We start from the raw sequence: 254,294 nt of genomic DNA on the forward strand, positions 1-254,294 counted from the left end.
GAAAGAATAAAAACTACCGCACACAGTACGCAGCGGCCGCACCAACTAACAGCAATGACGTCAATACAAAGTGCTGCGTGATTGGACACTGTCCAAGATTAGAATTCAAACCAGTTTCGGTTTCGGTTCTGTGAAACAAGATGCTTGGCATCTACATGGATGGGCATGGGCATTCTTGACATCTCAGTAATCGGCATACTGCGCTTCTGCCATGTTGCTGGCTGTAAAATGCGTCAGATAAGCCTACCAGCACGGCTTGGAATCGTAACAATCACTAGACGAGGCGAACACAGTGGATGACCGCCCTTTGTGTCACCGCACACGCTGGAATGTGATGCGTTTTCCCCCATCTTTGGAGCTTACCTGGCTAGTACCTGTATCATAAGAGGTGTGTTCGCACCAGGCGAAGCGTCGGCTCATTTGGTACTATACCCGGAAGCAGCCGGTGCTTATGGCAACACCCTGCCAACGAGAACTTGCCAGCGCATCAGTGTCCGTCTGCACATGTTTTGCGAACCCGCTCGTGGAGCAATAAACGTTACAGCGCAAAAATGGTGAATTCAGTATAGAAAACATTGCCCAAAAACAAATAAATCAACCTAAAATAAAATGCACTATTGGGGATTTAAACTTGCGACTTGCTACCTAGTGCTCCAGACCACTCGGCCATAAGCCAGCGATGCCAGGGTCTGAAATATAAAGTATATAATGTATAGCCAGCTTACATTTTTATTTAGTTTTAGCATTTTAAGCGGCTTAGACGACTATTTCTAGTACAGCGCTCGTGCAGTAAGCATCCCCCAAATTCCCACAATATCTCATGTCTAGCCACTGAATTCCTTAGATGGAAAAGCGTTTGCAGATGTGGGGCCATGCTGCTGACCACTGTGCAAGTTCACCCAGTGTAAAAAGTGCTTCCAGCATCTTGGTTTTACGCTGTACGATAAAGTTTCAGTTGATTTTAATTCTTAGTACTTATATTAACTTCACTGGCTCTTCTCCCGCCTTCAATTAGCCTTTGATTTTTATACTAGCGTACCAGTCAGCGAAGCGTCGCATGTGCGCTTGTGTGGAGCGACTTGGACTTAGAGCTTGATACAGTCTACAAACTAACGAACTAAAGGCACATTCTTCCTGCTACAAACGTGGCGTGGCTCAGTTTCAACTGAGCAAACGAATTGTGACGTCCAGCTGGCCGCCAGCTGACTAAACGTTGGGCTGACTGATTCTGTCACAGGGTCGGCGAGCCATGCAGTAGCGTAGTGAAGCCATGCCATCTTGTTTTGTTGTCACACGAAACGTCATAGGAAACCGGCAAAGAGAATGCACAGAGGAGGACAGCATTTTCGAATTGATTTTTCTACTGAATAAAGCCACGTAAACGCAGTAAGAGTGTTCAAAACATGGCCTAGAGATTCCAGACTACAATTTGCACTTGTAATCCCGCAATGTTTACAAATCACTTCAGTATGCCTTTAAGAAATGTGTTGCACAGACATTTGTTCTTATGCGATCTTGCGAAAGAAAAGTAGCGACATAACATAAACCCCCCTACCAGAATACACACTAAAATGAATCGGTTACGCACGATATTGCGAAATCCAAAAAGCCCTTCTATGCTCCAGCCCTTTTCCAATTTCTGAGTGCTTGGCCTGGTGCCTGCCCTGGCCAAGCGTCAGCTCTCCTTGTGCTCCTGTCCTCCTTGCACTGGCAAAAATCACTTGACCCCAACCAGCCCAAATGCCTGCTAGCCGGGGTTTGGCTTGCAGTATTAGCCCCTCCTAGATCAGGTACAAAAGCATGAGGACGAAAAATGCCAGGGGTAAGTTGATTCAAACCCACAAAAGGCTTTTTTCTTTCCTTTTTCAAGGAGAAACCTACCACGCAGACCTTAGAGATGAGCGGCAGTATACATTGCAACAACTATGCAGATATTTCAAACTGAAGGCCAGGGCCCAACGTTGCCCCATATGACACAATAACGCACACCGAAAAGCAAAACTAGCAATTTTGTGAAGCTCAGTGATGGGGTAATCCTTGACTGACAGGCTGCTCAGCCCAGAGAAAATCCAGCAGACATGACTACTACTACCTTGACACCATTGCCCTTGAGAAGCTGAAGCCTGCTTCTGTGGCAAACGCAGCTCTGGGCCCTGGCTAAGAACCTTTAAGGGGACATGAAGACAAAATGCAAGTTTGGTTCATTCAAAAGATTGCCTTGTTAGAATCATGCTGGCATCAATTTTAACGTAAAGTTCGCTCAAATAAGCTGTATAATTAGGAAAAAAGGGAATGGCCATGCGACCCACTAGCTCATTTGCCGCAACTGTACCTATGATGTCATACCAGACTGCTCTGCGATTGGAGGAGGCCGAAAAAGCAAACGCAAATTAGGCAGAGCTTATAAGCTTGCCGAACGACCTATTTGTTCTTTAAATTTAGGGCACATTCTTTTTGCATCAGTAAAAAATGGTGGGACAAACAGTGGAAGTTACGAAAGCACACGTAAACATAGTACTGATGCATAATGCTGTTGGTACTCCGCACACTATGCTTCATTTAGATGCACAGCACTGCGGGGCTCTGGGGTTGTCTCAGACGACACTGGCCGATTGACGCAAGTGACGGTGCTTTACGTGGCCACATTTGTCGAGCAAGCACCATGTTTCACGAAACGATTATTTTCTCACGAACAAAAACAAGCCAGGCTTAAATACGGTCACAAACAAACCAAAGGCAGAAAATGGCTCGCTGCGGTGTGGTGGCACCATCTAGGTTGACTAACAAGTAAGCCAATCTCCGCTCCACGCCAAGTTTAGCTGAAAGACTTGTTCTTATGATGTCATTGGAGGCGTCATTCAAACATACGTTTTGGCGCGAGAATCAAAATTTTAGCTTAAATTGATTTTGCAGTGAATAAAGCATCAATTGCTTCCGGACGAGTGCTGGGGCCACTATAGAACACGAAATCTCTCGAATAGAACAACAAACTTGTATTTTGTCTTCATGGCCCCTTCAGGATCCAAGCACACCCCAATACTCAGATGTGTACACTGCACCCTGACATGTTCGTGGGCGAGTGCCGTGCGACAACCTCCACACATTACTGACAGCACTGGACACTCCCACACATCCAAAGTGAGGCACAACCTGCACACAACCATTCAGCCGCCCTCTTTTTCTCCTCTCTCTCCAACATGCTCTGCGCTAAGGGCCTGCAGTGGCAACATCATCATCACCACTGCAACACCTGTGGTGCACCATCACCATCATCTGCCGCGACGGGTCACGGGGGAGCCCGAGCTGGAGTCCAGAATAAATGGGGCACCCGTTGCAGCAAGTTGCCTCGTAGACGTCTACAAGACGTCTACACTCTACAGAACCGCCGATCATCACAGTGTAAAATTTGCCACTGAAGCCTCAAACCAGCCTCCCCGATAGCTCCACTGTTGCAAGTAACCTCTCTCCCCCTTGGCTCCCTTCCCTGTCTCCCCACGTCTCCGCTCTTTGCAGTGCCTCTCCCCTTGCCGTGTGGTGGAATTGTTGCCCCACGTGTGCCATCACCCAGGCGGGAGGAGGCGGGCAGACAGGACACGCTTGTTCAAGGAGGAAACAATGATCGGCTTTTAAATAAACCTCTCTCTCTTTCTCCGTCGTCTCCGTAGCCACGCACGGAGCAACACGGCGCAACGCAGGCAGTGGAGGAGCACAACACACGCATCACGAGTTCCGCAGCTTCGCCCTGCCGAAGAGGAAGAGGCAGGCACGGTCGACAACAAAGGCGCACACCAGGTCGAATGCCAGCACTTGCAGGATGATCCACTGCATCTGGGGGGACAAGAGAGGCACACGCAGGGGGAAATTGTAACCCTTTGCAACACGGTGTGTACACGCGACTTTTAAGAGCATTTTTGTGAGTTACAATCGTCGCCATCCCCACTTGAACCGCTCAACCAGCATTCGCACTTCCGGCTCTACGGCAGGAAATGCGAATGCTGGCTGAGCGGTTCCGTGGGGTTCAAGAAGACCTACTTCACTCACCAAATGCTCGGCACGTCACGTAGGTGTTCTTGGTTTTACATTTTCTATCTAGTTAAAACGTTTATTAAAGCAAAACTGAAGCTGCTGCCTTAATATACAAGGGCTACAGATCACAATAGTGTGTATACGTTTTATATTGTAGCAATGGTTACGAAACGGTGGTCACGTTTACGAAAGCGTATTTACAATTAGGACACGACCAAATTTATGAACTACTTATGAGATCGAATTGTTTATTGTTTTTAAGTGAAATTTTGGTTATCAAAAACATACACAGGCAGTTTCAAATTTTTCTGACGGCTACATCCTAATGTGCGTCACAAAGGGATAAGGCTTAGCACACACACACACACATACAAGCCAAGACAGTCAGCTGTGAAACGCTAAACCACGCGACAGTTTTTTTTTTTTTTTCCCCCCCCTAACACATACCCGTTTACAATGTCAGCTAAAGAACACCGCCCACACGCAATGCTGAGAGTTTTGTGTTTTGTGCGCGCCTGGCAAAGCTGCAGGTGGTTATGGAAAAAGTAAATCAGTTTGTTCTGGGCAAACGGCTCGGGCAGTACGGCTTGTTCTTCGCAGGATTGATGGCCTACTTCTGTTCGCGGTAGTCCTCACCTACCGCCCAGCCATCCCCACTTTATCACTGGCAACGAGGATGAAAGAAGCACTCCTGTGAGTCTTGGTTTTCGTACCGCTCAACCATCCATTCAAAAACCAGTCTTGCTAGGAAGCAGCCAAAGCACAGTTTTAGACAACACAATCGATCCCAACAGCCTCCAGACGAGGCAGTTGGGAAGGGAAGACATTCCACGATAACTGGAAAATAGCACAGATGGGCGAATACACGAGAGAAAGGCTGACACAAACACGACACCGTGTCTTCCATGCTCTCGTGTATTGGTCCGTTTGCGCTGGTTTCCAGTTACAGCATACCAACTCACCCAAGCTTCCAAATCGTCACCCACTATCAATATGTGACCGAACGTCCCTACTAACAAACTTTTCCGTTTTAATCTTCACCGTGCACATGGAGAGGGCTACCTGACACACCTGTTCTCGAAAGAGTGAGATTTTCAGAATACTTTCTACTGTTTGAACCACACGGGCACCCTCTGGTTGTTCCAGCTCCAATACTTCCCCAGACCAAAACTATTCTGGGGAACACCGAACATGTAATGCACCCATGAGGAGTATAACCCAAGGAAGGAACCTTGATACAGTTACAAAAAGAAAAGAAGTTAACCAATTTATTAAAAACACTTGTCCTGCAACAAATGGCTGAACTGCGTGGTGATAACCGCCATACAGCACCAACTGTGGTGGTACAAGGGCCATGCAGACCTATAGCGTCCTCGATAAACACGCACCGGTGTTGCCCCCAAAACCGGCGCGGTGCACACTGCCCCACGACGGTGCGTACCGGCACGGAGCGTTGATCGAGGACAAACGGGGCGGTTCTACCCAGGCGCCATCTCTTAATCTAAGAAATCAACTCATAAAAACGTTCACAAGTAACAATACAGCACTGTAATGAGACACAGCGCTATTTGAAAGTGGTATTTATTGAAGGCCAATGATTATATGTACGCACAACTTAAATATGTCACACATGCAGAACAACGTACCGCCACCGCTTCCACTAAACAGCTACATACAAGCTGCTTCTAATCTTCATTTGAGCCATAATGCGAGCGCCTGTTTTGTTCCGCCCTTCCATTACAGCAAAACAAGTAGGTCTTCATCGTCTAGGCACTCCGGTAACAGCTCATGATAATTCGATCGAACGAAACGAATGTCAATCCCCATTGCAACTTTCTGGCAATGCATGCAGCCGTCTTTGAAGTACACAAAGTTCGCGCCCTCATTTACAATCACTGGCCGTTGTTACCGCCCGTTAGGAGACTATCGCATCGTTGCCCGATGAATTCACAAGCACGCCATCCTTGTCAGCAACAATACACAGCTCCGTCTGCCTTGACACGAGTGCGGCGATGCGCCGTCGCTGCAGCAGACGGCGGAGGAAGCTCCTTCGCCGGCATCGTCCGCGATGCATCTCGGGACTGCACGCCGGCGCACCGTCGACTCTCTCGGTGCGCGGCGGTGCAACCAAAAATTGCCCCGCGACGGTGCACCCCGGTTTATCGAGGACGAACGGTGCACACCGGTGCGGTTTATCGAGGATGAAAAGGCGCACCGGTGTGCACCGGTGCGGTTAATCGAGGATGCTACTAGACAGCCTCCACACAGGCAGGCCCTTTTCCCTAGACTCCCTCTGGTGGCGCCTAGGGAAGCAGGGCTTTGCCACAAAGCCCAGGAGATCAGCAGTCCCCCCAACTTCACCACACCGAAAAAAAAAAAAAAAAAAAAAGCATTATACAGTGTAGACCATTTATAACGTAACCGCTTATAGTGCGGTACCGGATATGACACGGACTTTCCTGGCCACAGGTAGGCCTCCTATATAACTCGATGCATAAGCACACCATTTATAATGCAGCTGCGCGAAGCACAATGCTGCTTATGGTGTGGTTTTTTTGGCGGGTCCGCTGACCGACCAGCGCAGCTGGGGCATCGTTTTAGGGTTGCAAAAAAAAGAAATAAAGAAGAAGGATTCAGCCTGCTGACGCAGCACGTGCGCTCGCTCCGCAGCTCCAACTTAGACACCGAAAATAAATAAAAAAAAGAGGCACCCTTTGGTTCGTGTGTTCCATTTGAACTTGCGTGATAACCACAACTCCCCCTTGCACTCGGCACACTTCTGAAAATAGCGAGCTCCCCCCCGCCCTTCCAGCCAAGGTAAGTTGTTGCGATTAGAACCTTGTGATAAGCAACCACCTTTTTCCTTTTTGAGCACCTGGAGATAGCGAGCCCAGCTGCGACGCCAAAGATTTCCACTACCAATACGTTATGCTGATATGCAACTGCCTTCGACATTGTGAGCGCAAGGTGTGGTTAAAAAAAAAAAAAGAAAGGAAGAAAGAAAGAAAGAGAAATCCCATTTGCGTTCTTATGCACCTGTCCTCGCCTAAAACACACACACAAAAAAAGTTAAAGCCCCACTCGCCGTTTAACTCTTTCGCTACCGCGCCTATCAAAATCGATCAATTTGATCGATACTTTTGGGAGCACCTTTTCATAGCGTTCCAGGCGTTTCTCGAACAAGTAAAGCTGTTCGGAGTTAGATCAGAAAATGGCCTTTCAAAATCAGTTTTGTTTTCATTTTTGCTACGGAAACGGGTTTTTTGACACGCTTTTGAATCACCTGGGTGTGGAAAAGGGGCGTGGTCATCGCGCGTCACTGCTACCAACGAAGCATGCGTGCAACTCGTAATTACTCTGCACCAGCGCTTGTTTTTTGCTATCAGGGCGTGAATGGGGAACTAGCAAACGATTTTCAATCGTCAGGTTCGCGCTCTGACAGTAATAATCCCAGAAATCGGCTGAAAATGTCAAGCAGTGCCTGGTTGCAAAGCTACTTTATGATTTTAGGCAGTTTTATTGCCTTTGCGCACGTTGTTCTAAGTACTGTGGTAGTTCTACTTACCCCAGGACCATTCGCAAACAGTTTACAACAGTTTCGGTTTCGTTTCTGCATCGCGAAATTCATATTTAGCGCTACTACGCAGTTACCCAACTTCAAGGCTACCTGCCATGGCGCCTGGAGCGTCCGCGACTGATCCTCGAAGAAAGTACAGCGCTCCTGATTTCCCCCACCCTAACCCGATTTCTGCGATAAGAACTTCAGATGCAATTTAAAAGATCACACCCAGTCCCCAGATATCTGTTCCGCCGAGGACAGCGCTTCAAACCGGCCTTACACTGCCAGCTGTTCGACTTCCAGTTTCGTTTCCATGCGAGGGTATATCCGGGTGTCTAATGTTGCTGCTTAGTTGAACTGTCTATTCGGACGGAGTCTCCGATAAGTTTTTGTACTGCTTCATTTGAAAAATGTTAGGTGGCGCTGCAATTGAGGAGGCTCGTTGTGCTGATCTTTTTCATCGCGCAACTGCTACTCGGCCAAAGATCGCAGGGCACGATTCTAGCTCATCGTACCTCATTTTAGCGAGCAAGGCTACAATTGCGAGTAAAAGATGATAATAAAGCTCAGCTTTATGTTTTGAGAGATAACTGACCGTGAACGACAACAAGCATCAGCCACGGCGTTCCGTTTTCAATTTCATGCATGTTTTTTTTCCGCATCGCGTGGTAGTCCCAAATATTGTGCTCGCTGTAAATGAAAAGTCAGCCATTGACATGATGTTTTTACGTTATGTGGGGGCAAATTGGTGCCTCTGATAATGACAAACCGCCAGGTTTATTCCAGGAAACCACCCGAAATTGCACATTTTGAATTGGAGGTTGGGCTTCACCGCATGACACGAGCACCGTGCATGCTAACATTTTTTTTTATATCTGACAAACTGTACCGCGCAAGTCGACATTTTTTCTAGGGCGTGTTTTTGAAATGTTTCCCTACAAAATGTATATTCTATTTTTTTTCTACTACCGGTGGTTTGATAAATAGAACTCCTTTTTTATCATTTTTTTCGACAACTTGACAAAAATTTTGATTTGGATATTTTTTTTTACAACAATGATATATAAAACCTTTAAAAAACTGGTGTTATTGGAAAGGCCGTTAAATAATCTGCATTTTGTGTTCCTTCAATTAGTGCCTAACCAATTTTTTAGCAGGAAAAAAAATGTTTTCTTGGACCCCTAAAATTAGTCAATTTTCCGGCGGTAGCGCAAGAGTTACCGTATAAACCGGAATATAGGTCGAGTTTTTTTCCAAAAAAATCCGCACAAAAGTCACCCCTCGTCTTATATAGCGGTCATTGGCAGAATGTAAATCGTTGTCTGGCAACAATGTTCAAGCGCAGTCCGTCGCCATCGCCATTCGTGTCGCACTGCTCTCGCACTATCAGGCCTTAATTTGATTTCGCTTTTCTCTAGTTTTTCATCTTTTACTCGTTTATTGCAACGCCAGTTAGGCGTTTCGGAGAAAAGTGTGCGGTACTGGCGGAGCCAGAAAGCTAAGCTGTGCGCGTGCAACCCCCGAAACCGATCATTCCGTGGACATCAAGCGGTGCACCCCGAGTTGGAGAACAAAGTGGCGGACTTCGTCCGGGAACTCCGTCCAGGAACTTCGCTCATGATCGCTCCGGAGACCATGCGTGGACCGGCTCCGCGAACTGTACAATGAGTGGATAGCCGGCAACAACAAAAAGACCTTTACGGGCCGGTTGCGACCGTGTCAAGCTGGGTGTCCTTCTCTGGGCAGTCGCTGCCCGACGACATGGTTACACGAGCGTTCAGGAAGTGCTCCATCAGCAAAGCGCCTGATGGCACAGAAGATGACAGTGCGAAGCAGTCATCCTTGGACGACTCTAAGAGCTCGGATGAGTCACTGCGGCAGGCATAGTGAGTGGCAGTGACGGACGGGCGTCGAAAATAAATATAGACATTGTGAGTGCGCTTCTGTGCTGAATTATTTTTTTTTGTCAACTATTCCCACCTCAAGGTAGGGGGTCGACCTATATACCGGGTCGACCTATAATCCGGTTTATACGGTAAGCGGTTTGTAAGACCCTGCGGCTGATGTGGGAAAAAAAAAAAATTATAGACTGTGTTTTTGTTTTTAAGCGCTATGCGTTTGAGTGATGATAAACTACAAATGACTTGAGAGGTAGGTTGCGATGCGGTTATATTTGTGCATGTTTTGTTACCAGTGCGGTACCGCTTGTAGTGCTGATTTTTGCGGCTCCCACGGCATACGCTATAAGCCGTTTCCACTCTATCTATTATGCGATGTGCACTTTGAAGCACAAAAATATGACAATTACCGGGGCAAAAGCACTTTTCAAAAACTTGACAACAACTGCATAATGTCATGTGCGCCGTGAAAAAGCGACCGCTTCCTTGGGCAGAACAAGCACTTACTTCGCGCACGTGGCTTTTAAACACTTGCTGAAACCCCTCCATTACCCAAAATATATGGCAAAAAATCAACCCAATCCAAACAGCAAAAGCCACAAGGAGTCGCCACGAGATGCAGCAGCAACGCAGGAGGACTCACGCTGGGGGGGAAGGGGACGATCTCAAACTGCTTGGCCACATCGGGGGCAACTCCGGCGACGAGGCCGACGACCGAGACGCCCGACACAAGCAGGCTGTACAGCAGCGGCTTGTTCTCCGTCAAGCTCTCCATGAAGGGGTAGCCCTGGGAACCCGCCACAATCCCAGCCCATTACCAACAGTGCACAGAAAAATATCGCACTGCCCCGGAAATACCGTGGGCACCCCTCCAATTACCAGCGTCCCCGAGTACCTGCCCCAGATGGCAACCACCATGGGGTTGAACCCCACGGCAAGTAAAATTACTTTTTTTTATTTATGGACCAAATTGAATCAAATTAGGGGCATTTATGTAACTAACCATTCTAACAACAAAACTGAAATCGGTGTAAAGATACCGTCTATACTTTTTATGTTAGAAGACTAATTACCCAAAACTTGCATTCAGCATAATTAACTAATTACGCAAGAAGTCAACAAGATTTTGACGTCAGTGTGATCAGAAATGTCTATTCTGTGCAAGGAACCTATAAGATTATTGCATTATATATTCTTTAGGCATAAAGAAAGAACCAGAAAAGTTTCAGCTTCCTTTCGAAATCAGACATCGTTTCATTTCAAAAAGAAAGTGAAGCTTCCGTCTTTCTTTTTGTATACCTAAAGGAAATAAAGCAATAATCTAATAGCTTCCTTGCACAGAATAGACCTTCCTGATCACGCTGACACAAAAATCTTGTTGAGTTATTGCCTAATTAGTTAATTAATCTTGCCAGCCGGCCGGCCGGCCGGCCGGCTTGGGTTGACTTTGTGAAGGTAATTAGTCTGGTAACTCAAAAGGTATAGAAGATATTCCTAAACTGATTTGTTTTGTTATTAGGTCAGTTAACTACATAAATTCTAATTTGACTAAATTTGGTCCATAAATAACAAAAACAGTTTTACTTTCCACGTCCCGCCTTAAATGAACGAGCCTTTGCCAACTCCCTCGGCTTCATATTCCAGACATGGATATTGAACCGAAAAAACACGACAACTGTGACACGTTTTGTGCCGCAGCAACATAATATGGGCAGAAATGATGCGACACTAGCCAGCACTAAGGACATAGCTATCAGGATGTTAATGGCACATCAGCATTCGAGTGATGCGACCAGACGGAGGCCCAGTCTTGTTTCCTGGCGGTGACTCAGGTCGGATGACGCCAATCTTACAAACCAGATGCGGTGACGTCCTCGAGAGGCTGCATACAACCCACAGGGAGGAGCTACGGAGGGACCCAGACACAGTCGAGCCCACTTGTTACGATACTATATCGGACATAACGATGAACAACTATGGCACCGTCCACTTTTGTATGCTTTCTAAATCAAATCAAATCAATTTTTATTTTCAGACAAAATTGGGTGATTTACCTGGGTAAAAAAAGCTGCATAAGTAGCTTGACAGAGCCCGAGAAACCACTACAAGGCTCAGCGACAAGCATAATCACAAAAATGCGAGTTTACACTTGAACGTAGCAAAATAGCAATGCAAGAATAAAACAAAGAAAAGGTTTACGCACTTCCAAAAATTCACAAACTTCACAAAAGCACACATGACACCGACAACAAGATGAGAATGCCATTTCCTAAAGGTCATTCAAAACACAATTGCCAAAATATGTATACAACAAATCTTAAATTAAGGAAACAGAAGTAATCATAAGTAATCATACTAAAAATCTGAAAAACATTGTCGAACTTTTCTGTGTGATAATTCGGCTATGTTTTGATATTTGTTCAAAACCGATGGAAGGTTATGGGCCAACATTTGTAGTTTGTAATTGTTACAGAAATAAGGTGTTTTCCAGACGTCATGATGTCGTGCATTTATATATGAACTCTGGTATTGCAAGCCAGCCAATGAGGTTAGGAAATTTCTGATAATGGGTGAAGAAAAATAGTAAGTCTGTATGGTAAACTAAACTGCTTATTACAATGCTCCAGTGCCGCGATATCGGATATAACCATTGAATCCGGCTACAGTGTGCACCAAAAAGTGCGAGCTGCCGGCCCAGCACTATATTACTCGGCAGTACTGAAGCTGTTTGACATTAACATCAACCTGGCTATCACTGTTGCCTCATCATTACGAAAACCCCCATTTATACGGGACAACAAAAGGCTATTGAAATGCTTTAACCTCATACACACAATGCCACGACGTGACGAAAGCTTAGCCACGGGGCAAAAGTCGGGGCAAATATAATGACGGCATAATAAAACCAGTTAACAAAATTAATTTGGGGTTTCTGAGGAGAAAATTAGTCACCCAAGTCACAGTGGCCTAGCATCAGTCTAGGTCTGTAAGGGAATTCATAAACTGTGAGAGCTAGGCGAAATTAGAGCAAACCACATTTCTATGGCAAGTTCCTGACAGAGCACAAAAATGAGGAATCTAAATGTGTTTTTTCATCGCTAACTGACCTGCTGCTTTATCGACTGTGGGCTGCCTCAGTTGCGATGGCACCAACGTAGCACAGAGTACATCAGCGTTTTGGCACTTAAAAATTTTGAATTTTATTGAGAGATGACAGTCACCTCGATGCTTTTATTGAAAATAACTTTCAATGAACTGATATAATGGGTTTCTGCATCAAATTATCGAGCGATTTCACACATTAAATTGCATGTAAAATTGCTGGGACCAGAACATCACTTCCAATCAACCAAAAATTCCAATGAAGCAACTTTGAATTATCGAGAGCCGACCATAGTAATTCCTGTACAGTTAAACCTTGATGTAAGAAGCTTCAATGCAACGAAACCCTCGATGTAACAAACCATGGTCCATGGATGTAACTTCTAGTGTATGCACACCATGTATTTTCACCCTCTGTAACGAAGTCCCGTTTGCCGAAATTTCAATGTAACAAAGTGTCATGGAGAACTAGGCACGAAATTTTAGTTGTAGAAGTAGATGGTGGGAGACGCAAGCGCCGAAACAGGATCTCAATAAAGCGCGAACGGCGGCACAGGCCGTTCAATGCCGCGGATGCAGCGAGCCACGAAGTGTGTGAGCGAGCTCCTTGCCTAGAAACTGCGTGGTGCACATACACGGCTGGCGCACTGTTTCTGTTTCTGTCGGAGCTTAATCGTCTACGCGGGCATCAGTGTGAACCGCATGGACCGTTTTCTTCCCGCAAAAACGCGTCCCGCAAGCCACAGGCACGCTGACGCAGCCGCTGAGACCACCCGCACGATGCGGGTAGCTCCAGCGAATGCTTCTAACCGCTCGCTGAAACGCAACTCGAAGGGCAACCGAAAGGGGCATACGAGAAAAAAAGTGGATAACGTGGGCGAAATTTTCACTGCAAAACGTCATAGGCACCGCATACGAAAGCGCCTATCAAATATCTTCCGTGGTGGAAAGCCTAATCGTCTTACAAAGATGCAGAATAAGAACAAACGGCTGCCCCTCTTGTTCTTATTGGGTGTGCGTGCTGGGCCTCTCTGCCCCGTTGTGCAAAGGAGGACGCACCCGGTAGTTGATGGCGAAGGTGGACACCTGCAGGGCCATGGAGATGATGTACACCGTGCTGTTGAGCAGCGACGGCTTGAATTCCTCCTCCCGGTCAGCAAAGCTCTCGGGCCTGCGAGGGGGGGGGAGAGTCACAAGGCGCCTTCAGTCCACCAGCCCTGTGGGGGGGGGGCTGAAAGTGGCTCACACCTAGGCACCGCAGATCTTAGTGACACCCTGCAAATTTGGGAAGCCACTTGAACACCTTGTGCACTTATGCTGCGCAACCCAGCTGCCTTTCAAGAACTGCGCGGATGGACCGTACATGCTTTCCACGCGACGATTTCAGTGCTACTGCAGTGTGATCTGACAAAAGAGTGGGGAGGTATTCTTTTACCTGTGTCCATCGCACGCCATACCAGTAACTGCACATTTAGCTGCAAGCTGTTCGGCATTACAAAAAATATCCACAAACACAGCAATGCAATTAGCCTGAACAGCAAGGACAAACTTGAACACAATGAAATCCTCCATATAACTAAGCCACAAGTAACTTAATGTTTATTGGTAGCCATGTATATTTAATCTCGATATAACGAGGCAAGCTTTGGTGTAATTTCATTACAGCAAAGTACCGTATTTATTCGAATTGCCAGTCTTATTGACAGTCTAATCTTACTCACGGACTACAATAGGTCTGCGAATTAAACCCAGACTAGTGCGATTCCTTAAAGCGCACAGGCTAGGCTACAGAGCAGCCTTATCGAAGACTGTAGGGACAGCGTATACCTAGGCACGCGCGAGGGGAGGCTTCTAGGGAATAGTGGGAAACACGCCACAAAACTGCCTGTTGGTGTCACCGGTGTTGGGAAAGCACTTATTTTGAACCATGATCAGATCAATGCAAGAAACGTTGACCAACAGGCAGCATATTTGGGCCCTGCCATGAAGCCATTACAATGACCTGCCCTCCTTGGCAGGCCACCTCACGCGGCCGGGCCGCCGAGCCTTGGTCCCCCCAAACGCTGTTGTGAGTCGCCTGCTACGTGGTGTGCGCCCGAAAAAACCACTAGGCTGACACGAAAAGGACCCGCGGTGTGCATACAATTGCTCCTGAGGAGGCCAGAGTAATGTTACGCTGTCGGAGTTACGTCTCACATTGTTGCAATATGAGTCGTGCTTTTCGTCTCGCCGTGAATTAGACTTGGCTTTGGGTACATCGCCGTAGATTCGGATGCAACGAGCACTTCAGAAGCTGGTTGCCAGCTACGTTACAACTGGTCGCCAGAACACTGTTACAAATAGACGAACTGCGCCATGAATACTAACGAGCCATTGAATACAACCACAATGTGCACAAAGCACAGAACAGCCTATAGCTCATGCTGCCTAGCCAGCAGCTAAACAATTGCGTAGTATAATTCAGTCGAATGTTGATATCATGCATGCTTTTATGAGCAAAACAACCTCACTGCTCAAGCAGCATGCAAAATCACAGCACAAACCCAAACAGCGAAGCTTTGTAACTGTCACTTTCGAGGGGAGTGAAGAAACGCCACGAAAGCTGCGCAGTTTTGCATCAAAAATGCAATTTTATTTAACGCCTACGGGCACAGGTACAGTTAAACCTCAATGTAACGAACTTCAATGTAACGAAACCCTCGATGTAACGAACCACTGAATTTTTCGTAACTTCAAGTGTATGCACACCGTCTATTTTCACCCTCTGTGTAACGAAGTTTCGTTTGCCGGAATTTCAATGCAACGAAGTTTCATATAGAACTAGGCACGAAATTTAAGTTTTAGAGGTATATTTTGGGAGACGCAAGCGCCGAAATGGGGTCTCAATAAAATGCGAACGGCAACACGGGCCGCCCAATGCCGCGGATGCAGCGAGCCACGGGTCTGTGAGCGAGCCCCTTGCCTACAAACTGCGTGGCGTGCATACACGGCTGGCGCACTGTTTCCTTTTCTGTCGAAGCTTAATTGTCTACGCGGGCATCAGTGTGAACCTCATGGAGCGTTTTCTCCCCGCAAAAACTCAAAACGCGCCCCGCAAGCCACAGGCGCGCTGACGCAGCCGCGGAGACCACCCGCGCTATGTGGGTAGCTCCAGCGACCGCTTCCAACCGCTCGCTGAAACGCAACTGTGGGGGCAAATGAGAGGGGCACGCGAGAAAAAAAAAAAAAAAAAAAAGGCGGATAACGTGGGCGAAATTTTCACAGTAAAACGTCATGCGCGCCGCTTACGAAAGCGCCCATTCAACATCCTTTGTGGTGGTAAGCCTAATCGCCTCTTGCGGGGCTGCCACCGCCGCATGCCCTTCGTTTGCCCATGCTTGTTGGGCTTCATCGTTCCAGCAAGCATTTGTGAATCTTTATGAGCCTTGTGCGCGCGTTTTTTTCACACCCGCTTCTGCGCCAGGAAGTTACTCGCGCTGCACGTGGCAGTGGGAGGAGCCTGACCAGTTTCGCCAATGGGGAGGCGCGCACCCTATGGCGGGAGCTTCAAAGCGCTCGGGCATGCCGAGGATATTTGATGGGTGCTTTCGTAAGCGGCGCATATGACGCTTTATAGTGAAAATTTCGCCCACGTTATCCACTTTTTTTCTCGCATGACCCTCTCGTTCGCCCCGCGAGGGGCGTTTCAGCGAGCGGAAGCGGTCGCTGGAGCTACCCACATCGTGCGGGTTGTCTCCGCGGCTACGCTCCATGCGGTTCACTCTGATGTCCGCGTAGAATATTAAGCTCTGATAGAAACAGAAAGGGTGCGCCAGCCGTGTATGCGCGCCACGTTTTCTTTTGCAGGGAATTCTTCATGGGGTGAACACTTCATTAAAACAGCGAATTTCAATGTAGCGAAATTTCAATGTAACGAAGTAAATTACGAATTTTACCGGCTTCGTTACATCGAGGTTTAACTGTATTGCAGGCTGTTAACGTTTTGCTGTTGTGTATAATTTTGTTATCACATTGAAGCTCCATTATGGATGCCTTATTGTTTCTGAGTTAATGAGCGTGATGTTTTGAAAAATAGTCGCGCTCCATTGTTTCTGCGCCGCCTTTTCATAGCCACTGCGCTGACAGCCAGCATAACAGACGATTCCTCATTCACACCGCCCGCTTGGCTGCCCGATGTCTCCTCGAGGCAAATATTGGGCCGCAGACAATATTCCTGTCTATTTTCGTGGATGTGAGGGAGAAAAAAAAAAGCAAACAACACTGCTTGGGAAAAACAGGCACACGCCCATAGCGCACAGCGAAATAGAAAAGTGTGATTGCAGCGGTGGTTGCAGCATCACAGTGTGTCAGCCTACACGCTTCAGGCAGCGGCGTTCGACCCCTCTCCACCCACCCTCCCCAGCAGCGCAGAGCTTCGCTGAACAGGCATTTGTCCGAAGCCAACGGTGGGGCGTCCGCCACCAGGCGCCGTTCACCACTTCTACGGCTCCTTCCCCTTCACTGGTCTTTCACTGCACGGAGGTTGTCCTTTACAATAAAATGGCCGACCAAGTCAGCATAAGTCTGACTGATCAGCATACACTGCTCGGGGTAGGCTAGTTCGCAGTCTTATCGCATTCTTATTGGGCACCTCAATCGCTGTCTTGTAAGTTTTCAGAAAGTGTCTAGTAGGCTAGGGGAGTTAAGACCCTGAATTAGTCTGCCACTAAGATTAGACTGCCAATAAGTCTGCCTTATTGGGCTTTGAGCAAGCTGGCGCTGGACTACAAGAAAAACTGACCAGAAAGAATGATGATAATTGATGATGATTATGAAGTTTAACGCTCCGACGCTACACTGGTGATGAAGCACACCGTAGTGTAGGGCTCCGGATTAATTTTGACCACCCGGTGATCTTTAACGTGCGCCGAAATCTCGTACACACGGGCATTTTCGCGTTTCGCCTTCATCAGAAAAGCAGCCGCCGCGGCCGGAAAACGAATCGGAAGAACAATTTTGCCAGGATATTGATGGCCAAGGGAAGAGCACGCCAAAGCAAGTGACTGTGGTAACTAATGCAGAAGAGCCTCCCAGGCGCCAGGAATTCCCTCTTCCCCAAGTGTCTAGGGAGGGCGATGCCGCACGCACTCTTTCTTCCCCCTGGACACCGTGCTGTGCCCGAAACCTGCCTCCGCCAGCCCGTTTCTTCGCCGGAATTCAGAACAGCGCCAACAGATGGTGCTGACTAGCATCTACTTGTTTAGGAGAAGCAAGGGAGGCGAGAAGGAACCATGATAGGCAAGGTAAATGCAACAGATGAAAAACGAAAATGCAGGAACCATACATGGGCAATGAACATGCAATGAGCATCGCAGACATAGCGTAACTATCAAATGCGTGGCAAGATACGAGGGGCAAGCTGAGGCCATCACGGACAGCAGAGCTTTGTTTGGAAAAATCCAGGTCCCGGATTTCCTCATTTAGTAAATTTACAGACGCCATGCTAATGCAATCATTTCTTTCCCTGTAAAATAAGAACGCCTTGTAGATTTCACACTTGCACTGCCCTTTATAGGTTCTCGGAAACCGCGTGCCTTGGAACCTAGGTGAACGCCCACGATTCCGGCAATGTGTAGCAATGTTGCTCCTGTGCCCGTATTGAGCGTGTTTGCATGCGCTCGTACTTGATTGTCCAGGCACCACCTGGCCTGGCAGCACGAAAGCAGGATTTCACATACGACACAACCCCGACAGTCTACGTAAGGTTTTGTTTAGCCTTTCACGCATAAGGCACCCCTCAGCTCATCAGTGTTCACTCGTTGGCAAAGGCCACTCAGTTTGTTAGGCCCGTTTATTAGCGCTCTCTTGAATGCCATGAGTATGCACCAGCTAGCCAAAATCACCGTCTTAACCCCGTTTTTTTTCGTGGCCGTGGCTTCAGCTGTAGCGGTTTCTTTGTTGGGGTCAAATTCTGTGAAGTGGCAGCCGTCATTGTCAAGTCACGCTGCGTCGTGAAGTCACGTGAGAAATGGATGTTTTGCTCGGCTCAGGAGTCCTGTGCGATAGCAGGAGACTAAAGATAGCACAGAGCAGCAGCGCCTTGTGCTCTTTTCCCTTTACAACGCCCACCTGCGCCATACTCCTGCCTGTTCTCCGCTTTTGTCCAGTGTCTTTCCTGGAACAGCGTAAACCCAAGATGCCCGAAGAGGAGCTTCCCGTCGTCCAGCACTGCAGCACGTCCACGCAAACCGCGACTTGGCAGTGGTGGCCCGGTTGTGGCCCTACCTTCGACCCAGGGTGGGTGGGGCACTCACCGGGGGGGCGAGCGTGCGGTTGCTTCCTGCACCAGGTAGACGAGGCTGGCAAAGTGCACGGCAAACTGCAGCAGCACCGTGAGCAGCGTGTAGGCGTTGAAGATGTTGGGCAGCGGCCGCTCACGAGACAGCACCTTCAGGGGCTGCACACAGGAAGAGACACTGCCAGTGAGACAAGCGGGAGGGTCCCCCTTCCCCCACCACTGCGAAGACCAGCAAAGCTGGACTGGCCACGCAGGGGTGGAAGCGGGCTTGAGCCCCTTGGAGCAGCTCAGGGGGCAGGAATAATTCTATTATGAAGCGGTGCAAGTCTGTTTGGGTGCAGGTCTCTAGAGTCGACCATTCGCAGTTTTTTATTTCTTGTAAACGCCAAAAACAAAAGTTCAATTTGTTATCACTCAACATTCGATCACTAGTGAGCCGACCACTCTTCCAAAGAGTTAAAAAATATATATTTCCGTAGTTAAAACATAACAGCTGCTTTAAATGCCTACCCTTAACTAGATACTTGAGACAAATGAAAAAAAAAAAAAAAAAAAATGTTCGTAATATTACAACACCATCACAGTCATGAGAAACAACCCAGGGAAGACAAGAGATAGACAAAATGGCCCCTCTAGCAGCTAAGCTGTTAACAGTTTAACTTCATGAAACAGCAAACGAGACTCTAGACAAATGATTGAAAGAGGAAACAAGAGATAATTAGATGCATTGCAGCATAACTAACCCTAACTAGACTCCAGAGAAATTAAAAATAAATAAAACACAAGAGAAAAAAAATACCCTTGCGTATTACCCGTTCAATTGACAAAGTAATGCATGTTTTTATCTAATTAAAAATACTGTGCGACTGTGTTGTTTACTTGAATACTTGAAATAACAAATGTACCAGTGTTTATAAACTTTTTTAGAGTTAGCAGTGGACTTACCGGAGGGAGAAAGGGGGGACCCAACTCCCCCCCCCCCCTCCTCCCCCCTTCCCCAAAGAAAGAAATAGGGAGTGTTGTTGGTAGGGCAAGAAACACCTACCGGGCTGATTACTGGCACATAGCTGCTAGGTTAACAGAATCTCCCCTCTCACTTGTGCCACGCCAGTGTCTGTTATCTCATCCTGTTGGACTCCGCATGGCGGCATTTAACCTTTGGACAGGCAAGTGATAACATGGCGAGGGTCCAACTGAACTTTAAATTTCTTTTTTTTTTTGGGGGGGGGGGGGGGGGGGGGGGGGAAGGGGGGGAAGAATAAGCGGGAAGATTGCAACAACTGCTGGTGACGACACATGCTTCACGTTGCATTTAGGGGAAAAAGTTTCCACATTGCCTGCACCCTAAGTTAGCTCCCAAGTGCCGAAAAACCCCGCTGCAACTTGGAGACCAGAAAATTGCATTAGTCATTTAAAGAGCCCATCGGAGCATGCCACGTCATGAATGATAGCTCTACAAATGGGTCTCTACTGCTCCTTGCGCCATTGAACATCATCTTGCCTTCACATATTGCGGCACCGCTTGGGGGGCAGTTTGGGCGCAATACTGCCGTTTGGAGCAGGATTGGTGCAGAAAAAGTGGATTGGCGCAGTGAGGTGCAAATGGCGCAGCACTTCCACCCGCTGGAGGAGTTATGTACGGTGACTTATTCTTAAATAAAGACATCACTTCCTAAGAATCAATTCTAAATTAATGCTCACGTAATTTGTTTCGGGACAGTTTTAACAAAACAAGAGTTAGAGCCATTTCCTGTAACCATACGCCCTCCGTAGGCGGCCATGCATGCACTATTGACAGCGTACAGCAATGCTGACTAACATTTACAACTTCACTGTGAACTGTGATTATGAAAAGTAGCTGAAACTCGAAGTAATAATAGAGCCGTCCTAGCGGGCAGTTTCGCTATAATTTTTTCCCAAGATACCCATATTTGATTGAGAACTACAGAGCATATTGCACTAGCTCTGCAGCGAACTCATGGATTCTTTGTCGATGCAACCCAACAGACGCACAAAATTTCGTTCAGAACGTACCACAAAACAGCCTCGCTGTAAAGCAAAACACCCCTTACCTTTGACCGCGAGATGAAGAAAAAGCATCCGGCCAGGAGGAGGCCCTGCAGGGTGGCCTGGGTGTCGCTGAACTTTATGCCGTCCAGATACAGTACGCTCTGGCTGTACGCCAGCACCAGCGCATTCAGCGCCAGGATCTTGAACATCTGCAGGGTGGTCACCAGCGTGCAGCGGCCCTGCTTGATCACGTGGCAGACTGCGAGCGCGCACGGGCACGACGACACTCGTCAAATGTCCGCTCTCGCTGCTGCTGCCCATGGCTGACCATGGTTACTTCCATTTCACTGCTCGACGCAAGCCAACCGTACAGTCCCTCCATGCTTTGAAACCCTCGGCACACGCTGCCTGTTCTGACCACTACTGTTCTGCCTCCCACTGAGTTCAGTGTTTGCAAGGCAGGCACACAAACCAAATTACCAGCCACAGTGCGACTTTCCGAGCATCCTGTACTACTACCTGTCTAGGTTCGCATGTCTTTTCGACTTCCTGAGATTGAAGTTAACGGCAGTTTCAGTTTTCTGTCAGCACACAAAAAGCCTCACATTTGGTGCTTCTATGCCACAGCCGAGTTGCCGTGGCACCTTCGTCAGCTGCCAACACTACTCCACACACAAGAGCGCCACTCGTGATTCTAATGCATCTGCATGATGGAGGCAACAGCCAGTCGGCAGATATCAGTTCAGACAATGACAGCATCTCAAATGGGGTCGTGGCAATGGCAGCCGCTTGCCAGCAAGTTTCGTTTCCTCTGCCGAGTTCAGTGATGGCACTAAATGTACAAAAAGACCTCAACGATACGTTCCTTTAGAAACCAGAGACTCAAAATGCACTAGGCAGGAAAGTGTGTCATCCCTAGGCATAAAAAACATGAACCAGCCGTCAAAAACAGATCGATAGCAGCGCAACAACTTGTTAAACAATTTCTGCAAAGCTTGGTGGTTCGCACGCAGCGAGGTCATTTTCACCAATCCCAACCAATTATGAGGGAAATCCAGGAACCCAGGGACATGCCAATTAGCGAAAACTCCCCGAGGCGCTTTCGACAGTCTCCATCGCCTGGGAAATTGTACGAACTGCAAATGTATCAACGAGGTTCTACAGTGCCCATGGCTACACTCACCAAGTTTGCAACAGCTCCTGTTTTGTTTATGTGCCAAACACACATTGCACCAAAGGCACTGGTACCCAACAAACGTTGCCACAGCTGTTTGTTTCATTTTTACTGCGTATGCACTATATACATCTGCGATCACAACCTAAGCTGCAATGAGATGATGACGTGTTCTCTGTTCCGACAGCTGCGAAAACCTAAACTGGCTCAGCTATTCTCCACCAGATTTTGCCCTCAACCTCTTGAGCACCTGTCTTGACTTTGCATGCTCCTCCAGCGATCTTGTTCCCATCATAAATGCAGCACTGGTCACTCAAAGAGCTTCAACATCACTTGCAGGGGTGAGACAGCTCAAACAGATTTGGGAGCAGTTTTTGGAGCAGCAAAATTTCGGTTTTGGAGCAGTTCGCGACATTTAATACATCGTCTTAGGAGCTTAAAAAATTAAATTTGTAGCAACTTTTGGGGACAAGTACGCTTTTGAGTCAGTTTAGAATACACACAACACTGAAATAGCCTTTAGAGAAAGCATTTTTAATAAAGTACCAAAATGTACAAACTGCACTACCTTCTTGCCAACTTCTTAAATTGTACTGAGTTTGTATGCATAGACAACGTAAAATGCCACTAAAAATACCAAGTTGAAAAACGCTGCAATCGTATGGCGTTTCTTTTTACATTTTTAATGCTGAAATTATTGTTTTTGTGATCCAAGACTGCGTTGTACGAACGAGTGTAGAACCATGGAAAAAGCTGTGCAAGGAAGGTGGCAGTCGTTGCGCCCAACCAGCCCTCCCATTTAAATACCTGAGGCGCACATTCACCCCCATCGCAATTTGAGTAATGCTGCTATGTTCAGCCACCTCACTTTTGGCATTAAATTTCACTTTACATACATCAATCATTACTAGCGCAACCAGTCCTGCTACTGGGAGCAGCCAAAATACGTCAAAACGACGCGGCACACGGCGCAACTTCTGGTGCGTCGATCGTTCCATTGCCGAGGCTTGCGAGCTCGCTGTCTAACACAACAGTAACTGAAGGTTCTATAACATCGCAACGAGTTGAAAGGTTCACTTTACAAACCCTGACTGTAGATGCACACACAGCATTTAAAACTAAAGTATGAACCCCAGCAAAGTCGTCGTGTTTTCAATGGACTCTTTTTGAGCCATGCAACTCAACATAACCTCGCCCACATTCTTGAGCCTCATCCCTGGGAACCCAGCTGACCGCAAACCTAAACTGGGTAAAAGATCGGCGAAGCGCACTGAGCGCTTCAACTATGCCGGCATGTTTTCCCTGGTGGCCATGGTTTTGCTGCCATAGTGATGTCCAATTGGGAAGCCCATTTCAGCGAACCCAGCGAGAGAGCCAATCACGCTTTGAAACTTATTGTTTGCTTCATTTCACATTTTTTGTTTTTGTGCCGTATGTGGGTTTGCAAGTGGGTGACGATAAACGAGGTGACCGGAAGGCAGAAGAGGAAGGTCCAGCTAACCCAATTATACAAAAATATGATCACGCCATCCCTAAAAGAAGAAGAAGAAGAAAACAAACAAACAAACAAACAAAGAAACCGGCACCCCCTATGGGCTGCTTGGAAAACCATGCGTCAACTCAGCCTTTTTATAATAATAATAATAATAATAATAATAATAACAATGTTTATTTCTGCCTCAAAAACATACAAGGAGAGACAGAGGAGCTGCAGAAAAAGCCGTCATTACGGCTTGACTAGGCCGCAGCCCCCGTTCAGACAAGCAACAGCAGTAGCAATGAACAGCGAAAATTACAGCTAGAAACAAAAATACGCACGCGTACAAGCTTCATGCGTTACATAACAAATGGGTGAAGAAATAACACATTCATCAAACAATAAATAAAAACAAACACACATATTTAGAGCATAATGATGTACTGAAAAAATTCAGCTGAAATACATTATATATACCTGCAACGCAGTTCCCGGTGCGTACATCTGAACAAATCAAACCCTTCACAGTAATACATGTTCAAAAGAGAAGGCAAAGCATACTTCAAGCATTCCCGACCGGTATTTAGGCGCACCATTGGAACAAACCAGCTTCCTTGCATTCTGAACGGGTAACTTGTTTTCTTTTGTTGAAGATGGGCCAGATTTCGTATATGGTCTATATTCCTTTTGGTTTTTATTTTAAATCGAACATTCAGCCGGTATTTGTACAGGTCGTATATTGTAATTACACCTGCTTCAAGAAAGAGACATTTGCTTGGCGCACAGTACTTCACATTGAAAACATAACGAAGGAACTTTTTTTGCAATAGATGAATTTTCTTTAGAAGAGAGTGTGTGGCAGTTCCCCATACAAGCTGACAGTAGTTCATATGAGAGTAAAATAAAGAGTTATACAATAGTAGCTTTAAAGATTGCTCTGCTCTGAAACTGACCTGAGCGTCGAAATCCTTGCTTTTCAAGCTGTTTTGAAAGTAGTTTGGCGCAATTTTTGCAATTTTCATGCTTTTCGAGCATCCTGGCACAGCGCAGGAAAACGGAATTGTATCAAAACTACACAATACGCACAGCTGCCTTACCCCTGCACTTGGGAAACATTTGTCGGCAGCAACGTAAAAAAATTGCCAGTTTTCTTCAAAGCCATTCAAAATCGCACGTCTTAAATCTACAGGCAGTTTTGTTGCATGTCACGAGCACCCCGAGAGCCTTTTTTGCTCTATTATTTCAGTCCGTTAACAGGTTTAATCAAAAGTAACTTTGACCGAAGTCGCAATTTGTAGCAGCCCTGTGTGGAGGTCGTTGCACAAGTTTTGGGGCACAGGCCGTGGTGGGGTCGACTGCGGGAAATGTGTGCGCTCGTTCCGAAGCAAGTGCACATGCTCCGAAGCAAGGCCAAATGTACGCGGGAGAATGAAGGACAGTGCAGCGGAGAAGAAAGAGGACAGGTGGTGGCCACATGTGCTGCGCAGGTGCTGTGGAGGAGTGTGGCAGAGTTGTGTGTGTCTGAAGTGGGTGCAAGTGGGTGTTGAAGGCGACCCTGAGGCGCAACTGTGCGATGGAGCATGAAACACCAGCAAAGAAATCAAAACGGAGCAATTCATGCCCTGTCCGATACCCACACATTAGAAAAAGCAAGCAAGATCCACTTGTGCCTGCTTTGTGAAGAACCTAATTGATGCTTGATTGGGCTAGTTGGTGGTACATTGTTTTAAGGATTGCACTTGGGCTAAACGCAGAGACGGACCTGAAAGAAGAAAATGTACAATGTACACTTGCCATACATTTTCTTCTGTAAACCCACATTGCTGTGGTGCAATGAGAGCTTATGCTGTCTTTACGACAGGTGTTTGCTTTCTTCTTTCAGGTCCCTCTCAGTGTTTAGCCCAAGCGCAATCCTTAAAGGGGTCATGCAGACAAAACACAAGTTTGGTTGATTCGAAGATTGCCTCGGTAGCCTCATACCGACACCATTTTTAATGCAAACTTCGCTCAAATAAGCTATATAATTAGCAAAAAAGCTAACGGCCGTGTGATTCACTAGCTCATTTCCTGCACTAAAACATATGACGTCATATGCCCAGCCGTGCAGTTGGCTGAGGCCAGAAAAAGCAAATACAAGTTAGGCAGGGCTTATAAGGACGCAGAATGAGCTATTTGCCCTTAAATGTAGCGCATATTCATTTTATAGCAGTAAAATGCTGGGGTAAACAATACAAGTCACGAAAGTACACGTAAACATAGAAGTACCGTTGCATACTGCTGTTGGTACTGCACGCACTACGCTTGTTTTAGCTGCACAGCAGTCCGCCACTTTGGAGTTGTCTTGCATGACACTGACCGATCGGCATCAGCAATGCTGTCTTACGTGACCCTGTTTGTTGAGCATACCCCATGTTTCACGAAACGATCACTTTCTACCGTAACAAAAACAAACCACAAATACGGTCAAAAACAAAGCAAAGGCGGCACAGTATGGTGGCGCCATCTAGGAGGACTGGCGGTAAGCAAGGCTCCGCAATCTGCTGCAAAGCCTAATAGCGCACTTGAAGTTCGTTTGAATACCGGTCATTGCGACTTCGTGGCAGACGTCACGAAAACACACGATTTGGTGGGAAAATGAAAATTTCAGCTTAAATTGATTACCGTATAAACCGGTATACGCCTTGAGCTTTGCGATCGCTGCTCCGCCTGCCGCCGCTTCTCCGCGGTGCTTACGGGATGTCCGCTGCGCAGCTGATAGCGGCTCATGCAGTGTTTCGGTTCTCTTTCACTTCTTTTTGCCTTTAGCGCCCTCAACATCTGGTTATGGTGATGTCTGTAAGAAAATACTGCGTTTAGGGCACTTAAAAAAACAGATGCCTCCTGATTAGAGTGCTCGAACGCCAACAAGAACTATCCAGGGATGCGGTACTGCGCGCTTCTGCGCTGCTCTTACGGGCGTCGGTGACGGCAGCGGCATATCACCACTGTCACCTCCGAATATTTCAGGCGCAAGTTAATTCTATTGATGCCTCGTTTAGACCTGATACTGGTACAATGAGAGGTTGGGTTCGTTTTGCCGCGCGGACAATGAATTCGGCCTTGTTTTGAGTGTACACGTCATAGAAAAATATCATTCGGGGAGGTGATCACCTAATACCTGACAATAACTTGTGCCTTTTATAGAAATAGAGACCACGCGAACATGTTAAGTATATTCCAAGTCTGTGGGTCGTTAAATATGTGCCCACTCCCGCCTGATAGCATGGACCAAGGAGAGTAATGAAACCACTGAAAAATAAATGGTCTGCCAAGTCCCGAAGCATTGTAATAGCTCATGCGGGAATGAAAAAAGAAAAAAACAGTGCAGTTTCGGAAATCCTAGGGACGTTCGTCTTACAAGCAAGGTTGAACTCACTAGACCAACTAGATGCGAAATTCTCTGATATTTTCCAAGGCAGGGAGGAGGAGGAGGAAGCCGCATAACTATCGTTGTGTACAAATGCGGAGCGATATCAAGGAATGACCGTTTTAGTAATCACACACAGGCTGCGCGTTCACCTTTATTTTGTTTTTCGACTTTGACAGCTGATCACTCAGAGGACACATTTGTTTGAAGCATACAGTAAGGAAGCATGCAGTTCACAAGCGATAAAAGGTGTCGTTGGATTGAATGTGGTATCTGATAAGGCCCTCTGATTTCACTTTTGTGCTAAATTCTGCAGGCTCCCTGTGTCATATGATGATATTCCGAAGAAGCGTTTAGTCACGGCCGCGGATATAAGCGGAGGGTATATGTAACCGATCACGGTTTGGGAAAGCTCACCTCGCGACAAGACGACCCAGCTGTAAATTCTTGATGTTGACTCCCGCATGTAATTTTGTATTATCAATATGACTTATTGCGTGGAATGACCATGATATTTATGCCACATTGGCTTGTTCAGGGTAGTGATCAATATCCGAGATATGAAGCGTAACTGGCGGGCTGTCAGGTATGAGTGCTCCGCTAGATTATGAAACCACACGAAACCGATTGAAATCGCAGTGAGCACCTGAACGAACGCTGCTTACGGAGGTGCTGTTAGTAAACTTCGGGGGAGTGGACTTACAATCAGCTCCATGCATATATGCCGGTTTCGTGACGCTGGCTTGTGACACGCACCTGGCCCTTATGCGGACCGAATGTACCACAGTAAGATCGCGTCAGGAACATTTACTCTCGTAAATACACCACATTTGCGAACAGAGTGACTGCTCCACATAAATATGTATTTCCAACGCATACAAACGGAAAATATCAGTCGCGAACGTGCCGCAAAAGCAACGGCAACAGGGGAGAGCGAGCCGGTGACTCCAGCGACTGCTTTCGAAATGGGCCGCTAGGGGGATTTCAGTGGCGCCCCTACAGGCAGCGCTCGAGGCGTATATAGGTTGAGTTAAAAAAAAAAAAAAAAAAAAAGCTCAAAAGTCACCCCTTGTCTTATATATAGCAGTCATTGGGAGAATGTAAATTGTTGTCTGGCAACAACGTGCAAGTGTAGTCCGTTGCCATCGCCCTTTGTGTCGGACTGCTCTCTCTCACTATCGAGCCTTTTTTGCTTTTTCTCTTTTCCCTTGTTTTTCGTCTTTTACTCGTCTTGTTTGTGTGCGTGCGTGCATTTCTGCACGTGTCTGCTCCGAGATGAGCGGCAGAAGTCAACGCCAGTTCACCGCTGCGTTTAAGCTGAAGGCGATTGAGTCGCTGAGCAAAATAGGAATATGGCGGCGCAACGCCAGTTTGGAGTTTTGGAGAAAAATGTGCGGTACTGGCAGAGCCAGAAAGCTAAGCTGTGCGCGTGCAACCCCCGAAACAGATCATTCCATGGACGTCAAGCGGTGCACCCCGTGTTGGAGAACAAAGTGGCGGACTTTGTTCAGGAACTTCGCTCACGATCACTGCCGGTAGCAGCAGAGGCCATCCGCAGACCAGCTCTGCGAACTGTACAATGAGTGGATAGCTGGCGCAATGAAAAGACATCTACGGGCCGGCTGCGAAGACCATCCCTCGTGACCGTGTCAAGCTGGGTGTCTTCCTCTTGGCAGTCGCTGCCCGACGACATGGTTGCACGAGCGTTTAGTAAGTGCTCCATCAGCAACGCGCTCGACGGCACTGAAGGCGGCAGTGAGAAGCAGTCATCCTTGGACAACTCTGACAGCTCGGACGAGTGACTTCGGCAGACATAGTGGGTGACAGTGATGGACGGGCGTAAAAAATAAATATAGACATTGTGTGTGCGCTTCTGTGCCGAATTATTTTTTTTTGTAAACTTTTCCCACCTCAAGGTAAGGGGTCCACCTTTATACCGGGTCGACCTATATTCCGGTTAATACGGTAATTTCTCAGTGAAGAAGGCATCGTTTGCTGCTGGACAAGCGCTGGGGGCACTATAAAACACGAAATCTTTTGAATAAAACAAACTTCTACTTTGTCTGCATTGCCCTTTTAAGACTTCGTGAGGAAAGTGAACCAAAGGGGGCTTTCTTGCACACTCCAGGCCGTGCGACAACTATTCTCCCTTCCCTCCTCCTTTTGATACTCCGAGCTGACCACAGGCCCAAAAACGTGGGACCAGTCAGTGGCAGTCGATAGCCGAGATACACAAACGGCAGACAATGCGGAAGGGTGGCACGCAGAGAAAAGGACAAGGAGGGCATTTCAAGGTGGCCTAGTGTTGGTAAGCTCAGTTCCAGGGGCTTTAGGGCTGCCTTTTTTTGGACACTGCTTATTTCCCGAGACTCGATTCTTGTCCCATACCCGCCGTAGTGGCTCAGTGGCTAAGGGGTTGTGCTGCTGAGCACAAGAATGCGGGTTCAATTCCTGACCGCGGTGGCCATTTTTCTGATGGAGGCGAAGCGCGAAAACGCCTGTGTGTTCGAGATTTCAGCGCACATTAAGGATCCCCAGGTGATCAAAATTAATCCGGAGCCTTCCACTACGGCGCACCTCATCTGCCTGTGCAGCGTTGGCACGTCAAACCCCGCAATCACTCAATTCTTGTCCCCCCCTCGGATGAACGGCCTGGTGGGCAGCCTGGGGAGGAGGAAGAGGGTCGGGAGCACTCACTGCACTGGATCGAGGACAGCTTGGAGGTGAAGGGGGCAGCAATGCTGGCGTCGCCCAGCTTCACAACCTGTGCCTGGTCCTGTTCCTCAAGGTCCTTGAGAAGCTTCTGCAGCTGCTTCTGCAGAGGAAAAAGGGCGGCATGGGGAGTTCAAAGGGCTCATTCTAACCAAGCCAGTAATTTATTCATTCTAAGTTTATTTCACTTGGTTGATTTTTTTTCTATTTTATCTTATTACCTTATCTACATATATCATTGTTTCAAAGTTTTTTTCCTTCCTTTATATTTCATTATCATTTTTCTAGTACTGCTGCTAAACATATGTGAAACGCTCAGTCTCTGTATGCCCCCCCCCCCTCGTTGTAGTACTACCACGGCCACTCGATCTCCCCCCTTTTGAAGAGGCACCCAGCTAAACTCAAAGCGGTGCACACGTGACACAATCAAGCGAACGCGGAAGCAAGCGGCACTGCGGTCTCGCGAGCGGGCACGGGGATGCCAAAGCGGCGGCGCCAGGAGGGGGGTTCGGTAAGAAAACTGCTCTCCTCCTCCCCTCTCTTACTCGTAAGCGGCGCAGTCGACTCGTTTTTGAGGGGTGGAAGGGATGCGAGGCACATGCCGTTGGCGCAATCGGTGCGGAGAGTCAGAGGCAGCTCGCATTTTCGTTCCACGCTGTAACCGGATTCAATAGTTACATCCGATATTGCGGCACTGGAGCATCGTAAATAAGCGGTTTATTTTACCATAGAAAGCATACAAAAGTTGACGGTGCTATAGTTAATCATTGTTATATACGATATATTGTTATAAACAGTGTCGTTATAAGTGGACTCGACTGTATTCACAACACTTCAGTAAGCACTGTGCAAATTTGTGGCTATAAGCATATCACTAAAGCCCCCGACTGCAGCCAAGTTGCTTCGTCTTTGCTGCTGCAACGACCTTTACTTCATCTGTGTTGCTATAAGTGTGAGTTTCCTTCAGTTTTTTGTAAGTTATAACCACTGGACATTAAACATTGTGTGTGCATTAGCCGTTTCCCCACACTGACATTGCTGAGTTTGGGCCACGGTTCGATGATGAATTGGGAGAACGAAGGAAGCTTCCTTCATTGGCTCAACCCCGGCCAACCTCCCTAAGTGGGTATGTTTGGCTTGACAAATGTGCGCCGGGGACGCTGGGCGGTTGCCGCATGGTACGCACACGAGCACTCAGCATTTTCTTTGTTCTTTTAACTGCCGGGCAGTCACCGCGAGGCACCCCCTCACGTGCGCTCGGCATTTTCTTAGTAGTTCTTGATATTTTTAACTGCGGACATGAAACTTGAATGATTTGCTAAACAGCTCTGCTGCTAAAAATTCCAAACACATCACAACAACCACTGCACTTTATTTAGCATGCAAGAAGTGTGTGAGCTTCGCTTGCTTCATTTTCTGCATCATGAAGTTCACCAAACTGTCTCCAAGCTTTATAGTAATGCCACCCAAATGTCCAGCGCTAAGAAAGTCCAGCGAGAAAATGCCAAGAAAGTCCAGCGCCGTCCATTGTGCTGCGGCAGCGGCAAATTACAGACCTCGCTTTACGGCTTGCAGACAACTCATAAAAAGATGAGCAAAAAGATAAAAATGTAAGAGTATGTGGATGTCCAATCTCTCATGGAATCACCCAGTGGCCATGGCAGTCGGCGAACTGCTGAGTTGAGAGAGGCTAGCGAGCCAATGGTCTCGTGATGCGTATCTCATCACGCGAAACGAGAATCCAACATTCAATACTACAACAAGTAGCGGTGTGATGTTTGAGTGGCACCCCCTGGCTCTGACGTCAGCTTAGGGACTCGTGCCGCTGTCGTCTGCTACACTTGCGGAGCTGCTACACTCGCGCTGCCGTGGTCCGCTTTTGAGGGGCAGCAAAGCCACAGCTAAAAATCGTCCGCTCTGATCTTTTAGGGCATCCAAAACTGTTTTCCAGTGATTCGGCTATTTTTCCAGCTTCTGACACCTCTTAATAACTTCAAGCTGTATACCGCACAAGTTTGAAACTCACGACGAGAGAGAGACCAACTTTCTTCAGAGCATCGGTCAGATGATGATGTATAACTCGTCCTTTCTAGCTTATTTGCGAGGCTCAGTGCTCAGAGCTCCTCGATGAGTATGCAAAATGCGTAGGCTTTCCTGAAGTATTTTCAAGATACTCTTATGAAGACTCAACAGTCTAATGCTACGCACCAAGCAGCACGTCCCTACATGCGCATCGCAAAGCAGGAAATAAAACGGCTGTCTTCTATTTGTTTCGTTGTTGTTGACTTACATCAGATGAAACTTTTTTCTATGCTAAACGCATTAATTTTTCTGCACCGTCACAAACGCCTTATTAGGAGGTTTGGGGATGTTTGAGAGGTGCACATATTTTCTTCAGGCTGTAAGATATACACTACCTTCTTCAGAAATTGGCTTTCGGTATGGCTGCGTACAAGAAGGTGCATATTCGCAGCGTGCGTTGTTTATTCACGTCCAAATGCAATGCGAAGGTTTGTGCTACGCCACCGCGAAACAGAACAGCGCAGACGGCGTTGTCCAGAGTACTCGAAGGCAACTTTTCCACCCCGAATTTCTATCGTAACTAGCAAACTGAATCTCAACCCTAACAGATGATTATTACGGTGTTGAAGGCTTGATATACTCGCTAACGAATGCAATAAATAGTGTATGTGCCAGTTTTCAGTATTATGAAGAATCAAAACCGATGAATATCTCCGAGCAGCTATTTATTGTTTTCCAACCCTTTCAGGCATAAAGAACAAATCCTGGCATACTCAGGATGGCGTTCCATGAACTGAAGAAAATTACTCTTGCTCTCTGTCCTGGACTGAGGACTGCGCCGGCTAAGCAGCTCGATTTTACTGCTAAATACAGTTTCCTCCTCCTCCCCCTCCTCCTCCTCCTCTTGAGTGCAGTGTTACTATAACACATATCTGAATAGTGGTAAGGCATGGCTGTCGAAAATGTACCGAAATGTCCCTCCAGGTCTCAACAAACATAGTGTTACTGTATTTTTACCCTACACGTTACTTGTTTTGCTCAATAAGCCTCCATACTGGCCTGCACCAGCACGCACCTATACACACCATAGGTTATTTGGAACTCAACCTACATTTTTTGTGTCCCATAGTGCATGTCGACATACTTTCATGCTCTGACAACGTAAAGTGATGTGTTACAATACTTTCGAGCGTTGGGCGAGGTTGCAAAAACTGGTTTACCTTACATAAAATTACCTGGAGTCGTAGTGCCTTCTGCCAAAGCCGAGAGCCCCGAAGGCCTGGCATTTGTTTTGGTCTTGCATTTTTTCTGCTGTCGGTTTTTAGACTCTGGCTGTTCCCTTTGTTCGAATGACTCTCCGCAAAGGACCGGCTTCGCAGGAATGGGGCCACGCCGGCTGTGTTTCTTCCAAAGCGGTGTGGAAAACTATACTGTAAATCACGCCTTAAGCTAGTGTATGCGATTTTAAGTCTTTTATTATTATAAAAAGTTGCGCACATGCAAAATGCGGTGCGGGCAAGCATCAACAGTCAACTGAGTGCAAAGAAACAGCAGGTGGAGCGAGCCCGCGTGAAGCAGACGACAAATGCGAGAATCCCTAAGCTGACGTCCCGAAGACGCGCTTCGCAGCGCCGCCTGTGGTCGCGCTCCCCGCCAATAGTCAATACAACACGCAGAATCGTTCTTTGTTCACACCCCACATTGGACCCTAGCTGTCAGGCCAACAAATGTGGAATAAGAATTCTGGTAAACATCGTGCGCAGGCATATATGGTTCAGTTTTCACATATTTGCGGGAGAGTGATGATGTCGGTACATATTTTATCAGCTAGCCAAATGCACTGCAAAGGAGACCAAAGTCTTTCTGTTTGGCACCAACTTGTAACAGAGGCGTCTCTAACAAGTCAGAAATGTAAAAATGGCACTGGAAACAGAGGAAACATTATGTCAGCACTAAAAGATGGGACGCAGGATAAACGCTAGAACATCATGGTCTCCCAGTCAGTGGCTAGCGCTTGTCCTGTCCTGTGCATCTCTAGTCTGCGTCCCATCTTTCAGAACTGACACACAGTCTTCACTATCAAGTAACCAACTAGCTCAACTTTCCATCCTTAATTTGTGGCACTGGAATTTTTTGTAACCTATCAGCGATTCACATGTGGCAAATACAGCAGCATTGGTACTTTCTGCTTTTGCATGTGATAATATAAAATGCAGATGATGCAGCATCAATAAAACAGCCATCACCCCAGTTTGCAGCAAATGTTCAGTGTTCCCAATTTACGCCGTTCATAGCAATGACCACAATGCAGTGGCACCCCGATAGTATAACTTTCTTGGGAGCGCGCAAAAATGTCGTATGACTGGGGTGTCGTACGAGTGGGGCGTGAATGAATACCGCCTTAGCACGTGGCAAAAATGTCGTATGACTGGAGTGTCGTACGAGTGGGGCGTGAATGAATACCGCCTTAGCACGTGGCAAAAATGTCGTATAACTGGGGTGTTGTACGAGTGGGGCATGAATAAATACCGCCTTAGCACGTGGTCTGGTGCAACAGTTTTGCTAAAAGCATGTTCCTGCCACATTTATTGCGTAACTTGCCCATTCACGAGATCTGCGAGCACTCCCTTTAAGCTGTATCTTGTGCACACACTTTGTGCGCTCCGAGGCCGTTTGCCAGCTGGCTACATTCAGCACAATATAAGACTGAGAACGGCGAGCATGGCGTGCATGCGAGAAGGATGCCAACGTCGCGCCACAGGAAGCCTTTGGAATGCGCCTTTTAATTTTCTATGGGCCAGTTACTGAAGCATGCTTGAGAAATTGTCAATTTCCGTTTTCTTATTGGAAATCACAAATATTCGCTTCGATTCACAACTATTCGAGCGAAATTGTCATTTGCTTTGAAACCAAAAATCACTATTCGCACAGCCCTAATAAATGAGCTAAGAAGTTGACTATGGCTCGCACTGTGCCTCTCCTGGTTCATTTCGCGCTTGGCAAGGGACATGAGAAGCAAAGAAAAAAGGAAACTGAGGCTAAGGACAGCAGGGTACCCGGACAATCCGTTGGCGTGGACTAGTGAGACTCGCGTTGCGTGGGTGCAGGAAACTGCAACGCCAGCCCCCCCCCCCCCCCCCGGGAACTATTACTGGGAGAAAAAGGCAAGCTGAGCTGCACAGCGAACGAGCGGGCGAAACGAGACACGTGGGTGCCAGCCTCACCTGGGCGTCGGCCATCTTTTCGGCCCGAGATGCCCTGCTGGGCCCGCCACTGGGCTTGCCATCCGGCCGCTTGCCCACGCGGCCGCGGGCAGCCATTGCCTCCAGACGGGAGCTCACTGCACTGCTGGCGCCGTCCGCCTGGCTGTCCGCCGCATCCGGGTGGGCGTGGTTGCTGCTGCCACCCTCGTCCTTCTTGCGCCGGCCACCGGCCTTCTCCTGCGTGTGCGGGGCATTCGCCAGGAGGGCCACTCCTGCAACAGGGAGGGACAGGGGAAAGCGGTCACTGCCATCGCGTGCTGTCGTGGGTGACGCTGTTGCAGCTGGCAACGGTCCCCTCCTGCCTGGCTTGGCTAGCTGCGTGGCTTCTTTTCACTCCTGAAGTCAAAACCAACAGAAAAGGGTAACATTCTTTATCTTGTTCGTCTTCCACGAGTTCCTAAACAATCCCTGACAAATAAGACTTCGGAGCTTCACTTTTCTATTGACAAAATACATAACTTTAAATAATTTAACGGTAGTATTGTTGTTTTTTTTGCGGCCACAAGCAAGTTCTGAGCTAGTCGGCATGATGGAAAGTAGTGATGGAATATTTCTCCGCGGTACATAATGGCATGCTCACTTAAGGAGGGGTCACCTCTAGGAGGAGGAGGAATAAACGTCCCTATGAAGCAGTTCGCCTTGATCAGGACCCCTTGAGACCATCCGGCTTCTTGAGCCCTCTTCACCCGCCAAAGCTGGTCATCAGGGTCCGAGCTGGGCAGTGCTCTCTCCCAGTGCTCAGAGGAGGGGAAGGGGAGGGGGGTAGGTTGGGGTCCTTATCGCAGCCCCACACAATATGGTAAAGCGTGCCCGGAGCCTCACAGAAGCAGCATTCTGAGGAGTAGAGGGTGAGGGCCAGAATGTGGGCTCTAGTTGGGTGGGGAAAGGTGTTGGTTTGGATGCCTAAAAGGTGGTGTTCTTGTTCTTTTGTGTGGAGGAGGGTACATTGTTCGTTGCAGGAGGTAGTGCTGCGTGATTTCTGTGTAGGACAAGAGGGGACAGGCACGCCACTGCGCACCGAACTCCTGACTAGCCCGGTATGTCAAATCTCGGGCATGCTGGTGGGCAGCTTTGTTTCCGGGCACGTCCGCATGGGCGGGAGCCCAAATAATCCTTACACGGTGTTGTGGAGGATGCTGCAGTAGAATTTGTGTGGCGAAGGGTGAGAGGAAGCCGCTCGAGAATGTTCTGCATGCTTGTTGGCAGTCCGTAATGATGATCTCTGCAGGGGTTTGAGCAAATGCTAGGGCTATGGCCACTTATTCTGCCTGTAGTGCATGGGTGGCAGGAATTGATGCACTTGTGAGGAGGGCTTGAGCTGTAGCAGAGTCCTTCAATTTTTTATTGAAGGACTCTGGCTTTAGTCACAACAGCGGTCATAGCTCTCCTCCCGGGATAGGAGGCTGCGTCCGTGTATACTGTGGTGGAGTTTTGGCCATACCATTTGAAGATTGCTTTCGCTCTGCAACTCTGCGATCCTGGTGGTGTGTTGGATGCATGTTCCGGAGCAGTGGGGCCACATCAATAAATTGGCGAATCTCATGCGGAAGCTGAGTCGCATCGGTCTGGCGATGTTGAAGCAGCAGCGCACGCACAGCTGGTTCAGAATTGTTCTGCCGGTTGAGGTGGAACTCAGACGTAATAATTGGTTCATATGATGAGCTTCGAGGAGCTCATCCAAGGTATTATGAACTCCCAAGTGTAGTAGTTTTGGTGTTGAGGTGCTGACAGGTAGTCCCAACACCAGCTTGTATGCCTTGTGTATGATAGTTTCTACCTTGTCCTTTTCAGCCTTCGAGAGCACAGCGTAGGGGATAGCGTAACTAACCCTAGAGATGACAAAGGCTTCGAGTAGCCTTAGCACATCCGCCTCTCACATACCTCTCGTTTTTGTGCTGACCCTGCGGATCATGTGGGAGACTTGCTCCGTGGTGGTCCAGCAGTTTGGTATTGGAGCGATCCGCTTGTAGAAGCATGCCTAAGATTCTTACCTGCTGAGTTGGAACAATAGGGTGGCCAGCCACTTCTAGGGAGATGTTTGGCGACCCGGGAGGGAGTTTTTTACGTGGCGAGACGATAAGCAGCTCAGAGTTTTGCGGCGCACACGCTAGGCCACATTGTCGTGCGTATTCACAGACAATGTAGGCTGCCTGTTGTAGGTTGGTCTCCATTTCCCCCAGTGACCCATGAGTGGCCCATATAATGATGTCATCTACATATAATCCATGGCGTATGCCTGGTATGGCATCCAGGAGCAGAGGGAGGCCTACGAGGGCTATATTAAACAGCAAGGGGGAAAGGACCGCACCCTGGGGTGTGCCCTTGTTGCCGAGAGAACCTGTATTGGACGTTAAATCTCCCACCTTCAGAATGGCTTTTTGGCCGTTGAGGAAGTCGCGTATGTATTTGTAGGTGCGTTCCCCGCAGTTAAGGCCATTCAGTTGTTTTAGTATGGCCGTATGACTGGCATTGTCAAACGCACCTTTTAAACCCAAGGCTAAGATTAAGATGGCTTTTGGGTTATCCCTCAAGCATTTCAGCATAACCTCTTCCTTCAGTTGAAGAAGGATGTCCTGTGTGGAAGTGGTGATGGCGAAATTCACAGGGACATGTTATTTTGTTCAAGGTACTGCTGTAGTCTTTTGTAGATGACGTGCTCTAGAAGCTTTACCAAACACGAGGTTAGTGATATAGGGTGCAGGTTCTCGGTGCTCTGTGGTCTTCCAGGCTTCGGAATAAGACGCACCTCTGCCGTCTTCCATTCTTCCGGAAGTTGGCCCGACCTCCACTTTATATTACGAAGAGGTAGAAGTGCGCTTGAGCCCTTTGGAGCAGTTCAGGCAGCAGGAATAATGCTGTTTTGGAGCAGCTTTGGAGCAATCAAAGGGGAGTTTTGGAGCAGCTCTGGAGCATCAAAAGAACAGTTTTGGAGCACAGCAAGCCTGTTTGGAAGCAGATTTCGCGAGCCAAACAGCATTTACCTTCAATTTTTTTAATTTCTCGTAAACATAAAAAACCAACATTCAATTGTTCTTACTCCACATTCGATCAATACTGAGCCGACCAATTTTCCAATGAATTAGACAATATATGTTCCCACAATTAAAACTAACAGCTGACAGTGCAATAACTAAGAGAAAACTAGAAATAAGCAATGCTTTGAATAGCTACATTTAACTAGATACTTCAGACAAACGGAAAATAAATGTTCGTGATATTACGACACCATCACAGTCGGAAAAAACAACCCAGAGAAGACCAGACATAGGCAAAACGACCCTTTTGCACCTCAGATGATAAAAGTTTAACTTCATTCTGCCCCAAACGAAACTCTGGAAAAATGAAGAAAAACTAAGAGAAACAAAGAAAGAACGAAATTGAGAGAAAAAGGAACTAAAGGGAAACAAGGGAGCATCGTACAAAAAACAAAGACTTTCCATTCATTCAGTATCAGCTAATAAGCACTGCCAAGATAGGCAAGAAAGTTTCTTTTATAGACCAATCCAACGAGGGCGCCGCCATCTTGCGTGCGCAGTGCCCTCTGGTAGCTGGCCAATTTGCTGGCTTGGGCGTTTGCTCCGCGGTGCATGGGTGCCAGCGGCGGCTCGGTGAATTTTTCGTTGTAGCGCATTGTACGTTCTTTTCCGTAATATACTTTAAATGGGAAAGTTGTTACATAGGACCAGTCTAAGCGATCTGGCTTAAATTGGCGGCTTTTTGGGCCGTGGTGGAGCTGTAATTCGACTCGAGGTAGCGTGGTCCACAGTGGGTAAACGATGCCGCGTCGAACATGCTTGCAATACTTCGTCACAATTTTCTTTGTTTGCGTGTGTGCGTCCAGGATCGCGTATAGCGGGTATTTTGATTGCTTTACTGCAAAAACTGATGTTTGTTAACACGATCAAATTGTGATACGCTCGGCGCCCATGGGCAGCAAGCAGAAGCACGTGTCAGTGTAACAGACTACTGGCTTCATATCCCTGCAGGGTTTAATACAGGTAGTTTTGGGTGAACTTAGTAAGTATTTGGCATATTACATAGTTGGTATTAAATCTTACCGATATATCAACACCTCATCCTCAGCCACCACTGCCGCCAACTATGAACAAAACTTCCTCTCTCTAAAATTCCAAGCTACTCTGCAGCACAATTTAACCGTGCAAGTAATGCACGACATAAATAAAATAAACAACACAGCTCCTGCAGAACATCATATAAGGACTTCTTAAGCGTACGCCGTTGGGCAACCAGTCAAGCGTTTGCTTTTGCATTGCTTAGTTTGATGTTGCCGACGTAGAGACATCACATTTGGGCAATAGACTGAACTCTTGGCTGGAGTGAATGAGTGAACAACTTTGTTTTGCCGAAGTCGGGGATTGGGGAAGAAGGTGGAATTCCCTTCAGTAGCCCCCCCCTCTCCCCGCCCCCCTCAGGTTGGCTGGGGAAAAGGACAACCTAGGGAGGTAGTAGTCAGTGTGAAAATCGCCAAGGCCAGCCCACGTAATACTTGGAGCTGGGTATGCCGCAATGTGACCGCAGCAATGGTGGAGATGGAACTAATACCATCTGTGGCACAGGCAAGTTTGAGAGACCCATTTTAGTGTGGAAAGAAGGTAGAAGAATTTTCCGCCACTAATCCAAAGTAAGTGTACAGAAAGAGCTCAGCAGAACAAAATTGCCAAAAATCATGTGTGCTTTAAAGTGCGTAACTCAGGAGCTGCTAGTCTGGCTCATTTATTAGCAACATTTCCTTAAAATAATGCGTAAATTAGTGGTAAACCCGCATGCGCGATGCCTACAAAGCTTAGCCAAGGCGAAGGAGCAGCTGCGCCAAGCCCACCGGGATTGGCGCGCACACTCCAGAGAGGGGGAAAGGCGGCCCGCGCACCGCGACCGCTGAGTGCGAGAGTACGTTTCCCCCCGCCCGATGGAACGGTCTATACGAGCACCGAGGTATCAACTAGCAAGCATGGTTGAGAAGTCTGGCCTCTCAGTATGTTCGCTGTCGACTATCCTAAAATGCGAGGCAAGCATCTCGAAGTGCGCAAAGAAAGAAAACTGCCCGACCAACCCATGCAGACCTCGATTTCAGTGGCCCGAAAAGCCGACTGTGCCTGGTTTCGATTTGACAGTCACATAAAATGCAATATGCAGTATACCCACACAATACAAGCATTTCTGGGATCTGCTTGCTGGTAGCCTGGCAGTCTTCAGAGGGGCCATGAAGACGTAATACAAGTTTGGTTCACTGAAAAGACTGCTTTGACCAGATAACAATGACACCAATCTCATTGCAAACTTCGAACAATTGACGTATTAAGGGGGGACGACACTGTTCTTAATTAAAACAGCTTCTTTTAATTTTTAAGTAAACTCTGTGAAACTTGCCAGTCTTGGTGGTTTTTTTCACTGAATTTATTTATTTTTTGAGTCAGTCAAATAGTTACCAAGATAATTAGAGATAATTAGTCATTTATGGAGAAACAATAGACAAAGCACTGCTAGTCACCGAACTGTAATCTTTATATTTTCCACTACTATGAACCATGGTGAATGCAATAAGAGAATCGGTTTTTTGATGACCCGCTTGGAACTCATTTTACAGCTCTATAAACCTTGGTGGCACCAGTGGCAAAGAACCATTTTGAATTCCCATTTCAAACACCAAAGTTTATTGAGCTTGTAAAATAAGTTCCAAGCGGTGCATCAAAAACCAATTCTCTTATTGCACTCTCCAGGGTTCATATTGGAAAATACAAAGACTTCTGTTTTATGACCAACACTGTTTCGTCTATTGTTCCTCCAAAAATGGCTAATTACCTTGGTAACTAAGTGACTGACAAAAAAAAAATGGCATATTTGAAATCAGTGGGGGAAAAGCAACAAGACTGGTAAGTTTCACAGGGTTTACTTAAAAATTAAAAGAAACAGTTTTAAGAGCCATGTCCACCTTAATTAAAGAAAACAGATAAAGCAGTGGCAACTCTTCCTCAGCCACTTTCCAGCAACATCTTTACGACGTCACAGAATCCTGTTTGTGTGACTGGCGGCCGGTGACCTCAGCCACTGCCAAGAAACATGACTGAACGATTGTGGTGGGGCCTCTAGTCCCGCTTGGTGGTACCACTGGAGTGCTAAGGTGCAGTTAACCCACTGACAGTTATGTTTCTAGTGCTGGCCTATATGAGGACACTCCTATCCATATTACATCAGTGCGGTGGAAAATTTGAACATTTTTTTAATATTTGTAGCATTTTTTTCGATTACAAGACCGTCTTTCGTGGCTGGAGTCACCAACGGCTAGTTCTTCCACCTCGAATAAAGCTGCATTTTGTCTTCATGGCCCCTTTGACAGATCAGCCCCCCAGGCATGATAGAAATGTGGGCTGAGCACAGAGTAGCATTTGGTGTCAGCAAGGGCAGTGCCCTGGACACAGGCTGGACAAGCAGGAGCGGCCACTCACCCACGTGAGCGTGCTTCAGGGCACCCACGTCGTTGGTCCCGTCCCCGCACATGAGGGTGACGAAGCCGAGGCTCTTCAGGGCCGTGATCACTTGCTCCTGGGAGAGGGCCAGGGCAGAGGGTCAGCACCACCCCGCTCCACCCACGGTGCCAACAGGAGCACCCCCAATTCGACTCAGCGAGGGGTGAGGGTGCAAACTGTTCCTTTCCCCAGCGTGATCCACAGCTCCTCTGCCCTTTCAATCCACAGGGGGCACACAAATGGGCCCCTCAAACGGGCCACGGACATGAGTGGCCAATCAAGCAGGTGCGCTTAGAATGAGAAAAAAAAAAAAAAAAAAAGGATACACGCGGTACATTAAGAATTCAATTAATGTTGCGGGACAGACTTATTGCGTGGCATTCTAGGCAACCAAAGTGCAATGGGTTTACACCACGGATCCATCCCCCAAACATCAGCTCAAACTGGGCGTAGTACTCTACAGGCCGGTTTGGCCCGCCCCGCCAACAGGCTCTTCTCAAAGGCCTTGTGCACAGCAGGAGTCAACAGTGAATCCCACTTCCCTCATCCAAGGAGCCCACCCTGGACGTCTGACAGACTACAGAAGTGGGAACCCTGATGATAGGACTTTCTTGGGATTGCCGAGTGTCATAAAACATGACCACAAGTAACGCCCTTGCATGCAGTCCCATGCGGCAGGCAAGCACACGACTACAGTTTTGAACCGTGTCACGTGCTAAGCATCCCGCTATGCTCCTCCATAGCCCAATAATAGTGCGATTCATCTTTGAGATCACGGAGAGCAGAACAGAGCTCATTTTGGGGCAGAAAATAACAAGGGTCAACCTATGTGCGGCAGACTCTGCTTCAAAGCTTCCGTAACATGCGTGAAGCCCTGGGCCTAAAAAGGCTCTTCAGGCACGAAACCACCTTGTAACAGACCACCCTGTAAATGATGCTGTAAAGTCAGCGCGAGTGTAAAATTTAGTGTAAAATCAACATGACAAAACATTACGCAATACATCGTGGTAAACGTGCATCATAAGGATACAGGTGGGGCAGCAATCATCTATCTGCAAAACAATTTGCCGGCGCTCTTCACACTACCGTGTAAAGCGGTCTAGGTTAACTATAAAAAACAACACGCATTTTCATATTCGAGATTTTTCTCAGGAACTTTAAAGCACCAATTTATACACGTAGTTCCAACACACGTTGGCTGTGCTCTTTCGTGAGTGAAATTAGCTGGCCTAAAGGCGACAAGAATTTAAAAATAAAATACTAGTTGTTGGAATTATACAAAGGAATTCATATCGAGCGTCCCCTGTTGAATAAGCACCTGTATGTACTTCGCTAACGCCTGAGGCTGAGTTACGACACCTCAAAACGGGGACATAACTCAGAAGGTTCCTGTCAACGGCAACAACCATTTTGCCACGGTGACCACTACACAAGCGAAGTTGTCAAGTGCTATTCGTGCCACTAGCCAGCCTCCAGAGCAGCTTATTCGAACACAAAGCCTGGGGCTGTCCACAGGCATGCACAAAAGAAATCTCAGGCATCCCAAGTGCACCTAAGACACTGAAGAGGTCATGTGCAAGCAAGGGCAGCAAGCTCTTGCAAGCAAGCAGTTGCTCATTTAAGGGGACGTGCTCCTCCAAACAACTTTTTTTTTAATAATGAAGTTAGGAGGCTGAAATTTTCACAGCTTGTAGAGATTGAGCTCCTCTGGTCATATATGTAATCAGATTTTGTATAGCTGCTCCGGATAAAATGTTACGCAGCATGACTTTCAGAAAAATGGCTTTTTTGTGCACACTTTTTTTTATAGTAAAAATTTTTTCTGAAACTTTTAAAATAGCCTAGGTGGTTCCTTATGAACTGCAGAGTGCACAAATTTACCTGAAAAAGCCTCATCATCATTTTCCTTACCACGAAAAAAAAATGACTGGTAGTATGCCTTTTTTTGTTCTGTATATTTTTGTTTTATGACCGTCAGAAATATCTAAGGACACAAATTGCATAATGAACAAGATTTGTGCACTCCACGTGTTATAATGAACATCTGTGCAAAATTTCATCCTGATACGACAACTTTAAGTGGGAAAATAAGTGTGCACAAACTCAGAAAACGGACAAAAACAACAAGCTGAGAAAAACGCAATTGAAAGTTTATTTCTTCGGCAGATTCAGAAATTCTTGCTCGAACAACATGAAATTTGGTGGGGATACAGTCTGAAATGTCCACATTGAGGTACTAAAACCAGAATGCTCCTGCTGCATAAGTTGCACCCTCACGGTTTTTGCTGGGGTAGTCCTTGGTATGGGACCGTTTCACCAGGCTGCGGCAATGGCTAGCCTTAGCAGTCAGCTTGGCACACATCTGCCTGATCCTCTGCTGGTCACTTGCATTGCTTAGTCTGACCAGTTCTTCTGAAGGGAAGATTCCCAGTCCTTGGAGAACTTGCTCAAAGCTGGCGTGGCCCCTGTTGAACCACAACCCTGCGAGGGCAGTGGCAGTCTCCACTACAGTGAACTGCAGGTTGTACGATAGCGTCCTGTGCCAGATGCGCAGTGCTGCTTCCGTCTCCATGGCATGGGATGAGCAGTCGACATTTTTTTCACACACAAGAGGCATGAAAGGCTTGCCACACTTCCTCCTCTTGCTCATCAAGCTTTTGGTGGCGGCTACAAGTACAAGTAGTTTGACAGCACCTCAAAATCCAGGCAGGGACCAGTGTCAAAAGAAATGGCAGTGCCAACACTGTTGTGGCTCGTGTCTTTGCTTCTGCCAAGTACCATCAAAAATCACACTGAGGTCAGTCTGACCAGCTTGCAACGCAGTTACTTGCCTTGCTTCAGCAAGGTTGTCAGAGACGCCTTTTGAGGCCGCAACATGAACTTTCTTGGCAGTGTTGTAGAACGTCTATTGATGCTGTGGTTTTGGTAGACCAAGAATGGCACAAAACCTGCACAGCTGATCGTGTCCGATGCCAACCGCGCGTGCAGCGAGTACCGCTTTCACATTGACGGCGAAACTATCACGGGGACTTCCCCTGCAGAGTTCTGGTTTGCGGCCTCCGCGACCGACGGCGGCAGCGCGCTGCGACGAGTAAACAGAAGAAATCACTCCCGCAGCCACTCCCACAGGGCACTTCTCGTTTTTGCACTTCATTTCCAGTACCGATGCGAGGCCCTTCCGCTTGTTCGCAACCTCAACTACGACGAGTTCGCACTTCCCGCACGGCGCCACTCAAGGTCAGTCAGAGCGCCGACTTCACAGATAACTGCACCGCTCCCGTGGCTAGCTGTCTCCTCACCTTGGAAGGCTGCCGACTTCTTCTCCGATGCGCTTATAAAGCCGATATCTTCGCTGATAAAATCAGCCCCGCCTGGTAGAGCCGCGCTTGCAACGCTTGAAGGCCCGGCGCCGTTAGGCCTCACGGTGCCGGTCGTGCCGGCATTGGCCGTGGTCGTCACAATGCTGCGCCGCTTGCGCTTTCCTTTGTACCGGCATGAAGTACGCTGCTTCCGGCGACAAAAGTCACGCTTCTCCTCACCGTTCACGATTAAAAACACACGATAAGGAAATAGAAAAGATAGCGCGAAGTAGCGAACGGAACGATGCGGGCGATGGCGGCTCACAAGCGGCAAGAGCCAATGGCAGTCCCGCTTTCGCGTCACGTGATTTAAATGCCCAGTGGGAGCTCGCAAAACAAGCGGGAAGAAACATTTTTTTTTTTTTTTTTTACGCGGAGATACGAAGCTGGCGAGCGGCTCAGTCGAGAGAAGAAGGCTTGATCTACCTCTCTCAAGTGACCGAAATGGCGGCGAGCCACGCTGCCGTGCGGAATAAATTCTCAAACCTGGCCGAAATTTGGCTTGATTGCGCGATTTCTTGGGTCACCGCGAGTCATTCAGACACATTTTTCACTAAGTTCTCGTTCGTATTTCGTTTTCATTTTTTTACCCATGAAAGAAGGATAGTCAAAGATGCTAATGCAAGGGAAAACAAAAAATCGGTATATTTCGAAAAAATCGCGTTTTTTCGACCCGCGTGTCCCCTTAATTTGAGCAATGTGAACAGCTCCAGACACTTCCAGCCATTTTCTTGAAAGTGTATTTTGAGCCTTCTGCCGTGTTCGTGACAAGGGTGAAGTGGGAATGACTGGACACTAGGCTTGTGCGAATAGTAACATTTTAGTTCGAAGCGAATTCGAAGTGAATAGTCCTTGGGGCCGAATACTTTCGAAGTGAATTCGAATAGCTGTCAGGTGTCACTGAGCTTCCTGTCACTGAGACAGTGAGCTTCCGGGCCTGGCGGGACCTTCATAAAAAAGTCCCATGCAGTGGAATCTTGATGATACGTTTCTGGGTGATACGAATTTTGGGATGATACGAATTTCTGATAAGCCCCGGTGAAATGGCATTGTTTGCAATGGGAAAAATTTCGCCTCTTACGAATGGACCTGTGCGGTCCGGCGGATGGTACAAACGAGCTGGTGAGGCGCCCGACCACCGAGCGAGCAAGCGACGGCGACGTACGGGCTCTCTCTCCCCTCTTTGTCGCTCTTTCTCCAGGAACGGCCGGGCTGTTGTTTTCTGCTCGCGAAAATGCGCCGCGCACTCCACAGACATGCTGACGCCGTTGCGAAACCACCCGCACGCTGTGCGGGGTGCGGCCGGCGGTGGCAATATGGCGGCGGCTTCGGTCGCAAAATGGTGCGGGACACTCAAGCGGCCACTTCTAACTGCTCTTTAAAATGCCGCTCAAAGCACACATGAAATTTCTTGTGCGGTAAATGAGCTAATCACGTGGGCGAAAACGGTGCTATAAAACATTATCCGCGCCGCTAGTGAAAGTGCCCATGAAATATCTGCCTGGGTGCTAAGCCTAAACATCTCCGGCGGAGCCAACCGGCTGTCTCGAGCGCTTTGAAACTGCTGCCATGAGGCACGCGCCTCCCCATTGGCGCAAGTCGTCAGCCTCCTCCCACTGCCACACACGGCGTGCGTCATTTTCTGAGCAAGGCAGAAGCTGCCACGCGCGCGGAATCATTCTGCAATTTTTCTGCAATGCAACCCCAACTCGCCCAGGAATGCGTACTAGTCGACACGGGCGTGAAAAATCGCACACGAAAATCGTGTGCAAAAAAACGCACCATGCGGTTCACGCTTTACGGCGTGTACAGTTAAACCTCGATATAACGAAGTCGTACTTGCGGGCGAAAATTTCGTTAAATCGAGAATTTTGTAAAATCGAGGTTTCGATTTTACAGTTAATTTAACCAGTTATTGAGGTTTCAAAACCTTGGCCATCGCTCAGAAACAACTGCTATGTAGTTACCTCTCCACTTAAAGCGAAATTTGTACTAAAACTGGCCGCGAAAATTGTGTGAATTAAGAGCTTCAACACTTAGGCAATGGAATTCGGATACCCGACAGTAGTTCGTGTCGTCTTAAAACCGGTGCCTTTTCCGCAACGCCTCATTAAATATGATTGCAGACTACGTTTCCACTTGTTCTTTTTTTCATTTCGGTCACTACTAAACGCCGCTGTTAGTCAATTGAACCCGCGTCCATGCACCGTGAACTTCACCCCGGCGAGGTGCTGGTTCGAAGTTACGCCTCTTTTCGTCCGTTCAGTGGTAGGCTTAGGAGCGGCGTTGAGGGGTGCAGCGGGCCAACATCGGAAGGGTGCCATAAAGCTTTCGAAATACTTTTTTCATGCACAAAGGCTCTGCAGTATGGGCGTGTGATGCAACCACGACACTCGAGATAAAGCCATGATTGAGAGTTGAGCGGAGTACACACGGACCGCTTCACTCTGTGGAGCAGTGCTTCCGTGCTCCCGCTAAAGCGGAAAGCTTACATTAAATAACTTCTGGCCAAATTTGATTAAGCAATTACTTTTATGCCCGCTGAGCCATAAAGAAACCGATTCCTCCGCATCGCAGCTGTCTAATGAACACGTTTTGACCACGTTCGGAGAGCAATTTATTGCCACCAGCACTCGATGTTCAAGCCGTAGTGAAGAAGTCCGTAAGGAGTGCTTGGCGTTTCTTGACCAGGGTGGGCCTTACGTGACGCTCGTATGCTGACAGCGCTAACAAGGCTTGCTCTTAAGCATTCGCGTGCACCTGCGTGCCTCCGCAGAACGTCGATGGCACCCATCACTTCGGTGGCCTTCGGTTTCACCGACACTTCCTCAGGCTCTTGTTCGGAACACTTTACTTTCCCTTGGAGTGCTCATGCTGCTTATAAGACTCATCTAATGATGGACGAACAAAATATTAATGTGGTTATCCTCAAGCACAACCTGGAGCAGCAGCACCGTGAGCAAGGACGCGTAGAAAAAAAAACTTGAAGTAGGCTTCGGCCTAAGCATAGAGGGCACTGGCATAGGCAACGATGGAGACGTCAAAACGGTGGCCGCACTATTAAACCGTCCATGACCGCTAATGGTTTTTGAGCAGCTTCTTTCATCGCTTTTAATTGTTGTCAACCGCATAATTCACCGCTCTTCTTTCATTTTAGCCTTTTAAGAGTTAATGTGAGTACTGAATGTTTTCAATGTAGGCTCTGAGAGGCAAAATAAAACGTGCCTCGACCGGAATTTCGTTCTTCCTTTCTCGCCATGACTTCGTTAAATCGAAAGCGCCGCATGAAATTACTTCGTAAAATTGAGATAAAAATACATGGATTTAGCAAAATTTTGATAGAAAACTTGAAAAAATTCGTTATATCGCGAATTTCGTTAAATCGAGGTTCGTTATATCGAGATTCAACTGTAGTGCTTGGGCACAGCGAGTGAGGAGGCGAAAGTCCAGGAAGGACTGCTCGGCAACATGGAGGTTATGAAAAAACAGAAAAACGTCACGCATTTCTTCACGCGGAAGTAAGAAAAGAAAAATAACGAAAACTTGTTTAGTGCTCAATTTTTTGGTGTGTGTAGGTTCATACGAATTTCGGATGATACGAATATTTTTCGTGATGCCGCGAGATTTGTATCATCGAGATTTTACTGTATTGGGTTGGCACCCGTGGATGCATTTGCCATGTCACTTGACTGATTGAAGAAACTGATGGCCACTGAAGTTCAAGAGCGGAGTGCAATCAGCACCTGCTAACTGCACGCGTGTCGCACGGTAACCAAACAAATTGTTTCGTTACCGTTTCATCGTTTGAAACAATGAAACAGGAGCCTCGACTACATTGACGAACATGCGCGTGTAAAAAGGCTACGACAACGCTCTGAATGTGGCTTAGCTTGTCTTGGCTCCACATGTAGTCAAGATATAGGCCTGATGTCAATGGCACTGCGGCTTGCCTAATGAAACCGAAACTTGAACGCAATTGTGATATTCGTTCACCCCGAATACTTCGAAATATCGAAAATTTTAAATTCGAGTCAAAGTGAATTCGAATACTGTAATATTCGTGCGAATATTCGAAGCGCCCGAATATTCGCACAAGCCTACTGGACACGTTAGGCACCGTTCATCCTTACAGTGGGCTCCAAGTCGTGACAGTTTCAGATTTCTTTTCCTTATTGCTCACATTTTTAAAACATATTTAAGGCACCCCAACTTCTGGTAGGGGTCTGCATCAGTGAATGTGATGCTCCGTATAAATTAAATGGGACAATAAAATGAAGCTTTTGAGACTGCCATAAGCTGAACCTTATCCTAAAGTAAACACGGAAGGGAATTCCAGCTTTCCAGCATGCTGCATCACCACGTTAGGCATTTCACAGGGGGGGGGAAAAAAACAAAACAAAAAAAAAACAATAATTTACTCACGTCTTCGTGACGTTTTCTGTTCAACCCCTTTAATCCCATTTCCAGTGTGCCCCACCAGATTTCATCACTCTATGCCAAAAAACAAGTCTGTGTTAAAAGTTAAAAGCCTCCCCCCCTCGCAAACAAAGAGCACCAAGGTAAAAAAATTCAGTAAAAACATCAACGGAGAAATCGGCCAATGGATGAAGCTCCCAGCCATATTTGTCATAGGGCAGAAATTAAAACATCCCCCCACCGAAATGTTAGGCCCTAACCTTTATAACAAATAAAGTGCTCTACATGAGATTGTTTTCTTATTAAGCCCTACCACAATTGCTACTCATGATTACAACACACTTTAAGGGGGCCATGATGACAAAACACAAGTTTGTTTTATTCAAAACATTTGGTGTTTTACAGTACCCTCAGCACTTGTACGGCAGCAAACGATGCTTTATTCACTGAGAAATTAAACAATTTAAACTGAAATCTCAATTGTCCTGCTGCATCATATGCTTCATGACGTCAGCAATGACGTACTCAGGGCAGGTACTTAGAACTAAAGATAGTATGTTGACCAGTGCTGCTGCCATCTCAAAGACGACCATTTGGTTACCTTGTCTATCAACCCCTTTCATAGATGGTGCTGCAATACTGCTGAAGGACCAGCGTTCGCACTCTGCGTCTGGCTGGACTTCTACACCTGCTGTATTTTTATTACGGTTGATGGCAATTGTTTTCTGAAACATAAGGTATGGCACGACAAACAGGGCCACACAAGTGACCAGTGTTGTGTCACACAAGCCCAACGCGTCCGACGGCTGTGTGAGGCAGTGTCAGCCGGTAACTGCTTCTATGTCTACGTGTTAGCCCGCAAATTCCACTGTTTACCCCAGCACTATTACTGCTATACAAAGAGTATGCACTACATTTAGGTGCAAACAGGCTGTCCTGCAAGCTTTTGATCCCTGTTTAATTTGCGTTGGATTTTGTCGGCCTCAGCCAATCGCAACGAACTGCCCATGATATGTCATAGGTTCAGTGCAGAGAAGCAGCCAGGGTGTCGCATGCCTATTGTCTGTTTTCCTTATTATATAGCTTATCCGAGTGAAGTTTGCATTAAAGGTGATGTCAGTGTTATTCTAACGAGGCGTTATTTCGAATGAACCAAACTTGCATCCTGTCTTCATGGGCCCTTTAAAAAGGCACCCGGTTTGAAGGCAACTTGCAGCGCCCCAGCTGACCCCCCCCTGAGCCAGTGGGGCTGCTGCCTGCCGTGCCCCCCGTGTGGCCCAGCAGAGTGCGAGGCCCCCGTACCTTCTGCTTGGGGGCGACCCGGGCGAAGACCCGCACGTGAGGCAGCATCCTGCGCAGGAAGTGGTCGGCCGTCGCCGTCAGGTAGGACAGGCCCTGAAGGGGAGGAGCAAGAAGAAACGCTCAGGAGGCAACCCTCAGGAGCTCCTCAGCTGTCACCACTCTGCTCGTTCACAACTCACTCGGTGGCCACACACCCACAATGTGCCGGAAACAACACTACCGTGGCTGTGCTCTTACCAGTGTACGACAACATCGACACCAGACAATGCTCGCAAACGCAGAGCATGTGTCATTGATAGGAGCCAGCGCAACTCAAGAAAAGACATCAATTACACAAACCCCGCCGCTGGTCCAGCAACTCAAACCTACTAAGGGCATATCACATGTATGTATGAAAAGATAAAAAGCAAAAATGAGAAGGCAATATACGCGAACAAAGTTAGAGACAGACGAGGTAAGGGAGAACTTGATTTGCCAGGCAACCAGGAAAACCCCACACGTATGGCTTTCCCTGGAGCGACGCGCTTGCCTGGCTAACGCACGTACCTTCTCGATCTGTGATGTGAAATGGTCCCACCAGATGAACATGGGGTCTGCTGTCTGTGTGTAAAGGCACCATGAAGACAACACACAACGTTGCTTTATTCAAAATACATGGTTTTTCAGAGAACCCTCGGCACCTGCCTGGCTGCAAACAATGCTTTGTTCACTGAGAAATTTAAAGGACAACTGACACGAAATTTCAAAGCTGAGATCACTATGTAAAAAGCTTCCTTTGTATGTGAAGATATCTCGCAGGAAGTTTCAATCATAAACATTCAGTATACCATAATCTAAATCAATTTTAATCTTTGCACACAGGAGGAAGCTCAGAACGAATACCCTTTCGACATCGGCATCAGCATGACCAAGGTGTCTAGCAAATTATTTTTAAAGACGATAGTCTATCTTAGGCTATTTTAACGCAGAAATTTTGGTCTGTCTGTATGTCTGTCTGTGACGCGATTCAGCCGGCCGGGCAAAGCGAATCGAAAGCTGTGCAATAGTCTTAGATCCTCACAGCCAAATCTAAACATCTAAGTCCGGTGTCAGTGTTCATACTTGTCAACATTGTTGAACAAGAACAAGACATTACGCAAATATAAGGCAGAAAATCAATACATAAGTGATATTTGCAATGTTCCTTTATTAAAAATTCATAGATGCTTGGTTTTTCCCATAGCAAATGAAATACTACATCAATGGCAGAAAACCGTCGCCTGCTGTTGCCAGCGCTACCTCCTGGCAGCATCTAAGAAATCAAACGGCAATAGCAACGATAGGTTCCACTAGATGGGATCCACGTCCCGCTTGGAACGCTCATGCAGTAGGGCATTGTGGTTCTATAAATGTTGTCGTAGGGTGCCTCAATCGACACGCGTCTCCGCTGTACGGCAGCGCTGGCATCGCGGCACCCGACTTGGAGCAGTGGAACACGGTAAATTTAAATTGACTTTAAGCAAACCTCTAGCGTGTTATCTTGGGAGGAACGAGACGGGAAAGGAACAGCTTGAGAGGTGCACGGGAAAGAGAAGGGAGGCCTTTACTTGGTAGGGGCGCCAGTCAACTATTGTTTTTCGGCGACATTTGCAACGAAAAAGGCAGATATGCGGCCATTTTTTTAAATTTTTTTCAGGTTTTCCCTGACAATTTCAGGCAAAATTCCCTGACCACTGCAGAGGTGGCAATATATGTAAGACCTGAGTGTAGAACACAAAAGATTGTTTTGTTTACAGAGCGGATGTATAAATTATTCCCCACAAATTGATTGATTGTAGGGTTTAACGCGCCGATGCAATGCAGGTGATGAGGCGCGCCGTAGTGGAGGTCTCCTGATTAATTTGGACCACCTGGGGATCTTTAACACGCGGGTGTTTTTGCTTTTTGCCTCCATCAGAAAAGCGGCCGCCGTGGCCGGGAATCGACTCCGCGACCTCGTGCTTAGCAGCGCAACGCCTTAGCCACTGAGCCACCGCCGCGGGTAATATTCACCACAAATTAAAGTTGCTGACTAGAGTGTCCATTGTTGCACAAGCACTACTGAAACAGCGACTCGTCAAATGAAACAACGACAAACAGCACACTGTCAAGGCTTGATGGCACTTTATTCTGAAAGTAAGGCACAATACCATGGCAAATTGTTTACCCTACCATGTCCTCCCCTAACTGAAGTTTTGCAGCGACTTCACATCCCAGAAACATAAGAGGGAACGTTACAGGATTTAAGCCAAAGCAAATGTTGTCACAGCAGGACTTCTCGGACGTACCCTAGAACTTTGAAACCTTAATTTGCAATAATAGCAACTTTCTTGCCACCTCCACAGGACCACACGAACCCCACCACCTTCACCTGTCAGGCCTGTGTTTTAGAGCGAAAAGTGCACTGCGCTACAACTTTCAAGGTCATTCCTCGCATCACAAGTGACCTTCAGCCACCAGCACACAAAGCTGCAACTTCCTTTTTCTTATCCTTTCACTCACTCAGAGACTCATCGCTCAGGTTTTACATGACTAGGCCAGCCTAGTACTGCTCAGCGCTGCCTGGGCTGTTTGTGTGTGGCCTTCAGTGCAAGCAAAAGGCTGAATAATCCAATCATCCAGCAGACGTACCTAGGCGGCAAGCTGCAAAATCTCAAGCAAGGGCAAACTTTCACGAAACTGTGTGTGCATAGTCTTCGCCTGCACTAGAGATAACTAGGTTTACAAGCATTTGACCTGTCCAGGATGACGTTACCAGTGTTCCGGAGGACCAAGAAATCTCCGTGCCCCACTGGACCACTGGTACGAGCGAACACTGGGAGCTCACCTCTCCGGTGATGCAGAGGTTGTGCTTGGTGTAGAGGCTGTGGTCGCTCAGCGACTCGTCCAGGGGAATGCGCAGGGACTCGTCGATGCTCACCCAGTGCCAGCCTGCAGCAGGAGAGACACCTTCACCTCAACACGGGGCACCCGGCAGCACACAAGCGTCTTGTCCACCTACACTATCCAACACTAGTGCAACAACAGGCGTAACACTTAACACTTCCTTAAACGCACTTTGAAGAAACAGCCAACCACTTTTTGTGGAGTGCATGTCCTTCAGCTTGTATGAAAGCCAGCACTTTAAGTACAGAGCACTTTAGGGGCTTGCCTTGTCATCGTAGCTCGCTGGACCCAAGTAGAGCCACATGGCGTTCCGTCGTCGCGGCGTAACCCAGAGGCTTCGAAAGCCAAGCGGTTTATATTGGCGGTGAGCGCGAACACAGGCGGCGCTGCGAAGCGCGCCTCCGTGACGTCAGCTTAGGGATTCTCGCATTTGTCGTCTGCTTCACTCAGGATCGCTCTCCCTGCTGCGCTCGGTCAACGTCTGATGCTTGTCCGCACCAGAATTCGCGTGTGGGAAACTTTTTATCATAATAATAGGCTTAAAATCGCATACACTAGCTCATGGTGTCAATTAAAGTATAGTTTTGGATACCGCTACGGGAGAAACATTGCCGGCGCCACCCCATTCCTTGCGAAGCCGGTCCTGTGCGGAGCGCGAAGAGTCGGAGCTAGGCGTCAGCTTCTCATGTAAGCATTCGAACAAAAGGAACCGTCAGCTGCTAATAACCGACAACAGCGAAAATGGAAGACCAAAACAAATTCTAGTCCTTCAGGGCTGTCGGCTTTGGCAGAAGGCATCAGCTATTCCCGGTAATCATATATAAGGTAAAACAGTTTTTGCAACCTTGCCGAACGCTCGAACGCGTTTTGTCACATCACTTTACGTTGTCAAGGCATGAAAGTTTGCCGACATGCACTATAGACTGCAAAAACTGTAGGTTGAGTTCCAAATAACCCAGTGTGTATATACGCGCGTGCTGATTCTATACCAGGCATCTAACCAGTATGGAGGTTTATTGAGCAAAACGAGTCACGTCTTCGTTAAATTTATAGTAACACATTTATAGTTTGTTTAAGACCTGGTAAGTAACAAATTTATAGTTTGTTAAGACCTGGAGGGATATTTCGGAACATTTTGCACAGCCATATCTTCCCGATATTCGGATATGCGTTATAGGAAAACTGCACTCAAGAGGAGGAGGAGGAGTAAGGGGAGGAGGGGAAAACTTTGTTTAACAATTAAATCGATCTGGTTAGTGGGCCGGGTCCTCAGTCCAGGACAAGAGAGTAAAAGTAATTTTCTTCAAATCATAGAACGCCATCCCGAGTAGAATAGGATTTGTTCTTCGCGCCTGGAAGGGTTGAAAAGCAAAGAGCTACTTGGACTTCTTCGGTTTCGAGTCTTGCAATATATGCAGGTATACTATTTATTACGTTAGTTAGCGAGTATATCATGTCTTCAACACCGTAATCATGTCATCATTGTTCAAGTTGAGAGTCAGTTCGTTATGATAACGATATAATTACGATAGAAATTCGGAGCACAAAAGCCGCTTTCGAGTACTGTGGACCACGTTGTTTAGGGCGCGATCGCGGTGGCGTAGCACAAACCTTCTCATTGTATTTGCATGTGAATAAACAAAGCACGCTGCAGATATGCACCTTCTTGCACGCAGCCGTAATGAAAGCCAATTTGTGAAGAAGGGAATGTATGCCATACAAAATGAAGGAAATATCCACACGACCTTTGTGAGGCTCCCAAACATCCCGAAAACTCCTAATAAGAAGTTGGTGACGGCGCAGAAAAATTAATGCGTTGGGCAGAAAAAAAAAGCAAGAAACATTAATCCGATAACAACGAAAGAAACAGAAGAAAGCCGCTTTATTTCCTGCTGTGCAATGAGCGTGTAGAGGCCGCTGCTTGGTACGTAGTATTAGGTCCCTAAAATTTCAGGGACCTTACGTAGTATTAGACAGTTGAGTCTTCATAGAAGCATCTCAAAAATACTGCAGGGAAGCCTACGCATTTTGAATACTTATCGAGAATCTCTGATCGCTGATCCTCGCGAATAAGCAAGAAAGGACGAGTTACACACGATCTTCTGACCGATACTCTGAAGAAAGTTGTTCTCTATCTCTTTGTGTGTTGCAAACTTGTGGGGGATACAGCTTCAAATTATTCAGATGCGTCAGAAGCTGGCAAAGTAACTGAGTCGCTAGAAATACGCTTTTTAACGCACTAAAGCAACGAAGCGGCCGATTTCTAGCCCAGGCACTGTTGCTCCTCACAAGCGGAGCGTAGCAGACGACAGCGGCGCGAATCCCTAAGCCGACGTCAGAGCCAGGGGGCGCCACTCAAAGATCTCACCGCCAATAGTCATAAGCATTTGAAACTCGTAAACCGCTGGCGCTTGTCATACATCTCGTCGTTGTTTAGCGCAAAGAAAACTGCAGGCACATTTGAGGCAAAATATACGTAATTAACCGGCAACGCCCACGTTCATTTAGTTAGGAATGCTCATTGGGTTGGTTCTTACGATAGTAAGCGAAAAAAAGTGGCAGTGCAACGCCAGCATGTGTGGTAGAAAAAGCAAGCACAAAAAGAACAGAACTTCCACTGTGCAGTTTCAAGCAGGGTGCGTGCAAGCACTGCAAAGGCGGGAAATTTGATTTGCATTGAGTGGTAGCAGTGAGCGGATAACGGCGCTACAGCCCATTATGTCGAATCTCTGCTCTACACTTCCAACAGCTTTCACATTGAGTGGAACGGCTTTAATTTTTTATGTAGTGGGACAACCACGAGGAATTTCTAAATAAATTGTCAGAAATAATCCTAATTTGGCACTAAACTTTCTCAAGTCTGAATGGTGGCGCCACGTAGTGTCTAAACGCGACACTACCCTACGTACAACTCCCCCAGTTTCAATGCAATTCAAAAACCGCGCAAAGAAATGAGAAAGAGTGCACTTTATTATTGCTCAAACTGGGGACAAGTGTTGAACTACCTCTTTCCATCTCACACAGAGTGGGTTGCCATGCGGCACCCTGTCACGGTTGCCAGCATCCCTTTTGACCGCACATGTACCTAAAAATGCCACTTTCAAACATCCTAGGTCACTATCAGAAAAACCGTTTCCGTTCAAGGTGTTTACAAGCGATGCCCTTTCATTTAGCATTATATACAGTCGAACCTGGATATATCGGAACTCTAAGGGGATCGTGAAATAGTTCGATATATTGATAATTTAAAATATAAAATATGCCTGTCTGAAGCTGCTCTGATAACTCCGCACATCACTGAAAGCTTTCCAAGATTGTATTGCGACAAGCTGTAGCTTACCGATTTGCTCCTCAAAGCATGGAAAAGTCCGTGAGATCTGCTTTCTTCTTCTGCGCTATTAAGTTCACCAAACTGTCTCCAAGCTTAGTAATGCTGTCCAAATGAGAAAATCCAGCGCTGTCCACTGTGGCACAACAGTGGCGAATCTGAACACTGACGCATGGGAATGCTGACAGCTCTCTAAATTCCCTCTTTAAGGCCGAGGCACTCAGCGCTGTCGTCTTCGGTATCCGAACACCCCTTGTCTGGAGCCGCACAACAAAGCCACTCTGCACACGACACGCTCCGGAACGGCCGGGCTGTGGTCGTGCTGCCTTCGGCTTTGCATCACGAGTGACGTGCAGTATCGTGCTTAAAAATGGTACGAGGAATTTCGAATACCTCTGCAACGAATATCTTTCTATCAGCCTGTACCTGTCGAATGATGCCCGCTTTCATCGCTAAATCCATATTTTTCCGTTTTCTTGCGACCATGGCTGCGAAACATGTGCTGCGGACAAAACGAACGTGCACCTCACTGCGTCGGTCCCCGTTCACAAGCCACCACTGGTAACCGCTCAAGCACGCACAAAAAATGCCAGAGACCGAGCGCTTCCGGGTGGTTCCCCCTCCTCCTTTATTGCCTTTCGCAACCAATCACTCTCTATGTTATCGCTACCATGCGGCTGCCCCCACCCCCCTGTGCAAGCGTGTGAGCAGGCATTGAAGGCCATCGAAGCGCCGCGCCGTTGCCTCCTTCTCACTGAGTGCGGCAGCGCCCGCAAGAAATCATCATCATCGCCTCCAGGGCAGTTGCAGCGCAGCGTTTGATATATCGAATGTGCCCGTGATCGGGCGTTCAATACACATGTACACCAGTGCTATACTTTTGCATGGGATTTCCAAGGGGATGTTCGGGCTGTTCGATATACGTAATAATTCGATATGTACGAGTTTGACACATCCGGGTTCGACTGTACTGCACAAAAATTGGTTGGCTGTCCTTCCAACAATCTGCACGAAGCAACAAAATTTGTACAAGAAAACACAGCTTAGCTGAAAGATTGGGTAAAAATCTCTCCATGGCATAAAACGCAAACAGCCACAAAGCAGTGAAGTCACTGCCTCAAACTCCACCTACAGCTTCATGCGAGGCAAGCGGGAGGGGCTCAGAAGTGCGTCCAGCTTTCCTGGCCTGACGCATGCCAGGAAGGCTGGTTTCAGCCCATGGCCACTGTGCCTGGCCCCCGATATGGCACTACTGTGGACCACGGAAAAGTAACGTGCGCAGCTCCCTCCCCCATCCACGCAGGTCATGCAGCCTGGAACCATTCTGGTGTGTTCTCCACCAGGCTTGTCCCAGCATGCCGTCCCAACATGCCCCCATCCCCTGCCACAGCCACACGCACGCTCTTCTCCGGACTCCGTGAGGATGAGCGTCTCCCGCTCGGCAGCGATGAAGTTCAGCTCCCGGGCGACGTGGCAGGCCGTGAGGGGGGCGTCGCCCGTGATCATGCACACCTGCGGGCCAAGGGAAGCAAAGCCCGTCAGCACAGACGCTCCGGCCCAGCCCAAAGCTGCCACTGACGACAGCAATGCCGCTGTCAGGTTACCCAGGGTTCTCGCCCATCAAAAAGACTCACCAGTAGGCTGCACGACACTAGAACACATTCCAATGGGACACAACGCAGGTTTCATCCCAGAGCTAGGACACCAGGGGCGGTATTCTCGTAACTGTCCCTTTTGAAAACGTCCCTTTTGCGTCCCTTTCATCGTGACGTACTTCCGGTTAAGCAGTAAGCTTTGGCAGTAGGTTTGCCGCACTTGCATTACGTCACTTCCTGATGTTTGCTTTTAGCCAATCAGGGCTCGTCAAAAGGGACACTTCTGAAAGGGACGCAAAAGGGACAAAACTCGAGAATACCGCCCCAGGTTGAGTCTTAGGTAGTACACTTAGAACTCACTGCACTGAACATAGCACACTAAATGCTTGCTTATGACAGACTCGCGCATAACGCTCATGACAATTACGCACATTTAAAACTTGGTGCATAAAACAGACCCTCACACAGAATGTATTTACTGAACCCCAACACGCCAGCTGTGGTGGCTCAAGTGTTGTTCTACTGAGCCCAAGAATATGGGCTTGATCCTGGCCACAGCAGCTGCTTTTCAGATGAAGATGAAAAGCAGAAACACGTATATGCAGACATTTCGGTACGCATTAAAGGGACGGACAACCGATTTTTGTCGCGTATATGTTCTCTAGCTCATATGAAAGCCAGCGTTTCCTATAGCCCAGTAACCACAAGCCATTTAAAACAAATTGGCGAAAATAATTTTAATTTGGCAGCAAACTTTCTGGAATCGGAAGGGTGGCGGTTCGTATGTCGAAACTTGACACTACAATATGTGTCCCGGTCATGTGACCTGCAAACCTAGCAGCCACTGTAACTGCTGAAACGTTTATTCACTTATCGAAAACCTTTTAACACAAGTATTTATATAAGTTTAAATTGTATATGCATTTTTAAACATTATTTTGAAAATTTTTAAGACATGCCGCCCCCCGCTGCTTGGTTGCTCTCAGTGTGGCTAACTGACCCTCCATGCCCAGAATCAATGGCAGCATTCAATAAACAGTCCCAGTGAAGGAGCTTTGACGATTCTGACTGAGTGAGGGGCGTTTGTTCTGCCAAAATATTCGATTTCAGCTTCGAAATACATCAACGGCAGCTGAAAAAAAAAGTACGCGCCCAGTGAGAATCGAACTTCCGACCTCCACAACATCAAGCCAGATTCTACCTGTCGTCCATCCCAACAGATGGCGCCTTCGTGCAAAATAGACTAGTGAATCAAAAAAGCACACAAAGGAATAAGAAAGCCTGCCATTCACACATTTTTTAGCTGGGGACAAGTTTTTAAATATCGTTTTTAAATCTGCATACAGACAAAAGTATGTTGCCGCGCTACTGTATGTCATGGTTGCCTGAATTAGTTTTGGGAGAACACATACAGCTTGTAGATCTAAAAATTTCGATTTAAAAAGTTCTAGGGCGTTACCAGCAAAACCGTTTATCGTTAAGGTGCTGTAAAGGGACACTGAAGTGATTTGTAAACAATGCGGGATTACGAGCGCAAACTGTAGTCCGGAGTCCCTGGGCCCTGTTTCGACCACTCTGTGCGCGTTTACGCGAATTTATTTATTAGAAAAATCAATTCGAAAATGCTGTCCTCCTCTCTTTACGCTCGCCCATTTTCTGTGGCGTTTTCGTGTGACGTCAGCAGGAGAGGAGCTGACAATTGGCTGCGCTACTGCACGGCTCGCCGACCTTCCGCGACCGAGTCAGTCGGCCCACCGTTTAGTCCGCCGGCCGCCGACGGGTCGTCGCAATTCGCTCGATCAGTTGAAACTAAGCCACAACACGTTTGGGAATGGAAGAATGCGCCTTTCTTTACTTCGTTAGTTTGTACACTGTATTTAGCTCCAAGTCAAGGTCGCTTCACACAGGCGCTGCACAAGCGCACATGCGACGCTTCGGTGACTGGTACGCCAGTAGGAAAATATAAGGCCTCTTGAAGGGGGAGAAGAGTGAGCGAAGTCAATATAGGTACTAAGGAAATAAAATCAACTGATATTTTTACCGTACAGCGTAAAACTAGGGTGCGGGAAGCACTTTTTTGCGCCGGGCGAACAAGCAGAGCGGTCAGGAGCACGACAACGCATCTGCGAACGCTTTCCCGTCTACGAAATGCAATTGCTAGACGTGAGCTATTGTGGAAACTCGGGGGACGCTTACTGCACGAGCGCAATACAACAAATAGTCACCTAAGCTGCTTGAAATACTAAAACTAAATAAAAGTGTAAACTGGTTATACATTATATACCTGATATTTTCCATTATCGCCAGCGGCCCCCTGTGGCTTAGTCGTCTGGTGCGCTAGGTATGTCACCGCAAGTGTTTTGCCAGTCACAAGTTCGAATTGCCGCGGGTACATGCTTTTTTTTTTTATGAGTTAACTTTTTCGTTTTTCGCCGATGTTTTCTATACTGAGTTCACCTTTTTTTGGGCCGCATTGCTCCACGAACTAGTCCACAGAACTCGCGCAGGCTGGCACTGCCGCGCTAGCGAGTTCTCGTTGGCGTGCTGTTGCCATAAGCACCGACTGCTTGTGGGCAGTGGGCACAGGCCAGAATCAACAGACCCTTGGCCTGGTGCGAACACGCTTTTTACGATACAGGCATGAGCGAGGCAAGCTCCAAATATGGGGGAAAAGCGCATGCATTTGAGCGTCTGCGGGGACGCGGAGGGCGTTCATGCACTGCGTAGGCCTCAGATAGTGAATGCTATGATTCCAAGCCGTCCTGGGAGGCTTATCTTATGCATTTTACAGCCGACAACATGGCAGAAGCGCGGTACTACGATAACCGGGATATTGAGAATGCCCATCCAACGACGCTATCGAATGTCAAACATGTTGTTTTACAGACCGAAACCGAAACTTGTTTGATTGCTAACCTTGGGCATCGTCCAATCACGGCGCCCCCTCCTCCCAACGTCACAGCTTAGTTTGTGCGGCCACCGCAAACCGCGCATGGTAGTTTTTCTTCTTTCGCGCTTTGTAAAATAATTACCGATTTGTCAACCGAATAAACGATGAAAAGTGTGCTAATTTGAGCCAGTCTACACAGTGCAAGCAAAAACGGGAGCTTGACAAATTCACTTCAGTGTCCCTTTAAGTGATGCCCTTTCATTTGGGATAGAGAATAAATACTCAACAAAAAAAGCCGCCCGCCCGCATCTTCCCACGGGGGGAACTCGAGCAAATGCGTCGCATAGGGGTGATTGTATTGCGTGAACGTTGCGTAATTGGGTAGTTTGTGGTTACCGTTCGGATGTGGGGAGGGTTTCGTCTTTATTATTCTTATTTAATGTTTCGCGATTTTCGGACACAGGAAGGACAGGTGAAGGTATTGTGGTCATTATTATTTCTTTTATTCGTTGGCTGTCGTTGTATTGAACGGAGAGAACGACTGCTTTATGGTCGCTAAAGTGGACTGTCAAGGGATCTTTGAGCAGCGGTCGTGCGTTGGAGTAACTGGTGAAGACGAGGTCGATGCAACTGCCGTGGATGGTGGTGGGTTGCTTGTTGTTGTTGTTGCTGTTGTTGGAGGTGGTGGAGACGCAGTGCAGGCCGTGGCGGGTCCCCATGTACTTGACCAACCACTCGTCCTTGCGTATGTCAACGACGGAGCTCCGTGGTGGGACACGAGTAATGTGGATCGAGCATCAACCAAGGATCGCAGTTGACTGAATTCCGAGCGCGCGCTCCGCCACTTATATACACAGAGCGCGCAGTAGAGGGGGAGGAGTACGGGAGAGAGACACGCATGCGCACACTTCCGTACACAAGCGCGCGACCTTTCCACGCCCCCCCCCCCCCTTCCCCGCGCCGTTTTCACGCAGCTGGCATGCCGCTAGCACGCCGCTATCACGTGTACACCTGCCGCTGTTGCTGCTGAGCGCGACGGAGCGCACGGGGTAACTACTGCGGATGCGCGCACACATGCGCGCTCCCTGCCGCACCGCCGCAGCTGTTGTTGAGAGCGACGAGGCGCACGGGGTAGCTACGGCGCATGCGCGCACAGACGCGCTCCTCCCGCACCGCCGCAGCTGTTGCTGAGAGCGATGAGGGTACGGGATAGCTACGGCGCATGCGCGCGCAGACGCGCTCCTCCCGCACCGCCGTAGCTGTTGCTGAGAGCGAGGAGGGTACGGGATAGCTACGGCGCATGCGCGCGTAGACGCGCTCCCCCGCACCGCCGCAGCTGTTGCTGAGAGCGAGGAGGGTACGGGGGAGAGACGCGCACCTGCGGAGTGAGTGTGTGGACGGCGCCGCCATCAACGACGGAGGACCAGGCGAGCCTAAGAAATGCTCCGCATTTAAAATCGGTTGTCTGTCCCCTTAAAAGACCCCCAAATGATAAAAAATTGAAGCCGTTCCACTCAACGTGAAGGCTGTCGGAAGTACAGAGCAGTGATTCGCCATAATGGGCTGTAGCGCCATTATCCACTCACTGCTACAACCCAATGCAATTTAAATTTCCCGCCTTCGCAATGCTCACGTGCCCCCTGCCTGAAACTGTGCCAGCGGGAGTTCTGTTCTTTTTGTGCTTGCTTTTCTCCCGCACGTTCTGGCATTGCGCTGCCACTTTTTTTCGCTTACTATCGTAAACACCAACCCAACAAGCATTCCTAACTAAATGAACACGGGCGCTCCCGGTTGGTTACGTATATTTTGCCTCAAATGTACCTACAGTTTTCTTTGCACTAAACAACAAGGAGATGGATGACAAGCGCCAGCGGTTCACGAGTTTTGAACGCTTATAACTATATAAACCGCTTGGCTTTCAAAGCCTCTGGGTTGCACCGTGACAACAGCTGCTACGACGGAACGCTGTGTGGCTCTACTTGGGTCCATCAAGCGAGCTACGACAACAAGGCGAGCTTTAAAGCGCTCTGCACTAAAATTAACCCAGAGCCCTCCACTGTGGCGCGCCTCATGGCCCAGGTTTGGCGCATAAACCCCCCGAAAATGTTTAGGAGCGCGAAACCCGCCGCACCCGTCTGTCGTGATGGGTGAAGCTGCCGGAGCGGTGCCTCACATCTGCACAGTCGGGGAGCGTGACGACCGTGGCTCAGTGCCAACGTGCAGCCGTGGAAGCACAAGGATAACGTCTCGTGGCACGCAGGCGCACACCCGTTACTCCTCGTGTCAGCACGTTTGGCAAAGAGGCAAGCGTGCGTCAGCAAGCACAAACCAGGGCCATCAACTGACGCTTCTTCGAGCATGCCACACCGAGCAACATTTACGGCCTCCGCGACAACAGGAGTCAGTGGAAGCATCCGAAGCAAACAAAGGTGTCTCAGCAGAACCCCACAAACAGATCTGCGCTTATGCACCTGTAAGTAACACCTCGTTACAAGAGACACTGTTCCAAGAGGCACTTGATTAAAGAGACATTTGAATGAAAACGGTTTGGTAGGTTTTCCTATATCCGCCATGTTAGCAAGATTCCAACGGGAGACCTTGGTTGCAAGAGACATGTTTCCCAGGTCCCTTGAGTGTCTCTTGTAACGAGGTGTTACTGCAGCAGATCTGCAGCACACAGTCCTCCAAATTTAACTCCGTGGTGTCCGACAACCCAAAGTGATGGACAAGACTTTGCCGCAGCACACAGTGGTGGTGACAACGGGAACTTGCCACATCTGGGCACTGAGAGACGTTGAAAAATCTATGTGCACAAGAAATTCATGGTTAGACAAGCAGTTTGTGCTCATCTGCGACTAACGGCTGGCTAACTGCAACACCGCTGCAGGGTGAACTGGTAAGAATTCGAGATGGCTTTCCCTGTGAAGACAGTAGCCTATGTCTTCAGTATCTGGCACTTTGATGAGCACAGTGGCGGCACAGATGATTCGGAGTGCAAGATTTATGAGCCCAACAAAACCAAGTGCAATCTAATGACGACATAAGGGGGATTATCGTACAACTGATGGACGGTGGGTCGGTTGAAAGTTTGTCCTTACAACACTATGACAATTGGCCTGGGAGGTCAAACTGTGGCTACTGTAGCTCTTTTATGTACCAGTATAGAGGGACTTGTGCTTACGCGATCAATCTTACACTGTTGCTGCAGAACCACACCTGATTATGTGATTCCTGCTAGCAGCGCAGAGGCCATGCACAGTTGCAATGCATAACTGAAAACATCGCAGAAGCAGGTGAGTGAAGCGCAAGAAAAAAAGAGTGACAATGATGGACTTGTCCAGCACCCAGACACTGAGATGCAGCTTTCTTGACAAGCGGGTGTAGACACTAGCGAACTGGGGAAGCTGGTTTGCGAGGCTCACTTGTTATCATCAATTGTGCACTCAACTTTTCTCGTACGCTTCCATTAGGCATGAGACACCCTCGGTCGAACCCATATACTGTCAAGTCCACTTATAACAAACTCAATTGTCATGCTGAATTGGTTCGTTATATTAGCAGTTCACAATGAGCATTTTCTGCACACGAAAAAAACGCAGCGAGCATACAGCAGGCACACTGACACAGCTGTGGACATCACCTGCACACTGTTGGCTGCCGCAGTGAAGCTACGCAAGCAAGTTTATCGCCTGTCCGCCAGAATAAAACTACCGGGTCAAACAAAGTGGCACATGTGAGAAAGCAGCTCATAATGTGGGTAAAAATTGTGCCATGAATCGTCACCTATACTGCTTTTAAAGGGGTCCTGAAATGCCTTCCGCCGATGCATGGATGTACATGTAACCAAATAAAGCAATGTATTAGCAATCTCCTCCTGCAAGAATTTTGTTAAAGCGATGAGTATTAGCTGAGAAATCGTAAATCAAAAACCGCGAATTATCGTCGCGCCGTATTTCCTCCTCCTTTCAACTGTTTCTTCGCTGTTGGCCTCCCCTCCCATGATGCTCCGCTCCTCAGCGGTGACGTACTTCCGCTATTGCGCTCCCACAGACTGCCGTCTGCTACGGGCCAGCTCTTTCGGCTTTTTCATCTCTGTAGACACCATGGACACAGGCTGGAAAAGCGAACGAATGACCTGGCCGCATGTATGCGGCCTGGCCTTGCCCTTTCGCGGTGTACGTAGCTGCAGGGCTGCAGTTGGTATCGGCGGCGAACTCGCAGCCGCGTGGGGAGAATCGTGCGCTCGTTCCCTTTGGTGCACCGCGCACTGTTTATCCAAAAAGCGCGGTCTCAGATGTGGCCCCGCTGGTGCCGGGTGTTATTTTGCGGTGGTTGTAATTCGTACTACCGGCGGCATGTGAAAAAAGACATTTTCAACCGACACAGAACCCGTGCACAAAACGCGCCGGATCGGATCGCTTTATCAGCAGCGATGAACGTGAAGGCGAAGAGCAAACCAACGCTGCACACGATCAGCGAAAACCCGTGTTCTGACAAGCTGCACCCATGTGTTGCATTCAACACTGACGGGAAAGCGTTTGTTTGCACTTGTTTGGATAGTCGTAAAATGTCCAAACACTCCGGCACTCCGCTAGCAGATCAGCCAGCGAGACATTTCGGAAAACATTTGACAGATGGCGCCGTATGCATTAGTGTGTCGCTACGCAAAACTGATGAGACGCTCTACTAAAACTCCCATCGCGGTGTCACGTAGCGGGACGCAAAAATTTAGCGTTTAGCGTATGCAAAGGCCACAAACGCTGTACTAAAACTCTATTAGCAGCAAAATAGCGTGCGTATGTGAAACCGCTTGCGTTTACAAAGCTGCACGCCGAGCGCGTACGTTTCAAACCTAGTGGCATCGTTTAAATACACTGGCAAGCACAGTGTAACGTAGTCAGATATCAACCGTATGCTCAGGCGACAAGCAAGAGCTTGTTTTATGTGGGGCGGAGATTGCGCATAAAGGCCCGTTCGCACTTGCGACGAAAGCGAGTGAGAGCGGCAGGAATTCCGTTGCTTTGTCGCGCGACGATCATTTTTGTCGAATGGTCGGGACAAATTTTGGTTGCGCGACAGAATTCCCGTCGCTTTCGCTCGCTTTCGTCGCAAGCGGGAATGGAAAGTTCTGCCGCTGCCGTCTGCTACGCAGCTCGGAGGTGACCGCGCGATCTGCTCGGGCCGGATGAACGCGCACACTCCCGCACGGCAGCGCCCCAAGCGGCAGACGGCCGCGTACATCGCTCCCGGCGCTCGCCTGGAGCCCGCCCTCGGCACACTAGCCAGTATATTTCAGGCACTATGATGGAGGAGAGATTTTTTGCTTCCGATGAACCTAGTTCTTTGCCCCTGTGTTTTTAAATACGTGAAGTGGTTAGCACGTCGTCCTCACGCAGCTCTGTATCGTCGTAGCATCGCTGATTGTCCGAACGAAGCTTGCAGCTAAGCCAATGCAGCGACCGAAGCTGTGTGTGTGTGTGTGCATCGCCTCCTGTGTGTTGTGGACGCGTTCGTTTCGCGATGAAATGCGACATTGTACTTCTGCGGGTGGATAGTGCTTCCCATGGTCTGGATTATCTTTCTCGAACGACGTACCACTCAACCTCGCATTTGGTATGTGCAGTGTGCCTGGCTAAAAGCCTTCTCTTGCGCGCCAGAGTTGTGACTTGCTGCTCGTCCCCGCAAACCGGGTGTGAGGTGAGTGCCGTATTTACGACGGGCAGGAGGAGGCAACTCATCGTCTGTCAATCGCGGTTCAGACTTGCAACGCATGTTGTGACGTTGCGTTCGTTCGAAACGCATCTCTGGATTGTTTTGAAGTTGAATAAAATGTACGCGTCAAACCCGGGCATTCGGCTCAGGGCGTTCTCTGCGATTGCACGAAAGAAGTGCCACGGGGCTTCAACGCTTTCTTTACGGAACGTACTCAGGTAACGGAATATCCATGTCGTGTTATGGCCGTGCTGCATTTAATACAAACGGTTAAACGTTTGTTTACACTTGTTTCGTTTGTCGTAAAATGTCCAAGCACTCCGGCACTCCGCCGGCAGATCAGCCGGCGAGCCGACGCTGAGCAGACGACTCATCTCTTTGCCGGAAGTGCGTGAAAAAGCCGCCCAATAGCAGGATGTCTAGCTCATGACGAACATCTGGGAATCGATGATGTAGACATGTGAAGATGGCGGCGTCCAAAAACACGAAGGAAAGGGTGAGAAAAAAGCGACAAACTTTGCAACAAAAGTGTGAGCTTTCCGCTGCCCGTAAAAGAGTAATACTTGGCACAGGTGACGTTGGCGACCCAATCTAGCGATTGCGCTAGTTCATTTAGTGTGCTCAAAATGCCTTTCAGGGCCCCTTTAAAAACAGCCATCAAATATCAGCTGCAATAGTGAATCGGCTGCTCCACGCTGACACAGGCAACACACAGCCGCTCCAGTGGCCCTACCTCTCCTGCACTTGCGAGCAAGACATTTCGAATACCGTATTTATTCGAATATAAGGCGAGGTTTTTTTCGGAAAACCGCGGCCTCAAAGTCTGCCCCCGCCTTATATTCGAGGGCGGGCTCCGAGATCAGCAACGGCGCGTCGCGGGAAGTCATAAAAAGTCAAAAACAGCCAGCAAAAATCCAGTATGTTTCAATCCACAAGCCGAGTTCAAAACCGCAGCCATATTTCTTTCTCTATGCCGCAGCCAGTTTTCCACGTGCGCTTCGCCGCTTGCATATGCTTGTCTTTTGTGTTCCCTCGCTGGTGTGCGCTTGTGTTCCCTCGCCTGTATTCCCTCTACAACGAATGGATGGCCTCCGACGAAACGGCCTTGACACCGTCGGGCCGTTTGAAGCATGCATCTCCGTCGGTAGTGGCTCGCTGGATAGCCGACGCTTGGGCAGCTATACCCGACGCTATGGTGGCAGCTTCTTTCAAGAAGTGCTGCATTTCCGACTCGCTGGATGGCACTGACGACAGCGAAATTTGGGAGTGCACCAGTGACAAGGACAGCAGTGATGCTTCAGATGATGACAGCTCGTGATTATGTGGTATCGCGGCTGAATTTCGCGAACTTCAAAGGTAGGAATTTGAATAAAGTTTCTGGCGGGATCTCTCGCCTTATATTAGTGTGCAAACTTTTTTTCCTTTTCTCCGGTCCCTTCAACTCCACCCTCGCCTTATAATCGTGACCGCCTTATATTCGAACAAATACGGTATCTAGCAAGCACACCTGCCCAGCTCGGCACCATTCAGGTAGGTGCCTTCCCCCTCACATCACCTGGCAATTAGAGCCATTTCATATCCTCTCCTTTTGCGAATTTAGCATGAAATAAGCACTCTCCCCAGAACCCTTGTCGAGTAGTCCACGCTGCCTGGGACCGAACATAACACGAACGCTCCAAAATCACCCGCGTTGCTGCGAGGGCCCCACCCATGCAAGACTCACGACTGGGGCACCACTCACAACGTGCTATGTCATAATCTACTCAAGACAGAAACCGTCGCCGGTATGGACCACCAGCTTGTCACTCCCTGGCTAAGCTTATTGACAATGCTTAACTTTGTTGCCACGTCCACAGCTTTCCTCTTCACAGTGAAATAACTCGGCATGCAGCTCAGCATCATTAAAGCTCCAGAAGAGTGCTGCTGCTTCCCTTGGGCAGTAAATGTGTAACGGCACACTTCCTGTGCCAACCCCGAAAAATGGTGTAGCGATGACTGAAAAGCACGAAAGATGTCGCGCTTCGGCTTCATACCCCAAGTTCAGATTTTTATTGCTTTTTTCGTTTTCCTACCCTCCCTTCCGTCCCGGTCTTGCTAGGAAAGAACACACAAGACAATATAAACAGAGAATGCAAAACTCAAGCGTGGCTATCTCAGTGAATACTGCAGTCGTTCTTCTACAATGTCCGCCCATTACCGGACTGGAGTGAAAAGACATGGCCCCATGCATGAATGGACACACACTTGGCAGGTGCTGGCACCGTGGTGACACCCAGTTGCTGCGTGGCCTATCATCTCTGTCATCCCCCCTCGTCCCCTTCTCCCAATGCCTGCTCCCAGCTTACGGCGGAGGAGGAAGAGGAGCGTGCAGGCGATCTGGCGTGCATCCCATCGCATCAGCGTTCGCCAACTCACGTGGTGGCTGGAGGCCTGGATCTCCTGGATGACAGCGAGCGAGTCGCTCTTGAGGGGGCACGAGATGACCAGGAAGCCGGCGAAGTCGAGCTGCTGCTCGACAGCCTCGCGCGTCACGTCGCGCACCTGCTGGTGGCTCAGGGGGCCCAGCAGCCGCCGGCCTAGCGCCAGCACCCGGGCGCCCCGGCGCGACATGCGCAGGTACACCTCGTCGTAGTCCTCCGGCACGCGGGCAAACTGCGCGCACAGCAGGAAAGGCTCTCGCAACACCATGTGGAAACACGGCCTGCTTTTCGGACCTGGCTTTGAAAGGACCCCACTCATCTTGTCTGTCATTTTCAGCCTGTCTATGCCCACTGCAGGGCAAAGGCCTCTCCCATAGATCTCCAATTATCCCGGTCCTCTGTTACCTGCCACCAATTCATCCTGACAAACTTCTTGATCTCCTCTGCCCATCTAACTTTCTGCCACCCCCTGCCTGTATAAGTGTAAGTCGAAACCCGCAATAACGAAATCGCCGGGGAAACTGGAAAAATTCATTTTCGCGAGAATTTCGTTGCCGCGAGTACGAGACATAAAAACAGTGATATGGCCAGCAGAACGAAAATTTATTGCCAGAAGTCCGTCAACTTACTTTGCCGACCCTTGCCATGCAACAACTTCAAAGCTCTCCCTTCACACTGAAAAAAGTGGTCCATTGCCACGTCGTCGTCATGTGCGGCGAAGAAGGACCGAAGAGTGTCGAGGGCATCCAAAACAACCCGCGGGTTGGGTTTCTCCGCCTGCTTGTCTTCTTGGTCCTCGGTGTCGTCAGCTTCGCGCACGCTTTCGATAATGGCCTCGTCGGTCATTTCTTCGTGCACGACGACATCGTCATCGGCGCGAACGAACGCATCAACCGTGAGCCCATCTGGGATGTCGATGTCGATGGCTCGAAGTGCCCCCCAGGCGTTGGTCAGCGATAGCGGCACTGCGCTGCCAGCACTCTCGCCATCAAGTGCACCTTCGTCAAAATCTTCGTCTGGTGACGCTGAAGCGCAATCCGTGCGTGATGCTTGCACGGTGGTGGTGAAGCCCGCGTGCTTGAAGCAGTTCTCAATCAGCGACGGGGATGTCGCAACCCAAGCGGCGGCCACCATCTCAAAGGCCATGCACAAATTCACGTCGGTGGGACGCTTGTGGTGCAGGTTGAGTAGCAGACGCTGGATCAACCTCTCCCTGTAGGCACACTTCATGCTCCGAATCACGCCTTGATCGAGCGGCTGCAGAACGGAAGCGCAGTTTGGTGGAAAAAAAACCAAGCGCACGTTCGTGTGCTCTGTCTCGTCCATGTGGTGGGCGCTGCAGTAATCTAAAAAAAGGGCCACCGACCTGCCCGCCTTGCGCATGTCAGCATCGAACGCCTCAACCCAGCTGGAGAAAAGAGCGCGAGACATCCACGCCTTCTTATTAGCGGCGTACTGAATGGGCAGCGAGCGGCGGTTTCCTTTGAAGCAGCGGGGCTTCTAGCTCCGGCCGATGACTAGAAGTGGCCGCTTGTCTGTGCCGTCCATATTGCAGCACAACAAAATGGTAACGCGTTGCTTGCTGTGCTTGCCCCCATGGCATTTCTGGCCTTTCAATTCCAGGGTCTTCGACGGGAGCATTTGAAAGAACAACCCCGTCTCGTCCGCGTTGTACACGTCGCAGGGCTGGTACTGGTCCAGTACTTCTCTGTTGGTCAGCAGCCATGACGACGTTGTTACAGGGTCAACGCTTGCTGCTTCTCCTGAAATCGCCTTGGCCACAATGTCGTGCCGGGCTTTAAAGCGGCCCAACCATCCAACGCTTGCTCTGAACTGGTCGTGCCCAAGGATGCAGGCAAAGTCCAGTGCCTTCTGCTGTAGTATTTTCCCCGACAGTGGCACTCTGTTGGCACGCTGTTCGCAAAACCACGCGAACACCGCCTTATCGACGTCCGGAAAGGCCGCCGCGGTCACCGTCTTGTTCTGCGCACGTGCGCCATTACCAAGCGCGGCGAGAATGGCATCTTTGCCCTTCAATGTGGTCGAAAGCGAGCTGCACGCAATTCCATACTCGTCGGCGATGTCTTTCTTTTTTCTGCCCTTTTCAACTTCCGCAATGATGGCAGCTTTATCGTGAAGCGTCAGAAACTTCCGCTTTTTGGCTGGTGGAGGCATCTTAGCAAGATCCGATGGGCCGGTCGCCACACACACAACTTTCACGCAAACAGTGACACGTGACACTGGCCACACACAACGAACTCGCGTGTGCGAGGCTACGGAAGTGACGGAATGACGGAAGCAACGCAGGATAGGATTGTGTCGCCCCCTAATGGTGTCGCCCCAAGGCTGCTTAACATGATGATGATATTGTTGCCGTTCTTTTCTTTCTCCGCGATAACGGAGAATCCGCTCCCAGCGTCAAGCTTTTCTCAGGCCCCATTGTAACTTCGCCTCGATTTCGCCACCAGTCCCAGTCTTCTCTTCGTCGTTTTGATTGATTCGAACTGTTGGTGTTGCTTTGGCCTGTTGAGCTCGTCTGATGGCGCCGTCTGGTGGCACCACTGACTGTATCAGCATGATTGTTTGCCATCGCCTGCTGCAGTGTGGCCAGGCATGTTGCCTGACACAGACCCCATCGCCGATTTATGTAAACAAAAATGGCGGTACCCACGCTAGCACGCCAAAAGCAGACGTTTACGAATTTTGAGTGCGTACAACACGCGTACTAGCATATTTTTGACAGTTAACATTTGACGGGCGGATAAAATAAGGCCCGCACCGTAGTAGAAAATTCGTTAATGCGGGAACGCTGTTCAAAAACATTTCGTTGCCGCGAGATATGAAATACATGGGCTTCTATGGACGTTCGCCGGGGATCCGGAATGTATTTCGTTGCCGCGGGGATTTCGTACTTGCGGGATTTCGTTATTGCGGGTTTCGACTGTATAATAATACCTCTGTCACCCGAGAACTTCCAATCGCAATTGAATCGATCTTGATCAAGCTTAATCCGGATCAAGCCACGGCTACATGGCCAGTTTCAATCGCGACTGAGCTGGATCACGCTCGACTCAATCCTGGGGTGGAATTCTCAGTTTTGTCCCTTTCCCGTCCATGTCAAAGTGTCCATTTTAAGAAAGCGGACGCAGCACATTCATTAACCAGAGGCCTCGCAACTGCAACTATGTCACGACTGAGACAGACACAAAATAGGCATTTTCTGAACGAACACAACTCAGAGTTTTGCCACTGGTTCCCCAAGCTTGATTGAGGTTTGCAAGCACAACCGGAAGGGAGCGGTGATACTCTGGTCCTCGCTGAGTAATGCCATAGAAGGTGACAACTACAAATAACACCACAAATTGTGTCAAATAACTCGAATCAAACAAGCGCGTCGTAACATTCATACAGCATTTACAAACTTGCATTTGTACACCCTCAACACCCTCGAGTGAATCCCACCAGAAAGCAAAAACGGCCTCGCCATGCATGCTAGCGGCTGTGTCGAGTACAGCGGTCAATGCTGGTTTATCTTGCAGTACTCCCGCTGTTGAAAAGAAGAGCTCACAGACCGCAACACAAATCGCACCCGTTACTACGAGAGTTTGTTACAAACAACCACACTACAACGGATGGCCGTGGCACAGCTGAGAATTGGGTTGATACCGGCTATGGCTGCACTTGGTCACCCGACACCAGCCGCAAAGTGCCCCTTTTGGCACCACCTGGCATGCCAGAGTCCACTTTGTCAGTCTGGATTGACACGTGCTATCTACCAGCCGCGGTGCATCGAGCACACTTGACACGTGCTGGTGTGATGGGGGTGCAATTTGGCAGTCCCTCCTCTGCTCGCCCCTCAGCAGCCCAAGCGGGGCCCCGAGTGAGGTTCGAGTGCCCCGGCCACCCGACTTGCCATGGGCTTGAGGGTCTCGGGGGCTCCCTTGACGGCCCCAATGTAGGTGGTCTCCATGGCACCAGGGGGCGCAAAACCGGCAACCACCGACATGCGCTTGAGGGCGCTGCTGAAGTGGAAGCGGCTGAAGATCTTCAGGCCGGGGGCACGGCCCTTCTTGGGCACCACGCAGTCACCTGTCACATTGGGAGGAGGAGGAATGCCCAAAGAAGAGATCAGCGACCTTGTACAGTCAAACCCCGCAATAATGAAATCCCACAACTATGAAATTCCTGCGGCAACAAAATATTTTTGGACCCCTGTTAACGTCCATAGAAGACCTGTATTTCATACCTCTCGGCAACAAAATGTTTTTGGACAGTGATCCCTCATTAACGAAATTCGCTGCAAGTCCAGTCGACATTTTGTCTACCAATTTGAGGCTAACATTGTCCAAAAGTGCTCAAATATATATTTTTTGTGGATTCAAATTGCGCAAACTTCTGCTGCAGCACGCTTGCACGGCCACCGCCATATTTGTTTACAAAAAAAAAAAAGAAAGAAAAAACACGCGCAGCAGGCAGCTGTGGAGACAGCCTTGCAGCGACACCACCAGGGGGCAACACATGGTGACTCACGGCACGGCTTTGGCTTGGGCTAGGCTAGCCAGCTACCGCTGAGCACTAGGCTGAGCAGCACGTGTGCGTTCGTTGTGTGCATGGTGATCGGCATGTCTGCTCTCGATAAGATGCTTCTGCCAGCCCAAAAGCGGGAGTTTTTATCGCTACAAGATAAGGCAGCCATGATTGCCCAAGTCAGTGGCCCAAGTGAAGGAAAGGAGAATAGCGCCTAGGGTTTGGAACTGCGTGCAGCTTGCTCTCTACCGTTTTGAAAAGCAACGCCACCAATCAAAGCCACACATGTGCGCTAAACAAAACAATGATGGCTGCGGCCTTTTCAGACTTCGACAAAACGGTGCTCACTTGGTTTTGTAAACGGCAATGGAACAATGGTCGTGGGAACAACGAGGCCCCACTGTCTGGCAAAGTTTGTCAACAGAAGAAGATGGACTTTGCTTGTATGCTCGGGCATGCTCGGTGCCGAAGACCAAGCAGAAAAACGTGCAGAGAAGGCAAACCTGCGTTTGACACGATTCAGTCGTTCTTAGGCGCAATGAACAACCACTTCTTGTAGTGTGTGAGCTGCGTGTTGACGTTGCTGCAACGTAAGGCTCGCAATAATATAACTGACTTTCGGAAATAAATGTTCGATTCCAGGGCAATTTTCCTGTAGTTTATGTTTCATTCTCGCAGCAACAAAATACCCGCAAAAGCGAACTTTTTGGCTTTCCACGTGTTCAACTGTAGTGACTTTTGTTTTGACCACAGCTGAAACTGCCTGTACCAAACCTATGACTGTCATCCCAAAATGACTCGCTGCATCCTGACTTCGTACTACCGTATATACTCGTGTAAAAGCCACACCGCCATTTTAGAGGGGAAAAATATTTTAAAAATTCAAAAGTTCTGCCCTAAAAACTAAGTTGTTGTTGCCACTAGATGATGCTAACTAGTTTTCGCCGACAATGCTGTCAGCCCCACTCGAGCCAGCACCAATATCTCTTCATGCGGCACATCGGCTCAGCTGTGTTTTCGGTTGGCATTTCACCCCTCGGTGGAGCCCTGTTTGGGCCAGAGGTGATGGGCCGGCTTCTGAGGTGGTTTACTACGGTGTTTAAACTGCAAGAAACTGTACACGCCGGGGGGTGCGGTAAGCGAATAGGTGGACATGCATCCAACACGTACGAAAAGTGCGTGCAACACTAGATCTGACAGAAGGAAAACCTTGCTGCAACAAACATAAGCCGAAAGGTGTTCTGCGGAAACATGTGCAACTTCGCAAAACTGCAAAAGGAACTTGTCTCAAATGTTATCGCACATGCAGAGACAGTTACTTGGCACCGTCCGAGAAGGTGCGCATGAAAGCACTCGCCATTTCTCACCACGTGGGAATCCCGCTAGAAGAATTCAATGAAGCCAGGGGTGGACCGTAACTTCTGGATCTGACGCTGAACCACAATGTGCCAAAAGCTTCCAAGTGAGAATGAAGGCCAGATGTTCAAGTTTCATTACTTTGTGAAAGCTTGCAGGAGAGAGCACGGCTACAATCGGGTCTCAACTGTAATTGATTGATTGCGGGGTTTAACGCCTGGGCTACGAGGACAAATGCCGTGGGGGCTTCTGGAGTAATCTGCCCACATTTTTGCTTTTCGCCTCCATCTGAAAAGTAGTCACCTCGGCCGGGATTGAACCCGCATTGTCATTGAGATCAGCAGCACGACGCCTTAGCCACTGAGCCACAAATGTTGTGGGTTGGTCTAAATTGCCAATGCAGACCAAACTCCCATGCAGTTCAGTGCACCAGAAGCCCCCCAGCTAACTTTAAGGGTGTGAGAAGTGACATTGTGCACTAGTGCATGGATGTGCAGGAAGTTTCCGCCACAGCCGCAGCGGCCGCTTTTCTGATGGAGGCGAAAAGCAAAAACTCCCGTGTGTTGATATTTCGGCGCACGTTAAATATCCCCAGGGGGTCAAAATTAATCCGGAGCCCTACCCTACGGCGCGCTTCATCGCCTGCGTTGCGTCGGCGTGTTAAACCCTAAAATCAATCAAATCAGTTTCCGCCACACACTGTCTTCAAAAGGGAGGCGCTCCCAGAAGGGAGCTTCCCTCAGGAAATCACTGTACGTGTTCTAAAGAAGGGCTGGATGTCCGATGAACTTGCTGTCAACTGGATAACGACTGTCTGGGCAAACAGATAACGAGGTCTGCTACAGCGAAGCCCCTTCCAGTGGCTGACAGTTTCAAGGGGCACTTGACAGACTGCTTCAAGGGCCCCCCACTCCAATGGATTTGGACGCGGCCTCTGGAGGACTGATGAGTGTGCTGCGGCCACTCAACATCTGTGTTAACTGGCCGTTGAAAGCAGAATAGACGGCAGCAGCCCATCGTGAGAAGAGCCCTTCGGGGTGACCGAACAAGGCATCACTGCAACAGGTGTGCGCGTAAATTTTGAGTGCGTGGCGTGCGGTGTCACTTGACAGCCTTACGAAGATGGGAATGGGGACAATCACCACTGCGAAAAGGTGGGAGATTCAGCGACAATAAAGGCACTTCAGGCATGCCACCTGGGCCTCTTTAGCTTTTCTGCTGCAGTCACAGAAACAGTATGAGGCTGTGGCAGGCAGTCATCCGCCTGATTCATGTAAGAGCCGCACCCAACCAAAATTCGAGAAGAAAAACGTACGATTGCACACAGAAAGTGAAATCTTTATAGCGAGACCTAAATAGCTTGACTAACAAGAAAGCCAAAGCACTGTAAAGTTGGTGCTGTGCATTTAATTTCCTGAAGTGGATGCCACCCCAGTTTCTCTCCCACTTGTGCAGCACTGACACGTGCTTGATCATGGCATGGTTCAGCAACAAGTGCAGGCCACCCCTGATGGAGAAAAATGGCACTGCAACTATCACAGACAAGCACATCTGCCCAAACTGCGCATAATGTGTAGGGGAGATGCCAAAGAGCACACATTTTGGTACACCCCGTCCTGAAACAAAACACTCCCACCTCCCCTCGCGGGAACCCCTGTGTAGATGCGACGCATAGGGGGTTCATGTTGCAGCGTTGGACAGCGGAGGAACGGCGCTGGAACGATGGAGCGGAGTGGCGCAGGCACCGCGTTTTATAGCGCGCATAACGGTGAGGGGACGCGCCGACGCCAGTGCGTCTGCCGCGGCTATGACGCAACACAATCCAACACAATCCACTTTAATCCAATCCAATCCAAATCCAATCCAAGCAAATCCAAGCCAATCCAATCAAATCCAATGCCCCTTGCGAGAGAGGGGCATCGGAGAGGAGAGGGGGTGAGCGGCAGAGAGCGCAGCTCGCGCGGCGAGGAGAATGGGGGAGGGGCGGACGACAACGACGCCGACGACGCTGCATGGACAAGGCGAGTGAATGAGAAGCAGTCGCATCTATAAAACACTGCCGTGTGTTCCCAGCACTGGTTTTTTGGCTCTTTCTCCTGCACGGCCCAACTCCCCCGTGTGCCTTCCTTCAGTTTCCTCCCGTGCCTGTTCCCCTGCCCCCTCTGTGGACCCCACGTGGTGGTGCTCGGTTCCTAATGCTAGTAATCTCTCTTTTTAGATGCGAAGCATCTCATGCTCGCAGCTGTGTCCCTCCCTCCCTTGTTGTTGTCCACCGTCCGCACTCTACTGCGCATGCGTGTCTCTTCAGCCCCGTCAGCGTTTGGCCTGACGTCAGCGCAGTCCAATATAAAAAGAAATAGTTAGGTGGCGCCTGGTTTCGATCCCACGACTCTCTGGCCACAATGGGAAGTACGTGGCGCTCTTCCCACTGCGCTACAAACCGAGACGGGAGCATGTGCTACGAACGCACTTTATGTCCTTCACTCATTCAAACCACGTCAAGAAGCCACTGATACAACGAAGGCATGCGAAGCTGAACGTCAACGGAAACGACGAACTGAAAACTTTAGAGGAGGATGTTGAATTTCCAGCGGGAAAGCAGTGGCGGGAAGCGCCACGCGCCTTGCAGCTCAACCAGAGAAGAAGACGAAGAGGGCAGGCAGCGGGTAAGGAGCGGGAGCACGCAATAAAGAAAGACGAGAACCAGGAGGTATTCGATCAGGTAAGGCGGGTGTCGGTCTCTTCGTTGTCTCTACATTTCTCTGTCTCTACATGGGGGTTCACACTACGTTCCCATTCGTGCTCCGATAAATGAAACAACATAACGGCAACACAATGGAACCTACACGGAAACCCCATGATGCTTCGCATCCTCCTCATGGTTCCCCACGAGAAGATGGTGTAATTTTTTCACGACTACCCCTCCTCTTCCAGCGATGTTTTTTTTCTTGCTGGCTGGCATCAGCCTATGGACCGGTTGCATCATTTGAAGTTCTGTGTTCATACGATGCACCTTCCTAATGCGGATACTGGAAATGCATACCATAGTTGGCCATTTGCTGAGAGGACACCCGTCCATGACACAAGGCGGCCCCATCTGGGCGCAGGGTGTACGCGGTGCGGGAGATTCGGTGAGCATGGGTGAGCGGTGTGTACGAGAGTAAGTCCTAGTAAACCCGGACATCGCTGTAATCCAGTCGCATTCCCGTACACGTTGATTGTGCGCAGGACAAAAGGAAGCCGTTTCTTTGATGCGTACTGAGCGCCACATTCATTTGTTACAGCGAAGTGTTTCATGCCTATGATTGTGCAAAACAAACAGGGGCTAGGAAGAAAACATGAGGACGAGCACACTCTAAAACTGGAATTTCATTGCTTCAACGAAAGACCTACATACCTACAAATCTATCTTGTTTAGTTTGCGCATCATAATCAAACTTCCAGAGGGGTTGTGGAAGCGTATATTTCTAGGTACAAAAACACGTGTCAGTCAACCATCTGTGGCTTTGTTGGATAAAGAAATGTTGCTGCTATCATCTTGTATCTAATGTGTGGAGCATTACACGTGTTTGCTGTGTGTACCGTGGAGCATTTTTCATGATGATGTTGTGCAGTTTTGTACGTATATAAATCTTTTGTTGAAACAATAAAATTTCAGTTAGAGTGCGCTCGTCCTCATGCTTTCTTCCTAGCCCTTGTTTGCTTTGCACAATTGTAGCCATTATTCGCTTCCAACTAGGTCAGCTCGCTGTGTAGCGAAGTGTTCCCTAGAGAGATGTGGCCATTAAAAGCCAACCCAGTGCAGAGCCAATTTCTCCGGCCTGTTCTACAGTGAAGTCGTTCTCTGCTCCTTGCAAGTACGACTTATCCCGACCAGGTGGGTTGCTGCTAAACCCTCAGCCTCACCACGTACCGAGATGCAAACATTAAACTCCCCGAGCTACGTGCAGCCCCAACCTTGAAGTATTGAAGAAGGAGTAATGCCCACTTTCCCAAGGGGACCCAGGGGTAGGGAGGGAGTCCGCGTGTGGGACAGAGGCAAAGCACGCACCCTTGGTGAGATTCCAGTCGATGGCGGTGAGCGTGGCCTTCTCCAGGGGGTCCCCCACCAAGCCGTCGTCCAGCTGGGCCAGCGACTGGCACGACGCCAGCACCTGCACGCTCTCGAGGGGAGCCTCCGACACGGGGCAGATCTCGGGCCGGTCCCTGCACGATTTGCGGAGGAACAAGCATCACGACGACAGCCACCACTTCCCAGAAGGGCTAATGCCTCGGGCTAGCTGCTCAAAACAAGTGGCTTGCCAGCTTCCACAAACCGCGGATGCACCCCTGGGCTAATCGACCAGATTTAGGGGAAATATTCAAGGTGGAGTAGCCTTCTGCGAAGGCAAATTTGACATCCACCTGAAACCAGGGTGAATTTTTCTTCAACAGCAAAGTTTCTGATTAGCTCTTAGCTTTCCTTTTGTAACTGTATACAGCTGCATTTCGGGTGGATGTCAACATTTCCTTGGCACCCCTGGGCTGCCGCACTTCGGCGGCCCTGCAACGAAGCAAGGATACACTATGTGGCATAACGGCCATTGCAGCGGGTGCAAGCAAGTGACCGGATAATGTGGCAACCAATGGTAACGCAAACAACACAACTTTGCAGCTGCAAGACAATAGCCGCCACATCACTGGAACTAGGAAACTACCGCCACTAGCGGGTGGCGGGCGGGCGACATTGGGGTGTTGTTGCCAGATTAGGTTCAGCGCTGCGGGCGCGCTGTCTGCTACTCGTAGAAATTGCCACTCGCGCGTGAGAACTTTTCTACAGCTGGCAGATTGCCCCTTTTTAGGATGTCATTTGAGAATTTTTTTGTAATTTACGAACCGAATAAGAAACAGGATGCAAAGCAGCATTTTTTTGCACGGTAACGATATTAACATCAAGGGCTAGTAACACGCTTTCCTGTGCACCATACAGGCATCGGGACTTCGTGCGCCATGGAGTTGTGCCCGATTGGTTTCTCAAGCACTTAAAATTGCACGCACTGTTGTAGTGAACATCGTCTGTATCACAAGCTGGTTGTTTTTACCGAATGGTGCCAGGTCCCACCACTTTTATCGGGACAGTTTTCAAGCATGCAGTGGTCCATAGGGTGCTTATTAGCAAACATAAATGTTATGAGTATGTGCCAGTGGCGTACATTGAATTTCTTTCCGGGTTTTCAGGTGGAGAGGGTGCTCATAAAAATGAAAACATAAGGACAGCAAATGCAACACTTCAAATTACTTTAGAGTCCAAAACTTTATAAAAGCTATATCCATCATAGGCAGCCTCAATTGGCTTTGATCCAAGCTATATAATATTCCGTAACAACATAATTATGGGGGGAGGGGGGAAGAGGGCGCCTGCCTTTCCCATCCATGTACGGAGCATACGCACGGTTTTTTACCGTGCATCACAATATGTTCCAGCTTATTCGCATTAGATTTACATATAAAACGAAATTTCTATCAGCACTAGCTGCAAGATGCATTGAGCTTTCTGATTTTCCTGGTGCGCGTTTTGTGAAATTGTTGCGCGACCACATCACCAACACATCACACGTTATTCCTGGACGCAGGGCTACCATAGTGAGCCAGGAGATGACAATAAACTGCAAATTAAAGTTTTGACAGATAAGTGACGATTAGAATGAACCGAGTTTCGTTTTCAACTCCAAGTGGGTTTCTTCCCATCGCTTGCTTGCCTTGAATCTTGCGCTGGCCATAATCATTGACAAGGTGTTTTTACATCACGTGGGGACTAATTGGTGTCTTTAATATTGTCAAACCACCAGATTTCTTCCAGGGAACCATCCAAAATTGTGAAATTTGAAATAGAAGTTGGGCTTCACAACAAGGCATGGGCACCACGCGTGCTAGCATTTTCTTTGATACCTGACAAACTGTACCGAGCAAATCAATTTTTTTTCTCTTGGACGGGTTTTTGAAATGTTTACCCACAAAATGTATATTCTAAATTTTCCCTCCTACTGGTGGTTCGCTATATACCACTACCTTTTTTTTTTATTTCCTTCGACACCTGGACAAAAATTTTGAATTTTATCATTTTTTTCGCAGCCATTATTTATGAAAAAAAATTATTAAAAATGATGTCGTTGGAAAGTGCGTTGAATCATCTGCATTTTATGTCACTAAATTGTATGCCTAATTAATATGTTTAGCAGAGAAAAAATGCTATCTTAGACCCCTAAAAATCTGTCAATTTCCCGCCGTAACGAAAGGGTTAAGGGAAATAGATGAAGCATTGACAACTCAACAACCACTTTCTAGCTGGGTCCATATCCCGTCGTCACAGGATCTTGCTTGCGCCGACCAAAGCAGCCACCGAGAAACATGACTGAGTGATTTTAGCTCCATCTGACCATAACGCTCCAATACTGTGCACTTAGCACACTGATGACTCCGTTTCCAGTGTTCTCTCCACTGCGTCACCGCTAACGCTGTGTGGCGTGAAACTTGCATGTTTTTCTCCTTGTCTTTTTCTTTGGTTCACAAAACGTCCTTTTCGCTGGAATGGAGTTGAGTGAGTTACCACAGGCTAGTTCTTTCACAGCAAACAAAGCTGCATTTGGCCTTCATGGCTTCTTTAAAAGGAGCCATGAAGAGAAAATACAACTTCGTTTAATTTGAAAGAACTAGGATTCAGTATCTCACTCAGCTCCATTAGAGCCACAAAAGATGTTTTTTAACGAAAAAAAAAAACCAAGAAGTATTTAAAAACTTTCAAATTTTGCGCCACAGTGACGTGTTATGAGCAAGAATGACGTCATAGGGGCCAACAATAAAACATAATTTTCAGTGCGTTAACTGCACGTTAGCATTCAAGTGATGCGGTCAAACGGAACTAGAGGCCCCATTACAGACGTCCAGTTATGTGTCATCGCAACAGGTCAGTTAGGCGGCCGCCACTCGCACAAACAAGGTTCCGTGACGTCATAGAAAAGTTGCGGGAAATCGGCTAGGGGGTCGCCACGGCTTCACACATTTTCTTCAGTATCTCCGTTATTTGTTCGAAGATTGCGATGATATTGGTATCATTGTTATCGGGACTAAGCAGTCTTTCTCATAAACCCAACTTGTATTTTGTCTTCATGGCTCCTTTAAAGGTTGCATTTGCAATCAATGTGCGGGGATCTTTTCATTCTTCTGCTGCAACACGGGGATGCAGGTGACACGCACGAAAATATGGCAAGCCACACAGGGTACTCTGACACTGCGCCAGGCAGTTTTCCGCGTCAGCGCAAGTGGAGAGAACACGGGGACTCACTTGATGCCCGCCACGCCCTCGACGACCAGGCTGTCCGAGGTGAGGGTGCCGGTCTTGTCAAAGCAGCAGATCTCCACCTTGCCCGCAAAGGGGATCCGGAAGGGCTCCGTGCAGAACACCCCTGCATCATCATCATCGGTGCTGAGCGAGACTGGTTTCCCAGTGCCTGACCCTTGGTTGCCCCGACAAAGAGAGCTCTCGCGACCCAGGTTTCGAGCACACCTGGCATTACGAGGGCAGACACTGCGTAGTGGTCCATACGTTGCGAGCAAGCAAATATGGGTCTGCGCTAGCGGAATGTGGCACTGCAACTTGGCATCACAGATCAGGAGGACGTGAGACCTCGCTCGTTCCAGTGCTTGTGCGTCTCGCTCTCCCTGTCATCCTTGTTTGTTGTTTGCGCTGTGAATTCCCGAACATAAACAGGTCTCAACTCCGCGGACTCTGGCTGCATTTTCTCCGCCCTTAACATGGGCCATAATCTTCTCATGGCTTAAAGGAACACTCACACGAAATTTCCGTGTTACATATTTTTCGCTGCTATGGGTGCCTACTAGCCCAGTAATCACACAGTGGCACCTGAAATGGTCGACCGCAGCGTAAATAATTATTTACAGCCTCGTTTGTTTGTTTCAGTTTCGGTTTCAACGACGGGAACACTGAGGGGTCCACTACAACAGGATGGCACTCTTTGATGTCACTGTTCTAATCCTATTGCGGCCAGTCTGGACGAGCGTGCCAGAGCGAGCTAGCGTGCTAGAGCAAGCGAGCGTGTCCCGAGTGGTTGTTGGTCGCCTGCACCTGGCCAGCATGACGTCAGACCCAAAACTCTGACGTGATAAATAAGGCACAGCAGCGCATGCCAACAGGAGCCAGCACCTTGGCTAGGTCACGGAAGCCCTGACGTCAGCACTCCGGGGCGAGGCGCAAGGCACAGCACTCAACGCATCATGGTGACACTGTTGTCAAAAGGGTATCCGTTCTGAGCTTGTTCGTGCATACAAAGTTTCCAATTGATTTAAAAAGTACGTTAAAGTGAACGGTTGCTGTTGAAACTTCCTGGGAGATATCTCCATATATGCAGGAAGCCTTCTACATAGTTATCTTAGTTTTGAAATTTCGTGTCAGTACTCCTATAAGGGGGATATTAGGGGGGAAAAAAGAGAACCTTTTTCAAGTTTGTTTTTACTGAGAGCACACAGCATAACTTTTACAGCGCAGGCATGCTGTGTGGTGGGTGTTCCTTGCAACAGGCTTCTTGGCCAAGCTTTTAGTGGCGAGTACAACATCGAGCCAAATTTGTCTCTGTTGAGTGCATGGAACTATCTGAACGGTGACCAGAGCTTTTGTGTGTACCGTTTCCCATTGCTATTTTAACAGCGGCAGCTACACTGCTAGTTATGCTGCTATTCTCAGTAGCTTCAAATTCTTAAGGCCTCAGCTGGACAAATCCAAGGTGTTATTCCCAAATATTCTGACATTTCTTAGCATTAATATTCAGGTTAAAGCAAACACTGTTCAACAACTGAACACGATGCAGCAAAAGCAGGGTTCAGTCGTCGTCCCCAAGTAAATGCGCAAGACATCTGGACAAACCCCGCGTAAGTGGGATAGGTCCCACCTAGATCAGGCTGTTTGGCAACGTTCCCCGAGTGGCCACATTCCCAAAATCGGAGCCAAGATGTGTGCTGACACTGCAGCACCCGAACGCCAAGGTGTGAACAAAAGATGAGTCTGCGAGTCGTGAGCTGCGCCCCCTAGCACTTGGGCCGGTATGTCAAGTGCAATCAATTAGTCGCCTCAGCCCTTGCAAGCGAGTACTTTCAAATGCGAAGAGGTGTATGCCACCATGCCCACTGCTTGTCTGCGCGGTTCGTTTGAAGCCGCACAAGCTGCACTTGTTGGACAAGTTATCCCTCTAGCAGTGGGCCCCTGGGACCCACTGCTAGGAAACCCTCTGCTAGGGAACCCTCTAGGGAACCACTGCTAGGGAACAGGGAACCCCCCCTTGGCGAGCACCACTCACCAAGGCGGGTGAGGGCCAGCAGCGAGGTGTGCACGGCCAGGGAGAGCTCGATGGGCAGCTCGGGGGGCACCACCGACGTCAGGATGAGTGCACACTCCAGGAACAGCTTGTAGCGGTTGCGCGTGGGGTCCTCCGTACCTGCAGGGGGGCGCTGAATCGCACAGGCGGCCTCGAACATCCGATGGCCGGCCAGCCACAGTGGGGGAGGCCACCAAGGCATGCCTTCGAGAACTGCTCTACTGGAAACGGCCGGCCAAAGTATGCCAGCCAATGGCCACTCCTCCGACCAAGGGGACAATTCCAGCAACCGTGCTCAGGCATGCCACTACCGTCAACAGTCCATTCATCTCCAAGCAATTCCTACTGCCCGCACATAACACAAGAATTCCCCCCCCCCCCCCCCCTCTCCCCCGTTCCCCCCAAAAAGTTCACACAAATTCAAAATTGCATTCATTACGCAAAAGTTTAACTTTATAAATGACGTTCCTGGAGAGTTTCCCTTGACAGACAACCTTTCCTCCATGTTCTTGCCATATACAATGGAATCTCGGGGATACGAATTCAGTTGATACAAATTTTCAGAATTCCCCAACCAAAATGCATTGTATATAACGTAAAGAAATTCAGATTATCCGTACCCATTGATCACCTCGCTTCAGGTGATACGAACAAGTGAGCTGCGAGCAGTCAACTGCGGTGTGGACGGGAGGCGGGAGTTCTAGTACCGCCCTGTGGCCTCGGTTGCGTGTGGGCACAAAAGCATTAGTCCTCCTCCACCGATGGTATTCCTCTTCGCAGGGCGTTTGCAATACCAGTGCGAGAGGTGCTGCTCCAAACAAACAGAACGTTGCACCCTCCCTAAGCCTGTTCTGTCTTCCTATACCCTCAGCTCCTTTATCTCTGGCTACAATTTCTTCTTGCTGTCCTTTTCGTTTCTGCTGGCTACAGCTCGGGTGCCTCTAGCTTCCTTTTTGTATTAAACTTTTCGAAGAAGCCACAGCCAGGGTGGCAATCAGGCATTCCCTCTGGTTTCTGATGTGAGAAATTTCGCCCTTTCACCTTCTCCCCACTCCTCGCTTCCCTCTCTGCCCTGCACTCTAGCTGTCGTGTCGACCCCTTCACATGTTGCCTGTGCCACTTGGGCGTTGATTATGTGTGTGGAGTTCGTGTGCGTGCGTCGCATCGGTGATGGGCGCGCATTCTTTTGATGCCCGCATTGACGATTCGACCCACCACCCTGGCGGAATAAACTCACTGAGGAGCCTCACGACTTGCGCCAATGTGCTTCATGGTGGCAATTTCGAAGCGCTCACAGCTGCTGGCTGGCCCACCTCCGCAGTGGACATTGGGCGTGGATGATATTTTATAGTGTAGTTTTCGCCCACATTATCAGCTCCTTTCCCACATGAGCAATTTAGTTTATGCCTTGAGCTGCATTCTAACAAGGTTAGAAGCAGTCGCTGGAGCTATCTGCACCACTTCACGGCAGGAGCGGACGCCATATTGTCACCGCCCGTCGCGTGTGCAGCGCGCTTCCACGTGCAGATAACTCATCTTTTCTCGTTTTCGGAAACAAATTTTCCGGTGATATGGATATTTTTGCCACCCCTTTAGATTCGTGTCACCGAGATTACACTGCATACCTAAAGCTTACGAGGCTTAAAAGTCCTAGGTGATCCCCCCTCCAGACAATCCCATGTCACAAAACGTCCCAGTGTTGGTAAATTTAACATGACACTTGGTCCGCCATCAGGTCAAACCTCACAGCAGCTGCTACTGGCACGGCGACGTTCAGTCCACAATGCCAAAACGCTGCACTCAGGTGCCCTGAAGCGTCGCTCACATCACGAGCACGCCAATCCGTGCCCAGCTCAGAAGGATGCAAACACTCAGCCACTCCGCATCAGCAAGCAAGCCACCTTTGATCCAGACGTAGGAAGCGGCGGCGATGGCGAACATGAGCAGGAAGAGGATGAAGGCGAAGGTCTCCCGGTTGTTGGCCGTCACCCTCTTCACCCCGAACAGGATGGTGCGCAGCAGCTTGCCCTGGGCCGTCCCAAAGCTGGTCTTGAGCACATACGCCACGCAGCCGTTGTCCTGGGCTGCACACAAGGGCCCGCCGGGGTGGATCGACAACGAGACTTCCGACCAGAGAGTTTCACACTAATGCATGCCAGAGTGTAATGTGGCGGTAGTATCCAGGCGAATCACGCTTCAGCGAGTGTGCCGTCATGTACTCGGTAGGAACTTTCCAGTGTTACTTGGCTTGGCTAGCCAACAAGCTCAGAAGTTGTCTGTGGCTGCAAAAACAGCAATGTTATTGTTATTGTTTTATTAATAGGAACATAGAACTTTGAAATTATACTTAATTGTCGGGGATTATTCGGAAGCTTCGTGCAAGACAACACCCTTTTCTGTTATGTTGGCTTCGAAAGAGAAAAGAAGTCATGTGCCTAGCCCAGCCCAAGTATGACAGGAGCGTTGCTAGCTGCTATGGTGGCACCTGCGACAGCATGCGATCGCAGCGACAGCTTTCCCTCTAGCATATATTACAGTTAAACCTCGATGTAACGAACTTCAATGTAACGAAACCCTCGATGTAACGAACCACGGAACTTTTTGTAACTTCAAGTGTATGCACACCATGTATTTTCACCCTCTGTGTAACGAAGTCCCGTTTGCCGGAATTTCAATGTAACGAAGTTTCATGGAGAACGAGGCACGATATTTAAGTTGTAGAAGTAGATTTTGGGAGACGCAAGCGCCGGGGGTCCCAATAAAACGCGAATGGCGACACAGGTCGCCCAATGCCGCGGATGCAGCCAGCCACAGAGTCTTTGATTAAGGGGGCTCACTGGTCTTTAACCAAAAAAGTTTATTTTTGCAGTTATGATGATGAAAATTTAGGGACACATGTAGTTTCTCATTCTGATTGTAGATATCAAATTTGTTTTTGAGTAAAATGATTATATTGAAATTTATTTAGATTTTTATATTCAATTTTTTGACAGCCTTTGTAAAAAAACTACTGGAGGGATGGAGCTAAACAGGGAACCAGTGAACTGTGCACTAAACAAAGAGTGCAATAAGACTAACATTATCATTCTATCTGGTCTGTAGCAGAAGTTACGACCATTTGAAGTTCGGGCTTGAAAGGTAGCAACCAGAAAAACCGGTTTTGCCTTCCAGGCCCAAACTTCAAATGGTCGTAACTTCTGCTACAGACCAGATAGAACGATAATGTTAGTCTTATTGCACTCTTTGATTTGTGCGGAGTTCACTGGTTCCATGTTTAGTTGCATCCCTCCAGCAGTTTTTTTACAAAGGCTGTCAAAAAATTTAATATAAAATCCAAATAAATTTGAATATAATCATTTTACTCAAAAACAAATTTGATATCTACAATCAGAATGAGAAACTACATGTGCTCCCCAATTTTCATCATCATTACTGCAAAAATAAAGTTTTTGATCAAAGACCCATGTGCCCCCTTAAGTCCCTTGCCTACAAACTGCGTGGCGTGCATACACGGCTGGCGCACTGTTTCTGTCGGAGCTTAATCGTCTACGGCTTAATCGGCATCAGCGTGAACCGCACGCGGCGTTTTCTCCCTGCAAAAACGCAAAATGCGCCCCGCAAGCCACAGGCGCGCTGACGCAGCCGCGGAGACCACCCGCGCGATGTGGGTAGCTCCAGCGACCGCTTCTAACCTCTCGCTGAAACGCAACTCGAGGGGCATATGAGGGGCATGCGAGAAAAAAAGCGGATAACGTGGGCGAAATTTTCATTGTAAAACGTGACACGCGCCGCTTACGAAAGCGCCCATCAAATATCCTCTGCGGTGGTAAGCCTAATCGCCTCTGGCGTTGCCGCCGCCGCTGCAAGCCGCCGCTTTGCACTTCGTTCGAGTTCGCTCATGTGTTGGGTTTCGTCGTCCCAGCAAGCATTTGTGAATCTTTATGAGCCTTGCTCGCACGTTTTTTTTTTACACCGGCGTCCGCGATTGCGTGCCGGCGGCGGGAAGTGACTCGCGCCTGTTCTGTGCTCGCGCTGCGTGCGGCAGTGGGAGGAGCCTGACCAGTTTCGCCATGGTTTCGCCAATGGGGAGGCGCGCACCCTATGGCGGGAGCTTCGAAGCGCTCGGGGATGCCGGCTGGCTAGACGATAAGGCCGCCGCGAAGGATATTTGATGGGCGCTCTCGTAAGCGGCGCGTATGACGTTTTACAGTGAAAATTTCGCCCACATTATCCGCTTTTTTTCTCGCATACCCCTCTCGTTTGCCCCTTGAGTTGCGTTTCAGCGAGCGGTTAGAATCGGTCGCCGGAGCTACCCGCATCGCGCGGGTGGTCTCCACGGCTGCGTCAGCACGCCTGTGGCTTGCGGGGCGCGTTTTTGCGGGAAGAAAACGCTCCATGCGGATCATGCTGATGCCCGCGTAGACGATTAAGCACCGATAGAAACAGAAACAGTGCGCCGGCCGTGTATGCGCGCCACGTTTTCTTTTTCAAGAAACGCTTCACGGGATGAACACTTCATTATAACCGCGAATTTCAATGTAGCGAAATTTCAATGTAACGAAGTAAATTACGAATTTTACCGACTTCGTTCATCGAGGTTTAACTGTAGTACAAAACTCTGCTTCCAACATCCTACCAACAATTACTACTTTAACACAACTCCTTCAGTTGAAATCAACTTGTAGCAGCTTGTTTGAACTCGGGCATTTATCGCTACTGCGCCACACAGTAATAAAATTTTGCGCCACACTTGCAGTTTCACCTCTTGCAATTTTTCAGGTTCCATTAACAACACAGTGCGCGCGGAGAGAAACACACAAAAATCCTTCTCACCATCTCCAACACCCGATCTTAACTGTGCTAGATAATTCAAAGACGTTTTACAACAGCTGCAAAAGGACAATTTTGCGGCTCGCATAGCCAGAAGGTTCCTCAAAACCACAGAATTCCTGCAATGCTCTTCTAGACCCAGATCTGCGATTTTGACACACCAGGCCAGCCACCTGGGCATAAGAAACCTGGAATGCTTGCCTGCCATTTCTTGTCACCACACTGGTGTGTCAACACACTAGGACTTGCGCGAGCAGCCTGCTCGCTCTACATGTCAACGCTTGCTGGTGTAAACAGCAATTTGAAAAATTCAGCACCTCGAAAAGATACAAAGACCAGTGCACACGTGAAATCCGTGCCGAGAAAAAGCAAGAAATATTTAACAAATTGCAAATTTCGTGCTACAATGACGTAATACGGGCAGATGCGGCATAATGTGGGCAACTGCTAAAAACATGGTTATCACTGCGTTAACTGCACGCTAGCAATTAAACAACATGATCAATGGGAACTAGAGGCCCCACCACAACTGCCCCGTCCCGTTTCTGGGTGGTGGCTTGGGTCGGTGGCCGCCAATCACCCGAAGAAGATTCTGTGATGTCATAAAGACACTGCTGCAGGAAAGTGGCTAAGAGGTGTCACTGCTTTATCTGTTTTCCTTAAAGGGGCCACGCAGACAAAATACACGTTTGTTTCATTCGAAATATTTCATGTTTTATAGTGCCCCCAGCGCTTGTCCAGAAGCAAACGATGCCGTCTTCACTGAGAAATTAATCTATTTCGGTTAAAATTCTCATTCTCCCGCTAAATTGTGTGTTTCTGTGACGTCTGCCATGAAGTCATAAGTACGCGTTTCAATTGAACTTCCACTGCGTCATTCGGCTCTGCAACCTTGCTTGCCATCAGTCCTCCCAGATGGCGCTACCATACTCAGCCACGGACCGTTGTCCGCCGTTGCTTTGTTTTGACAGTATTTGCACCTGGCTTGTTTTTGTTACTGTAGAAAGAAATCGTTTCGTGAAACATGGGGTATCCTTGACAAACAGGGTTGCGTAAGACAACGTCGCTTACGCCAATCGGCCAGTGTCGTGTAAGACAACTCCAAAGCGGGGGACTGCTGTGCAGCTAAAACAAGCATAGTGCGTGTAGTACCAACAGCAGTACGCAACGGTACTTCTATGTTTGCGTGTATTTTCGTAACTCTCATTGTTTACCACCCCCCCCCCGTCTTACAGCTGTAAAAGGAATATGCATTACACTTAAGTGCAAAGAGCTCGTTCGGCAAGCTTATAAGCCCTGCCTACTTTGAACTTGCTTTTGCCGGCCTCAGCCAACCCCACAGCTGGGCATATGACATCATAGGTTCTGTTGCGGGAAATGAGCTAGTGGGTCGCATGGCCATTTCCTTTTTTTGTTAATCACATAGCTTATTTGAGTGAAGTGTGCGTTTAAAGTGGTGTCAGTATGACTCTAACGAGGCAATCTTTCAAATGAACCAAACTTGTGTTTTGTCTGCATGGCCCCTTCAAAATCTCCACTACTTGTTTGAAGCCTGCGATGACACTGGTGTCACTTTTATCGGGGGAGTGGATTTTGAATGCGTGAAACTTGCACTCTGCCTTCGTGGCCCCTTGAAAAGCAAAATGCCCTGAGCAGAAATCCTCCTCCCCCCCCTGCGATGTGGGCAGGCACTCACGCCGGAGGCCTGTGCTGGCCTTGGCCGGGGGTGTGTGCTGCAGCACCTTGGTGCCCCCATACAGCACGTGCAGCCGGCCGTCCGTCTCCATGTCAAGCAGCCGCTCAGGGTCCACGTCCTCCACGGGCTCCTGTTACACAACAGCAGCAGCACACCAAGCACTGCAGCAGCCTCCTGGGCCAGGTAGGTCTCGCATACAGTCCCTCTTCTCACTTTGACATAAATAATTTTCAGAAACTTAAATCTGCTTACATGCTTTAAAGGTGAAGGCCTAGCGATTATTACAGACGTGTTATGCTGCATCGTGTTTCCGTCTCTTCATTCGCTTCTATTTCCTTTATCTTTTGCCACGAATTACGCCTGCCGGTCCACTAGAGCAGCTTTCTCACAGTCAGGGCTCTCCTCCTGAATGTGAACATTTCGACAGAACTCTGTTCGGTTGGGTTGAACTTGAAGAGGCAAAGGCACGAACCAAGCTTTTATTAAAAGCTTTTATTACTCAGCTCCTTCGTCAGGGGGGACTGTGTTCGACCATAAGCAAACAGTGGGACTGCTTTTAATAAAAGCCCTTGGTTGGTGCCTTTGCCTCTTCCTCGGAGCTCCCTCTCTGCGTGCACCCGTTCTACGCACGGGCTGCCCTGTGCACCCGTCAAGGCGCACGCATCAGGTAATTCTTTGCTCCAATGTGGCAGGGTGGCATGTTTAGAGCTGTGGTTAGCACACTTGCCTCTTGCTCTTGCGACATTTTGGAACCATTCGTATTGCTGCTGACGACGACTACGAACATGCTCTTTTTCTGTGTTTGATGAGACACCTAAAGCTTTTGCTTCAAAGAGAGGACAGACAGGCTGCTCTTCCAGAAAGCGCGTACACTGTTTTTGCTTCTATGCATCCCCACGTGAGGCTTTCCCGCTCGACATCTGAAACCTGTGAGAAAGCCAACCAAAGCTGCGCGAAAAAGCTACACCCGCACATAGAATAAGAACGTATTTCAAGACGAGATTGCTAGGTTGTGTCACTCAGAAACATCCCCGCCACTCTCCCCTGCTCATGACCATCCGTAGTTAAATACTACAGGTATAAAAGCATTGTACACACTTTTCTGCAGACTCTTGGAAGACTACACTTTTACTTCCTGAAATTTTTCGAGGAAAAAATATAAAAAAAGAACACCAACATCTTTCTGCTCCCCTTACCCATTTAAATGTAGGTTCTATCAGATCCTGAAGAAACAACTGGCCTGCTTCAAAGTACCTTAAAAATGCAAAGGAGAGTTGTTTCAACTGGACATATGACATTGTGCTCGTTAAAAGTAAGAAATGCCCCACTAAAAACAGATGAAAAGTATGTCTTTCACAACGATCTGGCACTAGTCAGACAGCAGGCGTATGGCACTTTGAGCACTTGTGATCAACTGCCGCACACATGCACTGGCGTGCTCCGGCAGCAACCCTCGCGCACTGCACCAGTAGGTCTGGAGCTCCTCGGGCCTTTCCCCTTGCACCCCACTGGCTGCCCTCAGACCACCTTTGATATAGGACATAGGAAAATGATGAACTTGCCTAGCTTTGTGCTCCCAGACACCGAGACAAAAAAGTTTCTTGACCAGAAGGTGCTGACACCGTATCACTCAGGAAGCTTCGTTACTTATCGTGCACTCGTACAAGTTTTGGTCTCATGTCCTTCTGTGCCTCTGTATATTGCAGTAAAATCTCGTTACAAGAGGCACTCAAGGAACCCATGAAACGTGTCTCTTGCAACCAAGGTCTCTTGTAAGCAATGTTGCTAACATGGGAAACATAGGAAAACCGACCAAACTGTGTTCATTCAGACGTCTCTTATAACCAAGTGTCTTTTGCAAAAGTGTCTCTTGTAAAAGTGTCTCTAGTAACAGGGTTTTACTGTAGTATCCTGCAGGTGCACAATCAAACTCCCCCCTTGGTTGCCACGGAGAAAGCACGAAAGAAAATCCCAAGGGAGCAATGCTCGAGATACTGCCTTCAATGAAACCAACAAAAAAACCATCCCTCCCCCAAGGGGCGAACGATGCTCACACCTGCCGGCCCCTCTCCCCCGATCCCTCCACCATGAAATGACGACGTTGCTCGTGCATGCCAAGTTTCAAGGGGGCCATGAAAATAAAATAAAAGTTTAATCAATTTGAAAGACTAGCTCCCTAAGCTCCATCCCATCCCCAAACGACGCTTTTTTAACCGAAGAAAATGCATGAAATATTGAAAAACTTTCAAATTTCATGCCACAGTGATGTTTCATGCGTACCAGTGACGTCATATGTTCCAGCGCTAAAAACACCGGTGTTAACGGCCCCTTAGCATTCAATGATATGATCAATCGCACCTAGAGGCCCCACCAGAACTGCCCAGTCGTGTTTCTTGGCGGTGGCTCAGGTCAGCGGCCGCCAATCGCACAAACAAGGTTCTGTGGCCTCATAGAGACCACCGACCGCTTAATCTGTTTTCCCTCATGCACCTCTATTATACCTCAGGAGTTTGCGATAAGACTGGCATCCCTGTTGTGGGGACAAAGCAGCCTTGCCATTGAGCCAGACTTGTGTTCCGTCTTCCCGGCCCCTTTACCCGCAAGCCACCAAGGGGGCAGCGGCCACCACCGACCTTCATCTGGGGCACCGATTCGCCCGTCAGCATGGACTCGTCCACGATGCAGGGGCCCCTCAGCAGCAGCAGGTCACAGGGCACCAGGTTCTCGTTCTGCGAACGACCTGGCCGCAGAGGAGAGGCACACGGCACGGCTGCCGCCCAACTTGGCACTCGCAGCAATCGCACAGAACGTTGAGGGACTGCCCCTTTCAGAGCCTCGGGAATGGAAAGATGAATCTGTCAAGAGTCTGCGGCGTGTTTGGGCATCATCCGATTGCGAAAACAGTCGTGACTGAACCCGAACAGTAGTAGTAATTAACGTTCGTAACGGCAACTTCAGCAGCTAAACATGCTTACGCACTGACTCAAATTAGGGTCTCATTGAATGTGCACCTTGGGGATTGGACGAGGGCAAGAACGGAAACCTTTGCCACGGCCCCCGACCTGATTATACCACACAGTCGGATATTCCACAACAATACCCTCAGCTTTAAAAACAAAACAAAAAAAAGCAACCTTACGATTGAAGTGTTTTATTTGCCATTTTTGAAACTAAATGTGTGTTTTTCTATGCATACCATCTGAATATACTTTGGCGGTGCTTTAAGGAATACTGTTTTTGCCAGAAGGAGAAGAGTATCATATATTAATGTTAATTATTGAACTGCACAAAAAATCACATTCAGCTTCCATGAACTCATTTAACTCTTTCGTTACAGCGGAAAAACGGCCGATTTTAAGTGCTTCCACAAAACGTTTTTTTTCTCTTGAGCTACTGGACACACGTAGCCTTGCTATGCATGAAATTGTAGCTTATAGGTTGCTCTTCCAAACACAAAGCAGCAGTTTTGTTAAAGGTCAATCACTTACAGTTTATTCGTCAAGTAATCAGAAAATAGTCCCCAAGAAAAGTATACGAAAAACACAAATCGGCACTTTTACCGAGACTAAAAATTATTTCAGGTATTTTAAGATATACAAATTGTTCCTACGTTCCTTGGCTATGATTCAATATATAAATCAACAGTGTACACCAAGTTTTGGATTTTTGAGGGCCCGTCAACCTAGCGCTACTGACGGCCGTGCCACGCCGCCAGGGCACTCAAGGGTGAGTGAGTCTCTGTAAAGTGTGCATCCAAGTACCGTACTTACCCGATTCTAACGCGCACCTTTTTTCCGGAAAAATAGGTCGAAAAATCGCATGCGCATTAGAATCGGATACAAAACCGAAATCAAAACAGCGGAAATTTCGTCCCACCCATCGCCATGTCAAGATGGCGCTAAAGCTTTTAGCAACAATTTTTCGGACGCAGGAAGCATAGGCGCCTAGGCTTTTCTATCGGCATTCACACAAATCGTCAAATCGTTCCACTTGCGTGCTTGATAACAGCAATGGCAGCAGCGGCTCTCACGCGTTCAAAAAGAGCGGTCAGCTGAAGTGTGCACCTCTGGAGAAGCTTGCGGGATGGGCGTGGGAGGCGTGGGCCACGATCCCATCGACCATGGTTGAACGTTAGTTCAGAAGTGTGGCATCGCGACCGTGTTTGACAGCACCGAGGGCGAGATGTTGTGGTCAGCGGAGAGCGACGAGAAGTGAGACGAGTGAGATTACTTCGGGAAATAAATCACCCGTTTCTCTCGCATTCGTTTTTCTTGCTCACACAGTTCCGTACGCGTTAGAATCGGAGGTGCAAGTTTTTTCGGTTTTTTGTCAGGAAAATCGGGTGCGCGTTAGAATCGGGGGCGCGTTAGAATCGGGTACGGTATACTCCTTTGTGTCCTCGCACAAAATCCTTATCAGTTGGGTGGTAAAAAACAAGAAAAAAATCGAGCGTCTCAACAAGCGTCGCACCTGAACCCCGCAGCGCTAATCTGACACAAGCGCCAGGTTATCTTGAAGGTGATAGCGCGATACGGCGCGGTGCATTTGGCAAAATATCCCGGCCGTACGTTCTCGAGACCCTAAACACAAAATCAAAACCGCAGTCGTCAGATAAGAAGCACGTTTTGTTTATAAATACAGCGTGGAGTCACAACAAAATTACCTGCCAGCGCTTGTTGAAGTGCGAGGCACCTGAACCGGAGCTTCGTCGTCCTAACTGAAATCTGAAGATCCCACATCATTGCTTGACCCCTCACTGCTTATTGAATCAGAAAAATCGACAGCAGGAGCTGCCGAAGTGTTTGCTACAGCAGTCCGACTGTGTGGAGCGCGGCGGCGCGAACCCGATGCCATTTTTCCTCCTCTTCCCTTCTACCGTCGGTTCAAATTTCGCTTGCTCACCGCCACCACACGAGACACATAAACAAACGAAACCGAAATTGCAAGAGAAGTTGCCAATGAACACACCAGATGGCGATAGTTGTCTGTGGAGCGCGGGTTTCAGATTTTGCGGGAGATTTAAAATCATCGGACGCCGGCTTCCGATTGCCTATGGCGCCGTCGTGAAAGAGTTAATGCCTGTAATGCAGTGGACATAACCGTTTAACAATGTAACAACCACTGGCATTAAGTCGTTTCTTAAGCAAGGTTATGACATCCAAAACCAGCTGAAAGTTAGTTGGAAAACTGATAGGAGCATGCCTCACTCTCTACTGTGGAGACAGCCATGCGTTAAGCACTTGTGCAGTACAATGCATGTAACCGGGTAGCCCGTAGTGAACTCTGCGGTACAAAACTACAAGGCACTTCTATAGTCTGAAGGCCTGCGCACAAAAAAAAATTTCCAATCGGTCAGAAAAACATCCTACCCACACCTAAAACAAGGGCAGAGGTCTAGGAGGTCATCTTGAAGCAAAAATGGCATTGAAAACGATCAAGTCTGCACAAATTCTGAGACCAGTTTTCTCAAAAGTGTGTTCTAAAATTTCTTCGTCGCTCGTGGAAAGGATAGCATGAGAACCACTGAAAAGATCTTCACTTTGAAGTGCTCTGAATGTTATGACATTCTCAGAATTTCATTTTAGGGCCTTGCTATCATTTTCTTACATAATATTCATGACAGTCAGTAAAGGTCAGAATAATAATCTAAAAAAAATAGAGTTTAAAATAAATTTTAAGACTATTACAGCCTGTACGGTGCTTTTGGTAGAAATCAAAAAGCATCCACAACTCCCTACCATGGTTCAATACCGTTGTAGGCTCTCCACAAGTGATACGGAAAAAGCGATCATCACGAAATTTTAACTTTCACCGGTTAGAGTGTTTTGCAGTGCGTCTGCCAAATTTCATTACTCTACATCGGAAGGCAAGTTAGCTAGCTCGCATGCCCGCCAGCCATTTGTTGTTTTAAAAAATAGCTGCCTCGGAGGAGTTCTAAAACTCTGGTCAGAGAAAACACAGCACAATCGGATAAGAACATTGCAATGTGCTTTGAGATGTGCACGGCACACGCTCCCAAGAAGTGCTGCCTTCTTCCTTGTTCCACGGCTGGGCGCTCAACCCAGACCGAAAGGGGCTGGCCGCAACTCGCACAGTTGTTGGGTGGCTGCCAGACACACACTAAGGCCCATTCTCAAGCCTCCAGGGCCCCACTTTTCTCCTTCATAGCTGGCCTTAGGGGGAGTTCTCTTGTTGTCAATCTCCCATTCGTCGTGCCAAAGCTCACGCAGCATGTGCGCAACTTGTTCCCCCTCATATTTAAAACGGTCAAGAAACAATAAATAGACAAAAGAAATAGGGGCAGAAAATAAATGGAGATAAAACTATTTTGAGTAAAATATGTCTACTCTAGTTTGCACAAAATACAGTACATGTTCCTCCACACCCACGCAGCATAAAACTCTAACCGGAGCCGCTATTACAAAGTGATTGCATATATGACAAGATGAGCTCAATCTTCAGAAACTGCGCAAATTTGAGCCTCATAACGTCATTAGCTGAAAAAGTAGCCAGCCCTAGAAACTCAAAATGAGCTCGCTCAAACAAACATGTCAAGTCCTTGTGCCTATTAAATGAATAGGTTCAAGACACCTGTGTTTATGCTAGCTACAAGCATGGAAAGGGCACAGTGGGAAGTGCTTTTAGAAAAAGTATGTGAGTGTATGTCATTTAACTTAAAATGCAGTTTGTGAAAACAAACGGGACATGAAGTTATTACAGCCGCATGACCTGTGATGCATACAGCCGCAGTGTTATGTTAGGTCATTTGACATAACACTACTAGTAAGGACAAAGCATACGCCCATCCCAACCACCGAGAAACTCCCTGGAATGCATTCTTGCTTCTCCTAGTTCCCATGTTAAATCCCAGGCGGGTTTCCCACACCCAAAGCGCTGAAGCGGACCCACCTATGGAGACAATGTCCCCAGGGATAAGATCCGAGCTCAGGATGGGCCTCCACTTGCGGTTCCTGTACACCTGCACACCACAGAAGGCAGGAAAAAGGTCAGCGTGCACACGACAAGTGCACATCAGCCACACCTCCACGCTATTTCGACGGGCCCAGAAGATGTGCCAGCTGGGAGCCGGCACAACCCGGCCACTTCTCGGCCAAAGTTGCCAAGAAACAACTCAACGTCTGACACAAATCCACGTGAGAAACGATTAAAATGTCCCCACATTTGTGAAGTGGTGCATGAACAAACCACCTACACTAAGCCATAAACGCAGGCGCATCTTTAATTTTTTTTTTAATGCGCTGACGCAACGCAGGCGATAAGGCGCACCGTAGTGGAGGGCTCCGGATTAATTTTGACCACCAGGGGATCTTTAACGTGCGCCGAAATCTCGCACACACAGGTGTTTTTGCCTCCATCAGAAAAGCGGCCGCCGCGGCCGGGAATCGAACCCACGACCTCGTGCTCAGCAGCCCAACGCCTTAGCCACTGAGCCACAGCGGCGGGTGCGGGCGCATCGAGTCGAGACGCTTCATTGACTCTTATTCCACTTAAAGGCAGCTGCTCAGCTAATGGCTCCCCTTGCTTCTATGGCAACAAAAAGCGCATGCAAAGAATCCACAGTTTTGGGTAGTAGCAAACAATTTTCTAGAAAGCACTTGGTTCAACACGACAGCGCCCTTGCAAACTCAAACTCAAAAGTTTACGACACGAAATTTTCCGACCAATGAGAGGCTAACAGCTTCGCTGTAAAAAAAAAAAAAAAAGAAAACTGGGTACATCTAGGTAGAGTTTTTTTTATTTTCTGCAGATGAAATCGAAAACGTAATGGCGTGACACACCTGTGTCACAGAGATTATCAGGTTGTTCAGGAGTCGTTCAAAATAGTCCTCTTCCGACGCTTTTCATGCTTTTACCACCAGCAAACCTCGATTCAAAGGCCAGAATAGAGCCTGGCTGCCCGTCGTGAGGACGAGGCGATGACAACCCACTCGCAACTAAGCCACCCCATTTAAAAATCCCCCTGGGAGAAGGAATTTCTCCTGCTTGAAAACCTTTTCTTTTTCCCCGTTGTCCCTCAAAGAACGTGCCTATGAGAGCTTTGCCATATGATGACGATTTTTGCGGGCACTACTCAAGAGCACCCTTCCCCATTGAAGGAACGCCTGTACTATCGTGATACACTGAAATATGAACAATGGAGCGCGTGGCTTTCAGTACATGCTGCGCATCCTGGGGGCGGGCCACGTATGAACAGTGTGAACAAGTTACGAGAGTTTGTGACCAACCTCGGTATAGAAAGACCATTGTCTTTCCATCGTCTGTTGAGCACCCGGCATAAAATAAAAAATAAAGGAACATAGCTGTGTGTGCCGTTTTGACTCAGCGCAGCATCGAAGTTAGGTAGCGCTAGCGCTAGCGGGCGCCGAACACGGCAGGAAGACAAACCAAAACGCTCAAACGCCGAACGATCGTCTTCTTCTGCAAAGGTTGGGCACGAACTCTTGTAATTTGTTCATAGCCTACGCGGCTCGTCGCCAGGATGCGTGGCATGTACTGAAAGCCACGCGCTCCATTGTTTGTATTTCAATGTATCACAATAGTACACCGTCCTACCCCAGAAACTCACAGCCCCCCAGCCAGCCTCCACTGAGGCTTGACAGCCTGCTTCGTTGGTGCCCCCCCTCAACGGAGCAAAGGGGCATGCCCACCTGCATGGAGTAGGGCTTGTTGCCCATCTTGCGGATGAGAGACAGGTTGCGCAGCTGCTGCTGCACCAGCGTGCACTCAAAGGCCACCAGCATGAAGAGGGTGAACACGCTGTAGTACCAGAACTCGTCCAGGCACCACAGCGCCACGCAGAACACTTGGAACACAAAGAAGGGCGCCGTCGCACGCTCCTTGAACAGCGCCCCGAACTCGGGAACCTCCATCTCCAGGCTGCGGCATTCACAGGCACCATCATCAGGAACCACCTCACAAAGAGCCACCAGAACACGCTACAATGACAGGACGTTGTGAGAAACAAACAAGCCCGCTGTGCCACACAGTGCAGCGAACAGGACTTTGAAAGCTCTCTCCTCTGCATGCACTACTTTTTCACTACAGCACACCCCCACCTAGAACGACACCGCTCTACTGGAAATCCCAGCCTACTCGCGTGTTCTGTGGTCCCGACTGAGGCAGCACATCATGCCCGCTTTTAGCCAAGTCAGTAGTTTTCTGTCTCAAGGACTTAGCTATAACGAGAGCCACAATCATGCCACTTTATGCAAGGCAGACATTATGCAGTATGCCTCACGAGAGTTCCTAACCAGCTCCTAACCAGCTTACTCACTCCAAGGCACATATTTATACAAGGCCCGAACAAATGAAACCCATTTTTGCTGCATGCTTCACGTCGGAGCACGAGGACCTCTGTAATGTGGCCCCTGCACACACGCCATGGCACAAGCAAACAAGAGCTCAGTGCCCTGGCATACTCAGGTTGTACGCGCATGCTAACAACATCACTGACACTGTGGCCAGTGTAATGGAAAATCAACGCCCAGGGGGATTGATCAGTGAGTGGCACTTCCCAGCTGCTTGAAATTCACCGCAGAATACAGGGCTGCACACGCTGACCAAGGGGTGTGAACGTTTCGCAAGAAATGCGGGAACATGAAGCCTCTCTCGTGGCCCAGTCAGGCACACGCTGCTGCGACAGAGGTAATCCATTGACTCATGCAGCAATGTGCAAGGGCTGAGCTTCCTAGTGTTGTCTGCAACCGTTCAAACGACTGTCGGGAGAAGAGTGAAGCATCAGAAAGCACGATCGCAATGGATTCAACCGATGCTGACTGACCAACATGAAAAAAGCCCATCGTCTGGGGCGACCCTTTTTCGTGGAGGGTATTTGAACGCGTTTGGCAACCACTTAAAAAAAACATGCCGTGTCTTGCTTCCTTACACATGCTGCCTTCTCTAGTTCCACCATGTCACCTAATGTACTTCTTTGCTCATCCTATTAAGCATATGAATGGTTTTTGTTTGATCCCACCTTGCACAAGGTGGGTTCAAAAAGTATTGAACCTTTTTTGTTTCCTGCATAAGCCTTCCTTCAATGTGAAGGCATGTGTGAATTTTCTCCTGACTGCAGGAAGCGTCGGCCACTGGCAATTGGTCTATGCACAACGACCTGCACAAGCGCTCGTCAGATTCCGGTGAACTGCAAAATGACAGAACACGCGCAACGCCATCACATCACATTTTGCCAGAAGCCTGGCAACACCAAGGTTGAAACTGTCCGCAACATCCAACTGGCTTTTAGGGACGATGCCATGAGCAACTCGCACATAAAGGAGCGGCACGACCGCTTCAAAGATGGCCACAGATCAGCTCACAGCAAACAGCTTTCAGGCACGCCCCCAACGAACTGAAATGGGAATGTTACTGAGCTAGTGCGCACTTTTGTCACGGAGGAACATTGTACCACAGTTTGGGAACTTGTGAACGAGATAGGGGTAATCACTTGGATCAGTGCATCCAATTTCCCCCCAGGACTTCTGAGAAATTCGAACTGACACTGCCAGCAAGAGAACAGAAGCACTGCCAGTGGCTCCAACTTTCTGAACATCGTGATCACCGGTGGTCAGTAGCGCACTCTAAAGTACAACCCAGAAAACGAGATGCAGTCGTCATCCCCAAGGCCACAAAAAGTGATAGTATTTAAAAAAAAAATCGTGGGCCATCTCCACTAACGTGAAACCTGGGGAGGGCAAAGCATGCACTGCAAGTGTATTCTTGACACCTTGGTGTTTTTGCCAACGGAGATAAAACCATTGGGGGGTACAGGTATACAGCTTTGCTGTAAAAGTCTCATGTCTCTGAATTACGAAGCGTTCCAGCGTGAGGCGTAAACAAGTGTCCCAGTGTTTCTTTTAGTACGCGTTTTGGTCTAGTGTGAGGCATAAACAAGTGTCTGTGGGTTTTAGTACCGTGACTACATGAGACGACGGTTACGACAACGACATGAGACGCCGCCAAGGGGCTTTGCCCCTAAAAAAAAAGCAATGTAAAGGTCACAGGCGTTCCTTTCGATTCCCACGGGGCGATTTTTAACATGTCCAAACCATCAAAAAGGAGGGCCATCACAGGGTTCTTGGTCGCCTTCGTAACGGAAGCTGTGCAGCGCAAACAGCCAGATCTGTGGTCAGCAAAAGCTTGGCAGCTTCATCACATTGACTCGCCTGCCCACTTAACACCTCTGATTCACAGCATTCCTGTGGCTTGTCAGGCCCCTACTCCCCCAGCATGGCTCTGCACGACTTCTGGCCATTTTGGAGGCTGAGAATGCCACCAAAAGGAATCTGATTTGAGTCGAGAGAAGCTACCACGCGCACAGCGAGGGCTTAGCTGATCATCATTCCAGAAGTGTCTCCAACAATTGTTGGGATAAGCATGCCTTTCCAAGGAGACTACTTTGACGGGGATTGGGGTTCTGTACCTCCAAATCAATAAATGCATTGCCACCAATTGAAGAATGGTTACTTTCTGAACACTAGAAAATTGGAGGCCGCCAATACACAAAGCAGCCCCCTTAGGAAACAGCATCCAGGACCCCAAAGTGGGCTCTTCACTAGACTGACATCCAAGCTGGAACGAGCTTGACCAGGATTGACTGCAGCACCTGGGGCCTCAAAAGGGACACTGCCACTGCAGTCAGGAAGAGGACCACACCCAGAAATGTCCATTTACCAACGCAAGTGGGCAGCAAAGGGGCTTGACACTCTCCCTACTCCCTGCACAGCTGTGGGCTGACAGGTCTGCACTGCTACCAACCGATTCAAAGCAAGGCAGCTCGGAAACAATCATGAACTTGGAGAGTGCTTTCTCCACAACTAAAGTGCATCAGCTTAACTTTGTGGCCACTCTCAAGACCACAGTCTCCCCAGGAGGCCAGCAGCAGCAAATCTTCCTGTGGGGCCATACTGTATGGGACACCAGCAAGGGCAATTCCCAGTGCCCTGCAAGAAGCCAACCTTCTGAAAGATTCGGACGGCCCCAAGGGGGCCGTCCTTCGATGACCACCGAATATCACTGAGAAATTTTTAGAAGTGAGCATGTGCGAAGGTTGCATTTCCTTTCCACTCCAGGTAGTAGTACAAGCTTGCCCCGTCTCTGCAGGGAAGTTCCAGTCAACAAATAATAAAAAAAAAGCTTGCATAAAACAGCCCAGTTGCCATTTAGTTAACAGCAGGGAACCTGTTGTTTCATTCAGTTCGCTGTGGCAAACTTTACGTTATACTGGGCAGTGCATTAAAGGGTTATACTGGCTCACCGAGAACATAAATATACCACTCCTACACGTAGCTTTTCCAAAATAAGGTGGAAAACAGCGAAAACGTGAATACAGGTGTTGCCGCCACTGGCTGTACTGCACAGCTCACACCAGGAGTGGTTAAAATTGCGTGAGAAACATTTTAACTTTGCACCTTCACAAGTTTATAAAAAGTTAGCTGGAAGTTTTTGTGTTGTCATGTTTGACTGTGGAAGAAAAAAAAGAAAGCAAAAACAATATCATGGAATCGCCAACAAGTTTGTTTTGGTTTCGGTGCAATACCTGGTACTCGGCCAGATAAATGTGTGACCCTTATAAAGGGAAATACTGTGTGCATAGCCACTATTATGGCCTCCTGAATGATTTCGGTGCATTAAAAAAAGAAACCAAGAAAGTCAGTATGTGCGCAAGTCAGGCATACACGTCTTCCCTAGCTGTCATCTGATGGCGCTGCTCCACCACGATGGAGGTGACGTCCCTATGCAAAGTGGGGTGCGGGGGCAGCGCACAAGTGGTTGGTTCAACGCCAAGATTTATGCGGGCTGAAAAGGACAATATGCTTTTCTTCAACAAAGCATCATTAGTGATTACGCATCCCATGAAGAAACATTTTGCTTACTGGTTCAAAGCAGCAAAGGACGCCGGGGTTCGGGAAAGCACGACTGAATTGAATTAACTGATGAAACTGCTCGGTGCGTGGTAGCGTTGTATTCCGATGCTTCTATACCGCTATACATCACCGTTGCCTTGCTTGCTTCCGGTTTATTGTGGCGCAAACAGTGGCTGAAGCAGCCTCTGTTTGTGCCATAGAACTGCTACAAGAGAAATGAGGAAGGGAAATGTGTTGTTTGATTAGCGATTTCTGAGCAAGTAAGGCACCGAATCAACGCTAAAATGGCTATGGGAAGGTCATACTTATGTTTGAAACCAACTTGCTGGTTGCCTCCAGTGCCCTTTAATGACTGACCAAAAAAAAAAAAAGTAAACATTCACTGGATACACATACATTTGGGAAATCCACTCCCATGACCCTCAAACAAGCGAACTGCTCAAAAGAATCTAACGACCAGTGAAATAATGGAAGCAAAAGATCAAATCCATAAAATCCCATAGAAAGAACAAAATAAATGAATGGTGCATGGGGGTTTAAGCTGAAGAAACTCGTCTCGTGCTCAGTGCATGCCAATGATATTACGCTTTGCCCCCCTACGTCATCCCTCAAAGAAGAATAAAGCAGTTTTCTGCTGATTGCACTTGTGCTTTCCGTTGTTTTGGTGCCACCCAAGTGCACATGCACTGCATACCTGACAAGGCAAACAATCAGCAGAGTTGATGCCCGTTGCTTTGAGGTAATTAACACAGGCTAGGCCAAATAAATCTACTAGCCATGCGTGCACGAGCTAGAGCAGCCCTCGGGGGCAGGCCCCAAGGAGCAGGAGGGACGCACTCGTTGCGGCCGTATCGGCGCTCGGCAGCGGCCAGGTGGGCGTCGTCCGTGTAGCCCTTGCATTCCTGGTACATGCGCAGGGGCATGCCAATGGGGAACTCGATGCCCTGGAAGGTCTTGCGCTCAAAGCTGTACAGATACTTGGTCTTCTGGAACAGGAACCACACCGACGGCTCCTCCTCGTCTTCCACCTGCAGGGGGGAGCAGCGCACTCTCAGCAAGGCCCTCCCACACTCCCCCTGCACCCCCAACCCACAACCAAAGCTAACTCAAACCTTATCCAAGGACGAGAGTTACACTTTTCCTGACCACCACACACCGCATCCATTCAATATACAAGGCCCTGCACTGTTCAGCATGAGGTCGCAGCTCCTACTCCCAGCCATGGTAAGCATGTTTTATGGAAGCAGAAAAAAAATAAACACCTGCGCATGAGATTTCAGCCTGTGGAAGAGCACTCCAGGTGGCTCAAGTAACCCAAGTATAGAGATGAGATTCACGGTTTAGGTCAAAACCCGTTTAGATCAAGTTTTAGGTCACGGTTTAGGTCACGGTTTAGGTCAAGTTTTTACGCGCTTGAATTCCAATCAAATGTGGCCACAAGACAAACTACGGTTTCATTCAATTAATAAACTGGCTATAAGTTGAGAGGAGGAAGGGTAGGGGGGAAAGGAAGAGCAAGCATCTTCTGCTACCCACAGTGTTCCCAAAAATTCCCACATACAAAGGCCCCACTTGTACCTAGACATGGCATAGAAGTCCCTACAGACGTCCCTACAACGAGGACCAACATCGCTTCACTGCTTTCTCAAGAGTTCGAAGTAGCTCTGTAGCATGTGATGTTTGCGCATGGTGGGGAGTCGCCGAAACAAGTTCTGAGTCGCCTGTGGTGGAGAAGAGGGACCCGTCCCGTAAAGTTCGCTTTCCTCCAGGTGTGCCGGGCGTAGATATGCATTCACCAAGGGTTTCTCTGCACCATCCCTAATTTTTTCCCTAGACATCCCTGGCAATATCCCTAGTTTTTTCATGCAACAAATGAGGTTAGAAGCACACAAGCTGTACGCGTGCTGGTAGTGCTTCTGGGAATAGCAAAACTGTTTCTTTATTTGAAAATAATGTTTTTACTCACAAAAATAGCGCGAAACACGCACAACTGTATATTTATCATTATTATCGCATCTATACCAGAAAAAGGATCTTGTATAAATCCTTGACCTTGCACATTCGCATACAATATTTGCTGTAGTATTTGGGCTGGTCCAACGCCACCTCCACCCGTTAGACTTCTCCGAAAGTTTGACGACAGAGTTCTACGTGCGGGCATAAAAACTTGTGCGTCTTTTTCCTCACTCACTAAGTGAACTAAAGTCAACCTTGCTCGTGGTAACAAACCTATCCGTACAAAGATCAGCCATCGCCTTCACAAAGTGCGAAAGCTAATGAAACTGCTCCGCTCATAATCGATGAACTACATTATTTTTTCAATCAATTGCACATTCAATTGCAATTCAATTGCACATGTCCCTGGTGAAAGCAGCAAACCACGGTAGAAAGGTACCTTTTTCCCGTTTTAGTGCATCACCTAGCTTTGAAAGCTGACCTGCAAACTCTCACGAATTATCTGGGAGACTCCGGAATTTTGACCACATCTCCCGATTGTACGAATGCTATCTTGAATCTCCTGAAAATTGACTGCCACAGCAGAGAGCTTAATTGTTTTTTTTTTTTAATGACGCGCATATGTCAGTCTTTCCCATCTGAAATGGTTGCGGCACTGCGGAAGAGCATTTGCCACCATACTTCTAGTTCCTTGTGACCATACCGTGGAGTACCGCTAAGTATACTCTAGGCACTACACTACTACGCATGCCTGGGCACAGCCGGAATGTTGCTTATAGCTTACAAAGGCCGGCTGCGAGACGCACTGACCGCCATTCTGAAAGAACGTGAGGGAAAAGGTACACAATGTTTGCGCCAGTCTATGGTAGCTCATGTTCCACGCATAGTTTTGGCAGGAAGCGTTGATGCGAGAAGGAAGTGTTGATGCCACGGCGGCAGCACCGATTGTGGCGGCCGTGTGGGTGGAAATGTGTTGCGAGTGACCACCGCAAGGATTGCTAGCTACCAATGAAGGAAGAAGAGGTAAGGGAAACAGGTCTTTCGTGAACATGGCAGGCACGGCAGGCAGGCATCTTTTGCGAGGCGACATTTTTTGGAGTAAGTTCGAGCACATTTTTGTGCGCTAGGCCTTGGCATCAGTCGTGTCTGTTACATGGTCGGGGTGTGCGTTTCGCCGAGTTCAGTTGGAAGGTCGATGGCGGTTTCAAAAGCAAAGAAGTAACAAAAGCTTGATGTGGGCGAGTTGGTACATACTGCTAAAAATTATTAATCGGCGCTAAAACAGGGACGAGAGGAACACGTAACTCACAACACGGCACCGTGTTGCGAGTTACGTGTTCCTCTCGTCCCTGTTTTAGCGCCGATTAATAATTTTTAGCAAAGAAGTACTTGAAAGTGTTTCCAGATTCTTAAACAGCTGAGTTTCCAGGCTTTGTGACTTTGCAGAAAGGTGACAAATACGGATTCTGTACCACGTGCGCCTGTGATATAAGTGTTTTGCACGGCAAAAAGACCAATATAAAGGTGTACATCGCTCCAAAGAAGCATGAGAACTACGTTCGTGCAGTGGGAGAGAAGGGCAACGTTGGAGGTTTCTTCCAAAAGAGCTGCGAAGACAGTGCGATCCATGCAGAATGCCTATTGAAGGGATTTCTTGTGGAACACAACTTTCTGCTAAGTGTTCCTGAAGTGCGAAAATACGGGTGCAGATGTACAAAAACAACTGCCACCATCGGGGAAATGGCTGCAGATGCCGAAAGCACAATGGTGGAGGAAACACCATGCTTTTGCAATCGCAGTGGACGGAAGCAGCGACAGCAAGTCAACAATGATGTACCCAATTGTGATGACGTACTATGTAGAGGAATCGCAAAACGTTGAAAGCCAACTGTTTTGTCTGCAGGAACTCCATGGAGAGGCCACAGGGCAAAAGATTGGAAACCTTGTTCTGGATGCGCTCAAATCGCGCGATATACCTCTTGAGAACTGTTTCACATTTTCTCCCAACAATGAGAATGTGATAGTCAGCAAAAAGAATGGCATGGCAGCTGTGCTAAAAAAAGCCCAAGAAAATTTAATAGTCCTTGGCTGCCCATGTCACCTCGTGAATCTTGCGGCTGAAAAAAAAGCGGCGTGCTTACCTGCAAAATTCGACGAGGTGCTCATAGACATCTACTACCTCAAGAGGAGCGCCAAGCAAAAAGGCAGGCTGCTTGAATTTCAAGGGATGCACAACACAGAGGTGCGGAAGATTTTGGAAAGCATGCCAGCACAGTGGCTATCGCTGGGGGAGTGTCTGGTCCCAGATTGCGGGAGCAGTGGCAGCCCCTGGTGGGCTTCTTTCTGAATGTGAGAAAGCCGAAAAACCAGCAGCCCCCAAACTTTCTGGGGTCGTACCAGATCCCCAAGAGAAGATGTGCAAGACAAAGTCCAACGAGGTCGCCAAAAACGGAAAGAGCCAAGAGGCAAAGAAAAAAAATTCCCCCGCATTTCCCCGAGGGGGAGAATGTGAAAGTGCGAATGCACGGTTGTCGGCCCGCTTGCGGCGCTTGCGCTCGGCCCCCGCAGCCCACCGCCTCGCCGCCTTCTCTTCCATCTCTTCCATCGGGTTTGTAGTATCACGTGTACACCACGCAGTTATCAAGCCGCTATAACGCCGCTGAGTCGCCAACGCACGCCGCTGACGACGTAGTTTGAATGCGTTAAAGATATAAGGCGCGTTCTGACACCGATATCAGCGTCGCGTCCGTGGCCTATTCGGTAGAGCGTCGGGCTGCGGCCCGCAAAGTCCTCGGATCGAAACCTGGCGCCGGATGCTGTTTCTTTCTTTAGAGGAGCACTGCGGACGCCGACGCCGCCGGCGGTGGATGGTTTGGGGTCGCTTATAAAGTGCATTCGCACTTAAAAGTGAAGCCTTCATCCGAGAGTACTGGACATACCAGCTTGACCGCGAGGAACGGCTACTGTGCTTTCTGACTGACCTCTGATGTAAACTTAGCATATGGCCTTTTCTTAAGAGTGTCATCCCTGTGTTTGACAAAGCCAGCTGCCAACTTCAGTCACAGGCCACTCAGATTGACCTGCTCTAGTCCCTCTTGATGCAGCTCCTGAGGGACCTTATAATAGGTTTGCCAATCCTTCTGCCATGAAGGTCTGCTCTTGGCCACTGGAGGTTTCCTATCAAGATCTACAGAACCAAAAAAATGAAGGAAGCTCACACTAACATGTACAACGTGAAGGTAGCAAAGCTGTATGCAACCTTCATGACCATCACGACAGTTTAAGTCCACGATTGCAGCCAATTTGCTTGTTCATTGCTACGTCTTTCGCTTCATCTTTGTTAATACAGTCTACGCTCGTTACAGCGGATCCAGCAACAACGGACTTTCGGTTACAACAGACCATTTCTGTTGGTTTGTCTGGTCCCCATGCATTTTAAATGGAGTCCACTCCGCTCATAACGGACCCGGCTAGAGCAGACTATCGGCTACAACAGACTAAATTTTAGATAAAAATTGTTTCGACTGAATGTTTATAGCGAATTTCCGCGGGGCCGGCGCCCGATATGCTTTTTCTTTGTTTAGTTTAGCGAGAAAACTGTTATGTCTGGCAACATTGCTGGCAGCCGGGTCATTGGCGCAGCCAATTATTTTTTTTTTGTGCGACCAGCGGCATGAGCAGCAGGGTAGTTGAATTCACTGTTGCATAAATTAAGCGTAATTAACGCTGTCGAACATGGGGAAAAACAGGCCGACATCGCCAGAAGTACAGGCCTGTCTAAGCAGACGGTCCGCTCCACCGTCAAGAACAAGGCCGCTGCCCATAAACGCGACTCCAGTGAGATTGAAAACAGCGCTATCGAATACACGAAGTGGTGCACCCGGAGGCAAGTCTGCCCTCGTCAGTTTTTTTTTTTTTTTATGTAATGAAAAACTCGGGTTCAGTGGAGTGCGGTCTTTATTATTCCCATGCATGCATTGTTCCCGTTCCATTCGGTGAAAAAGGTAAGAAATGCCTCAAGTAGGGGGGTTGGTTCCCATCCATTGTGTGCAATTTGCTGGTAACCGTGCGCAGTCCAACTGGTCTAACTTTCGATTTCACAGCTGTCCTTCATCAGATTATTTCATAGCAGCTGTTTCAATGACCAGACTAAAATCGTTAAAAATGTGGAAGCTGCCTTGGGGGAACGTCAGGCAGCTACCCGATTTTTTGAAGAATGTTTCGGGAAAACCTGCCTCATCGTGAAGGGATTTAAAAGAGCCTAGCTAATTCTGATGGCCACGACTGATGTTTTATGGCTGGTTAATAATTGCGCCTAGTTATATTCTTGCTTTATTTGCTCAGCTTATCATGCGTCTTTACGCACTTGACCACATGCGCTAGGCCTTTTCCAAGTGCCGGTGCTAAGGTTTCGAAACTGTGTTTACGCGATTCTTTGCCCTCGCGCGAATACAGTTGAACCTCGATATAACGAACCTCGATTTAACGAAATTCGCGATATAACGAATGTTTTCAAGTTTTCTAACAAAATTTTGCTAAATGCATGTATTTTTGTCTCGATTTTACGAAGTAATTTTGTGCGGCGCTTTCGATTTAACGAAGTCACGGCAAGAAAGGAAGAACGAAATTCCGGTCGAGGCACGTTTTACTTTGCCTCTCAGGCCCTACATTGAAAAAATTCAGTACTCAAATTGACTCTTGAAGGCTGAAATGAAAGAAAAGCGGTGAAATCTACGGTTAACAACAATTAAAAGCGAAGAACGAAGCTGCACAAACCGCTAGCGGTCATAGACGGTTTAATAGTGCGTCCACTATTTTGACGTCTCCATCGTTGCCTACGCCAGCGCCCTCTATGCTTAGGCTACCGAAGCCTACTTCAAGCTTTTTTTTTTCTACGCGTCATTGCTCACGGCGCTCACGGTGCTGCTGCGCTAGGTTGTGCTCGCTGATAACCAAATTAATATTTTGTTCGTGCATCGTTAGGTGAGTCTTGTAAGCAGCATGAGCACTCCAAGAGAAAGAAAAGTGTTCCGAACAAGAGCCTGAGGAAGCTCGGTGAAAGTGACAGCCACCGAAGTGTGATGGATGCCATCGATGTTCTGCGGAGGCACGCAGGTGCACACGAATGTTTAAGACCTTGTTAGCGCTGTCAGCATACGAGCGTCACGTAAAGCCCGCCCTGGTCAAGAAACGCCAAGCACTGCTTACGGACTTCTTCACTACGGCTTGAACATCGAGTGCTGGTGGCAATAAATTGCTCTCTTTGAACGTGGTCATCTTCGTTTCACCAGCATTCATTAGACAGCTGCGGTGCGGAGAAATCAGTTTCGTAAGGGCTCAGTGGGCATAAAAGTAATTGCTTAATCGAATTTGGCCGGAAGATTTTTCATGTAAGCTTTCCGCTTTCCGGATCACGTAAGTGCTGCTCCACACAGTGAAGCGGTCCGCGTGTACTCCGCTCAACTCGCAATCATGGTTTTATCTCGAGTGTTGTGGTTGAATCACGCGCCCATACTGCGGAGCCCTTGTACATGAAAAAAGTCTTTCGAAAGTTTCATAGCAGCCTTCCGCTATTGGCCCGCCGCGCCTAAGCTAGCCTACCACTGAATGGACGAAAAGAGGCGTAACTTCGAACGAGCACCTCGGCGGGGTGACGGGGTGAAGTTCACGGGACATGGACGCGGGTTCAATTGACTAACAGCGGCATTTAGTAGTGACCGAAATGAAAAAAGAAAAAGTGGAAACCTAGTCTGCTATCATATTTAATGAGGCGTTGCGGAAAAAGCACCGGTTTTACGATGACACATGAACTACCGTCGGCTATCCGAATTCCATTGCCCAAGTGTTGAAACTCTTAATTCACACAATTTTCGCGGCCAGTTTTAGTACAAATTTCGCTTTAATTGGAGAGGTAACTACATAGCAGTTGTTGCCTGGCGAGGGCCAAGGTGTTAAAACCCCAATAACTGGTTAAATGAACTGTAAAATCGAAACCTCGATTTTACGAAATGCTCGATTTAACGAAATTTGCGGCCCCAAGTACGACTTCGTTATATCGAGGTTTAACTGTACTGTGCAGAGCTGCTGCAGGTGTATAGAAAGAACAGTGTATGTACTATGTATATGCAATATCGGTCAAAGTACCCACTTTACTGCATACTTCGGCTACAGCTTTACTGCGGCATGTGACTATATATACGGCACAAATTTCCACTGGAGAATGAAACCTTGAAGAAGGCGGAAGTCGCCAATTTGAGCGGTGCACCTTTGAAAAGTCTTCACTCTTTCATTGGGCCCTCCACACAAATTCTGCCCCAGGAGAAGAATGAGTCAAGAGAACAAGCCTCGGATGCTCTTGAAGTATAATTTGCAAAACTGCAGGCACCTGACGTTTCTGGGAAATGGAGAGAGGACTGATGTTCAGTGGTCAGACGGGGAAAGAATCACTAGCATCGACGGGGAAGTGAGGTTTGACAGAGCGGCAAAGGTAATGCTTGCCATTCCACACAGCAAAGGTGAATGTGAGAGCATCTTCAGCACGGTTAAGACGACGAGAAGCCAATTTGAGTCTTCGCTTTTCACCAAGACTCTCGGCGACCTCCTCATGATGAAGGGTCACAGTTATCTTCTTGATGTTCTTTTCCCGGGGCTTCTCCTCCAAGCCGCAGTAGCGCTGAGGATCTGACCCCGGGTATCCTCAACCGACAAACTCAGCCTCCGATACAAAAACTGCACATTTATTTACAGCCCGGCGGGCGAATAAAAAACAGGACTCGCGCGGAGCTCGAAGACAACGGACCGAGCTCTCCTGCGCCCGGGCCGCGTCTCTCTTGTCTTCCTCTTCCCTTCCTCCTGACGCTGACGGCCGGGGAAGAAGGAAAAGCCAGTTGTCTCCGTCGGTGGCCATCGCATGTGGTGGTGGTTAAGAGATCCGGTGCGCGCAGGCGTTCGAAATGCGCGGCGTCTCAAGGCGCCGCGCGACACGTGCATTTCATTCGTGCGCTGCTCGTCCCACGCCCCGATCGCCAGTTCGTGCGTCGAAGCGCCCGACACCTCCACCGCCACTGTGAAACATAACTTCAGGAATGTTTCACACACCACACACACTTTTCGCGCGTGATCCATCGTTCCTTCAATTGGCGACACAACAATCAGCACGGTCAGTGCCTCTTGACACTGGCTGCAGGTCACCATGACAAATTAGCCTCAATCCTCACCAGCTCATTCAGAGGGAGCGACCTTTAGCAGGTGGTACGCACCGGCCGTCGTCGTCCGAAAACCCCCTTGCCATGCGGCGCACCCCGTCGCACAACAGTAGCAGGGGCCCCTCTCCTCCTCGCTTCCTCGCTCGGGAAGGGACCACTGCTGGCTCGTCACCATGCGTTGAAGCCACTCTGCACTGAGGTGAAGCTGACTGACGCTTTCGCCTCTTTCTAGGCGAACCCTCGGGTTCGGCCGCTTCTGCGCTCGGAGTGCCGTGCTCCACTACGCACCGCTGGTCAGCGTAAGCAGCAGAGGGCTGCTTAGCGGCTACGTCAACGCTGACATGAAATGCTGGAGAGGCTATCTCTTCAGCCACTCCTACAGACCTACCTGCAACTGCCGTGGGCTGCATTACATGAGCGGCCGTAGCCTGATTTACACTTTCCGCGCTCGATTCGCTGGAGCTCCCCGCGGCAATCACATTTTCGGGACTCGACATTTGGGGACCTCCAGAAACACAAGATGCAGTGTGCGCGACACCAACTGCATCCGATTCCTCGTGCGTTTCCCGGGCTGCCGCATCCTGCAAAGCTCTTGGCCGCTCGGCCATGCTACCGGAATGTTCTGCGTCTCTGCACGCTGCGACGACGCACTCACGCTCACCTGAAGCCAGCCCCAGCCCCTTCACAGCGGCCGATCTAAGAACTGCACAGTTCTTCCGCTCCTTTCTGTGCGAACCCTCGCGTTCGGCCGCCACGGAATCACCGCGTGCGCGCGAAGCGCCGTTCTCTACCACACACCGTTGTGTGGCGGAATGATTAGAGAGGGGCTCATCGGTCACATGAACGAGGACATGCGACGCAGCTGAGGCTGTTTCTCTGGCTATCAGCTTTTTCACGGGCATGCGCACACTCTCATTCACCTTTGACCGCCTGTCATTTCCCAATGCAGCCTCGCGCGTAACATTTTCCTTCACCTCCATCTTCATTTCGGTGAAGCCTTCTACGCGGGATGCTTCACTATCCTGCTCCCCGGTTGCAGGAAAACTGAACGCCCACGAAGGAACGCGCGCCACTATCCTCTCTTCGCCTGTCCCGAATGAATCTGATCGTGCCGGATCCCGCGAAACAGGAGGACTACGCGCGCCCAGTGAATGGGTTCCACCTCGCACATCTTTCGGCGAACTGGCGCACCCCAGTCCACTCTCTCCCTCAGTGCTGAACATTACTGTTTGAGCAATCGGTGAGGCAGGAAAATTGTTAGCTCTCTTGAAACGTTCACTCTTCGAACGTTCCGCTGCTAACTCTGCCTCAGCGATTCTCAATTTCGCCTGCAACAGCGCCTTCTGCTCAGCGAACGACATGGCTGACCTAATCCTGACGCTCGCTGTCTCGTCAGCCCTCACAGTCAGCTCCATCTCACCATACCGACCTAACCGCCCCCCATTATCTCAGGGCTACTCATGCAGCACTCCCTACATGTCATGGTGAGCCACGCACCCAGGATCAAGAGAGGCACTGACCTGCATAGCTCGGTGCCCGTAGAGATGCCGCACTGGTGCAGATGGGGTATCCATTTAGGCACGGCTCCGTCAGCCGAGGTGTCCACCAAACAATGGCCAGCTGACTTCTCGCCTGCCGACAGCTCGCTGCTCCTGCCGCTCCACGCTCAATGGGCTGCTGATGCCTCCACTGACCGCTCGCCAAGCTGCTTCTCCGCTGCTCAGCAGGCCGCAGAGATTGCCTCGGTCTCCGTTGAGCGTTGAGTCCGTTGAGCGCCGGTCAAGCCGCTTCTCCGCCAGGCTGGCGAGCTCGCTGCTCCTGCCGATCTCGTTCAGCAGGCTGCCGCTCTCCGTTGAGAAGTCCGCTGAGCGCCGGTCGAGCCGCTTCTCCACCAGGCTGACGAGCTCGCTGCTCCCGCCGATCCCGTTCAGCAGGCCGCGATTTCTCCGCGATCTCCGTCCGTCGAGGAGCCCGTCTCGCCCGCCGGCCGGCTGAGTCGTCGCTGTTGAAGATCGTGCCGACTGCGCCAGTTATCTTCTTGATGTTCTTTTCCCCGGGGCTTCTCCTCCAAGCCGCAGTAGCGCTGAGGATCTGACCCCGGGTATCCTCAACCGACAAACTCAGCCTCCGATACAAAAACTGCACATTTATTTACAGCCCGGCGGGCGACTAAAAAACAGGACTCGCGCGGAGCTCGAAGACAACGGACCGAGCTCTCCTGCGCCCGGGCCGCGTCTCTCTTGTCTTCCTCTTCCCTTCCTCCTGACGCTGACGGCCGGGGAAGAAGGAAAAGCCAGTTGTCTCCGTCGGTGGCCATCGCATGTGGTGGTGGTTAAGAGATCCGGCGCGCGCAGGCGTTCGAAATGCGCGGCGTCTCAAGGCGCCGCGCGACACGTGCATTTCATTCGTGCGTTGCTCGTCCCACGCCCCGATCGCCAGTTCGTGCGTCGAAGCGCCCGACAGTCACCAAACAGGACATTAGATTAAGCATATGTATTCTCACAAACTATTGAAGCTTGTGAAGTTCGTGACTGCCAGGTCCCTTCACAAGTGAAGAAGTTTGGTGCTCTCCACTACAAGAAGCAAGAGTAGAGCTTCTCACGATGCACATACAAAGCACCTCAAAACAGACACCTTTACCTCTTTCTGATGTCAGCCTCCAGCCTCAGTAACTTCCCAATTGCTAACCCCCCCCCCCCCCCCTGCTGCAGTCTGCCGAATTTTCATGTTGCTAGGTTGGCCGGTCTGCATACGGTTTCATGCAAATCGACTTTACAATTCGTTCCTCATTGAGCAAGCAGCGAGGTGAAAATTACTGGAAGACATTTGCAAAGCTGTTTGCATGTAAAGACATAGTAAAAACCGTTTATGATGGATTGCCACCCGTGCATGGTTTGTTCCCCTAAAAAAAGCGAGTTGACAGCTGAGGCGCCGCCTAACCAAAGCTCCTCTTCAATATCATACGAACAAACAGCTTTATAAATTTGGACTTCCCTTTTACCCGCAACGCCAAGAATTCCTACTCCTGAAGGTATTCCGATACAGAAATAACTGCCGGGCGGTCTGCTTCATCTTAGTTGACAACAACGCAATGTCGGAATTGTGCCTAACTCCACTAGCCTCGGCAAAATGTTAATGAAAGTTCTTCTGTAGAAATAACAGCGCGAAACGCGATGCTGCTACGTGCTTTTGGAGGATGCTGTGAGCGGCCGCCGGCTCTGGTCGCCCATTTCCATTCCAACCCTTATGTCACACCTGGCTGCCAGTAATGGCTGCCTTCTTTTTCAGTTTCTGTTCTGAAAATGGCAACCTTCCCAAGCCGTCTGCGTCGCGCCCGCCCCATTTGAAACGCAGTGTTTTGCAGTTAGTACTCTTTTAATGTGTACTATTAGGTGGCATTATTTTTATCTTTGAAACTTTGAATGCAGTTGGCCTTTAAGGTCACTTGCCTTATTTCTTTGACATGCAAAAGAATAGACACAGAAAGGCTACATTTCTTGGAGCAAGTAAGGAGGTTCAGAAGGCACCGAGACCCGACACGAAATGTGCGCCTATAAACACTTGAAAGAGAACTCTTAGCAAAGACACATGATCAGACTGCTTCCCCACTCTAAAAGCCTAATTTTCTTTCATGCAAGAACGAAGAGAGCACTAATGCCATCCCTACTCCCCTTTTACTACCTTATTTCGCATGCTTAGATGATGACACAAATCCCCCCTCAAGTCAAGGATGTGTTATTTGCTCATAGTTATTTGCCCGTAGGAAGCGCATTGCTTCATATGCTTAATACTTGTATTTCTGTTCCTTCTTTTTCTGTTCATTTATACACTGCAAACCAATCAGACGCCTTTGTACGCAGCTTCCCTGCACACGAGCAAAAGCACTGCTACAGGTGCATCTATGACCATTTTAAAAAATAGCTGCAGCGCGAATAAAAACAAGGACACAGAAAGACGATGGAACGATCGCTGACGTCTAAATGAATTTCACGCACTTTACATACTTGTCACAATCTATACAATGCCAAGTGCGTGAACGCATGTTGATATGGTGGTGTGATACCAGAGATTATACGTCTATTTTGTGTCGTTTTTGTTTTGTTTTTAAATATTTTACTGGTGTTAACACGAAGAGTGCATGTAAAAGGTGCAAAGTTTCTCGTATTAAATTCAGCTCGAAGTCAGCGATCGTCCCGTCATCTTTCTGTGTCCTTGTTTCTATTCACGCTGTAGCTATTTTTTTACAATGAACTACCAACTCGCCCAACAGTATACTTTGTTAATCAATGACCAGTGGTAGACTGCGCTTGCGATGTTGCAAAGCCGACTTCCTTCGTGGCTACTAGGCCTCCTGGCAGGCAATCAACGACTTTCATTCATTCACGCACGGAAGAAAGAATCAGCAAAGAACGAGGGAGTCACTGACTCAACAAAGGGCACACTGGCTGGCAGTTTCTTTTTCTCTCTTTTTTTTAGTGCGGTATGCTCGGTTACTCCTGAAATAAGACAGTCAATAAAAGAAAACCCCAAATACAAACATTTTTCCCCCATGGTCGGTGAACGCTCTCTGCTGGGGCAGTTTTCCCCACAATAGGGAGTGCTCAGCCCTGCAAGGTGAGCACTCCCTATTCCACTAACAGCACCCCTTCAGGGGTGCAGCGAAATGTGACCCTTCAAAATGCACAGTGTAAATTAAGGATGAGGAAGGCATCTAAATGCAGTGCCAGTGATCTTAGTGCATCCCCAGAAGCTCCTCCCAAGTCCAGTTGTAACTTGGTGGCCTGCCGCCTCCACCCTTGCCGACACAAACGCCACCTGCATAACGTTGCCTGCCGCGTCAGCCGAACACGGTTCCACTTGACTGTTGCCCTCTCCTGCTCTTTCCCGTGCCTCCGCGTGTGCTCCCGTCTCAGACAGTGTCCGACAGTGGCAGCACCACTTTGTGGAAAATCCGTTTGTCCAGCCTTCACGAGGTGGTGCTCCTACGCATGCCTGTTTTCTCAGTGTCTGCCTGTCAAGGTGTGTGTCAAGCGCAAATGCAGTGGCGTAACGTCTGCTTCCACGCACCACACCACAGATGAATAGCTGAACTAGGTGTCCCTACTGTTTGCACTGGAAAGCGGGTGACGCGACAGGCAGTACCACACAGGCGGCATCGGGCAAACACGCACTGTCCAGCCCTTGGGTGGTGTAGAGGGGATTAAAAGCATCCATACCCTGTCCACGTGCAGACGAACCAGCTCGGCTGAGCCATTGTTGGGCGTCGGCACCACCTTTACCAGAGTCGCCCGCAATGGACTGGACTCCTGGTGGGGAACACAAAGAGAAGAAACACAGCAACCAGCCGCTTGAACGGTGCAAAGCATTCGGCAGCATAACAATTTCAACACTCCCAGCAAGCGGGCACACTTCCCTCGAAGCATCTTTGCACCCCCCCGCCTGAAGCAACAAAAGCAGAAAACTGCAAATGGCACCAGGTCCTGCTAAGCTTCGCAGCTCACACTAATCACAAGGGCTTCCCCATAGTTGCTCGTTTCCTGGGCTCATATCGTACACTGTGCTCCCACGAACTGGGCATGGAAATTTTTTCCTCGAATCGTTTAACCAATGCCCACTAAGCAGCCACGGCCACTACAGTGGGGCAAGCACCAGAGCTTCATAGTAATGCGTGCTAGAAGGAAATCTGTCGCTGGTGTCTAAGCAAGTCGCCCTTCAGCAAGTGTGGCACCATGTGACATGGAGAAGCGTTCCATCGTTACTTGGTATGGCTTGCCAACAAGCTCAAAAGATGCCTGTGGCTGCAAAAAAAAAAATATTATTGTACCGCAGAATATCACAAAGTTGTTTTAGTAGCATAAAAGTGAAACTCTGAGAGATTCAATTGCCACGAAATTACTGAGAAGCTTCATGCAACAGGAACAAAAAAAGAAATGCGTCTTTAAAAGAAAAAATAAGCTCTGTTGTTAGCCAAGCCAAGTAGGAGAGGTACGTTGCTAGCATGGAGGAAGAAAAGTCAGGAGACAGTGCCACCAGAGAGATATGAAGCCTACAAAAAAAAAGTAAAACCGAAGTCAGCCTCGGCTTTCGCTGTGCAGTGTGACCCAGCCATGTGAGAGCTGTGAGAGCGCGCAGGCACACAGGCGCCCACCCGCCGGCATGTGCTATGGCCGACTCGGGCGGCTCGGTAAAAAGGAGTGGCATCAACGGAGGTAGGCTAGCTGCGTGACGTCATGCTGTCTCCTAACATTTTCCTTCTTCCATGGTTGCTAGCTACTATGGCAGCACCCATTAACCCTACGCATGATGGCATGTGACTGCAGCAAGATGCCTCTCCAGTAAAGAATTCAATAGGAAGCACACACAAAAAAAAAGGATGCAAAGAAGGTTGCTCTGGGCCACAGGTCCATCCTACGGCATGTTGCACTTATACAGCACTCCTGCACGTAAAGCTGGTATACAATGCACAACAATACGCATGCAAGCACTGAGTTCGTGTATTAGAACATGAGCACGTCAAAACATGTTGAGACAACTTGGAAAAGAATGAATCATTTGAAATAACGCAAATTATGTCGCAAGATAAGCTATTCCAAGTGTCAACAGTTTAGGGGGGAAAAAATGTGACCAGAACAACTCTGCAGAACAGCAGCATGCCATCGCCTTAAATGCATGACCCATTGGCTGTGATCTACGGTGAGGAGGTGACCCATTATGCCTTCTCAACAATGATAAGAGCACGTGGCAAAGCTTGAAGCGGAGTTGTTTCCCGAAAGTTTTCCAACCAGCACCCATGTAGGAAACATTCAGAAGTGGGGCCCTCCAGCCTCAGCTGCCCTCGTGCCAAGTTTTCGGTGCCACGAGTTCAGCAAGGGCCAGAGGTTCCACTTCTGGGAGAGCCACGAAACTGGGAAGGAGACAACACTTGGGCCTACTGGACTGAGGCCTTGCCCAATGTCTCCTCTGCAGCTAGCTCTATGTACACACATATGCACGCAATGGTTGTGTTTCTTGAATCGCCCCTGCGATGCTCGCCATCCCCACTTGTATCCTGTGACGCCCGAATCCATCCTTCTATTGTCCTACTGCCAGTCCCGTCCCTCGGAAGTCACTCAAGACGGTCCACCTGTGGGCAGTTCTCCGCAGTACACACACCCGTCCCAAGTCCACTTTGGTCCCTTCAGATCGTGGGTTGGTGGTGATGATGATGATTATTGATAGTGGTATCCCCTTTGTAGCAGAATGATGTCGTGTCATCTTACCAAATAAACTAAAAAGAAACTAATGTACCTATGTTTCACACTCTTCGTTTAATACTAGCACTGCTCTTAGGGCAGGCACAAAGTATTTACTTTTTCTGTTACAGGTAGTAACTGTCCTAGGCAATATCCCCCCTCTGCTTTTCGTCCACCAGCATTCTAATCTTCTTTTCGTTGCCTCGACAGCCTTGAAGTTGACTCCCTCTGTGATACCCTTAAATCCCACGGCTTCTGGAAGCCGAATATTTCCCTCCATATCTGGATGGATACCCTCAACGCCCCATTGGCCCACTGGTAGAGAGCGCTCAAACAGTACCAGAGACTGCAGAGCCCCCTCCCACGTCAGTTGAACAACATCTCCGTCCAACATACCGCCTGACTCACTCAACCAAGAGAGGTGAACCTTGGTTGAGTGAACCTTGCACCACCACCACCAATAAATACTCCTCGCAGAGGCCAACTGACCTGGCTCTCACCATTCCTCCGCAACAACACCACCTAAGCTACCCCAAAACTCCACCGTGTCACATGGCTCGGATGCAGCTGCACAGTCCCTTGTTAACTCGGCAATTGCCAGGGGCAAGCATTAACGTTCCCAAGTTTTTTTCCAGTCAAACTTGCATTTCGTGTGTGCCACCCGTAACATTGCGGAGAGCTCATTGTGACCAGCTCCAATGCTTTTCATGTGCCCCCAACGCCCGACAGCGTGGCCTTTTCAGAAAAAATCAGCGACTTCACGCGTCAAAAAATTAGCTGCAGTTTTCAGGCGGAAAATGCTGAATATCTGCGCGCTTTCCCAGAACCTTCCCTACGCGAACTGCCCATTGTCTAATGCCAGCATTTTTCTCTGGTTTGTTGCACTGTTTCAGGGACCTCGGATGCCATTGAGACATCTCCGGAATACAATAGCTGTTTAGTTCTCGTTAATTAGCCAACCCGAAGTGACCCCGCGCCTTCAAACTCAAACTAGCAGCAGAAAGGGCATTGCATAGATCGAGGCTTGATTGTGAATAACTGCGGATTGAAGCGAGAGGGATAGATAAGAAAATATACCAGCCGAAAAAAAAACCATTGGAGGTCCCATTGAACCTGCCAAAAACACCATTGGGCAATTTGGAACCATTTGCACTTCCAGTAGGTTCAATAGCCTTTTTGGCAGGTTCAACTGGACCTCCAATGGCTTTTCTTTTTTTTCGGCTGGGATAAGGAAAAGCAATGAGGCCTATGCAATCTGGGATGCGCCGGGGTCGGTGAGCTGCAATCGCGAGCTACCGACGCCGCCGCTCCAGCCCAGAAGGGATTTCAACAGGTGCGCGCACCGTCACGACTGATTGCCTGGACTACGTCAGCCCATCACCAGCGTATTACGAAACCGGAGTCCACATGTGTCAGTAGACACACACACGTTGCCTCATCCAACATCGCATAAATGAAATCAACCGGTGAGAGAACGCGGCTTTCGCGATCAACGATCAGGACCGGTCAGCACTGTCGAGACAGGCGCGTTCGAAGGGCGCCGTATTGAACGGCCCGTTTCGGGAAGCCGCTCGGTGGTTACCATGCTAACGCGGCGTGTGTCACACGTGCCAGCCGCCGCAGCGTAGCAGATTGCGCCTGCCGGCAGGCGATCGGGGGCGCCTTTGGCACGGACGGCGCGCGACGGCGGGACCCACCTTGTTGCAGGAGAGAAAACAGCGAACATGCACCGACCAGTGGCAAAACAGGCACGTCAGTATGTGCACGACGCCGAGGCAGGCCAGCGCGATCAGTCCGGCCTCGTAGTACTCGGATACGCCGTACACGCACGTCCATAGGTAGAACCACACTGTGTACAGAGTCAAGAATGGGCTCACGCAGCCGTCTAGAAGCAAAGGTTTCCGCGTGTGTAAGGAAATGTGCTGCACCAACTCATCGATACCCGCTGCCGGCGGCGCCATGTTGGCATCGGCCGACCGACTTTCCCCAGATTTGCTTTTTTTTCCCCTACCTCGCCTACTTGCCGCAAGTGTGCGCTAGTATCACTTCAATAGTTTCGGTTTTGGTTTAGATGTAGGGTGGCCCTTTGCACAAAAAAGTTTAGTTTTGCGAAATTTTGTACCACGTCTGACAAATTACACGATGTCGCAACAACCGAGCTATGGAGCTTGTTGTTAAAACTGCGCTGGAATTTTTTGCGAAGATGGTGCTCTAAATATTTAGTTGGGTTCATTGACAAGACCCGAAAACATGTGCCCTCGACTGTTCTGTGTAATTGATCGATAAATTCGTTTATTTGGATGAGGTGAACCGGAGGTCACTGATGTGGGAAGATGATGATAGGGGGGGCATGCCCACTCAATCCAGCGTGCCAGGCGGAAATGCCGAACTGGGCTAATGTGCGTGCACATGCCGCGGATATGTAATGAAATGTTGCCTTGTGCAACGGAATGGTTTTAAGCATGTTTGGATGTGCGTTCATAAAGATTTTGTGACTCGTCACTTCGGAGCAGGAAAAAACATTGCTTAACTGTTCGACATGATATGTCCCTTGGACGGCGTATTATCCATGGTTCAAAGTGTGCAAATGAACCGGGCCCCTGGCCTCAGCGACCCCCCCCCCCCCCCCCCCCCAAAGGCTGGAAAAAGATGGCAGACTTTTTGGTTAGGTTCTAAAAAGTGTAAGCCTCCTGTTCATTTCCCCTGATTGAAACAGAGATTTCAATAAAGAAGGCTTCGAAAAGGTTGTTCGATGCATAATGTGCATAATCCTGAAGTCGGCTCACAGTTCTTCAGCCTGAGGTAAAAACTTTGCACTCGCCCAAAAAAACCATGCATAGCTTAGAGCACGACCGGCTTAGAGCGACGGAGCTGATCCAGCTGATGTACACACAGAGCGCAACCGGACTGGGTTATGAATTGAAGCGCTAATTTTTAAGATCTCATCAACAAATTACCTGTCCCAGCAAAAGGCAGGAGAACGCTTGTGAAAACGTGCGTATACCTTTCTTGTTTTCTTCTTAAAATATGAATTAAAATAGAAAACATGATAACCCATGCACACGCCCCATTTTAAGGTTGAATTCCCTGCCCCATTTAAGGTTGAATTCCCTGCCATGGAAACGCATAACCTATTTTCTACACCGTGCTAGTGTAGAAAAGTTTTGTAAGACTAACTTTATGCTGTAAAGGCGTGTACAATATGGATGTCTTCCCTGCACCCGAAACTTTTTTACGCCCTTTTGGGCCGAAAAGGGAGTAAAAATATGGAGCACACCTTTAAAAGGTGTTTTGACTAAAAATGGTGTAAGGATGAAAAAAAGGGTGTGCTTGTGAACACCCTAAAACAAAGGTGTAAAGGCTGCTCAACACCCTACGATTAGGGTGTAGGCAGCGCAGCTACGCGTGACAATAGAGAGATTTAGCATAGCGGCTCCCGTACGCTACGCTAAGGTTAGCGGGTAGCGGGACCGGACTGCGCATGCGCGCGCGGGGAGTGCGAGGAGGTTGCCCCCCAGCGGAGGGAAAGAGCGGGCATGGCGAAGGCAGGCCGCGCGGAACTAATCCACCCCACCGTGACGAATTTGCTCTCCCCAGTCGCGCCCCGCTACCCGCCGCCGTAGCGTTAGCGGACGGAGCACGCTATGCTAAAACTCTCTAATAGAGAGTTTTAGCATAGCGTGCTCCGTCCGCTAACGCTACGGCGGCGGGTAACAGCGGGGCGCGACTGGGGAGAGCAAATTCGTCACGGTGGGGTGGATTAGTTCCGCGCGGCCTGCCTTCGCCATGCCCGCTCTTTCCCTCCGCTGAGGGGCAACCTCCTCGCACTCCCCGCGCGCGCATGCGCAGTCCGGTCGCGCTACCCGCTTACCTTAGCGTAGCGTAATCCACCCCACCGTGACGAATTTGCTCTCCCCAGTCGCGCCCCGCTACCTGCCGCCGTAGCGTTAGCGGATTGAGCACGCTATGCTAAAACTCCCTAATGTGGATCGGCTGAGCGCGCAGCATGACATACAGACACATTCAGCACGTACAAGTCCCACTTAGACCACAAATGAATTCGCGACACACGGGAAAAGCCAGTATGTACTTACTTACCGTGCAAAACTACCCCTGCTCTTCTCGCTTTTATAGCCAGCAGAGCAACGTCATCTGATAGAGTCGGTGGGCTTGTCACAAAAATAAAATAATCTTGCGCTAATTTTGGAATTGTGCATTTTATTGTCAACATATACAAATCAGCATGCAGATTTGCAAAAAAAAATTAATTGTGAGGCATACGGGGAAAAGTGCTGTAGTTAAGTCGAAAAGTCATGGAATTTTATTAAATTCTAAACACCTGTTCTACACCCCTTCAACACCCTCAATGAATAGTGTAAATTATTTCAGCGCCCTTTTTGCCACGTGGATGTAAAGCTAAGAATTAGGGTGTTAGAACCTAATACCCCTGCTACACTAGGGTCCAAATGTCATTTGACTCAAATGCCAATGCCAAGTTGTGCTGCTACACTAGGTTTTCAAATGCCATTTGGCTCAAATGACATTCGAGCCAAATGAGCACCGAGAGAGACATTTGGGATTTCAAATGCCATTTCCAGCACTCTCGGACGCAGCGTTTTCGATCGGCAATAAAAAATATAATACTTCCGTACGTAAAACAAACAAAATATTGTTGTTTGTGGAACTTTGGTCACTATTTATTTACTTAGAATACGAAATCAACATATTTAATTTTCATACTCTCAAAACCAGTGTGTCAGTTGCAAAAAAAAATCAACAACGCAAACAGCCACCGCGTTAGAGTCAAAACTGGTGTATCTTCTAATTTGATATCATTTTACTGCCTTAGACTGCTCCTAAGTTTGATTGTTGTATTAGTGTTCAAAAACGGAACGGAGCAACAGCGCCACTACAGCACAGCGAACAGTTGTGAAAGCTTTTAAATGCCATCGAAATTGTAGTGTAGCACGGCGGATTCTGAATGGCATTCGAAGCAACCCATTTGAGTCAAATGACATTTGAACCCTAATGTAGCAGGGGTATAAACACCTCCAAATTTCTACCCTTTCACAGGGATGGACTTCAACATTTTCTACGAGCGGGAGATGTTTCGTACCTCACGATGCTTAGAACAATATGAATTGGCATAATTTATTAGCAGTGGAGCTGTTTAAGCTTAGCTTGGTCCGGTGGCGTTAGCAAAAGAAATACAAAGGAAAAAACTGCGCTGCCTGTAAAGGGTGCTCCAGTGCAGATAGGGTATCATAACAGTGAAGCCGGCTTTTGCGTATGCTCGAGCGTGTGCACAAGGGGCTTATGCATATGCGCACATACCATTTTAATGGTGAGAGTCTCGAGTGCGAGCACAAGGGGCTTATGCGTATGCGCACCATTTAGTATACCATTTTAATAGTGATAGCCTTTTTTGGGCGACTAAAACGCAAAAAAAAAAAAGGCGCAGCTTCCACTAGTGGTGGAAGGCTGGAGAAATAGCGGAGCTGGGGGCCGACCTAGCTTCTTCCCCCCTGGGATACGCTGTCAGTGTGGGGGCCCGACCGGAACGGCCCTGTAAAATCCGGCTAAGCTTAGCCTCATCCTTCAGCACTTAGCCTAGCCTAGCAAGAACATCGCGAAACGTAACACAACTTAGCAAAGCCTAGCAATACCTAGCAAAGCTTAGCAAAACCGGAGGAAGCTAGGCCGACCCCCAGCTCCTCTGTTTCCGTTGCAACTGAACACCCATTTCACACCTTTTCAATGCCCTATGGAAACCGAAGTTATTGCAGTCGGTCAAGACCCTTTTTGCCACACAAAAAGGGTGTGCAGCTATAAATTATGGTGTTGGAATCTAAGAAAAAGGGCGTAAAAGGGCGTAATGACTTCCCAACGCCCTTATTCCACCTATACTACACCTCTTTTAGGCGATAAGAGTGCAAAAAAGCTTAGTGGATATTGCCTGCGAAAATGTAAATGCATTGCCTGTTTAAAAGTGACCAATCTATGTATATATAAAGAAATATATGTATGATTGTTTATTCGAGAGTGTTACTAAAACATTTTTTGGGAAAGTCCCGTATCGATTTCCTTTTCTATAGGCGCCGCCTTTTCTAAAAGAGCTAGCTCCGCGCATGACGAAAACATTTTAACATCATTTGGCATATACAATATACATAATATTACTGTTTGTGTGGAAACGCTGCAATACCGGGAGAGGTTAAATTTCTGCTGCTGGAAGAAATCACAAGATAGCCAGGCGTATTTACTGTAGGCATGTGCGAACAGTATCTGTGAAATTTCCACCTGTCTACTTCGGCAGTGTTCACAGGCAGGCAACCAAAGCGTGCGCTGCCGAATTAGCGAAGCAGATAAACGAAGTCATTTCCCACGAGTGCGCTTCCCGATGGGAAAGAGAAGATGTCTATTGAAACAAGGGTAAACTGCGCTGAGGGTTAAGACGAATGGAAGACACCCATACGACACTTAGATTGCATTTCTAAGTGTTGTGAATTCCTTTCGTCTTAAATTCTTTCGTCTTTCAGCATGAACCAATTAGCCCGAGGGCCGAGAAGTCTTAATGCTGTCGTCTCTTCCTATCCTGGTACAATTAAATTCCTATGACAATCTCCCCACGTACTCCGCGAGAACAATACGGAGATTGTTCGAGTAAATACGGCATGTGTTCTTCGTAGCGAATTTTAAAAAGCGAAAGTCGCAAGAATTACAAGGGTTGTAACACAGGGTGGGGGGAGGGGGGGCATAGGGGCGCCCATATTTTTTTGACCGGGCCCTCACACCGGGCCCTCATCCGGCCCTGTGTGTAGTCTCACTTTTATTATGTCAGCCCCACGACCTAAGACCGCTGTCAGGAGGACTTCCCCCGGGTGCCCAACTCCTGGTACACAAAATAAGAGCCGGGATGCTCTTATGGAGGACGTGCTCGCAAAGCGGTGGGCATACGTTCCCCGCCTCTCAAGACACCGGAGAGAACCCCCCGAGAGCTACAGGGAGACCACCATGTGGCTTCCGCGGCTCCTAGCGTGGCTATAGCTGCTCCGCAGCCCGCTATGCTCCACATGTTGTGGGTGTGTACGGGGCTCGCGGCAGAGAGGCCCGTGCACTCCCATCTTCCGCGGAACATCACGACCCCACAGAAGTTGGCATCCCCTAGCTCCTCTGCGCCAGGCGCACCCAAAAGAGACTGTCATGTCCCTGTGGACTTTCGCAAGTACCATGGGGATGGATACACAATACGATGTCGTTCATTTCGATTTGAGCAAAGCTTTTGATGTCGTCTGCCGTGATATATTATTTAAAAAGCTGCGTAAACTCAATTGGTTTACACGTCCCTCACATCCATTTTATGTAAATATTTATCGGATAGATCATGTTTTGATCATGAAAACGGGCAGTCTTCCCTCTCATATGAGGCTACAAGTGGTGTCACTCAGGGCTCTGCCCTAGGGCCACTTCTTTTTTCACACTTTATAGTGCTGTTTCGTTCTCCAGCGAGCGATCACGGCTTTATCGTATGGGTGCTCACGCGACAAACTTCTCATAAATACTTCTGTTCTCGGCTGTTCCTGGGCACGTAAATAAACAGTTGATTGATTGATTGATTGATTGATTGATTGATTGATTGATTGATTGATTGATTGATTGATTGATTGATTGATTGATTGATTGATTGATTGATTGATTGATTGATTGATTGATTGATTGATTGATTGTTACATGCGCATTGGAGGAAGTGTGTGTTCAATACCTTTGGCCTGCGGGAAAGCCGGCAGCGGGCAGACGCCGAGAGAGTGCGATTATAACGGGCAAAAAACCGTACGCGGCCGTCTCGGTATTGGCACTGCTGTCACTGCGGGTGTGCATGCATGAGAATTTGCTCTCGTTGTTGCATTTTAGCCAAGAGCGGCCACTGAAGCGCACGCGATCGCTGAGCTTCAACGAGTGTTTATCGATCGGCGAAAGAAATAGCTTTTTTTTTTAATGCGCGAGGATGCATAGAGTGTTTGTTTATTGTTGTTCCTGCTCGCGGTCAAGTTGCGAAAAATTCCTTCCGTTCAAGCCAGCGCTGTAGCGTTTTCCTGTGTCACCGTCGTTTTTCGCGCTGCTATCATGCGTCGTCAACTAGCCCAAGTTTCCGCGTTCGGCATTACAGAACCCCCCTACCATGCACCCGGGCATTCAGGTCGTCGCACCGCCCGCCACAACTAAATTCGCACCCACTATCAGCACCTTCCGAATACGCGCTTTGCTTCAATACACGCGCTAAAGGTGACATTGCGCAGCTCGATCGCGGCGCCTAACCCAAGACAAAGTCAGAGTCCCTAAATGACTCTGACGAAATCTTGGACTGGGCGGAGAAGGTGGAAACGGCATACGATGTATGGGCTGCTTCCACCTCTCCCTCACTGCCTTTTATCTACCTGAAAATCAATCAATCAATCAATCAATCAATCAATCAATCAATCAATCAATCAATCAATCAATCAATCAATCAATCAATCAATCAGTCAATCAATCGATCAATCAATCAATCAATCAATCAGTCAATCAATCATGAACTTTATTAAGACAAGTATGACACGCGCTGGCCTGCGTGGGAAATAGGTAGAAGGGGAGTGGGGTGAGGTATGCATGCGACGGTCAATGCCTGTGGAGCGAGCAACTCCCACAGAGAGAGCAGCCTGCGCCGTGTATCGACAACCTGCACAGGGTTCGCCCAGTCGGCAAGACGCCGAACATCTGGCGGAGGGTACTGGAACCGTAGCATTCGAAGACCCGGGCAGTCCCACAGCATATGGTGCACCGTGGGTTTGGCCCGTGCGAAGCAGGAGGTGCAGCTAACGGCTGTTGCAGGTGGTAGGTTCTGGTCAGCAAGCTAATGGCGCTTCGGCACGTAGGCTCGCCACTTAGCCAGCACATCCTCGGTGAGCGCGGCTTCCGCGCGTACTTTGTGCAGGAGCACTTCGGCGCCACACGGCAGCCCTGCCGGAAATGGATCAAGATCGTGCGGTGTCGGACTCCACAGTACTCTCTTAGATGATTCCTTGGCTGCGGCATTGGCCGTCTACTAGGTCGAGATTACAACTTGCGAAGGGGACGGGGTATAGCCGAGGTTGGCGCGGAGTTTTAAAGGCTCACTCGCCCACGCATAAGCAGTCTCGTTACCAATCAGTCTCGTGACCTGGTACCCAGTTCACCCGCACATCTACAGGGTGACTAAATTTAAGTCGACAGGTTTTTAAAAAAAAAAATGGCGCTCAGACGCGCCCAGGGGGCACAGAATGAGGTTTACGGTAACGATTATGTCGCTGGCTTAATTAACTCAAATTGAATAAACTTTGAGTGACTGCCATGAGAAGACATGTTTGTATTGAAAAATTAGACGCAATCGTGTTTCTACGCAGTTTCAATTGGCAGAATTCTTCTAGTGGATACTCCGAGATATCGAACTGCGAAGTGTAATTGCCGCTCGCATGATTCCGCATGCACGACAGTGGGGACCGGCACAAAGCTCCTTCCTTTTGTTCGGTGTTTCGATAGCGGTTCCGAGTACTCCAGATTGCGATAACGCCAGCTCACGACAGAAAGGGTGCCAGTTATCACTTTTGCCTATGCCTCCACCCCGTTGTCAAACTAAACATTGTGCACAGCAGGCATGTCACAAAGGGAAAGAACATTGTGCAGGTCTCCACTGCCTTGCATGCGTAATCAGGGGAATGGCGATTAAACTTCGCAGTTGGATATCTCACAGCACGGGTGCGCAGAACAATTCTGCCAAATGAAACTGCGTAGAAACATGACTGCGTCTGACTTTTTAATACAAACATGTCTGCTTCCTGCAGCCACTAAAAAGTTAATTATTAAATTTTAGTTAATTAAGCCGCCGACACCAATAGTTACCACCTCATTATGTGCCCCCTGGGCGCATAACCTCATTATGGTAGCCACCATAACCTCACTGTACAGGTGGTCTTAACGTGCATCTAAGCGCCATTTTTTTTAAACCTGTCGATTAACTTTGATCACCCTGTGTATTTCTAGCGTCCTTCAGTCGACGGCAGATGGCCTTGACTTCGGCACAAGTAGTTCCCACATATGGGGTCTGACCGTCTGACCGTCTAACCAATGGAGTCGAGCCAAGGCCTCGCGGCTGTCCGTAAATATTGGAAACCTTATGGTATTGTCGGCGCTGCATTTGTACAGCGAAGAAGATGGCTTCAAGACAGATTCGACACGAGCTTGGCGCGGGTGGGAACTGAACCATGCAGGGCTGTCGCTGAATGCCGTCAATACAAGCGAGTGTTGCGCGTAAAGTTCTTTCATTAAGCACTGCAGTGGTGAATACCGCCCCTTCGTGAAGATCGGCACGTGCGGGTGCGGCTGCGCTCGCTTGCTGGTGATATTGTGGGCTACGGGAGACCATGGCAGTGGCTTTGGGCCTCGAACAGAGACGTCTTGCTATGGGGCAACGACAGACGGTAGTTGCGTGGGAAGCCGGTCGAGGTGACCGACAGCCAAATTCTGTAGAAGGCTTCCCGCGCGGGTGGCGTCGCGTCTCCTGTCGTGTGCGTCATACCTCTCCTCGATAAGGTTCAAGGGAGGGCAGGCAGGCGTAACGATTAAGTTCCTCCCCGCGTTTGTGCTTAGGTAGGCCGGTAATAACTGTGAAACTTTCACGGTGCAGAACTTTCAACTGTTGGAGTTGGGCTCTCGTAAGGACGAATCGTACTGTCCAATAATAGGCCTTAGACGTGAGCCCAGCCTGTGTGGGGGTGCGTAATAACTTCGTCATCGCGCCTCCGAAGCGGGTTCCGATTTAACTATGTGAAGCTGCTGCTTCGAAACAATTTCCAGCTGTCGGAGCCACTTGGTTGCTCCTCCATCTTCGTGCAGCGGCACACCAAAGAATGCGTACCCATCTGTTGGCAGCCCGCTCAATTGGTTGCCCGTTCAACGTTAAATGCGTTTGTGCTTGCTGGTGGTCGAAATTCCCCAATGACGGGAAATTTCGTTTTATCAGATCATGGCCTCATTCCTGTGGCAGGAGGACATGTCTCGATAACATCCAGACCCCGGTAGACTGTGGCAACCATGTTATGCGCGTCGAGTGGCGTATTGCGGGAGTCCACCCAGATGGTAATATCGTCCGCATACATGGTGTGCAGTAGGTGCGGGATGCCACGAAGTTCTTTCGCTACATTTCTCATTACCAAATTGAATAGGGTAGGTGAAATGACTGCGCCTTGAGGAAGGCCAGTGGTGTTCGCAAACACGCGGGGATTCTGCACATCTGTTCTTATTTAAAAAATTCGTGCCCCACTGCGTGAAAACGGATCACCTGCAAAGCTGCACGCCCTCCACGGAGTGCACGAAACAAAACTCGTTTGCTTGTTATTCATGACTGAGCATACTTCCTTGCCGATTTCCTGGACGAAATTTGGAAAGACCCGGGCTTTATCCTATAGCGAACAAACGCAGAGCTGTCTCTTTCCCTTCCGCGTCGTAGGCATCTTACTGTATGTGTAACATGCCAGCCCAATCCACTCTACCCCTGGACACCGGACCGGCCACATTCGGCTGTTCGACGGCCACGTTTAATCCTCACGCCAACACAACAGACATGTCATCAGTAAGGGCATGAAACCTTTAGCTGCGCGTGCCCGCAACCCCGCGCGCCCCCCCTCCCTCCACTCCCAACCCGTGCACGCATAAACCGGTGCACGATCATTAGCGGGTGCTTAGAAGTGAAAGACACTGCCGAACATGCCGATTTGAAAGCCCTTTAAGCTGAACGAGTGATATTGGCCCACGTCGGCGTTCCAAGCGGGCCAGTTGCTGTTCATCCGGGAGGTATTCACAGCTACTCGACCAGCTGGAACTTTAAGCGGCAACGGCGGCGGCAGTGGCTTTCCGTGGTTTTCGCGCCCATTCGCGCTTCTGTTCGGGCTGACGCTTCTTCTGTTTCCGCTCTTCTTCCTCCAAGCTAACGGCATGCGTCCGTCCCATAGCGAGTTAACATCTCGAAGACCTCGACCTTTATTCTAGCGGACATACACGTGGGTGTCCCTTTCGCTGGCCAGTCGTAAGCATCTTATCGACTGTGCAACACACCAACACAGACCCAAACCGCTCCATTGCGAAGGACAGCTGACAGGACGCATTGAGCCGTGAGAGTCCCACGTTTAAACTTCCCACCACAGCAACGGGTGCGTCATCGGTATGGGCGTTAAAGGGGGCCTGAGATGGATTTCAAAGTGTTTTTGTTTGTGTCAGAAATCTATTCTATAGTTCTTGTAGAAACAAGTCCAAAAATAGTAAGCATATTCGCTCACGCTAACAAAAGTTATTACCCCGACGAGACAGAACTATTTGTTGGCTCGGCGGCTTGCGATGACGACATAGTCCGACCTCGTCCGAGGCGAAGCACTCATTTCATGGTTGGCCGCCGGAATGTCCGCGATTTTTGACGGCGGTGGTTTGGTTTAGAGCGTCGTCGTTACCATGGTTACTTCAGCGAGTGGGTCGCACATGAGACCACGACGTCCTTTTTTTTTTTTTTTTTAAGCTACGTTTTCAGTCTTTACGGACTTTGAGCAGGAGATACTGGTGATTGCGGAAAGCGACCTTGCATGCGCGAGAGTTTCCGTGAACGGTAACTTATTTTTACCGTCGCTATCGATACAGAGGCTAGAATTTCTACCGACTGTCGTAGCGAGCCCCCTGCGCCGGCGAAATGTACGCTCGCGTTTTGATTAGATTACCGGAAAGTTCCGAGTGAACGCCCTTCCCCGAAACATCGCCCACCCCCTTTTACGGGTGAAATATTCAATTTACTGAAAGACGCGCGCCCACCCCGTAAAATCCATGGCTTTAGCGCCGATGAGTGAACAAAACAAACCCGAATCATCTCTTCATGTGTAGATGCGGTCACTTATTCGTCCTTTCCGCGCTTGACCCGAAATTTCGCCCATCTTGTATTTTTCACTTGATATCACTGTACTTAAAGGAGTACTGACACCAAATTTAGAGGCCTAAATAACGATATAATTGGCTTCAGTAGTTTGTACAGATTACCCACAGAAATTTTTGGAGCGATCCGAGGCTGGAAACGCATCAAAAATTGATTTTAATTGCCCTGGCCGCGAACTATTACAAATCGGCAGCACTAGCGAAATCGCTTAGGGTGTGACGTCAGGCTATCCGCGATTTTGCGGCCGATTCAGCATGACGTCATACAGTTGTTTCCGGAACCGGAAGCGATAGCCTGCGCTGTTGTTGTGGGCGGTCTCGCTTCGATAGGAGGTTTGGCTTGGCTGCGGTACCGCTGTGAGCAAGGCTTGCGAAGTGCGCACTTCACGTTTCCGCGCAGGTATTGCCATCTCTCGACCGGTCGGCGCACCGCCCGCCGCGCGCCGCGGGGGGCCGGTCAGCGTATACGCTTGCATCGCGGCAGATATCTGATCGCCGCTTTTAAAATAAGCCCTGGTAACAATCCCAAGCACAATTTTTCACCACACTAACACCTACTTTCTCGCATGTGGAACTTCATTTTAACGATCAGATTGATTCAGAAGAGCAGCGACAAGCGGTTGCTACCGTCTTGCTACCGTGGTCTGCGCCGGATCGAGCCGCTGAGTGTCCGAGCTGGCAGGCGCGGCCGGCGTGTGCGCGAACTGTTTCCGAAGGCAGGAAACGCTTCACGATTGCCTGCTTTATCCATTTTTTGCGATTAAACGCGCGGGATCTACAAATTCAGCTCAGCGATAGTCGTAGTTGACCATGGAGCAAAAACGGTGGGCGGAGCGACGCCGACGACGCATCGCATGCACGCATCGGGTCATGTGTCTCAAATTCACGCGTACGACTAGTCGTGGTGACCGTCGTAACGATCAGTCGCATGCGAATCGAGTGTACAAATCGTACATGTGTCCAGCGCTTTAGTGTGAACCGCGTGCAATCCGTAGCAGACGATGCAGCGAACGTCCCTGACGTCACGGAGACCATGACGTCACGGTCCGACGTCACGGAGACCGTGACGTCAGGCAGTCCGCTTGCAGGCTCTCCTTCGAACGGCCATTTTCCCGCGCGGCGACCGAATTTGAAAGTGGTTGCAATAAACGTGCTATAATTAATTATATGTTGGTGGCTGACGCCTTTCGGTTCGATTTTCGTAATTACTGGGACCATAGGTATTCTTTACAGCATAAAAACTGAAAGCGAGAAATTTCGTGTCAGTACTCCTTTAAATTTGGGTGGGCGTTCTTCCGGAACTTTACGGCACCACAGCAAATGCGCTGTGCTCTGCGCTTCATGCAAGCAATCTTAGTTGATGTTGTTTACTACATTCTTGCTAAATGATGATCAGAAGCACGATAAATGACAATTTTTTTTTAGAATGAGCGAGCAAAATTTCCGCCCCTACTCCAGCTTCCCACGCTTCCAATTGTTCAGATGCCTTTATGAACTAGCATAGCTCTTTTATGCTTTCAAAATCGTCTTGGGCAAGGTAATATAGGTAACTGCGGAATCATTACAATATATCTTACTCATTTTATATCGAAATATTTAGCGGTGGCGTGAATTCTGGTTAATGCAATACTTGGTCCTAATTCTTCCCACTAGATGGCGGCGTCAACGTCATGTTTTCGATTTTTTTAAGCTCTACAGTAGAAGTATACGGCTCTTTTAAAAAAATTATTGTATTGTGAGAGTTCAATCTAAGACGTCTAAGATTCAAGCCATTTCAAGCGTAAGCGAACAGTTCTGGGCAACAAACGTTTGTGCGTGGCCTCCGCGATCGGCTGCCGGCGGCGCGCCGTTGCTCCGGCCGTCCCATTCGGCGCATCCCCCAGCAAAAAAATGTAATGCGGCTCACTCCGCAACGTGCCGCGAGGTGGCGGTGTTAGCCGATGGTTCGGCCGCTCGCACCGGCTCCTCTGAATGGCTTGGCGGAGATTGCGCGGCGGGGTGTCTTCGCTGTCGTAATCCCTCTTGCCTCCCGTGCGGGCGTTTTGTTTAGATGAAATAAGACTTGACAATGATTTTATGAAGTCGGCTTGTCTCAGCAGCTTAGAGAAACTTATTTAAATGAAGCTAAGGTGTGCCAGCGATCAACAAAAGGTTGATCATGTTTCAAGCGTGGAGCGAGCATACGGAGTGGCACGCAGTACTTTCTCGGAGGTCATTTATAGAGTTATTATAAATAGTTATTTGGGGTGATGAGAACAAGTTTGCAGTTGGCGTGCCATGTTGTTGCAACGGTCACCTACCGGGACCCACCGCGCAAGAAACTAACGTCCAGGGCACTGCAACGTGATTTGAAATTATAAGCATATATATGAATTTTTTTACCGCACTGAAATATTTTCTGCTGGTGTCAGGCACACGCTTTGAGATCCTACATTTGTGAATAAAAATACTGCGTATATATATAAAAAAGTTTACTGCCGTTCTGTGTGAAATCTGACCAGCGGCCAGACCAGCAGGGTGCAATAGAAGAAGTGCATGAAACAAACATTGTTTGTAACTTGTGATTGAACGTATACGGTATACTCCTTAGTTAATTTGTTTAATGATACTGGACAACCATATGAAGCTGTTCGTTTCCCTTACGTAAATGTATTAACTGCAGGCGGGAATTCCAACTTCAGCTGTGAACTATTTAGTGGTGAAAAGCAGATAAAACCTGGCGTAATGTTCGAGTCGTTTCCGCTAATAATTGTCATATTTGTTTCGCGATAGTTTTGATAAAACAAAATTACAGCCGTTTTTTGTATCCATACACTCTCCACAGGGCCGTTAGAGCAGACGGGATTTTTGTAACATTTATAACGTCGCTGTAAACTAATTCTGACAATTAAATGAAGCACAGCGTAATGATATGCAACCACCCTGGCGACCAATTTCTTTATGATTTTTTTAGGACCGAGATGAGATCGACATATACAGAGCAAACGCCAGAAAGCTGGCTTTGCCGCAAGACACATGCTGTCAACGCGACTTTTTCTACGCACCCTGTCGACGTTCGCAGCTACTGATCGGAACCTAGACTGTAACACTTCCCCTTAAAAACGTTCACAGAGACACTTTGCTTACTTGCAGGAATGCGACATTTTATTTTAAGCTGTGCTATCCTAAATGTAGGTCCGTCGCGGTTGTGTCACCTCCTATTTCGACAATGTCTTAGTCATCACAGGGATACATCTGGCGTATAATCTACGTGTCGTAACGGTTGAGGAGGCGTCGATTAGGAATCGTTCTAGCGGCAGCGAGAACTTGTGACTTTGTACGCCTTGCCCAATTTTTTGTTCGTTTGCATCTTCTTGTGAGCCCCCCCTCCCCCTCCCCCCCCTCTCCCGTGGTCGCCCACGTTTCACAGCTCCCGCTCAGAACTGTGGACCTGAGTACCGGTCTATAAGGCCACAGCGCACTCACTGGCCATTTTGCAGGCGTATAGCGTGTTTGACAGCTGGCACTCCGTCGGCTCCGAATTTCATTTCCTGATCCAAATACACCGTGTTTTCTTCCATTTTATTCTCTTTGCGAGGCGTGCAATTTTTGGAACCATATATCGCTCGCACTGACCCCCAACTCCATATTTTTGCGTAATTGAGTATTTAATGCTTCCGCAGTGATGATGTAAAAAAAGCCATGCGGCCCTTGGACTCGCTTGTGCGCTGTAGTAGGTAACTGTTTAGGGTGAACAGAAATTGCTAACATTCAAACCAAACATATAAAAGCTAAGTTACTTCTCAGATGGGACCTGAAATCAGTAACGAAAAGTTCATGTATTTTAGGTATTCATACCACTCACAGTGCTTATTGCGCTTCCCAGTAGGCACCGAGATAAATAAAAACGGAGTACATCGAAGTTAAACTCAGTTTGCTGCCGCTGAAAACGGAAACGTAATAGCATAACGCAGATGTGCCACGGAGATTACGACGTCGCTCAGGAATCCCTCAACATAATTCACATCCAGCGTTTTTCAGTCTCAACCGGTATTACGACCTATAAAGATTGATTCGAATGCCAGAAAAACCTGCGGCCACCCGTTGTTTCAAGTTAATAGCCTTGGCGGTACAGAAATGAATTAAGACCGTACGCCAGCATAAGAAATAACAATACCTGTTTCTGATTTGAACATCATTTAAACGCGGGAATTTTCGCTACCGCGGCATTATCGGAAAGGCATAGTCGGTTCTGTGGAGGGTTGTGCGGGACAGCGCATGTGAAATAACCCCGTCTTGTCGCCACCGTAGCTGACATAAAGGCATCACCAGGTGCTTTAATATTACTTTCCATTCCTAAAAGTAGCTATGGCCGTTTATTTTTGCCATACGGAGCGCAAAACTTGTCAAAAGCCATTTCGCGGACCGGCGCAGCACGGACGGCTGTTGCTTTCAGCCATCGGCTCCGCGCGCCGCGGTGCGGCGGAAAGCGCCGCAACGGCCCCTTCGAAATTACGCTCTCTCCGGCCGAATGGGACGGCCGGAGCAACGGCGCGCCGCCGGCAGCCGATCGCGGAGGCCGTGGTTTGTGTCATTTGCTTTGCGACAAATTCGCCAGATGTCGCTACTCGGCAGAGCCGGTAAGCCGGAATGCAGAAACCGCAGAGTGCAATCCTTTCGTTTTCAGCGGCAAACGGCTACTCTGGCTTCATTTAACACGGTAAATGGTAAAGCGCGCTAAGGACACTAGGCAACAGGTTCATTCAGAAGGCCGGTGCAGCAAACCACACTTTCCTGCGATCATGACTTGATGGGAAGCAATGAAATGAAACTCTTTGGCAGTTGTCGTTACGGGATGAGCATGCTCTTGCCCTTGCCGCGACCGCCGCAGAGAATCAGCTGCGACAGCGTTTGGGCTTGAACTGATTTATTCAGTCCGCGTGAGCGCACTTGAGCGTGCGCCTCGTGATCACGAGCAGTGGCCGGCGTCGTCCAAGCGCTGCGTGCGGAGCTCCTCCTTCGTCGTCGGCGCGGCGCTCCCTTGGCGCGCCATTCGTTACCACCTCTGAAACAACGTCGAGGCTACACTCGAAACACAGATGGTGCAAAGAATCTATTCGGGTACAGCGTCCAAGAAAGCAAATGCAAAGAAAACTGATGATACTAACACCAGACACGGAGCGCTGAGCGATCACGCTGGCTGCAAGCGTCGTTGCTCCTGCGCTCACTGTATCCTTCCGCCGAGAACGGAGGAGCGTGAAGCCCGGTTTGGCCCGGTGTGTAAGTGCTTTACACTCCGGTATAAAACAAATATGTGTGACTGTGTAAAAGCACCCACACACAAAAGATGTTTTTTGTAGCTTTCTGATGTTTTTACGCTCGTAAAAAATTGATTAAATCAAGAGTGCACAAACACGTCACGATTAGTTCAAGAAATAGCCGTTGCGCTCCGATACCATCGACCCCCAAAAAAACCCCATCTCAGGGGCATGGCCCCTCCCTCCACCCCAACCCGTGCACGCCCAAACCGGCAACCGGGGATGGGCGCATAATTAGGTGTGAAGTACAACGGCGAATGGAGAGAGAAAGACCTTATATGCGGGGAGCCTAAGATCTATTATTATTCTTCCGCCAGAAGAACTATGACTATCTGGTCAACGAGGGCCGCCGATGCTACAATGTCTCTCGGAATGGGTTTTAAGCTAAAGAAGAATTATGTGCTCACGCCGGCCTTCCAACGAGGTAAGTTGCTTTCAACCGGCAGAGACCCGCAGCTAGTGGACGAGGTGGAATTTGAGGCAGCCGGGGTCGCGGCTACATTCTCGGCGGCGGCGGTGGCGGTGGCGGCGGCTTTCGGACGTTTTTAGACTCATCCGCGCTGCTGTTGATTCTCCGCAATAATCTGATAACGGCGCTACGGCCGCTGTCAGCCGACTGCGCAACTTGTGAAAGAGGTATCGGTGGTGGCGAGGGGAATGACCGCTGTGATAACCATTGGGAAAGAAAGGTCGGCAGTGGCGAGGAGGAGCCCAGAAGTGGCGCCGAGTAAATCGGTTTCACTGGTATGAAAATGTACTCAAACTCAAAATGTACTCAGAACTCAAAATGTATTCCAACTCAAAATTTACTTAGACTCAAAATGTATTTAGTACTCAAATGTAAAACGCTTGTGTAAAAAATGTGAAAAGGCAAAACGCTTGTCAAAAACGCGCCAGCGGCGTGCTCCAGCCTGCCCGGGAGACATCTAGTGATAACGCCTGGTTTGAGAACGGCAGAATGTGAGCATGCGCGACCCGCATCAGCGCGATGGCTGTTTCCCTTGTCGTTGTGCCCGTCGCCTTCGCTTCCGTACCTTCTTTCGCGGTGAGAAGCGCTACCTGCGCTGCCGAACAATAGGAGATATTAGCGACTGTTAGTACAGCGTTGGCTGCGCTTAATTACGTGCAACGCTTAATTTTCGCGGCGCCCTACGCAATTTAGACAGGAGTTTTTTCTCTGTACGCGAGAAAACGAACAACAATCGCCGAAAACGCATCGCAGCCGGTGTTCTAGAGGGACTGGATATCAGTCCGTGATCGCTTGCACAGTGCATTAAGTATTGGGGCGTGAGCCCGCTCATAGTGACGTGCAAAGCCGAGCGCAGACACCTTATAGTGGCATGCGGTACTCGTGCAGCGTATTGGCAGAACGATGACGCAATGAACAGCTGTACGAAAAAGCTAATGCAGACGAAAAAATTTACACCATCGTCCCGCGAGGGGAACCATGGGGTAGATGCAACGCATCGGGGGTTGCCGTTGCGTTTCCGTTATGTTAGCGATGTCAGCGTGTGGATTGCTGTTGTTGTGTATCCTATTTACGCAGCATGTTCACCCCCGATGCGTCGCATCTACCCCATGGTTCCCCTCGCGGGAGATGGTGTAAATTTTTAACCGAGCGCAAGCTGCGCGCTAACGCACAGCTGGCACGGCGGCGGGAGCGAGCGCAGCTGCCGCGGCGAGGAGAATGGAGGAGGGATGCGGACTACGTCGCGACAACGACGCGGGACAAGGCGAGTTAAAGAGATGCGTTGCATCTAAAACTCGCACAGCGTGCACTAGGGCGGGTAATCTGGCCCGGCAGTGCAGGCATGCAGAGCTTATTACGGTCAAAGAAGGTGTGGAAGCCAAGGCGACGGGCACAGCGAGGAGTGACACAGCCATCGCGCTGATACGGGCCACGCATGCTCACATTCTATCTATCTCAAACCAGGCGTTATCACTAGGTGTCTCCCGCGCAGTCCGGAGCACGTCACTCGAACGTAATAGACAAGCCGTTTGCCGACTGTACTTGTCACCAAATGCATTAGTTTAAACAGCAGGTTTCACGTCAAATTTACCTTCATGCGACCATCGATTGGCCTTTTTCAAGTTACGTACAAGAACGCTACCAGTTAAAACATGGATGGAGGAGAATGGTCTGTTTATTGTTGGTCTAACATGCATGTACGCTGTGTGCGAAAGCCGAAGCAGTGGAACATGTTTTCGCGGAGCGCTGGGACGCCGTATTTTTTGGGACGTCTTACAGAGAACGTTAAAGAAAGACCTACCCATTTCAGCGCATGGCATTCAGTTTCTTCTGGTTGAGCACGGAGATGATCTCCCGTATGATTTGATCATGGGGTTACATGCCATTTGGAGGTCCAGAATGGCTGCGCGACATGCGGACCCGAATGCGCTCACTGTAAGCAAGTATTTTGCACAAAATGTCAGGCTGTTGTATGAAGTGTACAAGTTACCGGACCCCGAACTTGAATAGCTTCTTATTTTGGAAGAGCTGTGTACATTTGATGTTAATTGTATTTTATTCCTTCCGTCAGCCAAAGTTTGCCAGGCGGTTTTTAATTTATCTGTGACTTGCATTGCGTGTGTGCAAAAGGTAATAAAAAATTGGCCGCGTATCTGCTCCTTTCGTTGCAAATGCCGTCAAAAGACGATAGTCTTTATCGGCTTTTGCGAAGTAAATACCTCCCTTCGCTTTACCGCTCACCTCTCATGTTGTTCCTCTTGCGTCGCGTTCCTCCCAAGGTAAAGACGCCAATTGTTTGCTTAAATCATTTTAAATTTCTCGCGTTCCACTGCTCCAAACAGGGTGTCCCGATGCGAACGCTGCCGTACGGCGAAGACGCGCGTTAATCGAGGCGCCCTACTTCAACGTTTATAGAACCGCGTTTCCTTACTCCACGTGCGTTGCAAGCAGAACGTGGAACCTATCTAGTGGAACCTTGCGTAACTGTTGCCGGTTGCTTTCTTAAAATGGCGCCAGAAGCTATAGTGGCGCGGGCGACAGCAGGCGACGGCGGAGTGAATTCTTTTTCTGCAGTTGATGAAGTATTTAATTTCGCAAAAGTCAAGCATGTTTGAATTTTTATAAAGGAACACTGCAAATATCACTTCTGCATTGATTTGTTGTCTCATATTTGCGTAATGTCTTGTTCTTCTTCAACAATGTTGACAAGTATGAACATTACACCGGACATAGACGGGTAGATTTAGCTGTGACTATATACGACTATTACGCAGGCATTGTTTTGCTTTGGCCGGGTGGCTGAATCGAGTCATTCCACTTCCGGTCACCGAGGCGAACGGTCGTGAAATCATGAGCTCGTTTCGAGCGGCAACAGCGGTCGACGCCGACCGCGGAAACAGGACCGAAGGAAAAGAAAACCAGGATTTTCAGATTATCTTGCCGACGCTGCCTACCGGACGCATTGTGCTCAACACCGTGTTTCTTCACGCCGACGTAAAGGGACGACCGTACCGAGTCGAAGACTTCAGGGACGCTCTGGCCCAACTTGGTGCACTGCCCGAGGTAATTTCTTTGGGTGCCTATCAAATCAATCATGTTTGGGCTGTGACTTTTAGGAGTGCAGAAGCGACAAAGAAAATGCTGACCACGACGGAGCTGCAGGTGAAGGGGCGTCGATGCCTCGTCATCGACCCACAGAATCAGGAGGTGAAGCTGAAGCTCCACTGGCTTTTGCACGGGGTGGCAGACGAGGACATCCGTTCAGCGTTCGTGCCCTACGGCAGAGTCAGCGAGGTTACGAGGGAACGCTGGCGGGTCGCCGGCGTGAACGAAAAGACTTCTACTACGAGGACTGTGCTTCTGAAGCTCAAGTCAGGAGTCAAGATCGCTGACCTACCTCACCAAATTCGTGTTGCCGGAGAACTGGCTCTCGTCGTGGTGCCCGGCCGGCCCATGAAGTGCCTTCGCTGCAACGGTGAAGGGCACGTGAGACGGGAGTGCAAGGTGCCTCGGTGTTCCCTGTGTCGACGCTTTGGCCATGCTGAGACCCAGTGCACGAGGTCGTACGCGAGCGCGGTTGGGCCACCTGGTCACGACGATGAGTCCGAACACCTCATGGATGCCGAGGAGGCTGAGGAAGCAGCCAAGGGCACGGGGGATCAGGAAAAGACGGAGGAAGAGGCCACCACGTCAACGAACGCTTGCGAGGCCATAGCGGCAGCAGGCGGAGGAGACAACGACGTGCCGGAGCAAGCTCCGGCTCCCACGGATGACCCGTCGAAAGACGGTGGCACCCGAACGAACGCCCAGGCAACGGTCAACTACGCCCCCGACGCCATGGACGTGCTCGGGAACCCGGTCGCCAAACGGTGTCACATCGACGTTGCCGAGGGTGACGTCAGCGACCCCGCAGTTCAGGCCGACGAGCCGCCGATGAAGACGACGCCGGGACGCCGCTCGACGACGCGGCTTAAGCCAAGCGTCGCGGTGGAACGCAGGAGTGTAGAGGCGTCGGGAGCGTCTCAAAAACAGCTCGACGACCCGGGGACCAAACGCGTCGCTTAGCGACGCGCTGGATGTGAGCGATGAATATTATGCCCCCGGTTTCCATTTCTTCACGGGGAAATGTCTTCTCTGAACCTAGCTACCCTAAACGTCCGTGGTCTTTCGAGTAAAAGACGGCAGAGTCAGGTGCACCGCCTGCTAACAGATCTAGACGTAGACGTCTTAGCGGTTCAGGAGACAAAGGTAGAGGGGGAGGAGGAGACCGGGGGCATGGTGCAACGTTTCACGGCGCGGTATTATGTGTGCGTCAGCCACGCAGTTGGTTTTTCTGCTGGCTGCATGTTATTGGTGAAAAAGTTGCCGGGGTTTGGAGTGCGAGAGGTGTGCTCTGGCTTGTCAGGGCGACTCGTTGTATGCGATGTAGTATTGAGTGGTGAAGAGTGGCGAATAGTGTGCTTGTATGCGCCGAATGAAGTTAGAGAAAGGGCTGAATTTTATAATAACATTAGGCCGCATCTGTTGACAGACAAGCGTCTTGTCGTACTAGGGGATTTTAATTGTGTCTTATCCACGCGAGATAAGATTAGTAATCGGCCATTTCGTGACGAGAGCACGGCTGTGCTGCAGGAAATAATAAATACTATTGGGTTAGTGGATGTGGGCGAATGTCTAGAGGGAGGACGGGAGGTGCAATTTACACATTTTCAAGGAGTCAGTCACGCTAGACTGGATAGAGTGTATGTATCGTGTGATTCAATTGAAAAATGTGAAGGGTACGAAGTAAAGCCTGTATCATTTTCAGATCACTGCCTGGTGGTGTGTAATCTAGGATACAGGAAACGGACCAATACTTTCACGTGGGAGCTATGGAAATTGAATGATAAGTTACTTACGGATGAAATCTTTTTTGAAAAAGTGAGTGGTTTGATTCGGAAAATAGAAGGGGATAAAATCGGTGAACAGTGGGAGTGGTGTAAACAGGAGGTGAAAATGAGGGCCATTGAGAGGTCCACTGTCGTACGATACGAACAGAAAATTATAGAAAAGACACTAAGGTCAAACCTAGAAAAACTTATCCGTGAAGAGTGCAATGCGCCTGGGGTGTTTAGTGAGGATATCAGAAAAATGAAACAGAAACTTGAGGCGCTTGACGATGAACGCTACCGGGGAGCCCTCGTGAGAGCGAGAGTGGACCGATTAGCCGGTGGAGAGGCCCCTACCAAGCGTGCGTTGGGTATAGAACGGGCGAACGCTCGACGTAATCATATAAGGGAGATAGAGTGGGAAGGACGGGTGACGGGTGATCAGCAAGAGATTGAACGGGCTTTTCATCACTACTACAAAGATTTGTTTGCCTTCCGCAGGGCTGAGGTGGAGGCCTTTAAAACCGAGTTTATCAGTGCTTTCCCAAGGATTGATGAAGACTACAAAGAAAGTTTAAGCCAGCCTATTGCAGTTGCTGAAGTTGAATGTGCGATCGATAGTTTGAACAACGGAAAGTCACCGGGTCCAGACGGATTAACTGCAGCCTTTTACAAGGTCTTCAAAAACGACTTATCGCCACTTTTGGCAGCACTATTTAATGAGGCCTTCGAACTAAAGGCATTGCCACCCTCTTACGGAGAAGCGCACACGATACTCATACCTAAAACAGAGGACACGGACAAACTTAAACATGTTACAGCATATCGCCCTATAACCTTGACAAATGTCGATTACAAAATTTTTATGAAGGTGCTTGCACAAAGAATTCAAACAGTCATCAAGCAGATTGTTGGGCCTCACCAGACGTGTGGCATAAAAGGACGCACTATTTTTTCAAACACACACAAGGCGAGATGTGTGCTGGAATGCTGCGACGCTGCCCGAGCTCGCGTGGCTGTTCTCCAGCTTGGTTTGGAGAAGGCGTTTGACTGTGTGTCCCATGAATTATTGTTGCTGATTTTAGATCATGTGAACGTTGGAACAGTCATCAAGGAGGGGGTGGCTCTGGCGTACCGAAAGTGCACCACGAGATTAATTGTAAACAAGACGCTGGGGGCCCCCATCAGCGTGGAACGGTCGGTACGCCAGGGCTGTCCTCTGAGCCCACTTCTTTTCTGCCTGTATATCGAAACGCTCTGCTTAAATATAATTGAAAGTGAACACATTCGCGGGTTTAAGCTATGCGAGGCAGAGGTAAAACTTCTGGCCTACGCAGACGACATTGCTCTTTTCTGTACGACCAAAGATAGTGTTACAAAAGCGGTGGACATTGTTAAACGTTTTGGGTCTATCACAGGTAGTGGGGTAAACTGGGGGAAATGTTTGGGATTCTGGCATGGGGACTGGTCTTTGACACCGGATTTTTTTGCCAACGTGAGCTGGGAAACGAGTCCCGTTAAGTATCTAGGGACGCCACTGGAGTGTTACCAGGACAGCGAACCGTATTGGCGTGCCCGAACGCAGGACATACGCGACAGGGCAGAAAAGTGGAAAGGGGTTTTTCTTTCAATGTTTGCTAAAGCGACTGTTTGTAATTTATTTTTTATTGCCAAAGTGTGGTACGTTATGCAAGTGTTGCACTGCTCGCGTTTGAATGTACAGAAAATGCATCGTGCATTTGCTGTGTTTATCTGGTCATCTACATGGGAAAGGTGCAGTAGAGATAACCTTTTTCGATGCGTCAAGGAGGGCGGGCTTGGGTTGTCGCACCTGTTTGTCCGCCAGTTGGTGAGTCGGTTCCTTTTCCTTCTCGATACAAGCGATCCTTTTTTGCGAACAGTTTGCCAGGTGCGGCTGTCTCAAGCACTGCCGGAATTTGTCGTATCCAGTTTGCACATACAGGGAAGGATTTCAGGATATTTTAAAGAAGTTGTCATGTCACTGAGGTTTCTGTCAACTCGTTTTTCGATGGAATATTTGAGTACAGTGTCACGTAGAAAATTATATAAAGATGTTTGCGACAGTCTGTTCCCGATACCACGATATAGAGAACTGTACAAAGAAGGCCCAGGGCAGGATGTACTGAAAAGAGTTAAGCGTATGGCTGTAAAACCGGGGGTGAAGTCATTTTTTTTTTCAAACTTCATTCGGGGACACTTACTGTGCAAACATGGTTAAAAGAAAAGGGGTTAGATACACCGTGGGGTACTGACTGTACAATTTGTAAACAACCGGATAACATAGACCACGTTTTTATACACTGCTGGATGGCGGTTCACTTTTGGGATGTTATGCAGCGAACTTTACACAAAGACTTCCCACTTATCCCGCATGGTATACGGTATTTACCCACACAGAATAACGAAGGAGTCCCCTACGATTTAATAATGCTCCTGGGCCTTCACAGCATATGGAGGGCGCGCATGGCGTGGCTCCATGGTGACGTGGATGCCCGACCGGCCCGGCAGTTTCTGCGGGAGAGTGTCACGCAGTTCGTTGAGGGGCTGAGAGTCCAGCAGCCAGTACCAGATTGGTTGGATTTTTTAGAGCCGTTAATTTCTCTAAAGTGATGATTAAATAACAAAGCCTAGCCGGAAGCACGGCGGGTATGTTAATGTCGGTGTTTGTTGTACCAAATGCAGTGTGGTTATTTTTGTGTTGTAAGTGTGTGTTGATGACTGGTAATAAATAAAAAAAAAAAAGTGGCTGAATCGAGTCACAGACAGACAGACGGACAGACAGACATACAGACAGACCAAAATTTCTGGGTTTAAGTAGCCCAAGAAAGACTATCGTCTTTAAAAAAACTCCCACCTCCCCTCGCGGGAACCCCTGTGTAGATGCGACGCATAGGGGGTTCACGTTGCCGCGTTGGACAGCAGAGGAACGGCGCTGGAACGATGGAGCGGAGCGGCGCAGGCACCGCGTTTTATAGCGCGCATAACGGTGAGGGGACGCGCTGGCGCCAGTGCGTCTGCCGCGGCTATGACGCAACACAATCCAACACAATCCACTTTAATCCAATCCAAGTCAAGCCAAGCCACTCCAATCCAATCGAATCCAATCCAATGCCCCTCGCGAGAGAGTGTTCGCTATCGGAGAGGAGAGGGGGTGAGCGGCGGAGAGCGCAGCTGGCGCGGCGAGGAGAATGGGGGAGGGGCGGACGCCGACGACGCCGGATGCAGGGACAAGGTGGTAGCATCTCAAAACGACCATCGATCGGTGAACCTGCGAGTGGCAGAGCGCCGTCACCGCCCCGGCACTTTTGTCGACGCTGAAAACGTATTTAGCGCTGGAAAGTTTTTTTCCCTAATACCAAGTTGATCGAGATCGGTCTCGTCGGGGATGGGCTGGAGACCATGTCGCAGAACGATTGGGAGTATCGAGCTCATTTTGCTTCTGTCAGCACGGGATCCTATGGGACCCTCGAAGCTTTGTACAACCCGGAAGCTGGCTGCACAGCGCCCCCTGGGCAGCGCAGGAGCCCTATCGCGCAACTCTACGGCGCACGAAGTTTGGGAAAGCGTGCCATCTGCCCTTGCCGTTAATATTGTTGCTGTGGGACAATATGCATTTGTAGCTTGTTTCTTGTTTGCTTCGTAAATTACACAAATTCTCAAATAACATCTAAAAAAGAGATAATAGGTGGCGTTAACCACGGTTAACGTCGCCTGTGTAACAGGAGTATCACAGCCGATGAAGGAAGGAGTTATAGCGGAATACCGAATGCGCTGCGCGAGAACAAATTAATTTGAATTGTGAGCAATAGCGTCCAGATGGTGCCTGTCAACATGCACCCTGAAAGCTCTGAAAATAGGACTGCATACGAACTCAGTCACAAACCTGCAAAACATGGCCCACAGAAAAGGTATAAAAAGTTACCCGCAGCGAAAAACTGAAACTACTCTGCAGTCGCAGAGCTTGTTAAGGATATTCAGAATCCATTCACAGCACTATAAAACAAAAATGCCTTCAACATACTGGCTATAAATCAGACACATATGCCATTCACTGGGAACTTTGCGGATACATTTATTCTCGCTGTCGTGGTCGGGAGATGTCAAAGAGATGGCTACGCTAAGGTCGCAAGAAAGCAGACAGATGATTGGAGCCAGATCTCATTGAAGATGCGAAGCAATGAGGGGCATTTGCAAGCATCCATCCAATGTCCGCCATCGCATGATGCACACGGCGCACTGTTGTCTTAGGAAACGCCCGGAGCTTATTCGCGCTGTGGCGCTTGCGGTGTCGACCCCACAGGCTTGGACGAAGCGTTGGCCGAAATCTTTGTAGCCCTGAGCTTCTGCTTAATGCGCGCCATCTCTTCCTCAACGCGCCTGGCGCGTTCTTCGAAGTGGTTCTTCTGCGCCTCTATATTCCTACACGCTCTGCGCTCCTCTTCGACCTCAGACTTTAAATTGGCTATGTTCTCTTTTTCGACTTCAATCTCGTGCCTTACTTGGTCCGTAGCCACTCTGAGAGACGCCTTGCGACGATCTACTCGAAGGAGTTCCTCCTGCAGACTCTCAATGTCCGCGACTTCGGCCGACCGACGTGCTCGTGCCTCCCGCAGTGCCACTTTCAAACGCTGAACCTCGGCCTCCAGCTCATCGCCATGGTCTGGGCGTCGACCGTCCTGGTCCTGGGACTGACGCGTCTCTTCCACGTCGAGCGTCAGATGAGACGATTCCCGATCGACACTCTCCTCAAGCTCCATGCCATCGTCGCCGCCAAGCGACCGTGACTCCGTGGATTCAGCCATGTGTTAAGCTCGATGGACCAGGGCTGACTTCCGAAAAGAAGAGCTTCTTCCCCTCACTGGTGCACCAGCGTTTCTGGCAGCTAGGAACAGCACGAGACGCCAACTGCTGCATGCACGCGCGGCAGCGTTTTCTTCCACGCTATTCTGAGGGACAGAATAAAGGTGGTTACAATAACAAAAAAAAAAAACAAAAAAAAAACGCTAGAGGACCTTTTTAAGAAAGAAAAAAAAAAGTTCAATGGAGCAGCGGCACTGAGGAGCAGCCAGGTCTCCTCGTGCTACCGCGTGCGTGTAGACGAAGACGACTGGAGACATTTCGATGGTTAACATTTCGCTTCTCGGCCAATTTTCTGTTTTTATGAGGACTTAAAAGCCGACGCCGACTGCGCTGGCTTTGTGGGGATGATGGTTATGATGAGCATGATGAGGATGATTATGCTGATAATGTCCTCTATGAGTTATAAACATACCCACAAGAGGACACTGGCCAGGGCTGAAACACCTACTGCGCTCTGGTTTTTTGTGATTGTAGTACAAATGTAAGGAAAAAGGTTCTTCTCTTTGCGATTCCCTTGGAAAATTGGAAGCGCGTCTCCGGCGTGGCGTTGGCGCCTGCCTTTGATGTCTATAATGAGGCCACTTTCGGGGTTTCCTTATTTCGTTTTGCACGTTTAAAATATTCATATTATTTTTTCAGTGCACGTGCGTGCACTAGAGAAACTTCATGGTTTCCTTTCTACAAGTGCGTTTGAGTAACCAATCATTGTAATCATAGCAGCAATTGGTCATTTACTCATTGACAAGGCTCAGTAGACGATTTGACTCTAAAAACATGGTCTAGCTGCGGTGTATATAATAAGATATAATAACACTTTCATCCCGAAACTATCTAACCTAACTCGAAACCATCACCGTTATGAGTCACACCATAATGAAACTTGTTATATACCTCACGCACGTACTAATTATGATACCCAGATGTTGAGCTACACGTTACCATCGTTATTAAATTCGCTATATCTTTGAACGTAGGAACTTCACTGTTACCTATAGAAACCTTACCTGTATTTCTGATCGTGCGATTTTTTATGTGTTATAGCGCATTATAATTTGTATTCACCTCATAAGAATTATGTACAAAATGTGTTGGAACAATAGTGCAGTGCTCGAGCAGTGCATTGCCCCATTCGCTTTTTATAAACATTGTATAAGGACCAAGTTGAAACAATTGTTGCTGCCATTTGCTTTCTTTTTATTTGTTTTTCTCTCTGTGTTTTTTCTGTCTCTCTCTTTCTACGCAGCATTGTGTTACCAGTGGGGGCGCAGACCATTGTCAGGCCGGGTATCGGAGGCTTTTTGTCTGCCCCCTGACCCCTGTATGAATTGAAGTTGTCAAATAAAATTGATTGATTGATTGATTGATTTATTGATTGATTGATTGACTGATTGATTCATTGATTGACTGATTGATTGATTGAGTGAGTGAGTGAGTGAGTGAGTGTGACATTACGCAATGTAAGCTTAAAGACTTGCGTAACGTCATGTCACAGTGCGCCAAAATCGCGTATTGCTCCCTGTCGCAGCTTTGATAACAGCGAGTATTTTTATTATTTTGCACAGGATCGAAACAGACATCCGGAATATCCTAAGGTGTGGTAGGAGAGGTATGGTGGCCACCTTTCGTTTAACCGCGTGCACATTTAGTATTAACATCAGGTTTGTTGATTGATTGTAGGGTTTACCGCGCCGACGCAACACAGGCGATGGGGCGCGCCGTAGTGGAGGGCTCCGGATTAATTTTTAACACCTGGGGACCTTTAACGTGCGCCGAAATCTCGTGCACATGGGCATTTTTGCTTTTCGCCTCCATCAGACAAGCGGCCGCCGCTGCCGAGATTCGAACCCGCGACCTCGTACTCAGCAGCGAAAGGCCTTAGCCACTGAGCCACTGCGGCTGTTAACGCTTGTTGCTCTTCGTAATAAGGGCAAGATCGCAACCAAATCAGAGGCAAATTTTAAACCAACGGCAAGCACTTTGAACGAACAAAATAGAAAAAAAAAACACTCGTTATCTTTGCTTACTTATAATCGGTCTTATAAGTCGTAGGGCGCTACCCGCCCCGCGGAGTACCTGGTCTGGCTGACGAAGAACGGAATCCGCCGAATGATGGTTGCGTCGTACCACCTTGCATCGAAAGGTGCTGCCGAGCGGGTGGAACAGACTGTGAAGGGCAAGCTTAACAAGAGCAAGGCTGGGATTTCCTGATGCAGATTGTCCGGGTCCTGTTGCGAGCCGCACCCCACGACGTCACGGGCAGTGCCCCTTGCGATCTTCTGTTGGGCCGGATGGTGAAGACACCTTTGGACGTGTTGCATCCAGATGTCTGGTCCACAGTGCCCTTGAAGCAGCTCAAGCAGAATATGGCTGCTGACAGAGATTGCCGTCCTGGGCCTTTGCCGGAGTCTGGAGCTCCAGTCTTCGCCAGGAACTTCCGGCCTGGTCCTCCCTGGTTTGCCGGGCATGTGGTCCCTCCAAACAGTGCGTCATCGCTGCTCGTACGCACGTCGGGCGGGACCACGTGGCACCGGCACACTGGCAATGTGAGACCTCGCTTGGCGTCCTCAGCTACCCCTACAGGAAGCTAGTCCACAGGGGAGCCAACCGCTACACCGGCCGCTGCCAGCGAAGCACCAGGGGCTGGTGCTACCCACGCCAAGTTTGGCGCCACTCGCAAGTTCGGCGCCACCTGCAAGGCCGGCCCCTGCAGACCTTCCGCACGGCGCGAGGCTGGCACAGGCAGCACCCGACGCTGCCACACCTTTATCGACACCTGTGGTGAGGCGGAGTACGAGATTGCGGAGACCGCCGGACCGTTACTCGCCGCGGTAACACGCGTAGTTTTATTTGACAAACAAACTTGGGGGTATGGGGTGGGACAAGTATGTGGCGCCACCCCGACCCTAATCTTCGTTGGTCGCTAAGTTTGGTGGCTCCGCCCGGCTCGGTGGGCAACATTGTGCTGGGACGGCCAATAGCCACCGACGAGCAGAGTGACAGCAGCTCGCGGTCAGTCACCGTCACCACCAGCAGGCTACGGGTCATCACTCGGCTGGAGGGTGCCGCGACTCTCCCACGTTCACGAATGCGGGGCAAATCGTGACAGTTGTTGTAATATGTTTGTTTTGTTGCTTGTCGCGTTTGATATGCGACTATAGTTCACCTCCCTCTGGCTGTGGTTATTCGAGCTTCCATGTAATAAAAAAAAAATGTCGCAATCCCGCCCTGCGAAAGTGGATGTCCAGCGAACCTGTTGTAAACCACTACAAATGCTGACGGGGGAGGGTATGAATGTTTCTCGTCGTCTCGGCAGGCTTGTCGCTTGCGCTCGGCTCCTCAGGCGGAAAATGCTGGGTCCTGCCTAGCCTGACACATGCGCTCGGCGTCTTGGGCAAGAACAGCTCTATTTAGTAACACTAGGCCTCCCTGGCCTTCAAATATAATCTGCAAACACAATCATTACAGGAACCTCATTCTAGGGAATTTAAACTGTATTGTGTGAAGACGTGATTTTTTCATAAACATGAGGAACAATCAGTAAAGAAATATGTCGTGTTCTATTGTCTCTGCTGGTAACAGGTATTGCAGAAAAAAGATTTATGTATATTGTATAACTTGGGATTCTCATTATTGGAAATCTACGATTTTTGTATTTTTCTTAATTTACTTATTTTTTTACCTCTGCATTGCTGGATCTTATTGCTAAGCACGCATATTTGATTTGAACATGTCCTCTGCTGTGAACGCCTCTGTTGTGTTAACTCCAGAGGGTCAGGAGCCCTCGTCAGGCACTCAATGCCTTTAGCTCCTGCCCCTTCAGCAGGAATTGTAACAACGTCTGCTGAAAAATAAAGTCTTCTTCTTCTAGTGTGAAATAATCTGCAAACAATCTTTACCAGGAACACGTGGCGGGGGGTCCCATTGTTCACAAGCGCCGTATCATGCATAATGCGGTTTCGATGCTTGTGTTGTTTTTTTAAACAGATACTGAGCTCTATGCTGTATGCCTGATCAGCCTGACGCATGCGCTCGGCGTCTTAGGCGAGAACGGCTGGGGCCTGCCTCGTTTTTTTTATTTTTTGTTAAGACACGAAATTTTCCGACCAACTAGAGGCTAACAGCTTTGCTGTGAAAAATTGCGGAGGTTGTACAGTGCTATGGCATGTGGCTGCTATTGTGGCGACCCGGGTTGAAATGCCATCGAACCACGCATGTATTTTATTTAGTTACTCTTATGGCCGTTGAATATGGCCGTTGTTTCACGGCCATATTCATGGCCGTGAAACAACGGCAACAACGACGAAGACGGTTTTTCGCAGAATGGGTCACTCAAGGCTTTCGCCGTATAATGCGGGTCACGGTTTTTAAAAGCGGGCATATTCAAGGTTATCAGCTGTTAATACGGATTGAAAACATTCGTTGAAGGCAGTGGCAATAGTTGGTGGGTCCACGGAAGGTACATTATTTACAAGAACTGTAAGGATTCTGAGCTAGGTAAACTTGTTGAAATCGAAAATTTTTGTGGCTTACATTTTATTAAAGCCTGTAACGTAAGCCAGAAGTTGGAGGTGGTTGATAAATTCGTTTTGACGCGAAGCACTTGCTTGGCATCCTTGAATTTGGTAATATTAAGGCCATCCATCACCGTTTCGTTTTAAACGCCTGAACCTCGCAACACGACGTGATGGGTGAACTATATCACGCACACACTAAAAATTTTTACGCCCAAAAGGGTGCTTCAGCTTGTCGCCGCAGGAGCACCCTAAAAACTGAATATTTTACGCCCTTTAGGGTGCTTGGATTTTGTCGCCGCAGGAGCACCCTCTGTGAAGCACCCCAGAAGACAGGTGCCTTATAAACACCCTTTTCCGCCTAAAAGTATCCTAGGGTGCTACTTAGCACCCCAATCTGTAGGAGCATCTTCTGCAAAAGCACCCACCTAAAGGGGTACAAAACGGGTGCGTCATCCTCGGTTCACAGGTGCAGCAGGTGTGAGACCACATATTGCACAATATCACACACGATTATGGTATGAAACATTCGTGCTTTCCAAGCTCGGTTCTGTGAGACATTCCATTGAAGCTCAACATCAGCTGATAATTTCCTTGAACTTGTGTCACCGATTGTTAAAACATCAATTTAAAAAGTCAGGAGCCACATCTCAGTACAGTTATAACTTTAGAGGTAGTTGATTACCCAAAACTTCGTAAAAAACCACTTATATGTTCACTTTGCCGAACTGCAGTACACATCCTTCGAGATTCACTGCAGAGCCTAACCATGCTGTGCAGTGAAAGCAATTAGGTGTGCAACACTTCAACCACACAAAACTTCCTTGAACCTTAAAACCCTTGGCTTCTTAGTATTGCATCAAACTACCAATCAAGGTAGCTACCTGCAATGTTTAGTGCCTTATTCTTGAGCTGAGCAGGAAGGTTCAATATCAAGGAAGACCAAATGCAAAATGTATAGTTTCCTCCGTAATGCGGCTCATAATATAGTTCCCTCCGTACTGCGGCTCATAATCTACTTATAAAAGTTGGGTACCCAAGCCATTTATTTTCGTTTGCATTATTCTTTTTGCTTTACGGAAAAATATTCATATGGTACAGCACTTGCAAGGTTTGGTGGTATTTGGAGTTTTATAAACATACCTTTAGACTAGATGACCCCACATAGCAATAACAAGAACTGCAAACATCACAGAACAATGCATACAAGTTCCCTGGTGAAGCCCATGGTTGAAATGTAATGCCATTGTTCAGAAAACATTATTTTATCATGAGGCTAGCTTGTACATGGTGCCTTGCATTATGTCCCTGCCGGTGGATGTGGGGTCATTTGTCACTGTTGCAAATGAAAAACCAACAGCCAGGGCCCATTAGTTTTGGCTAGTATTACGAGGTGCCTCACGGTAAGCATTCTACGTCGATAGACTTTTTTAGAGTTGACTAGAACTGAAATCAGCAAAAGATTCTCTACAAAACATTCATTCTATCCGCAGCTTTAGGGTTTGCTATTTCCATAGTTGGGTTTCTTCTGCCTTTCTTAACATTTTTCTTTTGATAAGAAGATGCACAACCAAAAGAAAAAAGCTTTTCTGTAAACCTTTGGTAGCTATATAATTGTTACAAAATATTTTACTCTAAATATGGCAACTTAAACTGAGAATATTTGCATTTAAAAACATTAAAATAAGTTTAAATTGATCATAAATTTTTAGCTGTTTTTACGCAAAACTGTACATGGGATATGAAGTGCACCACAAGGAGGGCTTTGGATTAGCTTTAGCAAATTTGGGACATTTAAGGTGCACTGAAATCTCTACACATGCGCTTTTTCACTTTCTGTATCCACCAGGAAAATGGCTGCCAATTTAGACAGCGATTCTAAATAGTAGTTGACGTGCATTTTAAAATAATCACAAACATTATAGCCACAAAATTAATTTTTACAAGTTGTAGACATTGCCCGTTACACCAGACATTGGACTACACTGTCAAGAGCTTTGACATCTACAATGACGTCTACAAAGCAGGCTTATACTGGTAGAATGTTTCATACCATAATTACTGTGTGTTCAGAGCTCACGTGTGAAGTATGGATACTGCTGCTTCAGCAAGAACCGAGGATGAGCACCCTTCCTGGTTCTGAAAAAAAATAACAGAGGAAATGCCTTAAGCAGGATTCTGAAACGGGGTGGAATGAAACAAGAATGAACAAGAAATTCTTTCAAAACATGTAAAGCAATGCAAACAAATATTTATTTCAACTTATTTCTACAAAAGACCACCTCATGAAGACTGGTGGTGGGGTATTGGCTCAAAAAAAAAGCAGAGAGCACTTATACAAATGCTACAGGGAGCCTTCGCAGCCAACAATTGTTTGAACACACCTAAACTAATCACTGTTCAACAAACTCATAAAAAATGTTTGAATGCATAAAAAACCAGTGGTAAACACAGGAAACAGTTAAAACAGAATGACGGCACAAGTTTGTCCCGTCGTTCTCTTCTGTGTCCTGGGTTTTCCTATGGTTTTTCATCCATTCAAACATGTACCAGCTAGCCCAGTCCAACGCCTTGGTATCATAAAAATATGGATAGTCAATCCTTACACAAAGTTGAAAAAAAAAGAAAGTATAAAGTAGGTGACAAAATTAAAACGACAGCAAATTGGTTGGCTTTTAATTTTAAATGATAATATAAAAAATAATGGCATGAATGAAAGTGAGCAGCACGCGAAGTACCTTGTTGCTAGCCCGACATTCCACTTTGAAGCAAAATGTCCGCTTTCAACACCACATAGGCTAAACATGCAATGAGGCATTCCTTTAGACACACAAAATATACCATAATTGTTAAAAAAGCTACGAATTAGTTGAAAAAACCTGACCACGACAAATTGGAATTAGTGACTAGATACAGTTTCAGAAATACACAGCGACATCATATAAAAATATATGGTTCCCATACAAAGATTGATCATAACAAAAATTCAGGACATTTATCAGACTGGCATCAATGTGCAAAGCAGCTTAATGAAGGAAAACGGTCTTCACTAAAAACATGTTAATATTGGGAGCTCATGTGCTTCCCTGCAAGTTGGGTGTGTAAACCCACTGACATCTTAACTAACCCGCCTGAATCATCACTTGATAGACATTGAGGAATTTTACGAATTGGTTTATTGTAGCCAGCTGTCTAGTTTATTTACCTATTTTTCTTGGCATTTCGTGTCTAATTCTAAATTTGGTGACTAGATAGCTTTTACTATGGTCATGCACTGGTGACAACGAATATTTGATTTTACTTTAAAAAAATTTCAGTTTTGTTTTATTGCTCACCAGGCAACGATCTGAAATATCAGAGGTGCTTAAAACGTATGTTGGCATTTCCTTCCTGCAGTGTAGTACAACTAATCATGACTTTTACCATAATTTGTTCACAAATCGTAATATGTGGAAAGTATTCAGCTTAATGAAAATGTCATTTCAGAAGCATGCACAATCAACAAGGCCTCAATGACTCTCATGACGTGGTCCACTTGTTTCTGTCACAAATAACCTGAGTGCAGACACATTCCACCGAAGACGAAGGTAACATGCCCTCTTGGGTGATGAATATTTAAAAAGCCTTACGAGTAAATTTGCTGCTGAGCACGTGAAATTGTGGCATTAAAACAAAAGATCCCTCTGCGGCATCTTTCACTTGGAGGAGCGCTTGACCACAAACTTTGAGAAGCTGGAAAATGCTCCATGAACCGCTCCAGCCAGCAGAAACGATGCAGGACACAAGTTGGTAGGCGGACCGTTGGCATCCTGCGATTGTGAAGATATTTCTGTTTAGTAGATGCTCTTCTTTTTGTACCACTGTTTATTTCACCTTTAACAAGCAGCTGAACTCCTTAACGTTCGCATAATAAAATGCTGCAATGCGGAACAGTTAGCAGGGTTACCTCAATTTTGCTTTTCTACGAATTAACACAATGTAGGTAATCTGCACACAACTACAATCAAACTACAATTTTCACCTACTTCACTGCTAACATCAGCGTTTGACTGCTCAAACACAAATACAGGTTAGACATGTGAGCAATCTGCTAAACGTATCCCCACAAACTGAACAATCAGGCATCAGAAATCGGCAAGGAAGGAGGTGTCACGTTTAAATGGCACTTTTTTTGTTCAAAACATAAACAACACCTGGAAGCTTGAAGCGTGAGAGGGGGTCTTTCACGCTGACAATGTCAGAACATAGCTTGCTAGTGGGCACCTGCACGATGTGCACAATGTGTTTCTTGAAAATGCGTGCGAAAGTTTGATTGATGTGTAGGACGAGAATTGCAGCACGTTTTGACACAGGCCTTGTGGACGCTTCTGCCTGCTAATGTCAATGTGGATTCTTGCTAGTCGCCCTCTTCGCTTCTTTCTGAATATAATGCTTTAGGCATTATATTCAGGACAACGACTGCATCAAAACGTGCAGCAATTACCTACGTTCCACACATCGGTGAAACTCTCGCACACATTTTCAAGACACGCAGTGCATACATTGTGCATGTGCCCACTACAAGCTGCGTTCTGACATTGTCAGCGTGAGAGACCCCCTCTCATGCTCCAAGCTTCCGGGTATTGTTTATTAGATTCCATGCGCTGAATGCAAATCAGTGTACATTGGCGAAACGGGCAATCTGCACAGAAGATTAATGCAGCACTGGAACGAAGTGAACAAGGGCCATGCAAAAACAAGTCCACTGGCAGAGCACCGTGAGAGGACGGGACACGTGGTCGACTGGAACAAGACAAAATTACTGACAACTGAGTGCAATCTATCTTCTCGATTACTGCTCGAGTCCCTCATTGTTCAGACGACGCCCAACATTATCAACATAATGGATGGCAATCTGCACCATATCTATGCAAACTCATTGCGTCGCGTAATGCCCAATATATAGCTTCGTTTTCCACGACACATGCTCACCGTGAACAAGCAACAAACCGTTAAATGGCTTTCTTGACTTGGTCAGTGACCTACGTTTCATCACTGCAATAATGCTTTTACCTGCCTACACGGCATTCCGTCAAACACTGGACTACACCACATGAGCCATTGGCGTTCTTAACCTGCACCAGAGTATATAACCTTTCACTACTGCTATGAGATAGACCCATAAACGCACTTCAATATGGCCTTTATATTTAGCTCTTGGAAACATTATGTATAATTTTACCTTTAAGTTGCACTTGCTACAGCAGCTGGTACTATACCAAAAACATGAAAAAAAAACCGGTGGTTTAACACGCCAAAGCTACACTTGGGATATGGGGAGCACTGTAGGGGAAGGCTTCGCATTAATTTTGACCATCTGGGTATTTTTGTGCGCATCGAAATCTCCAAACACGGGCGTCTTTACGTGTTGCCTCCATCTGAAAAGCGGCTACACCAAGCGGTATCTAACCGACATTCGCCTCCACAGCACACCACCCTTGCCACGGCAGTGGGTTAAACATATGAAATAAAGCGAGTTTTGGAGTGCAAATGAAAATATTAATCACACGTCTTATTTTCCCAATCGATGTACCTTTTGAAATCCACCATGCAATCCCCCCTCCCCTACCGGCCTACCAAAACACCTTTGTCTCAAGAGGTAATCAGGCTGTTGTTAATGAAGTAAGTATTTACAATCCGGGACTTGCCACCGTTAAAGTCATGCACTTTGTTTTAGAGATAAGCGACATTAGCCATTTGCAGCACCAGGAGTTAATTGTGTTAAGATCAGATTGAAAGCATTGACGGTAGTAGTTGAAAGAAATTGTGTGATAAATTACAACATCATCTGCAAATAGACCTACATGGAAGGATATGCAACATGGAAGATAGACCAAGCAACTTGCCTGGGGGGACAACAAAGTGGCACGAGCAAAAGAAGTATATAGTTATTAGAAGTAAACTGCATTTGAGAAGAATGAAAATCTTTTGCTCAAGTGAGGACATTAGGGTGAAGTTTGAGAAGTAGTCTGTGGTGTGCAATGCGATTGAATGCTTTAGAAAAATCGAGAAAAACTACCGCAGTTTGTAAGCCTGTGTCAATGGATCAATGTAGATCGTGAACAAATCCTGAAAGTTGTGTTTCTCAAGTAACCCTTGTGAAAGCCGTGGTGATACTCGAATGTGATATTGTGATTTTATAAATAATTAGCGACCTGAGAGTGGATGAAATGTTTCCTGACCTTGCATATGGTGCTTGTTAGGGAAATTTAATGGTGAAGTACCGTCTCCTGATTTAAAGACTGGTGCTACCTCGACTATCTTCCAACCATTGAGATTAGTGCCTGTCATGAGAGACTGCGAAAAAAGCGCTGTCAGAATTCTACAGACTGCGGGATGTACTTTTCGGTATAGTATGATTATTACCAGTATGATCTGTTTGTATTGCAAGTTTAAAACCATATCGAAAGATCCTAAATGTTTGCTTGGCTTGATTACATACGAATACTTGCTTCAAAGCCAGTTCAATTTCTCTTCTTGCCCTTTAGTCGTCAGCCCCAGATTCTCTTCAATATCTCTGCTAAGCAATGACACGCTCCATACGCACAGCACTGCTTCATGAAAATGTTTCAAATAATCAGAGGCCACAGCACTGCTAACAGGTATACATCATGGCAAGTTCCACAACATGCAAGAACTAACCTGAAAATACATAATCGGTGGGTGCACCGATATGGCAGCAGTGCCTGGACCGATGTGTCGAGCAAATGCGCTGACTTCCGAACGGGTGGTCCAAGCGGATGGATGAATGACCATTCCTGGCGGCAAAGCGTACGGAGCACCAACGAAAGGCCAGGCAGTACTTGGGTACAGCAGGTGCAGTGTCGGTTGGCCAAGGGAGGCCCTGGCAAAGCCTTTGAAACTGGACTGGAAGGCAGCTGACCCAGGACAGCCAGCAGCAGCACCTGCAGGTGCATAATCTGTGAGTGTGCTGACACTTGTTGAAATACAAGAAGAGCACACACAAAGCACGAATGCTTACATCAAGTAGATTTTTAATCGTTTAAAGACAGTAACCTCCAAGGCGCTAATAAGAACATTCCCGGAACACCCCAAGTGAAATTTAGGTCACAGTAAGAATGCATTTATTAGACCCGCAGGTACTGTGAGTGGGGTATGCATGATATATGCAAAGCTAGCTACTGAGCTAATTTGCATGGAACGCATGCTAGCAGCTCATCTGTATCCCTTGCTTTCAATCGGAACTGGTGTGTGATAGTTGAGGCTCCTCCATTTCAATGTCTGACTTGTATCTGCACGTTCAATTCTCCAATATAAATCGAGTTGAGTGAGTGCCTACAGCTTTCTTGTTAGTCTCTGTATGGCCTGCGGTTTTGCGAAAATGAGAACTTGCGAATTGGCTCAATTTTCTGCACTAATTTAAACAATACATATGCCTCTGATATCAAGCCCCAGACTTCCCGAGAGCTACTCTGACAGAATCGGCAGGCGCCTCGTAGGCGTTGTGAAATCTCCCCCACTACCCCGAGACTATGCTAACTCCCTGCGAGGCCACATGCGCGCATTTCACCTTCAATTTGCACGTATGTGAATTCTATACCTCTATGAACTCTCAGACGGGCGTCGTCATATTCGTGCCGGACTCGTGAAACTCGGCAACGTAAATTACCGCACTCGCTCGCTGGCGCGCGGCCCCAACTCTCTCACCGTTTCCGGCCCTTGCATACTATTTTCTCCACCTTGCACTTTGTAAATTCTCATGTTTAACTACACCTCGTGCGCCCTCATCTCTTGCCTGCTTTTCTTCCAGCACAACTCCGTCAGCACCCGGTCGACGCGTACGCTGTCGGGGCGCGTTGGCGAGCGAGTACGGCAATTTCGCTGTTGTCGAGCTTCACGAGAGCAGCACACATATCGCGGCCCGAAGACCGCGAGGCGTACGGTCGCCGGTCTCGCGAGCGCAATAGCTGCGAAGCGCACTGCACGGAATTCGTGAAAGGGGGAAGGGGGGGGGGGGGGGGGGGGGGGGGGGGAGACGCCAGCCATGGAATCACGTGTACGCGTTTTCACATGCACTTCCAGGGAACCTCCTGTTCATGTTATTTCTTGGTATACCGCGGGTATTCACGAGGGAGGACTAATCACAGCGTTGTGCCACTCACGCGAAATTGCGACTGCGATCTGCAACCGCAAAGGCACTGTTTGAGAGACACATAAACAAACGCCCCGGTGTTAAAGAGCCTTGCGTGATGTGAAATTATTAGCAGCCGTGTACCATAGCGCGAGCATCGTAGCCAAGGTCTAGCTTCAGCGTAAATTGATGCTGACTTCTGCGGAAACGGTGGACTGGGCGCCAAACAAGTATACTAACTCACGTAGGCTCTCAGAGCAAACGAGATGGGGGTCTAGCGAATTACTGACCCATAAACACCAGAACTCGTTCCAACCAAATACAGAATAATAAAAAATGCGTACTTACCCGAGCAAAAACGATGCTCCAACGTAAAATTCTCCTACACTGTCGTCTTCATCTCGCGGACACACGAACACGCTTTGTTCTGATGCAATGTCATCCACTTTTGACGCGCAGTATTTTATCCGGCGATGATCGTTCTTCCGGGGTCCCCATGTTCAACACACGCGTAGGTTAGAAGGGTAGACATCACCCATAAAGCTTCTATAACTATGATTTAAGCTTGAAATAGATAAAACAGATTAAATCACGCCACCAACCACTCGGCACAAAACGCCATGAAAAAACACACACAAAAGTGAGAGATAGTTGCCAGACTTCAAATGCAGCACCTCTACGTTTGACGAAAATTGTGTTACTACTGTAATGTTGGTAATTATCTTTCTGTTTTCAAAGTCTGAAATGTGTTTATAACTTAAATTTAAGGTTTTTAAACACAAAAAGTGAATACACATAAAGTACTTGACGTATATACTGATATTGTAAAGAGGTTTGACGTTTGTTTTGGTTTTGTTTTCACGGCGGGCTTCTCAAGAGAGAACGTGCGAGAAAACGAGCTACTTTGGGTTTAGGAAGAGGGCGGTAAATGTCGGCGTGATAGAAAGCAAGGAACAGGTGCTTACCCTGGTCGTTAAAAAAGGAGCTAATGAAACCCTCACGTAAAAAAAAAAACAAAAAAAAACGTTCGACGAGGAATCGAACCATTGACCTACAAAATAGTAAACGGACGCGTTAACAAACAGCTATGTCGGCAGGCGGTTTTTTTTTTTTTGTAACAGTAACTTTATTTACAAATATACAAACAGGGCCAGATGAAGTGGTTACTGAGGTTTCAGAGAACAGTGTAACATGCTATGCTCACACAGACAAATGATCGCGTTCGGGAACGTACAAGCCAAGACAAAATTCAGCGTGTTTCAACAGGGAAGTGAAAACCATTAGTAGGCAGTGCCAGCAAAGCCACGTAGTGCCGGCGTGGTTCCTGTTAGAAACACTTACAAATGGGCGATGGTGTCATTTGTTTACAGTATACGGTAATGAAGTAGGGGCAATGGGTTGGGCGTAGAAGTTATGGAGAAAAGTCGTTAGTGAGCCGAAGTGGCCCATGGTGCTATCGCGCTACCGGCCCTCAGATCAAGTCCCATCTCCTTTGCTGCTCTACCTTAAACTCCATGAGGGCTCGTGAGCCCCGCGCCAGTGAGTCGCGAAGCTCAGTGTCTGAATCGGGCCCGTCAAGGGCGGCCACTGCCCACTGCGCCTTCTGTACAAAGTGCCTCCACGCCGGCCGCGGGTTTTCGGCACATTCAACCACGTCGACTCTCGCCCTCCATAGCGAGTGGAGACCTATGACATGGACGCAGTCACGGAGGAGCGGGTGCTCCGAAGCCGCCTCCAAGAACCTCAAGTTCATCCAGGTGAGCTGCCAGTACGTGTCGAAAGAGCACTGCAGCTCGTCCCAGAAATACGACGCCGTGTTGCACTCCACAAAGACGTGCTCTGCCGTCTCCCTCCTTCCACACAACAAGCAGTTGGTCCCTCCAGGAAGAAAGAAGCCCCTCTCCCCCTGTCTTGCCTTAGTGGGTAGAACCCCTGTGTGAAAGCGGAAGAAGAAATCCTTCGAACCAGTAGGAATGGGGAGCTTCCGCACTCGCCGGAGGACGTCACTTTTCATGCGCCCTAGAGGTGGTGAGCGATACATGGGGGGTGGAAGGATCTGTTCCACCAGGTCCCAGTACAACTTCTTCGGGGCCACTGCGCACAGGTACTCCCAAGAGAACAGTCCCTGCAAGAGGGCCACCGCTGCCGCCACTTCTTTGTAAAAGCCCGTTGCCCGGTTAGTATGTGTAAACTCCGCTGTTGTTGGCAGCCAAGGGGCCAAATGTGAGGAGCCTACGTTTTGCAGAGCAGCCCGAAGGAAACCGTCACGACGATCCCGGAAGAACAAAAAACGTTGCACTGTCAGCTTGAGCTCCACGTTAACAAGCCCGAGGCCACCCGCTACCGGACTCCAGAAAATGTTAGTGCGACGCATAGGCTCGTAGGTGGATCGCCAGATGAATACTGCGAACAGCCGGTGTAGCTTGGCCACTGAGCCTGCGTCGATGGTCGATACTCTGGCCACGTACAGGACGGCCGGGTATAACACGGCATTGCAAACATGTGCCCTTGAGAAAAAGGCGATGTGTCGCGCTCGCCAGGGCTCCAACTTCCCACCCGCGGCTGCCAGCTTTGACTGCCAGCGGGGGGCAATGGCTCGGCCGCAGTCCAGGTTGACTCCAAGGTAGCGGGTGATGGCCTCCCTCCATCGGACTCCGTAGAGCTGTGGTGGTTTGGTGGGCCATTCACCTAGCCATGCTCCCTCGCACTTAGAAAGATTCAGCTGAGCACCCGAAAACCGACAGAATGATTGCGCGAGCGCGACGATCTCCCTCACCTGTTCTTTCGACGAACAAACGAACGCGACATCATCCGCGTAAGCCAGGACTCTTAGTTCTTCGTCGCCGAGAACCAAGCCTTTGACTGACTTCGATGCCATTGCCATTCTGCAAAGTGGCTCTATATATAATGCAAACAGAATCGGGGACATGGGGCAGCCCTGCCGGACCGACCTTCTCACGGCGATGGGGCTCCCCACCTCCCCGTTCATAATGATGCTGGTGGTGATTTCAGTATAGCAGATCTTGATCCACTCCACCATTTCGTCCCCTATCCCGCACCGACGGAGGAGCATCAACAGAAAAGCATGATCTACTTGGTCGAAGGCCTTTCTGAGGTCGAGTTGCAAGACAGCAAGGGGAAAAAACCCTGACTCCGCCACCTCACAGACAGTCCTCATGCGGTGTAGATTGGTGTTGATAGAGCGGCCTCTGAATCCGCATGTCTGATGTGGTCCCACCACACTGCTGAGGGCCTTCTCGAGCCGTCTGGACAGTATTCGGGATAGGATTTTGTAGTCTGTTGATAGTAGACTGATAGGCCTGAAATCTTCAACACTGGGTGCCGTATCATGAGACGTTTTTTTCGGTATTAGGACCAAATTACTGCTCCGCATTGAAGGTGGCAGCAGCTTTGTGTTTTTGATGTTTTCGAATACCGACGCCAAGACTGGGCTGATCTCCTCTCGGAATACCTGGTAGAACTCCGAAACGATCCCATCTGGCCCCGGTGACTTATTCTTTGGCAGTTGCTTTATAGCGCTTTTGACTTCTTCGACCGTGATGGGGTTGTTTATGACGGCCCTAACGTCCTCCGAGACCTTGGGCAGCTCATCGAGGACATCCGGCGGAGGAACATCGGGAACAGCGCGCGAGAACAGCTTCTCGTAGTAGTCGCCGAAGGCAGCCGCCACCTCCCCGCTCCCACGAGCGAGCCCACTAGGGTGGCTGACCTCGGAAATCGCTTTAGTGGCAGTCCTTGCCCGCTCGAAAGCACCAAAAAGTTTCGACGGCTGTGCCTCGGCCACCACTCGCTGCTCTCTACTCCGCACAAGAGCCCCCCAGTACCGCTTTTCCAGCTCAGTTCGGATCTCCTCTTTCACGCTGCGAATGTCCTCTGAGAATTCCCCCGGCCTCTCCTCGTCCGCTTCCACAAGAGAGCGTAGGCACTCCGTCAGTCGACTTAATTTCGCCTTTCTGTCTCTCGCTTCCTGTCGTCCGATTGTGATTGCTGCATTTTTTACCCGTTTTTTAAAGCACTCCCAGGCGACCCCATCGATGGGTGCAGCATTGATTGCTTCAATTTCACCTCTTATGCGATCAGCGAAGGCCGCATTATCGAGGACCGTAGTGTTCATCAGCCAACGGCTGCCAACCCCTCCCTTGATTTCGCGCTCAGTTCTAATGGTACATGATACCAAACCGTGGTCCGAGAAAGCAACAGGGGTGACGGCATAGTCAGTCACTAATGGCAGCGCATCCCCCGTCAAGTACACCCGATCTAAGCGAGCCTGTGACGTGCCACGCCATCTGGTGTAGCGGGAAGTTGACCACCCACGCTGGAGGGCGACGTCGTTCAGGTCACCCTCTCGAAGGACTGCTTTCAAAACACGCGCCGAAGCGTCCGCCACGCCCCTAGCACCTGCTCTGTCGCTGGCATTAACAACGCAGTTGAAGTCGCCTGCCAGGACGAGTCGACCCGGAATCACCAGAATGTCACGAATGGAAGAGAAGAAATCGGCGCGCGCCGCCTGATCGTTCGGTGCATAAACGCAAACAAAGCGCGTAAGCTCCCCTCCCACCAGGACATCGACGGTGCAAAAACGCCCGTCCCTCGCCAGCTCGCAGTCAATAACGGTTAAGAAATTATGTTTCCGAATTAGAATAGCGGTTCCGCCCGCACGGGTAGCTGTGAGGGTGTAAAAACACCAAAATTGGTGGCCAAAAAAACGTACAAAATTTTGAGCGTCCTCTCGAGAGGCAATTTTGGTTTCTTGTAAAAAAACAACGTCTATCTTCTTTTCATTAAGGAGGTCGGCCAGCCAATGCTTCCGTTTCTGCGTGGTTAGACTTACCACATTTAAAGTGGCAAGCGTGACTGCGCTCTGTTGTGGTGTCATGGTGTGAAAGGCGCTTACCGACTGGGTCTTCAACTCCTTCCGCTCGTTGAGCTGCCCTCGGGGTTCGTTGACCCGGTCTCTCCCTGGCTTGGCTGGTTGGGGGCTGCGCCGCCTTGTTTCCCGCGCGCCCTCCGCCGCGTCTCGACGCCCGTGGTGGCGGGTTGGCGCGGTGCTGCTGCGTCCTTTGTCGGGGGATACTCGTCGGCGTCGGCTCCGTCAGTCCCTCCTGGCTGGTCGCTCGGGGCGGGCACCTCCTCTCCCTCCGGGTCGGCCGGTTTCTCCTCTCCGCTCTGCTGCTCGTCCGCGGTGGGCTTGGCGGTGGGTGGGGGGGGAAGTCTCGGTCGCGCTCTCCGTAACCGGTATCTTGGGGTCACCGCCTGCCTTGCTCTCAGCTGCAGCAATGGCCCCGGGCGCAGCCACTGTCGATTTCGCCGCCTCGATATCCTCCGCGTCCATAAAGTCGTCCATCGTTTGCAGGGCAGACCGTTGCTTGGTTTTAGACGCGTAGGTTTGTACGCAGTCCGCCTCGATGTGGCCGAAAGAACGACATTTCCGGCACCACGTGGCTCTGCATTGCCTGCGTATGTGGCCTAGTTGCCTGCAGCGTAAGCAAAGGGGGGGCCGTCCCGGTACGGAGATCAGAATCGGCACGCCGTCAATCTTCGCTTGGTGGGGCACCTCGTTGAGCGCCTCGGCGTCCCGGGGTGCCAGCTGCACGACTCTGGTGTTCGTTTCGGCCTCCTCTAGGCCCGGGATCCTCCATTTCTCTCGGACGACCCGCTTCACTTTCCCGAAGCGGCCAAGTTGTTGGGCGATGAGGGCGTCCGGGACGTGGTGTGGAACCCAGTGCACCTTGATGTCTTTCTCCTGCACGTTCGGGTCGATCACGACGCACTTCCTCCCTTTGACTGTGATTTCGGACTTGGATGCCAGGGGAGCCATGTCTTCTCCCGTCTTGAAAGTGAGCATCCATACGTGATTGAACTGAAAGCCTCCAAGGCTGGCGATGCTTTTAAGCTCGATCACAGCTGAGAGGCCCGCTGCGATATCTTGGATTCCGTATGGACGGGCTGCCGGGTCACAGTGCAGAAACAGCGAATTCTCCGTCACCTTTCCCGTGGGCAGGGTGGGGAGAAGCATCCTGTACTCCGAAGAGCCGGGGACGGTCGCCGATGTGCCGGGGAAGGACCGGTTTGACGCGGGTGCGCCTGCCGAACGCGAGGAGCTCGCTCCTGACATGACCGCTCCCTTCGGTGTCCGACGGGGTTGTTCGAGGCGCCTAAAACAACTCTATACTTACGTAAGTTGTCAACGAATATTGTTGCTTGTGTCTAGTCATCGCCTCCTTTAACGATGGTCTAGTTTATGCTGCATTTTTGAAATTCTGGCTGTCCTAACGCTTGTTTCTCACGCACCGGTCTTGCAGACGAGGCCGCATTGCTAGCGCTGCAAGCGATTGAGCCAAAGCTCCATTATTTGACTCAAGAAAAGCTATCGCAGTCAACCCGACCTTTTCTGCGCAAGCCACGGCAGCCACGAAATAAATGGAATGTGCCGTTAGAATTATGGCGTTGATAACGCTTGTTTGACCGGCACCGTCTTGCAGACAAGCAACGTCGCTCTAATACTACAAGCGATGTCACTCCTGGCATGTCAGGCGCATCAAACCCATCGTGTAAAACGACTGCTAACAGTGCGAAAACCTCTAAGTTTGTAACAAGTGGGGATTTGCGGTGGCGGCGACGTAATAGGTACAGCAAGCAGGTAGGCAGAACAGCAGCGTAGGGTTACAAACTTTCCCCGAAAAAAAAAACGGGCCTTCCGGGGGGGGGGGGGGGGGAGGGTGGATTGTGTTGAAAAAAGACGCCATGTTTTTTAACATGCAGTGCCATTTATTGTAGTGTTTTCTTAGAGAGAAATCAACATAACGTTTGTACTGAAAGTGATTGAGAGCTTGGTTAATCGCTCTGCATTTGCTTCACTGAAAAGTAACCGCAATTGCTGACCGCGGCGGTAGAATTTCGTTATTTTGTTCTTCCCTTAGGTCCCCCTCCATCTGAGGCAGCGCGCTCGCCCGCGTATTTTCTCTGCTCGCGTGTCTTTGCGCAGCTTGTCGACATAGGCGTGCGCAGAGTTCTCAATTTGGGGGGGGGCAAAGTCTTACCGCTGCGCCCCCCCCCCCCCCCCAGAGCAACTCCCGACCTCTTCTCACTGAAGGCCTTGCGGTGCGAACGCAGTACAAAGAGGGATGGTTATAAAATTTTTATTTCAATGTGATGGAATTGCAACACACACAAAATATTTCTGAGCAGAAATTTTACTTTCATGTGTTACATCGGCAAGGCATGGGGCAAATTTGGCGCCCCCTTCAGATGATTAGGGGGGGCGGCCGCCCCCCCTGCCCCCCCTGTGCGCACGCCTATGCTTGTCGACACGTATTTATCGTCTTAGTCGTTGAATTGACGCTTATAAAACGCCAAAACGGGCATAATCACGGCACAAAAGCCAAAAAACCGGCTGATGACGGCTGGTTTTAGATATGGACCGGCAACCGGCCCGCTGTTTAAAAAACCGGTCGGGCCGGTCCAAAACCAGGAAGGTGGCAACCCTACGGCAGCGACGAGCGAAAATGATTTTACACGACCGCCCCCGTCGGCCTGCGCAAAAAAGGAAGATAGAACCCCTGCATACACGCCCTCGAAGAAAGCTGTACAGCCGATTCAGTTTGACAGACGAAGAGCAACCGAGGCTGCAGCCACAAACGATTGCGCTTGCCGTGGTATGAGCCAAAGCATATCTTCACATAGTTATGTTATCGTCCCTCTGACTGAAGGGAAAATTCAGAACACAAACGTTGACGTCTAGCGTCTATGCCAGACATAGACGCTGCTTTTTAGGCCCTAAAAACCACCTTCAGGGCGTCTGTCGGTTCTGTCTGATGGCGCGCTCGCGCCGCTGATTACGAACGAGGCGTCTGTTGGCGTTGACTTATCGTGTTGGCGAGCCGGTAAACGCCATCACGGTTAAACTCCCTGTTGGAAGACTACGCTGTTGGGACGATAGAGTGCCGACAGAGCTTCTTATTGGCCCCACAAACGCCATCAAGGTTAAACTCCCTGTTGGAAGACTAGGCTATTGGAACGATAGAGTGCCGACAGAACTTCGTATTGGCCCCACAGGCGTGCTGTGAGCCCAACAAGAAAGTCTTAATTGTTGGAATTTTTGCCCGGGGCATAATAATACGGGAACAAATTCTTAGGTAAATTCGATTTCGTTGAGGACACCGATGCCTCGCGTAAAAGTTTTATTTATAGGACTACAAGAGGCATTTTGTAGCCTTTCCTTCCCGTGCACCCAGACATCGAAACGAACCTTGTGATACACTCGAAGCAGTAGATTAGTGCAGAGTGGAATTTAAACATTCAGCACGTTTTGTTCAATTTACGAACAGCAATTTTAGAGCCTTTCCCCTGGTCTATGTGGAGAGTTCATATTTATTCTCTCAACGGGCGGTGAAATAGTGCAATGTGCGGTTTAAACATTCAGCCTGTTTTTGTGCAATTTTGCATGCTTGCATTCACACACCGTTCTTTTAGGCACCCTAACGATGAGGTGCCGTGGTAACACCCCAATCGAGAAGAAATACTTTTTAGCACCCCTTTAACGGTCGTAGCACCCTATGAAACTGTTGATTACACCCCTGAATTTTGGCACCCTCGAGGTGGGGTGCCCGAGCAATATTTGGGTGCTTGAAAGGTGCAAAAAGGGTGCAAAATGTTCAGTACACCCTCCTTGCACCTTAAAGGGTGTAAAAATGTTAAGATTTACACCCCTTAATATGTGGCACCCTCATGATTGGGTGCCGGAGCAATGTTTTAGTCCTTAAAAGGTGCAAAAAGGGTGCAAAATGTTGAGTGCACCCTTTTAGCACCTTTAAGGGTGTTAAAAAGTTTAGTGTGCAGGGCTGTAAACGTATGCCGTTCTTATCTCAAGCAGCCCTGATAAAGCTTAGAGCGATGCACCAGGCAGGTCGGAGGTGTCACCATGTGCAAGCCATGTACGGAACTTCTCTGAAGGCGCCCTTTTCCCTAAGTTGGCCATTTACGGCTTTCGCTAAGTTCGCTAAGCCCTTCCCTATTGTGTGCTCTATACAATAGGAAGGGAGGCAGAAAAAGATTCCAATGCGGAGACACGTACCTCCTCATTTCTGCGTCCATTTCGTGTATTCCTATCTTACACTCGATTAATAATACACCTGTTTACAGCTGCGCACCTGTGTTGGATTTTTATTGAAGACATCGAGGCAAGAAAGTCGGCCTAAAGCAAAAGTTCATCACGCTTTATCAACCCCCTTTATTTCACTTCCCCTTTTCCCTTTCCTGCTGTCAGCTTATTCTTCGAGAAAAGGTGGCAACACTATCACCGGGGCGGCCGTGATGTCATGTTGGCGGCGGAGAGAACGCCTCCGGACGAAGGGCGCATCACATGGCAGGCTTCTGCTTTGACTGGGGCAGCCTTCCAAGGTGAATGGACGCTGTCACAGTGGATTTTGGTGCACGTTGGGTTGGTGTCCCACGCGCTTCGGCAGTAGGGGTTCAGTAGGGAAGGTTGTGGGAGAGTCGCTCGTCTGCAGCAGGGTGCGCACAGTTCAACATGATGGATGACGTTTGGGGGCCTCGTAGATGCCTGACGACGATGCCACTGATGGCCCATTCAGCTGCAAACGTGCAGGGACGGGTAGAGAGGAGAGAAGTATCAGTCTTTCATATCTCTCGGCAATATCATTGCGCAATGCTGGAAGCGTTACACGGGTGATAATAAAGGACCAGTATCTCTGAGATGAGAAGCAGTGACACTAATTCCCGCTCACCACTAATGCAGCGGCGCGCAACGAGATGCAGTATCAAGCTTGCTGCTCTCGTGCAGCATGGAGGCGTAAGAACAGAACCAGGCACACCTGACTAACGCTTCCAGCACTTGACAGAGCCAACTCCACCTTCAGACACACGAAAAGCGCATTGCTCGGAAACAAACACTTTGGCTCAGTGTTCAACCACCGGGCTCCCTCTATGAACATTTAGAATGTGCCAACCCCCTTTTCCTGTCACCTAAACGACGTCACTTACACTTGGAGGCGGGCGGCTCAGGCACGAGCCGTTGGCGCCTGGTGGATGCACTTGGGCACCGCTTTGAGGAGAGGGGTGTGCGATGGCCGTGTGGGCAACACTGGGCAGCTCAGGTTCGGCGAAGTTGTCCTCCTCGCTCAGGAGCGCGTAAACGTGGAACATTCGCGTGAACATCCCGTCGAGGGTGGCGCAGCTGTGGATGAACGGCCCGCCAAAAGGACTAACTTGGCCGACGCTCGACACGTTGCTCGCAACTGCGTCCGCCTGCGTGATAAAGAGGGGCAGGAGTTCCACGATCCTGCGTTGCACTGCAAAAATATTTCTGGACATATTCCAGCCAAGTCGAGAATTGGCAGTTCATCTTTCCCCGCGAACGTAAAGTCCGAAACATTGGAACATATTTCTTCGCAAGCACACGAGCGAAGACGACACCTTCTTATTTCTTGACGACACCTGGGTCTGAACCAGCAATGGTGTACCTTTTTGGCTATTTTCGGCGATCACATAGGTTATACCGGCCATAACGCTTGTACAGAACCCCTAACTTTTATGCTTTCTTTATCAGCACAGGATCATTACCAATATGTTGCGATCCCCGCTTCGAAAGCACTAGAGGAGCCAAGGTTCCCCCACCAGAAGTCGCGGAATGCCAAGAAAATTTTTTTTTGCACCCGTGCTAAACGTGTCCACGCAACCACCTGAAAATGGTTTGGGTAAATATTAGCGGTAGTTAAGCTTTCCGCTCAAATTTGGTAGCCGCCGTCCCGAGGCATAGAGAAATCCCGCTAACTGTAACGCGCCTTCTCTCGACAAACACTACGTAGTGAAACTATGGGTAGTGCAACTAACTGCAGTCGACTCGCGATAATGCAAACTCGAAGGGACCCCAGGGTTTTGTTTGAACTAACAGAAGTTTTAATGATGGGAAGTCCTCATATATATGACCGTGGGCAAGGTGACCGCACACATTTGATTAGGCATTGATTTTAATCACATTGTTTTAGATTTCTAAGCGTTTTTAAACCCGAACTGCACAAAGAAGCCGAAAGCAAAGGCGTAAGGCCCACAAGCCCGATGCCGTGCGCGTCACTTTCGTAACCGCCGTCTAGTTTTTCTTTTTTTCTTTTTTTGCTGACACGCGACACGCAAATGCGTGATTTTGCGTTTTTCTTTTTGTTTTTGTGACAGTGGCCCGCGTGCTTTTGACCGCTTCGACAAGTGCATAGGCAGTCAATCATATTTGGACGTTTTTTGAGGCCTGTTTCTCGTTTCGGTTTCTAATTCGCATCGAGAAGACGGTGAATATTTCTAGCCTTGAGGCTGGAAAGTTGAGAAACGTCACGGTCTACCTTACTTGTGCTTCGTTTCAAATGTTTGTTTACTAGCAACGCCCTTTTCCATGAAGGCTTGAGGCGCCTATTTTTCATTTTTCGACTGTTATGGTTATATGAGCATGCAAATTTTCAAATAGCTGCGGGAAAGCAGTAGATATTTTTCAATATGGACACGCAAAAAAGTACGAATTAACCGAGTGACGGAGTTTGAATTAAGCGGCTTTTAAATACATTTAAAGCATAGCGGGCCACCTGCGTGAAGGTCCTCCCCTATACGCCATTTATGCACACCACGGGCTGGGCACAGTCATTCTGCAAATTATTATGATTATTATTATTATTTCGCAAATACCAAATCGCTTTTTTTTGCATTTGTGACGTGTAACTGCTCCTGCAGCCATATCACTCCCGTTAAGAGGGTGATTTGGGCTAGTTGGTTTCAGGGAAGGGAAATTTCACATCCACCTGAAATTCCGCCATACTACAAAGGAAAGCTATACAGCTTTCCTTCGTAGCCGTAAGGCTGCATTTTGGATGGATGTCAACTTCTCGTTGCGAACGAACACGTAAACGTAGAAGCAGTTATTGCAGCACTTTGCCGACCAACATTGTTTAACACAGCCGTTGGGAGCGTTGGGCTTGTCTACAAGACACGCAAGTCGCGCGGCCACATACGTGACCCTGTCTGTCGAGTCACACCTGGTTTTTCACAAAACGATTACAATCAACCGTAACAAAAATAGGACAGGTCTACAAGTCCGCTGAAAAGCAGAGTGCACACAGCAGTCCTGGTGATGGTGATGATGATGACAATGATGATGATAATGATGGTGATGATGGATAGTGGTATCCTTTCTGTAGCAGGGTGATAACGAATCACCTTTCCAAAAAACTAATATACCTATGTTTTACACTCTTCGCTTAATACTAGCGCTGCTCTTAGGACCGGCGAAAAAAACCTATTAGGCTCAGAATACTTATTTTTTTCTGTTACAGGTGGTAGCTGTCCTAGGCAATATTCCCCTCTCTGCTTTTCGTCCACTAGCATTCTAACCTTCTCTTCGTCGACTCGACAGCCTTGAAGTTAACTCCCTCTGTGGTACCCTTAAATCCTTGGGCTTCTCGATGCCGAATACTTCCCTCATGTAGAGTTGGATGGATGCTCTCCCATTCTAACACTATGCGCCACATTGTTTCCTTTCCGCAGACCCCGCATACCTCATCATTTTGTGTTTACTTCCCCACAAAGCTCTTAGTTCGCAAACAACCTGCTCTAGCCTCAAAAAGCAAAGCACTGCCCTGGGAATTATCGTAGAAATTTTCCGTTATGATGTCCAATTTCTCAGCCCTGTACATCTCTCACGACGCTTTAGCTTTTATTTTCTCTCTCCATTTATTCGTCTCTATCTACCTTGCCCTTTTTTTTTTTGGTTACCTTGGCTGTCTTGGCTTCTCCACTGTTCTTTCCATATTTCATCGTTAGCCTTGTAGTCCTCCTTAGTCACTGCGTGTCCACGCTTTTCACGTATGGGTACCTAAACACCTTAGCTGCCCACCTTCGTTGATCTATTGCTCTCAACCTCCTCTCAAAGCATATTTTACTCTGTGCTTCTCGAAATTCGAACGACGCCCAGCCCGTATCTCCCTGCACTGCTTCGTTAGTTGTTTTTCCATGCGCTCCTAAGGCCAAACAGCCTACTGTTCTCTGGCTCACTTCAAGGCCAGGTTTTGGCTTAAACTGTTTAATTTCTCAATGAGTAACGCATCGTTTGTTGGGGGACAAGTGCTGAGGGTACTATACAACACCAAATCTTTGGAATAAAAGAAGCACTCATTTTATCTTCATGCCTCCTTTAACCATGTAATTTGAAGCACATGACAATTTTTTTACATTACATTTCGTCTTTCTTTGCTCGGCCTCGTATTAATTGTTTTATATGTATGCGGTCTCTATGCTGCACTCGGAGAAACCTCGGCGTCAACTTGAATAATTTTTTATGGATGCCCAATCGGACTCCATGTCCGGAAAAGAAGGGGGGGGGGGGGGTGTCCCTATAGTACATGAGTTCCTGGCTGTGGCTGCAGTCCGGGCCCGTCTCACCAAGTCAAGCTGGTAGCCGGGTTCAGAGCTGGACAGCTGTGGCGCCGCGTTTCCTGCACATTGCAACTGAAACTGCGCTGACGAGCATGAACCCATATACTTGTCTTGGCACGTACGACGACGAGAATATGACGTTAATTCCAGTAAACAAGACAATTTTCGCGAGGCAGTACGTCGATGGGTACATTTCTGCCAGGGTGTGAAACCCAGACAGACGGATCACGTCATTCTCTAACGTAGCGATCGAAAAATATTCAACTTACCCCTTCCGTCCATTTCTGCAGAAGTTTACGGATAATGTCGCGTTCTTCATAAATCTTCTTCAGGCGGCTCTGAAGTTCACACTGCAATCGAGCACGCAGTCCAGGATCCGTCATTTTGGGCTGCGAAGTCTGGAACGAGATGCGACCATATTGTCTTTTAGTTTCTTCCAACTAACCCTCAAAGAAACAACATCTCTCGCGCGTTTGTACCTCGTAACTTCGAATGGTTCGCGATCAGCGCATAATAGTATACGCTGTTTTTGACAGCAGACGAATATACCGTTCGATGGCAATTCGAGACGAATAACGGTGACTTGGAACTGTCATCATAAACGCACGTGCTAAACGACGCCGAATTTCAGTTTGCGGTATAACCACTGCGCAAACAATCGTAAAAGTTTGTTAAAACCAGAAGTCCCGCTGTCCCACTGGTAGCATTGCGCACAACCAGGTTTAAAAAATCTCCTTTTACCCTCGTTGATTACGCCTCAACATTAATTCGAAGAACGGGGACCACTACAAAACCATGAATTCAAATGACGGAAGAAGAGGAAGAATTTAGCCAAGCTCTGTTACGGGGACGTGGTGGCCGCTGGCTTTAACCTGGCGGTGACAATGGCAGCCCGATTCATCAGGGAGGCTTGGACCTCCGGCAGAGCTGCCCAGCGCCCTCTCCCAGTGCTCGGCGCAGGTGATACGAGGGAGAAGGATCATTGGGACAAGCCCACATGGTGTGGGATAAGGTGGCGGGAATGCCGCATGATGGGCAGTTCGGGGAGCATGGAGCAGCGCGCGACAGGGGAGGCTGCCTGTCTGCAGAAGGCGCCACGTGCGTTCTTGCACGTTGTCGAGACTGACGTAAGCAGGGGGATATACACGGCGGGCGAGGTGGATATGGGTCGCTATGTCGTGATAGTTGAGTAGGCTATCTCTAGCAGATCCGGCACCGTGCGAGGGGACGAGGCTGGGGCCGGCTCAGAAAGTGAACCCTCGAGCAGCAGAATGGGACCCCTCATTACCCCCAAGCCTGGCGTGAGCAGGGGTCCAGATCATTTCTACTGAGGTGGAGGGGGGATTTTGAGTGAGAATTTTGAGTGCCTGTGGAATGGCCGTTTTCGAATCGGAGATCACAATTGTGGGAGTCGGCCGGTGCGTTAAGGCAAGCGCTATTGCCGCCTCCTCCGCTGTTGCAGGATTGATGGTGCGGACAGAAATGGAGTCAACTGGCGGGGCATTAGGGTGGTCAATGACTGCTACCGCATATGCATCATGGTGGCGGTAGTCGGCCGCGTCCACATAAATCTGGTCTGACGGGGAGTCGCTTACTGAGCACGCGTACCCTTTGCTCCCGCTGCCCCCTGTGGTAAGTTGGGTGCATATTGCGCGGGAGTGGGCGAACCAGGATATTAGAATGGATATTTGGGGGGATTTGAAGCTTGCTGTCGGTGATTAGCGGTGCTCGTAAGCCGAGTTTTCGCAGAATGTGCCTTCCAGTAGAGGTGCCTGATAGCCGTTGCAGCTGACCTATGCGATGGGCCTCCACCAGCTCCTCCGCGAGGTTGTGAATTCCCAAGCTCTCAATAAGTCGGGCAGTGGAAGTGTACAAGGGGACCTTTAATGCAGCCTTGTAGGCTTTCCTTATCATGACAATTAATTTTCTTCAGTTCAGTGGGAGTGACATGAAGGAAAGGCAGTGGGTATGTGGTGCGGCTTACGACAAAAGCCTGCACCAGTCGCACTCTGTCTTCCTCCTTAAGCCCTCGGTTACGGGCGGTTATGCGTCTAATGAGGCCAATTGTTTGATTCACGTGCGAAGAGAGTTGTGAGATTTACTGAGTGTTAGACCGATTACGCTGGATTAGAAGACCGAGTATACATATGCTAGAAGAGTTTGGTGTTGGGCCTGTTGGTACATACTTGGAGAACGGTGAAAACCAGCCTTAAAGACGCGAACACGAGAGAGAGCAGACACACACACACACACACGAGAGCAGACCCAGCGTGTGTATGTCTGCTCTCTCTCGTGTTCGCGTCTTTAAGGCCGGTTTTCCCCGTTCTCCTAGTACGCGTATGCTGTTTACCAACGGGACAGTGATGTCACCAATTGTAATTTGTATATCCGGGACGGACTTGGAACTGTTTTTTGCCGGTAAAAAAGGAGTTCAGATTTAGTAGGGGAACAGTTAAGAAACGCATTTATTTAGGAGCACAGCCAGTTGACGATGGTGGCCGCCGTTTTGGCGGTGACCGCGGCCCCCCGGGCGACCAGTGAAGCTTGGGCCTCCTGGTCTGGGCAGCGCAACGCCTCCTCCCACTGCTCACACGTGGTTAATTTTGGATAGGGGTCTCTCGGGCATCCCCACATAAGGTGCTGGAGGGTGCCGAGGGACTGGCAGGCTGTGCAGTTAGGTGAAGGGTATACGGCTGGGTGAATTAGGTGTAATTTAGCTGGATTGGGAAATATGTTCGTCTGTAAAAGACGCCATGTGTGTTCTTGCGGGATGGCGAGTTTTGTGTGTGCCGGGGGGTAGACACGGCGATAGAGGCGGTAATGGGTGGTCATTTCGCTGCACGTTATCATCCGGTCTCTAGCGGATCTGGCGCCAAGGTAGGGGAACGAGCTGGGCCCGGCTTGGATGGTGAGTTCTCGAGCCATACTGTGGACCACTTCATTCCCCTCCAGGCCAACGTGCGCCGGAGCCCAGATGATTTCTACAGGGGACGTTTGGGGCGCTTGTTGGAGAATTTTGAGTGCCTGAGGCGAAATAAAGCCGGAGGCGAAATTTTGAACTGCCGTTTTAGAATCGGTGATGACTGTGGAGGGGGTCGGCTTTTGCGTTAGCGCTAATGCTACTGCCGCCTCTTCCACCGTGGCTGGGGTGGTGGTGCGGATGGTCAGGAAGTTGCGCTGGCCTGATTGGAACGGCAATGGGAGACGATTGGGAAGGCACCATGCCGCCGATATTCGGCTGCGTCGACGTAATGAACGTCATATTTGTCACGGTGTTGTTTATGTAATGATTTTGCGCGTTGCGAACGCCTTTTGGTGCTGAATTGTGGGTACATGTTTCTGGGTATAGGCTTGATAATTATCAAGCCTATACCCAGAATAGATGTCGTGAGGGAGTGTGGTTTTGTCTTCTGGCGGTCTAGAGGGGAGATTCGTAACGTCCGGAGAATCTGAGCGCCAGTGGTAGTTTTTAAGATTCTGGTTATTTGATTGACGAGATTAGCCTCAATTAGTTCTCCAGCGGTGTTATGCACACCTAGGGCTTCGAATTTGGCAGTGGAAGTGCTGAGGGGCAGTGGAAGTGCTGCTTTGTAGGCTCTAAGTATGATACTGACTCTACTAAGCTCTGTTTTAGATGGGTTTAGATATGTAAGGGAGTGGGTCAGCCTGCTAAGGACAAAGGCTTGAAGGAGCGGAGGCGTTCAGCTTCGCTGAGGCCTCTGTGTCTATTGGTAACTCGTCGAATTAAACCTATCGTTTGTGTCGCGTGTTGTTCGAGCTAGCGCATGAAGTGAGTATTTGATACGTTATGTTGGATGGTTAAGCCGAAGATTCTGATTATTTCAACCTTCGGGATGGGATCGCCTCGCATGTGTATGTGGATATTCGGGGGGGGGGGGGGGTGATTTTTGCGTTTTTGGTGGGAGTATGAGAAGCTGGGATTCGGTTGGTGAACAAGTGAGACCCGCTCTACCAGCCTCTTTCATCACTGTTTCTACTCCTCTTTGTAGAGTGCTCTCAATTTCAGCGTCGCTGCCTTTGTTGATCCAAAGTGTAACGTCGTCGCCATACAAACCAAATTAAGATTAGGGATTTGTTGGAGTTGTTGGAGGACGGTTAAGATGGACAGAGTGAACAGTAAAGGGGAAAGCACGCGAGATTGAAGAGTAAACGGGAAAGGACGGCGCCTTGTGGCGTGCCTTTTGAATGGAGAGCCAAGGTGGTGGAAGTGATATCGGCGATTTGTATAATAGCTGTCCTGTTCGTGAGAAAACTTTGGATATAATTGTATGTGTGTGATTCTGGGCCTATGAAGTGTAATCCTTTGAGTATCGCTGTGTGTGAAACATCAAAGATTTTAGTTAAATCTAATGCTAGTATAGAGGCAGTGTCATGTTTATGCTGTGACGTGATTATGTCGTGGGACAGTTGAAGAAGAATGTCATGCGTGGATTGTTTAGGTCGGAAACCAATCATCGTGTGAGCAAGGAGTTGTTTGTGCTGTAAATGCTTGACGAGTCTGTTGTGGATAATGTGCTCCATGAGCTTTCTAAGGCAGGAGGTGAGGGAGATTGGTCGGAGATGTTTAAGCGTGAGTGTCTTTCTTGGTTTGGGAACAAATGTGACTGCGTGTTTTCAGGATTGAGGTAAAGTGCCTTGAGTCCAATGGTGATTAAAAAAGTTCGTGATGGCTGTAACAGAGTTATCATCTAGATTCCATAGCATCCTGTTGGTAATCTGGTCTATACCTGGTGCAGAGTGTGGGCATTATCCTATCCCTATCCTTAATCCCTGCCAATAAGGAATGGGATAGAACAATAGAACAACGCGCCGTCGTTATTCTCACTGCTCTCGCGCAGCACCGAACTGCCCTGCCGAGAGACTCTGCCCACAACGGGTTCGAGAGCGAGCCACGACTCTCGCCGCGAGTGTACGTCGTCAGTCACTTCACATGGAAGCGATACATTTCATAGTACATGGGTTTATTACGCGGGAAACCACGATACAAACGCTACACTGCACTACGCACCTAGCCCCTGAGGCATACAGCCGTCAGCGTGTGCCCAGCCCGTAGTCGGGCAGCAGTTAGCGTCCGCCGGCGTTGGCCGGCCGCAACGCTCGCTGACGTAGGGGAAGGGGGCTCTCTGTGGCCGCTACACATTTCCAAGCCACTGGACTCGACCGGGCGGCATCGGCGCTCGTCCGCTGACCTTAGACGGCGCAAGCCGTCACATCGCGGACGCGGGGCATCCCACCAATGAGTGGAATATGCCCGCGGAGACTCGCCGGGCATCCTAGATAAACGCACTGACGCAAATCGAGGCATGCGCTAATCGACACGGTGGGTGCCGTGACCCACGGAAGTGGGAAACAACGGTCAATGCAAGAAACGGCCAGAAGTGGCCGAAGGGCATTTACGTACTGTGCGATCTCTGCGCGTCCCAAGGGCGGTCTCCCCCGGGGAGTCTCCTGCGCGCATCCCCCGTCGCCTCGTAGGGAGAGGAGGGAAGCGCGCGAGGATCGCCCTCGCCCCACCAAGGAGGAGGACGTCGCTAGCGCCTCCTCGCCCCGATATGAGGGGCTTGGCCCCCCCATCCCCCTCTCCTTAAATGCCCCCCTGACTGTCGGAAAGCCGGCCATCAGGTACTCATCCAAAAAGAACAATCTTAATGTAAGTAAAACAAAGCTAGTGCCCACCAGCCTCTACTCCAGCCCTTAAACAAACACTGCATTCACAACGCACGCTACACATACTTAAGATATACATACACACTATGAACAAGGTGTGAAACAAGAAATTTACGCTATAAACAATACTCTACTCACTTGGTGAGGGAACTAATGTTACGCTATACAAAGGAGGTCAACTAAGGTTGCACTACGTACACTATACTACACGAACACAGCTGTTACTTATATTACACAACATACGGTTAATTATAATGCACTAAGAACACTTAATTACATTAAATTACGTACACTTCATTATATTACACTAGATACACAGGTGTAGAAAGATACACAGAGCTGGAAATATTGCACTAAGTCTACAAAGGGTTGGAGTGATCATCACGGGGCTACGCATTGTTCGGCAGTACGGGGCACGAAGATACGAAAAGATCATCCCGCTGTCAGCGTTCGTTGTCGTCACTTTGGGGTGCCACGAGGCTCACCATGGAGTCTCTCATCACAGAGTTCTCGAGGGGCGCAGATAATGAGCGGACGCGCCGGCGCGATTCCACCGTTGCGTCGAGCCGCGTCGCTCCGCAGAGGGATGGAGGGGGAGGAAGCAGCGCGTGAGCCGACGACCCAGCAGGAAGGCACCACAGCGCGTGCACCTGCTGGAAGCCAGGAGACGGGATCGGCGCCGATGAACGGGGCAGCAGCCAGAGAGGGGAGCGGCCTGAGCTTCAGCCCCACGCAAGGAAGGAGGGGGGTTAGGCTGAGTCGAAGGCAGCCCAAGGTCAGCTCGGCCATTCAAGGCGCCCGCATTCCTGGAGACGAAGGGCACCTCTGCGCTCGGTTGTCGCGTCCCTGGCCGCAGCTAGCTAGCCGAAGAGGCCGTGGTGCCGGCACACACGACGCGCACTTATACACGCCAGTCTGCGGTGTTGCCCGCGAGGCTGGAACGCGGGGGCGGAAAGAACCACCGGAAGCACACACGTCACATTCATCAAGGCAGCAGAAGCACAAGGATCGCCGCGGCGAACGGACGACGCCTTCGGCAAAAGTTCACGCACAGCAGACGCCAAAGAAGCGTTCGCACACACGTACACCACACTGCTTGGGCCGAGAACACGCAACAAAACAACAGCAGCCGCAGTCCGAAAATCGTCCCAACGGCCGAGAAGACGCGGAGAACGAACCGACGGGCAGTAACTCACTTGCTTCACACACCAAATGAACACACACACAACAGATGAGACAACGAAAGCTACCGCCAACCCCTGCAAAACGCCGCTCCCGATCTACCCTCCCCCGTCCACGCAAGGACGAGCCGGACCGCGGCGGCGACAAGAAACGAGGGGCTGAGGGAAACAAGAGCACAGACTCGCCCAAGCAAGGGGGCCATCACCCTCTCTAACCCAACGTTACTGCTCTACACCGGCGTCTCGTTGCCGCGGAGAAACCGGAAACAAAATACAAACTAAACCATCCTCAGAGTTTCCAAGAACTAAGGGAGGCGACAGAGACGGCCGGCCTAGCAACAGCCCGGAGTTCCCCCTGCACGGCGAAGGCGAAAGCCATTGCGCCTCTGTTTTTTTTTTTTTTTTTTCGACTCCTCAACACTGTCAAAACTAAGTCTCTTTTACACTTCTCTATACAGGTTGCTTGGGACTAGACAAAGAAATGCACAATTCCAAACACAACCGTACGAACAACAATATGAACAGCGTCACGTGTGTACACAGCGCGCAAACATTAGCAAAACACAGCAAAGAATTTACAATAAGAAACATGCGTTCTCTCACTTACACAGCGGGCTGGAGAAAGGGTCAACTGGCTCACCAGGAATCACCTCGGGAGTATTGTTGACAGGCTGGTGTGCGCGTGCGGGGTCATCAATCGGCTATAACCGTCATCAGACCAGGCGACTCCACAAAGGTGATGTCGGCAGAAACGGTACAATCTGTCCGCCCAAAACAGTCGAACATACCGAAGGTGGTCGGGCCACGCCGCGGATAAGCCGGGCGCGGTATTGCGCCGTGCTCTAGGAATAATCCAGGTGCACAATTTCCACACTATGCTGGCGGCACATGACTACGGTCATCACAGGCCAGGTGTCTCCCAACAATGGAAAACCCAATTAAATAACTAAAACGTCCCACTTCACACCTGCCAGTGACACTGCGGCTGATCATTTACAAGATCTTCGAGCCTACCAGACTGTATGGCCAAGGTGAGCTAAGACAATGACGCAACAATACGCACATCTGACTTTTCGGGACTTCCGCCTTTAACTGTTCATACTAATCGACGGTGACGATGTATTACACCACGAGCCCCCAATCGGCCTAGCGAGACACTCATCCCCGGAACCACCAGCAATACAAGCTGGTGCCTGTCCCCAGCGCCCGTTGCAAAGCAAGTCAGCGTCACGGCGCTCCGCCTACCAAAGGCGGCCGAGAAACTGCTCGGAAAAAGGAATCGTTCCGCCAAACCGTGGCTAGCTCTTCGGGGTGAATACCTACGATACATGGCATCCTACAGAGGGAACCGGTCGCGTTAATCCCTATAGATACGAGATCAAGCACTAGCTTGAACACTCCGAGTTGTGGAATGAGGCTACTCGAATGCAAGCATCTCCATTAGCACCCGAGCGTGGGTTGCGTCGAAATCAACATCAAAATCGAACACAGCACGAAAGCCCTATGTTCTCATGCTCGAAGCGAGGAAGCCCTCGCGCTCTCGAGCTCCGCCGGCATCCACAAAACGAGGAGCCGGTCCGGCCGGCGGCCCAAATGCGGGTCTCACCGGAACGTACACTGCACGCAACTAGCGTGCCTGGCGCGGCCAGCCGATTGCACAAGCAAAGCTCGCTACGGTATGGCAGCAAATGAGCAATCAAACACTGCCCCACGTTGGGCGCCAGAAATGTGGGCATTATCCTATCCCTATCCTTAATCCCTGCCAATAAGGAATGGGATAGAACAATAGAACAACGCGCCGTCGTTATTCTCACTGCTCTCGCGCAGCACCGAACTGCCCTGCCGAGAGACTCTGCCCACAACGGGTTCGAGAGCGAGCCACGACTCTCGCCGCGAGTGTACGTCGTCAGTCACTTCACATGGAAGCGATACATTTCATAGTACAGGGGTTTATTACGCGGGAAACCACGATACAAACGCTACACTGCACTACGCACCTAGCCCCTGGGGCATACAGCCGTCAGCGTGTGCCCAGCCCGTAGTCGGGCAGCAGTTAGCGTCCGCCGGCGTTGGCAGGCCGCAACGCTCGCTGACGTAGGGGAAGGGGGCTCTCTGTGGCCGCTACACATTTCCAAGCCACTGGACTCGACCGGGCGGCATCGGCGCTCGTCCGCTGACCTTAGACGGCGCAAGCCGTCACATCGCGGACGCGGGGCAACCCACCAATGAGTGGAATATGCCCGCGGAGACTCGCCGGGCATCCTAGATAAACGCACTGACGCAAATCGAGGCATGCGCTAATCGACACGGTGGGTGCCGTGACCCACGAAAGTGGGAAACAACGGTCAATGCAAGAAACGGCCAGAAGTGGCCGAAGGGCATTTACGTACCGTGCGATCTCTGCGCGTCCCAAGGGCGGTCTCCCCCGGGGAGTCTCCTGCGCGCATCCCCCGTCGCCTCGTAGGGAGAGGAGGGAAGCGCGCGAGGATCGCCCTCGCCCCACCAAGGAGGAGGACGTCGCTAGCGCCTCCTCGCCCCGATATGAGGTAGTAACGTTGATATGAGGGGCTTGGTCCCCACAAGAGTTAGGTCTAACTTTAAGGATAGCTCCCCTAACCTCTGCCTCGGAAATATATCTAGTTCAGGGGTCTGGGCCGGCGTAGGTTGGAAGTGTATCATGGGCGCCTTTGTGCAAGTATGTGTCTACGATCTCGTTGTGGAGTGTTACATCAGAGCCTTGGTAATTTTGAATGGTGTGAGTAAGCCTGTGATTCTGCTCCGCTTTGGAGTGGTTGGGATTTATTAGATGCCTCAGTAAATGCCAGGTGCGCTTCATACTCAGGTTTCTCTGCATCTGGTTGCAAATGTCGTCCCATTGAGCTTGTGCAAGGTATGTTGCATGTACTTGTATTTGTTTTTCCAATTCAGCGAAACACGAATAAGACCAGACAGCAACACTGTCGAGACGCTAACGACAACCGACTCGCTAGCAGCTGTTCAGCCGCAAATTCAGTTTACGCAAACATCAATTCGGAGTCAATAACTGGGAACATTCCGTTCACGAATTCAAATGATGGATAGAAGTCGCCAAGAAAAAGCGAAGCGTTAAAAGGTGAAAATTTTGGCCCTGTATCTGCTGGTCTTTTGCTGCCCCCGGCTTGTTCATGCCTCTCCGCTGCCCCCCTTCCACCCCATGCGCTATTCTCGCTCCTCTCACTTCATTTTTCCCGCGTTCCCACTGCTGGCGGGCCATGTGTACACGTGGCACGCCAGCAGTGGGAGCGCGGGAAAATTTCAATAAAATTTTTTGTGTACGTTGAGGCAACGCGCGTCGTTTTCTTTATCTTTCGGGCTTGCTCTGCGTCCAAATCACGAGCGGAAATCTGTGTGCGCGTTTGCTTTGACGTCAATACTGCTGGACCGCGTAGTCTTTTTTTCTTGTTGTTCTTGTTGTTTATTTGTTACCGTAGGAACCCATCCAACCAGGGACGTAGCCAGTGTAGGTCGGAGGATCAAAGTCGCGAATTTTTTTCCATTCAACAGCACCCGAATTCAAAGACTTTTTTACATGGACTCGGTGTTACCCACGTAACGTCAAGCCCGTATCATCCACGCTCAAATGGGATGACGGAGAGGGGAGGGCAAGAAGCAAGAAAACTACTAAAAAAGTGCTCCCTTAGAACGCCCGACTTCCACCTGGCTCTGCTTGAAAGGCGTAATACACCTCGTGATGCTGTTTTAAAGTCCCCAGTGCAGAGACTGATGGGAAGGCAGACGAGGACCCTGCTGCCCGTACCCACAAGCCACCTGGTGCCAGAGGTCGTGCCCAACCGAGCCGTCCACAACCGCCTACAACGGCCGGACTCGACTCGAGTCCGGCCGTGATTTGGAAGCCTTGGTTACTGTTACTGAACCTAGATGGCGCCACCCTACCATGGCAAGCGGTTTCTGCCTCAGGTTTGTTTTTGACCGTATTTGAACCTGGCTTGTTTTTGTTCAGGTAGAAAATAATCATTTCGTGAAACATAGTGCTCGCTCGACAAATAGGGCCACGTAAAACGCCGTCGCTTGCGTCAATCGGCCAGTGTCGTCTGAGACTACCCCAAAGCGCCGCAGTCCTGTGCAGCTAAACAAAGCATAGTGCGCGCAGTACCAACAGCAGTACGCATCGGTACTTCTATGTTTACGTGTGCTTTCGTAACTTCCATTGTTTGTCCCACCATTCTTACTGCTTTAAAAGAATGTGCCCTAAATTTAAGCCCAAACAGCTCGTTCGGCAAGCTTTGTATTTGCATGGTGTGTAAGAAGTGGAAAGTGAGTGATTTGGTCGCAGCGCAAAGCGAAGGACTTCGATAATGAGGTTGCATACAGAGCCACTCACCACCTGTGCCGACCCCGTGGAAGTTGGCGCCCGAGCAATGCGCCCCTGCTCGGGAGTTGTTCCCAGGTCACCAGGACGGGACTGCAGGCGTGCAGGGGTGAAATCAGAGGACTTGTGGTCCTGGCGGGATTGGTTTCCGCCTTGCTCGCTCCGACTGCAGGTCCGCTCTCTTAACCGATCTCCGCCTAGAGTGCTGTTGAGAGCCGTTTTCCGGTTCCTGGCGCGAGATCTGTCTGAAGGCGTGTGGCGATACAACGGTGACATCCCTGGCAAAGCGCCGGCGTCTCCATACATTGATGTTCTGCCTAGACCGTAACGATGGCGGTTACGGATGCTTCGAGTTAGGCTTCGGAGGGCTTCAGTGGCGTCCCGCAAAGCTTGGCAGGAGCGGTCCGTGGCGGAGTGATCGCCGTGACAGTTGACACAATGTAGTTCGCAGTCGTGGGGCGTGTCCGTTGGGTCTTGGTTTGGGGGAAATTTAGTTCCGCAGTATCTGCAGCGTACGAATTCCTTCCGAGTTGGGCAAACATCGGTACGATGTTGCAGGTTGAAGCAGTGAAGGCATGGCCGGCAGTATACGCGGGGTGGGTAGAGGCGGGCGACGACGGAACAGAAAATGGCCTGGCGTGGAAGTATGTGACCTTCAATGGTGATGAGGATGGATTGGGACTCGCCCATGCGCCGAAAGTCCAGTATTTTGTGCCCTGGTATTCGAAGGGAGGAGCGAATTTGCTCCCGGTTGTAGCTTAAAGGGACGCCGTGGAGGACTCCGCGGGTATTGCCAGGGTCGAGGGCTTGATATGAGGTCACAGGGTGGACATTTCCGAATAGAGTAAGTTTCTTTATGGCGAGGAGCTTGTTGGCCGCCGACACGCGATACGTGGCGAGGGCAATAAGGTTTTGCCTTTTCCGCACCTTGATGAATGTGTCCGCCCGTTCTTGGGTGGAGAGGCCCGCGGCTCGGTGAATGGAATAGCTCAGGGCTCGGACGACGATGTTAGAGACGTTCGTGTAGTCCGTGAATTTCATCACAATGGTGGTGGGCGTCGTCTGATGGCGCGAAGGCACGGAATGAAGCCCCTCTCGTGGTCGAGAGGTCCCCATGGTGCCCAGCTATGGATGCCAACGAGTGGCTGAGGTGGCTCGTGCGAATGGCGGCTGCCGCCTCGCGACTGCAGCCGCAGGACGCGAAGTCGTCAGTAGGCCTAGCTGGGATTTTTTTCTCCCGCGGGACACCAGAGTGGCCGCCTCAACGAACATTCGCCGGGGCTTGCTGGAGGCTGCGTGCCAGGAACGTTCGCAGACGTCTACGAAAAAAAAAATGGGGCTGGTGTCGACGCCGGGAACCGAGCCGGCCTGTCGTCGGGGGGTAGCACCTCCGTGCTAGAAACACGAGCACGAGGTGTACACGTCTTTCTCTTCATCCGCTTCCGATAGAAGCCAGATCATATGTATGGGATGCGGAAATAATGTGTGAGCTTTTATGACTGAAGAATTTTTTCGATAAGTACAGTATTTATTATATCCTTTCAAATTCAATATTTTTCCTTTCTGCTGCAGCAGCTTTGTTGTGCATTACGGCTGATTTTATTATCCCTGTCTGATACAAAATAGCGCATAACCTGTTAATGGTATCTGTCTGCGCACGCAACCTTATTACGACTCAGGGGAAATGTGTGGTCGTGTATCTTACAGCCAGTTATATCCGTTGCAAAATGACGAACTGGGTGTTCAGCAGTAACATTTGTGTTAACATTTTAAAAGACGAAGTTTATGGCATAGCGCTGGGCACTTTCCTGTCATTACGGGGCACACTGCGAATGATCGTAATGGCGGCCACGACTTCCCGCTGCTGCCGTGCCGACGGCGGAAGTCAGATTTTGAGTTTCGAGTGTATTAACTTTAAGGACACGTCGTGAGTGACAGAGACAGGGTTATTTATTATTGTGCCTTTCCAAACCTCTCGAAATGCATAAATTCTTTCCTGGGGGAGTATAGGTGAAAAGAAGGTAGAAGTCTTGCCAAAACAAACACTTGCGCTCGCTAACACGCTGCATGACAAAAAAAAATTTCGGCGGGAGGGGGAAGAGGGGGGGGGGGGGTGCGTTCTAACCCCTAAACACTGAGTCTAAGCAAGATTTCCTAAGTTCAATGAGAAGGCATATATTTCCAATCAGTCTCTTCAGGAACGTTTGAGAAAAATATGGTAGCATATACGTACAGGGCATGTTTGATCGAGGTTATTGCGGTAAATGCGTGATGTTCCTAGGAGGAAGAAATTACCACTAAAAATGGCTGCGGCTTAGCTTAGCTAACCCTGGATATGGAAAGCAAAAGCTTGGCTTAGTCTAGTTGAGTCTCGGTTTCACTTGGTTAAATGGTTAAACTTTGATGAGCTATATTGCCGACCACGGCTCAAAGCCGTTCGGCCCCATGCAACGAACGCTCACAGAAGGAGGTCCGGCGAACGCGCCGTTCCTCTTCGCCCGGCGCGAGACGAGTCACGTAGCCCGAGATGGACCTAGCGGCGCATAGGTGGGAGGCTGCGGGGGTGGTCAGCTGCCGGTCAGCTGATCAGCCGCTACCGTGGCGGCGGCCGCCGAGCACAACTGAAAACGAGGCCTTGTGCGCAGCGCCGAAAGCGGGACCGGTGAATCACGTACGCGACGCGCTTCGAGGGGTGTTCACCGGAGGTGTGTCTCCGTCCCCGCGAAACCGCTGGACAAAAGTAGCTCTGCTTTAAAACGTGATTACGCCAGTTCTATTATGGCTCACGTGTTATATGAAAATTTTCGAAACTCCATACGGGTCAGGCTTCATCTCTGTAAACACGGAAAAAAAAATTGAAAGGACGGCTATACACACGGGTGTCTGAAGTTGCGCGCTAGCAAAGGGATATCACAAATGATTTGTGACTTTAACGTGGCACTTTCATACGTGAAGTGGTTGGTGATGTGTACCATGGTAATTATGCGCGTTCACTGTCCCTTTGTTCATTTCCCGTTCTTTATTCTCCGTCGGTGCGTAGCGACGTCATCTGACAGCCAACCGTGCCACTGTGATGTGACTTGCTCCACCTCATAACCCCATAACCCTGCTGATGTTGTAGTGGAAGGTAATTTGTCGCATAAATGGCACATTCCTTCCTTTTTGGACAATCTTCTGTGAGCACACGTTTAGTCGTATAGCCAATGCCTGTACAGCGTTCGGTTGACGTCGTCCCCTAAACAGTGTTAAACAACACTGTCGTTGTATCGATACAACGATGGAAGGGCGAAGCCCCCGGCACCTTGAGCGACACCCTGCAGACAAGAGCCTGTTCCTGCCTAATGGGGGTAATTCCTCTCGGCTCTAAAGAGCGACCAATTCTTGGGGAATGCTCTACTGGAATTTGTTAGTGAACAAATAAGCACTAGTGCGGTTAAGGAGCCACGTGGCATTAATTTAACCAGTGTTTATACTCTGTTTCAAAGCAGATGTCTAGCTTGTCGAACCACAATGTTTAACAAACAAATTCGCCACAGTGCAAATAAATAACCGTACTATTCAGGACCACATAAATCATCAAAGCGGGAAGAGACGATTGCAAAAAATAAGTCAATAAAATTACCTGCCGATCAGGAGAGCATGTAAGCGCATTATTGCGAACGGATGGCTTACCGAAAAAGGGTGTGCATCAACGTGAATAACAAAAAAAAAAAAAAACCTTTGTAATTTAAAAAGAAATAGCCAATGTAGCCGATTGGTGCGTTCTCCTCGGTAAGAGGGCCATAGAGTTATCCACCAATTCGGTCATGCCACGGGCGTCAGATGTACAGTAAAATGAGAATAAAACGACGCTTTCCCCCATAACCTCATGGACAGTAAAATCACAGCCCTATGCACTATATACGGTCAATGCTGTTTCATAGCGTTCTGATCACCTCGGCTGACAATGCTGTGTAATTCGAGATGAAGTGACATTCCTCGACGCTCACACTTACATTCTCGACGAACGGATCGATGGTTAAGGTCTGAAGGGTCTTTTCCGATATGATAATGTCTATTCGTAGTACAGGGTGGTGTGAAGGTAATTCGAACAATTTAAACAATTTTCCTGAGCGAACCTCCGCTCTGTTCGCGCTCAAACTTCACACGAAGGTCGCAATTTGTGGTATATTTTGTTTGACACCGGCAACAACGACGGTACTTACCTGTTTGTTCTGAAAATAAATAAAAACGATTTTCCCCTATGGGAAAATGGCTGCCGACTTGGACGTGCGAGCCAGCGCAAGTTGATCTTGGAACGACGGCGCCACCTGGGGTATGCAGAGCGAAACGCATTCTTTCGTCTCTTTCGTCCCTATTTTACGATGATCGCAAATACTTCCATAACAGCTGATACCAATCATTATAAAATATTCCTGCGATTCATCGTTGCCAATAAACCTTGGATTTGTTTCCGCACCTGCTTTCGACCTAATACCTCATTTGGTCCCTTCGTACCGTCGTTAAAAATGCTATGCAAGCAGGTGCACAATGCGGTCAACCAGGGTATTTTGTTAGCATGCAGTCACTGGCTGAATGATTCAAGCATATTGAAGCGAAGCTCGTATTGGTTGACTGGGGTCGCCAATGGTGTTGCTGTTCGCATCGTGCGACAAAACTCCCTCCTCGCCCGCAGCTGGCGGCCGGAAACTTCCACAAGTGGCGCGCCGGATCACGCCATACTCCCAGCTAATCACAGGCGCTCCCTACATCCGGAGAAGGGAAAGAGATGTTAATTCGCTCCACACGCGCCGTTTCTCGCCCGTTCAAAACCAACTGCGCCATGGGTAGTCCGTGCTTGGTCCGCTCCGCCGAAGAGCAAGCAGCCCTGAAAGAACGAAAACGTGAGCGGGGGACGTGGGCGTGCTCGGCGAGCTAATATCCTGAGTTTCGGAAACAGGAAAGACAGGCGAAAGGACAACAACGGGCCGCTAAAGGAGTTCGCCAAGAAAAGGTTAGGCATTTGGTTAGATTGATTTACGGTTTCACAGGGTTGAGCAAGCTTCGTGTGCACCCGCGTTCCCGGTAGGGGAGTGGTTGTTTTTTTGTTATAAATAGGGTTAAATTAACGCTTAAAATTTAGTTATTCATTAGAGATGCATTTTAGGATTATAAAAAAACCGATATTTAAGTATTTCATACTTTTGCTGGGTGTAAAGACCCTTCATCGGTGTTTTGCCGATGGAGAGACCTTAGCTGGGTATGGCCATATCATAACCCCGCACTTCGAAAAATACGGAAGTTTATGGAGCACCAAGCTCGCCCACCTTGGTGTTTGTGGCAGTCTCCCTAAGCCTCACGGACATGCGGTCTGTGCTCACGCCTGCAGCACACCAAGATATATGTGCCCCATAAACGCTCGTGGATCATGTCAAGTCCGGCACCTCGGGGTCGATGTCCTCCTCTTCCACGATGCTTTCCAAGCTGGGTATTGCTCTGAACGGCGATGCGCCGGCGGCGACGGGGACTCCCTAGGCCTGTTAGGCCTATAGCGGAGCTGGTAGCGTGGCAGATTTCCAAAAGGCTGTAACTGACCGTTGAGTTAGTCCACGGCCACTACGTTGGTGTCCTCAGTATCGGTGTGGCTTACCGGTTCTCGCGGTGCACAAATTGGCAACGTGCAAAAGGAAATGAAAATCATTCCATACCGAAAGGCGGACGCATCCAGCCATGCCATTAGCTAGAAAATTTCCCCCTTCCAGAGCTATCCTTTATGTGGATGCTGCATGCAGAATATCGCCATGAAGAGGCGTTCGCTATCGCCTTTATTCACTCCTCGTCACCTCCTCCTCTTACTACCCTCACCCTTCGTACCCGACACCCGCATGTAGCAGAAGAGGCGGCAATCGCGCTGGCATTAACACAAAGGCCCACCCCAGAAATTATATTCTCCGATTTGAAAACGGCCGTCCAAAACTTCGCCAAAGGTCTCATTTCGGCCCAGGCACACAAAAAATTCTCTGTCTAAATTCGCCATCCCACACGGTCGAACTCCAATGGTTCCCGGCTCACACGGGCATTGGAGGAATAGAGACGGCCCACACGGCAGTCCGAGCACTTGTCACCCGGGCATACGATGGGGACTCTACCCCCCATGGAGCCAGATCAATCAGGGATAGTCTCCTGACCTTCAGAGAGGTCACGCAGAATTACCGCCTCTCCCGCCGCAGGCTTCCCCCCGCCCACACATCCCTCACGCTAGAGGAAGAACACCTCTGGCGTCAACTGCAAACAGAGTCCCTGCCCTGCAGAGCCGTTCTGCATCCTATCCACCTCTCCCTGTACCCATCCCCACTCTGCCCCCGCGGCAGTGAAAGGGCCACGGTCCAACACCACATGTGGGCTTGTGCAGAGTACCCATTCCCTGCCATTAATTCCGCTGACCAGTGGATGGAGGCGTTGGGCCGCTCGGACCCCCAGCTCCAGAAGGAGCTCGTGACTTAAGCGGCTGAGGTCGTCGCAACCCTCAGGGTTGCGCCCACCGCGCCCCAATCCACTATGTAAATAAAAGTTATTTCTCTCTCTCTCTCTCTCTCTCTCTCTCTCTCTCTCTCTCTCTCTCTCTCTCTCTCTCTCTTCTCTCTCTCTCTCTCTCTCTCTCTCTCAAATCCGGCAACGAGAAAAAAAAGACCCGGTGGCGCAACGGTAGCGCGTCTGACTCCAGACCAAAAGGTGGCGTGTTCGAATCACGTCCGGGTCATCTCTTGTTTTTCCTTTTCAGCTCGTAATTTTTTTTCCGTTAGTCTTGGCTGTTGGGATGTCCTCCTGGAATTTACAGCAGACGATTTCTTTTTGTCTTTGTTGTAAACGTAGAATTGAGAGAGAGAGAGAGAGAGAGAGAGAGAGAGAGAGAGAGAGAGAGAGAGAGAGAGAGAGAGAGAGAGAGAGAGAGAGAGGAGAGAGAGAGAGAGAGAGAGAGAGAGAGAGAGACTTATTAAGCCCAAATGAGAAGACTGGTTATTTCTTCCGTCTTGCAGGGGCTCGGCCGACCCCATGAGAGTTAGCGGCCTCCCTTGCCATTTGCCATTCGGGATAGGACTTGTAGATCTTCAGCAGCGTAGCTGTGCAGCACAGCCTCCCACGCACGTCGCTGTGTATAGCCCCCACCACATGGAGCGACTTTGCGAGCGACTTGGGGCGCGACGCGACTAGCGACGAACTACTTTTCGCCGCACACCAAGTCGCTCATCGAATCGCTCGGTTCTGGTACATTGCTCTAGAAGTTCTCTAGAAGTCGCCCTAGAAGTCACCCTCTCTAGAAGTCGCCCTCTCTAGAAGTGCTCTAGAAGTCGCCCTCTCAGGTACACCTTACAGTGGGCATCAGGTGGCTTGTCGCAGACGAACATCACAACCTTTTCAGAAGTGACGACCGCATCCTGCTCCAAAACCGAGGTACAATACAGTACACCATCCAAGTCCGGGAAGTAATGGGTAGACCAGTATTTGGAAGGAGTCTTGAGGTGAAATAAGAACGACAAATGATGCGGCGCCCCCTCAAATCCAGCTGCTGCTTCGCTTCCTTCGTCGGTGGAATGGGCGCTGGCGCCAGCGGTCGACGGCCCCGACGGATCAGAGCAGTGTTGCGGAATGGGCGTCCCCATTCCATTCCGATTCCATTCCGGGGAATGACAATTCGCCTAAATTCCATTCCTTTCAATTCCTCGGAATGCCAAAAGATCGCCCATTCCCATTCCGGGAATGGCCGGCCAGTTCAATTCCATTCCTCTAATTCCTCCCCGTTTTATCGGGTGATTATCAAGTTACCAATGAACACACCATTAAGCTGATGTTATTACACTCGTTAAGAAATGCTAAAACACGCAAAACACGCCCCCAAGGTCAAGGGATAGGGGCTTTGTGGCTGATCTCGTGCAGCTGATCACCCCACTAATTCCTACAGGGGCAGTTCTCCCGTTAGTTATTATAGTATTCCCATGGTCAGCATGTCTTTACGAGTTGTGGTGTTTTCATATTGTTTAAGCCTGAATGTGTTAATGCTAAAGTGACGACATGTTCTTTTTGTACTGACAAATGTATGGTCGAAGAAGACATATTCCTTAAACACGTATTACACGCGTAGTAGTTTACACGAGTATGGATCAGTCGTGAGTATGGTTAGAACTATAATTTTGTTAGCGGGGAACAGAACCTCTGGACCTGGTGGTATCAGTTGGAAGAGTTACCGCTCCAGCCCCTTGTCCTGTCTTTGCACCAAATACGGATCACGGGCCGCAGAGGTCGTCAGCTCTCACGGATGTCAAACGCGCGTTGAAAGCATGGATAGGTTGAGAACTTTGTGTTTGTGTGTGTACAGGCTTGCACTGTCGTCCTTGCCGAAAAGCTTAGTTACGTGCGTCAGGTATCATCCACTGCACACGATCGAAAGTTCAGGCTGTGCTTAGAGTATGCGCGACCTTCGTATGGGTGTCTCGGTGGGAACCAATGCGCCGGGATAATTTTTTTGTCTCGTTAGTGCATACTGGGATGGTGCACTTGTTCGTATACTAATTTTCGTCTTGTTTTTTTCTTTTACAAATTGGGAGACCGTTCACACTTTTACACCACGCAACCTTTGAATCTAGCTAAATAAAGAAGGACCTACAGAATGCGTTGCGACCTCGGGCTCAGCAAAAACTGAGTCCAAGGCCTGTATAACTCATTGTATAACTGAGGCCTGTATAACTAATTTGATGAGTTGCATGCAGTGGAGCAGCAATATGGGTTCCCCCAACTGTCCTCTGGTCTGGACGATCAACCGAAAAAAAAAAGTAAAGAAAAATGATAACTATAATAATAGAAGGACACGTTCGGCAGTCGGCCAGTCTAGTGTTGCGGAAATCCCTACACCAGAAAAAGTGCTTAGGTGCCCTCGTTGATTGATTGTAGGGTTTAACGCGCCGACGCAACGCAGGCGATGAGGCGCAAGCTGTAGTGGAGCGCTCCGGATTAATTTTGACCACCTGGGGATCTTCAACGTGGGCCGAAATCTTGTACACACAGGCGTTTTTGCTTTTCTGCTCCATCATAAAAGCGGCCACCGCGGCCGGGAATCGAACCCGGTGACCTCGTGCTCAGCATTAGATGTCCTCGTGAATTTTATATGCTGCAATAAAGGTCTCAAGCTGCAGTGAAAGGTCGAAAAAAAGCTTTATTTTGGTTTCATTCATCAAATTACATAACAAAACGGTATCAGATAAATGGGTGCTTCGCCGTACAGTTCTCAAAACACGAAGTGTAAATGACGGCTGCTTCAACGATCAGTTCTAAAAACAAAAAAAAAGCAAAATAAAACATTTGCCTTCTGCCTATACGTGGCGCTTGACAAACATGAGCTGCTCGAAAGACGTGTTTGAGAGCCGGTTTCGCTTTGCTGTCTTTATCAGGGATGCCGTGGAAAACACGCGTTCCACGTCAGCTGACGTCGGATTTACACTGAAAACTGCCCTTGAGAGTCGGGAAAGCAAGGGAAAGCGGATAGCGTTCGCTTTCCAATAGGTCGGAACCGTTTCGGAACAAAGCTTGCAGCGTGCAGCTTGTTTTTTTCTTCACGGGTAATATAAAAAAAACTGTTTCCAATGTGCCATGTTGGCGGACGTAATGTGCGTACGTGAGCCGCTGGACACAGGAGCATGTGTGTGGCAGTGGGCTATGAAATCGGAGTTGATTTCCCATGAAAAGCTAGGAGAAAGAGGGGGGGGATCACAGAAAGTGAAGGGGGAAGCATCGCCCAGCTTGTACAGTATGAGCGTGCTCCTGAAGCAATCATTGGGTTTCTTTTGTCCCCCACAGGTGCCAGCGCGGCGGCAGTGCCAACAAGCCCCCTCACCCCCCCCCCACCCCTCCTTTCATGCGCCAGGTTTGCGGTTACTTAAGTCTTACATCCAGCATGGGGAAGCAGAAGTCGTCATCAAAGCTCTACTTGCTGTCTCGAGAATTATTTGTTATAGTTTTGTCGGTTGCAGTAGCGACTGTTCAGGTGACGGAGAGCTCCTTGTTTGTAGCTTTCCTCTGTAGCCGTATGGCTGCATTCAGGAGGATGTCAAACTTTCCTTCATAGAAACTTACTCCACCTTAGGGATTTCCCTTAAATCTAGTCGATTAACACCTGTTCTTCACTTCAAGTTGTTGATCAATTCGCTCTCGCGCTCCAAACTGCTAGCCTCCTGGTTAGCTCAGTTGGTAGAGCGACTGCTCCGGTTAAGCGGTGGTCCCGGGTACGAATCCTGGACCAGGACGAATTTTTCTTCATCTGCGAAGTTTCTGAGAAAGCTGTATAGCTTTCCTTTGTAGCCGTATGGCTGCATTCAGGTGGATGTCAAACTTTCCTTCGTAGAAACTTACTCCACCTTGAGAATTTCCTCTAAATCTGGTCGATGAAGAGCTGCTTCTATTCGGTGAGAGGGTCGTTTGTGCCACAAGCTGTTCGTTGATTTTGCAGACGCTCCCTAGAACATTGCGAACGCGGCCTTTCTTCAGCCGCTAATTGCCGCGTCGGAGCTGGGAGGCGCAGCCGTGGCCGCAGTTACTATTTCATGGGGTCTCTTGTTTCGGGTGGATCCCCGATCCAATATTTTAGGCCTTCGTCGACGCTTATTCGGGCAAAGTCGTCCAAGTGTCTAAACAGGAGGGACAGTATTGCAAACGTTCCTGGGGGAGAACTGGGGAGCGCGAGGTGAGATGGGGTGTAAGCCGATATGTGGAAGTTTGCAGTGAACACAAGCACCGCGCCACCGTCCCGCTGACGGGAAGGTTGGATGCGAGTCGCCGAAGGTTCCAAGGCCCAGTTAGTGGGAGAGAAGGGGTGAGGGGGGATGCCTCCGCGGTAGTTCTCCACCACGCATACTAACGGCTTAGAGCCGCGGTTATTACGCGGAGAATCGCGACGAATGTCGTAGCAGCGCTGTATATAAGGGCAGAACTGTAGTAGGGCCGCTGCTTATACATATACCGTGCTTGAAACCAGCCAATCGATTTTAACAGTACTGTGTTGTTGTTAAATTCAAGGCTCCAGCTTGCTGATGTTTGAACTTGGGCTGGTGGGTTCTTTTGCGTGTTTATGCATATTTTGACAAAAATCGCGCGTAGAAGGAAACATTTTGGGAAAATACATATAATTCCATTCCCATTCCATTCCGGACAAAAGACACTTAATTCCATTCCCATTCCATTCATTTAGGTATTGTCGCCATTCCATTCCCATTCCATTCCAGGGTCGCGAAAATGTGGAATGATTCCGGATTCATTCCGATTCCGGACTGGTAACTCCGCAACACTGGATCAGAGTCCATCGTCTTCCGTCTCTTTTCACTGCTCGTCGTTACTTCACTTCCCGAACACCTTCTCTTCCTTCTTGGTTTTGGGGTTGTTTTTGTCAGGTAGGCGGGAAGATTCGGAAGAATCGTGGGAACGGCATCATCCGATAGTTTGGCCTTACCTCGCGGAATACGCACCTCTGAGCCATTGATTACATGTACGTAATCCTTAATTACATACCGTGGCTCAAAATGCAGTTCGCAGACTGCGCACGTCTCGTCCAAAACTTTATCCGCACGGTGCAGGTTTCTTTCCCACTGTTTTCTTCTTTCTTCGTCTCGCGGGACATTGAAGAGAGACGCCTTCGGCGCATCTTTTACACGGCTGTATCCTGTCCGGCACCCAGGCGCGAAACAGAAGTTCCGGCGACGGTTCGGCATTCTTATCTATCAGACACGCATGTTGGGCGAACCACGAAGGACTGCAAACCACTTCACTGGTTAATAAAAACGCGCTTTTTTTGCTGCGAACAGCCGAGCGACTCGAGCGCAGGAAAACAGAGGCAGAGCGGGGCTGGAGGAGGCGGGAGAGTCGTCAGGAGGATTACACTGCAGCGCCTCTAGCGGCTCTAGCTATTTAGGATGACATGTTCCAGTTTTCCTACACACGAGGGGAGGGAAATTGGATGAAGGTACTTAATTTGGAGCTTTTTGCCTGGTTTAGGGATGGTGGTGACGTTGGCCGTTTTCCATTGAACGGGAATGTGGCCCGAGTACCAACACACATTAAAGTAGCGCGTGAAAGTCTCGATAGAGTCATCAAGGGGTTTAGCGGCGGTGGTTTAGGCGGCTAAACAGAGCTCGGCGACGCGGCGGTGCGCGTCGCCGAGCTCGCCCAAGTTGTGCTATGGCAAGCTCGCGGAATGCGAAGTACTGCTCGTGGAAGCCTGTACGAGCAAATCGACGACGACGCCAAGATGCATTATTTTCCGCGATACGACATGCAGCGCTAACGGGGACTGAGTTCGTGCGCGGCGGCGGCCGCAAGAACTGTCGCCCAAGCCAGCGGGCTCGCGCAGGTGGCGCCATCTTTCGGCCGCTCGCCGCACCGCGGTGCCGGCAGTGCTGGGTCGGAGAGCCAAAGCTCCGCTTCCGGTCAGCGTAGGCTTACCATCGCGGCAAATATCTGAACGCCACTTTTAAATTCAGCGCTGATAACAACCCCTAGCACAATTTTTCAAAACACTAACATCTACTTTCTCGCGTGTGGAACTTCTTTTTCGCGATCAGATTGATTAGAAGAGTGGCGACAAGCTGTTGCTATCACGGTCTGCGCCGGTTCGAGCCGCAGTGATATTAAAAAACGGATGACGGCGAAGGCATCGCCGGCCTAATCGCCTGGCCAAATAAAGTGGTTCTGTCTGTCGGGTGGCAGCGACTCATCCGAGTCTGACGATTCAGACGACATGTCGACTGCGCGGGCGAATGCGGACCATGTGCAATCGTAGCAGACGATGCGGCGAACGTCCCTGACGTCACGGGTGAGACCGTGACGTAAGGCTGGCCCGCTTGCAGGCTGGCCTTCGAACGGCCATTTTCCCGCGCGGCGACCAAATTTGAATCTGGTTGCAATAAACGTGCTATAATTAATTCTGTGTTGGCGGCTGAAGGCTTTCGGTTCTATTTTCGTAATTAGTGGGCCAATAGGTATTCTTTACAGCATAAAAACTGAAACCGAGAAATTTCAGGTTGCGTGGCCTCAACTACGTGGAACCTCCTGGCTCAACACGCCCAAACCGGGAGATCGACATTGTGTGGACCCCGGGACACTCCTCACTAACGGGCAATAATTTTGCCCATAGACAAGCATGCGAACTGTCCTCGCAGGCCTCTGAGAAAACACCGAGTCTCGTTCCCCTGCTCACATTTCAAGACATCACCCAACATTACCGCACGTCAAGACATTTTCCCCCTCCTCGCCCGCATTTGACTAAAACAGAAGTAATACTCCGGAGGCTTCAAACAAACACCTTTCCTCACCCAACTTGGCTACATCGGATGTACCCGACCCAATACCATGCCACATGTAAATTCTGCCCTAACCCATGTACCCTCATCACATGATCTTGGGGTGCGCACACAACTTAGCCCTCCCACCTTTACGCATGGCACTTCCCTCCCTGAGCTGTTGGAGAACCTGACGACCATCGCCGGCTTGGATGCACAGCAACTCCTGGTGTCCAGGGCTGAGACAGCACGGTCGTCCCATGGTCTCCTTGACTGAGGAACCACTCCCACATCACCAGGCTAACAATAAAGTTTTTCCTTCTCCTCCTCCTCACGCCTAAGCACGCGCCCATCATTGGTTGTTGGTGTATGCGTGCACGGGTTGGGGATGCGACCAGTCACGAGCAGCTTTAGTTTGCAAGGGATTTGGGTTTGGGTTTTAGAGGTTTTGGGAATGGGAGAGAGCGGTTAGGATTTCGGACGCGGGAGGGAAACCGACAGCCACATGTTTGTGCGATGGAGTCCTCCCAGGATTTAATTCGCTATGGGAAAGACGCATGTCGTTCATTCGGAGGAAGAAGAGCGGAAGCTGGAGGAGTGTCGGCCCGAACAGAAGCGCGAACGGACGCGAAAGCAACGGAAAGCCGCTGCCGCCACCGTTGCAGCGGAAGTTCCTGCTCGTCGAGTAGCTGCGAATTCCTCGATGAACATCACTTGCCCGCTTGGAACGCAGATGTGGGCGAGTATTTCTTGTTCAGCTTGAAGAGTTTGAAAGCTACACTTTCACCGGTGTCTTTGACGTCTAAGCACGTGGACATAACCGGGTGTGATCAAGTCCGTTATGCTGGCGGGAGGTTTAAACGTGGACGCCAAACGGCCCACTGCGACCTGTCCGGTGTCCTCAGTGGTCGAGCGGTTTGGGTTGGTGTGTTACACAGACAGTGCAATCCCCACGCCGTGAAAGGGAAACAGGCAGCCCGCTAGAATAGAGGTCGAGTCCTAAGGTTTGTGATTGGATGCGAAGTTTGCTTATAGGAAATTGCAAACAAACGTGTTTTGTTTTGCCCGCTCCGTGAGGCGAGCGTCCAGCTTCGCAGGACAACCTTCTTCACAGAATGCAAGGACACTATTTTTTTTTTCGCCTGTACCGCAAACGACCGCGCGTTTCCACGCGATTCGGTTCGAAACTTCAGTTTTGTGCTTCTAGGCCTTTCTGCCGGTGTTTAGTCGCGTGTCTCCGTACACTGCTATCTGCGGTATCGGTTCGCCGCGGTGATGAGTTCTGCTGCCAGAAAACGAAAATTTGGCTTTTCAAGACAAGCTCACAATTTAAAATGGCGTCTCCGACGGCGAGAAAGGAGAATGTCGTCGCCTGGTAGAGTATCTTAGGTAGCACCCTAGCTGTCAGCAATTTTGGGTGCGGTAAAGAGCATCAAGTTCGCAAAAAGGCGCCCTAATTACAGCCCACGTTTGGTTACCGTTAAGGCACCGAAAAGTGTCAAATTGCAAAAGTAATACATACTTAAGTTCGTTAATAATGGGGGTAAGCGACCTTTCTTTGGAGCCCCGTGCAGGCCTAAGTTAGTGCGAAAGCAGCAGGCGCGCAGTTTTTCACTCTGAAATAAATCCATGAAGGGTGAGTTTACCTTCACTGATGTCTAGCATTTTGGCTTCGTTTCTGTTTCATTCCCGCGAGCCTTAATTCGAAACCTGCATGTAACGAAAACCTGCATATAACGAAAAATTGCAAAATTTTGTCAACTACGTTACATCCAGATTTAAATGTACTTTTTAGAAACGTACGAAGGCATGCGGGTAGTCAACACTGCACGTAGTAAAATCCCAGACGAAGGGAACCTAAAAGGAGGCACAATCAATAATCCCAACGCCAACAATCGTTGTGTTCGCCTCATTTTATTTCATCAACTTCTTGGTTGATGCACCCTTGGTGTCATTACGGGTGCCCCGTTCTCGATCGTTGGGCCACTCTACGGTGGTCTTTCTTTACAAGGGGGAGGGATAATTCCCAGTTTCTTTTTTGTTGTTCCCACTCGACTCAGGACGAAGGAAAAGTTGTGATAGAACACCTCGAAGACTGACCCCCCACCTCAATCTTCTGTAGGGAGGAAGTGCAAGGGGAGCCGTGTTGCGGAAAGGTGAAAGGTGGAGGGGATATGGGGAAGAAGAAAGTCTGAAAAACTGGAAAGCGCGAACCGTACGTCGGTTTTAATGAGTGTTGGATATTTTTTATAAATGGAAGTAACTGTAACCTGCTGTAACGTACGGAGTATAACTACGCAAAAAAGTATATGTGACAGTTACACGCTCCTTTAAATGGAAAGTAAGTAGTGCACAGTTACAAGTTGCTGAAGAAAGTAACCCTACCGGCAATGCGTAACTAGTAGCTAGTAACTGCTCAAAATTGATTCAAGGAAAGCTGTGTGCCAGTCTGCATGCTGACGCAATTCACTGCACGAGCGGACAAAACGAAGGCGAAGAAAGATACCCAAACACGGTGTAGCATAAAAAAAGCAAAGAAATGAAAGGGAATAAAATACGCAAATACGAACTTGTAGCAGTAAAGAAATTGTACTGTCAGGCTTACGGTGCTGCATTTTCCGTCACCTAAGCAGCAAATTCGCGGCAAAATGAAGCTGCCCTTCAGGCTCCATCCTCCGCTGCCCTATCTAACATGGCCGCGAACTGTTTCTCTTGTTGCTTTCCGGCTTCGCTGGTGCGTAAAAGGCCATCCATGGTGTTCTCTCCACTAGTCGTGTAGCTCGCCGTTTTCGAAACAGATGGTTCGGTTCGCGCGAAATGTCGGCTGATGTGAAGTTTTACTAGTTTTTAATTTTTTGTCGCATGTGTTGCACCGGCGTGGTGATTACCGGCTCCGGTATGGTTACTGACAGCGGTGATGGGCCTTCGCGTGCAGTCGTCACTGCCGTCGAGCCGACAGACGAAGGCCGTGCGGCCGAGATCGTGCGCGGTGGCGGCGACGGAGCCATCCGCGTGCTGCACCGGAGCGCGCACTTCCTGGTGGTAGAGAAGCCGGCTGACCTGGTCATCAACACGCAGAAGACGCTCGAGCACCCGGTGACCGTGGAGACACTGCTGCGCCGTCAGCTGCCCGAGCTCGTCGACCCGGCGGTGCAGCACGGCTTCCGCTTCTGCCACCGCCTGGACTTCGCCACCAGCGGGGTCCTGTGCCTGGCGCTCACTCGGCGCGCGGCCAGCGCTGCGCAGGTAGTGGCCAAGAGGGTTCGCCAAAGCAGCTCCACTCGGTACCCAAGATCGCCGGCGTCGAAAGCAGAGTGTGGAGGGGAACTTAAGGTCTGGTAGGGACAGAAGCAACAGGGTAGCCCCCTCCACCACGGCGTGACAAATTTGTTCCGTAAGACCAAGTTCAGCGTTTTCTTAGTAACACTGACTTCCATCGAAAACACGCCGTTCAACGGGAACCAGCTGTCGTCCGAAAACAGGCATCACCAATTCGAAAGTGGGGTGGTTCTCTGTTGTACGCATATTTAACTGTGAATTCCGTTAAAAAAAGTGCAAGAGTAAGCTGTTCTGCAACCCCCCCCCCTTCCCTCCCCCTTCAATAATAATAACCAAAGGAATTCCAGGCTGTTTGTGCGCGACTTATAAAACCTTTCGTGCAGAGATGTAGTCAGCTTGGTGAGGTAGCATAACATTACGTGCATTTTTGCGCTGACTGTTCCAACGTCACAGCATGTAATTGTGCTTTCACGTGGCCTTTGGTGCGGAATGTCATGCCAAATATTAAATATAGAATATCAAATGTGGATGATCGTGCCGGTGAATGCTGCAGTTTGGCTTGAAACGAGGCAGCTGACAGCTGCATTTAGCAATTGCATTAGTATTTTCTGCACCTGCTCTTAGGCAGCGCAGCACCTGTTTAGAAAGCTTCACCAAAATTGCCAAGCCCCATTTATAGACGGCCAGGCTTTCATATATTCCATTTTATCAAACATATTCTCTTGTTTGGCCTCTTGAATTCCCCACCAGTTTCAGCATCTATTCACTGACCTGGCAATAGTAAGAATAGAGGCATTCTTCTAACAGCACCAAGACAACGGGGACAAAGACAGGCGCCGAAGACAGAGAAAGAAACGGATAAAATGCAGGGTCAAAGAAAGAAGGGCAAATACAGCACCTGTATTCGTCCTTCTTTCTCTGTCCCCGTTGTCTTGGCACTGTTAGAAGAATGCAACCACACCAACCGGCTACACTTTCATTGCTGCTAAAGAATAGAGGGCATTGGAAGTTTTGGATAACAATGTTTAAAAACTTTTCACATGTCGCAGTGGGTGTAGAATTGTGTACAGTCATGGACAAGTGAAATGCGAACACGAAAGTATGAACCAGAATGTGCGAAATAGCAAAATATTCCTCGTGGAGGTCCAATAATGGCATGCTATTGGTATATTTGGAAAGCCACATTTTTCTAATTTGTTACTGTAATTAAAGCATGCATCAGTTTGACTTGCATGCAAAGAAATCGCACAATTTCTGTGTTCTAGTTCGTATTCTCGCTTTCACGTTTCGTTCGTCCACAACGGCACGAGAACAGAAAAATAAACTTCCATTGTACAATAAAGCAGTTACAGAACAAGGACTTGTATCGAAGGCAGAGTGCACAAAACAGCAAGGCACCCAAGTCATGTCAAACAGTGTAACCTCTGCTCAGAATGATTGATATGCAAAAATGTCGGAAGTCTCGCAGTGCCTCGTTGCGCTTGAGAGCTTATAGGCACTGTGTGTTTGTGTACATCATTACAATCTTCTGGGGGGTGAATAAAAACGACTGTGTGAATGGGCGTGTTTAGAGCAGGGGTGTCGTTGTTGGGACATCAGCGCCTGGAGCACTGGGATGTCTTCTCTTAATTGAGCAATAATGCCCTGTAAAACTTGAATACTCCTGGTATTGCTAGCTTTTGACAGGAATTGAGCAGGCGAGTGGCAAGGTGTTTAACGCAGTTTCACTTGTAAATGGTTCATGTGAAAACGCAGTCAGGGATTTAAAGCAGCTTGGGCAGAACTGTACACTGGTCGCATAGCAGGTAACGTCACATCGAGCGGTGGTGTTCAAGTAAATGGGAATGGAAAAGATGGGATATTGGTTTGTGCAAAAATTGCACGTGTGGTGCGTGGCTTTTCAGATAGTGCAACCTATACACTTTGCGTGCAGGATAAATGCGTACAACTCACTTATGCTGAAAACGCTTACACTTGTGGCATGCTGGCACTAAAACAAGTGTCTTCACAGCTTGTAACCAGCTATGTCTCTGGTATGGGGCAGCAGCTTAGTTTCTCTTGTGTCTTTCTTGGTTTGTTATGGAAAGGTTTTTTTTTTTTTTTTTTGCTGTTTGAGACACTGGAAAGGTTTAAAAAATCAGCAGGTTCAGTACAGTGTACAGGGAATGATGCCACTCTGACCTGGCTGTGGCCAGTTAGCAATGGACCTTTTCCCAGTAGCGCGCTGCGCATGCCCTACTCTTGCTCTCAGCGGTCGATCTGCCATTATTGGGGGGCAAAATGTAAACAGAATGACGCCATATTGGATTACCAGTTGCGAACGCCAAGCCTGCTATGCTAAGTGCTACTCCGTTTTCTAAGCCCTGAAAGCAGCCAACAGGTAGGTGCTGCCATGGCTGCCATGGCTGCCATGGAAAAATTTCTCTGCCACAAAAACCACGCAGGGCAGGCGGAAAAAAAGGGGGCGTGTTCTTTTATAGTCACCCAAGTGTGGTTCGGGCAGCTGTCGCAAGAGGGCTACGCTACGGGAAAACGGTCCATTGAAACCAATTGCAGTCCCTGTGGGGGATTGTGTACTGCTATTGAAAAAGTGGGGACCTTGGATTATCACGCTAGCCGCAGATGTCCGCGGGTAGTCTGAGTAGCCTTCTCTCGGTAGGAGTACTTGTGAGAGATGAATACCGGACTGCTCCTCAGATAGACCGTGGTGAGTGTGGGCCTAGAAATGGGCCGGGAACAGAGCTTTGTGGTTCACCACGTGTGTGCCTTGCAGGAGGTGTTTGGGCCCCCCTTGCGGCCAGCTCGCAAATGCTACGTGGCACTGCTCGAGGGACACGTGCCCCTGGCCCCCAACAATGGCATCGAGGTGGACCTGGCTGTGGGAGAAGACAGTCGGGACGGGCACCAACACAAGATGTGCACGGCCAACGAGGACCACTGCGTCAGCCCCAGGGAGGCCCGGACGCGTGTGCTGCTGCTGCGTCGGGGGTATTTCCACGCACGCCCCGCATCTCAGGTGAATCTTTTTCCCAGCTTGCTAAATTTTCTGTACATTTTTCTGTTAACTTTGATGTACTAAATACGTTTTACTTGAGAGGGACACGCAAAAATACGTTCTTGCATGTCCCGTTCAAGTTTCTACAGTTGGAGCTTGAGTAAAGTCTGATTGTGCTGCATTCTTTATGTGCTATGTAGTTTCTGTATAGCACGGTTTGGTATGCCCCAATGCACGCACTACATATGTGTAGAACAGCCCACACCCTGACACGAAATTCGGTAATGCCAAGAGAAATGCCAAGAGCTGAGTATGCTGGACACATTACCTGGGACTGCCCAAAGAACAAACCAACTACCACCTTGGTATACTTTCCCTGCTGTACGTGATTTTACACTGACGCATTTTAAGAAAAAGCACACACCACGTGAACATATCTTACAGGAGTTTTTTTGGCACTTAATGAAAAATACAACGGATACACGTCTCTTTACACAGACGGTTCCAAAACATCATGCTATGTTGGGGGTGCAGTAATACAAGGGAAATGGGAGAGGCTGATCAGGCTGCCTCAGTGCGCCTCAGTTTTCACAGCAGAATCTTACGCCATTGTTGTGGTTGTAGGAAGAATAGTGAAGGAACAAATTCTGAAAAGTGTTATCTACGCAGGCAGTCTCAGCGCAATCACAGCGCTACATTACAAAAATGCAGCTCAACCTTTAATAGGAGACACAATACACAATTTAGTAACAGTCAAAATGCAAGGACAGGAAATTAGGTTGTGCTGGGTACCTAGCCATGTTGGAATCAATGGAAATGAGAGAGCCGATGCATGTGCTGCACAGGCTGGTAACGAAACGACAAAAACAAGTACTGATTCCTCATAGCGACTGTATGCAATTCATACGGAATAAACTGACAGAAAAATGGCAGTCCTCATGGGATAAGAAACCAACAAACCCACTATAGCAGAGTGGGAATCAAGCAGACATGAAGGACGCCTGAGAAAAGTTATTTTATGTTGTCTACCCATTGGACATACACATCTGACGCATAACTTTCTTCTTATGAAACAAGATAAACCGAGATGTGAGGAATGCGACCAAGAGCTAACAGTAAGCCACATCTTACTCTCATGGGCGAAATTTGAGGTCATGAGAAAAAAAAAAAAAAAAACATTTGAGGCTGTTCTACAATGAACACATTCCATTTCACCCCAGTTTACTTTTAGAAGAGGATGCCCTTGTTAAAAGTTCCTCCATTTTCAGTTTTTTAAAAGAAGCAACACTCCTAAACAAGCTTTAAAGGGACACTGAAGTGATATGTAAACATTGCGGGATTACTTGCGCAAATTGTAGTCCGGAGTCCCCAGGCCATGTTTCGACCTCCCGGGGCGCGTTTACGCGATTTTATTTAGTAGAAAAACTAATTCGAAAATGCTGTCCTCCTCTCTTTACGCTCGCCCATTTTCTGCGGCGTTTTCGTGTGACGTCAGGAGGGGATAAGCTGGCAATTGGCTGCGTTACTGCACGGCTCCCCGGCCTTCAGACAGAGTCAGTCGGCCCAGCGTTTCGTCCGCCGGCCGCCGACGGGTCGTCGCAATTCGTTCGCTCAGTTGAAACGAAGCCAGGAAACGTTTGTGAATGGTAGAATTTGCCTTTCTTTACTTGGTTAGTTTGTACACTGTATCTAGCTCCAAGTCAAGGTCGCTTCACACAAGCGCTGCACAAGCGCACATGCGACGCTTCGCTGACTGGTATGCCAGTAGGAAAATATAAGGCCTCTTGAAGGCGGCAGAAGAGTCAGCGAAGTCAATATAGGTACTAAGGAAATAAAATCAACTGATATTTTCACCGTACAGCGTAAAACTAGCGTGCGCTTTTTTGCGCTGGGCGAACAAGCACAGCGGGCAGCAGCACGACTACGCATCTGCGAACGCTTTTCCGTCTACGAAATGCAATTGCTAGACGTGAGCTATTGTGGAAACTCGGGCGACGCTTACTGCACGAGCGCAATACAACAATAGTCACCTAAGCTGCTTGAAATGCCAAAACTAAAGAAAAGTGTAAACTGGTTGTACAATATATACCCTATATTACCAATGCCAGCCGAGCCCGCTCCGTGGCCGAGCGATCTGGGTTGCTAGGTATGCCACCGCAAGTATTTTGCAAGTCACGAGTTCGAATCCTCGCGGGTACGTGCTTTTTTTTTTTTTGTAAGTTAACTTTTTAGTTTTCCGCTGATGTTTTCTATATTGAGTTCACCTTTTTTTGGGCCGCAACGTTCATGGCTCCACGAACTAGTTCACAAAACGCGCGCAGGCTGGCACTGGCGCGCTAGCGAGTTCTCGTTGGCGTGCTGTTGCCATAAGCACCGACTGCTTGCAGGCAGTGGGCACAGGCCAGAATGAACAGACCCTTGGCCTGGTGCGAACACGCTTTTTACGACACAGGCATGAGGGAGGCAAGCTCCAAATATGGGGGAAAAGCGCATGACATTTGGGCGTCTGCGGGTACGCGGAGGGTGTTCATGCACTGCGTAGGTTTCGGCTAGTGAATGCTACGATTCCAATCCGTCCTAGGAGGCTTATCTTTATGCATTTTTACAGCTGACAACATGGCAGAAGCGCGGTACGATGATTACTGAGTTATTGAGAATGCCCATCCAATAACGCCAACGGTTGTGTTTTACAGAACCGAAACCGAAACCGAAACTTGTTTGGTTGCTCACTTTGGGCATCGTCCAATCACGGTGCCCGCTCCTCCTAACGTCACAGCTTTAGTTGGTGCGGCCGCCGCAAACCGCGCATGGTAGTTTTTCTTCTTTCGCGCTTTGTAAAATAATTACCGATTTGTCAACCGAATAAACGATGAAAAGTGTGCTAATTTGAGCCAGTCTACGCAGTGCAAGCAAAAACGGGAGCTTGACAAATTCACTTCAGTGTCCCTTTAATGTATTAAAATAGTGAGTCATTATTCACAAAACAAAACACAAAACCTTCTGTTTGGCGCATGATAGCCTTAGTTGCTTATGTGCCATAAAACACAACACCACAACACAGCAAATGCATGGCCTCACGTATAAAGCAAACATTAAGACGTAATGAACAGTGCACTGTGCATACACGGAACAGGGGTGCACAACCGTTGTGCTGCAAATATGCATTTCAAGTGCCCGCTCAAACAAGCGCGAATTTAACAAAGCGATATCAGAAATTGAGAATCCAACTTACGTCAATGGCACAGTCACTACATTAGGTGGCCTTTAAGGGACACTGAAATGATTTGTAAACATTGCAGGATTACTAGCACAAATTGTTGTCTGGAGTCTCTAGGCCATGTTTCGTCCTCTCTCGCTGCATTTACATGACTTTATTCTGTAGAAAAATCAATTCGAAAATGCTGTCTTCCTCTCTGCATCTTCCTTGCCAATTTCCTATGACGTTTCGTATGACATCAAAACAAGATGGCTTGGCTTGCTTGACTGTGCTACTGCATGGTTGGCCGAACCTCCGATAGAATCAGTCGTCACATCGTTTAGTCGGCCGGCCGCCGGCGGGTCGTTGTAATTCGTTCGCTCAGTTGAAACTAAGCCACGACACGTGTGTGCCTGGAAGAATGGGTCTCTAGTTTGTTATTAGTTTGTAAACTGTATCAAACTATAAGTCATAGTCTCACCACACAAGCACATATGTGATGCTTTACTTGCTGGTACACTAGTAGAAAAATCTAAGGCCAATTGAAGGCGGAAGAAGAGTCAGAGAAGTTAATATAGGTACCAAGGAATTAAAATCAACCGAAACTTTTAATGTACAGCGTAAAACCAATGCATGGGAAGCACTTCTTGCGCTTGGTGAACTAGCACAGCGGTCAGGAGCACGACCACACATCTGTGAACGCTTTTTCCACCTAATGAATGTAGTCTCTAGAGACAAGATATTTGTGGAAATTTAAGGGACGCTTACTGCACAAGCGCTAGTCATGAAATAGGTATCGAAGCTGCTTGGGATCCTGAAACTAAATAAAAATGTAAACTGGGTATACATTATATATGGCATAGTATTTCCACCCCTGGCAGTGCTGGCATGGGGCCGAGGAGTCGGGAGTACTGGGTGCATTGTTTTGCAATTCACAAGTTCGAATCCCTGATAGCGCATGTTTTTTTTTTAAGTCTATTTTTGTATGTTTGGGCAATGATTTCTATACTGAATTCACCCTTTTTGTGCTGAAACGTTTATTACTTCATGAGCATGTTCGCAGAGCGCTTGCAGACTGACACTGACACACTGGCAAGTTCTTGTTGGTGATGTGTTGCTGTAAGCACCAACTGCTTGCAGGCACAGTCCCGAATCAGCCGACCTTTAGCCTGGTACGAACATGCCTCTTACGATACAGGCACGAGCCAGGCAAGTGCTAAAGGTGGAGGAGAAGCACATCACATTTGAGCGTCCGCGGTGATGCGGAGGGCATTATCCACTGCATATGCCTCGGCTAGTGGTTGTTATGATTCTAAGGCGTGCTGGTTGGCTTATTTGATGCATTTTACAGCCAACAACATGGCTGATAATTAAGCCAGGAAGTAAGCGTGTACACAACAAATACGTGGGCTCAGGTCTAAATAAAAGCTTACGACATGTTGAGCTGTCCGCTGTGCGTAATGGCTACTCAGAACGAAGGGGGGGGGGCGATCGTTGCAGAGCGAATACGCATTTCTTCGTGAGTGACCGCTCAAATGTGCGCAGAATTTAACAAAGTGAGAACAAGACTTGCCGCGGTGGCTCAGTTGCTAAGGCGTTGTGCTGCTGAGCATGAGGACCCGGGTTTGATTCCCGGCCGTGGCGGCCGCTTTTCTGATGGAGGTGAAAAGTGAAAACGCCCGTGTGTTCGAGATTTCGGCACACGTTAAAGATCCCCAGGTGATCAAAATTAATCTGGAGCCCTCCACTATGGCGCGCCTCATTGCCTGTGTTGTGTCGGTGCGTTAAATTCCACAATCAATCAATCAAACTGAGAACAAAAAGTGCTAATACCTCGCAAAGGTATGGTGGTGGCTTGAAGTACGCTTATCCAATTCTATGCAACCAAACTTTTCTCCTTCCTGCATCGCGTTTCCCGGACGGAATTACGAAAAGTCTTTTGCCATCCCTGACCCTATTCGAGCAGCCGTAGGCACAACACATCAGCATCATGAAGCGACATAAAGCGACACCAATGTGACGCTTCTTCGAAATGAGCAGCTAACTCTTAGGTTTTCATCCGCTGCTGCTCCGGTAAGGTAGGATCTGAGGCTGCAGGGACAGATATGGTGCTGTTTTTAACTCTTTCGTTACCGTGTGAAATTGACCGATTTTCAGGGGTCTAAGAAAACATTTTTTCTGGGCTAAACATATTGGTTAGGCACATATTGCAGTGACATAAAATGCAAATGATTCTACGCCCTTTTCAACGACACCAGTTTTAATAACGTTTTCCTAATTAATGATTGCAAAAAAATGTAAATTTCAAAATTTTTGTCCAGGCGTCGAAGAAAATATAAAAGAGGAAGTTGTGTATAATAAACCACCAGTAGCAGAAAAAATTTAGACTATACATTTTGTAGGTAAACGCTTGAAAAACCTGTATTAGAAAAAAAATTGATTCGCTCGGAACAATTTGTCAGCGATCAAAGAAAATGCTAGCACGCGTGGTGACCGCGGCTTGTGGCAAAGCCCAACCTCTATTTTATTTCAAAAATTCGCAATTTTGGATGGTTCTCTGGTAGAAATCTGGTTGTTTGACATTATTAAAGACACCATTGTGACCAATTAGTCGCTACATGATGTAAAAACACCTTGTCAATGATTACAGCCAGCACAAGATTCAAGGCAAGCAAGCGATGCGAGGAAATACACTTGGGGAGTTGAAAACCAAACTCAGTTGTGGATGATTGTTGATGTTCTGACCGTCATACCTGTCAGATCTTTCACCTGTAGTTTAGTATAATCTTCTGACTCCTTGCAGGAATAAGGTGCGATGCGCTAGAATCGTCCTGCAAGCTTTCACCCAGCAGAGGTCGCGCTATGAAGAGAGTTCAGCACTTGAGCCTCCTACACACAGCGCCACGTAACATTTTCGAAAATAAACAATATCAAGCCCGTTGGAGACTGTCAGAATAGACAGTAGAGCACTGCACGGGCCTGATTTTAAGGCCCGAGCCCGGCTTGAGCCTGCTTTGCGAAGCCCGAGCCCAACCCGGGCCCAGGGCATTCATTAGTGAGCCTGGCCCGAGCCCAGCTCAGGCCGGTCATCTCAAGCCGAAGCCCGGCCCGGGCCCGGTAATTTATTTTCTGGCCTAGGGAGGGCCTGCGCGTGTGTGACCAGGCCCTGTTTCTGACGCTGAAGAAAATTTGTTTATTATATTTGGTTCAGTGTCTTCGTAGCGGGCGATCAGACAGAGCATCTAGTCTGCACAAGCATGTCATGAACTGAAATGCAAAAAATAACGGTTCAAAAGTGCACGTAGTTTAGCTTGCACCGTCTGCAGATCATGCCACATCGGCGTAATAATAGCTCGTATTCTTACACGAGAGACAGCAATACCTTTGATGGCCAGACTCTTGGCAACTTCACGTGGTTGTCCCGGCCACAAGTTGGTATTGCTGAAATTTTTTTATCCACATTTGAGTCCACGAGTATGTACGTGCGTTGAAATATTTCACCTGCAGTGGTTTTTAAGCGGTGGTGTTTCTCTAGCCCGCGAGTTTGATTCCCAGCCACGTCAGCCGAATTTCTATTGGTGTGACATCTAAAACACACGTGTACAGCATAGATGCACAGCTCCAGGCTGTCTGAATTAATTCCTTTCCCGCTAGGGCATTCCTTTGGTATGTTATACACCAAAATATAAAATTTTGATGCAGTACATGAAATGTCATTAAAATTGCAGTATAGTGACCATCAGACCTAGCAAAACACGCTTTTAAAACAATGTGTACAACTAACATCAAGAAGCGTGCAAAAATAAACTAAGAATATTCATTTTGATGCTCTTTTTTACACTTCACGCCAGACTTATAAACGGCCGTGCCTATGAATTCAAGCCCGAGCCCGGCCTGGGCCCACGGCGTCGAACCCGGGCCCGGCCCGGGCCCGCCAATAATTGACTTCGGGCGGCCCGGCCTGGCCTGCGGGCCGGGTCGGGCCCAGGCTTTTGGCCCGGCCCGGGCCCGTGCAGTGCTCCAATAGACAGTTCTACTAAGAAGCAACACTAGACGTCCGGAAATACCCTCATACGGAAACGAAACTTGCCAGTGAACAGCTGGCGGTGTTCAAGGCCAACTGGAAGCGTTCTCCTCGTCTGAACTGATATCCGACTATTTGGTGTTATGTTTCGACTTTCAGCTGAAGCTGTTATCACAGAAGTAAGACGTTGGTGAAGCGGAATCGCGAGCGACATGCTTTTTCCGAGGAGCAGTAGCGGGTGATGAAGGCGCCTTGGCAAATCGGCTTGAAGTTGGGTAACTGCATAGTAGCGCCAAATATGAATTTCGCAATGCAAGAGCAAAACCGAAACTGACGGAAACTGGCTGGAAATGCAAGGTCTACTGGTTAGACATGCGGGGGACCTTCAGAAATAAGCTTTGGCAGAAGGCAGAAAAGCTACCCTTTTTCTGAACCAAAGATCACTAGCAAGTAGGTGGGGTCATTTTCAGGTAATTATTAATTAAACCCCTCAACGGTGTTGGATTACAAAGCTGACAACATAATTTGGTATTTGACTTGCTAGGAGCTTTTGATTTAAAAAAATTGACGGTAATGCAGCATAACCATGAGTGGCATGCTTTTTTGTCAAGTGCAGCAGCCACGCCCCATTTTGCAAAAACACACACAGCTAAGCTGGCAAAAAACGCCGTCAAAAATGTCACTGTCGCCGGAGCGGAAAAATTTAAACTGATTCTAGAAGGGCAGTGCCTAGACTAACCATTGCGGCGCATTAGGTATACAAAAAAATGACTAAAACATGTCGAAATCAACAATATAAAGCATCGATCACTGGTGATCGATTTGAATAGGCGTGGTAACAAAAGAGTTCAATCCGGCACCGTCACAACCCACCGCGAAAGAGGCAAAAAAAAAATAATAATAAAGGCGGAGGGCTACCACGTAACATTTCTGCTGGCCCATGGCGGGCAGCACTGGGCGGTGAGAAAGAAAATCGCAAAACACGGAGAAGGGAAGGAGCGCGAGTGAGGGTGAAAAGCAGTGAGATCACAGAATGTTGCTACCTTAGTTATTACCAAGGAGGTTAAAAAAAATTGCAATTTTTTTTAACCTCCTTGGTTATTACTAAGGTAATAACTAAGGGGCCTTACGTGGGTGTTGGCACAAGGGCTCTCTAATGCATGGTTGAGTACAGAAATCAATGAATGCTTTTAAAGAAATGCTTCACATGTATGCCAATCTTTATGTATGATGGTAGCATCGCAGCTAGTGTATGTGAGGCTGTCTTCCGAGCCGTGCCGTGCTTGCACGCTCACACTCCCAAGTTGACACAAGTGCTGGTGTATTGCAAGCGCCCTTCGAAGGAAACACTTGAGTTTGGTTTCCGCACAGTAAAATTGGCGACAACAATATTTCTGTTGTTGTCCTTGAACAGGTTACAGAACTTAAAGGAGCCATGAAGAGAAAACACAAGTTTGGTTGTTTCAAAAGATTGCCTCGTTAGAATCATACTGACACCACTTTTAATGCAAACTTCGCTCAAATAAGCTACATAATTAGGAAAAAAGGGAATGGCCATGCGACCCACTAGCTCATTTCCCGCAACTGAACCTATGATGTCATACCAGACAGCTCTGCGATTGGCACAGGGCGGCAAAAGCAAACGCAAATTAGGCTGAGCTTATGAGCTTGGAGAACGAGCTATGTATTTGAGCTTGAATTTGGGGCACATTCTTTTTAAAGCCCTAAGAATGGTGGGACAAACACTGGAAGTTACGAAAGCACACGTAAGCATAGAAGTACCGATGCGTACTGCTGTTAGTACTGCGTTTAGCTGCACAGCACTGCAGGGCTTTGGGCTAGTTTCAGACGACACTGGCCCACTGACGCAAGCGACGATGTCTTACGTGACCGTATTTGTCGAGCGAGCACCATGTTTCACGAAACGATTGTCCCCATGAACAAAACAAGCCAGGTACAAATACGGTCACAAACAAACCAAAGGCAGAAAAGGGCATGCCGCGGTGTGGTGGCACCATCTAGGTTCACTAACGGTAAACAAGGCCCTGTGATGTCATTGCAAACCACGAAAACGCACGTTTTAGTGGGAAAATCAAAATTTTTACTTAAATAATTACTTTCTCAGTGAATAAAGCATCATTTACATTCGGACAAGCGCTGGGGGCACTATAAAACACGAAACCTTTCGACTAACACAAACTTGTGTTTTATCTTCATGGCTCTTTTAAAGGAGTGTGGACCTTCAGTAGCATACACGCGCAACTTGGTCCATCATGACACTGCTGCAAGGCTCCAAAGTTTTTACCGCTCTACCTAGTCGTGCGACAATTTCGATCATTTCTGGTGAGAGGTAGATCATAGGGTGCTTCACGGAACAGTATTTGGCAACGATATATTACTTTGTGTTCAGTGGAGCACCGTTTGTGGAGCCCGAAGTAACACAGATGCTGCGGCACAGACATGGCAGCGCAGGGTTGCCTACACGTGTGCTACGCCGGTGAATACAACCTATACAAGACAATTTTAATATACAGCACTAGACATTGTAGCCAAAAGCAAAAATTGAAAAAGAAACAAGAAATATGGTATTGTACTAGCAGGAACACACACACAGCCTAGAAAAAATAGACATGCATGATAAAACAAGTTACAGATTATTTTGAATTGTTAAAAATGCGAGAAGCACGATCTGAAAACAAGATGTGTCTGTTTGTTCCACTAAGTTAGTAGGTAAAGAATTCCATTCATTGACTGCCAATACCAGGGGTGAGTTCCGATATTGTTTTGTTCAAGCGAAAATCGGGCTAACTTTGTGGGCGTCATCGATACGTGCGGACATATAGGGTGCCGGAAGGATAAATTAGCGAGTGGCTGGTGTTGGATGACAATACAATGTGCAAAAAAAAAATCTTGAAAACTGTTTGCGTATTCGGGTAGTATTACTTTAAAAGATACTGGAGGGCCAAATATGCGCCACTGCATTGCAAATGAATATCAAAAATTGCTCTTTTCCAAACTAAAACTGGATGAAAGGGCGGCCATTACGGCCAGCAGGAACGGACATTAGACTCTGGAATCGAGTGTGCGCGACTGGTAGATTCTCCCATGGCTGCCTGTGAGGAGACGGGGCACGCATTCGAGGGGCTTGAAGTAGTGCCTTTCTTCAAAAACTCAAAACTTGTGCGAAACGGGGTTAGGGAATCGACGCAACCATTATTGCTTCACTGTGAGCGGCTGAGACACGCCTACAGTCGTGCGGTGAAAGGTAAACACAGGCATCGCGAGGTGTCGTCGTGAAGCTGTGAGCTAGGAAATAGGTACACAAACAGCAATGTTGAGTGCTAGATGGGCATATTGGCTGTGCTGATTGAACCACCTTGCATTTGTGAGAGAAGAAAACAAAACAATACCAAAAGCTGTTGTAATGAAAAGCGCAAAAACATGCCATCCAGCGTGCAAAAATTCAGTTTCAGTGCGTATTATCGAAGTTCATATCCCGAATTTTATTATTATTGTTTTTTGTTAACAAGGTGCCCGCACCAAATATTTACATAAATAAAGATGCCTGCCTATGTAAAAGGTCATTCAGTGACGAAGGCATTGTAGTGTCTTTTCTGGAGTCGTGTCTTCACTGACGTTGAGACTCAGTGTTGCAACCTTGTTTTTATCCATTTTGCCAAGTGTAGCCCCTTTTTTCCTTTCTTTTTCTTACCGGTGAGCGAAATATTGGCAACAGCGACTAGCTTTTTTTTTTTTTAACGAACGAACTGGTTTGAACCGAATCAATTCCATGCACTGCGTAGCTGCCGACAGGCCCCGACAACAGCTTATCACCTCGTGTCGGCTGTGTGCGTTAAACTCCCGGAACGAAGTTCGCGCGGCGGAAAATCTTCTGCGGCAGGACGCTGTATGTTCGTGGGGGTGAACTACATGGAGCGAAGACACGGCGCCTGCTGCCGTGTCACCTCTGGGTTGCTCTCAGTGTGAATAACTGAAGCTGGATGGCTAGAATCAACAGCGGCGTGAGTCAGGGGCGTTTCTTCTACTTAAATATTCGTTTTTAGTGTGCAAAAGTGTCAACGGCAGTAGACAAAGAGAGAGGGATTATAAAAGTTGAACATCAGAAAAAAAAAGTGAGAGAACGCCCCCGGGGAGATTCGAACTAGTGACTTCCAAAACATGAAGCTGGCATTTTTCCTCTTGTACAGTACACCTCAACAGATAGCGATTTCTTGCAAAATACAGTAGGTTGCCTCGATACCAGCACCGCTGTACAGTGTGGAGACTCCCTTTGAATGGTCCCGTGCCCCCAGGGCGCCATTTTGGGTCAAAGGGCTCAACACACAAAGTTAATAGGGATCAGACAGCTGGACAGGTGGTGCCACCACTTGGCACTCCCCTCGTTACTGGAATGGCCTGGTGCATTGGACTACACAACCTTCAGTTGTTTTAGTCATGTTTGCTTCGGTGGCTGTAATGCTTAGTTGGTGTTGTGTGCGAATATGTGCGGTGAAACGAAGCGTTAAGAAGATGTGTTGGGTTCTTATATGCACTAACAACTACTTATAGGGGCCATGCAGACAAAACACAAGTTTGGTTCATTCAAAAGATTGCCTCATTAAAGTCATACTGACACCACTTTCAACGAACGCTTCGCTCAAATAAGATATATAATTAGGGAAAAAAAAAGAATGGCCATGCGACCCACTAGCTCATTTCCCACAGAACCTATGTTGTCATATGTGCCCAGCTGTGTGATTGGCTAATGGCGGCAGAAGCAAACACAAATTAGCCATGGCTTATAAACTTGCCGAATGAGCTATTTGCGCTTAAATGTAATGTATATTCATTTTGCACCAGTAAGAACGTTGCGGTAAACAATGAAAGTTACGAAAGTACACGTAAGCATAGAGATACTGATGCGCACTGCTGTTGTTACTGGGTGCACTATGCTTGTTTTAGATGCACAGCAGTCTGCCACTTTGGGGTTGTCTTACACGGCACTGGCCGATTGGCGTGACGTCTTATGTGACCCTGTTTGTTGAGGATACCCCATGTTTCACAAAACGATTACTTTCTACAGCAACAAAAACAAGCCAGGTGCAAATACGGTCAAAACCAAAGCAACGGCGGACAAACGGTCCGTGGCTAAGTATGGTAGCGCCATCTGGGAGGACTGACTGGAAGCAAGGCGGCAAAGCCGAATGACGCAGTGGAAGTCCGTTTGAATGCACGCACGTATGACTTCATTGTTGACGTTGTGAAAACACACATTTTGGCGGGAGAACCAAGATTTCAACCTAAGCTGATTCATTTCTCAGTGAATATGACATCATTTGCTGCCAGACAAGCGCTGGGGGCACTATAAAACATGAAATCTTTTGAATAAAACAATTATGTATTTTGTCTGCATGGCCACTTTAAACTCATCAGATGCTTCTAAGGTTGGATATGGGCCTTATTGATATGGGCGCTTTTTGCGATGTCAAACACCTGGCTTCGCCCGATTTTTTTATTTTAAATTGCGATAGTATACCCGATGGCATAAATACTATGTTACAAGTATAATTGAACTCCCATTTTGTGAGGAAACGCAAGGAGGGAGTGGTGGTGGGGTCCCCACATCCACCGATGAAGGTCAGGTGGTCTGCCAGGGTGGAGGCCTGTGCCTCGAACGTGTCGTGTTCTGGCTGCTTCCAATGAAGGACACATCCAGAGCTAATGTTCTGTGTCCGCATCTTCGGCAGGAGTCGTGCAAAAGGGGCAGTTCTGTGTGAATGGGGCATGGTAGCGTGGTGGCCACTCCTGGGTAACAGCGGGAGAGAGGGCTAAACCAACACGAAGTCTTCGCAACAAGACCTCCTCCCAGCGAGCGGGTCTACTAGGGAGGTCTATTCCACACGGTAGAATTAGAGCTCATGTAGCGCGACGAAGATCTTTCTTTTGGAGAAACTTTCCTGGGGAATCTACTGTCACTAAAGGCAATGGTCCTGGAACAAATGCAGGGTGGCAGGCATCATCCGTTGCAATGTGAGCAGGGAACGTATTTTGCCGGACCCACAAGAGCCGCAGAGGGCAGCGGTGCGTATCCAGTATATCATGAATGTCCCTCGAGATAGATCAGTTGTTATTTATTCGACGTAAATAACGTATGGCCACTGTGGAGTCTGTATAAATTTGTAAAGTAGTACCTCCAGGGGCTTGATGAAGAGCAGGAGTTAGTGCTTGCAAGCCATCCCGGGTGGCTGTAAGCTCGGCCAGCATAGACGGCAAGGTGCAGCGTGTTTCGTAGAAGCACGTTTGACAGGCCTCTGGGTGGGAAGGACATTGCAGTGTTGTGGTCACCATGTCGTCCTTGGCCCCAGCGTCCACAAATGCCTGCACCAGCTGGGGTTGAGAATCAACCACCAGTTCTTGTGCGACCGGGAAAAGCGTGTCAGAATGTCCGGTGGATTGATTGTGCAGTCGTGTTAGTGGCCTGTTGTCGGTCACCTGATGGTATAGCCAAGGCGGCCCAATTTGAGTACAAATAGAATTATTAGTATTTGTTTCTATCGATGTAAATTTTCCAGTGCTTTCAGTCACTGCGGTTTCCACATCTGCCTTAACGGTGGGATACCCGGATGTGTGGGCTTTGAAGAGAAGTGCACTTTCGTATGAGCTTGATCACCAAGTTGCTGTGGATATGTCACGGCAGTTTACAAGGTTTTTTTGTAATTGTAAACTTTGTGCTTCCTGTTTTCATGAGTGACGGCATGGAAGCCTGAGAGCTGAAGCAGAACTCTTGCGTTTGTAGTGGTCATTTTATTGAGAGTCAAATTCAACCACCCAACAGCCCATGTTACAAAACTTCCTCCCTCCCCTCCCCATTTTGGAGGCCTCAAAAAAGGCATAATGTCTCTGTGAGCTTGCTACAGGGCCTGCCTTGTAGTGCTACCTCGTATGACAGAAGTAGTAGTGCTCTTCTGTCGTTGGTTGGCCATTTTTCTTGTCACATTTGTGCTCACTGTTGAAGGAAGCATTCATCATTGATGTTTTGGAAATAAAACTTACTTTCTAAGTAATGATCTGCAGATTTCACCTATTACAAACTGTGGATATAATGAATGAATTTGGCAGCACTTAGACTGCACAAGTTGGTCTCGTTTCGTAGTGAAAGACTGTGCAAAAAAACACACATGCACATGCACACATCGGAAGCGGAAACGGCTGACAGAGCGCAACTGCCGAGCCTCCTGTTAGTGGATGCGTGATTGCTGTGCTGGTCACTTGCAGGTTGCGCTGAGCTTGCTGACGGGTCGCCGACATCAGCTGCGGGTGCACTGTGCTGCCCTGGGCCACCCTGTGGTGGGCGACACCACGTATGGTGGGGCGGACGCTGTCCAGCATGATCGCATGTACCTGCATGCCTGGGCGCTGCGGCTGCCCACACACCTGGAGGCGATCAACGTGGACACTGGTGGAGAGCACCCATTCTGTCGGCTGCCAGCTTGGAGGGACTGCGGCCCCGGTGATGATGCCGTCGGGAGTGATGGTTCGGATCTCGTGACTGTGGACCGAGTGTTTGAGCAGTTTGAGTGCCCGGGGCTCTTTCTGCCTTGGAGGATGTTTGTGCGACCGCTGCAAGCAGATCAGATTGAAGAAAGAGCCTGAGGTTAAGTATTGCGCAGGTTTAGTCTCCACCACTGTCCGCATAAACGACTGTGCTGCCAAGCCACTTTCCGAGGAAGCCCTGCCTGGCCTGCGGTGCCCACATGGTCTAGATGGTAGCCCAAGTGGTGCTTTTGCTCTTCAAGCCCCATGTTCGAGTACAGTAGCCAACCATTTTTTTCAGACTCCGAAAATTCGGACTTGCTGGATATTTCGGACTTTCCCAAGAAATTGCCAGTTGTCCTATAGGAGTAATGGCTCAAGGAATTTTTCGGACTGCTCTTTTATTCGCACTATTTTTCGTTCCTCTCCATGTCTGAAAAATCTATCGGCTACTGTACAGGGTGGTGCGATGATAATAAGAACACTTTAAAAAATTTTCCTGAATGAACCGCCGCTCTGTTCATGCTTAAACTTCACACGAAGGTTGCATTTTGTGGTCTATTTTGTTTGTGACCGGGAACAACGACGGTACTTACCTGTTCATTCTGAAAATAAATAAAAGCGATTTTCCCTATGTGAAAATGGCGGCTGATTTGGACGTGCAAGCCAGTGCAAGTTGGTGTTGGAATGATGGCGCCACCTGGGGTATGCAGAGCGAAGCGCACGTTGTGGGTTCACGGTAGGAAGGAGCCACATGGTGTATCAGATGATCAGAAAATGGGAAAGCGGGTTATCTGATTGTCTGCTAGCTCATTTGGGTCCTCCCTAGGTGCATTTTCTGATCGTCTGCTGCACCATTTGGGCCCTTCCTACCCTGAATCCCAAGCAAGTGTTTCGCTCTGCATACCCCAGGTGGCACCGTCGTTCCAACATCAACCTGCACTGGCTCGCACATCCAAATCAGCCGCCATTTTCCCATAGGCGAAAATCGTTTTCATTTATTTTCAGAATAAACAGGTAAGTACCGTCGTTGTCCCTGGTGTCAAACAAAATAGACCACAAAATGCGACCTTCGTGTGAAGTTTCAGCGCGAACAGAGCGGCGGTTCGTTCAGGAAAAATTTTTAAAGAGTTCCAATTATTGTCGCACCTCTTTGTATTAGCCTCAAAAAGGGCACTGCCTAGCATAATATTGCGAAAACCACTCAATTTTTTTATTACTATAGCACATTATGTCAGGCTTGCATATTGAAACATTGAAACACATTGAAAAAAATTGAAACATATTTGTAGTGGATTCATTATGTGACAAAAGCAGTCCCTTCTCTTCTTTTCTTTTTTTTTTTTTTTTGCTTCAGTTTCAACCTTGCATCTTGAGCATGTGGCAGGCATCAGCTTTCTAAACTACTCTGCGAATTGCACACCGCTGTGAAATAAAGTTGTGCAGGTACATGACCAGTGCTCAATCTCGAATTCAGTGACAAAAAATACCTGTTTAAAGAAGACATGTCGCAGCTTCTACCGTGCCTTAGAAGCCACTCATAAACTAGGAACAAAATTTTCAAATTACATACTTAAGGTCTCCCAATGTGCGGAGTGATCTGTATTCAACTGTCATGATTATGCCGAGCTGTCAGGGCTCAAGATTAAGCAAGCGTCAACCAAGGAAGGAAGGAGCAACGCAGTGACTGAAACACGAGCGACCGCTAGCCGCTATATTTGCAGCGCGCGCAGTAGAGGGAGAGCAGTACGGGGGGGAGAGCGCGCATGCGCAAGCAGCGCGCGCTCTTCCACGCCCCACTGCGCTGCTATCACGCACCTGTTACGCCGAGACCGCGACGGAGCGAACGGGCTGACTACGACGCATGCGCGCGCCAGCTGCTGTTGAGAGAGAGGAGGGAAGGAGAGGCGCACCTGCTGCGGACGCGGAGCTGTTGACCCCGTCCGACGCAGGAAGAGGCGAGGCTAAGAAATGCTCTGCATTTAAAAAGGGAAATATGACAACACTATGGCATACACCATTACAGCAAAGCAAGATATGACATGAGTTACACAAGGACGAAGAAAAAGAACAGGTAACTATAAAAGGATTGCACTATAAGAAATTACTCTCGTATATAAAGAAAACTCAAGGGGAAAAGTGGAACGGGACAAAAAAATTGGCCGCGTATCTGCTTCACTTCGTTGCAAATGTCGACAACAGGCGATAGTTGACGGCGCCCCTACCAAGTAAATGCCTCCCCTCTCTTTTCCTCTCACCTCTCATGCTGTTCCTTTCCTGTCTCGCTCCTTCCAAGATAAACACGCTAGAGGTTTTCTCAAGTCAATGTAAACTTGCCGCGTTCCACTGCTCTAGTGCGGGTGCCTCGATGCCAGCGCTGCCCGGAGGCAGCCTAATCGAGGCGCCCTACTCCAACGTTTATAGAACCACGTTGCCCTACTCCACGTGTGTTCCAAGCAGAACGTGGAACCTATCTAGTTACTTTTTCGTTGCTGTTGCCGTTTGATTTCTTAAAATGCCACCAGGAGCTATATTGGCGTGGGCAACAGCAGGCGACGGAGTAAATTCTTTTTCTGCAGTGGATGTAGTATTTCATAAAATCAAGCATTCATGAATTATTAGTAAAGGAACACTGCAAATATCATTCATGTATTGATTTTTTGCTTCACATTTACATAATGCAGGGGTGAGACAGCTGCGCATATTGCGCAGTTTTGATACAAATGTGTTTTCCTGCTGCTCCAAAAGCTTGAAATTCGCAAAAATTGCGCCAAACTGCTCCAAAACAGTCTGAGAGCCAAGGAGTTTAACTGCTCCCGCCAGTTTGAGTGGGGAAAAATGCTTACTGACGGCATAATTTTCCAGCACCCCCAGGGTGATGTTGTTTGTAAAGGTTTGATTGATTGCTCATATTTGTCCCCCGAGATAGTTTTTTCGAAAGTCACAATGTCGGGTTGCACACGTTATATTCTGTGAGTTTTTAAACTTTTTCCCATCGAAAACCATTGCAATGTCCTGTAGAAAAAATACCTATGTGTACTGAGGCGACAAACTACTTGTGCAAGTTGATGAAAAAACGACTACCTTCGGAGCGCTGTATCTCCGGAACGACATCACTGGGCGCCGCCAGCTTGGTGTGGTGAAGATTGGAAAACATGGCCGCCGGGCAAAGCAGTTGCTCGTGTTTCAGGCAGAGTGCTCTTCGCTGATTTCTACCGTTGTTTTGGTTGTGGGGGTGGCTGGGTTTACATTTTGTTGTTTGATCTGTTGCGGGAAGTTGCGCGATAGTTCATCCTAAAACAGCGTGGGGCCCGTGAATTCGCCGTGTTTCGGCTTTGAGTGTGAGGAGCGGTGCGTGCTTGAAGTGAAATTTCGGAGTCGCTGCGGTGTTATAAAACGCCGAGTTATTGCTGCCTTTGACAGCGAGCGGCGGGAATGGGACGATCGACACTGCAGAAGTGGCGGTGCAGGCTACATCGCCGCAAAATGTTCAACCAGTGTCCGATAACGGGACGGGCTCTTATTGCACGCTAGTAATAAAGGCTAATCTATCTGAAGTGAAATTTAATTCCAAAAGGGAGGTGGCTAAACATACCAACTTTACTCAAATTACGATCGTGAACGTGCACCTTGGTAATTGAAATTGGGGGGCGCTGGTAGGGTGCGACGACTGTCACCTCGCTGTGCGCAACAAAATCCTCCCTGTTCTGTGGCGCAACTTTTGCTGTGACTCTACACTTGTGCGTAAAGCCGAGTCTGGGAATACACGAATAATAATTTAGGCATTGACATGATAGTAAAAATGCCTTACAATTGTTCAGTTTTTCAATTCGATATTCTCAACGGCGCTCCACGCTATCCATGCATAGAGCCTAAGAATTTAAAAATTGATGTTGATGTTTGATTGTAGGGTTTAACGCGCCGACGCACCGCAGGCAATGAGGCGCGCCGTAGTGGAGGGCTCCGGATTATTTTTGACCACCTGGGGATCTTTAACGTGCGCCAAAATCTCGGTACATATGGGCGTTTTTGCTTTTTGCCTCCATCAGAAAAGCGGCTGCCGCAGCCGGGAATCGAACCCGCGACCTCGTGCTCAGCAGCGCAACGCCTTAGCCACTGAGCCACCGCGGCGGGTGGAATTTAAAAATGGTTGGTAAAGATGTAGTGCAGTTCGTACCTTTTGATACTCTGGTAGAAAAACTCTATCGAAAGACGGTTTCAGTGTTGCGTACGTTCAAAACCGATTAAAAAGTGCACTTCCCCACCTCCCTGAGTTGCCAAAAGTTTGATTTTTTAGGCTCCTAAGGTGACGTAAATAATGTCATCATTCTACTCCAAATCAAGGTTCTTCTGCTCCAAAATCGAGATTTCGCTGCTCCAAAAATTGCTCCCAAATCTGGTTCGGCTGTCTCACCCCTGATAATGTCTTGTTCTTGTTCAGCAATGCTGACAGGTATGAATATTACCACCGGACTTAGGCGTTTACATTTGGCTTTGGGTATATAAGACTATTTTGCAACTTCTGTTTCATTTTGGCCGGGTGGCTGAATCGAGTCACAGAGAGACCAAAATTTTTTGGGGTTAAGTAGCCCAAGAAAGACTATCATCTTTATTACATTCAATATAGACCTAGATCAGTGCATTGTGCTTGCCGTAAGAAGCCACACCTGGCGTTGGGCTAGTTGGTCCTTACTGGAAGGTAAAAAGTACAAAGGAACAGAGGACGAAAGGAAGGAACAAGCAGCTCTGGTGTTTTCTTCCGTCCTCGGTTCCTGTGCAGAGCAGTGCCCTGCCCTAGGAGTTGTAACTGCTCGGTGGCAGTTCAGTTCAAGAAGACCATGCAGGAGCACCATTCGTAAAGGTGCTGCTTTTCTATCCATTTGTATGCTTTAAAATAATGTGGCCCGTTCATTATGTGAGGGCTTGAAAAATTCACATTGAACACCATAGTCAGTAGACAGAAAAATTTGAATCAGTGAGGGATAGGGGGTGCAAACTAATGCTTGACAATGAGTTCGTGTGCCTAACAGGTGAGGATGAGAGGGTAAGCATAGCACAAAAGTTATGGCATACAAGCCTGACTACGATAGTTTCAAAATCAGCGGCAGCTGTTGGAAGAACAAACTAGAAAACTGAGAAAAGAAAGGTTCTTGTTAAAAAGTGGTAAAGTATGAAGGTTCCAAGCTTGAGGAGTCAAGTAGAATTGGTTGAGGTGTTAAAATTTATTTCCCAAAGCAATGCATGGATAACATTGAGAGAACATTAGAGAAAAGGGATGTTTTGGAACAACTAGAATAAGTTTGCGTTTGCAGATACAGTGTACCTGGAGACTAAAGTGGCTTTCTTGCGAACTGCATAAACGTGATAATAAAAGCAGAAAGATCTTGATTTGCAGTTGTATGCTAGCAATTGTAACTTAGGGGGAATTCAGTGCAGGACTAATTTGGTTAGGGAAATTCTTTGGGTCATTATAGACAAAGCAGGAAGGCTACTAGGAAAGGTGGAGACACAATGCAGCAGGAAATGACAGAATTACTTTATTTGTGAAAGGATGTTTGCAAAAGTATATGTAAATTTGGATTTTACAACACCGAAAAACGAAAACTTTGAGGGTGATGTCAAACAGCCTCACAATTATGGACCGTCAAACAGCCTCATAATTATGGACCAATCAGCCTACTTCTGCACTCCGTACCAAAGTAATATTAGATGCAAGACACCAGGCTGGTACTATCCTGACTATCCTGCATCTTCGATCTCTAGCAAGGGCCCTGTGCCTTCCTTGTCTCAAGTCCTCTTCTGCACTTTTGATGTCGCTATGGCACCTTACCAAGGTGCGGATTTGTCACTTTACCGATTTGAATTCATTGACAATGCAAACATGCTCTTTTCTTCCACACTGTTGCACAGAGACCCAGACGACCTGCATTGTGTGTATCTTTATACGTGTGAACTAGAACATAAGACAAAATGAATCAAGTTGTATTTCTTAAAAGCTTTCATCGCAAATTGTTTCTAGAAACCTTACTAGTGTTTGGCGAAATGTAAATGGGGCTTGGAAACCTGTGCAAAGTGTAAATCTATGGCCTTTGTATGGGAAGCGCTTGACTGCCAAAGGGGAGCTGCACGCTCTCTGAGGGCGGAGCACAAGCACAAACACTGCCCAGTGTGGCCCACCAGGACCCGTCACTGGCCACAGCCACTGGCAGACTCATCGTTTGGCCGAGCAGAGAGTGCGGCAAGCACAGCCCCAGAGCCATGGCACATCAAGGTGGTTACACAGGCACATTGCTAAGTACATTGCTGGTTTCTCCAACTAAATAGTGCTCTGGAGGCTGCAGGTACGTTTGACTGCTTTGACGCATTTTGTCATTTTTCGTCTGCCCAAAAGGACATCATAACTCACTGCCTTGTGGGGTCTGCTGAACAACAGGTCGCTATGGCGTGCAACTACTGGCTTCTCTATGGGCATCGGTTCCTTGACTACCATGTTTGTCCTTCTCGTGGCCCTGCCGTCATCTGTGTAGTTCCTGCTGCACTCTTGTGTTTCCTCCACATGCTGTTGAAGATACGAGAGTTCTGAAATAGGTTTTCCTAGGAAGCCAGGGAATGGATACCCGACCATTTCAAGATGTCCTCGGCAGCCTCCCACTACTCGATGCTAAAGGCGGCATATCCCAACAGCCTGGGTACCCGTGTACAATCCAACAGCAGATCCGGTGGGGACCGGCATACTTGGGGATAGCACGGAACATAGAGGTGGACAGGGTAGCTCGAGGCTATACTTAAAACTGAGCACCCAAAGATTCTGACTTCGGAGAATCCACGCCAGTACCCACGGACTACTCGGCCACACTGGCATATTACCTCGGTATCAGAATAAGATGTCCTCTGCCACATGAATCTCTGATTGGGGCAGAAGCTACCCACTAGAAATAGCTGCAAACAGGCACGTTCCCAAGCATATATCAAAACATATACTGATCAAAACTTACCTGACTTAACGTGCAGACACGTGCTCATGCTGCAATCAGAAACCCTACCCTCTACCGCACCACATGGGAATGCCAACACACAATGGCTGTCCCCAAGATCAAAAACTCTAATGCAGGGAAATGGGAGGCACTGATGGCCAGCGACCGTTGTGAAGACCACATCGGTCTGGTTCAGCGGGCATGCATGGCAGCAGAGACTGTTGGAGCTCTGGACCAAGGGTACCACCCCCACTGAACCCTGTCGGGCGCTGTAGCACACGCCAGACCCAGTCGAGTGCCGCCAAACCATGCAAAAAGCTGTAATACATGTTTTCCCAGCCCAGTTGGCAGCCTCCCATAAACGATAGCTGGGACGATTCCCATGGTTGCAACTGGCATGCATTGGTAGACACCCAGATGCGCTATTGTGGCACGGATGAGGTTCTACGACGGCAGCTTGCACGAGACTCGTAGTGTACAGTTGAGCCAATGAGATCATTGGCGTGAGTATAGTAGAGAGGCAAATGTGTGAGGCCGATGCCATGAGTCTTGAAGAACTGCTTAAACCCAGATTTAAAGTGAGGCAGGTTGTCACAGACAATTTTATCAGGGTATCCATCATGCAAAAAGACTTAGGGCAAGAACGCGGTGGATGCCTGAGAAGATGTGTTCTGGGAAAACCACCTCATGCCATTCAGAAAAGCACTTGATGAGGTCAGTTGTGTGCTTACAATACTGTGGTACCTGCCACAGTGGCTCAGTGCCTAAGGCATTGTGGGGCTGAGCCCAAGGACGCCGGCTCTAATGCGGCCGCAGTGGCCGCTTTTCAGATGGAGGGGAAAAGAGAAGACGGGCATTCGGTGCACGTTAAAAGATCTCCAGGGGGTCAAATTATTCCAGAGCCCTTCACTATGGCGTGCCTCAGAGTTCAGGTGTAGCTTTGGCACGTCAAATCCCCAAACTTTGAAAATTTGAAAGAGGCTACCATGTGGCAGTTTTTCCGTTGTCCCAGCAACGTTGATTGCCAGTTTCTGCCGTGGCATACCTTCCAGGCACATTGGCTGCAACGGGAACGCGGCAGTCTTGGCAGTTTTTGTCAACAGTCTGGATGATGCTGCAGGGCTAGATGGCAACTCCATTCAGGACAACCACAACTGTTCCCTTGCCATTGTTCAAACAATGCCAGGGTGGGCTTCATTCAATACACTAATGACTTTTAAGGAGCGAGAGATGAGGGCATCACTGCACATGAAAGAATATCATCAAGAACAGAGGGTTCTTTGTAAACGAAAAAATCCAGTGCCATTCCACTCTGAAAATGGGTTATTGGTTGGCGACAAACTGCCACCCATACCACACCGCCGCGTCGGGGAAGCATTCAGAGATTGTAGCGATGCCGACGTCTTGAGTTTGCCACCTCACGGTATTCTTGGCACCGACGGACATCGCACTTGCACTTGGTGTCTGCGGCCCGATCATCGTCTGCAATCTCCTGCCGCGTTCGTGCGCATTGCCGCCTATTTCTTTATCAGTGAACTTTACTAGGCAACGTACAATGTGACAGTCAGCTTGCAAATACTAAGCTTACACCGGTCTCCTTAAAGGAGTACTGACACAAAATTTTGAAGCTTGGATAACTGTAAAAGGCTTCCTTGGTATATGGAAATATCTCCTAGCAAGTTTCAACACTAGCTGTTCAGTATAAAATATTTTAAATTTATTTTAATCTATGCGCGCACGAGAAAGCTCAGAACAGATACCCTTTCACAATCTGCATCAGCAAGACGCCATCTACTCCTCCTGGCCCCGAACTGCCAATGTGAGGGGCTCCTGTGACGTGGCCGACGCACTGTTCCGCCGTGTGTACACGTCACAGTTTGGGACTGACATCAGGGTGCCCGGTGTGTGGAGATGGTGGAGACCATGGCCGGTCTGGGCGCATCACGAGTGTGCGTCCACACCAGTTGTGGTGCACCGAGAACGGTGATGTCACGAGAGCCCTACCTGTCATGGGAACCGTCTCGGTGTTTGTTTAGTCGAAACCGAAACTGACACAAATAAATGAGGCTGTAAATAATTATTTATGTTGCTATTGACCGTCTAATGTGTCACTCTATGATTAGTGGGCTCGTAGGCCCCATAGCAGGGTAAAAAAATTAACATGAAAATTTCGTGTTAATACTCCTTTGAAGTAGGCTTCACTTCTAAAAATAAATGTATTGCTGGGAAGACACTTTTCCGTGCGGAATATGCATATATCATCTTATACCAAAATATGAAGCTCTGTAATTTTACACGTAGCCGGAGGGAGAGTAAGTGTCGAAGTAGGCTTGAAGTAGGCTTGAGTAGGCTTGAACACAATATGGGAAAGCCAGCTAACAAAGACCAAGCTCACACCGATCTCCTTAAAGTCAGCTTCTCTTACAGGGAAGGCATTTTTTCAGGGCAATATACGCCATCTTATATCAAAATATGAAGCGCTGATAGGCTTCACTCTGCAACACACAATGTCGGTAAGCCAGTTTACAAAGACCAAGCTTACACCGATCTACTTAATTAAGTCGGCTTCACTTCTTAAACAAATGCATTGCTGGGAAGACATGCTTCCAGGGGCAGCATATGCCGTGGTATATCAAAATATGCAGCACAGGAAGTGAATATGTGGCTGAAGGGAGTGGGTGTGCCTAGATGAGGATGGATAGTTAAAACCTTAATTTTGTCAGAAATGTGGCAAGGGATGGTGGGTTATTAGTCACGAGAGGTGGAGACGAGACCACGCCTTCCAGTGACCTCCAGTGCCCCCTTCCCAGCTCAGACTTGCATCAACGGATTGGGGCCAAGCATCGCAGCCTCCCACTGCATTGAGTTAGACAATTGCAGACCGCCAGGGAGGGGATCCTAGTTGCAGCCACGCCATATACGGGCTAAATCTGCTCGTTCGGCATTGCATCTCCTGGATGATAGTTTATCAGGGTAATAGAATGTATTAGTCTGGAGCTGCCTCCAGGTAACTTGCTGAATTTTGCTGAGTGCACGGTTTATCAGGTTGAGGGTATTTATGCCTCTCATGGTGATAGTGCATAGTGACCTCGCGATACGTTTTCTTGCGTTCTATGGCTGATTTGAGCGACAAGTCACCAACTGCCCGGTTGAAGAAACCTCGGGGCAACTGCATGTGGACGACCTCCTTTTTCGAACAGGAAGGATGCGCAGGAACCCAAATCACATGGATCTGGCAGAATGTGTTTTTGACTTTTGAGAGTTCTGGCGTGCAACTTTGCCCATTCGTAAAGTTTCTCATCGCAGATTTTGAATCGCTGAGTACGTACTTGGTGCTCGTGGATGCAATTGCAAGAGCAATGGACGCTTCTTTGGCTGCCTCGCAATGGACCTCTCCCTGTATGTAAACACCGTGACGTCACGAAGCGCACGTGCGCGACAGGTGGCGCCTGCTGGCGGCCGCGAAATGCGGCTTCGGTTGGCAGAACGCGTCTGCGCCACCGGCCCGGCCTGACCGCGCGGTGCCCGAAAGGAATGATGTACCGATGGTTCGGGCCGTCGCTGGCCGCCTACATTACAGGTGGGGGTCTAGCTTTCCTAGCTGCGGACGTCGCACCTCCATGTAGCTTTCGGCACCAACAACCTCCGCAACACTTTCGTATATGACGAGTGACGCTTTCGGATAATCAGTGCGTGACAGAACAGCATTAGCGAGTCATTATGAAGATTGGTGCATTTGCGACGCGTCCCAAGAATGTTTTGTTATGATGCTTTATGTTAGGACACATACTAAGGAAAGCTCATTCATTGTTGTTTTCGAGGTCCGCTTAAGCTGAGCGCAATGCCTCAGGTAGCGTATACGTATACGCTCCCTGTTCTTGCGTCGTCCGGATACAGTGGCTTACGAACGATTTCATGCCGAGGGGGGAAAGGAAAGGTAAAGCATGAAAAGATTAAAAAGTAAAATTAGCAGCAACGAAACAAAAATATAAAGAGCAAAAACCAAAAATTATTCAAATAAAATTATCGCGATGATGTCGTGCTCTACGTAGATGACCGATTGCTTTGTTACATTTTTCCCCAGTAAAATCGCGAAACGGCTCATCGCCATTGTGAGAGTAACGTAGCAGCCACATATTGTTAGTGCATGCGTATAGCTTGCGACAGTGGCACTGAAATAATTATCGGTACTCAGTATTTCATGATAGTTAAAGTTAGTGTCCTTGTACACCCGCTGAATTCGCCGGCGTCGGGAGACCGCAACAAAAGAATACATTCACTGAGTCCGTTCGCTTAGGGCCAACAGATTTCGAGGTTTTTCGAGACGCGTGAGCGGCCCATCTCATGCCGAAAACATGATGCTACATGCATGTGAGCACGGCAAGCATATCAGTTTTGCCGCGTCCTCAAGGCATAATATCTTTGATCAAGGTAAAACTTTATTGCATTTACAAGCAATGAATTTCGTTCGTCTTGAACAGATCTCCCCATACGACCAAACTTGTCGTGGTCGATTTGGCGGCAGGCGGCTATCGCAGATACTTCTCCGAAACATTTATTTCGCGTAGCCTAGCAGGTCAGGCATTCATTGTATTTAGTCTAATCAAAACATGACACTATTTCCAAGCAAGAAAGTTTCCATCTGACCCCAACCCCCGGTACTATTTCTGCTGGTGCTGCATGATAGCAGATGGTTAATAAACAGCATCATTTCATGGCAGTAATCAGCGCGGTCTGCCAATGTAGACGATATGACTGCGCTTTGAAGAACAGCAGAAGTTCGAGAATGAGAAACGTTGCTATGAGTAAGAGCGGACGATGTCGCTGCTTGGGCTGCTAGCCTCTTCGGCGCATTGCGCGCATCCACAATACCTGCCGAATTACCTGTTTGGGGACGCGGCAAAGCCTGATGCCGCTGATTTTGCTCGCACGATTTGCTTAGCCGAGAGCACAGCAACCCACCGGCATCAGAAAACCGAACACATAAACACAAACTCCACTTTTGCGCGCGTCTAATGCAGCCTCACTGCATACGCGCCGCGCGCGGGTCCGAATGTTTTGCCAACCACCCTCCCGGCCACACCCAGCACGTGCGCTCGCCGTGACGTCATGGCCGCCGCGTGACGTACCCCAGGAGAGGTCCATTGCTGGCTGTGATGGAAGCTGCCATCATAAGGGAGCCAGAATGGTTGGTTATCCCGATCAAGAAGGTATCTCGATCTGAGTGCTCAGTAACATCAGTGTGGACTATTTCCTCTATAGGGGACAGGCGTTTATGCGATGTATTTGCTCAAGCTTTGCCTATGTCTGTGTTATGCTTAGGATGCATATTTTTCGGGACTTTTTTGATGTACACACATTTGTGTATGTTAGATGGAATTTGTTTTTTTCAGTTGTACCTTTGAGGGATGTTGACCTGTAAATCTTTGAGTATGGCTTGTCCAGTCTTAGAAGTAGACAGCCTATTTCAGCAGTTTGTTTAGCCTCCGACAGCTCAGCTATCGTACCCCCAGTCATGGATGTCGGCAGTGCGGTGTAAAATGGGCGCTTGCTCTCTCTCTCCCCCCTCTCCCCCTCCCCCTCCTCCCCCCCCCCCAATGCAATAGGTTTGCCCCCCCCTCAAGACAAAATGCTGCCAACGCCCATCCCCACGCGCCCATACGCCCATGTTTCTGGGTAGGTTAGGGCCCGAATCTTAAAGATGGAGATAAGGGACTGTAGAGACTATGCTGCTTATTACACAAGCTTTGAAAAGCCTGCGGATATCTTTTTCCTGCACCCCTCGAAGTTTGTTTGCTATGCTATGAACTAGTAGATTTGTTTGATTAGGATTGCGAGATAACTTGTGTAGGGTGTCGGTATTAGTCTGAATTCGCATACCCAGCACCCTAAGGAACTGGTCTACCGGAGCTGGGTTGTTAACCCGTCTGTTTATCTGGATAGGTGTTTAGTTAGGTACATAAGTCCTTATGATTAACAGCTTTGATTTTTGCGAAGACCTTAGCTGCACAGTGAAGAACCGTGTTAGTGGCCTTCTGAATTAAGTGTGTCTTCCATTTTCTCTTTGCCCGATGTGACCCAAAGGTGACATCATCTGCAGGGAGGGAGGTATGTTTGGGATTTTATTCTCTGCTCTGGCCATGAAATGAAAGTAATGTAGGAAAGGAAGGGGGATAGGGCTGCCCCTTCCAGGTTTTCCTGTTTTCTAGTCCAAAGGTGTCTGATCGCAGTCGGCTGACTTGTATCTCGGCTGCCCTGTGTGAAAAAACTTTATGCTCACATAGGCTTTAGATCTTATATTAACTCTTTCGTTACCGCGCCTATTCAAAATCTTTCAAATTGGACGATACATTGGGAGCCCTTGTTCATAGCGTTCCAGGCGTTTCTGGAACAAGTAAACCTATTCGGAGTTAGCTCAGAAAATGCCGTTTCAAAATCAGTTTTGTTTTCACTTTTGCAACGAAAACATGATTTTTGACACGTGTGGAAAAGGGGAGCGGTCATCGCGCGTCACTGCTACCAAAGAAGGTGGAGCGCCGATCGCAATTACTCTGCATCAGGATTTGGTTTGTGTTATCAGGGCACGAATGATGAATCAAAAGATTTGGAATCGTCAGGTTAGCCCTCTGACAGTAATAATCCCTGAAATCGGCTGAAATTATCCAGCAGTACCTGTTTGCAAAGTTATTTTATGATTTTAGGCAGTTTTATGGCCTTTGCGTACGTTTTTCTAAGTCGTGCTGTAGTTCTACTTACCACTGGACCATTCACAAACGGTTTACAACACTTTCGGTTGTGTTTCTTCATCGCGAAACTCATATTTGGCGCTACCCAACTTCAAGCCAATCTTCCATGGCGCCTTAATTCAGTGTCCGCTCCTGATTTAATCCCACCCTAACCCGATTTCTGCGACAAGAACATCCGATGCAAGTAAAAAAAAAAATAGCAGTGGCTTAGCTCGGCTATGCCAGGATATACGTAGTGTGAGCTAAGGTTCAGCTGGTTATTCTTAGGTTTCCTTGTTGTCTAGGATTAGCCGATTATCATGGTTACTGCTGCTAAAACGATTTCCAATCTAATCCAATCCAATCCTATCCAGTCCACTCCACTCCAGTCCAGTCCAATACAGTCCAGTCACTGCTCCTCGCGCATGCGCAGCACGGCTGTCCAGGAGCCACGCGAAACGGCTATCAAGCGGCTCCGGCGCAGCGCCAGACTTGGCTACTGCGCAATGGAGGCGCACAGCTGCGCACGCGCCGGCGCCAGTGCGTCTGCCACGGCTATGGCGTCACTCCTCGGAATGCTCAGACCGGCAAATGTGCAGACCCAATTCTCTACACCCGTACTCCAATTGGATTGGATTGTTTAATCCAATCCAATCCAAGCAATCCAATCCAATCCAATCCAATGCTCCTCGCGCTTGCGCACAACAGCCCTTCAAGGTCCACGCGAAACTGCTCAACCTCGGCCAGTGTAGCTTACGCTACAAAATTAACAGCCAGTCGCCAGATATCAGTTCCGACAAGGACAGCGCTTCAAACCAGCCTGGCACACCGCTAGCTGTTCGCTGGCCAGTTTCGTTTCCATACGAGGGTATCTGCGGAGGTCTAGTGTTGCTCCTTAGTCGAACTGTCTATTCGGACGGAGCCTCGAATAAGTTTTGTACGGTTTCTTTTCGAAAATGTTAGGTGGCGCGGCGCTGCAATGCAGGAGGCTCGAGACGCGGTGGAGATGGAGGACCAGACAGCTGACCAAGCGGTACGGAAAGTCGGCAGGGGAAAGTGGGGTTTACACAACAGTTAAAAAGAAGGCAGCAGAGACGACAAAGTGGGTGCAGAGAATGGAAGCGAAAAAAACCCTGGAGACTTATAGGACAGAGAAACTGGAAATTAAAAAGGAAGAATTTTATGGCAATACGAGAGGCAGTGCATTGCTCTTCGAAGCATGGACGGGGTGCCTGAGAAACCGGGCATACACGGACATCTACTGGCAGCAGGATGAAACGTGTGCATGCTGCGGCAGTGATCGAGAAACAGACCATGTTGTCAGGGGCTGCACAGAGATACGACTACCGCTGGGTGAGGGGTAAACGACGCTGGCGGAGGCTTTGGGATTTGGGGCGAGGGGGAACCTCAACTTCAAGGCCATAGAGGTGACGAAGAGGCGACTGGAGTGGTGGTGGAGGAAAAGTAGGGAAGGGATGGGTACGCAGGCGGAGTAATCATGCGGACGAGAATTTAGAACAGCGAGGGGAGAAAAAAGGGGGGTGGGAGCTATGGGAGTTTAAAACAGGGATGAGGTGGAGATGGGGGGGAGGAAGAAAATCTGTTAGGTTAGCTAGGAGTAGGGCAAGTAAGCGTAATAAAGCAGGCAAGTCGACCGACGCCCCGATTCAAAGGTAGAGCCACTGATCATCACCATCATCTTGTAGTGTGGAACTTTTTTTATCGCACAACTAGCGCTCGGTAACAGCTTTCAGGGCACGATTCTAACACTTCGCACCTCATTCCTGCAAGCAGGGCTAGAATACCGTTTACGAAGATGATACTAAGGCGAAATTTTAACTTTTGAGACATAACTGACAGAGAACGTTAACAAGCATCAATCACCGAGTTTCGTTTTCAATTTCAGGCAGATTTTTCCGCATCGTCGTCTTGTCTCGAACACTGTGCTGGTCATAAATGCAAAATCAGTCATTGAAAAGATGTTTTTACGTACGTTGGGACCTATTGGTGCCTCTGATAATGTCAAACCGCCAGAATTCTTCCAGGGAACCACCAAAAACTGCTCATTTTGAAATAGAGGTTGGTCTTCAGCGCATGGCGCGGGCCCCACGCGTGCTAACATTTTTTTTATATCTGACAAACTGTTCCGCGCAAGTCAACATTTTTTCTAGGACATGTTTTTGAAATCTTTCCCTATGAAATGTATATTTGGAATTTTTTCCACTACTGGTGGTTTGTTATGGACAATTCCTTGTTTATCATTTTCTACGACGACTTGGCAAAAATTTTGATGTTGATATTTTTTTTCGCAACTATGATATATGAAAACATTTTAAAAAATTCCCCGCATTTCCCCGAGGGGAAGAATGTGAAAGTGCGAATGCACGAGTTGAATTTGCGCGGTTCGGTAATGTTCGCGAAAGAGAGATCACACACACACACACACACAACTACAAAGAAAGAAAGATGCATTTATTCACGGACACCTATTTGTGTTGTCGTTGTACTTGATTGCTAGAGCGGATCTCAGCTTTGAAATTTCGTGTCAGTGCTCCTTTAAGCAGGTGCATTAGCCCTTCTCACGCCCGATTCTTGGCCAATCCCCCACGTGGGTATGTGCCATGTCAGCGGCCAGGCAGCGCGCGCCCATCTCCCCCCGTTGCCAAGGAAGACGAGGAGATTCCTGGCCAATCCCCCACGTGGGTATGTGCCATGTCAGCGGCCAGGCTGCGCGCGCCCATCTCCACGTGCGCGGACATCGCCGGTGGACGCAGGTTCAGGGTCGCTTAAGAAGTGCATTGCACTTAAAACTGGTGTTGTTGGAAAGGGCGTTAAATAATTTGCATTTTAAGTTGCTGTAATTAGTGTCTAACTAATATGTTTAGCAGAAAAAAAAGTTTTCTTGGGCCCCTAAAAATCGGTCAATTTTCCGCAGTTACAAAAAATTAAAGGAGTGAGAGACTCAAAGACGGGGTGATGTTGGACGTTATCAAATGCTTTAGTGAGGTTTAAGGTCAGGATGGCTCTATTTATACATCTATGTCTGGGGGCTATGACTTCTTCTGAGATTCGAAGCATTATATCTTGAATAGAAGTGGTTAGAAGCCAAGCATTGCATTTGGAAAGGTCATGTCCCATGTGTGCTTGGAGCCTTAAATTTTCTAGAGGTACTTTCTTTCCTTGTTTTGGGACAAAAATGACTGGCGTGTTCTTAGGATTTAGGAACGCTGCCTCATGCCAGCACCTGTCCATAAATTTAGCGAGCTGTTATGGACCTGCCATCCAGGTTACTGAGGGTTTTATTGGTAATACCATTGATTTGATTGATTGTAGGGCTTAACGCGCCGACGCAACGCCGGCGATGAGGCGCGCCGTAGGGGAGGGCTCCGCAGATACCCTGGGGATCTTTAACGTGCTCCGAAATCTCGTACACATGGGCGTTTCCGCTTTTCGCCTCCATGGGAAAGGCACTGCCGCGGCCGAGAATCGAACCCGCGTCCTCGTGCTCAGCAGCACAATGCCATAGCCACTGAGCCATCGGGGCGGGTGCGGCAATACCATGCTAGCGTAGTACAGAGTTTCTTGGAGGGCACGTCGCACTTCAGATTCTGCAGCAGGTCATCAAGCCGAGGAAAGAACATATTTGTTCGTCATGAGTTGGCTTCAGTGTGGAACGCACGATGTGGGAAAGCCAGCTTACAGAGAGAAAGCTTACACCGGTATCCTTAACGGGACAGACAACCGATTTTTGTCGAGTATATGTTCTCAATTCCAAATGAAAAGGCATCCCTTAAAACACCTTAACACGAAACGGTTTTGCTGATAGCCCCCTAGAACTTTTTAAATCGACATTTTCATATCTACTAGCCGTACGTGTCCTCCCAAAAATAATGCTGGTAACCATGACATATAGTAGCGCGGCAACATACTTTTGTCTGTATGCGAAATGAAAAGCAATATTTAAAAACTTATTCCAGATAGAAAGTTGTGTATCAGACTTTCTTACTCCTATACGTGTTTTTTCAATCACTAGAAGCAGCCAGCTGTGTTGATACCCTAGTATGGCATACTCTACTTTGCGCGAAGACACCACCTGTTGGAATGGACAAGATGTAGAATGCTAGTTTCATGTTGAGGTTGGCAGTTCGATTCTCCTCGGGTAATTATTTTCATTTTCTTAAGCTGCCGTTGGTGGTTTTAAAAACTGAAAACGAATATTTTATGCAGAACAACATTCCCCTGACTGGCAGCATCATCAAACAATGTACAACACAAGCAGGAAGCTCCTTCACTGGGTCTGTTTAGTGAACGCCCTCGTTGCTTCTGGGCATGGATGTTCAGTTAGCCACACTGAGAGAAACTCAGCGGCGACACGGCGGCTAAGGGCGTGTCGCTACAATTTTCAAAAGAATGTTTAAAAATACCTATTCAATTTAAACTTATACAAACACTTGTGTGAAAGGGGTTTCAATAAGTGAATAAACGTTTCAGCAGCTTCAGTAGCTGCGAGGTTTGCTGGTCACACGACCAGTACATGTAATGTAGTGTCACGTTTGTACACTACGAACCGCCACCTTTCAGGTTTCGGAAAGTTTAGTGCAGAATTAAATTATTTCCGCAAGTTTGTTTATACATTGCTTGTGGTTACCCCACTATTTTTAACGCTGGCTTTCATATGAGCTACTTATACTCGATTCATATGAACTAGAGAACATATACTCGATAAAAATCGGCTGTCTGTCCCTTCAGGCTGTCAGTCGGTTACACATCTAAACACAAATGCATTTCTGGGAAGACATCTTAGCACGAAAGTGTTTTATTCCGGGATACACAAAGATTTCATTCACGTCATATCCGTCACGGAAGCGACTCCAGTACACCGAAGCAAGCGGTCTGTAAAGGGTGCACCCCTGCACAGAGGGTTTTCTTGCGGCGAAGCAACCTTTGGTACGAAAGAGTACGTGATACTTAGGGTTGTTCGTTTTCGAGTTTTATATTTCAACACGAAAGTGTTTTATGCCAGGATACACCAAGATTTCACTGACGCCATATCCGTCATGGAAATGACGCCAGTACACCTTTGCCGATAGCAACTCACCAGCAGGACGTCGCTCGCCAAGCACACCCACAAGAAAGCCGCCGACCTCCAAATCATGCTCAGCTGCAGATTTCGCTGCACATTTCACTTTTCGTGTTTTACCGATTCCTATGGCAGAGGAATCAACCACAGTTTTTTACGGGGTCAATATACGCCATCTTATATCAAAATATAAAGTGTTGTAGGCGAACGGGGCTAAACGGAGAGGGTGTGCCATAATGAGGAGGCTTTACTGTGCATCGCACAATGTGGGACAGCCAGCTCACAAAGACCAAGATTACTCTGATCGCCACAAAGTCGGCTTCACTTCTAAACGCAAATGCATTTTTGGGAAGAAATTTTTGCAGGGTGAAATACCCCATATATCAAAACAAGTGCCGGAGGCAAACAGGTGGTCGAACGGAGAGGGTGTGACGAGAGCGTGCCATTATTTGTGAGTATGCTTCACTGTGCAAAAACTATTCGGGAAAGACAACTTACAAACACCAAGCTTACACCGATCTGCCTTAGTCGGCTTCTCTTTTAAACCCAAATGCATTTTTGGGAAGACATTTTTCCAGTGGTAATATCAGCCATCTTATATCAAAATATAGAGCGCTGAAGGTGAACTGGTGGCCAGAGGCAGGTGTGCCAAAGTAAGGAGGCTTAACTGTGCAACGCAATGCGGGAAAGCATGGGCGTCCGGAAGGGGGGGCAAGGGGGGGCAACTGCCCCCCCCTTGGAAATTCGGATATTTTTATGCACTACAAAAAAGCTGCACAGCTTGGTTGGCCCATAATTAAAATGACTTTGCCCTGAAGGATGGAAGAGAGGAGAGAACGACACCGACGTTCTCTCTTTTGTCTCGTCCTTTAAGCAAAGTTTTTAAAATTATGTACGTGAACCAACTAGTGCAACAATCCACGCTACTGAAATGATTAGCTCACTCAGGTCCTGCGTATCCGTATGGAACGCCTTTCAGGACTGCGGTCAACGTACATTGCACTTTAGACACTGACTGTGACGGCAGTGAAACAGACTGCCTGTGCTGGCTATTGAAGATAGCGAACAATTCTGAAAGGTTTGGCGTTTTTTTTTTGTTTTTTTTTTTCTAAGCTCCAGATTTATGCAGTCCGCAAGAACTTCAGTTTTCGGACAAAGTTGCAGCTACATCTAGCAAAAAATTTTCACCGCTACACCTAGTAGGGAGAGTGTAACATCCTCCCGTGCCGTCCCATCACCTTGTACACCCTTCCCTTCGAAATTGCGAAATGTCGGCATCACCCAAGCCCCGAAACAAAACCGATAAATCAGCCCCTCAAAACGCTTGTACGCCTGTAGTGCATTGAAAAATCAGGGAGGCGAGTAGTATCGTGAGCCATTTCAAGAGACTTCATCACACATGTCATCTCGCAATTTGCCCAGAAAAATCTGAGGCGTCTGCAGCTGCTATTCAAGGAACATTGACGGAATGCAGTTCTATGTATGCGAATGTATTGTATTGTGTGATGGTGATCAGTTGGCGTGAGTCGAGAACCCTCACGCAACGAAACTGGTCACTCTTTACAACGTGAGAGTAACTTTTCACATTTTCGTTATTACCTTTATTTCTTTGTTCGGTAATAAAATCCAATGTATATCCTCCAAGTCTGGTTCTAATTCGCTGTTTGTACTTTTTGTAACCACAAATAGCGCCCTTTTGGTGCTATCCAACCGTACCCCCCCCCTCCCGCTATGGATGCCCCCCCTTGCAAAAATTTCCGGCCATCTTGCAAAGACCAAGTTAACACCGATCTCCTTAAAGTTGGCTTCACTTCTCAACGCAATGAATTGGCGGGAAGGGAGAACGCCCGTGTGTTCGAGATTTCAGCTCATGTTGAAGATCCCCAGGTGACAAAATTAATTCGGAGCTCTCCACTACGGAGCGCTTCATCACCTGTGTAGCGTCGGCGCGTGAAACCTTATAGTCAATCAAAAATCAGCACACAGCTGGGAAGACATTGTTAGGGGCAATATACACCATCTGATTTCTAAAATGAAGCACCGGAGGCAAGTAGAGAGGGTGTGCCGAAGTAAGGAGGCTTCCGTATGCAACTCACAATGTGGGAAAGCCATCTTGCAAAGACCCAGCTTAAACCGGTCTACTCAAAGTCGGCTTCACTTCTGAGCACGAAAGAATTGCTGGGAAGACATTTTTAGGGACAATATACGCCATCTGGTATCGCAATATTGTGGTTTGGGTCAGACCCGGACGATCCTCCACACGCGGCTGCCGCGTCCATGGCGCCGCCGTCGGAGTTAGGCAAGACAAAAGCAACCGACGCCAACGTCCAAGGGAGTTTGTTTTCAAAACCACCCTAGCGCTCCCGTCTTCTACGTTGTCTACGGGTCCCGCGTGGCTTGAGCGGCCGGAGTCGTTCGACTGCGGCGCTACCGGTGCGATGGTCGGTCCAGGCTGAAGGGGAAGAACCGGGTCGCTCCGCTGCCGCATGCCATGATGTCCCCCCCCCTCCTTCCTGGACGCAGCCGTACAGCCACGCCAAACGCTGCAGCCGAAGTCTCCTCGTGTCGCGCTGGCGCATCCCTCGTCCCCGCTCCGGGCCCGTGAGTGGCGTCGCCTCTAAATGCTCGATGTAGCAAGTCTACGCATTGGGCTACTTTATGGTCGACAAGGCAGGTGACATCCTTGCCCCATTCAAGTTGACAGAGGAACAGAAGAACTGCTACAACGACGTTTGCAGGCGTTCGAGAACCACTTTGTAGTTCGAGGAAATGCCGTGTACGAAAGAGCGAAATTCTTCAGAAGAGAACAGCGGGGAGGAGAAGGTGTCGAAAAGTTCGTCACAGAGCTACACCGACTGGCCAAGTTTTGCAGTTTCGGAAACGAGATGATCCGGGATCGGATAGTAGTGGGCATAAGGAACTGCAAGCTTTCGGAACAAATGCAGCTGGACAAGGAGCTGATCCTCCAAAAGGCCACCACCATGGCGCGACAGTCTGAAGTCGTAAAGAACAAGCTGCTACGCTGCAGGGTCACAAGGAAGGGAACGTGGATAGAGTCGGCCTGGCTCGCAAAGCAACGGTACATCCAGGAAATCGAAAGGGGTCTGCAACACGAGATAATAAGGAGCCCGAATATGAAGCAAAGCAGTGTATGTTGTGTGGCTTGTCGCTGCACACTACAGGAAAGTGCCCTTCACAAAAGGCGATGTGCAAGAAGTGCCGCAAAAAGGGATATTTCACCCGTGTCTGCGAAGGAAGAGTATCAGTTCGCGAGATCATCCCTAGCAACGACGCATTTCTTGGAGCCGTCTCATCCAGCTCTGATGGCAAGTGGATGGCTCCTGTGGACATCAATGGGTCACCCGTCACCTTCAAATTGGACACTGGAGCTGATGTGACTGATTCCTCTCCAAACGTTCCGGAAACATTGCAAAGATCTGCATCTCCAGAAGCCAGAAAAGGTTGTGAAGGGACCAAATGAGCGAGAAATTCCCTTTTCCGTCGTGATGACGGCAGAAATATACCGCGACACTTCGTCGCAAGGAAACTACGCCGTGGATGGTTTCCAGATGCCAGGCTCCTGACAATGAAAGTAGCGAAAAACTAGGTATTGTAAAATGTCTTGATAAAGTCATCATTCAGAAAAGCGAAGCTGTCAACCCAGAGGGTGAGTTTCCGAATTGTTTCTCCAGTCTTGATAAAATTAAGCTGTCATAGAGGATCAAGCCTAAAGGGAAGGTGAAGCGGTTTTAGAATTAAAAGAAAAGTTGACTAGCAGCAAGTACACATTGAATAGTTCATGTGTACGAGATATTTTCGCAATACATGCAATAGAAGCGGCGCAATGAGCAAACAAAAGTGGCCCGATGCCCCGCCTCCATCTCGCCGCGCGATGCCGGAAGACCGAAGAGCGCGGGCGAAAACCGGCTGAAAAACGTCATACCTGGACTTCCGGCCGGATCGGCCGCCTCGGCCATGCTCTTTTCGCCGTGTTTCCTTGTGAATGATACATGTTGTTGTTGTGGCTGATAGCACTCATTTGTACAATTTTCGTGTTCAAAAAGTATGCACGAACGCCAAACGAGGCATACGTTATCATGCCGTATTCATAAGCAGAATAATGCCACGCCGGGATGCTTGATAACATACGGAAGCGTCAGCCGATGTGGCTGAGCTTGATGACAGAGAATGTACTACACTACGTTAAATACTTTGTAAACCGCTCCAATGCGGTTTTTTTTTATGCGACGGTCGTGAATGTTCACATTAGATTCTAGATTTAGGAAGGATGGGGAATACTGCTGTACTTTGGCCGGGGATGTTTCGTTCCATTCCAGAAACCAAGTCACATTTGTTCAGGAAATACTTGTTGCGTTAAACGCGTCGGTTTTCTTTCCCTATGGGCTCAGGACAGTGTTCAAAAAAACAATTTTTTGGCTAAACTAAAACAAGGGGCCAATCCTGATAGAAGTTCTCTCCCGGCTAAGAGGTAAACAGTATTCCTACAAAGTAAAAGAACCAAGACAACCAGATTACTTATTTTGCAAGTATACATGTCACGATAAGGTGATGTTTATTGTCTGAAATTAAAAAAAAAAAACCACTCCGAACCACCACCGTGCCATAATTTGTGTTGACTGCGGGGGCCTAATTTTTTGCCCAAGATTCCGTGTGGCATGCATATTATAACCTGGCAAGCATTTGTTGTCACTGAACCTCAAGTGTGCTCCAGTGATAGTCGGTGATATATATAATGATGATACTAAAAAAATTAGGAGCGAAGAGTAAATATACGGCCTCTGTCCGACTAGCGCGGTAAATGCTTAAATCTAGAAATGCTGAAACAGGCCAACGATTCATTATCACAAACGTTTGGTGATTGTTACCTAAAGTAACGTAACTACAACGTAACTGCCTTGTCCGACTGGTTTGTTAATTATAACGAGGTGGCCGTAATATTGTAGCAGAATGCGCAACGCACAAGCGAAAATCAAGCCCTACTACAGCCAATAATGCTGAGCAGGCACTAGTATGCTGCAGTGTTTTTAGAATAAATGCATGTGAAGCAGTAAGACGCCACTCATCGAAGTGCAGCTAGCAATCGCGGAGGCGCCGTAGCGCCGCTGCCGAAATGGCGCGCGCGTGTGGGTTTGTGTACGGGGATGAGTAACGGGGCTGGGGTGGGCGACAACGAACAAAGGAAATGCGGAAGCAGAGTCTGCTTGTTGGTTTATGCGTGTACCGGCAAGATGTGTCTCGCATATACGTTTACAGCACATGAATGCTATTTTTTCGCGCAGTGCACGTACGTGCTTTTCGTTGGTAGATTGTTTATAAAACGCCCATTAATCTTCGGCATAAATGGTTTTGTGTATAATAAGAAACAGTTAAGGCAGTACCTAATATTAACATAAGGTATAAAATCCCCCTATGCTGGTTGCCTAATTCAAAAATATTTTGATGGAACCCACTAGTCGACGTCACAGTCACTGCTTTGGGGTTCTCTGTCGTGTAAAGCAAATTTAAGCTCCAAGATAATTGAACCAACAGCACGGGAAATTATAAAACAAACTTCCAGTCATGTGCGAAAATTAAACTGCAAGCTAAATTGCCGCAAAGGCAACCGTGCGATCGTTCGCAATGCTTCCGACAACCCGTGCAGCCGAAGGGTGTCCTCCTTTGACGTCATGACGGGCGCAACCAATCAGGGGCGTCAAAAGACGAAAAGCGCGCGTCTTTCAAACGGGGCCGCGCTTTTTGCAAGATAAATGCCACTTGGACTCATGTACGATAAATTTAAATGTGATATTCGGAATCAGCGCGCAAGAAACTATATAACTGTTAATCTAACTCAAATTTTTTGGAAAGCGCTTCAGCTTCCCTTTAAAGAAGATGCTGTACCGTTAGCGTTGACCCTTCCTCGAAAAGTCTCCGTACCATAACGCCGAAGGCCAAGACAGAACTTCAAACGATGGTTGAGCTTGACTTTATTGAGCCAGTGGAGGAACCAACGCAATGATGTTCTGGAATGGTCATTGTTCAGAAGCCTGACGGAGATGTACGAAATGCGTAGACCTGACTGAGCTAAACAAGCTTGTACAGCGAGAGGTCCACCCTCTGCCTTCAGTAAACATGTCCTTGCGCAACTTGACGGAGCTCGATACTTTTCCGAGGTCGACGCCGATTCCGGGGTTTGCCAGTCGAGTTTGCGGAAGAGTCTCGAAGGATGACCACGTTCATTACGCCATTCGGCAGATGCCGGTTCAAGAGACTTCCTTTTGGAATCAGTTCAGCACCTGAATTCTTCCAAAGGAGGATGTCACAGTTTCAAATTGACCTGGGACGCGTCGTGTGCAACATGGATGATGATATCCTGATCTACGCCTGAGTGCAAACAGAGCACAGCAGCCGTCTCAGAGCAGTCCTAGAAAGATTACAGAAATATGGTGTCACGTTGAACCGTGAAAAGAGCAAGTTCAATGTTCAACGGGTAAATTTCTTGGGACACATCGTTGATCAACAAGGAATTCATACTGACCCTTCAAAAGTGCAGACTATCTTTGACAGGAGACCCCTCAGGAGCTCAGGAGGTTTCCGGGAATGGCGAACTAGCCAGGTGGACACAATAATACGCAAGGCAGTTAAACAAGCCATCGGAGTTCCCATGAGTGTGTCGACGGAAAAGCTGCTGCTGATGGCTCTACACAACACAGTGGACGAGCTGGTTGAGGGCCACCTTTCCAAACAAAAACAGAGGCTGAGTCGCAGTAAGGCGTGTCGCCGTGTCCTGGGAAGAATTGGCTGGAGCGTGGCAGAGCTGACCGATCGAGAACACCTGATGGACAAATGGCTAGACGCAATCAAGACCAAGCCTCTCCCAAAGAACGTGAATCCGGCTCACCATGGCGGCGCGCGTGAGGCTACGGCTCGTGCTCTCAAGAGGCTATAGGGCGAAGACGGTGTCGTCTTCACGGACGCCTCCAAAAGCAAGGGGGCGACCAGAGCAGTAGCGGTAGTGACAACCAGGGGCGAGCTGCTGACAAGCGCATCGTTTCAAATCAGAGAGGTTGGAAGAAGCGGAAGAGTTGGCAATTGCCCTAGCCCTCACCTTTCCGGGAATTTCCAAGGTTGTCACCGACTCACAGCAGGCGTACAGGAACTTCCAATCAGGCTGGGTGTCCCGGCGGGTACTTCGCATCCAGAGAGACAAAACGGCTTCGGAGAGCCAAGTTGAATTAGTATGGGTTCCGGCCCACTCCTTGTTGGAGGGCAGTGAGTTTGCCCACCGACAGGCCCGCGCGTTAATATACCGGGCAACGGCTAAGGAGGAGGCCAGAAGTCAACCTGTGGTCACCTGCAGGGAGACAGTGCGGTACTGTCGAGAGGATAGGCAGAAACGTCCAACGCCGCACCCTGAACTAACGCGGGAGCAACAAGTATACTGTATCGACAGATACAGTCGGGATCATTCCCATTCCCTCACCCTCGCCTACTGAATAGCATGTTTCCCAATCAGTACGACAAGACCTGCCATTATGCAAGCAGCTCAGTACTCTTCGCCACATGATAGGAGAGTGCGACGTCAGCTCAAAACACCCACCTCCAATCCACATTTCCTCCACTAGGAACCCCACCCTTACCCCTAGCGAGCGATGGGAGATCTTGCTGTCCAGCCCCGCCTTGGGGGATCAGCTACGGCTGGTTACCAGGGGCCACCTTGCGAAGGGAGCATATGGAATCCTGTGAACAGGGATCCACTCTCATCCAGCGCGTTTAGCGCTGACATGCTCTGCAATAAAAAGTTTCCTCCTCCTTGTCCCGAACATGGCAGAAACAGCCCAACGCTCTTTCAAACGCGAAAAGCGAGTGGATATATGGATCTCAGCCCAATAACAAAGCTTCAAAATGTTGCAGGAAAAGCAGTCTGAAAGTCTATCGGTATTCGACCCAAAGAACATGACAGTGGTTTCAGCGGATGCCTTATCGTTCGGGGTGGGTGCAGCTCTTCGACAGAAGCACAAAGATGGGGCCTATCGACCTGTAGCGTGCGCATCCCGTAGCCTGTCAGAGACAGTGAGGAGGTACGCTCAGATTGAGAAAGAAGGCATGTGAAAAGTTTCAGGAGTATGACACTGGCTTACAATTTACCACCGAAACTGACCACAAGCCGTTAGTTCCGTTTTTCACGTCGGAAAATTTGTCGGATATCACGCCTAGGCTACAAAGGCTAAAAATGCGCATGATCCGTTTTTCTTATAGAATGACACACGTGCCAGGCAAGGAACATGTTGCTGCTGACGCCCTCTCGACAGCCGCTGCCTCACTGGGAAGCACTGGGCTTGAAAAAGCAGTTGTATGCTAAGTTAGAAGCGTAATTGCCAATCTTCTGTCAACTCACAAGAGACTTGCGGAAATTCGACAAAAGCAAGCGGAAGATCTAATTTACAGCAAGCTGAATACCTGCTGCAATGAGGGATGGTCAGACCGCAAATAGCTTCTTTTCGAATGCAAAGATCATTGGCAGCAGAGGCCAGACATAACTGTTGAAGATGGCCTTCTCATTAAAGGAGGAAGGATTATAATTCCTGGGCCATGCGTGAAGAAATACTCGCGAAGATGCAGCAGGGACATCAAGGAATTGTAAATTGTCGAGCAAGAGCGCGGGAGTCAGTATGGTGGCGGGGTGTGTCGAGCAAAATCGATGAGCTTGTTTGCCGATGTACAGAGTGAGTTCAAGAACAGGGATACGGAGGTGAGCCGTTGATGCAGTTTCATTTTCCTCATCGACCATGACAGAAAGTTGCCATGGACATTGTTTCACTGTGGGGGGAAGAACTACTTGGTTGTGACCGATTATTATTCAAGGTATTCCGAGATCGCCCTGCTTACGGTTATGACACCGCAAGAAGTCACCAAGCACGTAAAGTCTATTGTCGGAAGTTACGGCACGCCTGAAACAGTTTTCTGCGATAATGGACCTCAGTTAAAAAAAACTTGGTGGTTCTGCTTTCCACCAGTTCGAGGAAAAATGGGGCTTCGAACACGTAACATCAAGTCCCAGGTGTCCGCAAAGCAATGGCTTCGTTTAGGTAGCCGTGCGGATCGCAAAGAAGAGCCTATAGAAAACTGCTGACAGTTATGTTGCTCTTCAGGAGTCCAGAGCAGCTGGGTTGCCAGGTCTGTCGATTTGTCACCAAAGTGGCTACTTTTCGAGACTCGTGGCAACGGAAATTTCAGTGTGGTGACTTGGCTGCCTTGTGGCTCCTTTGAGTATTGGTGATTTTACATATTTCCGGTGATTTCCGGGCCCTTCCGATGCCCCAATTTCCACAAAAAATAATCTTATATGACCTTTCAGTGCATTTAAGCCGTCGAGACAAACTGAACAAACAGAACAGAACAAACTTTTAGGCAGATGGCGGGGATCTGGCAAAGTCTAGAACAGGTGCAATGAATCATGCAGTTACTTAAACGCACCACCTTTCAGCGCTACCTACCGGCACAAATCGAAATTGCTCTTTTTAATATCCGACACCTGCTGCCGAATGAATAGCCTCGAAGCCTTCAACCAACGCCGTCGGTTTAAAGGAGCCATATGAAGACAAAACACATGTTTGTTTCATTCAAAAGACGGCCCGTTAGAATTATACTGACACCAGTTTTAACGTAAACTTCGCTCAAATAAGCTATATAATTACGAAAAAAGGGAATGGCCATGCGACCAACTCGCTCATTTCCCGCAACCGAACCTATGAAGTCATACCAGCCTGCTCTGCGATTGGCGGAGGCCGGCAAAAGCAAACACAAATTAGACTGAGCTTATAAGCTTTCAGAACGAGCTATTTGTGCTTAAATTTAGGGCACATTCTTTTTAAAGCAATAAGAATGGTGGGACAAACAGTGGAAGTTACGAAAGCACATGTAAACATAGAAGTACTGATGCGTACTGCTGTTGCTACTGCGCGCACTATGCTTGGTTTAGCTGCACAGCACTGCGGGGATTTCAGGTTGTCTTAGACGACACTGGCCGATTGACGCAAGCTATGGTGTCTTACGTGACCATGCACATTTGTCGAGCGAGCACTATGTTTCACGAAACGATTTTCCCCCAGGGCAAAAACAAGCCAGGTTTACATACGGTCAAAAACAAACGAAAGGCAGAAAACAGCTTGCCACGGTATGGTGGCACCATCTAGGTTCACTAACGTAAACAAACGCGCAATCGGCTGCAGTAGATTACCTCGATGCCATACAGGGTGGAGACACCCTTTGAACGGTCCCGTGCCGCTGCAATTGGGTCAACGTGCCCAACGCGTTGTTCATTATCTTTATGCGTTGTTCTTTTCGTTTCCCACGAGACGCAGCGCGCGAAACAGATGAGATGATTCAAACCACGCTAGCAAAACGCCTTGCGGCGATAATTTTAGCGCGGTTTTGATACAATGACTTGCTTCGGCGGCGAGCTAGTGACCCAAAAAGGCGGCGCCAGCGTATACGTGCCTCCACCCTGTACGGCGGACGCGTGAATCAAGGCACGCTAGGCTGTAGAGCGCTCGGTTGCAGACCACAAAAACACACGATTTGGCGGGAAAATAAAAAAAGTTAACCTAAATTTATTAATCTCTCAGTGAATAAAGCATCGTTTGTATGCGGACAAGCGCGGGGGGAAGGGGGGCACTATAAAACACGAAATCTTTCGAATTAAACGAACTTGTAATTTGGCTTCATGGCTCCTTTAAAATGGTTTACGGGAGCTTGAGATTTCATGCAGTGTGGTGGGAAGTGTGCCTGACGATTTATAATAGGCGTGGGAAGGTAAAAAGGCATCGAAAGTGGTAAAACATGGTGTGCAGCGAACACCCGTTATAAGTCATTCGCATTCTTTTAAAATTTTACCTTAACACGCATATTTTAACGTTTTTTTGGCAGATCATTGGCGCGTTTGGACTGTCGGGTTGTGTCTGAGAAAGTGTCCTTGGCCAGATGCACAGCGTTCCCTCAAGGCATTTATAGCACTGCTGACATTTGTGCGCAGCAGTGGCCTGGCAGCGGTATTGTAGTTGAGGCTCGTCTTGATGCACTATAACACATGGACTGTATAAGTAAAGGCATCTTTTGTAAATAGCTATTCTTTCATGTTTCATTTCTCCGCCATCTTCATCTCTATCATCCTCTATCCACGCTCTTTCTTCCCCTTCCCCTTCCCACAGACAGAATATCTGGTTAGAAGTAATACCAGCATACCGACCATTCGGTGTTTTTTTTTCAGTTCAATAAAATTTCTCTCTAGCTTTTTTGCAGGCAATAGACACCCGCTGTCGCTTCCCCGCTCCACAGCACACGAATAAAAATTTGTGATACATTTTTCTACTTCTCAGAATTTCAGTATTTTTTCCGCGAAGGTAATCAAGAAGTACTTACTCGCATCACCTTGCTGAAACTGCCGACTTTTCTGGCTCCTTTTCAAACATTTCCAAACATTCACTTTAAGGTGGCTACTTTTTTGGCTACTTTTGGACATTACTTGGTGTCTTTTCCTTTTGGGGACCTGGCAACCCTGGTCCAGAGCACCGCCACTTGCTAATGGCTTTAGCTCCGCGGAGTTATTAATGGCTTATTTGGGCTCCAGCCCATCGGGGTCTCATCGGGAACGAAAAGGTGCTTGCGGCCGCCCGAGGTCTTACTTTCCGGACGATCGCCGAGGATGCCCCAGACCCATTTCTACAACCATCCCCGAGGGTAGACGAACTTCGAAATTTTCACGAAATTACCCAACATTATAGGCTAGCGCGTAAGGTACTTCCCCCGGCTAATCCACAGCTTAGCAGGAAAGAAGAGGTCTACTGGAGGGAATTACGAACCGGGGTCTTCGCAAACCATTTATTATACAGCAAACGGCGCCCCAAAGTATACGACTCTAGATGCAACAACTGCAACGGCGTCGCGGACCTCGCCCACATGGCGTGGACGTGTCCCTCTCACAACAAACCTCATAGAAATACTGCATCCTGGGAGGTCCTACTACTCAGCCGGACCTCAAGCACTCAGCGCGAAGTCATCGGTTTTGCCTTAGAAGCCGCCGTGTCCCAAGGGATCCCGGCCGACTGATGGGGGGGGCCACGGAGGATACTCTATGCTTTGGACTGGTGAAACTAAAGTTTCTTATGTATATATATTAATGGGACGGCGTCTGAAAACGTATCTACGGACAGTGTGTGGTCCGACTCTGCAGTGGTAGACAAGCAAGCGCTCCAGGCGTGGTAAATTGCAGTTAACACTGGGGTAATCCTCCAGCTTAATATAGCAAGTACCCGACATAGCTAATTTCTTACCGCAGCCGTAGTGCACATTCCGCGTAATGCACATTCAGCTGTAATGAAACGTTCTCCCGCCCGACATATCGCGACGTTACGCCGTAATGCAACACTCAGCCGTAATGAGACTCCGCCGTGTTGTGACGCTTCGCCATAGTGAACCTCTCAGTCGTAACGCGCATTCCGCCGTAACCCACAATCAGCCGTGATACGACTGTCCACCGTTGCGAAATGAACCCATTGTTCGTTGATGGACTAAAAAAAACTTGCAGGTGACATATTTAGGGCTTAAGATGTATGACGCGATTGCGTTACTTCGGCGTGGAGGGAGAGTTTTGACTTGGAGTTCATGCATTTACCATTTATGTTTTCCAAGAACTGCAGTTCAGCGACGAGAGCTAGACTAGCCGCAACGATTTTTAATCACTGCGACACAGGAAAGGCAGAGGCCATCTACACTTTTGTGGCTCGGTCGCTCACACACTCGCCGAAATACAGAAAATATTTGAACACTGCGACCACGTTGTAAAAAGCCGATACAAGGTAAGAACAGATATAAAAGAGGAAATGACGAAACCTTCGTAGGCGCTTATCGTGACCCGGATATCGGTCAGCCTGCCGTACCAGAAGCTTACCCGCACTGAAGGCAGCCAAATAAGCACCGTTATTGTAGCAGCATATAGGGCAACCCTACCTCTCAATTTTCATGATCACCGCCCAGGTCCTAAATTGTGTCTTGTAACAACTTTTAGTATATCAGAGGACAATGATGCTTCTACTCTCCTAGTACAAAAGGAGCCTATGGGGAAAAATTGGGACTGGTTATACGGTGGAATATATATGTCACATCTCCAGAGAGAAAACGTCTTGACGCCATGATGGATATGTCACCGATCAAGCGGCTCTCCATAAAAGCCCTCCCACTCCCGAAAAAACATAGACCCAAATCTACAGAAGGAGCTAGGATCAAATTCCGTTAGCTCCGAAACTATGAAAACACAGTCTACGCCAACGCCGGGACGTTCGAAAGGGACAAAGGCAACACATGTCATAGTGGACTACCATGGCAACCGCTGTGATGTCATTACCCTCTTACGCACAGGAACGCAAACACAGAAATCCCCTTGGCGATCCACCTAGCGGAACTATCAAATGCATGCTTAAACATCTTACACATGTTCAAACTTCCATTAGTCTCTTGGCTGCAGGCATAGTAGCTAAAAGCTTGAGGAGGACTCTTAAATCCACAACGATGTAGGTGCACATTACATCAACACCCGGACAACAGGGTGCGGAAGGGAAGGACGCAGCCGACGAAGATCAGCGCGAACTGGCCTACAGTGCTCCATTTTGATCACGTCTACCACACTTCCCTCCAAAATATAGGGGAACGTCTGCTCATCCTGTGCCTAGGAATACCATCCTTCCCCGTGCCACACAGGGATCTGAACACCGAAGAATCGCAAACTCTGCGCAGGATACAAACCAACACATATACCCACAAGCCTAGATCGGCGATGTTAACTAAGAAACGTGGGACATTAACCTTTAACTGCTAAATACGGGAATTACCCAAACTCTTTACGCAACCGGGCCATATTGAAGGATGTCTTCAAGGGTGAACGACTGAAACATTGCATATGAAACAGGTCGCCACATACGAGGCAGTTCTGGCCAGACTGCCACCTCAAGATAAGCGTCAGCTGATGGTGGCGGTCTAGACTTCGGGTTCCGCCCTTGGGGTCTGCCTCCTCTTTACCCCTTTTTCCAAACTTCCATTCACTCTTACTCAATAAAGGTCTCTCTTTCTCTGTTCGTGTGCGTATTATAAAAAAAGCTCCAGTCAGGCCATGAAGCTAGAGAATAAACACTTTGAAATACTGACACTGTCACCTTCTTGCTCAATTGACCAACACACCGCAGCCGCAATCTCTCACCCACATCTTAAGCCACAAAGCGTAGATGGCCTCTGCCTTTCCTGTGTCGCAGTGATTAAAAATCGTTGCGGCTAGTCTAGCTCTTGTCGCTGAACTGCAGTTCTTGGAAATCATAAATGGTAAATGCATGCACTCCAATTCAAAACTCTCTCTCCAAGCCGAAGTAACGCAATCGCGTCATACATCTTAAGCCCTAAACGTAGATGTCATGTGCAACTTTTTTCCTAATTCTTCAGGCATGTTTTCCATCCCTAAGGATTACATATATCACAATCGATTGTCTTGCTCTTACCTATTCTAAGGTGTTTCCTAAGACGTCAAGTTCTTGCTTATAAGGTGGCATCGAAAGTACGTATTGGCACTATAGCATTTTTCTAGCGACAGAATCAGCCTCGGTTTTGCCATTTCGGAGTACTTATCACAAGCATGTAGCTCATATTACCTTGCTTGCGGTGAGAACTCAACACTGATTTAGCGTAAATAATCATTCACTGCTTGTGCGTTTTATTACCCAAGCTTCAGCAGTGTCCCTCACTGTTTGACCGTCTCACTGTGTTGATGTCTCTTTCAAAATTCCACCTTGTAAACTCTCTTTGTTGTTTTGCCTCCGTGTTCACGAAACAAAAGGCGTTCACACCTGTGATATGGCTCAATCGCTCGTCGGGATTACATCGCTTAATAAGACGTCAATTCCACTCCCTTTTGGGTGACTGTATC

General features: G+C 48.7%; 4 protein-coding genes, 1 long non-coding RNA gene and 1 other non-coding gene across 7 annotated transcripts; 3 read left to right on the plus strand and 3 right to left on the minus strand.

Annotated features, from left to right (window-relative positions):
* Positions 1 to 3,597: 3,597 nt before the first annotated feature.
* Positions 3,598 to 122,387, minus strand: LOC144138053 (endoplasmic reticulum transmembrane helix translocase-like). Its single transcript, XM_077670127.1, has 24 exons — positions 122,089 to 122,387; positions 118,376 to 118,465; positions 104,836 to 105,026; positions 99,781 to 100,009; positions 98,021 to 98,090; positions 93,745 to 93,851; positions 91,112 to 91,241; positions 86,487 to 86,669; positions 84,568 to 84,705; positions 82,542 to 82,662; positions 79,272 to 79,426; positions 73,251 to 73,426; positions 69,333 to 69,569; positions 58,121 to 58,232; positions 53,334 to 53,437; positions 50,489 to 50,581; positions 41,391 to 41,487; positions 34,888 to 35,138; positions 29,627 to 29,744; positions 20,935 to 21,131; positions 18,879 to 19,021; positions 13,645 to 13,756; positions 10,127 to 10,270; positions 3,598 to 3,828 (listed from the first exon to the last, which is right to left on the minus strand). Exons 1-24 carry the CDS (start codon positions 122,350 to 122,352, stop codon positions 3,721 to 3,723), a joined length of 3,570 nt encoding a protein of 1,189 aa, XP_077526253.1. The 5' UTR covers positions 122,353 to 122,387; the 3' UTR covers positions 3,598 to 3,720.
* A 19,892-nt stretch (positions 122,388 to 142,279) lies between these two features.
* On the plus strand, positions 142,280 to 144,561 carry LOC144155234 (uncharacterized). Its single transcript, XM_077686562.1, has 2 exons — positions 142,280 to 143,219; positions 143,949 to 144,561. Exon 1 carries the CDS (start codon positions 142,280 to 142,282, stop codon positions 143,204 to 143,206), a length of 927 nt encoding a protein of 308 aa, XP_077542688.1. The 3' UTR covers positions 143,207 to 143,219; positions 143,949 to 144,561.
* An 11,071-nt stretch (positions 144,562 to 155,632) lies between these two features.
* On the minus strand, positions 155,633 to 162,184 carry LOC144138059 (uncharacterized). The gene is made up of 3 exons (XR_013315806.1): positions 161,881 to 162,184; positions 160,083 to 160,345; positions 155,633 to 157,210 (listed from the first exon to the last, which is right to left on the minus strand). It is a non-coding gene; the product is annotated as an uncharacterized LOC144138059 (long non-coding RNA).
* Positions 162,185 to 192,889: 30,705 nt separating this feature from the next.
* Trnaw-cca (transfer RNA tryptophan (anticodon CCA)) lies at positions 192,890 to 192,961 on the plus strand. Its single transcript has one exon. It is a non-coding gene; the product is annotated as a tRNA-Trp (tRNA).
* Positions 192,962 to 193,532: 571 nt separating this feature from the next.
* Positions 193,533 to 198,066, minus strand: LOC144155244 (uncharacterized). Its single transcript, XM_077686571.1, has 2 exons — positions 197,588 to 198,066; positions 193,533 to 193,780 (listed from the first exon to the last, which is right to left on the minus strand). Exons 1-2 carry the CDS (start codon positions 197,952 to 197,954, stop codon positions 193,533 to 193,535), a joined length of 615 nt encoding a protein of 204 aa, XP_077542697.1. The 5' UTR covers positions 197,955 to 198,066.
* A 4,135-nt stretch (positions 198,067 to 202,201) lies between these two features.
* LOC144138065 (RNA pseudouridylate synthase domain-containing protein 1-like) lies at positions 202,202 to 221,147 on the plus strand. 2 transcript variants are annotated; one of them, XM_077670144.1, is made up of 3 exons: positions 202,202 to 202,853; positions 205,573 to 205,815; positions 220,290 to 221,147. In XM_077670144.1, the coding sequence occupies exons 1-3, from the start codon at positions 202,383 to 202,385 to the stop codon at positions 220,665 to 220,667; spliced, it is 1,092 nt and encodes a 363-aa protein (XP_077526270.1). In that variant the 5' UTR covers positions 202,202 to 202,382; the 3' UTR covers positions 220,668 to 221,147. The 2 variants fall into 2 exon arrangements, with proteins under 2 accessions (XP_077526270.1, XP_077526280.1); XM_077670154.1 differs by having other exon boundaries at positions 202,208 to 202,766; positions 220,290 to 221,143.
* Positions 221,148 to 254,294: the final 33,147 nt, after the last annotated feature.

This window comes from Haemaphysalis longicornis, unplaced genomic scaffold (assembly GCF_048455015.1).
Source record: "Haemaphysalis longicornis isolate Haplotype H1 unplaced genomic scaffold, Haemaphysalis longicornis Haplotype H1 scaffold_1, whole genome shotgun sequence".
NCBI classification, from domain to species: Eukaryota; Metazoa; Arthropoda; class Arachnida; order Ixodida; family Ixodidae; genus Haemaphysalis; species Haemaphysalis longicornis.

Excerpts from the sequence above, each read along its gene's own strand:
- LOC144138065 (XM_077670144.1), top strand. The coding sequence starts at position 202,383 with ATGTGTTGCACCGGCGTGGTGATTACCGGCTCCGGTATGGTTACTGAC. Across the intron at positions 202,854-205,572 it reads AGTGTGGAGGGGAACTTAAG|GAGGTGTTTGGGCCCCCCTT; the intron begins GTCTGGTAGGGA and ends TGTGCCTTGCAG. Across the intron at positions 205,816-220,289 it reads ACGCACGCCCCGCATCTCAG|GTTGCGCTGAGCTTGCTGAC; the intron begins GTGAATCTTTTT and ends GGTCACTTGCAG.
- LOC144155234 (XM_077686562.1), top strand. The coding sequence starts at position 142,280 with ATGCTGACCACGACGGAGCTGCAGGTGAAGGGGCGTCGATGCCTCGTC.
- LOC144138053 (XM_077670127.1), bottom strand. The coding sequence starts at position 122,352 with ATGGCGCCGCCGGCAGCGGGTATCGATGAGTTGGTGCAGCACATTTCC. Across the intron at positions 84,706-86,486 it reads TTCCTACGTCTGGATCAAAG|GTACGGAGGACCCCACGCGC; the intron begins GTGGCTTGCTTG and ends GCCCCCCTGCAG. Across the intron at positions 10,271-13,644 it reads CCTTCGCCATCAACTACCGG|GGCTACCCCTTCATGGAGAG; the intron begins GTGCGTCCTCCT and ends GCGGGTTCCCAG.
- LOC144155244 (XM_077686571.1), bottom strand. The coding sequence starts at position 197,954 with ATGCCGAACCGTCGCCGGAACTTCTGTTTCGCGCCTGGGTGCCGGACA. Across the intron at positions 193,781-197,587 it reads GAAGAGAAGGTGTTCGGGAA|GAAGCGAAGCAGCAGCTGGA; the intron begins GTGAAGTAACGA and ends CCACCGACGAAG.